Source organism: Schistocerca nitens, chromosome 1 (genome assembly GCF_023898315.1).
Source record: "Schistocerca nitens isolate TAMUIC-IGC-003100 chromosome 1, iqSchNite1.1, whole genome shotgun sequence".
In the NCBI taxonomy this organism is placed as follows: Eukaryota; Metazoa; Arthropoda; class Insecta; order Orthoptera; family Acrididae; genus Schistocerca; species Schistocerca nitens.
This window is the reverse complement of record NC_064614.1, coordinates 345,591,124-345,879,481: the sequence shown is the minus strand read 5'-3', so window position 1 is coordinate 345,879,481 and position 288,358 is coordinate 345,591,124. Positions and strand designations below refer to the sequence as shown.

Genomic DNA, 288,358 nt, shown 5'->3' with positions numbered 1-288,358 from the left:
CTGGAGCGCCTAGAACCGCACGGCCACCGCGGCCGGCTCATTATCAACAATCACCCGCGTCGTGTCGGTTACGCGTACGCTAGTCTGAGTGATGTTGTGGACTGGTAATAATCTATTAATTGGGATAAACACCTATGAATTAGAATGTAAACAGTGCAACCTGCGATTTCCTTTAATCGTCTCAGAATACAGATGTTCATACCAGACGTAGGTTCAAAATGGTTCAAAGGGCTCTGAGCACTATGGGACTTAACTTCTGAGGTCATCAGTCCCCTAGAACTTAGAACTACTTAAACCTAACTAACGTAAGGACATCACACACATCCACGCTCGAGGCAGGATTCGAAACTGCGACCGTAGCGGTCGCGCGGCTCCAGATTGTAGCGCCTGGAGCCGCCCGGCCACACCGGCCGGCCACGACGTAGGACAGTTTTGTGATTGACGTTGAGTGGCTCCCCTAAACCCGCTTGCATATTTAGATAGATAATTTTAGACAAGCCAGCAGCAGTGTGGAGCCGAATAGTACGACCGCCGCGGGATTATCAGGTACGTGGTGTGGGATAGGGCGCACGGTCAAGGAACGATAAACAGAATAAATTTACCCCGCCATTTGTACCCCCGGGCGTGTTACAAACTGTTGCAAGAAATTCTTAAAGTTTGCAGTGAAAAATACGGGTCTCTATGAATTTGCGCATGGTGGTGTTAGGTCATATGTTGTAGCATATGAAATTTAGGTAATATACTGAATTATTCTTTAAACTTTGGAGGATATCGCTATCTGTCTCAAAGCTCGAGAAAATGTGTAATATTTCTGGCTACGCAGACATCACATTCAGGTACAAGAAACTCTTCTTAGAGCAGTTGAGAAGGCAGCAGTGGCAAGATGACGCAATGTGGTGTGAGGTACCAATGACAGATGGTTTGTTATTTTACTTCTTTATTTACACGTCAAGTTCCGTAGGACCAAATTGAGGAGCAAATCTCCAAGGTCATGGAACATGTCAGTGCATGAAATAACAACATAAAAGTAATAACAAATAAAAATAAAATGTTTATGAACCCGAAAAAATTGAGTCCATAAGTTTAAGTAAATGCAATTAACAATACAAAAAGAATCAGCTTAATTTTTCAAGGAACTCCTCTACAGAATAGAAGGAGTGACCCACGAGGAACGCGTGGATTACTGCTAAGATTTTTGAATTCGAGAGGTAGCTTATTGAAAATGGACGCAGCAGTATACTGCACACCTTTCTGGACAAGAATTACGGAAGTCCGATCCAAATACAGGTTTGATTTCTGCCGTGTATCAACTGAGTGAAACCTGCTTATTCTTGGGAATAAGCTAATATTTTTAACAAGAAATGACATTAAGAAATATATACATTGAGAGTCCAATGTCAAAATACCCAGACTCGTGAACAGGAGTCGATAAGAGGTTCGTGAACTTACACCACTTATTGCCCGAACCGCCCGTTTCTAAGCCAAAAATATCCTTTTAGAATTGGAAGAGTTACCCCAAAATATAACACAATACGCCATAAGCGAATTAAAATAGCAAAGTAGATTAATGTTCGAGTTGAACGGTCACTCACTTCACATACCGTTCGAATAGTAAAAATGGCAGCATTAAGTCTTTGAACAAGCTCCTGAACGTGGGCTTTCCACGACAGTTTACTATCTGTCTGAACACCTAGAAATTTGAACTGTTCAGTTTCACTAATCATATGCCCATTATGTGAAATTAAAACGTTAGGTTTTGTTGACTTGTGTGTTAGAAACTGTAAAAACTGAGTCTTACTGTGATTTAAGTAAGCCATGAACTTAGGTCATGAACTGCACTATTTGAAACTGGGCACACAACATCCTTTACTACCAAGCTAGTGTCGCAGCAAACATAAATATTTCAGAGTTACCCGTAATACTAGAGGGCATAGCATTTATATAAATAATGAACAGGAGTGTCCCCAAAACTGATCCCTGGGACACCCCCTACTTGATTGTATCCCACTCAGACCCCACATCACAGCCATGCTCATCATTGTGAATAATGAGCTTTTGAAGTCTGTTGCTAAAGTAAGGTGTACCATTTGTGAGCTATTCCCTGTATTCCATACTGGTCCAACTTCAGGAGCAATATTTTGTGATCAATCAAACGCCTTAGTTAAATCAAAAAAATATGCCTAGCGTTCAAAACCTAATGTTTAACCCATCCAGTACCTCACAGAGAAAAGAGAATATAGCATTTTCAGTTGTTAAACGGTACGGGTATCGTGAGAAAGACCGCCTAATTTGTGGTCCTTCTCCGCGATTGGCTGCTGCATTCGGAAGTTGCGCGCCAAAATCATAATCTTCTGTTATTATTATTAGAAAAACTAAACATATTTACTTGCGCTTCATATTGAAGCGTCTCTCAATAGCGTGTTATCATTTCATTATTTCACAAGTATTAATAAACAGCAGAATAATAAACAACAGCTTAAAGGAAAGGCAGACCAAGCACTTCGGAGATCTTCGGATCGCGCATAAGTTGGGTGGCGGGCGAAGTGTTTCGGCTGTAAGATCATAGCTGGTTTGGCAGTCTCGGAAGACAGTCATGTTATGTGCCGCGGTCGGCAACAGGTTGAGACTATTAGCAATGCAAGGTTATTTGGACATTTAGTTGAGAATAGTGTGATAGTAACTACGGAAATACGCAGTTCATTATTTTGTTGAAGAATGGAAATTATTTGTGACTCTAAAGTGGAATGTAATTGTAAAGTTTCTCGTGTTCTGGTAAAACAAACTAATTGGAAATTTGATTATTCACTTAATATCAATTCCTAGCTGGAGTTTCTTACCGTCTCAACGGATTCACGACCTACGTGCTGTTTTCTGGGCAGGAGACAACAACTGTAGATGACTGCAGATTTGTGAAAATTAATTAGAACTTAGCATTCCACTCAGGGCGGTGAAAACAAATAGGTACCTCGCTTGTAATATAGTCTTAGTAAAAATGAGATCAGTGACACGTCATCTGTGGTAACACAGAGAAGGTATGAAGGAGACTAGTTTTCGATGGAAGGGGTTTATTCTACGCATGTATATATCACCCTCTCTCTCCCAGCCTCTCTATTTTACATTGCCGTACATGGAAAGTTAGTAAACGGCTCCGTCACGACTGCATGCGCCAGTGAAAATGCCAAAATGAAATATTAACAAATTCCTCGTATCTCATAAACGGTCTGAGGTAACGAAACAAGATTTTGGCAATTGATAGCGCGTAGAGGGGAGTACATTGCCATAGAAGTAATATGCGAAACTTCCATATCTACAAGAAAATACAGTTTTTTATAAGAAATAACGTAATTTTTAAGCACCATCAATAGCTGGTGAGACGAGAATCGCTGTGGTGTTTGCGACAATGTAAGTGAAGTTACACGTTTATTTTTATACTGAGATCGGGCTTTCTCATAAATATTGACATGTCTTGCCCGTAGTTGCTAGATTAATCATAGACTGCTTTAGGATTCTGTCAAAATTTCCACTGCATTGTCATTGTGAGATGAATATTTGTAAACTCTGCTGTGTTTAGCAAAAGAAGCAGATTTTAACATGGCCGTAGGGAAGCCACGTATTACTCAAAACCCGGCACAGTACTCCTTGAATCCATGTCTCCTCAGATACCTTCTTGATATAGCTGACAACTCGATACCAGTCCTGTGGTATAACATTTGCAATGTCTTCTTTCGTCAGTATTTCAACATCATTGAGAGCAAATTTGGTGTTGCTTTTTGCCACATTACTTTTCACCTAGTCCCTTATTTTCTCCGTGGATTTACATGAGCATGATACGGAGGAAGCCTGATTAAACTATGCTCTTTTGCGTTAACCAGTTCGTCGACCTGGTAGTATGGAGTTTTTGGCTTCTACAGCACTGCAAGTTTCATTAACTCCGCCTTACACTAACTAAGTTCAATTTGATCCAACTGAACATTTCTCTGTACGCAGAGCAAAATATTTGCTTTCTTCCGCCGCATTCTTGGTGCCTTATCCATGACAACGGAGTGGTATGTCGCATTCTCCATTACTGTTACCGAATTCGGTGGAATATTTTGCAGCAGAACATTACTTTCACAGCTGGTGAACGTGTTTTGGGATCGATCACTTTTATTGCGAATCTCGTGTTCAGACGTGCTGCAGTGTTATTATTAGGCAACGCTAACACAAAATAGTTGCTCACAATTCCTGAGTACTGCATAGCAAACTTCCTGCGAAATTAAAACTGTGTGCCGGACCGAGACTCGAAATCGGGACCTATACCTTTCGGGGGAAGTGCTCTACCAGTCCTGATTCGCGCTTGGGTAGCTCAGTCGGTAAAGCATTTTCCCGCGAAAGGTGAAGGTCCCGAGTTCGAGTCCCGGTCCGGCACACATTTTTAATCTGCCAGGAGAAAAACTCATTCTGAATACTGCATAACACTCCAATGCCAGAAAATGCTACTTGACAACAGGAGCTAATGAACATAGCTGCATATAATGCGCAACATCACGTGTTACTGTTTATCCTGGTCATAGCACTAGGGGCGCTTTACCAACCGAACTACCGAGCGAGGTGGCGCAGTGGTTAGCACACTGGACTCGCATTCGGGAGGACGACGGTTCAATCCCGCGTCCGGCCATCCTGATTTAGGTTTTCCGTGATTTACCTAAATCGCTCCAGGCAAATGCCGGGATGGTTCCTCTGAAAGGGCACGGCCGACTTCCTTCCCTAATCCGATGAGACCGATGACCTCGCTGTTTGGTCTCTTCCCCCAAAAACCAACCAACCAACCAACCAACCAACCGAACTGCTGGTGGCGTGGTAGAGAAAGCCGGTTCGCCACTGATGTTACTAGGACAGCGGCGTCATGTCAGCTCCGGTGAGCCAAACGTCAAAAGTCGCAACTAATTTTAAACACACTATAGTAAGTATTTAGCGACAATCATTTCAGGTAAAGGTGGAAGCAACGTGGAAATCAAGTACAGAGCAGGAAAAGAAAAGGTGGAAATTGAGCAGTTACACTCCATCATTTGGAATAAAACGACGTCAAAAATTTTGAAAAGGAGCATATACTAAACTACAGTGTGGGAAGACTCCAGAACAATGAGAAGAATTAAAGGCTATGCAAATGTAGTTTTAGAGATGAAGCTGTGAAGTAACAAGAAGAGACAAAATAAGAAATGAAGTGTTATGAGAACGGATGGAAGTTACAAAACACATTGTAGACGCAACTGAAAATAAACGGCTGACACGGTATGGACATCTTAGAAGAAGCCAGGGGAAAAATGGCCCTCTAAAATATTTCACTGGAGACCTCCACAACACAGAAAAAGAGGAAGACTTCGGCCATGCAAGAAGAATATTGGATGCGAGAGACGCTGAATGTTGTAGAAAACTAGCAGAGAAAAGAAGACGAGTCATTAAAAAGTTCTAGTCCTACTCAAATTTGCTCATAGCTGGATTTCAGCTCTTAATACAGAATCATCTAACATTACGCTCTATAACGGCTTTGCAGAAAACATGTCACGCTGTTGAAGGAATTTGCTCAGGAAACAAGCAGAACGACGGTGTAATCCGGTGTGACTTCCATACTGATATGTGAGAAAGTTTAGCACGACGACCGCCGGAAAGTTGTGCTTTATAAAATGAGGAGACATTGTGATGGACAGCCTATAGCGCCGGCCAGGTTTGACATTTATTCACGAGTATGCTGCTTATTTACCATGACTGTTATGAAATACGATCTACCGTTATGGGAAATTTCTTAGAAGCTCACATGTACGAAAAAAATTTCAGAATTGTCACTTGCTCGATCTACGCTCTCCTTGAGCAACCGGTGGACTGACAGCAGACGGCCTTTGGAAGTCAGCTCCGCGACAGCGGTGCGCTAATGGGCTAATGGGACGGCCGCCAAGGAGCCCCTAGGTGCGGTCGTTGAAGAATGATACGTGAATTTAATATTGTGATAACAGTTTTGTACCGTCTCGTACTATGTTGAGTGTTGTATGTATGCGCCAGGCCACACTGCCTGACACGAACTTTAATGGAAACAACAATTATTAACGGTAGCCAGGGACTTAACGGCGCAATACCTACACGATAAACGGAATAATAAATGACTCGTGAGTTACAGCATTTCTTCACATGTGATTAGTAGTTTGACTTCATTGAAGGTGTTCTATTAGTGTGCTTACTTGACTGAAGCTTAGCATTCAGAAATTGCATGTTATTAGAGGCGAGAGGACATTTTCATAAAAGTGACAGGCTGTTTATTCCTGTTCCATGGTAGTCGCAATTTCTGGCAATAACGGAAGTCACGATTTCTCTCAATCCTGACGTCATTAAGTCTGATATTTGGTTGGTTGGTTGGTTTGGGGAAGGAGACCAGACTGCGTGGTCATCGGTCTCATCGGATTAGGGAAGGATGGGGAAGGAAGTCGGCCGTGCCCTTTCAGAGGAACCATCCCGGCATTTGCCTGGACTGATTTAGGGAAATCACGGAAAACCTAAATCAGGATGGCCGGACGCGGGATTGAACCGTCGTCCTCCCGAATGCGAGTCCAGTGTCTAACCACTGCGCCACCTCGCTCGGTAGTCTGATATTTAAAACACATCAAAGTTTACTCGCTTTTAGGCAACCCGTTTAGACAAGTGCTTGCAAGATATGCAAAGTGATCAACATATTCCAGTCTGTGTAAAAGATGGAGGTACTGAGCTCAGAAAGCGTTAATTCTGGGGCAGACTCTATTACCCATTATTAAAGCTGCCAGTGGCTCAGAAAGGAGTTCGGTTTCTTCTTTCTTCTTCAAACTGGTTTCACGCGTCCCGCCCGAATCCCCCTTCTGTGACAACCTCTTCATCACAGAGTAGCACTTGCAACCTAGGTTCTCAATTATTTGCTGGATGTATTCCAATATCTGTCTTTCTCCACAGATTTTACCTTCTACAGCTCCTTCTAGTACCAAGAAAGTTATTCCGTGATGTCCTGTAATCCTATTCCTTCGTCTTGTCATTGTTTTCCATGTATTCCTTTCCTTGCCGATTCTGCGCACAACGTTCTTTTTTCTTACCTTATCAGTCGACCTAATTTTCAACACTTATTTCAACTGGTTCGATTCTCTTTTGTTCTAGTTTCTCTACAAATCACATTTTACTACCATACAATGTTGAGCTCCATACGTAAAACCTAAGAAATTTCTTCCTCATTTTAAGGTCTACGTTTGGTACTTCTAGACTTCTCTTTGCTGGTAATGCCATTTTTGCCCTGTGGTAGTCTGATTTTTATGTCCTCCTTGCTCTGTCCGTCATGAGTTATTTCGCTGCTCAAGTAGCAGAATTACTTAATTTTGTCTGCTTCGTTTTCCCTTTTTCCCTTTCACTAAGGATAGCATTGGCATCAGCGAATCTTATAATTGACATACTTTCACTTTCAATTGTATTTCCACTCTTGAACTTTTATTTCCACCATTGGTTCTTCGATGTATAGACTGAACAGTAGATGAGAAAGACTACACCTCTGTCTTAGACCCTTTCTAATCCGAGCACTTCGTTCTTGGTCTTCTAGTCTAATTGTTCCCTCTTGTTCTCGTACATACTTGTATTATATATTACCCGACTATTACTACAGCATATCTCTATTTTTCTCGGAATTTCGAACATTTTGCACCGTTTGTCTTTTTAGAACGCTTTTTCCAGGTCGAAAGATCCAGTGAACGTGTCTAGGTTTTTCTTTATTCTTACTTCCATTATCAACCGCCGTCAGAACTGCATCTCTGGTTGCTTTACCTCTCCTAAGGCCATACTGATCGTCATCTAACAAATCCTCAATTCCCTTTTCCATTCTTCTGTATTTTATTCCCTTCAGAATCTTGGTGGATACATGACCTCTTAAACTGATTGTGAGATAATTCTCGCACTTGTCGCCTCTTGCTCAAAAATGACTCTGAGCACTATGCGACTTAACTTCTGAGGTCATCAGTCGCCTAGAACTTAGAACTAATGAAACCTAACTAACCTAAGGACACCACACACATCCATGCCCGAGACAGGATTCGAACCTGCGACCGTAGCGGTCTCGCGGTTCCAAACTGTAGCGCCTAGAACCGCACGGCCACTACGGCCGCCTCGCCTCTTGCTATCTTTGGAATTATGTAGATAATGTTTTTTTCGGTAGACTGGTGGTATACTGCGAACCGCATACTGTCTGCACACTAACGTGAACTGTCATTTTGTTGCCACTTCCCCCAATGATATTAGAAATCCGGATGAAATGTTGTCTATCCCTTCTGCCTTATTTGATCTTACGTCATCCAAAACTTTTTTAAATTCTGACTCTAATACTGGACTCCCTATTTCTTCCCCGTCGAACCGAGAGAGGTGACGCAGTGGTTAGCACACTAGACTCGCATTCGGTAGGACGACGGTTCAGACCCGCGTCTGGCCAACCTAATTTAGGTTTTTCCGTTATTTTCCTAAATCGCTTCGGCAAATGCCATGATGGTTCCTTTGAAAGGGCACGGCCGACTTCCTTCCCCATCCTTCCCTCATACGATGGAACTGGTGACCTCCCTGTTTGGACCCTTCCCCCAAACCAATAACAACATCAGAACTTCTGTCGACTCTTGTTTCTTCCTCTATTACGTCATCAGACAACTCCTACACCTCGTACAGGCCTTCAATGTACTCTTTTCATCTGTCTACTCTCTCCCCTGCATTTAACAATGGAGTTTCCATTGCACGTACCCGCTCTTGCTTTAAATTTCTCCGAAGTTTATGATTTTTCTGTATGCTGAATCAGTCCTTCCGACAATCATTTCTTTTTCGATTTCTTCATGTGTTTCATGCAGTCATTTTGCCTTAGCTTCCCTACGTTTCTTATTTCCTAAGTGACTCGCATTTCTCTATTCCTTAATTTCCCTGAACCCTTTATACTTCCTTCTTTCGTCGATCAACTTAACTAATTCTTCTGTTCAAATGGTTCAAATGGCTCTGAGCACTATGGGACTTAACATCTGAGGTCATCAGTCCCCTAGAACTTAGAAATACTTAAACCTAACTAACCTAAAGACATCACACACATCCATGCCCGAGGCAGGATTCGAACCTGCGACCGTAGCAGTCGCGCGGTTCCGGACTGAAGCGCCTAGAACCGCTCGGTCACAGCGGCCGGCAATTCTTCTGTTACCCATGGTTTCTTCGCAGTCACTTTCCTTGTAGCTTGTAGTCATTTCCATCCTCTGCGTTTCCCCTCTTTAGATATGTCCATTCCTCTTCAAATGAGCTTCCTAATGAGCTATTCATTATTTCAGCGTCTGTAGCCTCAGGGAACTTCAAACGTTTGTCTTCATTCGTTAATAATTCCGTGTTCCACTTCTTTACACATTAATTTTTCCTCATTAGTCTCAAACTTCAGCCTACTCTTCGTAATTATTAAATTGTGATGTGATTCTATATATGATCCTGGGTGCGTCTTACAATCCAATACCTAATTTCCCAATATCTTCCTGATGTGACCAATCGAATCTTCCTGTATCTTCATCTCGTGATTCTTGAACAGAGTATTCGCTATTCCTAGCTGAAATTTATTGCAGAGCTCAACTCCTCTCTCATTCCCACTACGAAACCCATATTTTCCCGTGACCTTTTCTTGTATTCCTTCCCCTATAATTGCATTCCAGTCCCCCATGACTTTTAGCTTTTCATCTCCCTCTATGTATTGAGTTACCCTTTCAATGTCCTCAAATACTTTCTCTCTCTCTTCATCTTCTGCCTGTGACGTCAGCATGTGTATCTAAACTACCGTTGTCGGTGGTGGTTTGCTGTCGATTCTAATGGGAATCACACTGAACTGTTCGCAGTAGCTCACTACCTGCCCTACCTTCATACTTATAACGAATCGTACTTCCGTTAAACCATTGTCTTCCTTCCATTTCATTTCACTGACTTAGCATTTCCCTTTTCAGATTTTCTAGCTCCCCTGCCAACTTTCGCTGGTTATTGTGTCATTTTTTCATGGTCACCTTCTCCCCTGGCAGTCATCTCCCAGAGAACTGAATTACAGGCCACCTGTCTTGGGTATATACTTCATGTGTCTTTAATGCAGTGGCTTCTATTGCCTTCTGCATTCTCATGCGTTTGATCGTTCTGGTTCTTCCGCCTTTTAGTGTGAGTTTCCCACCCCAAGGGCAGGAGAGTGTCCAGAACCTCTGGCCGCTCCTCCGCCTCTTTGATAAGGCCGCTGGCAGAACGAGGGTTACTTCTTATGACGGAAGTTTTAGGGCGCCAATGCTTATGATTTTTATTCAAAATTTAAGCAGTTACGAGGTTTTAATCCGGGATCCTGTTCGTTGTGTTTAGTAGTCCAAGACGTTACACCTAGACAACAGATCTCGAGATAAGGACCATGTTGTGCGGAACCTGACTGGAATGACGACGAGAACTTTATGCATCTAGTTCCTGTAGGCCTTTAATGGGCTAGAGAGAAATCAACTACAATAACATAACGAGACACGATAACAGATTAGCCACAAGGTTCAAACCAAATTAAACTTAAGTCCGCCTGAACAGGTCATGAAGGCCCAACAGTACCAACTGGCCGCCGTGTCATTTTCAGTCCACCGAAGTCACTGGATGCGAATGTGGAGGGGCATGTGGTTAGCACACCGCTCTCAAAAATGGTTCAAATGGCTCTGAGCACCATGGGACTTAACTTCTGAGGTCATCAGTCCCCTAGAACTTAGAACTACTTAAACATAACTAACCTAAGGACATCACACACATCCATGCCCGAGGCAGGATTCGAACCTGCGACCGTAGCGGTGACGCATTTCCAGACTGTAGCGCCTAGAACCGCTTGGCCACTCCGGCCGGCCACACCGCTCTCCCGGCCGTATGTCAGTTTCCGAGACTGGAGCCGCTATCTCTCAATCAAGTAGCTCCTCAGTTTGTCTCACAAGGGCTGAGTGCACCCCGCTTGCCAACAGCACTCGTCAGACCGGATGGTCACCCATCCATCCTAGTCCGATAGCGCTTAACTTCGGTGATCTGACGGGAAACGGTGTTACCACTACGGCAAGGCCTTTGACTCACAAGGTTCAAACACTGTATAATGGCCTGGCCACATCGAGGTCATATGGGACAGAGCACTCGCTCACTAGGTCAAGAATCGGATAGGAAATCGGCTGTTGTGGTTAGATCTAAGATGATTTGCGGAAAACAAAAACGAGGGCGGCTGAACGGGGTCTCACCCGGCTACTGTGCCTTATATACGTATCAGTCGTGCCTCCCACCACTACAATAACGTCGACCTTGTGGTGTGAATCTCCGTTCCGCCCAGTGCAACTGTAAGTAACAACATCCAGTCACGCTACTCGCCGGAAGTCCGCAGTGAGTGCGCTCAATTGTTCCCTTGAAGGGTTTAGCAAGCAACGGTTCTCTTAGGCACCGTTATTCCGCTTGTGCTTTCGTGAATAGCTACATAAAATTTTCCTTATACCAACAGAGTCATCGCAGTGGTTAAGACATAGGACTCTTATTCGCGAGGAACAGAAGTGAAATCCTCGAGTGGCTATTCCGGTATAACTTTATCTTAGTTTTTTAGCGGTCGTTCCTTCAAATGTCTACGATGACTTCCTGCTAGATTTACTGTGTCACTAAATTTGTGTTCCTTCTCTAATGACATCGCTGTCGAAGTGGCGTTAGAATTCACGATCCCCTACGTTTTTATTGGCTAGTAGTGTCAAAACTGTCCGTAGAACCAGCAGAACAATCAGGATATGTTATTTCTGACGGCGGTGTTGAAAAAACGTTACGTTGAATACTTTACCTGAATATGTATTTGAACCTGATTACTCTATCTACAATCCAATGGATGATGTATATTTTGTCATAAAATGGATAACGGCTAATATATTTGATTTGTCTTAAAGGAAGTCTTTTCCTGCGTACAATCTTCTTTTATTTAAAAATAAACACTCTGTTTCATTGCTTATCAAATATCTAATTTCACCCACTTGGGCATTAGCAGGCTACATCACAATAAAATTGCTTTGCTTACATCATGTTATGCTCCCCACGTCAATGTGCGGGAGAAAGACAAAGTATACTGGCGTCCCGAATAAGAGTTCCACAAAACCATGGTTGGTACGGGCACAACTAGATGAGACGTGAAACAGGAACACACAGAAGGGCAGGGGCAACCACAAATAGATATCAGATTACCTGAGCGGTCAGCACGAAAATTTCGTCTCCAGCACTAACAACAAGGAGTATCAATCTGTGAAGTTCATGAGCTTTCTACAGTATGCTTTAGACAGGTATGTGCGAAGCAAAGCTGTGAGGGATGGAAAACACCCACCGTGGTTCAGCAGCCATATTAGAAAACTGCTACTAAAGCAAAGAGAGTGTCATTTCAAACAAGTACCCCACTCATACAATTACAGTTGATAGTGACTTCAATGTACCCTCGATATGTTGGCCAAAATATATGCATAAAGTCGGTGATAAAACGTTGCCCAAAACCCTATTGAATGACTTCGCAGAAAATCATTTGGAACAACTAGTTGAGGAGCCCACTCGAAAAGTAAATAATTGCGAAAACATACTTGACGTCTTAGCAACAAATGATTCTGACCAAACAGGGATTATCATGACAGATATAGGGAATAGTGACCACAAGGTGGTTGTGGCTTTACTGAATACTGTAACATCCACACCCACCAAAAGTAAACGCAGAATACTTATATTTAAAAAAGCAGATAAAAATTCGCTTGATGCCTTCCTACGAAACAGTCTCTGACTAAGTAAGCTTAGAACAGATGTGGTTTAAATTCAAAGAAATAGTGTCGACGGCAACTGCAAGACATACAGGATGAACCGTAATAAAATCGACAAACTCCAAGAGCGGATTCCTCGGTGGAAATGGAGAAAAAAGGATCCTATGAACATGTGGTCGGAAATGCATCATTGCCACGGTAGATGGTGCTGACAAATGACAATTCATCTGACCATGTGCCGTGTGTGTTGCAGGCTGTGTCATTGACGTAGCGTAGTGTAAGCAGGATAATGGTCCGGAATTCATGTCGAGAATAAGACGAGAAGATGTTTGTGTAGTGCCAAGCAGATGGAAACGGTCGAGAGACAGGAAAACTACACTCCTGGAAATGGAAAAAAGAACACATTGACACCGGTGTGTCAGACCCACCATACTTGCTCCGGACACTGCGAGAGGGCTGTACAAGCAATGATCACACGCACGGCACAGCGGACACACCAGGAACCGCGGTGTTGGCCGTCGAATGGCGCTAGCTGCGCAGCATTTGTGCACCGCCGCCGTCAGTGTCAGCCAGTTTGCCGTGGCATACGGAGCTCCATCGCAGTCTATAACACTGGTAGCATGCCGCGACAGCGTGGACGTGAACCGTATGTGCAGTTGACGGACTTTGAGCGAGGGCGTATAGTGGGCATGCGGGAGGCCGGGTGGACGTACCGCCGAATTGCTCAACACGTGGGGCGTGAGGTCTCCACAGTACATCGATGTTGTCGCCAGTGGTCGGCGGAAGGTGCACGTGCCCGTCGACCTGGGACCGGACCGCAGCGACGCACGGATGCACGCCAAGACCGTAGGATCCTACGCAGTGCCGTAGGGGACCGCACCGCCACTTCCCAGCAAATTAGGGACACTGTTGCTCCTGGGGTATCGGCGAGGACCATTCGCAACCGTCTCCATGAAGCTGGGCTACGGTCCCGCACACCGTTAGGCCGTCTTCCGCTCACGCCCCAACATCGTGCAGCCCGCCTCCAGTGGTGTCGCGACAGGCGTGAATGGAGGGACGAATGGAGACGTGTCGTCTTCAGCGATGAGAGTCGCTTCTGCCTTGGTGCCAATGATGGTCGTATGCGTGTTTGGCGCCGTGCAGGTGAGCGCCACAATCAGGACTGCATACGACCGAGGCACACAGGGCCAACACCCGGCATCATGGTGTGGGGAGCGATCTCCTACACTGGCCGTACACCGCTGGTGATCGTCGAGGGGACACTGAATAGTGCACGGTACATCCAAACCGTCATCGAACCCATCGTTCTACCATTCCTAGACCGGCAAGGGAACTTGCTGTTCCAACAGGACAATGCACGTCCGCATGTATCCCGTGCCACCCAACGTGCTCTAGAAGGTGTAAGTCAACTACCCTGGCCAGCAAGATCTCCGGATCTGTCCCCCATTGAGCATGTTTGGGACTGGATGAAGCGTCGTCTCACGCGGTCTGCACGTCCAGCACGAACGCTGGTCCAACTGAGGCGCCAGGTGGAAATGGCATGGCAAGCCGTTCCACAGGACTACATCCAGCATCTCTACGATCGTCTCCATGGGAGAATAGCAGCCTGCATTGCTGCGAAAGGTGGATATACACTGTACTAGTGCCGACATTGTGCATGCTCTGTTGCCTGTGTCCATGTGCCTGTGGTTCTGTCAGTGTGATCATGTGATGTATCTGACCCCAGGAATGTGTCAATAAAGTTTCCCCTTCCTGGGACAATGAATTCACGGTGTTCTTATTTCAATTTCCAGGAGTGTATATCAAAAGAAGTACCCTCACAGACACCAACCACATCGCTGAAAGTTTCAAGCCCCTTACGGACGTTAGTTTGACCATGAGTCCTTTCAGACAGATGAGCGTACAGGGAGGCGTCGGACCGTGCCTGCACCAGATTTAGAATACGGCCTTCTACAGGATCTAGTGCAAGCTCCAGGCAAGTAGCCCACCAACGTGGTGTCAGTCTAAGTACGATTATGTGTATCCTGCATGACAGCCGCTACTATCCCTACCACCTACAATGCTGTCGTCCCGCGCACACCGTCCATTTCCGGACGCATGTTCATTGGTTCTTGTTCTTCCATTTCCATCCAGAAATTTTGCCCTACAGTTTGTCGGTTTTGTTAATGTTCACAAACTGTTTACGAAGGAAAACAACAGGAGTTGCTACCGATCCCTCATGGCATACATGAACTAAAGAACGTGGAGCTCCATCGCAAACATTACAACAAAAAATTCACCTGCGAGAAAGCAATCCTTTTTCAATGAAATTTGCATATGCCATCTGTCTGTAAAACAAATGACTCAGATTAAAACGCTGGCCCTGAATATAGCAAATCTTTCTCTTAACCTTGTAAACAACCATTGTACCAGAACTGTTATTGTAATTATACAGAAAATAAAGATAAAAATTAACACATCTGACACACTGATAAAACAGCCTGAAAATTCACAAGATAGCGAGATGGCACTTTACTGAGATCTTCTACTGGTATTAAGCCTCTGAACGGATATGATATTTTCACAAATACATTCTGACAATCACTGTGGATTACAGTGAATATGAACTTGGATGGTAATTAAATTAATTGGCCTACCTGTGCGAACGGATCGCTCGTCTGTTTGCAACTTATTATTAAGATAATGATGAAACTGTCAAAAATAAAACTTCATTTATCGTGCTTACGATGTGCAATGCAATACGGTGTCTCACCAGTTTTCACAAAATACTTTTGTAGCTCACAACTGACGATGTGCAATGAAAGTATACGAACACTTTCATAAAGGTAAAGAATGCAAAATGAGAAACTAAAATTAACGACTGATGAACGAGAAGAAAGACTCCAAGTATAACTGTGCGTCATTAAGCCATAACGACAATACACCCTTTTATAAGGTTCTCACAACTAGACAAATAAGCAAAGTATTTCTTAATAATTGTCCTGTGTATTTTCCTTGACACTTTTTTCAAATATAAGATAAGTATAAGACAAATCCATATTCACTATGAAATTCCTACAGTAAACTTTAACCATATATAACGTTCTAACAATAAGAAAATACACAATTGCGAATAAAAAAAACTGGATTACCTTAGAAATTTTCCGTTCTGACATTCGTGCATTCGTATCATATCATTTCCAGAAAATTTTTCCCCAGAATATATTACAAAATTCTTTCCGAATTATACTGGCTCCACTACACGGCAGGTCAGCTTCCATCCTTTTCAAACCAAGCGCTTAGCCAGACTGTGCAACATACACTACACACTGCTACTCTTTGACTCACTACAACATCTTTGGTTTCAAAATACAAACAAAGAATATGATTATATCGATGCTACAGAGATTGAGTGCATTTATAAAATTCACAACTTCCCTTACATTTACGGCCAAAGCGTCTTGAAAATGGATACAGCAAATAGAACAGCCCCCTTTCACAGCAACGAAAAAAAACATACAAAGTTTAAGAGAACGTAAACTGCCCAAGATTGGCGAAGTTTTACAGAAACTCGAAATTTAGTGCAATTTTCAATTCTAGATGCTTTTAATAGTTTCACAACAAAACTGTCTCGAAATCTGTCAGAAAACCCAAAGAGATTCTGGTCGTATGTAAACTACACCGTGCCAAGACGCACTCAGTACCTTCAGTGCGCGAAACCAATAGTGCTGTTATTGATGACAGTGTAACTAGAGCAGAGTCTCTAAATACTGTTTTCCAAAATTCCTTCACAAAAGAAGAAGAAGTAGATATCCAAGAACTCTAATCAGGAACAACTGTAACTCAGAAGCAGATATCCTTGGTGTGGCGAATCACCTTAAAACATTTAAGAAAGGCAAAGATTTCGTTCCAGATTGTATCCCAGTCAGGTTTCTTTCAGAGTATGCTGCTAGAACAGCTTGGTACTTAGCAATCATATATAACTGCTCGTTCGTAGAAAGATCCGTACCCAAGAAAGGAAATAGGAGTAATCCGATGAATTACAGACCCATATCACTAACGTCGATTTGCAGTAGGATTTTGGAACATATACTGTGTTCAAACATTACGAATCACCTCGAAGAAAGTGATTTATTGGCGAATAGCCAACACAGATTCAGAAAATAACGATGTCGTGGAACACAGCTATCTCTTCATTCTCACGAAGTAATGAGTGCTATCGACAGCGGACGTCAAATTGATTCCATATTCTTAGATCTCCAAAAGGCTTTTGAAACCATTTATCACAACCGACTTCTAATTAAATTGTGTGCGTATGGAGTGTCGCCTGAATTGTGTGTCTAGATTCGTGATTTCCTGTCAGGAAGGTCACAGTTCATAATAAATTCCGGAAAGTCATAGAGTAACACAGAAGTCATATCCGGCGTGCCCCAAGGAAGTGTTATAAGCCATCTGTGTTGCGATCTACATAAAGGATTTATGAGACAATCTGAGCAGACCTCTTAGATTGTTTGCAGATGACCCTGTCATTTATCTCTTGTAAACTTATCAGGTGATCAAAACTAATTGCAAAATGATTTATCTCTATGGTGCAAACAGTGGCAATTAACTCTAAATCATCAAAAGCGTGAAGTCATCCATATGAACACTAAAAAGAATCCGCTAAATTTCGGTTACACGATAAATCACTTAAATCTAAAGGCTGTAACCTCAACTACACACTCGAGAGTGAAAACAGCTTAAAGATGGTTCGATGAACCCCCTACCAGGAAATTAATCGCAAGTTGCACAGTAATGATGTAGATGTAGATACATGGCTTCACTACAAATTTAAACGTAGTCAGAGCCTCACAGACAAATAGAAGTTAAACGAACTAGCGTAAAAGAGCTGTACTTAAAGCGTTCAGCGAATTCGAAAGTAAAGTTCTGTCTACAGACTTGAAAGAAAATCTTAAGAAGTTTTGGTCTTACGTTAAATCAGTGAATTGAAGCCATTTATCCCGGCACTCTGACAATATACCATCAGATTTACGGAAAAGCATCATCCACACAATTCCGAAGATAGCAAGAGCCGAAAACTGGTCGTATGTAAACTACACCGTGCCAAGACGCACTCAGTACCTTCAGTGCGCGAAACCAATAGTGCTGTTATTGATGACAGTGTAACTAGAGCAGAGTCTCTAAATACTGTTTTCCAAAATTCCTTCACAAAAGAAGAAGAAGTAGATATCCAAGAACTCTAATCAGGAACAACTGTAACTCAGAAGCAGATATCCTTGGTGTGGCGAATCACCTTAAAACATTTAAGAAAGGCAAAGATTTCGTTCCAGATTGTATCCCAGTCAGGTTTCTTTCAGAGTATGCTGCTAGAACAGCTTGGTACTTAGCAATCATATATAACTGCTCGTTCGTAGAAAGATCCGTACCCAAGAAAGGAAATAGGAGTAATCCGATGAATTACAGACCCATATCACTAACGTCGATTTGCAGTAGGATTTTGGAACATATACTGTGTTCAAACATTACGAATCACCTCGAAGAAAGTGATTTATTGGCGAATAGCCAACACAGATTCAGAAAATAACGATGTCGTGGAACACAGCTATCTCTTCATTCTCACGAAGTAATGAGTGCTATCGACAGCGGACGTCAAATTGATTCCATATTCTTAGATCTCCAAAAGGCTTTTGAAACCATTTATCACAACCGACTTCTAATTAAATTGTGTGCGTATGGAGTGTCGCCTGAATTGTGTGTCTAGATTCGTGATTTCCTGTCAGGAAGGTCACAGTTCATAATAAATTCCGGAAAGTCATAGAGTAACACAGAAGTCATATCCGGCGTGCCCCAAGGAAGTGTTATAAGCCATCTGTGTTGCGATCTACATAAAGGATTTATGAGACAATCTGAGCAGACCTCTTAGATTGTTTGCAGATGACCCTGTCATTTATCTCTTGTAAACTTATCAGGTGATCAAAACTAATTGCAAAATGATTTATCTCTATGGTGCAAACAGTGGCAATTAACTCTAAATCATCAAAAGCGTGAAGTCATCCATATGAACACTAAAAAGAATCCGCTAAATTTCGGTTACACGATAAATCACTTAAATCTAAAGGCTGTAACCTCAACTACACACTCGAGAGTGAAAACAGCTTAAAGATGGTTCGATGAACCCCCTACCAGGAAATTAATCGCAAGTTGCACAGTAATGATGTAGATGTAGATACATGGCTTCACTACAAATTTAAACGTAGTCAGAGCCTCACAGACAAATAGAAGTTAAACGAACTAGCGTAAAAGAGCTGTACTTAAAGCGTTCAGCGAATTCGAAAGTAAAGTTCTGTCTACAGACTTGAAAGAAAATCTTAAGAAGTTTTGGTCTTACGTTAAATCAGTGAATTGAAGCCATTTATCCCGGCACTCTGACAATATACCATCAGATTTACGGAAAAGCATCATCCACACAATTCCGAAGATAGCAAGAGCCGAAAACTGTGAGAATTATCGCAGAATCAGCTTAACAGGTCATGCATCCAAGTTGCTCACAAGAAAAATATAGAGGAGAAAGGGAAGGAAAATTGAGAATCTGATAGATGACGATCGGTTTGGCTTTAGAAAAGGCAAGGGCACCAGAGGTTGTGCTTGATAACAGAAGCAAGGCTCAAGACAAATCAAGACACTTTCATAGTATTTATCGATCTGGAAAAAGCGTTCGACAATGCAGAATGGTGCAAGGTATTGAAAGCTATAGGCAAAGATATAATACATAAACTGTAGAAGAACCAAAAGGGAACAATAACGGTGAAAGACGAAGAACGAACTGCAAGGATTAAAAAGGGTGTAAGACAGGGATGCAGTCTTTGGCCCCTTACTGTTCAAGCTATACATCAAGGAAGCAATGACGGAAATAAAAGAAAGAGTCAGGTGTGGGATTAAAATTCAGGATGAAAGGATATGAACGATAAGATTCGCTGAATACATTGCTTTCATCAGTGAAAATGAAGAAGAATTACATGAGTTGCTGAATGGAATGAACAGTCTAACGAGTACAAAATATATATTGAGAGGAAATCGAAGAAAGACAAAAGTAATGAGAAGGAGCAGAAGTAGAATAGCGAGAAACTTAACATCAGGACCGTGGATCAAGAAGAAGGGGAAGCCAAGGAGTTCTGCTATCTGGGCAGGAAAATAACCTATAACTGACGGAGCACGGAGGACATAAAAAGCAGACTAGTGCTGGCAAAAAGGGCATTCTTGGTCAAGATAAATCTATTAGTATTAAACATAGGTCTTAATTTGCGGAAGAAGTTTCTTAGGATGTACGTTCTGAGCACATAATTGTATGGTAGTGAAACACGGACTGCGGGAAAGTGGGAACTAAAGGAATCGAAGCCTTTGGGATGTAGTGCTACAGAAGAATAGTAAAAATTAGGTGGACTGATAAAGAAAGGGGTGATGAGGTTCTCCTCAGAAATGCCAAGGAAAGGAGCATATGGAAAACTCTGTCAAGAGGGAAGGACAGGATGATACGATATCTGTTAAGACATCAGGGAATAACTTCCACGGTACTAGAGGGAGCTGTAGAGCGTAAAAACTGTAGAGTAAGACAGAGATTGGAATATATCCAGCAAATAATTAAGGACGTGGGTTGCAAGTGCTACTCTGAAATGAAAGGTTGGCTCAGAAGTGGAATTCGCGTCAAATCAGTCAGGAGACCGATGACCCAAAAATACATAATTTATTCAACTAAATTTCGGTTAGCTTTCGCTTCTTCGTACCTCTGCTCGCTCAGAATCTTTCTCCAATAACTGATGGTTGATTCGATCCCCGTACCTTGACCGTCCTTTCAATCGTTGATTGAACAAAAATTGATCTTGTTCAGCAGTAATGATCTTCAAGGACTTAGCATGTGCTACAGGATGACATTCTGGAAATATATCTCTTTCTTTTCGCCTACTAACCTCCGACGATTTCGCAGCATATTTTTGGGTTTGCCTCCATTTTTGATAAATCATTTCCAACTTTGGTTCGCAGTTTTCAGCTACCATGCGGGATTCGTGATTTTCCCAATAAATCAGCAGTTCCCAAACAGCTATGTGACACTTTGACGCACAGTTAAATTACGCTGCCGAAAACTATAAAAGAAAACCACAAACATGTGCTAAACAAATAACTGTATAGGTGCAGTTATTTTGTGTGAGTTACGCCTAAGTAAATATCTCCGTATACTAACTACAGACATTGTACCTCTTACGGTACGACTTTTATCTTCCCTCGAAAATGAGAGACTGCTGGACTGGTCCGGGATGGGTCGTATAAAGCAACAGCTCGGTTCAATCTACCTTCGTCTTTTGCTCAATGAACCGTTGCTGTACCAAACAAAGGTGATCTATGAAATAAGAACTAATTCAATTAAGAGAGTAGTAGTAAGCAATCTAATATGTGTATGAATGAATATATCATTAAGAAGCAATATTTTACTAATTTTTCCCGAATTTTCTGAGTTTGAAGGCCCTTTCCGCTTTTCCTGCCGAGCTTAAATTCCACACAACTTGTTTTTGCGTTGATTGGAACTAAAATGGGGGGAGGAGGTGGGGTAGCCTACGAAAAAAATAAATACGTATAACAAATACGCAGTAGTCATAAGAACTATTGCCAAAACGTACATCACAATTTCCACTGTCTCTGATTATTCCAAACCCATTTTCCAAAGTCTCGCAAGAGGTGGCACTAAGGTCCGTAACTTATCGTTAAAGTTGGGGCCCACAAGTGAAACTTACTAGTAATGGAATCCTTGCTGGGTCTTCTTCAGTAAGCTTTGATTCTATTGATACCAACAGCCTTTTAGTTTTTACTCACATTTTTCGGGTTGATGATTTGTGTATCACACTTTGCCGTCTTCTGTTCAGATTTCTTTAACTCTTTCATTCAATAGATGCTGATTATTCTTTCAGTGGACCTAGCAATTTTGTGCTGTCACTGACAATTTTGTGACCAAGAATCAAGTAGGTGGTGTAGTTGGGAATTCAACGTATAATTTGCAGTTGGGAGGGGGAGAGGGTAGGGAAGACAACGCCTTAGGTTTACGTCTACATCAAAACTGCAAAACACAGTGAACTCCGCAGCAGATGGTGTCTCCCATTTTTAGGTTCTTTCCCGTTCTATCCACGTACGGAGGTCGGGAAGAATTATTTCTTAATCGCCTCAGTGCGCGCTGTAATTAGTCTAATTTAGTCTTGGAGATCCCTATGGGTTCGATACGTAGTGGTTTGTAGCATATTCCTAGATTCACACTTACAGTTGGTTCTCGAAAACTTCTAAGTGAGCTTTCATGAGATAGTTTGCGTTTACCTTCAACCATCCGCCAGTTCATTTCTTTCAGCACCTGCGTGAGAATCTCCCGTTGCTCAAACAAAACCATGACCATTCTCGCTGTCCTGCTCTGTATACGTTCAATATCCCCTGTTAGTCCTATTTAGTAAGGATACCATACACTTGAACAATATTCGATGACGAGTCACACGAGTAATTCGTAAGCAATTTCCTCTGCTGACTGATTAAACTTCTCTAGTATTCTACCAACAAACCGCCGGTTGACTCCTGCTTTACCTGAAACTGTATCTTTGCGATCGATTTCATATGTCTACAAATTGTTACATCCCGTCATTTTTATGAGTTGACCAATTCCAGCTGTACTTCACTGACAAAGTAATCACAGGATACTGCGTTTTTTCGTTTTTTAAAGTTCAAGATTTTACATTTCTGAATATTTAAGGAAGTGGCCAATATTTGGTCCACTTTGAAATTTTGTCAAGGTCTGACTGAATATTTGTGCAGTTTTTTTTCAAACAGTACTTTACTATCGATAAATGCATAATGTGCGAAAAGTCCGATGTTACTATTAATACTGTCTACAAGATCGTTAATATACAACACGAACAGCAGTGGTCACACCACACATCCCTGGGGCACACCTGATATTATGTGTATATCTGTCGATATGACTCTTCATCGAAAGTAACATGCTGTGTCCTCCCCAACAAGAACTCAGTCGAGTGAAAAATCTTCCCTGATGGTACTTTCGATAATAAGGATATTTGTGGTACTGAAACATATGTCTTTCGGACGTCAAGAAACACTGTGTTTCCTGACTGCTTTGATCCATGGCTTTCGGGATGTCATGTGAAAAAAGTGCAAGATGGTTTTCACGTGATCGATGTTTTTGGAATCTATGCTGGTTTGAATACAAAAAGTCATTCTGTACCAGATACCTCTATACTTTTGACCTCAGAATATATTCTAAAATCTAACATAAATGGATATCAGGGGTAATGGACGATAGTTTTGTGGAGCACCTGTGCTGCCCTTGCTTTAGATGGCTGTTACCTGTGCTTTCTTCCATCCTTTGTTCAAAGTTTGTTGTTCAACGGACCTTTCGTATATCGTGGTTAAATGACGGGTGCACTCAGACACAAATTCGTTGTAGAATGTAGGAAGGATTCCATCAGGTCCAGGAGCTTTTTTCACTTTTAACGATTTCAGCTGGTCTCAACGCCACTGACGTTGATATATATTTCACTCACCTTTGCAGTGGTACGTGAATTAAACTGGAGCAATACGTTTATGTTTTCCTTTGTAAAGAAACGTTTAGAAACGGATTTCAGCATTTCTGCTTTTGCTTGCTACCCTCAATTATCGTTCCAGTCTGGTCCACGATTGTTTGGATACCGACTTTGGTGCCATTAATAGCCTTTACACATGTTCTAAATTTCTTCTGGTTTTCTGAGATATATTTCGATAATATTCTTCTACGATAGTCTTCACGCATTTGCACTTTTACAATCAGCATCAATCTATAGCACTATGACTTGTCTTATTCTTATTATGCAACAGTCTCTAATACCGTAGAAGTTTCTTTACAGCGATTGTATACGGTGGATGGTCTTTCCCGTCATGAACTCTTCTACTAGGTACATATCTGTCCACTGTGTGGTTTACTATGCATTCAAAATTGAGCCACAGTTCCTCTACGTGCTTCTGTTCTGAGCCAATAATTTCCAGTTCCTCACTGAGATAATAGACTTGTCAAGTTTACTGAGGCTTGTCAAGTTTACTGAACATGTTAATCTTTCTCCTTGTTTTAGTTGGCGTTTGCAGTTTGTTATCATTCTTGCTACAACTGCCTCATCATCGCTGATATCAGTTTTGATGTGGACGTCCTCAAAGAGGTCAGGTACAATTTGCTTCCATCGTGAGCAAGATCCCAAAGTGTCTTTCCTAGAGTTTTTCAGAGAAAGCATTTAGTAATATTTGGCAGGATGCCTTATCACGCCCTCCACTAACAAAACGTAATTCCTGCAGCCTGCCAATGTGCACCAGTCGCAGTGCATGATTTTGGGCATGATGTCTGAGCTGGATATGTGAATCGTCTGAATTCCTCATATCATCACGGCGTATCCCAGGGCCATCTGAAGTGGGCGCTTGGACTATATGATGCTGAATAGATCTGGTATTGTTCGTTTCCGGCTTAGCAGCGATTACGAGCACTTTGGACGAAACAGCTTCCCACCAAGTTCCTGTACATGTTGGCGCCTCGCTAACCGATTGACCCCAACATGATGCTAAGGTACTGCTGCTCAGGTTAAAACGTAATACTTTAATTACGGAACAGGCAAGCTTGTTTCAACTCTAATACATCAGGCCACCCTATGGCAACTCGATCTTGATGCTAAGCCACTCTGTGAAGACGGTATCCTTTATATTTTCAACTTGAGAAGTTGGACTTAAACTCCTCCAATGAATACTATCAAGAAGATCCAATAGCCTACTCCATAAATCTACATCTACATTTACTTCTATTTACAGTATTCCCCTAGACACCACAAAGTGCATGGCGAAGTGTACCTTACAAAAATGCTACTGATACTCTTTCCTGTTTCACTCGCAAATGGAACTATGGAAAAACGAATGATCTTGGCGATGGAGAGAAATGGCTCAAGCCTAACACCCAGCTCAGATTATCCAGAGAAAAGATAATTCGAGAAGAGGAAATTGACACCACCGCATTAAGCTATAGGATACCAACATCATGTGCGGCAGGATCATCATTTCATCTCGTGGCAGCATGTGTAAAGCTATCATTTGACACATTTAGAGTTGCAACTTAACTGTCCAACGCGATCGAGTCATATCATTTGATATATAGCAGAAAATTGTTTCACAGATCTAGCAACGTTAACGTATGGTGATGCTAGTCCTCAAGCTAAAGAATGGGATTGGCCAGACACAAGACCAGGTAGTTTGTGAAGGTTTTATATCCCCAAACGTCAGTTATTTATTATGTTTTTGGCACTTACATTTACTTAATCTTTCGTGTTGATGCGTATCGAGCAGTGAATTACCGATAGTCAGGCAGCAACAGCTGGCTACACTGTATACAGCAGAAAAAAATCACATTAACTTGCCGCCAATTTTGTAAGAATTATCGTTATTGTTAAGCCGGGAGTAATATTTGAGTGAAAGTAAATGGCCGGAAGCGTTCATGAGATACAGGAGAGTGTAGGTGTGGGTTTCAGGGTATTGGGAACAAAATTACAGTCCTCTCGTGATGATTTTCTGAGTAAACTTTAACGCTATGCCTGAACTTTTAGTGTGTAACAAATTATTGGGTGTTGTGGGATACGGTACTTTTTTAATCAAAGGGTCACTTGAATTTTTTTTTGTGAAATAGAAAAACAGGAACTATAAACGCTGCCCTTATGATCTGTAATTACTCGTACATATCTACGATATACTGTCTGTGAAACAGCGACGAATACAATACTGAAAAAGAATATCTTCTACTGCATAGTCGCTGTTTATTTCTTTTGCTTGCTGGCTAACGGTTTCGGCCACATTGACAAAAAAAAAAAAAAAAAAAAAAAAATCCATTACATAGTGAAACGTACAATGCAAGATAAATTTACAAAATATTATCCTCTATGACAACAAACGTATGATATATATAGTATAACCTTAAAATGTATAGGTAGCCAATTACCCCTGCTTGACGACTGCCATGCAGGGGTAACGACTATGTATACATTTGAAAGTTATACTATATATATCATACGTTTGTTGTCATAGAGGGTAATATTTTGTAAACTTCTCATGCATTACTGTTCTAACTATGCAACGGAATTTTTTGATCATAGGGTGGCCTAAGGACGGTACTGTGTATCGAAACCGGTGGCCGGTAGGCAAAATAAATAAAACTGCGACTATGGACTGAAACATATACTTTCCAGATCTTTAATGTTATGTTGCAAATTAGAACTTTATTGCGCGTTTCACAATTTGGTTTTTAAGGAGCTGGTAAAACGCTGTTGGAGTAAATCATCTAATTAATTACACCTACTAACTACGACCGGGAAAATGGATAGAATAATCGGGAAACTGAATTGGAGACAAGAGCAGGAATCATGTAGTTCCGCCGCTAATATCGAGCAGACATGTTCAAAATTCTTGCACTCTTCATGGAATTGTTAGACTACGTTTCCCCCTGATGCTATCTTCACTTTATCTAACAATTTTAGCTGCTTGTATTTCCGTCTCTAACTCTGGTATGTGACTGGGAAAGCTTGAAAGACCCTATAGGACTGTCAGTTATATCGACTGTCAATTTCCCCACACCAAATACTGGACCAGATAGATAAAAATGCGAGAAAGCTGACTGGGAAAGTTATTCGGCACAGGTAAAAGGAGAAATGAATTTTTTTTGTCCCCACCCTGGATGCCCTTACTCAGGGACGCGATGGAGTGAGCAGCTTCTACAATTATTTCAGGAGAACCTGTAATTGCCCCCCACTCCTAAAAAACCACCTACGACAGACTCCTAGATAACTCTCTGGCCATTGTTTTAAAAAGAACAACGTGAGAATTTTGACCAGAGACCACATTGGAAATTTATGTAAAATACAAACAAGATGGACCAAAGCGTAGAACAGTTCACGAAACAAGATAGTTCTCTCTTCAGGATACCTGCAATAGACTGGATCGTGCTGCAAAAATGCTGGACAGGTGTCCAGTAATAAACGGGCTAGCAATATCACCCAGGAAAACCAAAGTAGTGGTGATTACATGTAGAAAGCTTGTTCCATAGATGTAGTCGTGTAGCCATCCGGCCTGCACATTTCCTCGGTCTGGTCTATGACACTCAGCTGTAATGATATAGTCACACCTTCGACTATAGAATAAGCGATCGGCGTCCACGTTCTGCCGGCCCATTCTTGTTCAGGCGCGCGTCACGCCACGGTGCTTACGCCTCATCGATCGCTGGCGCGACCTCAATTACGTTACGACGCAAAAAGTTAACACTCTCGAAACTGCACAAAAAACTTTAGGGTTTTGTTGGAATCTACATCTGATTGATGCCTTCAATACCGACCAATGCTCTGCTCTTGTAAGAAGCGGAAATGCCTGTCTGTATTCCGCACCGGTACCTGACGCATACATATATGTGCCCCTCCCCCCCCCCCCCCCTCCCTCGTGTACTCAGTGTACTTACGGCAGCCCAGCGAAACGGAGCGACAACAGTGCTCATATCATAAACGTAACACAGAAGATGAACTTTATGTGTATAACAGCGACCACTGCGTTCAACAAAATGAGTTGGCCTACGTTAACCTCATCGCACAGGACGCAATACACAACGGGCACTTGGTTAACCTCGGTTTCGAAGTATCTCTTCACATACTTAATTTTAAAGCGAAGGCATAAAACGCGCGAGAAGAAGAGTCAGAAGGAATACAATGGCACAGAGGCCACCGTTACTACAGCCTAAAAATTCTTTCCCTCGGAAAAAAAGGTCATGTGTGGTGCACGCCATGTAACGTCCATCATAAGGATGTTTTTCCATAACAGCTACTTTCCTAGAGACCTTCGCAATGTAGACATCAGAAACTCAACAATTTGCTAGCGCTACTCAACATCAGAAGATGATTTAAATCACCTGTTCTTTTAGTGTGAGCAATTTTGTGAGCAGCTAGTCGCTTTGAGTTCAGACTACGCTTATTGAAGTACCAATTTTTCACTAATATCACTATCATCTCCGCGTCATGAAATACAGCTTCACAGTCATAACGAACTTTGAAAGCAAGTGTAAACTGCATTTGTAACTAAGTGTCTATTCTTACAGAGAATGACTATAGCATCCTATAGCCTCTTCAGTCCCAAGGTATCATACATGATATCACTATTTTTAAATTTTTTTTTCTCATGCACGTACGCAGCTGAAACTTTTCTGGCCTGTGGTATCATGCACGATGCACGTTGCAGCAGCACATCTCACCTCTTCATCCTTCTGCAGAGCACCGTGAGTCGTCAGCATTGATGGCAAACTTCGGATTCTGCGTCAGCACAGCATGTTTCAGCGAATTAAAGATACAGCTAAATCTTTTTTTTAATAATAACGAATTAAAGCTGTACAGACATTCCTCAGTTAATAGCTAACTAAAAATTAATGTTATAATGGTTTTATAAGCTTTAAACTTTAGCGTATTATATATGATACCTCAGGACTCAATGCTAACTTCAGTGAGAGTGGGATTATTTTTGTTTTTAGTTTGATTACCAGGCATGACTGTCATGTTCAGAAGAATGCAGCAATATGTCGGGCAAAAGGCTGCAGAGGCATCACCTTCGTACAGTGTGAGCAGTGCAAAATGATCATTTGCTAATGTTCGTTTTGTTCACTACTTACAGCAATTGCTTTACAAATTAAAAAAAAAATTAAATTAAGTTAGGAAAAGTAATGTTAACGTAATACTGATTCATTTTGTCATATCAAGAAAAATAAAAATACATTGAAAAATTTTGCTATGATAATTTTAAGTATTTCGAATTGTTTACTTAAAATTGTTGAAACTTTTGATACTAAGTGCGTGTTTTGATCTATCGTGAAATCTCCACCAAATATGAGGAATGTGTGCAATATATATGAGAGTTTCTTTGTAATAAAGCAGCAAGAAGCTGCAAAGATGTGTACCTATTTCGCTTGCTCAAGTCGTGTGGTGTCATATATCACACCTTCTATAAAAAATTCACTATGCTTTCAAAATTTTTTTGAGCGTTATTCGTTGTTACCTAGCGTTAACACAAAGTAATTGACACAACAGTAGCCCTCTTGTACTTTTAAAATGCTCTCGGGACTGAAGAGGACAGACCACCTCTCAGTCAATAATGTCATACCTGTTTATTATTTACCTACGTATTGTTTTATCTTCGTGTTATGGAAGCCACCGAATAATGAAAAAACTGCCATTGGGTAATTAGAAGATTATCATAATTTGTTTATTATCAGCTATTATGCTGTATGCTCTTGCTTATATTTTTTATTCATCCGATGTACGGAAATTTTCTTTTCAACCTCTCTCGGAGCTTTCGCAAATCCCAGTCGCCGGTGCGTTGTGAATCCTCGCTATACGATGTGGGGCGCGAGACAAATTACCTGATGTACTGCTCTGCCGATTTAAACTGAAAGGTTTGTTGGCGATAGCGAAAGAATCCTCTGCATTGCTTCACTGTTAAATCAGTGTAATTGTAAGTAAGGGTCCCCAACCTCGCTTTGACGCGCGCATAGGATTAATATTGCCACTACTTCAAAGTCAATAGTGAAAATCCTGTAGTTATTTAACGATTTTCTGAAAGATTCGGAGATGAGGCCACTGGACTGAAACGTGTACACCGTCAACAGTTCATACATCGCCTCAAGCTGGCTCTTAGCAACTTCCGTTAATAATCTCCACGGCAATAAAACAAGATAATCGTCTAAAGACAATAGGGATAAAACATGCAAAAATACTACGCTAAAATTTGCATGTAAATAAGTTTGGTTTGTATAGCTTCAAATAATCCTCGTCATGGCGCTTCGTTCATCGAGCACCGGCACCAGCCAGATACCGGACCCCCTACCTAATGTGAAGCCTCTGCCCGCAGAGCACGATCTCGCTCACTAAATCACACCACTTGCCCCGATTACCGGAAACGTCTAAATCATCCGCAGACGGGAAACACGCTTGAATTCTTGCAGGCATCCCGTAACACAACATAAAAATTTATTGTAGCAGCTTAATAATAATATCTTCCATCTGATCAATAAAATAATTCCCAAGATCATCTTGTTTAGTGTCCTTGCAATACAAGCTTACTGTCACAACACCCTGCTACAACTTCCTAACTCATCTCCTCGCTATCAGTACTTAAGACCTGCACAGTTTTGGAGAGCAAAGATGACCTAATTAGCCTCTGGGCAGTGCAGCGTCTCTGAGGATGATGTGCGCTCGTAACTAAACGATGCAAATATTACGTGCGAATCCTAAGACATAAAAAATAATAAAATTATATACACTCTACTTTCATTACCTCTCTGCCTCTAGAATCAGAATTTTGCAGAGTGAGACTTGTAAGTGACAAAGATTAATCTGCAAAACTTTCTAAAAAAATTATGTAATAGAACAGAAAAGTGCATAAGTTGAAACAATGGAATAACAAACAATGAGAATAGAAAAGTGACTTTTTTACAGTTATGGCAAATGCAATGAATCATCATCCAGAGGCGCAGAAATACAGTCATAAACATCAGTGTGCACTTAGCACAAGAAGGAAAGACATATAATACAGTATAATATTCAAATGATACAATAGTATATTCATGATGATCGTCCCTGTTTTGTGTTACTGTTTTCCATATATGAAAACTAGTTGACGGATACTCATTGCACATAGTCTGTGAGATTGCTGCAATAAGTTCGTTTCATCACAAAGATCGAAGATCGCACTGCTCTTGAATGTCATATCTATATAGCATTACGAAAAAGCTGTTGCTGTCGATGATATATATTCAAGGAAGATTGATGATAACATGAGAGTACACAGTATGACATTATAATCACATAGAAGAGTATCTCAAAGCTAATATTTTGTCGAAAACTCATTGCAAGATATACATTGTGTTAAATTCCACTGAAATTGACAGATGTTGCATAAGTAAACGAATTCAGGTGTGAATAGGCTAAGAGCAGACTCAGAGGATGCAGTACCAGTCCATAAATTCTCTACTGACAACTCAAAGCCAATGTGTCTCACAACTGTACTGCTAGGTGCAAAGTTCCATATTAAGACGAAAACGTAGTTTCAGTTCATAAAATGTCTGGTACTTGATAGCAACCTGGTCATAAATCCAATTGGTGTGAAAATGTGCATTCCATGCGTATTAATATCCTAGTGCAAATGTCCCGCGACCGTGGCGCGGGGTGCGGACGGCGGAGGGAGCGCGCCGCGGGCGGAGTGTATTTAAATCGGCCGCCGCCGCGACCGAACCCAGTTCCCTCTGAGCAGCCGTAGCGTACGGATCTCCGTGCCGGCACGTTCACAGGAGCGACATGTATGATCGCCGAAATATTGTGCTCGTTGGACACTATAGACCGGCAGCACACCCGTGGATATTTTGATTATTTTACAAATTGTTTTGGGCAGTGGACAATACAGATTTGAAAAAATTATTCATAATTACAATAACAAAGAAATCAAATGCACACACTTTTTGATACAATGTTGGTCAAAAGCTAAAATTTTCTCACAGTCCATAAAGACAGTCCTGATCGTTCATCACAGTAAAATTGCAGTGTTTTTCTCAAAGTCAAGTAAAAGAAAATGCACATGGAAGTAGTGGATTTCCATGCAATCTTGAAGAAGTATCGTTGTCCTTCTAACGGAAAGACAATGCTCACTCTTGACATGCAGACAGGTAATGGGCCACAACAGAGCAAACCCACAGCAGAGTCAGTCGAAGTTTTGAAGGATATTGGTGGGTAGGTCATCACAGAGCAGACCCACTGTAGTCCTGGTAGAGATTATGGTACTGGTGGGCCACCAGAGGTGCAGACCCACTGCAGTCCTTGTAGAAATAATGGTATTGGTGGGCCATCAAAGATTCAGACCCACTGTAGTCCTTGTAGAGACGGCCAGCAGCCACCTGTTGCGACTGTGCAGGTGCACAATCACCATCAAAGAATCTTGCAGACAATATAGCAAGTCCATAAACCACCACTTGTGCACTCGCAAAGTTTTTGGAATTGTCCTTAGAACCAGCAATGCTGTTAATCAGTCCCTTGCTGAATTATTAACTCACGTGCAAACACTAACAGTCCCAACTTCTCACATATTGTGCATATACTATGACCAACGGAAACGTGTGCAGTGAAATGTAACTTAATTTGATGAACTGGTGTCTATACAATTATAAATTTACAACATAAGAATATAATTACAAAGGTACAAAATACATCATTAAGGAACATAATAGTACAGACAACATTTGTAGTAATACAGGCTTTACAAAAGAACAGAAATAAACATGTACATCAGTGTTACAGGAATTATGACATAAGTAAATAAATAAAATTATGAGAATAGTTTTCGAAACATTAATGTCACATATGAGCATTGAAACAGAATAGAATTAATAATGTCTAAACATCTTTACAAGGTAAAGGATAACAGTATTCCTCATCATAGTGAATGTAGCTGAGTATTAGAAAAATTCTACAACATATATCTTATCAGATAAACACATAAAGACAGGAAGAACAAAAATACACAAGGGTACACAAACACATAGCGGAATAATACAAAAGGAAAGGACAGGGTTGGTATTACTGCAGTATTTTGCAAACAAAACTTTCTTTACTTCTTGGAGATCCCCCTTCATTCATCGTTATTCCCAAAAAGTCCTATCTATACCTCCTTTCTGTATTCTATTCATATTTCTTTCAAAATAATTATTTCTCATTGTACAATACTCATTTTGACCCAAATCTTTTTCATATAACTTCTCAATGCATTCTTTCCCTGTTCTCCATAGTCAGTTTCTTATATAGTCTACCCCCTCTTATGCTAACTTAAATGGTTCAAATGGTTCAAATGGCTCTGAGCACTATGGGACTTAACATCTGTGGTCATCAGTCCCCTAGAACTTAGAACTACTTAAACCTAACTAACCTAAGGACATCACACACATCCATGCCCGAGGCAGGATTCGAACCTGCGACCGGAGCGGTCATGCGGTTCCTGACTGAAGCGCCTTTAACCGCACAGCCACGCCGGCCGGCGCTAACTTAAATCTACTGAGCTCAGATATACAGGGTTATTACAAATGATTGAAGCGATTTCACAGCTCTACAATAACTTTATTATTTGAGATATTTTCACAATGCTTTGCACACACATACAAAAACTGAAAAAGTCTTTTTAGGCATTCAGAAATGTTCGATATGTGCCCCTTTAGTGATTCGGCAGACATCAAGCCGATAATCAAGTTCCTCCCACACTCGGCGCAGCATGTCCTCGTCAATGAGTTCGAAAGCATCGTTGATGCGAGCTCGCAGTTCTGGCACGTTTCTTGGTAGAGGAGGTTTAAACACTGAATCTTTCACATAACCCCACAGAAAGAAATCGCATGGGGTTAAGTCGGGAGAGCGTGGAGGCCATGACATGAATTGCTGATCATGATCTCCACCACGACCGATGCCGAACATCGTGATGGAAGTGCGGTGGAGCACCATCCTGTTGAAAGATGAAGTCGGCGCTGTCGGTCTCCAGTTGTGGCATGAGCCAATTTTCCAGCATGTCCAGATACACGTGCCCTGTAACGTTTTTTTCGCAGAAGAAAAAGGGGCCGTAAACTTTAAACCGTGAGATTGCACAAAACACGTTAACTTTTGGTGAATTGCTAATTTGCTGCACAAATGCGTGAGGATTCTCTACCGCCCAGTTTCGCACATTGTGTCTGTTCACTTCACCATTAAGAAAAAATGTTACTTCATCACTGAAAACAAGTTTCGCACTGAACGCATCCTCTTCCATGAGCTGTTGCAACCGCGCCGAAAATTCAAAGCATTTGACTTTGTCATCGGGTGTCAGGGCTTGTAGCAATTGTAAACGGTAAGGCTTCTGCTTTAGCCTTTTCCGTAAGATTTTCCAAACCATCGGCTGTGGTACGTTTAGCTCCCTGCTTGCTTTATTCGTCGACTTCCGCGGGCTACGCGTGAAACTTGCCCGCACGCGTTCAACCGTTTCTTCGCTCACTGCAGGCCGACCCGTTGATTTCCCCTTACAGAGGCATCCAGAAGCTTTAAACTGCGCATACCATCGCCGAATGGAGTTAGCAGTTGGTGGATCTTTGTTGAACTTCGTCCTGAAGTGTCATTGCACTGTTATGACTGACTGATGTGAGTGCATTTCAAGCACGACATACGCTTTCTCGGCTCCTGTCGCCATTTTGTCTCACTGCGCTCTCGAGCGCTCTGGCGGCAGAAACCTGAAGTGTGGCTTCAGCCAAACAAAACTTTATGAGTTTTTCTACGTATCTGTAGTGTGTCGTGACCATATGTCAATGAATGGAGCTACAGTGAATTTATGAAATCGCTTCAATCATTTGTAATAGCCCTGTATATATGCTAAGGGACGAGGCAATGCAGCAGTACAAAACAATTAACACAAACAGCAATGACAAAAAAAAGCAAATTGGTAAAGCAAGCATCTGTATATCTAAATTAGCAATGCACATGCAACATTACAACTAATATGAGGCAATGAGCAGCAACAAGAAAAATAAATCAGTAGTAAAATTGGCTTAACAGAGTAATACAAAGTGAAATTCAGTAGCACTATGCCTGGCAAACAGCAGCAGCAAATGCTATAACTTATACCTAAACATGACAAAGCTCAAGCAGAAAAAATATTACAGTAAAGATAGGAAATGTCTAATAACTATGTCACATCTTAACACTAGAGTGATGCATCACCTTGATTTACACTACTAAAAAGTTACCAAATCGTTGAAAAAAATTATATATGCAATTCCTGTAAAGGGAAATGTCTTTTTGTGCTCCTTCGTTTTTTTGGAAGTACATAATAAAATTATTATTTACTGGATCTGTAGGCATAAAATATCTATATTAGTACATCTATTAAATTTTATTTTAACCAATGCTGCAGTGCAGCTAGAAACTAGATATTAAACAAAATGAGCAATCTCTGAACTAGAAAGCAATAGCTGTAAAATGTTTCTCATCATTTCATTAGGCATTTTAGTAAATATCATAAATTAAGAGCTCCACAGTGTAATCATATGTTTTCAAGTTTGAGCGTGTCGTAATTGCGATGCTTTCTACAAAGAAATGTCAATAGCGAGGATAATGGCCTCTTTTTTTTCTCCACCTAATGGCTTTCTTTCTTCAGGCGGCTGGCACAGCCGGCCGCTCACAACGCATTACGTCAAGGTAACTTGGCTTTCTTACCGAAATATTTACGACAGCAGTTTGGACTGCAGTGACAGTCTCATATAAAAAATTTCACATGTCGAGAATTTGCGTTACAAATGTGTAGAAACAAAATCCTATAAATACTATAATGTCCAAAAAATTTTCGGTGGCATTGTGATACATTCACACATGTACACACATTTCATAATTCTTAAAGTACGATTCTTGGTTTCCAACATCCTTTTCCACAAATCAGAATCCCTAGCCACTACTCATTATTCATATACATATAAACACGTAATCTCATTCCTCATATACGGTAGCATCATCTTATTGATCATAAACATACCTCAACAGCATAATACACATCGTAATCGTAATAATAACATCATAACAGATGAATCACACATCAAAATCGTCGCAGCTTGTTTCAATAATTTCAAGACCTTCAATAAAGTGATCTACCTCAAACGTACTTCATAAATCATGCTCCCTTACCAAATACGACATTCAAAGCTCTCATAGTATCACAATGGTTCCGAAAAAGTATGAACAGTTCACACAGTGCAGACAAAATACAATTTCATAAGTGTGAAATTATCCAACTGTGTAATTGCGTAAACATGTGTCACTGACATAGTAAAAACAATGTTTGTTTCTCTGTTAAATAATCAGATAGCTGTGTAATTCTGTGTTAGAGGAATATGGTACCGATGTGTAAAGTTGTATAAGCAAATACCATATTAGCTAGGGCTCCTTGTGCTTGCCGAACACATGGTACTCAAAGTAAGCGTGTACCCCCCTGAGGATTAATGTAATTATACCCTCAGGTGTTACAGATTACAGCAATGGAATGAATCACGGAAAAACTTTGTATCATTGTAATTCAAAAATCTTTAAAAATAAATGTTTTAAGTACAAAATTAATCACTCAAATACGTGCACTGCAGCGCTAAACTTTGCGTCTTGCTGTAAGATAATTCTGTGGAACTGTCATAGTTATCGTCCTCTGTAAGCAAAGTTCTGCTGAAGTCAATGTACTCACCTCCTCATACACAAAAGTGAAATGCTTTGCGTATGGATATCTTAGTTATTACGCTTATTGCCGTGATGAAGAAAGTTCTGTGCTGTAACGTATTGTTGTGCTACGGAAAAGGCTGTCTCATTGTAGCTATACCACAAAAGTTACTACTAAAACATGTTTTACTTTCCAGAAGAATTCAGAAAAACTGTGCGGATATAAAGCAGATACAGCACAAAAGTAATAATATAAATTGTGTCACTCATTAGTAGCGTCGTTATATTATCATGTAGCTGTCAAATAAACTAACCACTGTGTCATCTGGTATCTCTCAGAAAGTACTTTAAATCCAGAATGTATTTTCAAGTAAACCAAAATGTTGCATTAAAATCTCATTAGCAGTACCAGTACATGTTCTAAGTATGTGAGCCTTATAGTCGTTACGTAATCGTGCAACTAACAAGCAAGAATGTACACACACAATAACACTGTGTCGTCTGTTCACTATAACAATGCACTCGTAAATACTGCCTAAATATGTTCCCTAGGTTCTAGACTGGATAGTTAACTTCAAAACATTGTTGCATGTTAACAGTTTCTCAGTGTGACAAATTGTACTAGTAGCGTGAAGTGAAAAATTGTATGGCAAAGACTAAGTTAAAAAGAAGGTTATCTTTCAATAAACGGTTTTACATGTGAAATATGGTGCAACCCTTTACCCTTTCTAGTGCGCAGAGTTTCAACTTCAAAGCAATTATCATGTTGTATACTTCGGTAAGGAATGCTAAAATTTTTCTCAAGGTTAACATCTATGTTATTTTTCTCTGAGCCAGACGGCGCACGTGGCTGCCTTAGGTGCGAGTCATTGTCTGTGTCTTTGTTGGCGCGCGTCGTTATTAGGATTAGGAGACCTAACTTCTTCGAATTCACTTTGTCGAGAGGGCCCTGCCCTGTTTGAATCCCGCCAGTTCTGATGAAATTCAGGTCTGTCGATACGATTATATCTTCTGTCGTCATGTTGGTAGATTCCATAGTTTCTTTCTTGCTGGTCACGTGGTGGGGAATTTCTTCCGGAATCGTAACTGCGCTGTGGACCGTTGCGTCTGAACTTGTTCTGTCTCACTTGATAGTAATTATGTTGGTTCCCATATTGTCCGTTTCTCTGAGCGTCTCTGTGGTAGTCATTACTGCGGAGAGGTGATCTTTCCCTGTAATTATTACTACTCTGCCAACGGTTGTCATATGGGTGGTGTCTGTTTTGGTCACGATTTACGTTGTAAGAATAGCCTTGTCGTGTCCAGTTATTATTTCTTTCCTCGCGGAATTGTGACGGATGTGACCTGTAATTGTTGTGTTTCTGTTTTCGCGTTCCGCGATTGTCAGTGTCAGTTCCTGAAATTCTTCAATGTCATCTTTGCAACGTCCTGCCAAAATAATATGTTGTAAATGTTCAGGTAGTTTGATTAAGCAAATGCGGATGAGTTCTGAGGGGCTGTATGGGTTTGACAGGTACTGATTCTTGTGCAACATGTCTTCAAAATATTTCACAAGACTGGAAAATTCAGATTGTTCGAAGTGTTCCATCATTATGATGCTATGTTTTACTCGGTCTTGTGTAGCTTGAGACCAATATGCTGAGAGGAAGGCATGATAAAATTCTCCTTCACTGTGACAATCGTGAATGACCGATCGCATTCTTACAGCTGGTTCATTCTCTAAATAGCCACACATAAATTCTAACCTGTGTTCCAGTGACCAGTTGGGAGGAAAACAACGAGAGAATTGATGGAGCCATGCTTGTGGATGAATTTCGTTTCCAGAAGTCTTAAATGTTTTGAATTTACGTGTAGTAATGAACAGCTTATAGTCAAAATCATCATGTCGGCGAGTCGCATATCGGTCATTGTTACGTCGTTTCGGCGGTTCCATCTCAAAATTCGGTGTACCTTGCCAATTTCTTTCATAATTTCGGAAATGCCCTGTGTTATTATTTTGTGGCTGTTCCGTATTTCTGTGTCCCTCTTCATGTACTGGAGCGCGAGTGTCCTCTGAAATATGTAATTCTTGTATTACCTGTGTCAACTGATCTTGCTCTTCCCGGATTTCTCTTTTGTACTGTGTATTGATTTGATTTGGATTTTGTTTGAATTTTCTAATTTGTTCATACTCTTCTGTGTCAGTGAAACCTACGGGTCTTGTGTCATTCATATCATCATCTACTTTTGTAGATAAGTTAGTGAACTGATCCGAAAGTTCGGCTACTTTCTCCGATAGTGAACCGATTTCCTCAGTGTGTTTTTCTGAACTAAGTTTCAGGTTGTCCATTTGTGTTGAAATCGTATCTACTGTGTCCTTTAAGTTTTCCTGAGTTTTTTCAAGTTGCGTAACCGAATCGGTAGATGCAACTGAGTCAATTTTAGCTTGCAAGGTGTCGTGATTTTCATGAACAATAGTATGCAGTTCTTTTATGGCTGCTTCGTGATTCTGTAATGCATTTTCATGACGCGAAAAAATAGGTTGGAAATGCTCACAAATTTGTGTTTTTACGATATTACAGACTCTTTGACATTTAGATTCGATTTTAAGTAACTCAGCAGTTAAACCTTCACGTGTTTGTTCAAGCGTTTGTTCCAATGAGTCAAATTTTTGAAGCTGTTGCTGTGTTTGTCTCTGATTTTGTTCCATCGTGTCTAACTTTTGAAGATTTTGTCCCATTTGTTTCTGATTTTGTTCAAGAGTTGTGTCTAGCTTTTGTAGCCTTTGTCCCATTTGTTGCATTAACTGTAATAACAATGCACTGGTGTTTGAAACATGTTCCTCAGTGCTATTCGGCAGTGCATTTGAACCGGCAATATTCGCATTTTGAAAAGCAGAAAATGTGTCTTGACTTATTTGAGAAAACGGTGAGGACGCAAAACCTGAATCTACAGTATTTGCAAGATTGTGTCCTGTCATTTCGGATTCCTGAGGCGAGCTGTTGCCGACCGATCGATCGATAATGCTTCTCTGTTCACTAATTGTTTCACTGTTTACACCATTATTTGCAGCCCGCTCCATTTCCCTATGCACAATTACCAAATTACTACTTTGAACATTAGTTAATTCATTACTCGGCGGCGCTAACACACTGCTTTCGTCTTCACTGTCATTTCTCAGTTTACTTTGGAGCCTAGTATTACGTTTTTCACACGCCATTATTATCGCAATATTTCACACGATAACACAGAAAAGCACAATTTGAAGAGCAAAATAAGAAAAAAACATTAGCATAGCACTGAAAATAATATCTAGTTAACTGCAAGCGCAGCTGCGAAATACTTGGTGCAAATCCACATGCATGCCACAACTGTTTTACTGTACAACAATGAAAAACTACAACTACAAAGAAGATTCTCTCTACAATTACGCGCTAGCAATAAACAATAGCTACACTAATTACCTGTGCTTAAACTGACACACAATATTTTTTAGCGCAACGCAATCTGACTTTCAATAATTCCTACAAGAGAATGGCCCTGACTAACATTAACCTATACGTTTCACAAATTACTTACCTCACAAAAATCTTCATTGCTCGAACTACTGCAATACAGCGAGCGCCACTACTGCCAGCTGAATAAAAGATTCTAACTACTGAAGGCACTAACTACTGATAGGCGTAGTTAGCAAATGAAAGATTTTGATAGAGAACAAACAATGTATTGACCTTAATAGTGTTCAAGAGTCATAATATATATAGCAGTTCATGGCATCCAGTCTTACAAATTTACTGTCTCTGATGGACATACGTCCAGATCGTCCGCTCTAAAAATTCCGTCATCTCTCTCCCCACATCCACCACTGCTAGCGGCTCACCTCCAACTGCGCAACGCTACGCGCTGTTGACAGCCAACTGCCCAACACTACAATAGCACATACTCCAACAATGCAAACCAACCACAGCCTACACACAGTACAGTCAGTGATTTTCATATGGAGCGCTACGTGGCGTTACCAACATAAAAACCTAAACAGCCTACTTACAAGGAGACACAAGAAAAGTTAGAATGAGAAAGTAAAAGGGGCATACAGTAAAACCTGTTTCATTGTATAAAATTCTCCCTGTACCTGTTCGTCCCAAGACCAGTTTGTGTTTTCGCCACTTAAGTGATATAATCACGGAGTGTCAAGAACCTTGTAATGAATGAAGCGATGAAAGCCATTTATGAAACCTAAGAAATTTCTGACTTGGTGTTTTGTTGCTGGAACCGTAACATTACGAATTGCCTGAAGTTTATCTGGATTGGGTTGGGTGCCGGAAGCTGAAATAATTATCCTACAAAATTAATAGAATATTTACCATATTCGGAGTTATTTAAGTCGACACGGATTCCATGATTCGAAGAGGTTTCTAACAAAGAGTTCAAAGTGCTGTTGTGCTGGTACCAAGTTTTCTCTGCTTAGGTCATAATTCTGCTCCTTAAATCTACCAGGAGAATGGAATTCAGACCTGTGTTAAAAGCTGCTGGTAGCATATTGAAACCAACAAGTAGTTTGCAAAATTGGTAATAAATTCAGTAACCTGAAAAGCCTGTTAATTTACTACAATTTGGACGTAAACTTGATTTCAAGTGAAGAGCGAAAAATATGGTAACACCACGAAATTTCTGAAGTAACTGACTCAACGTTAGAGGTCTGCCTGTTTCCGGTACAATAACCTTTTCAATTTGTCTCGCATTAAGAACAAGTCTGAGAGAGCTATCTCTTTTCAGTCAACGTTGTAAGGACTAGCTGCTATGTCAGCGATTCCTTACTGGAGCGTATATTCAGTTTCCTGGTTAATATTTTCTCTATAAATGTAAGGAATGGTGTTGTGTCTGGCTATAAAAGCATTATGAGCGTCAAGTCGCTCTTTTCAATCTGAGCGCACATTGAGCAAGTATGGGTGCCTGGAAAATAGTTGTTCCCGCGAAGTGTGAATGGCTGTGAGAGATATGACCTGATTTCATGTATCCCAGACAACGTAACTGTCATGCATCTCCTTCTTCGTGACAGTTCTCGGCCGCCCAATGCAAGGGCAATGAGGGCGCTCCTTCAGCGCATTCGATAGGAAGCGTTTGATCATCGACCATACAGCCCAGACTTTGGTCCCTCTGATTTTCATCTCTGTTCACATGTATACCGCTGGTTATGAAGACATCATTTTGGCACAGACAACAAGCTACAGGTCAGCATAAAGAATTGGCGGAAAGCACACGCGGTTCCTTTCTATGACGAGGGTACTGGAAAGTTGGTACAATGGTACGTCAAACGCCCCAGTCGGAACGGCGACTATGTAGAGAAGTAGCTGGAAGAGGTAACGAACTGTTGAAAATAAAACATTTTTTATTTTCACTGTCGTTTCCATTTCGCGACCGATCAGACCTTACTTTCCGAACAACCCTCGTATCTATCTTAGTCGATCCATCTAATTCCACGCATAACGATAATATTCCTTTTGTGATAATAATATCTTCCATCATATCAGTAAAATAATTCCCAAGAGCCCATGTTCAGCGTTCTTCCTCTACAAGCTCACTGCCACCACACCCTGCTACAACTCCATATCCCCTCTCCTCGCGATCAACACTTAACACCTGGGCATCTCCGCAGAGCAAAGATGACCTAACTAATCTCTGGTCAGTGCAACATCTCTGACGAGGATGCGCGTGTACAACTTAACGATACAAGTATTAAATACGCGTCCTAAAACATCAAAAAGTTACTATTAACTTACATCCATACTTCCTTCAAGTGTTACTCCGCATGCGCTCAGAAAAGAGCAATGCATGGCACAAACGGTCCTGTTGATTGTTGTGCGACAAAAGTAGTTTCTTTTTCCTTGCAATAAGTATAGGTTTCTGTAGGTGTGCGCGTGCGTGTGTGCACGTGTGTGCGTACGCGTAGCTCCCAAGTGCTCAACATCGAGATCATTTGCTTCCTTGCTGAAGTACTTTGAAACAAATGCGATTAATGGCAGACTGTGTGCACAAGTATTTCATCTTGACATGAATGAAATATACGTTTCTTATTAATAAATAATAAAAACGAATTCTTTTTTGTCTGTTTCATGTGAATTAAAAGATTAATAGCACCTCATCTCCTAACGAGTGAGGTGATGCAGGGGTTATCACACTGGACTCGCACACGGGAGGACGACGGTTCAAATCCGCATCCAGGCATCCAGATTTAGGCTTTCTGTGATTTCCATAAATTGCTCCACGCAAATGCTGGGAAGGTTCTTCGGAATGGGCACGGCTTGTTTCATTCCGCATTCTTGAAACAATCCAAGCTTGTGCTCCATCTCTAATGACCTCGATGTCGACGGGAAGTTAAACCCCATTTTCCTTCCTTCTTTCTCATCTCCTATGGACTACGTTGCTCCTATCCATCGTAAACTGAGAAAGTGCTTTGACTAAGTAGCTACTGGCAGTTCTTCTCTAGCACTCCCTATTTTGACAGACTATTGTTTAATTACATCTTTAACTTCCGAACGTTAAGCTGAGAACTGTTTTCGATTCGACGTGGAAAGAAACTGGCGATCGATACCCTAGCAGTGCTGTTGCGAGATGATGGAAGAGACTTCGAGCGTCGGGCTAATTGCACCGTACACTCAGGGCTTCCACCTCCGAGGCCGACGTCGTAAATGCTTCACTAGAATTTGCACTTCCATGGGACGGCACTGGCATGGCGAAGTCTTGATCACCACATCGTACTCCAAAGTTTGAGGCAGGGACGGTTTAAGATTCAGCGGGGTGTAGCACAGATGAAGTTGGGGCGGGGCCCCTGTTTGGCAATACATACTTATATTTTTAAACGTATTATTTTAATTCCGTCTACTAAAATTTTATTTCACTACTTTAAGCAGCTTGATTTTTGAATTGCCTCTCACTAGCATAATCAAATACCAGTCAAAAAATGATTCTTATTGCCTCCATTTAGATAGGAAGAAAATATTATAAGATTTGATTGAAATGTTTTGAGCACAACCCAGGCCACGTATAAACTGAAACTGGTCAAGTGACTTGGACGCTCTTAATCTGTTTTTCACTAAACATAAAAGTTAGTTAGGTACGTGTGTCATATATCATTTAAATTTTTTTCTGTCGAAAGGATGTGCTGTGAGGCAGCGAGTTATTACGAGATAACATTTGTTGCAGTAAGGCACGCGGCGGTCTAGTACGGTGACTACAAGATGGCTATGTTTTTTTCTTTTTTTTACGAATATTCATACCCTCTACGAATCTAAATAATCCATATTAATTATTATCTGATTTTGTTCAAATTTGGTACACAGTTTTTTGTTGTTAATGTTGCTTTCAAAATTTCAGATTTTTATTTATTATAGTTCCGGAGATAAAGAGAATTACCTAAAAGTCCTAAGCCCTACGCTTGTTTCTTAAAACCAAGTTAGGAACAATAACAGATAGGAAGCCTATATTGTATGAATAACAGATAGACTTTCATTATCATTTGAAACCATTACAAAGTTGTCAGTGCATAAAAATCAATTAATTAGAATTTTCTTTTTGAAACTTTAGTGACTTTGCATTACGTAATACAAAAATCGGTCAAAACTATTATTTGATTATATTTTGTTGTGTAAGTACGTGAGAATGATTGAGAGAGAGTGTGTGGGACAAACGTTAAAATGTAATATTTCATTTTACGTAAAACCTCGTACAAACGAACCGTGGGAAAGTTATGTTCCAGCCATGATTTAGATGACGTATTTCTGTGTGAGCATGCTTTTGTATAAAAGCAGCCAGAATGGAAGTTAGAATAAGTGAATTTACCAATTAGAAGAATATTTCGCACTTTGCTTGTTTTGATTAAACATAATACAAGAAATTGAAATTTTGCTGACATTAATTACTATCAAATTAGTGATTTGATAAGGCAAGATTTTCCGCGAGAATGATCAGGAAGGAACGATTTGATTGGTCTTTTAGGCCAGCCAATCAGAATTAAGCTGTTTCCGCGCGAATAGAGAAGTGGACAGAGAGGAGAGTCCATCGAAAGAGTCGCATGCTAGCCGACCTACGGATAATACGACGTTAGATCCCCCCTTAAAAATACCCTGTAAGCTGAGGAAATAATGATATAATTTCGGTTCGAACATATCTTGACTGAAGCGACTGGAGTTACGAACATTTTAATGAAAGTTTGGTGTTTCTAAGTTAAATAGTTTGAGAAATATGAGCGTGTGAAGTTTCTGGTCGTAGTAACAACCCCGCATGGCGTTTTTCGTGCTCTGTACAGAAAAGTTTGGTGAGCACTTTTTACGAAGGAGCCCACTGAAACGACCGAATGTTTAACTCACGAATAGTTGTGGGTCTGTGACTGGTAGAACGTGAAAATTAGTCAGGTCGGACTTGCTAAAATTCTGGCTGCTTTTCGAGTGAATATTTGTTATACAGACAGTGAACCTCCAATGATAACGTTTCGCCATATTAAATACGGACTTAATAGCCATTTCATGTGTTTCAGTATAAATAAAAAACCGAGTTAATCTAATTTTAAATGCTTTTCTGTAAGTAGACTGAATATCCAGAACGCCCGATTTTTTAATCATGAACTTTCAGGAACTGCCTCTGTGTGGTAGGTATTAGACAGTGGTTTCATCAACGCTGCTTTACAATGACCTAGCAACTGCTGCAACAGAGTGAAGGGACATCGGCAAGAATCCTATCGAGGTAGGTGGACTGATCGATAGCGTTAACAACAACACAGACGACCGACCCCACCTCGCCGCAGTGCAACGAGACAGTTTACCGGATACGCTCACATGATTAGTTTAAGTGGATGGATACACTCTGGCCATCCATAAATTATAAATAGAACACCAAATTTAACGTTAATCAACAAATTTTTCAGTTCTATTAATGGAACTACACACACTTATAACTAGATTTCCTTCACTTTACCAGTTTTTTAATAAAAATTCGTCTGTTAAATAGGACTCATCCAGAAGAAATGACTCTACACTACATTTAAAACTTGCTTTACTACTTATCAGACATTCTATGCTATTGTATAAATGGTAAAAAACTGTTGATACATACTGAATTACTTTCTGAGGCACTGACAGCTTTAATATTGGTTAATAAAGGTTACTTTTTCATCTATTGTAGTATGTGCGGACATTGCTATTCTTCTCAAACTGCGATAGACTACTTATGATGATTTTCATTAGCTAACTAGGTGAATGCCCAGGTATGCAGTTATTCCAGTCTTCTATTAGTTCATCTCCTCCTTCTCCCTCTTTCTGTCCATCTCCACCTCTCTCCTCTCTATCCATAACCTCCTTCCACTCTCTCAGTCCATCTGCTTCTCCCCCCTCTGTCCATCTCCTCCTCTCCCCTCTGTCTCCTCCTCCCCCTCTAAATCCATCTCCTCCTTCCCTGTTCCATATCCCTCCCTCTCTTCTCTCCATCTATGCCTCTTCTTTCCTTTCTCTGTCCATCTGTTTCTCCCCCCTCTGTCCGTCTGTTCCTTTCCCCTCTGTCCGTCACTGCCTCCCCCTCTTCTTGTCAGTCTCCTCCAACCTCATCTCTCTATCCATCTCCTCCTCCCGCTCTCAGTGTCCATCTCCTCTTCTCGCCACTCTTTGTTTATCTGGTCCTTACCCCTGTCGCTGTCCATTTCCTCCTCCTCCTCCCACTGTCCATCTTTTCTTCCCTTTCTCTGTCCATCTCCTACTCTCCATCTTCTCCTCTTCCATTTTTGTCCATTTCCCCATCATCTTCTCTCTGTCAATAACTTCCTTCTCCCATATCGATTTCCAAATCCGTCTACCCCATACTCTCTCTCCCTGTCATCATTCCTACCCCAGTAGGGCGTTACTGATTCTCATCATCAGTTTTGCAGATAGTAATTAGTATTTGTACTAAGTTTGGTTGAAATCGATCCATGCGTTTAGCGGGGCTTTTTACCTGTGACACACGTGCCACATGGATTTCACATATATTTGACATATTTCATACATATTTGTAAACGCAGTTCAGCTATATCTGTAGTGAGTTTTGTAATGTCAGCAAAATGAACTGCGAATAGATTTAGTAGCAAATAAGTAATAAATTTAAACGTCATGAATGGTGTGGCAGTTTTTCGTCCATCTCAGTGTTTATAAAGTCATGCATCTTGAACTATTTGTCACACAATGCTATAATTTTGCGGTACATTCAATTGTAAACGTGAATGTTATCTGCAAAATGTGTCGCAACCACAGTTAGTAGTAATGAAGCAATAAATTAAAACGTAACTGATGCGCAGTTATACCGCATGAACAGCAAAAATGTAGTAAACAATAACCTTTTTTCTTTCTTCATTTTGTAGGGGTTCTCAGTGAGATAAAATTTCGTAAAGGTTCGAAATTATGTGTTAAGCTTGTTGCAAGTCGTTAACTGCTCTTTTTCTCAAATACTGGATGAATAAAATCTATGCATTCGCTCATCATGGGCTTCTTTTTAACCCCCACACACACTCCCTTGATACTTAGGTGCCTCTTAGCCCCATAGCGATTCTTTCCAGAGACTTAGTGATATGTATGCCAAGTTAAGTTCAAATCGAGGCAGTGGTTTAGGAGGAGATATGCAACATACAAAAATGCATAATTTTTACAATTAATGTAAGGATATGTCTGTTAACTATTATACAGGATGGCCGTAAACAGTGCGAAGAGCTTGTAAGGGTGTTGCAGGGTAGGTTGTCTGGAGAAGCTTTATTAAAAAAATTTCATCCATTGCGCCATTACCGAGATAATTAGCATTGAAATTAGCCAATCAGGCCATTACTCATGCAAATTCAAGTGGCTGGCCAGATTCAATTAGCATCAGTTGTTCTCATAGCAAAGATGACAATGCACGAGACTGCTCAGCCTTTGGCTTGGGTTCCATGCTTGCTACCACCCTATATCCAATTTTTGTATCGCTCTCTTGTTCAGTTCTAGGAAACCAAACGAAGAACTCGGTTGGTGACAACATCTTTAGCGAGCTACTTGAACATTTGCATACAGAAACCAGACTGGCTAACTTCAGTTCTAATGAACTCAGAAATGGTGCAATGTATCGAGTTTTTTTAACAATTGCTTCTCAGGACAACCTACCCTGCAACTTCCTTATAAGTTTTTCAGTCTGTTTCTTACCACCCTCTACATATAAAGCAGAGTGTATCTATGTATGTCCAGGCTCCCACCTCCCACCCCCAAAGCACTGTATTGATTTCAGTCAAGTTTATCACAGAAACAGCAGGTTTCACAAATATCAGCAGTGTGTTATTTATAACCTCCTAGCTCCAACAGGAGGAGCAGAGATAAAGGCAAAAACGTCACTTTTCCATCCCCCTGACACACAGGCTGCCTGCATGACAGATATGTTGTGTTGGAAAATTATCGTCCTTCCAAATTAACCTGCTTTTCACGGCAGCATACATGTTAGGGACAATTAACTGTTTTCCAGGCCCTTACAGGTAAGTTGAACTGCATGACAGATGTGTTCAGTAGTATTAGCCTACTTTATTGACCTACTTTGCATGGTGACCTGTATATCAGGGACAAACAAATTATTTTCAAGCCCCTGATGTGTAGTCTGCCTTGCATGACAGGCATGTTGTGGGTGTAGTAATGGCCTGTTTCATTGAACTGTACCGTAGTGGCTACACGTGGTGATGAGCTTGACTGGGGCAGATTGAGATGGTTAGAGGGAATGGACAAAGTGAGGGAGAGGGTGGTGGGCAGGTGGAAAAGGAAGAAGGGTAGATTGGGATGAAGAGGGAAAGATGTGGTCAGAGAGAGGGGGTGGAGGAAATGAGCAAATAGAGGAGTGAAGAAGAGGGATAGACAGTTTTGTTTCTAAGAATAGCAATTATATGAAACGCAAAAAGAATTTAACTTAATTGTTTGAGCAGCTCAGTCATAAGATTCTTCCCAGATCAATTTTCCATCAGTATGACCAAAAATTTGGGGCACTGTACCCTTTTACTGACTCCTGTTAATGTGTTACAGCAGTTACTGGTATGACTATTTGCAATAGAGAACTGGATATAGTGTGCTTCTCAAAATTTACATTTTCAGAGAACCATCATGGTCTAATAATCCTAAACAATGTAATGATTAATTTCCTCCCGAAAAAATGGACAGTACGTTGCGGAGCCAGTAATACAGCAAGGCCCGTAAAATGTGCTACATGTGCTGTATGGGGAAACTTCCTCTGAATTTCTAAAATCGTTCCATAGCGCCAAAATACCTCACGCAGTGGCAGAATGTGGTACTATTGAAAATTGTTTGTATTTCTGATAGAGATAATAATTCGGTTGTTAACTTCGTAATATTCGAGTGGAATATCTCCCTTTTACGTCCTTCATTTCAATACTCACGCTTAACCACGAACACAATATTATAATTCGCCAGCGGTCATCAAAGACATCCTACGTGGAAGGTACACACTTCAATCCAAGTCACACAAACGCAGTAATACAGAACATCCATTAACACCTTTCCCAAGATTTCTGTAGTGATGATCTTCAGCACTCTACTGTAACGGCACACATTTCTGTAGTGTCTCCAATACAGCACAAGAGCATCAAACTGAATTTTAACTGTCTTCCTACAAAAGAATGAGAGATGCTAGAAACATTTCCAGCGAAATTTGGAGTTGCAAGAGATTTTTTTACAATTTTGAGCACAGCTCATTTTCTCAATTTTACAGCTATGGTTACTGTACTATGTATTGCAGAATTCGCAGCTTCTGGTAAAACAGTTAGTGAAACAACTATCGGACACTGTATTATCATGCTCAGAATTAAAGAAAATGTTTACTTACTTCAGTCAGAAATTTGGAATCTAAGAAAAGATCAGAGTCGGTTCTAAGTAGAAAAACTACACACAATGCTGTGAAACGTTAAGAAACAAGTTTGATGCATCTTTATATCTTTGCTTCTAATGCTTGCTTACCTAAGAAACAGTGTCCATTCCAGACGTTTCCTGAAGATGTCCCAATGAGTTGAAGACTAGTCTGAAATTAACAAAAATCAGTAGAACAAAAACAGTGTTCTTGTTATTCAACCTTAAAAACAAAAGATTTGAAACAGAAAAACTGCACACGATGTACTCAACAATGTTGAGGTGTTAATAATAATAATAATAGTAATAATAATAACAATAATAATAATAATAATGGCATATGTTATGGCACGAGGATTCTAGTTGGATGTTCGATATGATGCGGCAGCTAAACTCAAAATAAAGAAGTGAATTGACTAAGATTATGATTTTCGATAACCTATTGAAGAGAAGAAATTAAAACTTTAAGGTTTCGCGATGACACTGTAATTCTGTCAGAGATTGCAAAAGTCTTCGAAGATCACCTGATCAGAATGGATAGTGTTTTGAAGATGGACAGCAACAAAAGTAAAACTATGGCAACTGAATGTAATCGCATTAAAACAGGCGATGTCAGGGAAATGAGGCACTAACAACAGTACATCAGTTCTCTTACTTGGGCAGCAAAATGAGGGGCGATGTACGAAGCAGAGAGGATACAAAATACAGATTGGCAAAAAAAAAAAAAAAAAAAAAAAAAACACGCTACTGAAAAAGAGAAGTTTCTTAATATCGAATATAAATTTAAATGTTTGGTAACCTTCCTGAAGGTATTTATTAGAGTGTAACCTTATGCGGAAGTGAAACGTGGAAGAAAAACAGTTCAACTTAAAAGAGAACAGGAGCTTTTGATATGTGGTACTACAGGCGAATGCTGAGGATTAGATGAGGATACCGGATAACTAATGAGGAGATATTGATTTCAAATTGGAGAAAAAAGAAAATGATGGCTCAACTTGACCAATAGTAGTATTCGCTGACAGGACACATCCTGAGGCACCAAGGAATCGTCAATTTGGCAATGGATGGAGCTGTAGGGAGTAAAAATTTTAGAGGAAGATCAAGACTTGACTGCAGGAAACACGTGCAACTGAGCAACATTCTTCGACTAGTGTGTTCATCGTGATGGAGATTTCGCTAAGGATAACACAAATATTGTCCTATATTTTACAATAACATGCTGTACTCAAACCCCAAAAGGGTGATGATATTTCCTTATTTTTTAATCAATGTTTCTCTCGGCTTCATGTTATCATTTTTACATTTTACCAACACGTTGTGCGCAGTGAGACAGTTCAGTGCCTGTAATATCAAATTCAATAATATATCGAGCTCCACAAAGCATTAGTATGAAACTGTACCATATACTGCTTGCAAGTTCTTCACTTAATAATACATTGGAATTGAGACAGAGGAATGAAATATTTACACTTACACTTAGTTTGGTGGAGGTGTTCTATTTATGAAGTATGTCACCTGCGATATTCAGAAGTTACTAGTTCTCGTATTCATTCATAGTACTGGTTTGAAGCAGCTATCTACAGTAGTCTATACTGTGCAATATTCTTCGTGTCTGCGTTAACTACTGCAACCTACGTCCATTTTAACCTGCTCTCTGTATCTGAGCCTTGGGCGCCTTCGATAATTTTTACCATTCACTTCTTCCTCCACTACCAAAACTGACGATTCTTTGAAGGCTCGGGGTGTGTCCTTTGAACTAATACATTCTCTTAGCTACCTGATTTTTCCCCCACTTTGATTCCGTTCGTTCATATTAGTCATTCTTCCTACCACATGATCTTCAGCACTCTACTGTAACGGCACACATTCAAAAGTTTCTGTTATCTTCTTGTATGAACTGCTTATCGTCCACATTTCTCTTCTGTACATGTCTCCACTGTCCGCCTACATAGCTCAGTGATCAGCATGGTTGACTAACATGTGGAATTGTTGAGTTCGAGTCCCCCCTCCTGGCAGGGATTGTTTTTGGTGGTAGGACTGGAATCGTGTGCTCTCGGCAACATGATGCCAACTGAGGATCTACTTGACCAAGTAGAAGCGGGTTCATGGTGCCAAAAGTGACAGCTGTCGGCAGAGCAGTGTGCTGATCCCATGTCCCTCCACACCGCATACAGTGATACCATTGGCAGAGGGTGACATGGCGGTCGGTCGGTGCCGACGTGCCCGTCAGGTCCTGTGAACGGGGTTTACGTTTATAAGCCTACACTGCAAACTAATAGAAGACTTACTAAGATTTAAATCACAAGCCTCCTTTATATACGAGGGCGGTTCAGAAAGTAACCTCCGATTGGTCACAGTGCGGGTTGTGGGGGGAGTAGCGACGCCATCTGTGCGTTCACGCACTCAACAGGTCAGTCGGCATCAAGCCGTGGTCGAGTGAACGTCGTACCTGCGCTAGTTTAGTTTTTGTGGCAGTTTGAAATGTGTGCTGCAATAGAAAACCCCGCCAAATGTGAAGTGCGTGCTGTCATAAGGTTTTTTACAGCCAAAGGATATTCTGCAGCAGCTATTCATCGTGAGCTTTGTGCCGTGTACGGACCAAGAGTTATGAGTGAAGGAGTTGTTCGTGAATGGGTACGTTTATTTAAAAGTGGACGAGAAAACGTTCATGATGAAGAGAGGAGTGGTAGACCATCATTGGTGACTGACGAACTCGTTCAGACAGTTGATGCAAAAGTTCGTGAAAATCGACGTTTCTCAATGTCGGAGTTGTCTACTGGTTTTCCACAGATTTCTAAGACTCTCTTGTACGAGATAGTGACAGCAAGATTGGGTTACCGTAAGTTCTGTGCACGATGGGTGCCCAAAATTCAATTCTTACCGACCACCACAAAACTCAAAGAATGGCCTCTGCATTAGACTTTCTGTCACGTTATGAGGACGAAGGAGAACCATTGTTAAACAGAATCGTGACCGGTGACGAAACCTGGATTAAGTACGTGAACCCTGAGACAAAAGAACAATCAAAGATGTGGGCACATTCAAATTCGCCTACCAAACCAAGAAAAGCCTCGCAAGATTTTTCTGCCAGAAAACTGATGGCAACGGTGTTTTGGGATGCCAAAGGGGTGTTGTTGGTTGAATTCATGGAACGTCGTACGACCATTAATCAAGACGTGTACTGTGAAACAATAAAAAAGTTACGATGGGCTATACAGAACAAACGCCGTGGTATGCTGACTTCCGGTATCGTTTTTTTGCACGATAACGCCCATCCTCACTCTGCTCGCAGAACAACGGCCCTTCTTGAGTCCTTCAAGTGGGACGTTATCAACCATCCACCTTACAGCCCAGACCTGGCGCCAGGTGATTATCACCTCTTCATGCATTTGAAGAAATGGCTCGGGTCACAGCGGTTTGATGACGACGAAGAGCTCAAAGATGCGGTCACAGGCTGGCTCCAGGCACAAGCGGGTGATTTTTATGCAGAAGGAATTTCAAAGCTTGTGAAGAGATACGATAAGTGCCTCAATCGCTATGGAGACTATGTAGAAAAATAGTGCAAAGATGTAGTTGTAAGATGTATATATTAAAATATTTTTATTTAACTTGGTGTATTTTTTTAAATCAACCGGAGGTTACTTTCTGAACGGCCCTCGTATATATATATATATATATATATATATATATATATATATATATATATATATATATATATATATATATATATATATATATATATATATGTGTGTGTGTGTGTGTGAGAGAGAGAGAGAGAGTTCTAAGCATATGTGTAATTTTGTGGAATTGATAAGCCAGTTTTTGGCTGTCACGAAATATGCAGCAGGGTGATTCCGTAACGAAGTTTCAAACTGTCAGGGATGATGGAGAACGATAAATATATCAATTTAAGGTAAAATACACTTTCCGGAAACGATTTGGTCGAAAGTTATAAGCGAAAATCGTTCTGATACTTCTGACAGTGGAATACATGTGCGGGTACATTGTTGTTAAGAATGTATGGTAGCCAACTTTTAGAGGTGTAGTATACACCGAAACAAAACAAAAAAGTTATAGTAAACATGGGCTATACACTGAGGTGACAAAGAGTCATGGGATACCTCTTAATATGTTGTCGGACCTCCTTTTGCGCGGCTTATTGCAGCAACTTGACGTGGTATGGACTCAACAAGTCATTCGAAATCCCCTGCAAAAATACTGAGCCATGCTGCATCTATATCTGTTCATAATCGTGAAAATGTTGCCGGTGCTGGATTTTGTTCAAAAATGGTTCAAATGGCTCTGAGCACTATGGGACTTAACACCTGAGGTCATCAGTCCCGTAGAACTTAGAACTACTTAAACCTAACTAACCTAAGGACATCACACACATGCATGCCCGAGGCAGGATTCGAACCTGCGACCGAAGCGCCTGGATTTTGTGCACGAACTGAACTCTAGATTACGTCCTATAATTGTAAGATGGGATTCACCAACCGGTAGCGAAAATTTGTTGCACATCGCTATTTGGGAGCATGAAGTCCATGAAAGGCTGCGAATGGTCTCCAAGTAGCCGAAAATTTGTATCAGAAAACGCAGTCCATTCCATGTAAATACAGTCCACACCATATAAGACGTGTATATTTCTATTGTCAATTGTCAAACCACAATTTATGAAAGATGTTTATATTTCATTAATAGAATTAAGTAGGAATAATTATTATTTGTCATGCTGGAAATAATTGTGGTAGCAGGGAATGTCTGCACCAAAGTATTGTTGGCAAGAGAGACCGCAGATTGATATAATTTTAAAAAGGGCGGGAGAGACAGCGTAAGGATACATTTTAAGAAAAGAGTGGGAAAGACGGCTCATTGATACATTTTGTAATGGTAGCAGGGATTGGCTGCACCAGAAAGCATTGTTGGCCGGAGAGACCGCACTTTAGTGTTCGTAGGAAGTCAGTAGTAAGCGAGATGTGAAGCGAGTTGGTACCAGGTCTGAAGCGAGAGGTTGAGAGGAGCAGTGTGCCTGCCGGCCACCAGCTATGATTTACAAGAGATTATAAACGGATGTACAGAGACATCAGCTAACTAATATCTCAAGAGGAACTAATATTATTGAATTATTTTCTTTGCGAAACTCAAGACTACTGAAGGTATGTTTGTGCAATGCTAGTTGTAAGATTATTGTAAAAAGTAAGTCCCATTTGAACGTTTGTAAAATCATTTCATTACCAACAGTAAATATTTGCAGCGTTTTCAGAATATAATTTTGCCGGCAATGTTGCATTACTGATTATAATCCATCCCAAAAACCATCAACGTAAAACTTTGCAAAAATTTTATTGTTGTCAAGACTAAAGTGTAACTATGAATTACGTAACTTCAGTCAAATTAATTAAAGAATAACGTCAGCTTTGCTATTAAAGAATAACGTCAGCTTTGGTAATAAATACAGCCACTTATTATGACAGCCCACCAGAAATTAAGAGTATAGTAAACCAGAGTAAGTATATTCATGTCGCAGTTCGATGTAGCAGTCATATGGCGATCCAGTAACAGTAAAAAAGGTAAGGAACAATTTTGGCTCATTGCAGATAACGACTGAGGGCCACCACGACGACACATTCTATGTTTCGTCGAAATGAGAAAATCACTTTTAATAAGCAGCAATTAAATTTGTATGTGAAGATTGAGAAAGAGAATAAATTTCAAAGGGAAGATTTCATTTGTTATTATTAAGCAAGAGATAGAAATCCTAAGGAAAGGTTTCATAGGTTATTGTAGAAGGGAAAGTTGCGTAGCAAAAATGTTGACAATTTGGGTCCATAGCTCGTGGGGTCTGCACCACATCTTACCATCCGCTCATACCAACTGAAATAGGGGTCCTCTGACCAAGCCACGGTTCTCCAGTCGTCCAGGGTCTAACCGATATGGTCACGATCCCAGAAGAAGCGCTGCAGGCGATGTAGAGCTCTTAGCAAAGGCACTCGTGTCGGTCGTCTGCTGCCGTAGCCCATTAACGCCAACTTTCGCCGCTCAGTCGTAATGGATACTTTCATCATACGTCCCACATTGATTTCTGCGGTTTTTTCACGCAGTGTTGCTGTCTGCTAGCAGTGACAACTCTACGCAAACGCTGCTGCTCTCGGTCGTTAAGTGAAACCGTCGGCCACTGCGTTGCCGCGCTGAGAGGTAATGCCTGAAATTAGATATTCTCTGCACAATCTTACTATTGATCTCGAAATATTGAATTCCCTAATAATTTCCGAAATGGAATGTCACATGAGACTAGTTTCAACTACCATTCCGCGTTCAAAGCCTCTTAAATGTCTTCGTGGGGCTATAATCACGTCGGAAATCTTTTCACATGAATCGCCTGAGTACAAATGACAACTCCGCCAATGCACCACCATTCTTACATAGCCTGTGTACGCGATACTACTGCCATCTGTGTATATGCATATCACTATCCAATGACTTGTCAAGTCAGTGTGAAATGCATACCTTAGGAGCTACAAGCACTTGTTCATCTTGGATACTGCGAAAAACAACCCTTCTACTGCAAGCTCGCTGGTTTCTAAATTTTTGGAGGAGGTACTACGGAAGAAAACAAAAACAGAGATCTGGTAAATATGGGCTCTGTGTGTTTTGCAGTAGCGAACATGTAGAACTGCTCATAGCTCTTACGGTATGCATTTTAGAGCACATGATTATTAGATTCTTTTCATGTTTTGGTCCATACTAAAACCTCCGAAAGTCCCCTATAATCACAGCAACAGCAGTAACAGTACATGAATTACACTGTCAGAGGTTTCAGAACGATTTTCGCTTGTAACTTTCGACCCGGTCGGTTTATCACCAAGGTCCCTTAACTCAAATTGATACATTTATCCTTCTCCATGATTCCTGAAAGTTTGTAGCATCATCAGGAAATCACCCCGTACATGGTACGCGTGATGATGAGTACTGAAAGAATAGGAAAAAGAGGTTAATTGGTGTTTTCGTAGATGTGTATATTACACTGAAATAGTGATTTTATCTCGCACGCTAATGAATAGTAATGGTCTGCCAGGTGCCAGAGTCGTGATAACTCCACAGTCACGTTTCGACAGGCACCTCCGCGTCGCCGCCTGGACGCAGACGCGCCGTCTCCAGCCAGCAGCCAGCAACGAGCAGCGCCTTTCCGACTATCGCCCGGAGATGACTCATCAGCCTCGAGCAGTCGTCTTTCCAACAATAATTGCCGGAGAACGGCACCAGGGACTACCTTGGGTGGGGGCCCGGTGGTAGCGGTAATTGCTTATATATACAAGGTCCTCGGAGGTGTGTCGTAGCACGCACAGTGAGCATCCGGCACATCAGATCGCCCGCCGCTGTCGGTAGAGAGGATAGCGACGATGTGCGACTACTTCTTAGAGCGGGCGCAAGTCAGCGTAGCCGCAGTCTCCGCCTAGGCGCCGCCGCTGAAAGCTTCTTTGGGTGAGTGCACCTGCCTGCCACTAAACACCTTCCTTATCACGCTCTGTTCGTACACAAGCAAATCTGTGACTAGGTTCAGTTCTTAATGGGATGAAATGGACAGATATGATGGTAATTTCTGGGGTAGCACGAGGGGATGTTACTCGGTCAGTTACAATACACAAGGTGCTCAGAAACAGTGTGAATAGCTTCTAAGCGAGTTTGCAAGGAAAGTTATGGTGAGAAAAAATTGTTAAGAAATAAAATTCGATACGTCGAGCTATTTCGCAGTTGACTTGGATTGAAATTAGTCAATCAAGCCGTACCGCGCACAAATTCAAGCGACCTGCTAGAGACGGTCTCGTCAAGCGTGTTCTTCGTTCGTTTTCCTGAAACCGAACGATAGAGAAATACAAAAATTTGACTTGGGGCGGTAGTAAGGATCGAAACCGAGCAAAAAGTTGAGCAGTCTCGTCGCTATCATCTAGGCTGTGAAAAAAAGCGACAGTAATTGTATCTGGCGGGCCGCTTGAAATTACGCGCGAAATGACCTGACCGGGTAAGTTCAATGCTAATTAACTCGGAAACGGCGCAACGTATCGAATTGTTTTCTTAACAGTTATTTCTCACCGCAACCTAACCCGCAACACCCTTACAAACTTCTGAGACTGATTCTGACCATCCTGTATACAGGGTGATTCGTATTAACGTTTAAAAACCTCTGTAGCGACGTAGATAAGGCTGAGACAAGTAATTTGATATGAGACACATGGTATCGGAAATATCGCAAAGTAGCCCAAAAATGGATGACGTATGTCCAATATATGACGTCACCAGATGACGTATCTTGCCGCCCGTGCCGCCTTGAGACTGCCGGTCTATTGCACCCACTCATTCCAACCCAAGTCAAGAATTCACGTTGGTGTGCTGTGGCTCTAGGCCCACGTGCGTGACGTTAGCGGGTGGGTCTCAGGGTTCGAGTTTTGCGTCTGGCAAGCAGTATTTTTTTCATTGCGTTAGACAGTTATGTGTTTACATTGAGGTAAGATTTATCTTTTTATTCAACGGTCTCATGGTCTCCACTGGTTTATTGCAATATACCTTATAACGAACACCTACCGTATTGCGTCAGAGGTAAATGAGTATGAGCTTCCGAACTGCGTCGTTTCCAGTATATGATCTAATGTTATCTTTACAAAATAATGTCTGTAAACAAAAAAAGAAGGACAAAGCGAAAGAAACTCAAAATAAGAACAGTTTCTACTTGGTTACAGCGAGGACAATACGTTAACAACGCATCACGTTTACAAAATATGTTAGAAATTTGCACCGTTTCCTCGAATGTAAGTATTGCATCCCTCAATCATCCCTTCACTCCCAAGCTCAACCATTGGAAGTGTGGTGAGGTACGTCATCTGATGACGTGATACGTTCGATATTTCTTATTCACTTTTGGGGTTTTTCCTGGCTTTTGTGACTCCATGTGTCTCATATAAAGTTATTTGTCTCAGCTACATCTACGTCACTTCGGGGTTTTTTCATCGTTAATAAGAGTCACCCAGTATAGATAACGTCGCAAGTCCCTTGAGGCCTTCTGCAGAAGATGCTGTCGTCTAAAGGATGGTGGTAACGCCGAAACACCCTAGCAGTTTGCAATAAGATCTGAGGGGTATCGGTAACTGGTGTAGGGACTGGCATTTCACCCTGACTACAAATAAATGCAGCAAGCATACTGCGCGTAAATAACCGAAGACATACATTACTGATCGGTTACGCTATTGGTGAAAAATCACTGGAAAGGGCATAAAACACCTGCGAGTAACCATCCGGAGCAACCTCAGGCGGAATGACGTCATAAAGATAATTGCAGAAGAAACAGATTCCAGGCCGAGATTCATCAGGAAAATTTAAGGAATTTTAATATTCCCACCAAGGAATTGGCTTACAGAACACTTGTTCGTCAGATTTTTGAGTATTGTTCATCAGCCTGGGACCCTCACCCCAAGTAGGACTAACACGAGGAATAGAGAAGGACCGAAGCGCTGCGCGTTTGGTCATGAGATCGTTTAGTCAGCGCAATACCATTATACAAGTCCACAACAAGCTCCAGTGGCAGTTGCTACGTCGTCGTGTATCACGGAGAGGGTTGGTGTTGAAATTCCGATAGTGTACACCCAAGAAGGGACGGGCAGCATACAATCTAAGGAAAAAAAATAAAGAAAAGACGCACCATGAAGGAATAATCCGAATGTGACGGAAATTGGTATATGTGATTTACGTTACGGAAAAACAAATGATTACGATTTCAGAAAAAATGGATGATTTATTCAAGAGACAGAGCTTCACGAATTGGGCAAGTCAACAACGCGTTGGTCCACCTCTGACCCTCATGCAAGCAATTATCCGGCTTCCCATTGACTGACAGAGTTGTTGTATCCCCTTCTGAGGGATATCGTGCCAAATTCAGTCCAATTGGCGCGTTAAATCGTCAAAATCCCTAGCTGGTTGGAGGGCTTTGCCCATAATGCTCCCAACTTTCTCCATTTGTAAGAAATCTGGTGTCCTTGTTGACCGGAGACAGGGTTTGGCAAGAACGAAGACAAGCAGTAGGAACTCTCGATGTTTGTGGGTGGGCATTATTTTGCTGAAATGTAAGCTCAGAATGGCTTCTATGAAGGACAACAAAACAGTGGTAGCATATCATCGATTTACGGCTGTGCTGTAAGGGTGCCGCTGTGGACAACCAAAGAGGTCCTGCTACGAAAGGAAATGGCACCCCAGACCATCATTCGCCTTGAACCTCACTGACTGGAGTAGAACTGTCTTCAGTGATAAGTCCCGCTTCGAACTGAGCTGCGATGAGCAGCGAAGATGTAGCTGGAGACGCCCGAGACAGAGGTAGGCTACCAACCTAACTGTTGCCCGCCATACCCCTGTCAAACAGGAGTCATGGAGTGGGGAGCCATTCCTTTTCATAGCAGGACCCCTTTGATTGTTGTCCACGGCGCTGTTACAGCACAGCGGTACGTCGACAGTGTTCTACACCTCGCCTTGTTGCCCTACATAGCAAGCCATCCTCGGCTTACATATCGACAAGATAATGCCCGCCCGCGCGTGGCGAGAGTTTCTACTGCTTGTCTTCCGCTTGCTAAACCCTACAATGGCCAATGAGATCGCCAGAACTCTCCCCATTTGATAAAGTTTGGAACAGTATGGACAGCGCCCTCCAGCCAGCTCAGAATTGAGACGATCTAACGCGCCAATGGGACAGATTTTGTCACGATATCCCTCATAAGGACATCTCTATCAATTAATGCCAATCCGACAACATGCCTATATAAAGTCCATAGGCGGACCAGTGCGTTGTTGACTTGTTCAGTTTGTGAAGCTCTTTCTCTTGATTAAATAATCCATTTTTTCTAAAACTGTAATAATTTGTTTGTCTATAGATGTACATCAGGTCTATGGATTTCCGTCAGGTGCTGGTAACCGCCTTGTGGTGCGTTGGTCTTTTTTTTGTCATAGAGTGTATTACTTCCGCCCTCATATTTCTCACGAAATGACCACGAACAGAAAATCAGAAGTTTATAGACAGTCTTTTTTCCTACGGCCCAATCCCCAATGGAATAAAGAGTGGGAAAAAATAAAACCAGGCCCACTTTCTGCTGCACACCGTGTGTTAAGTTAAATTCATCACATAGGCGTAAGAGGCGTAAGAAATGTGATGGAAATGTCTGATGAAACTAAAATATGAAAGCAAATTTATCGTTTCTTAGGCGTTGAAACATAATCACGATAGACTGAAGATAAAATTCATTAGGGAACATAAGTGTCAGATAAAGCTTGAGTAACAGGAATTCGTCTCCTGGAATGAATTATCATGTGCTTCAGTTAAATTTACCGAAGTTTTTCCTTTTCCTGATATTCATTTGTTCTGTGCCTTCCCATTTACTTGAGAAGAAGGATAAATAAACTGCAATTTTTGTAATCTGTAAAATATATCGTTGCATCACACTCGTCAGAGATAATGAATCATAAGGATAAGATGAAGCATCATTATGTAAGTAGAGATATATTTTCGACAAATGCTGCCTTGCCACTTACAATTATCCCACTTTTATCTGTTTAGTCACCAGAAATTTTTTTTCTTTTTATTTATACAGTGATCTCCAGCAATATAAACATTAATGTATAAACACCTGAAGATGGGCGCAATCCCGAAACCGGTCGTGTGAGAAATAAATAACTTTTATTGTGACTGGTAGCGGAAATTTTTCTACACCCTATAAAGAAACAATGTTCACGGTGCGTTAATAAAATGTAAACATCTGATGATGGGGTGAACGCGTGTTTTGAGGCGTAATTTGTTGACGTGACATGTCGGGAAGGGGGTGCCATTCATATCGCTTCGTTAATCTATAAATATTGACGTCACAGACACGATAGTTTTTACTCGATCACTAGGAGCGCCGCAGTCGTGTTACGTGACGAGGCGACTCACGAGCTTGTGTAATGTAAGTCTGTGAACCAGGCCCGCGGCTCACCAGAGGTTGCCCATGCTTGATTTAAAGGAACATGTTACCGTGCATGTTAAACAGAGCTAATGATTCCATTGCAAGCAACTCGCTTTACTTCGCAATCCCAGCATTAAAAATATTCGATGGACAGTCGGAATGAGATGGATCAGAATGAGAATATTTTGTAGCTGGGACAGCTGTTAGCAGTTTCGTTGGTTTTCGAGATGCTCTGTTCAAATATAAAATCTTAATTATTATTGTGATTCTGTGTACAACTGAGAAGTAGAAGGCAACAACGTAACAACTTGTAGTAAACGGTAAGTGGCAACATGATCTGAATTTATCATTTGCGTACACCTTTTTAAGGGATTGCAGGGATTTAGAGCAACCAGTCTAAAACTTTGAGGCAGTTATTAGAACACTAATGTGAATGGGCCCATGCAATTATTACCATGCACGTACTGGAGTAGTCAAGATCTGTATACTTCACATTAGCAACTTGTATAAATGCATGTGCAACACATATTTTCAGGCATGACTTTTCTGAGAGACTTGGACATTCAGTGACGAAGTCACTACACAAGTAATGGAAAAATATAGTGTTGGTAACTGCAGATCAGCACATAGTGTGTTCCAATATTTCGAAAAGGCAATGTAAACAGAGACGTTTCATACTTCTGTGCCTTCGACTTACTCATTCGTCATTCAGTTTTAAGAAGAATGTTTCAGTTGACCAGATAATAAATTGCTGTTTGACAAGATAGTGTATTGTGTCGTTTAAGAACTGCGTTGTTGGATATTTACCGTGGTTTAACAAAGGCTTATTATCATCCAGCCTAGAGTACTAGAACATATGGTGTTCCTCGGGATACCGTACTAGGTCGCTGCCTTTCTTGCCATACATTACTTCAGCTGCAGAAGGTTACTTTATAGTTGATTTGTTTGCCTGTTATGATACAATCATGATCGTTACACATCAGTCTAGGAACTGAATATTATAACATACGACGTTCTGGAAAGAAAGAAATCTAGGTTCACAGCTTATATCCGAGCATTTAAAATGCAATAAAACATAGTACATCCAGTTTCTTTCATGGAAAGTTTTTCACGCTCATTTTCAACTCTCCTGGAAGGGTAGCATCATTAGTGAAACACAAGATACCGATTTTCAGGAACTGAAGGCGCTTGGTAAGATCTCCCGTAGAAGTTGAATGGAACGAGCTGTACAGTTAGAAATGTGCAGCCATTATCAGTGATACATTGAAACTTGTTTCCTTTGCATTCTTTCATTCCCTGACGTTACGTGGGATGTAATTTGGGAGCAACTTAGTTCAGTCTGAAAAAATATTTTTGCAGAATCTCAATGGGGTTACACGTACGACAAAAATATCGTGTTATGAGCCCTAGTACTGTACTGAAAATTGATTACTTTGGAAATTCTTTTACCTTGATGTCATGTGGGATGACACTTTACGGACATGCAAGTCATGCAGCGAGAAGACGTTTAGTGTAAAAGTGAGTCATTCGGACTACATATGGTGTTCATCCAGGAAGCTCATAAGGTGGAGGTTCTTATACTGACTTCGCAGTATACGCCTGGATTCATAAATTTGTAATTGAGGACATTAAATCATTCAACGAATAATCGTTCAACGAATATAAGAATGATCTTTATGCAGTGAGGACGTCTTTCAGTACTGTTCAGAAAGAGAGCAGTGTTTACAAATTACTTTTTGTAATAGGGCATCCAGGAACCAGTCAGTGACAAATCTTGCAAAGAAGTTATTTCGTAAAGTAGTAAGCTAGTGCTACACTGTATATTAACTCCTCAACACCAACTATCCACTATACAGACACGTTTGGATTAATGTTTTTCACGGCCGGCCGCGGTGATCTCGCGGTTCTAGGCGCGCAGTCCGGAACCGTGCGACTGCTACGGTCGCAGGTTCGAATCCTGCCTCGGGCATGGATGTGTGTGATGTCCTTAGGTTAGTTAGGTTTAAGTAGTTCTAAGTTCTAGGGGACTGATGACCACAGCAGTTGAGTCCCATAGTGCTCAGAGCCATTTGAACCAATGTTTTTCATTGTTTTCTCCAATTACTCCCAGAGAATCCTGGAATGTGTCCTATTTATAGGCCATTGACAACTATTTCCTCTTCCTTTACCCACCTCAGAAATTTGTAAACTGAACTAAATTCTAAGAGATATATTTATTATTATTGTTTATGTAGTTATTGTCATTAAAGAACTTTGTAGCGTAACTTTTTATTTTTAAATTTTTTTCTTTATAGAAGTCTAGATATGTTGGAAACATATTTTAGACCTTGTGTCATTGAGACAGAGGGAAAAATTGAATAAAAGTAAGTAATTATATAAGCTCTTAAGTCACAAATTGTTAATCTAGTAAAATAACTTTGCAACCCAGTTGTTACATGTCAGAGAGGACTACTTCATTCACAAATATTCTCTGGCCGTTACAGATTCAACTTACTACATCATCCAAAGGTTACATTACCGATTGGTAAGAGACAACACATTGTGGGATGTTGATCTTGGTTGGATGTGTGTAGCAGAAGTTTTAAAGTTCCAAAAAACGTTTTGCTGCCTTTGGAGACTTTTGTTAAAATAATCTAGGCATACAAATGTTCCACAAGCATTTTTAGAGACGTAGAAATGAGAGTGCCAAAGTCAGGACAGGTTTTAGCAAGTAGAGTGGTGACCAACGATACTGTGGCCTTAAGCTTATATCATTAACAACGCATACCACCATGAACCTAAACTCTCCCAAAATACAAGTCTTGTAACGACTTGTTTATGATGGGCAATAACAAAGACGGGATCACGTGACACTTTTGGCTGAGAGCTCCTGAGTGGCCGGTCGCCAAACCGCTGAGAATTTCTTCGTTCACGTATTGTGCTACTGCACCTGTCTGTCGTTTTGTAAAAATGCTGTGATTTACTGTATTTGTAGTTGACTGAGCTCAGATGGCAAGCAAGTACTAAGCAAACAAGAGAAGGCTGATTGGTGGAAGAAGTATGCAGAAAGGCTACTGAAGGGAAACGAATGTGAAGAGAATATTACAGAAAAGGGAGACGAAGTTGCTGAAGATGAGCAGGGATATACAATACCGCGAGACTTCGACAGAGCACTGGAAGAACTAACTCGAAACAAGGCCCTTGGAATAGACAACGCTTCCTCAGACTCATACAAACCTTGGGAATGCCATACATGACGAAACTACTACATCTAGTATACGAAATACAACCTCAGACTTCAAGAAGAATGTAGTAGTTCCAGTTCCAAAGAATGTATATCTGACAGATGTCAGTACTACCGAACTATCATTTCCATAAGTCATTGTTACAAAATATTGACACGAATTATTTACAGAAGAATGGAAAAGCTGGTAGAAAGCGACATCACGGACGATCAGTTTGGATTCTACGGAAATGTTGGAACACGCCAGACAATAGTGACTATATGACACTTCTTAGAAGATACTCGAGAAAGGCAAATCTAGTTCTTATAGCATTTATAGATCGAGAGAAAGTTTGTGACGATGTTGACTGGGCTACACTCTTTGGATAAGGAAGCAGTGGTTGAGAAGGGAATGAGACAAAGTTGTAGCATATTCAATCTCTACATTGACTAAGCAGGAAACGAAACCAAGGAGAAACTGGGAAAGGGAATTAAAGTTCACAAACAGGAAATATAAACTTTGAGGTTATGATTCTGTTAGACACGGCAAAAGGATTAGATGAACATTTGAAAGAAGTGGACAGTCTTGAAGAGGGCTTATCACACTAACTTTTTCAGGTGATGCTGAAGAAAACGACTTAAGAAATGTGACACAAAAAGCAGTGGATGAGTTTTATTGTTTGGGCATCAAAATAATTGGCGATGGCTGGTGTAAAGAGCCTATGAAATACAGACAGTCGATAGAAAATAAATCTGAACAAGAGAAATTTATTAACATCGAATATAAATTTAAATGTTAGGAATTTTTCTTTGAATGTACCAGGTGGTTATAATTAAAGTGCAGATAGTCGCAGAGGTACAGTGTTGGCAGTAATTATCGTGTGGTAGCTAAACTTGATACATATTCTAATGGGTTAATGAGGAACTGGTTTACACTGAACGTTTCCACGTGTAATGTTTCAGGAACGGGATGTGGGCAGAAAAAATCAAACAAATGCGAAAGGCATAATGTTAATTTTATTATTAAACGCCACTTACATAATTTGTTCAATATAAGTATTGCAGACCTCGACGAGATGCTGTACAGCGCCACATTTGTATCTGGTGGCCAAAATTGTAACTAAATTTTTTCCAGCATAAACCAGTTCTCACATTAACGCATTAGCATATCTACCAACTTTTGCTGCAGCACGATAATTACAGCCCACTTGGACTTCTGTGAGTGGCTGCACTTTAATTATAACAACCCGGTATTTGCCTGGTGTATAGCCTTGTATGAATTCGAAACTTGGTCGATAAGCAGTTCAGAGTCCTTGATACGCGACGTCTTCACATAAAAAATGGTTCAAATGGCTCTGAGCACTATGGGACTTAACATCTGAGGTCATCAGTCCCCTAGAACTTAAAACTAATTAAACGTAACAAACCTAAGTCAACGGCCTTGCCGCAGTGGATACGCCGGTTCCCGTGAGATCACCGAAGTTAGGCGCTGTCGGGCGTGGTCGGCACTTGCATGGGTGTCCATACTGGCCGCCATGCGCTGTTGCCATATTTCGGGGTGCACTCAGCCTCGTGATGCCAACTGAGGAGCTACTCGACCGAATAGTAGCACCTTCGGTCAAGGATACCATCATAACCACTGGGAGAGCGGTGTGCTGACTCCACGCCCCTCCTATCCGCATTGTCCTTTGAGGATGACACGGCGGTTGGATGGTCCCCATGGGTCACTTGTGGCCTTTAGACGGCGTGGTTTTTAACCAACCTAATGACATCACACACATCCATGCCCGAGGCAGGGTTAGAACCTGCGATCGTAGCAGTCGCGCAGTTCCAGACTGAAGCACCTAGAACCGCTCGGCCACAACGGTCTTCACATAAACCAGGTGAATATGCAACCCCGCTAACGTCCACTCCGACGAACGAGTCACCTTGAGAAACTGTGGAGAGGTTTGAAATCTAACCGAGCTTGTCAGAAACCGCATGTCTGTGCCTCAGTTCCCCTTGCGGACCTTTACTTGTTGCTTTCGAATCGGATTCCAGCGGGCAAAGCGCTCATTGTAGTAGTGTCCTTTAGTGACCTAGATCACACAGTGTTCCACTTTATCATGGGCACTGTGATGCGCCATAACCCTGAAAACAACACCGAACCCTGAATATTGTAACTACATCTTATCTCATGCCCTTGAGCCTGTTTCATGTACAGTGAAGGACGGTGAAACGTCCTAATTTTTAGATGAGATTGTAACTGTCACAATTCTAGCAGGAAGTCAACGCGATAACCGACATATGTGATCCACGAGGTAAAACATTTGCTAATATGGTAGGCGTCTGATTTGGTCTGTAGGTAGTTTCCACCAAGAGATGTTCAGCTATGTCACGAAGACGTGGCAGGTAGACAGGATCTCCTCTCGAAGAACCCTCTCAGCATTTAGTGTCTGATGAAGATAGTTATGATGGTATTGAATATAGGGCGCTCAGTAACGTGGTCATCAAACCCCTTACTGGATATGAACATACACGCCTCATGGGTTCAACGACGCCAGTTCTCACAAGTGAAATTGCTGTGACGATTCCACAGGAGCAGATGTTGGCAGTTTTATTCAGAATTTCAGGCTAATCGATAAAAATTTGTGTTTCTTCACTGATGAAATCAGTTGGTCAGTTACTTTGTCATATACAGAATGTATCATAATTAACGTCGAAGACAAAAACAACTGAAACACAAACACTACAAACAAAAAGATCTCACTAAAACTTGGCTCTATAACGCATCTATGGGCACTTATTCCTTTTATATACTGTCAAGCAAAGTTCTACTGCAAACTCTTTGCTTTCCACATTTTTCGAAGACGTACAATAGATCACAAAAAGAAGAAAAAGTACAGTAAACATGAGCTCTGAAGTGCATACCTTAAGGTCTACGAGCATTTGATCAATAGAAGAGATGTGTCACAGTAGCGAAGATAAAGAAGTGCTCATTGCTCTTGAGATATGTAGTTTAGAGTCCATTTTTATTGGACATTTGTTTCTTGTTTTGGTCCATACTACCGCCTCTCAAAAAAAGGAAAGCAGAGAGCTTGCAGTAGAAAAAATTCGTCCCACAGTATCGAAGATGCAGAATTATTCAGAACTATTAAGGTATATGTTTTACAGTCCATATTTTCTAAGACTTTTTTGCTTCTAGTATCGCATACTTCTAATCGTATGTGTTTACGTTATTAATTATGAGACACTCTTTATTAAAATTCCCCAATAGATTGGAAAATTGTCCATATGACACCCTGTACAATAAAACGTAAAATATTCAGCTCACTGTTTCCACAGCCAGAGTCAAATTTGTGTCTTTGTAACTGAAGAAATCAGTACTGATCTTGACTTGAGACTTTACTTGATGGAACGAGCTTCGGCAGAGTAAAAAAACTTCAATTGCCTGTTATATAAGGCTAGCTGACCACAAAAACATTCGGTATCTGTCCCCTGGTTCCAGTGCTTCGATATCGGGCCTTGGTGTGACGTCATGGAGTTGTGTGATGCACACATGTTTAGACTTCTACCTCTTGCAGCGTCAAAAGGCCGCACTATATTTTCAGTTCTGATTCGACACCTCAGTGAGAAAAGCTACAACCCTGCGGTCCAGCTAGCTAATGTTACTGAAAATTTCCGAAGAGCATCATTTGCGTAAGCAGAAGTACGGCGCAGTCTTCTGTCCCAAGGAGAATCTATATATGGCACATCCTCCAGCTGGCAAATAATTCCCAAGAGCGCCGTTTCCGTAAGCAGAAGTGTGCCGCAGTCTTCCTTCTCAAGGAAAACAGAAGTGTGGTAAATCCTCCAGCTGCACATATTCCTTAATGTAGTACTATTTTAGTGAAAGCTTCAGTCCACATTGTCAATTTCTGTAATACTGTTGTAAAAAAAAATCCAAGAACACCAAGAATATAAAAGTATGGGATTCGTGTCACAGATGGTAAAAGGATTAGTTCCATATCGTTTTGTAGAGGCATAAATGTTCATTTCTCTTCGTTAGCATCCCCTTCGCATACGGATTTTGACTTACACATATATAATGGGAGTAATGGGTAAAAACGCAGATTTTTTAAATGTGGTACCTTTATGCAGGGTGACAATTATTGAACTATATGAAATAAAATCGTCTTAACTTCTGAACCGTTTGGGTTAGGACGTTCAAACTGCACGGCTGGCCGCGGGGCATGATGGGAATTAGTATGCGCATGGATGGTTTGGTTTAGCGACGAAGCCCACTTTCATTTGGTTGGGTTCGTAAATAAGCAAAACTGGCACATTTGGGGGACAGAGAATCCGCATTTCGCGATCGAGAAGTCTCTTCACTCTCAACGGTTGACTGTGCGGTGTGCAACATCCAGACACGGAATAATCTGTACGATATTCCTTGACGGCACGGTGACTACCGAACGGTACGTGGAGGTTTTGAAAGATGATTTCATCCCCGTTATCCAGATTGACCCTGATTTCGACAAGATGGGGTTCATGCAAGAGGGAGCCCGACCTCATCGAAGCAGGTGAAGTGTTTGATGTCTTGGAGGAGCACTTTGGGGAGCGCATTACGGCTCTGAGGTACCCAGAGGCCACTGGCACGGGCTTCGATTGGCCGCCATATTCTCCGGATCTGAACATATGTGATTCCTTTTTGTGGGGCTGCATTAAAAATACGATGTACAGCAGTAACTCCAAAACCATTGCTGAGCTGAAAACAGCCATTCAGGAGATCATCGATGTTCCGACACATCAACGGGTCATGCAGAATTTCGCTACTCGTCTGCGCCACATCATCGTCAATGACGGTGGGCATTTCGAACAAGTCATAACCTACATACGAATATCTGCAGTAACGTTTACATGTTGAATGAAGTTTGTGCACGCCGTAGATTGTAACTAATTTACCTTTTTTTAATGTAATTCAAAAACTGTCACTCTGTATGTACACACATAATGTGTAGGTTGCTTTTTCTCTGCGCTGAACAGTCTTCACACAAACAAGTTACAAATTTTACGGCGTGATGTTTTCTGCATGGCCGCATCTGGGCCTTGAAGTGAACGACGCATGGCAGTATAGACTAGCCGTTTTGCAACTGTGCGTCTACAGTTCGATAACTGACCTGCTGCCCTGGGGAAAAGAAGCATTAATGGTGTGCTCTTGGCACATGTGCTTGTTGGTAGTACCCATCCCAAAAGCAAACGACTTGTAGTAGCTATAATTGTTAGTCTGCACATGACGTAAAAACTGATGTAATGCTATTCAGTACACCGTCCTCAGTCACAAAAAGAGATATCTGCATTTATACCCGTTATGTGGCGTCTGTTCTTTTGGACATGTCTATTCTTTTGGAAGCGTATAAGGTGCGGCGAACGAAGACCCATTCTTTTCGTGTGGGTGCACATCAAGCCCCGATGTATTGAGGAAATCGGAAATGGCGAGTGAGGGGTTCACTTCATGGATAGGTGACGCTACGCTACTAGTGTGCCTGTGCGCCTGGTCCCAGCGGAGGTTGGAGTCCTTCCTCGGGCATGGGCGTGGGTGTTTGCCCTTAGGATAATTTAGGTTAAGTAGTGTGTAAGCTTAGGGACTGATGACCTTAGCAGTTAAGTCCCATCGGATTTCACACACATTTGGACATTTTGAACTAGTGTGCAAGAGGCTGGGAATTTGGGTCGGATATTGGAGGCTGTTAAGGCGACCCGCCCACATCAAGCGGCAGAGCCAGATGCGAGTCCCGGCCCGGTACAAATTTTCATCTGTTGGCACAGGTCCATTTCGTTGCCCAGACACGTGTAATGTCATTGAAAACCTCTGAATAGATTCCGACTTGTTAGAAACGTTAAACTGACGTATTCTATTCCTCACTTTCATGCTGTGTGCCCAAGTGCTTGTCAAAAAACAGTTATTTTCTCTATGTTTTATTCGTATCTACGCATATACCCGTATACGCATATACCCTTCGCAAACTAATGTATAGTGCATGGCGGAGAATACATCGTAACAGTATTCCCCATTTTCTTTCCCACTCCATTCGAGTACTGACTGAGGGAAGAGGTCTATCATTATGTCTCTGTACGTGTCCTTATCTCCCTTCTCTTCTTCTTATATCCCTACGAGAGTTATTAGTCGGCGGTGGCATAATGGTCGCGCAGTTTTCTTCATATACACGTTGCCTAAATTTACCCAAAAGGGTTCGCCAGAAATACGTTGTCATTGTTCCAGTGGTCCCCATTTCATATCCCGAGCTCTTTTGTTACCCTGTCATATGGACATCTCTAATGTCGTTCGTTGTCTGTGGTCATACTTAATAAGGTCTCCAAATACTGGATGCACTGCATTAGCCCAGAACTCTTGCAACTAATATCAGTCTACCATTCACCTTCCTTAGTACTGATTTTACGTGATCATCCCATTTCACATCGTGTCTTAGTATTACCTCGAAAGACTTACATGATATGACGTTCTCCAGACGTTCATTATCCATTATGTTATAGATAAACTCCATCTTCTATCTATATTTCACTTTTTTGTATACTCTACGTAGTTCGAAGTGAAAGCATATTATGGTTTACACTTTTTTCATGGTCTGGTGGACCTGTCACTCCAGCTCTTTGCGGAAGTCTGCTTCACTGTTAGTCAATTACGTAAGAAGCCTATGTTGTTCGAACTATGTCATATACATATCGCCGAATTCGTGACAAACAGCCTGATTAAAACACTTAGATCTTGAGGACGGAAATTTCACTCCGAAACACCTGTATGAAAATAAAAAACCAAAATATAGGCGTTTGAGGAAGTTTTATTCATTAAATCTACTCTCTCGGTGTCCCAAGTGAAACAACTATGAATGGTTTAAAATTCTCTCTCTCTATTTCTCGTCAGGCAACGGCCTTGCCGCAGTGGATACACCGGTTAACGTGAGATCACCGAAGTTAAGCGCTGTTGGGAGTGGTCGGTGCTTGGATGGGCGACCATCCAGGCCGCCATGCGCTGTTGCCATTTTTCGGGGTGCACTCAGCCTCGTGATGCCAATTGAGGAGCTACTCGACCGAATAGTAGCGGCTTCGGTCAAGAATACCATCATAACGACCGGGCGGGCGGTGTGCTGACCCCACACCCCTCCTGTCTGCATCCTCCACTGAGGATGACACGGCGGTCGTATGGTCCCGGTAGGCCACTCGTGGCCTGAAGACGGAGTGCTATCTCTCGTCACTAAATTATCAAACTTTTCTCATACCCATTGTACCCAGTATAGCCTGTTGCTCTAACATTGCTGCAGAGAATCAAATACGTGAAATACCATTAATGAACAACATTCGGGTTTATCGTGATTTGCGCAATATCATACACTTTAAGTGAAGTCTGACAGAGAGGGAGAGTTTAAATAGTTTTCCCTGTTGGTTTCCCATAAACTGTTGATAAGTCAGTACTAAATAACCCCACTGTAAAACTACCATTCACATTCTTCTGTAAACCAAAACTTCGTGACAGTTTCAATTTCACTAGTACTGATTGGGAAATTCTAAACATCCTTTACCAGCGGTAGACACAAATGCCTCGTACCACTAGTCTGAAATTACCTTAGCGAGATAACAAACATTATGCTTACAAACAAACTCGATCTTTTTTATCAAAACTAGACATAATTGTCTCAATGGGAATTCCGCGATCGTTCATTAATGAAATATGGCGTTTCAATCTTCGATCGCTATACTTTATTTTCAATTACCGGTTTCGGGCTAGCTACCCATCTTCAGATCATATATTGTAGTTACAGAGTAACTTGTCCGTACAGAACACTCGGTTCGCTGTCATAAGTGTTCTGTACGGACAAGTTACTCTGTAACTACAATATATGATCTGAAGATGGGCAGCTAGCCCGAAACCGGTAATTGAAAATAAAGTATAGCGATCGAAGACTGAAACGCCATATTTCATTCGGATTTTTTTTGTTTCGTAACGTCCTTGAAGAGACCTGCACCATTGCCAGGTGCGATTCATACAGCAGAAAGAGATGATCCAAAGAATGTTAGTGCCTTTCGTATCGATTTTTTTCGTAAGCGTGAGAGCACTCCCGAAATGCTCATTCAACTTCAGTGGCAGAAGTTACGTGATGTTGTTGTTGTTGTTGTTGTGGTCTTCAGTCCTGAGACTGGTTTGATGCAGCTCTCCATGCTGATTTATGCTGTGCAAGCTCCTTCATCTCCCAGTACCTACTGCAACCTACATCCTTCTGAATCTGCTTAGTGTATTCATCTCTTGGTCTCCCTCTACGATTTTTACCTTCCACGCTGCCCTCCAATGCTAAATTTGTGATCCCTTGATGCCTCAGGACATGTCCTATCAACCGATCCCTTCTTCTAGTCAGGTTGTGCCACAAACTTCTCTTCTCCCCAATCCTATTCAATACCTCCTCATTAGTTACGTGATCTACCCACCTAATCAAAAGGCTCTGAGCACTACGGGACTTAACATCTTAGGCCATCAGTCCCCTAGAACTTAGAACTACTTAAACCTAACTAACCTAAGGACATCACACACATCCATGCCCGAGGCAGGATTCGAACCTGCGACCGTAGCAGTCCCGCGGTTCCGGACCGCAGCTCCTAGAACCGCACGGCCACCGCAGCCGGCCCCACCTAATCTTCAACATTCTTCTGTAGCACCACATTTCGAAAGCTTCTATTCTCTTCTTGTCCAGGAGTTGCGTATCGTGGAGGGGTTTACTGTAATGCATCCAAGACATTATCTTCCACAAATAATCAAACAATTTACTTCCTCCCTCCACATATATCTCACGGAATGATCATAAGGTGAACTCAGAAAATTCGACCTCATGCAAATGCTTCCCTTCGATAGTAGAAAAATAAAGTGGAAAATATAAGTAGTATCATACTCATGTTTAGAATAGAAAAACAAAGGGAGAAATGATAGTGCTACTGGAAGTACTTTCTGCCACACACTGTAAGATGAACTGAACAGTATACCATATCATAATATTATCATAGCAACAATAGTTAAAAAACTGAAAATGTTGAAGAAAGGATTGAAGAGTATTTGTCTTTGGAATAAGTAAAACAGCCAATTAAGACCATCCTAAAAAAAACGAACTGAGAACACTTAATTCAAATCCGGAAATAAAGCTCTAACACATCATAAAATGCGCTATAACTAAAAAAATAATAATTAAAGTAATCAAAGAAGGCAAAACAACGCCTTGATGCACTTGGTACCATTATCAGGGGCGTAGCTACCGCCGTATCAGTCGTATCAATGATACAGGGCCCCCGGGCTAGTGGGGTCCGGAAATTTGTTAACAAAACTTCGTAAAATGTTTTTCACAATCCCACTCAAGGTGAACGCTTAGCTCTTAGGTCGTACTGTAAACGCTTAATTAACCGGACGTCCAGATGTTGGCAACACTGAACGTCTCAGATTTCCCGCGGCGCACGTCAGCAGACAACAGCGATTACGGGATTTCTCGTTTTCAGTTGAATGAGAATAATCTATATGCTAAATCTAGTGATTATTTGTTCGATAATAAATTTAATTGTGAAAGAAATGAGCGGAAGACAGAGAGATTACCTCAGTGGAGCTATGAAAAGAAGAAATAAACGGAAGAAGGAAGTTATAAAGAAGTTACCTAAAATTTCTTAATTATATCAGCAATCAGATTCTATGAGTGATTTACTTTGCAATCTCCAAGGAAAAAAATACTTCTTGTTTATAATTTAAGTGACGTTATGTAGCGTTCTACGCTGTGTAACGTAGGACTCATAAGTATCATTACACGTGGTCGCGGAAATGTACAAGATACATAATTTCATTTGCATTATAGTAGCAAACAATAGGGTTAAATTAAGGGTGCGCATGCGATTGCATGACGCTGGAGAGCAGTGGCGTGTGAAAAGTTGCATGCGAGGAGCGCGTTCGCTAGATTTGTATACACGTAATACGCAACCTTGTAGGAAAATACATTCCATAATGATGTATACTCAAGTTTTCCCACATTAGGTTTATGTACATGGATGTTTAATTTTACGCTCTTTGTGCAGATGTATTAATTAAATAAATTTTTTATCTTACACAATTAGCAAGATGGTGATATAACATTGTCCCCAAGCCTAAACCATGATGTACTTCAGAGTTCTTGTAAAGACAACTTGTTTTGCTCTTAACACAGTTTTCCACAATAGCTGAGGGTCTTTGTTACACCATTAGTGAATGTATGTACCGTGACAAAATCCCTAGTTTTTGTGTTCTTATACCGCAGCACAGGACTTGCGGTGAGCTGAAATGGATGTTAAAATATTATGACGCATGCATCTGGAAAGCGGCTGCAGCCTCGGACACCGCAGATGTTACTTCATACTTTTATTAATGGACAGATCATTAAAATTCTTTATACAGATAAATATCTGAACATGCATCTGAACTCCGTGCCTCTTTGATGCAGCTGGTTGATTATAAAAGTACTGCAAAGAAAAGGAACTGTCAAGGGGAGTATTCTTCTCCTCTGTTGATAACATGAAGGGCTCATGTTTTGTTGCTGTCAACCTTTACGTGCTCTTCTCGTGATTACAGTGTGGAAAGTAGACAGAGGCACTCGGTCAACAGGATGTCACGTTACTGTGAGTCGGATAGTAGCAGTCAGAGGACAGAAGAGGATATGGATGTCTTGCGACTGTGTGAGAAGAACTGATAAAATTAACATTTGGGATAGGATGTCGAGGGTGGAAGAAAGAAGCAAATATTACAAGTAAAATACTGAAACAAGTACTAAAGTTATTTCAGTACTTGATAAAGTTCCCAACACTGTTGATCAAGACTGTACAACCAGCACTTCTTCTGTCTCTTAACAGTTGGTTCAGAAAAGCAAAGAGAGCAGTAATAATTGACAACTAATAATAACAGTCTTACTGTGGTCTCTTCCTTTATTTAATCATCTTCCCAGGAAAGATATTGCAACGAGTTTTTACAGTGATGTCACCATGAAAGGAGTGATGCAGTCAGTAAAGATTTGCCACCATGAGATTTGCTACCATGATGTAGGTAAAACAGGACATTATTGACATGCTCTGGGAACCAACAGTTCAACTGCAGAAGACAGATCCAGACACACTTTAACATAAAGACTATGGGATTCAGTGCTCAAGAGGAAGGTACTGCATTTTGCATATTCTTTCACTAACTCTTCCTTTTGCAGTCAGGTTAGAGCATACAAAAAATAAAACCTTGTGCAAGTAAAAAGTAAAAAAAAAATGGCATGTGAAGGGTCAGAAACATTAATAAGCAGTTGTTATACTACATACTAAAGTATCAAAAGAGATGTATTTAATTAATTATACACAAATTGTGGTAACAACTTCACATTTCGGAACTGTAGTTGTAGTATATATTTAAATTCCACTTTTATTCTGTTGGCCATATGTACTTGCTCTTTTCATCACAAAGTATGACTTGGCTGATGTCTCATTGTAATGTGGATGCTCCTAACATTACACAAATGATCGAAGAACTCAAATCAAAGCACTATAAATGTGATAGATCCAGTACACAAAGTGTCAATCAATATGTTTTCGTATTAATATTGATAGGTGTGGCAAAATTATAGTGACATAAACCCAACCGAGTGTATCACAATTATTTAAAGACAAATCCCATAACTCTAAGATCTAAAGCAAGCTTAGTGAAGTTGGAAGAAAAGCTAAACAGCATCAAATGATGGTCGTTAAAAGTGGTCAGAAAAACAAATGACAACTACACCTTAAATCAGTATAATTTTCATTACAGAGAAAGACACTATGTGGATATTGGGCAAAGTAGAATGATTTGTTTGAAAAAGAAATAAAAGATAATTCCAACGAAATCGTTCATACTGATCAGAGTGCTTGTATTCTAATGAATAACTAAAAGATCCCTACAAAGAGTTACAGAAACTGATCAGCGACAATAAATATCACTAAAAGACGATAGTGGGAAAACATGCTGAGACAAATGAACATTCACCCCAAACTGAGATTCAAACCTTGTTTTATGGGCTGCATTCACCGTAACCATTATACAGTCAGCACAGACCTCCAGACCTGACACTAATTTTCACTGCTATTAATATTTTGTCCTATTATTTCGAAATACTGAAAGTTCTCTCATATGGTATGTGGAAATTACACCATTCGGAGATGGAACAAGGATTACCCAGTGGCAGGGATGAATATACACACTGACTTAAATTCATTGAAACTAAATGGAGATGTGGAAGATTGCAGAGCTGCGGCAACAGTTGGCCTGGTGACATCGGTGGAGGAGAGAACTCGTCCACTGGTGAGTGGGGGAAGGAGTGTCGTGGTTCAAATTGCATGGGCTAGTCCCACCGGCGCACTACTCAGCAGCTGCAGCCGGCTGAAGGACTGGCCCCAAATGCCAAACCTGTCAGGAAAACGCTGCTGGGTCACGATAGTCCGGCGCTTTCATGTCCAAAAAGAACTAGAGCTCCTTCAGTCTCTTGGGCGCAGGCATATTAATGATTGCTTTGGATTCTTCGTCTGTAGGGATTAGCCCATCTTTGCTAAATCTCAAAAATTCATCTTTGTGGAAAAGAAGCTAAATTTTCCAGTCTGTAGCGAAAGTTGTTCTCCAGACAGAGTCAGAAAACTGCCCACAGATTTCTTACATTTTACTCTCATGTGGAGCCCATGACACTGATGTCACTAAGATACACTACTGGCCATTAAAATTGCTATACCACTAAGATGACGTTCTACAGACACGAAATTTAACCGACAGGAAGAAGATGCTGTGATATGCAAATGATTAGCTTTTCAGAGCATTCACACAAGGTTGGCGCTGGTGGTGACACCTACAACGTGCTGACATGAGGAAAGTTTCCAACCGATTTCTCATACACAAACAGCAGTTGACCGTCGTTGCCTGGTGAAACGTTGTTGTGATGCCTCGTGTGAGGAGGAGAAATGCGTTCCATCACGTTTCCGACTTTGGTAAAGGTCGGATTGTAGCCTATCGCGACTGCGGTTTATCGTATCGCGACATTGCTGCTTGCGTTGGTCGAGATCCAATGACTGTTAGCAGAATATGGAATCGGTGGGTTCAGGAGGGTAATAGGAACGCCGTGCTGGATCCCAACGACCTCGTATCACTAGCGCTCGAGATGACAAGCATCTTATCCGCATGGCTGTAACGGATCGTGCAGCCACGTCTCGATCCCTGAGTCAACAGATGGGGACATTTGCAAGACAACAACCATCTGCACGAACAGTTCGACGACGTTTGCAACAGCATGGACTATCAGCTCGGAGACCATGGCTGCGGTTACTCTTGACGCTGCATCACAGACAGGAGCGCCTGCGATGGTGTACATGGTGTACAGCACCATGATGATCGCATCCGTGTTTGGCGACATCGCGGTGAACGCACATTGGAAGCGTGAATTCGTCATCGCCATAGTGGCGTATCACCCTGCGTGATGGTATGGGGTGCCATTGGTTACACCTCTCGGCCACCTCTTGTTCGCATTGACGGAACTTTGAACAGTGGACGTTACATTTCAGATTTGTTATGACCCGCGGCTCTACCCTTCATTAGATCCCTGCGAAACCCTACATTTCATCAGGATAATGCACTACCGCATGTTGCAGGTCCTGTACGGGCCTTTCTGGATACAGAAAGTGTTCGACTGCTGCCCTGGCCAGCACATTCTCCAGAGCTCTCACCAATTGAAAACGTCTGGTCAGTGGTGGCCGAGCAACTGGCTCGTCACAATATGCCAGTCACTACTCCTGATGAACTGGTATCGTGTTGAAGCTGCGTGGGCAGTTGTACCTGTACACGCCATCCAAGCTCTGTTTGTCTCAATGCCCATGCGTTTCAAGGCCGTTATTACGGCCAGAGGTGTTGGTTCTGGGTACTGATTTCTCAGGATCTATGGAACTAAGTTGCGTGAAAATGTAATCACATGCCAGTTCTAGTATAATATATTTGTTCAATGAATACCCGTTATCATCTTCATTTCTTCTTGGTGTAGCAATTTTAATGGCCAGTAGTGTAATTTATGCAACAGCGCCGTCATTAAGTCAATAGTAAACAGGAAAAACCTGAAACATACAGCTCCTAGAATCGCCTAAAGGTGAGTCATAGTCAGACCACAGGTGACTGCAAAACCAATAAAAACCAATGTTCTTGTCGATCTCCACTGTCATGACACTCTGCTAGTGCCTGCCGTTCAGGAGTACACTCCACAGCTACAACTAACTTCTGCACAGCCCGTATAGTCTTACTGGAGCCAAAGCGCCATGTTCAAATGTGTGTGAAATCTTATGATACTTAACTGCTAAGGTCACCAGTCCCTAAGCTTACACACTACTTAACCTAAATTATCCTCAGGACAAACACACACACCCATGCCCGAGGGAGGACTCGAACCTCCGCCGGGACTAGCCGCACAGTCCATGACAGCAGCCCCCAGACCGCTCGGCTAATCCCGCGCGCCCGGCATTGTCTGCCCACTCGGATCAGGAACCGATGACTCATGTTGGTAACAAGTTGCTGTTGCTAGCTGCTATTTTAGACTGGACTCTGCACCAGGTGGTCCCACTACTGGCCAAGGGAACTCGCAGCTCTGTGCATATACTCTCATTTCTGTTGCTCACTTATCGTATTCTTCCCCTTTGGATCTCCACAGACTGACTCAATGCTCCAGCTGATGACTCACACTTGACACATCCCCTGAGTGACCACACGACAAGCAAACGTCGGGACGCTCCTCTTACTGGGTGGGAAGTCAATATGCCTTAATTCACGACAGCTGGTGATAGTTGGGCTTGAGTAAATATCATCAGAACTAGAGGAGAAGTAATATGCTTCGAAATTGCAAAATTATGTACAGAACGTCTACACAGAAAAATATTGCCCGTGAGAGGAACAGTGCTGCAATTTTGCTGCTTAAAACGGAAGGAAACAGACATGACATTAGAAAGAATAAACCATCAGACACATCACAATAGTATACAAATCTCCATGATAGAATCAGCAAGTCGTCAAAAAACAGTGGACTTTAATCAGATAAGTAAGTCCCAGGCGTTACACAAGGGTGTATAGTACAATGAAACATTTGCAGTTTGCGAAATAATTAGGGAACTGAAGGATGAGTATGATGTAACACATTTTTTCAGGACGACCATTAACAGCATAAATATATACTTGAAGAAATGCGTGACACAATGCTGTCTCATAAAATTATTTGTTTGAAACTGGTTTTGGTCATTGAGCATCCTCACCGTAGCAAAATTTTGTAGCATCAACATCACATGACGACATGTCTTGAAGTATGACCATGTTGTTCTTCACACTTCAAGACATACAGTCTATGTCTTGTCATGTTGTCATCGTAAAATTTTTTCTGTGGTGAGGATGGTCAGTGACCGAAACAGGTTGTAAATAAAAAAAAATATATAAGACAGTATTGTGCCATACATATAGGACTTATGGAAGAGAGGGCCACGAGGAATGTGGGAGGGAGCCAAGAACATTGGTGAAGAGGGACAAACAACAAAGCAATATATAATAGTCACTTACGTGTGCAATAAGCTACTTTTAAACATCAGGTGTGGTAATATTAAAGTAACATATCTCTATCCGAGAAGACTTCAGAAGGTCCAAATTTACCAACAGCCCGTCGTGTCATTCTCAGCCGTTAGACGTCACTGGCTATGGTTGTGCAGGAGCATGTGGTCAGCACACCGCTCTCCCCACTGTTGTCACTTTTCGTGACCAGAGCCGTTACTTCTTATTCACGTAGCTCCTTAGGTGATCTCAACGGCTGTTCACACCACACTTGCGAACAGCGCTCGGCAGACCGAGACGGCTACCCATCCGAGTGCTAGCCAAGCCTGAAAGCGCTTAACTTCGGTGTTCTGACGGGTACCGCTGTTGCCACTACGGCAAGACCATTGGCAAAGTCACATATATTCATATATAAATTTATTATATCAAAGTCGCCTACTGGCTATAAACATTCACGATACTGGTATCAGCACAAACATGTGTAAAAAAATAAAATTTTCAAAAAATTTATAACAATTTATTGTGAAACAAATATGTACACACAATTGGTATTTTCATTGAAAATAATTTTGTACAAATTTCAGGAACATAATAGAATCATTTATTATTTTTTTTTATTTACTTAAGTTGAAGACGACTGGGCAAGCAGAGAAAGAAATAAACAGAAGAAGGAAAATTACCTGGGGTATACTTGATAAAGGCCTGGCCAGACAGAATGCGGCCTGGCCGTCCGGCCTGTGGCCTTGAACCGCAGCCGGCAGGCCGCACTGTTGAATCGCTCGTTACCGTATGGCGGCGGTCACACAGGGTGCGGCTCTGCCGCACCGGCATGCGGCGTGCCGCACCGGCCGCCGCCAGGTTGTCACAGATTACAGATTCGCCGCAAGCCGGAGCGGCTGCTTGCCCCTGGTGCCGCATTCAACTGCTCTGTTGTCACACTGGAAGCAGCGGCGTGAGGCGGTTTTTGTCTTGCAGCTCGTAGTGCACGCATCATGGACACACAAAGACTTACAGAGGAGGTGAGAGAATAGAACTTTTTGTATGATACACGCGATCCTGATTTGGAGGTAGAATACTTTTGCCCTCGATATACTCTTGATAGAAAGCTGAATTCTCAGAAATAGTGTTGTCACTGTGACGTCCATAACTTCCAATATCAACTACTGTAAACTCCGTAGTATGGATCAACGATCGCCAGGAGAACTAGCTAAAAGAACTGTTTGTAACAGAAGAACTGGGATCCACTATCCTTCGGGCATTTTAACCTGATAGGCTTTCCGTCTATGCTTCCAAGGCAGTCCGGAAACCCCCAAAGTTCTAGAAATCCTTCTTCAGATTTCTTCCACATCTCTGTTGTAGGAGTATGTAAATAAATACTTGGGCTGTAGAACAGTCCATATTGCCAGGCACACTTATTTCACAATATCTGAGACTGTTGAACGTCCTAACCGAAAAGAAAAAGCTATGGTCTGGCGACTGTCGCCTGTAGTCAAGTATCTGGAAAAGATTAAAATCTGTTATGCCGATAGAACGAATGGATAAGTTAACGACCAAAGATATGTTTGTTTAAATTCAATGACAACGGTATGAATACAATGAAACAAAACAATCTATTAAGTAGAAAGGTCTCTCTAGCGGGACATACGGAACTAGATGTTACTATCGTTTGCTGTATTCGTGAACACTGCAAATAAATTTATCACTCCACTCGTAACTACGTTGTGAGATAGAACTTTCTTCCGCCGAACCTTTCATATGATACAGCAAAACTGAAATGGAATAATTTATATGACTTCTGTTTGAAGCACAAAGAGGCTACAAACGGTAAAACGTACCTCAAACAAATGGTTAACCTGTGCCTTGTATCAATTGGCTTTCTCCAGTTCGTTGTGCACTTCTCGGTGCTACCTTTTTATCAGGCGATGCATTTCCTCGAAACATTCTCGTGACATACGAAAATATTTGAAGAACCTATCTTCGTCAGACTCTTAGATCAATACACAGACGATGGTATTCTCGTAAGCTTTCTCTCTTGCTATTAATGTAGTGCACCCAACATCTCCTCTTCTTGGTGCCATTTCGTATCGCTAATGCGAGCTACTCATTTCTGCAATTAAAATAAATAAATAAACTCGCACAAAGATAACGCGTCCCGCGTGAGAATTCCAAATCGTCTAAGGCCAAGACAATCGCGCTACGCATGCAAGCTTAATAATGGGGTTCGGCCCCTTCCACAGTGTAACACAGCTGACGCATCAAGAGTCGCTGCGGCCGGCCGGCCGCCCGTCGCCTGTGTGGCGTCCCTGGCCGCTGACGGGCGCGGCCCACCGCTGCGCCGTCCGTCGCAGCGGCAGGCCGGATTCTGTCTGGCCAGGCCTTTATGAAACAGTTTTCAAAACTATGTTTCCTATGTGTCTAAAACGGAACGTTTACAGATGTTCGTACCAATACTTATGATTTATGGCAGGAAAACCTGGACTTCTAATGGAAAAACGATTCAAAACCAGACGGTTGCTGTCCGCAGGTCGTGGTCGTGCGGTAGCGTTCTCTCTTCCCGCGCCCGGGTTCCCGGGTTCGATTCCCGGCGGGGTCAGGGATTTTCTCTGCCTCGTGATGTCTGGGTGTTGTGTGGTGTCCTTAGGTTAGTTAGGTTTAAGTAGTTCTAAGTTCTAGGGGACCGATAACCATAGATGTTGAGTCCCATAGTGCTCAGAGCCATTTGAACCAGACAGTTGCTTGGCGAGCAATTAAAAGCGCAAGGAGAGACATACAAATGGATCAGGTGTTAGGTGAAAGCGGAAGAGGTAATTTAGATTGTAGTGAAAATGAAGCTAAGATCGGCGGGACATGTATCCCGGCGAATGGACGGTTGTCTGGCCGAAGAACTTTGCTTGTTTCTAACAGATAAGAAGAGACCTGGAGACGACGCAATGGAAAGTGGGTACACGACATTAGAAAATATGCATGTCCAACATGGAGGTGTAATGAACGGATGCTGCTGCTGCTGATGATGATGAGTGATCACTTCTTCGTCTATCGAAAGACTGCAGAGGTGTTTATGCATCTGAAAAAGAGCCCACCATTTGCGCTCTTGTTAACTTAATTCCTTAAATGCCTTGAGAAAAGAAGAAACCTTCTCCATCTTATTCTTAACGATTCTTACTGTGGTACTATTAGGTCAAAAGCAATCATAAGTAGATTTCTTTTTATTTTACTGTGAAAGTCATAATAGACGAAAAAAAGTGTACGGCTGAAGTTAAGGTCATCAACTGTATCGACAGTTTGTAGTGCATGCTTGGTTGTTCTCGTTAATGTCTATATCTACACTCCTGGAAATTGAAATAAGAACACCGTGAATTCATTGTCCCAGGAAGGGGAAACTTAATTGACACATTCCTGGGGTCAGATACATCACATGATCACACTGACAGAACCACAGGCACATAGACACAGGCAACAGAGCATGTACAATGTCGGCACTAGTACAGTGTATACCCACCTTTCGCAGCAATGCAGGCTGCTATTCTCCCATGGAGACGATCGTAGAGATGCTGGATGTAGTCCTGTGGAACGGCTTGCCATGCCATTTCCACCTGGCGCCTCAATTGGACCAGCGTTCGTGCTGGACGTGCAGACCGCGTGAGACGACGCTTCATCCAGTCCCAAACATGCTCAATGGGGGACAGATCCGGAGATCTTGCTGGCCAGGGTAGTTGACTTACACCTTCTAGAGCACGTTGGGTGGCACGGGATACATGCGGACGTGCATTGTCCTGTTGGAACAGCAAGTTCCCTTGCCGGTCTAGGAATGGTAGAACGATGGGTTCGATGACGGTTTGGATGTACCGTGCACTATTCAGTGTCCCCTCGACGATCACCAGTGGTGTACGGCCAGTGTAGGAGATCGCTCCCCACACCATGATGCCGGGTGTTGGCCCTGTGTGCCTCAGTCGTATGCAGTCCTGATTGTGGCGCTCACCTGCACGGCGCCAAACACGCATACGACCATCATTGGCACCAAGGCAGAAGCGACTCTCATCGCTGAAGACGACACGTCTCCATTCGTCCCTCCATTCACGCCTGTCGCGACACCACTGGAGGCGGGCTGCACGATGTTGGGGCGTGAGCGGAAGACGGCCTAACGGTGTGCGGGACCGTAGCCCAGCTTCATGGAGACGGTTGCGAATGGTCCTCGCCGATACCCCAGGAGCAACAGTGTCCCTAATTTGCTGGGAAGTGGCGATGCGGTCCCCTACGGCACTGCGTAGGATCCTACGGTCTTGGCGTGCATCCGTGCGTCGCTGCGGTCCGGTCCCAGGTCGACGGGCACGTGCAGCTTCCGCCGACCACTGGCGACAACATCGATGTACTGTGGAGACCTCACGCCCCACGTGTTGAGCAATTCGGCGGTACGTCCACCCGGCCTCCCGCATGCCCACTATACGCCCTCGCTCAAAGTCCGTCAACTGCACATACGGTTCACGTCCACGCTGTCGCGGCATGCTACCAGTGTTAAAGACTGCGATGGAGCTCCGTATGCCACGGCAAACTGACTGACACTGACGGCGGCGGTGCACAAATGCTGCGCAGCTAGCGCCATTCGACGGCCAACAACGGGGTTCCTGGAGTGTCCGCTGTGCCGTGCGTGTGATCATTGCTTGTACAGCCCTCTCGCAGTGTCCGGAGCAAGTATGGTGGGTCTGACACACCGGTGTCAATGTGTTCTTTTTTCCATTTCCAGGAGTGTATTTAGAGTTTGTCATCTCCAACTATCATGGCGGATGGTAACATGAGCAATATGTTTTGCTGTCACAGTACTAACCTAAAGTTCATATCAGTTAATTCGATGTCCATAATATAATCTGTATGTATTTCCTTGTCCCATATAATAGTAACATGAAAATAAATTCGCTGATGCTGCTGTAAGCGCACAAAAACACATATGGATGAAGATGAGGAAAGAGACTGAATTTTTAACATATTTGTAACAATTTTTTAAATACAATGATTATCTTTTGACAGAATGCAAGAGCCATTGTAAAGCAGAATACAGTGTTATAATGCTTGTTAATGTTCGCAAACATATTGAGAAAAAAATCCAGTGAGTATAGGCTGGCCGGCCGCTGTGGCCAAGCGGTTCTAGGTGCTTCAGTCCGGAACCGTGCGATTGCTACGGTCGCAGGTTCGAATCCTGCCTCGGGCATGGATTTGTGTGATGTCCTTAGGTTAATTAGGTTTAAGTTGTTCTAAGTCTAGGGGACTGATGACCTCAGATGTTGTTAAGTCCCACAGTGCTCAGAGCCACTTTGAAGTACAGCCTGAAGACGCTACTACAGCCCAAACTGTGTGCTGAGGTGTTTACGAGGCAATGAATGTGACGGTGCAAGTCGTTTTACGCTTTTAACTTCTTCCTCTTTTCCCGAAAGATGTCACAGCAAACGGTATCAAACGCTATAACGCTACTACTCATCTTTAGGTCTTTAATGACATTCGACTGCAGAAACCTTTAAAAGTCTGTATGTACCCCTCTAACGTTACAGAACACAGAGTAACGCATCTAAACTACACTGTAAAATACTTGCTCGTTTGCATACCTTCATTTGTTTCGGTAACACACATTCCAAGAACGAACCGCGGAGATCTTATGAGAGGATACACTCACTTGAGAGTGACCAGTAGCGCAGTTGCGTCTTCAGTGTTGGTACAACAAGTGAGCACTGCCTTAGGTACAGTAGTGTCTTACGATTACAGAAATGTTTTCGTGTCATACTGTTCTAACGTCCTATACCTTAGTGCCATGCGGTCTCCTTAGCTAAAACGAAACATACTGAAAAAAAAAATCGCATTAATTACACAAGCGACTTATGTTTAGTATCTCCATTTATTTGCGGATTAAACGAAGGTCCTCGAGCGCTTGAGGCATTTGCGGATGAAGCATGCGTTATGTTATTTTAACGGTTGAGATATGCTGGAGTTGAACTCGTTCTGTGTGTTCCAACCTCCTTTCATAAAACGGAAATGAGAAATAATAGCCCACTTCAAAATGTAAAGCACGTTCCTCAGTCTGGAAGAGAACTGCATTTTCTCCTCGCGCCTTTCATGTAATTTGAAGTAATGGTCACGTAATACGGCGTTCCTGTTTCAGACGGTGCTGGCGGATTTACGTAGCGATGAATCCAGAACGGCGCCGCAATCGAGTTCAGGCCCTCGCCACAATGCGGCACCACAATGCAACGGCCGCCGTGCTGCTCTTCTTCGTGTGCTGGTATCTGTCGGCAGTGGAGGGTACTACCAACAGGAACCTGCGCGTCAGGAGTGTTCCCTCCGTCGTCGGTATCAGCAGCAGTCTGTACGAGGTGTACGTGCCACCGTACTTCTTTGTGAGTACTTCCATCAGCATCTTGTTGGAGGGAGCGCTAACGGATGTACGACACTTCATCTGTAATACTGTCACGAGATGTCACTAATTATAAGTATTAAATGTGTCGTGTTCATCACACCTTTGTAGTATTTCACTGCTATATTTACGCCAGATGATTATTCCACTAAGGGAGCCAATGCTAACGCAATACTGAGCAAAGACAATAGTACGTAGCGCTATAGCTCTCTGTCGTTGCTTCTTTTGATTTATTGCGAACCTGGCCACACTAAAACACTCATTAGTAGTCCCATCTGCACCGCTCACGAGTCGTCTGCAACGTGAATAAAGCATCAAAAGACAACGACGAAGGACTTTAACACAAACCCTCTTTCTTCCTATTAAGTGTTGTATTTTCGATAGAGAGGATCGGCGCTGGGGATTTCTCACTCTGAAAGGAATTTCACCAACTATGAGAGGCTTGGATCAGGTCTGGGTGCAAGAAGCAGCCAATCATTTGTCCGTACCAGTTTCAAAGAAACTAGATGCGATAAATGAGTAGTTTCTCCCTTACTCATAAATTTTTGAAATGGGAATTGTATACTAAAGTTGAATTTCTTTTGAATTTGCGTAGTCGTGCAAAAATCAAATTCAACAGCCAGTGTCTGCTTGTGGGCTTGACGGACACTGTGTCAGGGCTCATTCGCTATGGCGATTATAAGATTTGTCTTCGTAACAGTACCGCAGCAATTCTGTTTCGCTGTTAGTGCTCACATTGAAAAATGGAATAAATCCAGAGGTTGAGAGTAAAGTGCAGTATGTTAGAAGAAATAGCCTCTCGAAAATAAAAACATACATGATGCTTGTGGGGTCCGTGTTATCACTCGTTCCCCAAATATTCATCGCAAAAAGGATTCGTGCAATTCGGACATCGTTTCGCTAATGCGTAACCCACGAACAAGAACACAGATGATCAGGATCCTTGTCACTGAAACATGTGGTATATACAGGGTGGTCCATTGATAGTGACCGGGCCAAATATCTCACGAAATAAAGTGGACAGGAAGGGAGCGTGGGTGGCTCGCCAAACCCGCGTCTAGTCGACCATGGCGTGGCGTCTTGCAATGTCGTTAGCAGGATTCCAGCGTTGGAGGACACTATAATAAATCTTTGCTGCCGGATTCCGTATCTCCGGTAAAACTCCCAACACAAGGCTGTGCTCCACGAGAAATGTCCTAATATGTGACAGCGAGGGGGATAAATGTCCAACAGGCACAGGTGGGCACAGCATGTGTGGAGCCACCTCCGCTATCAGGATGCTAGGAAGATTGTCTATTGGTGAAAGCCAGAGTGGCCACATTGAGCGAAAGTACAGCGCCAACGATCTGTGCTTGACGTGTGTGAGTCCAACACCCCCTTTGTGGAAGGGTAAAGTAAGAGTAACGAAACGGATCTTAAAAACTGCACCAGCGTTCACCACGTGTCCAAACACTGCCTGTATCCTAGAAGCCATCGCGTCAGTCATCGGTAACACATGTGCGTCATGGTTAAGTTGAGAAGCCATGTACACGTACTGAGTTCGTTGCAAAAAATCCAACAATCTAAATTTGTTGAGACGAGCCTCTATGCGGAGTCGACGAAGACTTTACGATACGTAAAGGCCGCCGTACGTTGTATTTATCGATGGAGCGACATCCTTAAACATTTGAGTATCGAGACCTTTGTCAGGGGTACATGTAGTTCTGCAGGCATGCCCCGTCCCACCTCCATGTAGCATGATTTCCGGAGGCTGATCACACTGCCTGCCACCACCCCATACTGTTGGAGCCAGGAAAGCGTCGTTCGTATTTCGTCACCAGTCCATGCTAAGAGCATCACATCATCGGCGTGTGCGCCACATCGAAAGGTCACGGAGCAGAGGCTAACACCTCCCAAGCATCTCTGCTGTCCGTGAAGAGCTGGTTTGAGGGCAATAGGGAATAACCTGGCAGAAAGAGGACAACCCTATCTGACGGACCTGTTAACACGGACGGGGGGCGGACCGATAGCCGTTTACCATAATCCCATGGATCAAACAAAGCGCAACAGATGTCATCATGCGCGGGATACCGATGTGTTGTGTTCCATAACTGCTGGAAACCATGTTCGACGCTATCGAAAGCATGGTCAAAATACAGTGTAACAAGAACACTGCGGAGGCGGCAAGTTTGCATCAGCGCCACAACGCCTCTATTGGTGCTCAGAGTCGTAAACACATTAGTGTTTGATCAGCGTGAACGGCCGCCATTGCCATAGATTTGTGCCTCTCACGGAGGATGCGTGTCAACAGTTTGTAATCGGTGTTTAGCATTGTCAGTGGTCGAAAATCAAGTGGGCGACAGCCTCCTTCAGGTTTGGGCACCGGAATCAAGAGGCCCTCAGTGAAATCAGATGGTACTTGAAAATCGGGGTTGAGGAGTTCTCTGTACATCATGAACCATATTGGGCCCATAAGATCAAAAACCTTTTGTAAAACTCAGGAGGGAGTCTGTCAGGGCCCGGCGTTTTGTTGGGAAATGAACGTATGGCATTGTTGGCCAAGAGGCCCCATCCGGGAAAGTTTGGCTGCCGAGTGCAAATTTGATTGCAGTCGACGCCACACTGGGCGACTTGCGTGCCGGTGATGAGGATGAAATGATGATTAGGACACACAACACCCAGTCCACGAGCGGAGAAAATTACCAACACGGCTGAGGATCGAACCTGAGCCCGCAGCGTGGGAAGCAGCTCAAACTCGGTACCTTTCCTTTCACAGGCAAGTGCGCTACCAAGACCCCCAAGCATGACTCACGGACCGTCCTCACAGCTTTAGTTCCGTCAGTACCTCATCTACTACCTCCAAACTCCACAGAAGCTCTCCTGGGGACATTGCAAGACGAGTATTCATCGAAGAAAGGATATTGCGGCGACATGGGTTTTCACTCTGCAGCGAAGTGTGCGCTGATATGAAACATCCTGGCTTTTCCGTTTTCGGACAGCGGACGGTAATCCCTGCTATTTTGCCCCCGGTGAAGCATGACGCAAGATTAAATAAATGGTAGAGATAAGTCTAGCGGTTGCCTAACGATGTGCAAAAACGCGGTAAATGCCTTGGGAACTTGGTGGACGGCAGCTCGTAAGTACAAAATTTATCTAATTTCTTTATAGTGGTAGTTTTTAGAAGAGAAAGCGTTGATGGTCTGCATAAGGCGATAAGGTCGAATTATGTAATTTCCTTGCAGCTACGAAATTTCAGTGGTACAAGAACTCAATATTGGAGTAGGTGTATAACTGAGGAGCCCGCATGTGCGTTTGGAGTCTCCAGTGTACCAATTCTGACTTCGGCGTAGGGGGATTGTTTTCATGTGAATAATACAATATGCGTTACTACTGAGTCTACCATTTGCACGTTTACAGTCCTACACAACTTCAAGAGTTCCCGAAATAACGACTCCTGAATAACCGTAAACTGTATGGGCATTGTTTGTAGTGATGCCTTAACAGAAATGCCTGGAATGCCGACGAATGGGATCGCATAATTTTAATTTACATCAATATGTCTTGGGCTGTATAAAATTAGACTGTCATCTGTCTGTATATACGATGCAAACGTTGCCAATACTGTTAAAAAGTCACAAATTACAGACAAGCAATTTTTACATAAGAGCCGGCAACGCAGAAGATGCTAACAATAGCGTGTTTTTGTTGTTATTGATATATGATTCTACTACATGCCTGTAATTTCTTTTAGGTTTTCGTAGTGGGTAGGAAAATGAACGGGTATCTCCCTATACACACGAATTTTGGTTACGAAGCGCGAAGAGCCACGACGTTAGCAAGATCACTGACAAAGACGAATGACTGTCGTATTCCAGCCTTTGTACCACACAATTCCCAGAAAATTACTGTTCTACTACCAAATGGGATTGGATGAATTGGACTCTAGCCGTCGGCAATCCTTGCGTTGTCTACGTCTCCAGCGCATTACCGCAAGCAAATTCCACGTTTTGACTCCTATGTTGTCATGCTACGACATACGTCTTTAACATCTGATTTTCACGCTCTCCATTGTGTTCCAATTTTCATTCTCATTTGTTTGTTAGCTAAATGTAGTTTTAAAAGTATGTTAGTGACGCCCTTGCAACTACAGTGCAGATGAAACTACACACACTATTGTATTTCACAAGGAAAGTATGTAGGGTAGAAAAATTATCTCCTGGATTGCTTAAACGATAACCGGACCTGACATCAGAGATAACCTTTGTGACTTAGTTGTTAATAGATACGCAGCTTAGACAAAATGAATAAGCTGATGCTGGATACTCTTTCATATCTTTCTGTCTTCCACACACAACCATTTCAATGTCTGAGTATAATGTACATGATTTGAAAACCTGGACTTCATGGGTGCAAAAGCTCAATGATTCACCATTAAGTTACTTAACTCGTATCCAGCAGATAACTAGAAATAATGAACTCTTTAATGGTTATTCCATCCACACCATTCTCTTTCCTGGTGACATCACGTGCAGTATCGTTCCATAACTTTTTGGAAAACGTGTCATTTCCTCAGCTCGTCCTAGGACGAGGGTGTGGTGAAAAGTAATGCCTCCGTTTTTTGATGTGAAATTGTACATATTTCCTCTACATATTTATTTCTCGGGGTAGTTACCCTGCCAAAGAACATATTTCTCCCAACGAGAGACCACTTTATTGACACCGTCACTGTAGAATGTTTGACTTTGTTGACGGAGACAGAAGTTCATCTCTACTTGCACCGCTTCACCACTATCAAAGTGAAGTCCTAGAAGGTGCCCTTTAGGTTTTAGAAACAGATGAAAATCGGAGGTGTATAGGTTGGAACCACTAGGGACGCCGGCACGGTAGCTCAGCGTGTTCGGTCAGAGGGTTTAGCTACCCTCTGTAATAAAAAACTGAGTATACGGATCAACGAACAACCTGAACGAGTGTCATCGGACGTCCGTCACGAACAAATTCAGCGAAAAATATAGAACAAAATGAGAAAATATAGTACAAAATGAGATTTGGACAGCATGGTAGCTCAGCGTGTTCGGTCAGATTGCCGATTGTCTTCTGTAATAAAAAAAACTGAGTAGAGGAATCAACGATCAACTTGAACGGACGCCATGTGACGTCCGCACAGACCAAACGCAACGAACCGTACTGAACAAAATGGAAAAAAAGGGACCGTTCAAGAGCATTCGAAGGAATCTGAACGTGATCCGAAGTAGCAAAATGTGTTTGTTCTTTTTCAGTCCTCTTGTTTTGCGGCCTCCTGTGGCGTGATCACGGACGATATTGACACATGCGTAAATAAAACAGCAAAATGCCCCTTCAAGGTCACCCCCCCCCCCCCCTCCCAACTCGGCAACAACCTCGTTGCCACAGGCCTGTCATTGAGCGCTACAAAAATTTACCTGTCCAGACAACCTATGACTAAGGGCTAGGCAATGGCAAGCAGGAAACACCTTTGACAACCCTCCGATTCTGGATGCCTACTAGCAGGCGCAAGAGCTGCAGCGTGGGCAGCCTGCAGTCACCTAAGACGCTCGTCATTTGCTGTCTCCGTACACGTACATTTTTAAGGTGTTCAACGAAGACAGGCGGGTGGCACCGACGGTGTTACCGAACTGGGACGGCGGAGGGGCGGGGGGTGTTCTCAGAGGGGCTCTTTGCCATCGTACACGCATGTGTCGATTTCGAACCCCTTCCCGCGTAATCATCTCACAGGTAGGCGCGAAACCGGAGGGCTAAAAAAGCGTAAGAACTCTTCGGATGGTTTTGAACTGTGCCAAGTGGTTCCACCCTGTACACTAGAGCAAAAATTGTGCTCACCCTGCATTCCAAAGAGGTGAGCACTTTCATTGTGGCAGTTGGACTCAGAGAAGGCGTTGAAACTTTCGAAGGTGTCAGCAGCAACAGAAATTGTCAATAACATCGTCCTGTTGCATATTGTAATGAAAGCTGTCGTTTTCGACGGCAAAATGTGTGGGAATTAACGGCTCAAGGAGAGGGGTGGTTTCAAATGGTTCAAATGGCTCTGAGCACTATGGGACTCAACTGCTGTGGTCATAAGTCCCCTAGAACTTAGAACTACTTAAACCTAACTAACCTAAGGACAGCACACAACACCCAGCCATCACGAGGCACAGAAAATCCCTGACCCCGCCGGGAATCGAACCCGGGAACCCGGGCGTGGGAAGCGAGAACGCTACCGCACGACCACGAGATGCGGGCAGGGGTGGTTTCATTGACGCCATGTACGCCACACCCTCAGGCGTTTTTGTGTAGATTGTAAGTGGCGGTGTGTCTGAAACGTTTTCCTCGGCTGCCCATAAGAAAACCGCATGGCATCACGGTTCTGACCTCCACCGTAGAGGTGTCGAAAGAAGCCATGAATGTGACTAAGAGGGGTGTCACGACGTTCCCATCGTGTGACAGTCCACGATGACTTTGGGCAGAATTACACTATGCGATCAAAAGTATCTGGACACCTGACTGAAAATGACTTACAAGTTCGTGGCGCCCTCCATCGGCAATGCTGGAATTCAATATGGTGTTGGCCCACTCTCGCAGTCATACGTTCAGTCAGGTGCTGGAAGGTTTCTTGAGAATGGCAGCCCATTCTTCAAGGAGAGCTCCACTGAGGAGAGGTATCGATGTCGGTCGGCGAGGCCTGGCACGAAGTCGGCATTCTAAAACATTTCACAGGTGCTCTATAGGATTCAGGTCAGGACTCTGTGCAGGCCAGTCCATTACAGGGATGTTATTGTCGTGTCACGCAAAACAACAAGGGGTGCAAGCCCCCTCCATGAAAAACACGACCACACTATAACACCACCGCCTCCGAGTTTTACTGTTGGCACTACACAAGTTGGCAGATGTCGTTCACCGGGCATTCGCAATACCCACACCCTGCCATCGGATAGCCACATTGTGTACCGTGATTCGTCACTCCACACAACGTTTTGCCTCTGTTCAGTCGTCCAGTGTTTACGCTTCTTACACCTAGCGCGGCGTCGTTTGGCATTTACCGGCGTGATGTGTGGCCTATGAACAGCCGCTCAACCACGCCTAACTATCATAGTACTTGCAGTGGACCTTGATGCAGTTTGGAATTCCTGTGTGATGGTTACACGTTACGACCCCCCTTCAACTGTCGGCAGTCTCTTTCAGTCAACAGACGAGGTCGGCGAGCACGCTTTTGTGCTGTACGTCTCCCTTCACGTTTTCGCTTCACTATCACATGGGAAACAGTGGACCTAGGGATGTTTAGGGGTGTGGAAATCTCGCGAACAGACGTATTACACAAGTGACACCCAATCACCTAAGCACGTTAGAGGTCCATGAGTGTTCGGATACTTTTGATCACATAGTGTATGTAGTTTACAATGCTCTATTTTTGCAGGTACATTCATTGGTATACGTTGGTAGAGTCTGTGAAATACATTGCAAATAAAGTAGAGATGGAGTAGCCTGATAAATTAAAAAAATCAGGCATGATGTTATTGTTTTTCACGAGTCTTAAAGTTTATAACGTCACATCTCCTGAACTATGCATACTACATTGATGTTATTTTGCAAGCTCATTTAGTGGTATGAGCGAATAATGTATACAAAATATCATGCAAATAGAGTTAGTAGTAAAGACGTAATATTTCGAAATCTCTGCTTCACCATATCCTAACCCAACTCGAATGTTACCGTGTCTCCACGCCTTTTTCAAGTATTTTCTTGTAATTTTTTGAATAGCATGTTCGGTATTAGTTGCTGAAATTTAGTGCATAGCTCAATAAGTCTTTCTCCTCTCTCATTCCTGCTACAAACCCTATATTCTCTCGTAACTCTTTCTTCTATCTATTCCTCTAATATAGCGTTACAGTCACCATGGTGAATAGGAAATAATTTTCCTTTACATACTGAATTAATCGTTCAATATCCTCACATACTTTCTCTGTCTCTTCATCTTCTGTTTGGAGCAGTCACGTATGTCTGAATTTTGTAGTCGTCGTCGGTTTTCCGTCGATTCTGATGAAGACAATCCTATTACTCAATTGTTCGCAGTAACTCACTCTCCGACCTGCTTCCGTGTTAATAAAGAATCCTATTCCATTTATACCACTTTCTACTGCCGTTGATATTGTTCTATATTCGTTTGACTGGAAATCCTTATCTGTTTTCCTTTTCACTTCACCGCCGTCCATTATATCTAGACTGAGCCTTTGCATTCCCCTTTTCACATTTTCTGGCTCCATAATCCCGTTCAAACATCTGACATTCACACTTCCATTTATTATTCTTTTTCTCATGGTTAGCTCCCTATTGGCAGTCCCTTCTGAAAATTCGAAATGGAAACTAATCTGGATATTTTGCAAATGGAGGTATCAAATGCGTGTGTGAATTCCTAAGGGACCAAACTGCTAAGGTCATCGGTCCCTAGACTTACACACTACCCAAACTAACTTATGCTAAGAACGACACACACACCCATGCCCGAAGGAGGACTCGAACCTCCGGCGGGAGCGGCCGCGCAGTCCGTGACATGGCCCCTCTAACCGCGCGGTCACTCCGCTTCTGCAGCCACATGCCGTTAAACATTGCCGATTCGTCTCCCTCTAAGGGGCAGTTTCCCACTGCTCTTCTTTCCTCTTTGGTAAGGCGGTTAGGTGAACGAGCGTGACTTCTTATATAGGGAGTCAACGGCTGCCATTGCCGATGATTTTTATTCAAAATTTAATCCGTAGGTGGATTAGAACTCGGATCCAGGAGGTTCTGAATATTAGTCACTGGCGCAACCTCATATCACGAATTATGAAATGATGCCTCTTCCAGCTCACGCTGAAAATGGTTTCTGACTGCATACTTCCCATTATTAATCTTTTATTTGGACTTTGTGACGTTGTAGGCATCAGTTTAGAAGCACTCGTTTGTCCTGTTTTGAGTCTTCTAGCACGAGTTCATGACAGACGTGACTAGTTTGAGAAACGAAGGATAATCTATGGAACGGATGTTCTCTGTAAACGATAAATTCCATTACGATTAAACCCGAATTCACATAGCTACCGCCATTCAGGCGTGTTTTGGCAAAGTAAGGATAAGTCTCAAAACGTACCATGATCTGCTCAATCATCCGACTCGCTCACTACTGAATGCAGAACTGAATGCTGAACTACAAATGGAAAGGGGCTAAACTGCGGTCGGCTACGGACTGCAGCTGTAGTATTGGACAGAGCTGTTTATCAAGGAAAAGCGCCAAACTGTAGTATGTTTTGAGAAATTATTTTGTTTAGACAACCAGTTTCGACACCTCCAGTATGCAAGTACCGGTATATCTGATTGTCTATAGATGGAGTGTATAGTGGCCTGAAGATGGCATTATTGAGGTACCGAAACTCGTTATCTAAATAAAATAACTTCGGAAAACATACGGCTATTTGGCAATTTTCCTTGGTAAATATTTGACCGACCGATATACCGTATCCGTAATGGATCAACAGAGATTGGACAGAGTTGATCCCACACCATAATAACATAAGGCATCCAGAAGTTATTTTCATAATCATCGACACATAGCGCTTGGACGTAACACAACGATCAATGTTAGAATGTGTATGTCGAAACGAAGCGAGTGTTGATTTGTTACAGTCTAACTCTGTTGCCTTATCGGCGTGTGGAGCTTATGTCGTTGTGTTGCTGTTTCGTCAAATTTTGCTAAAGCGACTTCGTACCATCGATTGCTACCTTGCAGTGTGTCACGACAAAAAAAGCTACGTGACTCATTCACTGTCGAATACGGAGGTAGTGGTTCCAAGAAGGAACTCCCCAGCATCGTGGAGAGAGACGGGAGGGCGGATCTGATATCATCCTGGACAGCGTCATACCTATTAGTAACTCTGGCACGCTTACTGTACAGCCGTCAGCTGCTTAAGCCAGTCTCATCAGCACGGTACAGTCATTGCCCAGCCGCACTGGCTACATAACAGAACCACAGTATGTGAGACAAATAGTGATGTTCTTTTATACTAACGCGCACAGCTCTAATGAATTTGTCGAACGAAACCATTTTCTTGTATCGGTTTTTATTATTATGTAACAACAAATAATTACTTCACATGATTGTGCAGTTTGACATCTTGGTCATTTTCCAGTGTACACGATTGTACGATATTCCATAATGACTTAACAGGTCTTACGTAAGGTCAGTCAGATGATCAGATACTTTAACACACTGCACACACATCTGAATCACAATGAACCACCTCACTCTTCCAACAATACAACTGCATAACGGCGCCAACACCATAAGGCATGATGACTGTTACGAAATTGAAATGGAGGTTGGTAGTAAATGTACTGAGGAATTCTTTAGTGGAATCCTCATGGTGAGAGACGGCCTTGTGACGACGTAATGAAGCATGGGTGACGACATTATGACGTGGACATGTGACATCAAGGTGAGATTTTCTCAACGTGGCAGTAAACGATTGTGTTCGTTTGGATAATCTATGGACACATGTTTCGAAGAAGTTTCTTTACAGTTCAATTACTTCATCGAAAGTTTCTTCCACTGGGTAGAGTCCATTCTGAAATGAAATTCTCGACGATCTGAACATACCCTTTTCACTTCCAGCTCCAAATTTCTTTAGAGGTTGTAACAAATGGTGGTCAGACATACGAAATCTGGTGTACACCGTAGGTGGTCTATTACTACGTTCTTCAGATCACTCCGTCTTCCTTTTTCCAAATCACCTTTCTTCAACAGGTGGATTAAACTATTATATTTATTTTTTAATTTTTAAATCCAGATCACTTCCAGTGTATTTTACCACCCAGTTTAGAAGACTGGTGTAGTTCCTGTCAGTTATTGTTTTTCTCTTTACAAGGTAATCAGTAAGAAGAAGCCGGCTTACGTTTCATACAACACTGACCGAAGTTCTCCGGCGAGTGAAACTGTGTTTACTTTGTTGGGTACAGTTCTACCAGTTCTATCGACTGCTTTATGAGATGTTTGAATTTTGTGTACGGAATACTTGGCCCAGGTTTAATTACACTAAGTAATTAATGTATAACATCATTTGGATTCTTTTCAAAACGCTTTGCATTCAAATTTTGCACTTTTTTCTGGCAGCATTCAACAAATACCGCGCCCATCTTAAACAAAGTTTTCTACATTTCATTCTTCATGTGAAATCTACGTACTCTTTCTTATGATAAGACTGCATCGTCATCTATTTTATGCACTTTCCTATATCCGTGTTGCCAGTGTGACACTGTGGACGTGCATTTGCGAAGCTCAGGTGGATCATGTTCAAGGTAAGTACGAAATCTAGACATTACACACCACACACTACATACTAATGATCCAGACATTGGTGCTCAGACATTGATTCCTTTAGAAGCATGAAAACAATATTCGTTTGTTGGACACTTAATGCATTATCTGTGAATGATTTTCTACAGGGTGGCCCAAAAAGGATGGTCACATTTTAAATAACTATAACTCCATCAGTTTTACAAATTAATTTTATTCAATTACGTAACTAAATGCTCCCAGGCACCCAATTACAAGAACTAACCACAAAAAATCATGTACGGAAAATGACTTCCGGAAGATGGTGTCCTTCCTCGGTGATGCATTCCACAAGTCTTTCCTCGAAATTTTCCATCACTTTCACTACTGTTTCTTCTTGAATTGCCATAATTTCCGCACTGATTGCCTCCTTCAGATCAATTAAGTTTCGGGGCTTCTGTACGTAGACTTTTGACTTTAGGTATCCCCAAAGAAAAAAAATCACAGGCTGAGAGGTCAGGTGATCTCGCGGGCCAGTGGACATCTCCAAAACGCGAGATGATGTGGTGGGGGAACATCCGCCTTAAAACACACATGGAGTCATTGGCTGTGTGGGCCGTGGCCCCGTCCTATTGAAACCAAATTCGATCTCGATTTACATGTAACTCTCGCAGTTTCGGCACCAAAAAGCTACGTAGCATGTTAATGTAACGTTTCGAGGTCACTGTGACTGTAGCGTTGTTCTCCTCAAAAAAATAAGGACCAACAATCCCCAATCTTGAAATTCCACACCAGACTGTTACCTTAGCACTATGAAGAGGCTTTTGGTGCAATTCTCTGGGATTATCTGCTGCCCAGTACCTGCAGTTTTGTTTATTGACATAGCCGTCTAAATGGAAATGGGCTTCATCTGACATAAGAAGCACAACATCATTATTAGAGTACAAGATGTCAAGCATTGATTCACAAAATCGTCTTCGCTGCTCAAAATCACGATCATACAGCTTTTGCGTGATCATAATTTTGTATGGGTGAAACTGTAACTCACAGCTTAAAATACGCTGCAACGAACTACGGCTGAGGCCTAAAGTTTGAGCACTACGCCTAGTGGAACGACGCGGGCTTTGCAGCACTGACGCTCTAACATCATCAATGTTCTGTGGAGTAACTGCCGTACGTGTACGCCCTGTAGATTTACCACTTTTGACAGACCCTGTTGTCCGGAATGCAGTCACCCAACGTGATATGGATCTGCGATCTGGAATGGGTCCATCACGCGCTACACCAAAACGTTGTCGAAACAATCGTTGCACAGTAATAAACGATTCATCATTTCTGAAAAACTGTTCCACAGCAAAAACACGATGCTCGACCGTCCACTGCGCCATCTCGTGGCAAACTGGGTGTAATGGCCGACTTGCAGACGGCCGGCAGTGGTCCCCCCTCCTCACCTTTCAATGGTACTACGCAGTTCAAATCCGACCATCCTTTTTGGGCCACCCAGTATTTCGTATCCCTTCGTGACGTGACCTGACAGGTAAAGTGTAAGTAGTTTAGTAAATGCAACACATAGTGCTGTCGATTTGAAAAGACGATCTGTCCTTCGTTCTCATATACTGCCATGCATATTATCCGTGAACAACATATAGTGAGTAATCAGCATGAGGTAGACAGCAACATAGATTCTTAGCTTTTTTTTTGGTATTACGAGCAACCACTGCGGATGAGAACTATGTCTGATGCTGTTGATCTAGAAGTACTACTGTACAAAATTAGACTGGCAAGAGGTTCTCAGACACTCCAGTGGTAATTCACTCCTCAGTAGGCCGCAAACAATCAAGTTGCACATAATCCTTGTGCCCAGCAAGAAGTCACTGAACTGTGTCCATAAGAAACATTGAATATAACTACTTAAGAGGGTGTAGAGTAATACACTACTGGCCATTAAAATTGCTACACCACAAAGATGACGTGCTACAGACGCGAAATTTAACCGACAGGAATAAGACGCTGTGATATGCAAATGATTAGCTTTTCAGAGCATTCACACAAGGTTGGCGCCGTTGGCGACACCTACAACGTGCTGACATGAGGAAAGTTTTCTACCGATTTCTCATACACAAACAGCAGTTGACCGTCGTTGCCTGGTGAAACGTTGTTGTGATGCCTCGTGTAAGGAGGAGAAATGCGTACCATCACGTTTCCGACTTTGGTAAAGGTCGGATTGTAGCCTATCGCGATTGCGGTTTATCGTTTCGCGACATTGCTGCTCGCGTTGGTCGAGATCCAATGACTGTTAGCAGAATATGGAATCGGTGGGTTCAGGAGGGTAATAGGAACGCCGTGCTGGATCCCAACGACCTCGTATCACTAGCGCTCGAGATGACAGGCATCTTATCCGCATGGCTGTAACGGATCATGCAGCCACGTCTCGATCCCTGAGTCAACAGATGGGGACATTTGCAAGACAAAAAACATCTGCACGAACAGTTCGACGACGTTTGCAGCAGCATGGACTATCAGCACGGAGACCATGGCTGCGGTTACTCTTAACGCTGCATCACAGACAGGAGCGCCTGCGATGATGTACTCAACGACGAACCTGGGTGCACGAATGGCAAAACGTCATTTTTTCGGATGAGTCCAGGTTCTGTTTACAGCACCATGATGATCGCATCCGTTTTGGCGACATCGCGGTGAACGCACATTGGAAGCGTGAATTCGTCATCGCCATAGTGGCGTATCACCCTGCGTGATGGTATGGGGTGCCATTGGATACACGTCTCGGTCGCCTACTGTTCGCATTGACGGCACTTTGAACAGTGGACTTTACATTTCAGATGTGTTACGACCCGTGGCTCTACCCTTCATTCGATCCCTGCGAAACCCTACATTTCGGCAGGATAATGCACGACCGCATGTTGCAGGTCCTGCACGGGCCTTTCTGGATACAGAAAATGTTCGACTGCTGCCCTGGCCAGCACATTCTCCACATCTCTCACCAATTGAAAACGTGTGGTCAATGGTGGCCGAGCAACTGGCTCGTCACAATATGCCAGTCACTACTCTTAATGAACTGTGGTATCGTGTTGAAGCTGCATGGGGAGTTGTACCTGTGCACGCCATCTAAGCTCTGTTTGAGTCAATGCCCAGGCGTATCAAGGCCGTTATTAGGGCAGAGGTAGTTGTTCTGGGTACTGATTTCTCAGGATCTATGCACCCAAATTGCGTAAAAATGTAATCACATGTCAGTTCTAGTATAATATACACTTCTGGAAATTGAAATAAGAACACCGTGAATTCATTGTCCCAGGAAGGGGAAACTTTATTGACACATTCCTGGGGTCAGATACATCACATGATCACACTGACAGAACCACAGGCACATAGACACAGGCAACAGAGCATGCACAATGTCGGCACTAGTACAGTGTATATCCACATTTCGCAGCAATGCAGGCTGCTATTCTCCCATGGAGACGATCGTAGAGATGCTGGATGTAGTCCTGTGGAACGTCTTGCCATGCCATTTCCACCTGGCGCCTCAGTTGGACCAGCGTTCGTGCTGGACGTGCAGACCGCGTGAGACGACGCTTCATCCAGTCCCAAACATGCTCAATGGGGGACAGATCCGGAGATCTTGCTGGCCAGGGTAGTTGACTTACACCTTCTAGAGCACGTTGGGTGGCACGGGATACATGCGGACGTGCATTGTCCTGTTGGAACAGCAGGTGCCCTTGCCGGTCTAGGAATGGTAGAACGATGGGTTCGATGACGGTTTGGATGTACCGTGCACTATTCAGTGTCCCCTCGACGATCACCAGTGGTGTACGGCCAGTGTAGGAGATCGCTCCCCACACCATGATGCCGGGTGTTGGCCCTGTGTGCCTCGGTCGTATGCAGTCCTGATTGTGGCGCTCACCTGCACGGCGCCAAACACGCATACGACCATCATTGGCACCAAGGCAGAAGCGACTCTCATCGCTGAAGACGACACGTCTCCATTCGTCCCTCCATTCACGCCTGTCGCGACACCACTGGAGGCGGGCTGCACGATGTTGGGGCGTGAGCGGAAGACGGCCTAACGGTGTGTGGGACCGTAGCCCAGCTTCATGGAGACGGTTGCGAATGGTCCTCGCTGATACCCCAGGAGCAACAGTGTCCCTAATTTGCTGGGAAGTGGCGGTGCGGTCCCCTACGGCACTGCGTAGGATCCTACGGTCTTGGCGTGCATCCGTGCGTCGCTGCGGTCCGGTCCCAGGTCGACGGGCACGTACACCTTCCGCCGACCACGGGCGACAACATCGATGTACTGTGGAGACCTCACGCCCCACGTGTTGAGCAATTCGGCGGTACGTCCACCCGGCCTCCCGCATGCCCACTATACGCCCTCGCTCAAAGTCCGTCAACTGCACATACGGTTCACGTCCACGCTGTCGCGGCATGCTACCAGTGTTAAAGACTGCGATGGAGCTCCGTATGCCACGGCAAACTGGCTGACACTGACGGCGGCGGTGCACAAATGCTGCGCAGCTAGCGCCATTCGACGGCCAACACCGCGGGTCCTGGTGTGTCCGCTGTGCCGTGCGTGTGATCATTGCTTGTACAGCCCTCTCGCAGTGTCCGGAGCAAGTATGGTGGGTCGGACACACCGGTGTCAATGTGTTCTTTTTTTCATTTCCAGGAGTGTATTTGTCCAATGAATACCCGCATCTCTTCTTGGTGTAGCAATTTTAAAGGCCAGTAGTGTAACTACCAGGCACATCAGAAGGCGATTATATTTAACACACGATCGGTTTCGAGTTTGCGAGGTGCCGGGGCTAGCAGTGTATTTAACACTAAATTCTTCTAGAATCTACATATGTAAATGATGCTCTAAGCCACCCCTATTGCTGTTGCACAAGGATAAAAAAAAAAAAAAACACGCGAACTGACTCTAATCAACCCTGCCAGTGGAGTAGAAGAGAGTTTGGCACCTGCAATAATTTAATTTGATAAATAAGTTAAATAAACGAAGGTTTCATTAACATAGTGAGAAATGATGGGTTGCTCTACCGATTAACACAATGAAAGTTCTGTCCAAAATAACAATATGATTTATTAAGACTAAACACAAAATAATAAAAGAAACACATGAATTATTTATAATACATCAAATTGGCTCAAACTGGAGACTCATACAAACACTGTAAAGGTGAAGTTGTCCCTAAACTAGATCGTGAGGTTTAAGACAAAGTGGTATGTGGAGCCAATTCCTTGCCACTCAAATCTCAAGAGAGACACACAGCTAACCCAACAGTAATTGCTGCTACTCAAGACAGAACAAAGTTAGAAAAAGACGAACAGGCGCGCTCTGCTGAGCTCTGATTATCACCTAGGAAAATCCCTATCTGCCGGTGCTGCGGACATACATTACCAAATTGTCTTCTTAACTGCCAGAACACGATCTGGCGTACAGGAGGCGATGGCTGGTTGCTTCGACGTCCTCGACCGAAAAACGAGAGCCGACTACTCCTGAGCACCCGTACAGGCCGAACACAGAACATTCCCGCCCCCACGACAGTGGCCGTGGTTAAACGTTCCAATCAGCAACTCGAAAACCGGCGGAAAATTCCACTCCATTGACGGAGCACTACCATTCCACCAATGGAGATTCTTGGCGCCAATTTCTGCGCTGATTTTGCTACGTCACGGAGCTATGCCCTGAGCAAGCCAATCACAGTTACTATTTTGCAGAAAGCGCGGGAATTTTCCCGCCACAACTGCCTGGGTACACAAGTCATTCCCACGCCTCGCTGGTAGCCCGCCAGAAAGTGTTTTCGCTAACTTTCTGCGAAGTAACGGAACCTATAGCCCAGCCGCTACTTCAGGCACTGGCGGGCGTGTCTCTTGACAATGTCGGCGTCTGGAAAGCATTCACTCGACTGCCTCCCACCCGTCGGCTTAACCCTCTCGAGATCAGTGGAGCCCGCCTGTCACCAGACCACCTGGGTGACGAGAGACGCTGCGTGGGAAGTCCGCGTGTGAAGGAATAACAACTTTCCACCGCATGCAATTAGAGAGGAGAATCGTAAGATAGAAATATGAGAGGGGGCTCATGCCACCTCTCATTGCCCCTACGCCATTTTAGATTGTAATTGGTGAGCGGTTGGCTCACTTAGGAGCAAGGTAGTGAGTCAATCGCGCAAGAACAATCTTACAAACTGACTCCACATGCCGCACTCTATAAAAGAATCACTGCAACCGAAAAATGCAGCTCATAGAGGGAGGATTATTTATGATGTAGCCAACTTCACCTTCTTAATATGGAACACTAACACTCACATCACACATCCATACCCAGGGAGCCCCTTCCAAACACCGATTCACACAGACATTCACGCTCTAAATATGGCCCGGGCATGTGAGCCAAATATGGAGCAGTTTATTCTTTACAATCAGAGTTGGAGTGCTCCGCAATTAAATGCCCAAGATTTTACAACAATTTGAATCATGAAACTAACCTGAACTCACTCACACATGATACTATTTAAGTTAACAATCTCTTTGTGAGCTTTCAGAATCTAGTTACAACCTCCGATTCATTCTGTCTCCCTGCAGCAAGAATAACCTTTACAAAATGTTCCCTGAACTGATGGTCCATTCACAATGACAGTGGTGGTATCTGCTTCAGTTTATGGGGACTTCAGGCACACTGTTTGCATACACACAACAATAAATACAAAATACAAAAAAAAAACATGGTGTGGAGAACAATACAGTAATTTGTAATAAGAATTACAGTGTAAAACACAAACACATACAAGATATAACATACATTACAAAAACAACACTAGAGAAAGAAATTTAGGAAAGAAAAGAAAGAAAAAAAAAACAAGGTTCATGGGGCATCAAGTTATGCGTGCACATTGCACAAAGTTCACGACTGTGCTGAGAATGAGGCACTAAATCACATTGTTAGAAATATTCGAAGCACTTCACAAATTCCACAGTACTGACATCACATAGGGCTAAACGTCGGGTGTTGTTGCTACGTTGTAGCAACGGCAATAGGGTGTTCTGGAGCATCTGCAGTACTCTGTTGAGATTGCACCAAGACCTACGCATATGATCACGGCAGTACGGTAGGAAGACACAGTGACAGGCTCTCCTCACGTCGATGAATTGTCTCTGAGGTCTATTTGTTGGGATACATCACTAGTCTAGGTCTCTTCTCTCGCTGGACAGTACTTTACGTTTCCCAATATTGTAGTTCGACGAGGGATGATGGCACGTGGAGTGACTCCACAAGTGTGTGAGGTCATCCATACAGGATCGAACTAGGAGCAACGATTGCTAAAACTGCTCTCTAATAGAGAGGAGAAGTTAGAAATGAGACTATACATTTGTTAATTGGCACGATACTGCTTTGTGTATGCAGATCGGCCAATGCTAGTGAGTTGTAAAAACCCAAACAGGTGAGTATAGATCGTCCCTTTCTGTCCTGAGGCACATGAGGCGCAGGTTCTGACACGATATGTGATCTTCTTCGTGTACTCACGACAACGTGGTCTGCCGCAGGGAATCCCTCCAAACGGCTGCCGCGTCCGGAGAGCTAGCAGGCTGTCGCGTGTGGGTCGCGTGTCAGGGTCAACGGCCAGCCTCACTTTCGTTTGTGGCCCGGCGAGGGCTGTCTGCCGCGTAATCCCTCAGGTATACGGCCCGGTGACTGTCAGCTTGTAGGACCGGATGTTCTCGCGCCCTTCACGTCAGGTAGCGCGCTGACGCTTTCTTCTTGCAGGTAGCCGATGACCTCCAGCTGGCCTCTGCATTGCCACGATCCCCGTCATCTGCACAATTCTTACAAAAATCTTATGCCTAACTTTTCCCCATGACCTTCTATGTTATAATAAATTTACATCACGATACATTGATGGTCTGTCATTTCAGACACTCTAATTTTAATTTTATAGTTATTTATCTGTAGCTATCATAACAAAAATCATGGAAATAAATTTATCTTGATATTTGTGTAGAGACCGATCTCACTATTGTACATGGTGTGTGACGCTATATTGGATGAAGAACTAAATGTGCGGGCCCACACTAATATTACTATTAATTATATAGATCGACAGTAGACATGATCAAGAATTAACTACCATTAGCCAACGATCTACATTCTATGTCCTTTAATTCAATTATGTTGTTATGAAGGTCTAAGTTTTACTGTGCTATAAGGAACATGCAACTATGCTACTTTCGCTCGCCCGTCGTCCCTCCATCTCGGGTCTGTGGTTTGGTGACCTGAAAAATAGCATCTCAACAGGCGCGCGCCACACTTGTGGTAGAAAACCCCCACAATAATAATCTAGTTATTGTTAAATCCTACAGTTTAACTTATCCTAGTATATCGTACTTTCCCTTTTATTTATTTATTTATTTTATTTATTTATTTATTTTTTTGTTTACCTTATACAATACTCTTACATAATTCCTGTTACGCTGAGATGTCTCGCTGCACGCCGCTATTGACGACAGTGATGTGCACGCCATAAGACATGACCTCCGAGTTTTCATTACGCCTCACTGAAACTCCGGAGACTGGGTTAGCCACGGCTATACAAGACAATAAATTTATAGTTGAACTTAATTTTGTATGTGATGCAGTTTTAGCAATGAAAGCGCACCTTTCCAGAGGCAATGTAATTTGACCAAGCCCGGACTGGTTCCTGTTGAGGATTCAGTCGCCCAACACACGCCAGCTACACAGTATGTCACGAATATCCAAGTATAAGTCCCTGGTTATTCATCTGTGACAGTCACGAGCAGCACGCTAAATCCCCAACCAGCACATTGGCATGGTAGGCTTTATGCCCGCATTTCTCTTGTCTAGGGCACCATTGGAGTCAAACGCTCACAGGTTCACCCCGACTTGCAAGACAACGATGCTGGCGCAGCTATGCAAAAAAACTATACTGCCCATATTCATCCTCGAAATCACGCAATATACCACAATCTTGCAGTGCACTGACGCGTGCCTGCAAGCATTGGTATGAACGTCTCACGAACTGGTTGTGTCCACTATGGAGCGTATCACGACTTCTCAGAACGCTTCTAAGAGCACGTTCTTGTATGCGCCCGTTTGTGCGACATCTCGTCACTCATCTTTATCCCTTAACATGGGTCCGCAGCTCGTGGTCGTGCGGTAGCGTTCTCGCTTCCCACGCCCGGGTTCCCGGGTTCGATTCCCGGCGGGGTCAGGGATTTTCTCTGCCTCGTGATGACTGGGTGTTGTGTGCTGTCCTTAGGTTAGTTAGGTTTAAGTAGTTCTAAGTTCTAGGGGACTGAAGACCATAGATGTTAAGTCCCATAGTGCTCAGAGCCATTTGAACCATTTGAACCCTTAACATGGACACCAGATAGGAAAGGACAAAAACATTGCTCATGGAAAGGTAGTGTCTCCTACTCCACCGACATTGGAAGTCGCGAACAGAAACAAAAAAAAAAAAAAAAAGGATAGCAGCAGTAAATTCTTATGCGAGACAACGCAGCGTGTTAATACTTTAGCAATCTTAACCTATTAATGCAACGATTATTGTTCCCCGAAGAAAGGTTCATATCTTTGCCTATTCTACTATGTACACCACTTACACTACTACTATAGCAAGGTTCATGTATTTGTCCATTCTACTATGTACACCACTTACACTACTACTATTCCACGAACTCCTTTATGTGAAAGATGTGGTGGAGTCCTATGGACTTCTTTCCTTTCAGCGTCTCCAATTCATAAGCATTGTGGTGAGCTGCTCTACTTATACGGTACGGGCCGTTGTAAACAGAATAGAATTTTTGGCATTTCATTTTTTGTTTGTTCGAAAGTCGGAAAGACTTAACGAGCACCTTTTGTCCAATTTGGAAGTGTCGTAGACGAGCACCCCTGTCGGCACGTCTCTTCCTGACCTCTGCTGCAGCCCGTATCCTCTTGAGAGCCAAATCCACTATGGCTTGGTGCTGCGTTCGCGCCCTTGGTGGGAAGTTTACGACCTCGGTTATCAAGTCCTTAGGAATCCGGTTTTTCAGTACTGTAATGGGTGCCAATTTTGTTATCCCATGGGGTGCGTCATTGATCACCTCGTGGAAGTCTTTAAGGAAAACGTCCCATGTCGTGTGCTGTTTGTTACAGTACAACCGGCACAAGTTCCCGAGTTCTTTAATAACCCGTTCTGCAGCATTCGAGCTCGGATGGTGTGAAGATATAAAAATGGGATCAATTTTACATCGACGCAACGTCTCCTTCCATGTTTTTGACTTAAACTGTGGCCCGTTATCAGAAATAATTCTACTCACATGACCAACCTGTGGTAGGAAATCCCGGATTAGGGCTCGTGATACAGTCCGTCCTGTCGCCCTCTTCAGTGGCGTAAAGGTAACGTATTTGGACGTTAGTTCAACAAACACTAATACGTAAGTATATCCTCTTCTTGTTCTTGGCAAAGGTCCCATCAAATCTGTTGCTGCTAATTGTCTTAATTTGGTCGGTACGATTGGGTATAATGGTGCCTGCATGCTCACAGTGGTGTGCTTAGCCTTTTGGCAGTCTTTACACACCGATAGTACCCTCCGAATTCGACGCTCCATGTTTCGAAAGTAACACATGGTCCTTAGCTTGAGATTGCACTTGCGTGGTCCGAAGTGTCCATAGCTGAGGTGAGTATGCCATATAACCTTGTTTATTAGGTGTTCAGGGATGCATACCCCCCATTCAGTGTCATTTGCATAATTTTGGTGGAAAATTATGCCTTTCCGCAAGAGGTAGAACTGCCTGATGGTGGCGTGTCTTCTGTCTATCCATTTCTGTTTCAATAACACTAGGGAAGGATCCTTGTCTTGCTCCTTCTTGATGTCCTGCATACTACAGGTAATAAAATTTTCAAAGGCCACTTTCTGCATATAGAAAAGGCAGTAGTGATTTTCCTCCAGATCTTCTTCAATGTTGTGCTCAAATCCGATCGGTGACCGTGATAAGGCGTCTGCAATAATGTTCTGACTGCCGGGGATATATTCTATCGAAAAGTTGTACTGCTGCAGATATGATGCCCACCTAATGAGCCGCCTGTGATTAAGCTTTGCAGTCATCAAGAACTCGAGTGCCTTGTGGTCTGTGTAGACCCTCGTCTTGCGACCAAACAGAAGGTATCTGAATTTTTCAAACGCCCATACAATAGCCAGCGCCTCTAACTCGGTTACTGAGTAATTCCTCTCACTCTTGGCTAGTACTCTGCTACCAAACACAATTGTCTTCCACACCCTGTTTCCTTCATGTACATAGTCTTGGAACACCATGACACCCAGACCTGATTATGAACTGTCCGTTACTATGCAAAGCTCTTCTGCTAAATTAGGGTGTGATAGGATGGGTGCTTGTAATAATGCGAATTTTAATGCTTTCCATTCGGATTCGGCCGCCTCATCCCATTCCCAAGGAATCTTCTTTCCTGTAAGTTGATGCAACCTAGGACTGCTCTGAGTTTTGACATGTATAAAGCGGTTGTAAAAATTTATGATCCCCAAGAACCCCCTTAACTGCTTCTTTGTCGTAGGAATGGGAAACTTTTCAATCGCTTCGATCTTTTCGGGATTTGGCGCAATGCCCTCACCCGTGATGATATGTCCTAGAAATTTGACAGAGGACGTCCCAAAATTCGATTTTTCGATATTGATAGTCACTCCGTATTCCTTGAATGTCGCAAGGAGTTCACCGAGGACCGCATTGTGCTCTCCCCAAGATTTCTCCGCGATCAGCAAATCGTCCACATAGCTGGTGACATGACGTTTCAAATTATCGCTTAGTATGCCGTCCAGCCCCCGAATGAATGCGGCAGATGAAACGTTCAAACCAAATGGTAGACGACGAAACCGGTAACATCTTCCAAATGCTAAAAAGGCTGTGTACTGTCTGCAATTTGGATGGAGCTCGATCTGCCAGAAACTCGATTTTAGATCAACTGATGAGAAGATTGATATTCCATGGAAGTTTTGTAAGAGTTCCTCTAATCGTTCCGGTCTGTCTGTTTCGGGTTCTATTATGGTATTAATTTGTCGCGAGTCCAAGACTAAACGAATACTACCATCTGCCTTCTCGACTACTCTTAACGGGTTATTATAGGCTGAAGCCGTAGATTCTATTATTCCTTCACTCAGCATTCGCGTAATTTCAGCTGCTACTTTCTGTCGATATGCCAAGGGGATTGGATAGGGTGGCACACGAAACTGGTTGTGCGGACGTACACGAAATTCATATTGGAAGTTCTTTATTGATCCTGTCTTGGGAAGGAAGACCTCCGCATGTTCTACTAGTAATTTATGAAGTTCTTTGCGGTGGTCGCACCTTATATTCTTTATTGCTTCCACTTTTTCTCCTATTTTCTCCTTTATTTCTCCCATTATTCCGACTTCATTCTCATCCGTGTCCTCTCCCCTACCCGCAACGTCGACCTGTTCTTCCTTTCTGTCTTTCAGACACGCATAGTTTATCCGTACACAGTTAGACGTAGTTGAGCTGGGATCAGCTGGTCGTCGAACTTAATGTGGACGGGATTCCCTTTCCTCAAAACCACTTCACCTCGTCCTAGATCAACTATCGCTTCATGTTCATTTAGGAAGTCCGTTCCTATTATCATGTAGATCGCCAGATTTGGCACGATCCAGAAGTTAGACTCTATTTTGTGTCCTTGGCAGGAGAATTCCAGTCTTGTTTGTTGGGTGACCTCCGTACATTTACCCGCTAATGCCCCTTTTATTTTGGTTTTCTTAACCGATAGGACAGGCCAGTCCATCTCCTGAGAGCACCTCTTGTATGCTGCCTCAGATATTGCTGTTATGTAGCTTCCACTATCTATTATCGCATTCATACTCTTTTCAGCTATTGCTACTGTGATAAGAGGCTGCCGATCTTGTCGAGGAGTTGCTTTATGTTCCTCGAGCAGGATTTCTGATAAATCTTCGTAATGTATCATCCGTAGTTGGCCAGGTCCGAGATTACGTGCGAAATTCCGGCGGCCTGTGTTCGCACTAGTCTGGCGTCAATCCCTTGTTAAGCTCCCCCTCCTCTGACGAGCATTAGGATTTGCGGGTCTAGTTTCAATCTCCTGGTTCCACTGTTGTCCTTGGTTTCGCTCTCTCCAGTTATGGTCGCTTTGGCGTTCGTTATTCCTCCTGTCCCAGATTCCTTGTCTAGATTGACCCTGTTCCCTGACGTTCTGGTTTCCGTGTCTCTGGTTTCCATAATCTTGAATCGCGTAACCTTGATTTCCGTAACCCTGGTTTCCTAACTGACGAGCGCGATTATGCGATCTGTTGTCGTCTGCCCTTGCTGGCCCGTGGTATTTGTTATTTTGCGCCTTCTTCCTGTCCTTTGCGTCTTGTTTATCGAAGACTACTTCGAGTTCGCGCAATAGACTCTTGAATGCTTCGATGTCAGATCCACACTTGCCGACAAGTGTCTGTTGATACCTAACAGGCAATTTGGAAAAACAAAATTTGATGATTTCTCCCTTGCTATATGGACTATCTAAAAACTGATTCTTCTTGAGTAAATCATCAAAAAATTTGGTTGCGCTCTTATGTCCGGACACTTCCAGTTCAGGACAAAATATTATTTCGTCTTTAATCCTGTCTTGCGTTTCCTTTGACCAGAAGATCCCCAGGAACGCGTCAACAAATTCCTGATAAGTCTGACACGTCGCTGCCACACCCCGCATCTTTTCCGCGGCTTGGCCTTCGATGTGTCCACACATGAATTCTAATTTTGCCAGGGTTGGCCATGATGACGGTAATGAATTTGTAAACTGCATCACCCAGCTCTTGGGATGCATCGACCCTCCATTATCTCTGAACATTTGGAATTTTAGTATCGACAGGAAGTGATTGTGACCAAAATCCTGTCCGATCCTCGCACTGGTGTTGTCACTCGTTTCCGATACTTGCACGTCTGCTGAGTGTCCTGATCTATCTTGCTGATAACTGTGATGTGCTACCTCTGTATCACAGTGGCAGTGGCACTCAGAATTCACTGTCCTAAGTGGGCTACAATTATTGGAGCTATTACTCGCTGTTTCTGCGTGTGCATTGTTCGTTCCGCACGCTGTCACTGGGCTAGAGCACGGCGGGCTTTTCCTCGGAGACCCAATTCTGTGTATTCCATCATTGGTATCCGAACGCGCAGTGCTCGTGTGCCCGTTTTGCTCTAGTTTTGCTATCTGACTCTCTACTTCTTCCATTCGTTTCGTGGTGTTCGCAACCGCGATATTACCTTGAGTTTTTAAGAATGCTAGGGATTTTGAGTGGGATTGTGTTGTACGTCGCAAGCGCCCTGCGAGTTTAGAAGTTGCTTCCGCGACTTTCATTGCCCCTATTGCTGCCGTTTTCGCCAGGCCTGCTACTTTTTGTGCAGCCATTGACATTTGTTTTGCTTCTCCACATTCTTTCTTTATTGTTAGTAATTCCCCACGAATTTCCCCTATATGCGAAATTATTGCCTCAGTGTCCTTCTTACGCTGTTCGTCAGCTTCTTCCTTCTCCTTCTTACGTTGTACGTCAGCTTCTTCTTTCATTGATCGTAGGAAGCTCAGTATTGGGTTTACGTCATCTTTTTGATCATCTTCAAACGTGGGAGATGTAACTCTGGACACCTGGGCGCTAGAGCTCTGACGTGGCCGAGCTAGCCCCTGTCTGCTCTCGTTCGTTTGATTATGAACTTCTGCTGCCGTCTCGACCTGTGTGCGTGTCTCTGTTTCATCCTCTACTTCACTATCATAATCACGGCCGCAACGCTGCTCTGAGATCGCGTCCAAATCACCTTCCTCATCAATGACCCTGTCGTCCTGTCCTGCTAAAAATGTGCCCATCTCACCTCCGAACCTATCCCCGTCAGTAACGTGCCCCTTATCCATTATAGTATCCACTTTTGTTTTAGCTTCGCTCACTAATAGTCGTGCCTTACTTCTCGTGATCATTCATGAGAAACAAAATTTATCTAAAATACACAGTAAAAATAATCTACTCCCTGTATTTTTACACATAGACATAAAATTTCAACAACGCTGTTCCAACGCTGTAATCACAAACGCAATTTGATGTGGTACAGAAACCGCACACAAATCCGACAAAGTGCGATGTGGTACAGACACCAATTCAACGAAACACAAAAACAATGAACAAACAAAAATATATACACTGAAAACAAAAACTGTAATCATGCGCCGCTACTTAAAACTACACGTGGAACTACCAGAAAAAAAACTTGAGTATTAATCAATAAAATAAAAAAAATTAAGCAAAAAAAATTCTGAGTGTCCCTACTACTAATAATACTTGCTTATCAGCGATTCACAGGAAAGATCCGAGGCTAAGGGTCGCCATTTTATGCGAGGTGCCGGGGCTAGCAGTGTATTTAACACTAAATTCTTCTAGAATCTACATATGTAAATGATGCTCTAAGCCACCCCTATTCTAACTCCGACTTTTGCTGTTGCACAAGGATAAAAAAAAAAAAAAAACACGCGAACTGACTCTAATCAACCCTGCCAGTGGAGTAGAAGAGAGTTTGGCACCTGCAATAATTTAATTTGATAAATAAGTTAAATAAACGAAGGTTTCATTAACATAGTGAGAAATGATGGGTTGCTCTACCGATTAACACAATGAAAGTTCTGTCCAAAATAACAATATGATTTATTAAGACTAAACACAAAATAATAAAAGAAACACATGAATTATTTATAATACATCAAATTGGCTCAAACTGGAGACTCATACAAACACTGTAAAGGTGAAGTTGTCCCTAAACTAGATCGTGAGGTTTAAGACAAAGTGGTATGTGGAGCCAATTCCTTGCCACTCAAATCTCAAGAGAGACACACAGCTAACCCAACAGTAATTGCTGCTACTCAAGACAGAACAAAGTTAGAAAAAGACGAACAGGCGCGCTCTGCTGAGCTCTGATTATCACCTAGGAAAATCCCTATCTGCCGGTGCTGCGGACATACATTACCAAATTGTCTTCTTAACTGCCAGAACACGATCTGGCGTACAGGAGGCGATGGCTGGTTGCTTCGACGTCCTCGACCGAAAAACGAGAGCCGACTACTCCTGAGCACCCGTACAGGCCGAACACAGAACATTCCCGCCCCCACGACAGTGGCCGTGGTTAAACGTTCCAATCAGCAACTCGAAAACCGGCGGAAAATTCCACTCCATTGACGGAGCACTACCATTCCACCAATGGAGATTCTTGGCGCCAATTTCTGCGCTGATTTTGCTACGTCACGGAGCTATGCCCTGAGCAAGCCAATCACAGTTACTATTTTGCAGAAAGCGCGGGAATTTTCCCGCCACAACTGCCTGGGTACACAAGTCATTCCCACGCCTCGCTGGTAGCCCGCCAGAAAGTGTTTTCGCTAACTTTCTGCGAAGTAACGGAACCTCTAGCCCAGCCGCTACTTCAGGCACCGGCGGGCGTGTCTCTTGACAATGTCGGCGTCTGGAAAGCATTCACTCGACTGCCTCCCACCCATCGGCTTAACCCTCTCGAGATCAGTGGAGCCCGCCTGTCACCGGACCACCTGGGTGACGAGAGACGCTGCGTGGGAAGTCCGCGTGTGAAGGAGTAACAACTTTCCACCGCATGCAATTAGAGAGGAGAATCGTAAGATAGAAATATGAGAGGGGGCTCATGCCACCTCTCAAGTTGACCCATCTTCAAGTGGTTTACATTCATGTACGTGTTTCCATACTCACTGTTGGCGGTACTGTTCAAATAAAGAACGGATAATGTGATGATGACTGAAATGAAGCATTTGGAAGTGGATAAGCGATATGCTGAGAAACTTGTTCACATAGTTCTGGATGTTTAGCTGTAGCTCTGCTATTTACATATTTTCCTCTTCGTCATTAGGTGACTTTGCAGATTTTAGCTGGAGATATTAATCCTTGTATTCGGTCTGATGTTGCATCATGAATGATAAGAAAAGCTTTTTTACAGAGGTGAACTTTTGTACCATCTCTCCCAGCACAATAAATCGCTGAGTACGTTCTAGATGCTGATTCTTCTCCCTTTCTTGGCCTGTGTGTTTTCAATGGTTCTAGTTACATCAAACAATGGAGATAAACGACTTGAAGGTCCCTACTTAGAAAATTGTTTACTTAGTGTGAGTTAGTATAAAGGCATCCTCATGAAATATTACGGTGGCATCCGCAATGGCAGATTGAACTCCTAGCGCAAACTATTTTATCTGAATAGATATGATTCGCCTTGAATCTTGGATCTTTTAATTCTAAACTTTTGAGATGACTATTCTCCTTATCCCTATCCTACTTTTCTTAAACAAATTTTTAGACACAGTATTACTATCACTTGATGACATTATTTCAATACAGTTTCAATGTACCTCAGTGATCTACGCAGACTTGGAACTTAACACTGAAAATAACCCCAAAACAGTAAACAGTCACCTGTTCTTGTTTATCATGTGAAGTTCTGTCATCTGGGCCCATGAAATATAGCAGATGGCGACGCCTTGCGCTTCATAGTTCGTGAATCTCCAACAGGAAGGGATACATTAGCTTTTATTTTCAGAAGGATACAAGTCAGTGACTTGCAATATGAACATAAAATTTAATGCAGTGATAAAATTGGTAGAGACTACCTAGATACATGTCATTTTCAGTCAAAATCCTGTATTCAGGAATTTTTATCACATGACATCACATAACTATTTTGCTCATTTAGTGACGACCCTCTTTCAAAATAATCGATCTAATTAGCATGGTGACTAATATTAAAAATTAAAAAACGAAATATTTTTGTAAAAAATATGATAAATGAACGTGAAAATGATATGGATACACCACCTACATGTAAGTACTATAATATTTTACCACACACGTCGCTTAACCACTTCCAGATGTTTTGCCGGCCGCTGTGGCCGAGCGGCTCTAGGCGCTTCAGTTCGGAACTGTGCTGCTGCTACGGTTGCGCCGGCCGGTGTGGCCGAGCGGTTCTAAGCACTTCAGCCTGGAACCGCGCGACCGCTACGGTCACAGGTTCGAATCCTGCCTCGGGCATGGATGTGTGTGATGTCCTTAGGTTAGTTAGGTTTAAGCAGTTCTAAGTTCTAGGGGACTGATGACCTCAGATGTTAAGTCCCATAGGCTTAGAGCCATTTTGAACCAGTTGTTTCATTTTAGTCATCATCACATTATTTGATATTTATTTAAACAGCAATCTCCAACACTGGGCATGGAAACATGTTCATGAATGTAAAACACCAGAAGACGGGCACAAACGCGAAGCCGGTTGTGCGTTAAATACAATCACCTTCTATTGTGACTAGTAGCGGTTATTATTCTACACCCTATAAAGGAACAGCCACGGAGTTAAACTGCATCCAATTATGGATAAAATACACATATACTTAATGTTGTTGTAGCACAAACGATATCTCCAGGTGATGTGACTATTTCATTATTCTCTAGATTAGCAAGTGATGACACATATACGAGGGTTGGAACTTGAATAGTGGCTCAAAAAATGGCTCTGAGCACTATGGGACTCAACTGCCGAGGTCATTAGTCCCCTAGAACTTAGAACTAGTTAAACCTAACTAACCTAAGGACATCACAAACATCCATGCCCGAGGCAGGATTCGAACCTGCGACCGTAGCGGTCTTGCGGTTCCAGACTGCAGCGCCTTTAACCGCACGGCCACTTCGGCCGGCTAATTGACTTTAATAGTGGCAACTATTTATTTACAGCTTTTACAAAATAGGTACGTGTTTAAAAGTCTTACTGACCTTCAAAGTAGTCACCAGCATTGTGATAACCCGTTGCCAGCGACGTGGAAGTCATAGGATACTCTTAGCAGTGCCAGATGTGTTGACAGTTCGAGCGGCGCGGTCTACTGCTCGACGAATTTGTAGCAGTTCTGAAGCGAATGCCATGAAGTATTTCCTTCAGTTTAGAAATTGAGTTAAACTCAGGAGGGCTTAAGTGAGGGGAGTGCAGTAGTTGGTGTAGCACTTAGCAGCCCCATCAGTCAAACAAATGAGTAACAGCTTGCACTGTACGTGCTTGAGCATTGTCCTGCAAAATGATGGTCAGGTCCTGCAGAAAGTGTCATCACTTCTGTCTCTAAGCTGGTCGTAGGTTGTGTTCCAAAAATGAACAGTCTTCTTTGCAGAAGGGTTATAGGTCCATTCTTCTTAGCAGAGACCACAGTCGGAGCTGGATACTGTGTCACAGCTGCCTTGTGACATGATTTTTAACAAGATGGCGCACCATGATATTTTGCGAACATTGTGAGAGATTTCTTGGATACTGAGTTCTCAGAGCGCTGAATTGAGAGAGGTAGTCCATCAATTGCTTGGGCTCCTAGAAGCCCAGACATTGCGCCACTTGATTTTTTTCTGTGGGTGCTTATCTAGAATCAAGTGTACTAGCCACCAATTCGCTAGCTACTTTTTCTACGCCATCACGTTCGTTCAGCCATCACCAATACTACGCCTGCAAGGCTGCGAGACACCAGGGGAGAAGTGGAATACAAATTGGATGTTTATATGCGCCACTAATGGTGCGCATATCGAGATGTATTGGGTGTGTAAAAACATTTTGAGTTACCATACTTGTCGGAATACACTGTCAATAAATATTTCAATTACTTCTCAAGTTATTATATTTTATATTGTTGTATGTTTAACACTAGCGACCTGTATCCTGACAGTGTACCTAGCTGAGCACACTTTCAGCTTCTTTCAAACAGATATGTCAGATAACCTTCTCTTCCCAAATTTAATTCAGAAATCTATCCTTCCGGAAAGTCAAATGCTACTGCTATGCTAGACTGAAGAAAGGTTAATCTCCACTATCACCAACGGCCGGGAGGAATTTCATCCCACACTGATACATACGATAGGTTCTTATATTCTGTTAGCAGGGACAAGTATTTTGTAGGCAGTATTCAATATATTTTGCTTGCTAATTAACATAAAATGGAACACTTGAAAATGTCTGTCTGTATATGTTTAAGCACTTACGTGATTTGACATAAATTGACCGTGGTGATTGAATGCCGCGAGATCAGATTACTTCTCTCTGAAGCTGACGGAGCCTCTCACGAGTTCGTTGATCGTAATTAGCCAATGTTTCCGTGGAAATTCTCCATTGTTGACACAAACTGTTGACCGCTTTAGATTTCTCTTTGCTTCGCAACGGTGGGGCGCAAACAACGGTGCGTTAAATTGCTCGATAATTACATTACTTGATGGATTTCTCTTATTTAATGAAAATGAAAATAAGTAGTCATGTGTAATTATATTAAAGAGGAATTTGTGTCGTTAGCCGTCAGATTTGACCCGTGGTGTAAAGATAATATCTGTTGTGACCGTACTTATTGGTGGATATTTTAATTTGTGTTTCTCTATAACGTTGTTCCTTTATATATTTTCGTTGGTACTTATTATCTTTGTGTGCACCCCAGCTGTGCTGCTCACGATACTAGACATGGCTGTTGATTAAATACCGATACATCGACATACATTTTTCCAAAATGGTATCGTTATAAATCGGCAATATTTTTCCACCGATACATCAATATAAGGAAATCAAAATAGCAAATTTAGTGCCGATATTTTTATTTTATATTATATTTTTTACCACAATATTTGGTAAATATTTGAAGTCGTTCTTTTGAAGTTGTGTCCGCCCCGATAGTTGATTGGTCAGCCCGGCGGTCTGTCACGCTAAGGAGCCCGGGTTCGATTCCCGGCTGGGTCGGAGATTTTCTCCGCTCAGGGACTGGGTCTTGTGTTGTCCTTATTATCATTTCATCATCATCATCATCATCAGTGGAAGGCAACGGGAAACCACCACTGGAATCACTTCCGAGACGTTCATGCGGTGGACCTCTCTGACGAGGCTTCCCCCATGACAAGACCTGCCGTAAGGCAGAACACAAAGTTAGTTAAGTTTTGAAGTTGTAGTAAAACATAATTTTACTTTACTGTGTGAAGGAGTCGTGAAACTTTTCGAGCTTTCAAAATGTCCAATCGTCCTCTTTTGACTGTGTGAAGCAAGTATACGTGGCACAAAAGAAGGAGTCCAATTTCACTGGGGGTTCGCGGTGAGAATGGAATAAGAAGATTTCCGACGGTAAGAAATAGCACAGCAGTTGCGTTAAAAACCATTTTTACCACAACGAAATTCAAATGGCTCTGAGCACTATGGGACTCAACATCTTAGGTCATAAGTCCCCTAGAACTTATAACTACTTAAACCTAACTAACCTAAGGACATCACACACACCCATGCCCGAGGCAGGATTCGAACCTGCCACCGTAGCAGTCCCGCGGTTCCGGACTGCAGCGCCAGAACCGCTAGACCACCGCGGCCGGCTATTACCACAACCAGTGTTCTGTTTCTTCACATCGGCATTCTTCAAAAATAGTTGCTGAAAATGGTTCAAATGGCTCTGAGCACTATGGGACTTACCTTCTGAGGTCATCAGTCCTCTAGAACTGAGAACTACTTAAACCTAACTAACCTAAGGACATGATAAACATCCATGCCCGAGGCAGGATTCGAACCTGCGACCTTAGCGGTCGCGCAGTTCAAGACTGTAGCGCCTAGAACCGCTCGGCCACCCCGGGCGGCACTGAAAATGTTGAACAAAACTCTAAATGAAAAGACTGTTCTCTGCGGTCGGTGGAGACATGTGAGGAGAAATGCTGACGTAATCGGCACTCGGCGCTACCAACAGAAACTGCAACAATCAGCTTTTGTACGCAATTTTGACAGCACAACTGCTATGCCACTAGCGTTAGCAGAAATGAAAAAAATAGGGAAGTCGACATGAAGTGTTCGTGACAAATCCGATATGCGACGAAATCTAACGACGAACCAATTGGACACCTTTGATTGTGCCACTTACAGGCAGTTACCATTGCTAGCAAAGTGGTTATCGCCAAGTGTGGCCGTGCACTTTTTTCGATGCTGTTCTTGCCCTAGGGGAGATAGGCAGGCTGCTAGCTTGTTGATGTTACAGGCTATCTAATAATAAATCAGTACTTAAATATACCGATCTAAAACCTTCAGTATATTTACAATGTGGAGCTGATATTTTTATCAGCAGGTACGTCGATATGTTTTCCTTCGATATATCGAGACACTTTTTCGATATATATACAGGGCCGCTATTTTTAAAATTATCAACAGTGCTAATACTAGATTCCTTTTCTCGCCAATAATGAACTAAAGCCATTTTTGTGATAATCGCTTTGAGTTAGTCCTGATGCATACATATTTTCATAATTGCGTTTCGTATTCTTCACTTGAGCTAAAATAGTTAATTCTTTATTTAGCGGTACTATCTTCGATTTCCTCACGATATATGTGATAGTTCGTTTGTTCCTTCCTTTTTATTTCGTACTGTGTAGTGTGTACTATCGTCTCCACTCCAGCTGCGGAGTTTTTTTCGGTACTTAATACTCGTACATATTCTTTCTGATAAATCTTTCTTGTTTAATCTGTGACTGAGAATCGTATTTGCTGTCGAATTACCTTTTTGTGATGAACAAATCCTCAATCAAAACTGTCTACTTCATTTATAGTTCACAATGAGGCCAAAGATATGACGTTATAGTCGCCATTGAACCACTGCAGGCATTTTCTTTGAAGATATAATAAGGGGAGTTGTCATGACGTCACAAATTTGATGTCGATTTCCGCCTTGTTAGTTAACCCAAATATTAGCGTCTGGTGGACGTGTTGCGGTCATAAATGACAGATTTCTGGTATACTAATCATTGTCATTGTAGTCTAAAATGTAAAACAATCACATCTCACTCGTAACTGGACTCGTTCAAGCGATATTTTGTTTTGTGTACATGAAGTTTTGTTACGCAGTTTACTTTGACTCTAGTGGTTTTATTTCTGTCACTAGACTTTAGATTTACCATCTGTCCAACTCGGAAAGCTCTCTGAGTGGAAACAGAGAAAGAAAAGTTGGGAACCGACCAGCCGTAGCAAGACATTTTCTCAATTTTTTTTGTAAGACGGCAAGGACCGAACATCAGTTTCGTCAGTCCGTATTCAGGAAAATTCTGGATTCCGAAAGCAGTCTTTTCACAACACATACTTCTCTCCCGTTTATTCGAAACGTGTAACAACAAGAAAGTTACATTCTAACGAAATGCGTCGTATTACTGGATAAAATTGCATTAAAACCAGTAAAACGTCTAAAAATGCTTTCCCGACGCTGTGTTATTCACGAAAGCACTGCAACATTTTCTGTTTAAAACAACCGTTGCGTGCACAGGACAGAAATTAAGAACGAGAAGCAATCGTAAATAACAGTCTGCTAATTTCTGGGGCATATAACGTGGCGGCGCAGGCTTCAAAGCAACGTGCAGCGTACATCTGTAGCGCCACCTCCTCTTATTATACTTCCATTGCATTTTTAGTACGTCATTGGTCAAAGAAGACATTAAGTATCTCAATATCCACTTCATACTTAGTTTTTACAACGAGTCCAAAGCATAGCGTGTGAAAAGTGTAACGAGTCAAGAGCTAGCGTGTGTTGTACATTGCCTCAACGCACAGTGCAGTGATAGGCAACTACAGAGAGAAGCAACTATCGACCCTTCGCTTATGGTTCACAGTCGCTATGATACAGAGTATTTCAGGAACAGCTTGTCTGATATTGCGGAGACTGTGCATTATGTCAAGTGGGAAAGTAAGACCATTGTGACTAATCGACTTGAAAAGTGCTAATCACCAAGTGCCAGAACGTGACAGTCAATCGATATTATATGAGGAGGGAGTACCTGGTGTACGCCTACAACAACGGTGCATTATGAAAAAATGTTATCACGAAGCTCATTGATGTTCTTTCTATCTACTACGAAACTTTCACTTTACGCTTGAGATCTCCTGTGGCTGACGTAATGGCATTCGCATTATACGAAAGGTACGTAAGAAACAGGGATATAACATGTCCGAAGTATATAAAATAATAAGCTGTGGCCGTGGTAAGTTTTATCCTAAACAAACAGAGAAAACGTCCTTAATCAACAGAGTTACGAAATACGATGTAAATACAGGATTTTAACATTGTTTTAACCGAATGGGTTTGGATTAGAGCTCTCTGAGTGATCCTGAATGTAAAATTGACTACATATGTTGCTGAGATCCAAGTCTCACCTAAGATCCTCGTTGTTTGGTGTACACAGATTCTGTTGCATTACGTCCATCTTGTTCAGTGTATTGTTCATCACAGTTAACATCAGTTTTATCTCGTTGTGTATTCTACCCTTTGATATTTTGTACGTTCTACCTCTACATTATATTTGTCCAAGTGAAATATTCAGAATATACAGTGACTATATCTCACAGATGTAGATATTATATCAGAGATCACAAGAGACCTGTAATATAAGACTCTTGTGTCAACCACCAGTTCTATGTTTCCACCTTGTGATAGTGGTGTCCAATACGACCATGATGTGTTGCCGTTTAGTTTTCGACAGCTTTAGCTTGTACATACGACAATCTGTGTACCAAGATAACGAACCCTATCGTGATCACAGTGACATGTTTATAATTAGATTTAAATATCTATAGTGTTGTGTGTTTTCTATATCTACATCAATTTCAATATCATAAAGATCTCATACTTTACACACACGTGTTCTATTGTAATGTATGCAAAATGTTCTTATGTTACAAACGTCAATATGTATACATTTATTTGTAAGTCCTCTGTATCAGATGTCACTCATGATGGGCTCTACACAAATATTGGTCTGGTAGTTAAATATACTTACATACAACTCTTGGTGTACAGCAAGATGTCATTTAAAAAACAACATATTCCTCTAATTCCATTCCATATTTATCAAAAGGACGCCGATTATAGCGACAGGCTAGAATCTTTGCCCTGCTCAATGGTATGTGATGGTACCGTGTGGCTGTAACTAAACCGAAGGTGTTCCGAGAGCTGCAGTGCGGGCTGGATACATCGCCGGACGCTGAAACATCGCAGGTATGTTCGTAAATCGTTGCGATAACGCAGTGCGCAGGACGAAGAATAGTTCCAATTTCTGGCACCAGGTGAAAAAATGGCACTGAAAGCAGTCATAATGTGATGTGATTGCAGTAAAATGGGAGGAACGATCAAACGTATGATAATGGGAATTCTGGCATGTTTATTAGGATATGGTTATAAGTTACAACATGTGTTCAATATGGTCTTCCGAATCAGTATGGTCGACAGTTGCTTGCAGCATACCTAGTGTAATCAGAGATATATGTCATCGTATGCTATCCTTCCACATCAGAAAGAATCTCTATACATGCCTGATAAAAATGATCTTTCAAATATTCCCACAACCAGAAGTAATATGGATTTAGGTCGTGGGATCTCGAAGGTCACACATTTGGTAATTGGAGCGGTCGTTACGGAAGGTTTCTCGAAAATAGTGGGATGCGTTCTTGCGGAAACGAAATCATATGTTGCACAAGAAGATCTGACTATTTACCTAACATGCTTTCGAGGCGTCATCCATTTGAGCCAAAGTAAGTGAGTTTAACCCTGGTAATACTCAGGAAATGGGGCTGGAGTGGTGGTGGTGGTGGCGGTGGTGGTGGCGGGGGGGAGGGGCGCATTTATGTCCATCTTTTGAAACTGTTGTAATGCAGTCAGTTACTTTATATTTTTAAATTATGAAAAAATATTTATTGTTTTGAATGAATTCTTTTGACAGATCCCATTATTTTTTAAAATTTCCCGCTAAATTTTAACCCGAAAATTTAAGTATTAGGCACAGATTTCACGTCGCTGATCTTCGTATTCGGTATGTTCGGGTTATGGACCTCACTTACAGATCAGTATCTCTTTAAACAGAATATTGTCAGTAAAAGTCAACAATAGTTAACGATATCTGAATATTTCAATTTTTTTTTGCGGTGGGCGTAAAGTTCTCCTTGCCCCCCTTCCCCCCCCCTCCCCCCCTCTTGGTATTAAGTATTACTGAAAATGTGTAGATGTTGCCAAGAGTGTGCTAAAAGATAATTTCTGGTTCTGGACCCAAGTTACACATGAGTACGTCTGTAGAAACTTTGTTGTTGAAGCCGGCCGGAGTGGCCGAGCGGTTCTAGGCGCTTCAGTCTGGAATCGCGCGACCACTACAGTCGCAGGTTCGAATCCTGCCTCGGGCATGGATGTGTGTGATGTCCTTAGGTTAGTGAGGTTTAAGTAGTTCTAAGTTCTAGGGGACTGATGACCTCAGATGTTAAGTCCCATAGTGCTCAGAGCCATTTGAACCATTTTTTGTTGTTGATATAAGTCAACAACAAATAAAGAATTTCATTTCCTTCGATTTTTTTAGGATGGGCATAAAATACCCCCCACTCCTGTACCCCTGGGTAATGCGCGTTAAGGGAAATGCGTTGGTATTGCTAGGGTTAGATATTTACGTAGGTTATTCTTATTTTTAGGACGAATTCCGTGAAGTGAGATATGCTGTTCATCGCTTCGAAGGCTGAAAACGGGGAAAATCAGGGAGAAGCACACGGAGATGAATTTTTCAGTCGGTCCGAGAATCTTTTCCAATAACGAGATTAACTTGCACGAATTCCGCTTGGGTTATCTGGCAGGTGAGGCACGCAGCACGAACGGCAGACACTGTGCAGCCCAGTTCCCTGGAGCAAGGTTAGCACGCCCGGCGCTTCCACGGCTGGAGGCTCCGCGCGCCAGCCTTTTGACGAGCCAGAAGAACCCGGCCGGTTGCGCGCAGCCGCTGAATTGGATTCCTCGCCGGGCCGAGTTCCTCGCCAACTTGGGAGGCGAACCAGTCAGCCGACCGCGCCTGCAGCGGCGCGACGAGCCCAAGCCTTTGTCGCCGGTCACGTAAGCCGGGAGAACGACTGCGGATAGGCCCTAATGAAGGCTTCTCAATTAACGGCGCGTGCGCTGGAATAAGATCAGCCCTGCCCGGAAACGCGACCAGTGAGCGAAGCTGCCGAAGCTGCTGCTGCTGCGTGGGGTGCGCCACGACTCAGCTCACGTCGAACACAAATCATCGAATAAAAGGAATCTTATTTTGTGCTACACGGGGGAGAACCAACACAAAAAGTCTTTCCTCTCTCTCTTCGTTTTATTTTTAGTCATCAGTCCTATGACTGGTTTCATGCGTCCAGCCACGAATTCCTCTGCTGTGCCACCCTGTTCATCTCTTAGTAGTACTTGCGCCCCACGTCCTCAATTATATGTTGGATGTTTTCCAATCTCTGTCTTCCCCTGCAGTTTTTGCACTCTACAACTCCCTCTAGTAGCATGGAGGTTAATCCCTGACATCTTAACACATGTCCTGTTATCCTTTCTTCTTGCCAGTGTTTTCCATGTATTCCCTTCTTCGCCGATTCTGCAGAGAACTTGCCCATTCCTTATCTTATCAGTCAACCTGTTTTTAAACATTATTCTGTAGCACCAAATCTCCAACGCTTCGATTCTTTTCTGTTCCGTTTTCCCAGTGTCCATGATTCGCTACCATTCTATGCTGTGCTCCAAAAGTACATTCTCAGAAATTTCTTGCTCAAATTAAAGCCTGTGTTAGACACCCGTCTACTTTTCTTGTCCAGAAATAACCTCATCACCTGTGCTATGTCCTCCTTAATTCGTCCATCATGGGTAACTTTGCTTCCAAGATATCAGAATTCCTTAGCTTCTCCCACCTTCTTACCGCCAAGTTTGGCGTTTTGGCTTGTCTTATTTATGCTACTTCTCATTGCTTTTGTCTTTTTTGTGGTTTACCCTCAACCCATATTCTGTACTCATTACACTATTCACTCGATTCAACAGATCCTCTAATTCTTCTTCACTTTCGCTGCAGATAGCAATGTCATCAGCGAATCTTATAATTGGTTCTCTTCTGCACTGAATTTTAATGCTACTCTTGAACCTTCCTTTCATTTCCATCATTGCTTCTTCGGTGTATACAGGGTGAGTCACTGACTATTGCCACCAAGAATAACTCCGAAAGCATAATAGGAGCTGAAAAGTTTGTGGGACAAAAGTTGCATGGGATAACGGGGGCCACAGTATGACGTTGGTTTGTTGTTGCTAGGTGGGGTCACTTCAGAGATGTGAAGGTCAACTTTGTTTTTTTAAATGGGATGCTGTAGTTTGATACTTATATTCTGATAGAGGCTATCGAGACGAATCCAGTGATGTGTAACAATAAAGTCTTTGAAACTCAACGAAGGTCACAAAGATGACACGAACATCCATTTCTAGAAGGTGTTCGAAGTGATGACCATTACTATCAATTCAGTGCTGCAATCTTCTTATCATGGATTGAGTGGTATTCCTTATCACGTCACCAAAAACTACGGTCTGGGAATGTATTGTGTGGGATTCTGGAGGACAGAATTATAGGCCCCTATTTCATCAAAGGAAATCTTAATGGTTGGAAGTACACCACGTTCCTGCAAGAAACATTAGGTTATTGGAAGAAATTCCTTTAGCAACAAGGAACAGAATGTGGTATCGAGATGATGGGTGTCCGGCACAGTTTTCGCTGATGGCTAGAAATGAGTTGGAGAGAGAATTCCCAAATCGTTGTATTCGACGTAGAGGAGATGTGTCGTGGCCGACTCGTTCGCCCAACTTTACGCCTCTGGTTTACTTCTCCGTTGCGAGTATTAGTTCGTTATCTTTATTTTTGTCCACGTACAGTGTGTGTTACATTTTGGTGCGAGGCAGTTGTAAAGCTCTAATGTAGTTGCACTCGTGGTTTGTAAATCGTCAGTTTTAGTAGCGAATTGGAAGGATTGTGTCACGTTGAACGCGCATATGGCAATAAAAGTGTTTTAAAAAGAATTCGCTATCCTGTAACGACCACGTATTCAAGTAATGTATGCAGATGAAAAGCTGGAGACTTTCTTTTGTAATCATCGCAGTAAGGAATCACCAACTTAGACTTCTGTGCCACAAATATCAATGAGAAGAATCTACAACGATCGTCAGAAACAAGCGATGTTGGCAATATTTTTATTAAAGAGACAGTTAACTGACATTCTCACTCTGTCTTGATCAAAACAATATGGAAGACTGTAAAGAGTACTTGCATAGTATAGTCTTAGTTGAGTTATTCAGTATGAAGGGAAGCTGAAACCAAGGGCCGCAATATGGTCTACACCTCTCGAATAGCACCAACGAAGCCGCCGAGCTCAACGTTCCCATCCGACAGACGGATCACCATCAAGAGTGTCACGTGCTCTCACGTCAAGAGGGAATTTACCCCGGGAGATGCGCTGAAAACTGGTGATCAGCAAGTTTACGCCATCACTTCACATTTCCCTGCCGGCCAAATACGGGCAGTGAAAGTTCTCGACAACCAGAATTCGCACCGGCTTACCTCCTTGTCGAGTGCTACCACGCACGCCTGCGTTAACGACCTCTGCTACGGACGTACGATTTCTGGATAATATAAATTATAATATAAAGTTCACTATAGAAAAAGAGAAAGAAGGGCAAGTATCATTTTTGAATCTTCAAGTATTTACAGAGAACCTAACGGAACTCTGGGCAAAAAGTGTACAGGAAGCTCACTCACATGAATAGAGGCCTTCACAGAAATTCCAGTCACCATCTCAAGCAGAACAGAGGAGTTATCAAAACAATGGTGGACGGAGCTAAAAGAGTCTATGAACCACAGTTTTAGGGAAAGAGCTCGATCATTTAAGAATTGCTTCAGGAGGTCATAACGTCCTAAAAGATACAGAGTATTTAATGGAAAAGAACAAACTAAAGGGAAAGTTTTCCATCCATTTGTAAGAAGTAACAGATCACATCACAAGAATATTCAGAAAAACGGTATTGATATAGTATTTAAACCAATAAGAATGACGTACGAATATTTGAACACTTCAAGGGAAGTACGCCCGTCGCTTATAAGAGGGATTGATAAAAAGTAATGCCTCGGAACTTTTTATTCTGTTTTCAGTATTGGCTGAAGTATTACATGGGTCAAACGGCTCTGAGCACTATGGGACTCAACATCTATGGTCATAAGTCCCCCTAGAACTACTTAAACCTAAATTAACCTAAGGACAGCACACAACACCCAGACATCACGAGGCAGAGAAAATCCCTGACCCCGCCGGGAATCGAACCCGGGAACCAGGGCGTGGGAAGCGAGAACGCTACCGCACGACCACGAGCTGCGGACGAAGTATTACATGTCAGGCATAATATTCACTCTACTGCCCAGCTTCGCTGACGTAAGTTATTGCCTTCTGCCGCTAGATGGCCCTGAATAGTAATGTGTAACATGGCGTTGTGTAATATAACTGTCCGTGTGTGAGACACAGCTTAGTGTAATCTTGTTTCCGAAATCACGAATTCGAAGAGTTCATCCAAACATGGAGCACCCTCTCCTTCAGCATACCAACGCCAGACCACACGCGAGCGATGCGACATCTACAACAATCCGACGCCTTGGGTTCGCTGTCAGAAATCAGCCTCCACACAGTCCCGAAATGGCGCCATCCGCTTTTCATCTGTTTCCAAAACTTAAAGAGCAAGCTCGAGGACTTTACTTTGATAGTGATGAAGCGGTGCAAGCAGAGGTAAGGTTGTGGATCGTTGAACACTCATACAATCTACAGTGACGATATCAACAAACTCGTCTCTCGTTGGGAGAATTATGTTTGTCGCTAGCGTGATTATGTTGAGATATAAATATCTACACATGAGAAATACAGATGTAGACTGCTAATAACGGTTATTTTATTAAAAAAGCTTTATGTGTTTTTACATAAAAAATTCTGAGACAATTACTTTTCAGCAAACCTTCATAACATCCCTTGCACTTGCGGCCAAGTGCACACAGCAGCTATAAAAAGAAGCAGTAAGGAACATAAGAGCAATTATCGCCTGGGCTAGGCGGATAAATCGACAGTAGCAGATCACGTACTAGGACCAGGGAACCATCAAATTCGTTTCTCTGATACTGTGGTTTTATCAGGTCCTAATCATTCCTATGTTAAGATGTACAGAAAGACCACAGACATTTACAAGCACAGAAAAAAATTATAAAAGAAATGAAGGATTGAAGTTAGACAGGTTTGGGCCTCAGAGCTAAGTAAAACAAACAGCGCCATGGGTTTCCCTTTACAAGCTCCATTACATACGTCGGTGCAACTTCACGACATTGAGCAGTGGTCTGATGACATCACGGAAGGACCGTTGCGAGGATACACATAAACACATAACCAACTCGGATTGCCCAACTTGTTTGAGATTGTAACAGCTTTCTGAGTCGTTAAAGTCTCTGATGATGTCTCCAGCGTTGGAAAACAAAACGTTAGGCAGAGAATTACTCCTTGGACCACGACCTAATGGTCATAAAACAAATACCAGCAATATCGCTAATATCAGCCGTGAAAGCCTGCCTTCTGTGATTTGTCAATCCGGTGAAATCGGACAGTTTTCATTGTGACCATCGACGTGTAATACAGTTTCACGCTCTAGTGTTTGTCCATCACGAGCAATACAAATGTAATACCACAAATACGCTCTCTGATCGTACACACTCATCACAGAAACACATCTAAATTGTCGATTCAAATGGTGGTACTGGAGTTCACTTAATGATTTAATGCAGCCATTCAAAATTTACACTTTCGTTCTTGAATTCCTTATGAATTACCCAGGTTTGAATTCATGTAATAATAAGTAATTAGCATTATTTTCGAAACAAATTTGTCTAGGCCTCCAGATACCACTGAAATTTCTTCTTTACTCAGGGTACGTTTTCGCGTAAAGAAATAGCTTCAATGATGCTTTCTGTCGACGGTATGAGGAAATGCGGTACGGCAATTACGAATTGCGCGAACAGTAGGTGCGAACAGCAATTTTCATTGGTTGAACGCTTCAGCAGAAAAACATTGTATTTTTCCCCACCGCAGAAAGGCTTTCCGGATTGTACTAGCGACAAAGGATGCAGACGATTATTTATAAACAGCTACAGTAATTTACTGTGGAACAAATTTTTCTGAGAAAATTGCGTGGTTGCGAGGTTTGTGTTACGTGCTGCAAAGAGGCTCATTACCGCCGAATTGAATGCAGCCGTATCACGTAATTGCTATTATTGTGTTTCACATCTGGCAATTTCTGTTTTCAGGAAATTCCCAAATATATATATATATATGGCTAAACAATTGACACACATGCTGCAACAAACAATTCACAAAAGACTGATAAAAAAAGCTGATCACGTCTGTATAGGTAAGCAATTCTATATAAAAACTCCTAACTTTGCATCAACAATTTAAGATACACGGGGAATTGAGCAGACAATCGAAACTTGCGAGTGAATGACGCTACATAGCATATTTCTTCAAATTTACAGACGAGGGAATTGACGAAGCAACTGCTAGGGAAATTGTTTGTGACTGTTGTACACACTCGTATAAATGATAGAAATGGAATTAATGGTGGTTCCCAAGGAGGTTTTCTTTCCATATTTTTGTTTCTTATGATGAAATATCGCTGTACAGCATTAGAAACAAAGCGTTACTCATATTACGAAGTTTTTTTTTCACTCGACTTTATAGTGTCAATAGCCAGAAGGTTTCTCAAAAATGGCTCTGAGCACTATGGGACTCAACTGCTGTGGTTATCAGTCCCCTAGAACTTAGAACTACTTAAACCTAACTAACCTAAGGACATCAAATACATCCATGCCCGAGGCAGGATTCGAACCTGCGACCGTAGCAGCAGCGCGGTTCCGGATTGAAGCGCCTAAAAACGCTCGGCCAAGCGGCCGGCCATACGGGAAAGTTCACGCGGTCTTATGTGATGTTTCATTATCAATCATAAAACATTTACATCATAGGTGTTACTTTATAAATTTCTCTATTACGCTTATGGTTGATTTTTTAGCCTACATGTATATATTTACAGATGATCTGAGTTCTTTAATAGACCCATACGATCAGCATACTGCATTATGCAAAATGCTCATATTCCACTTACCTTCGTTGGAGATTATTGTCTCCGGACTCGCTTTCTATTTTTGTTGTATGCTCCAGACTAGAATCCCAGAGTGTTTTCCTTCTGATCTCTTTCACCTGCTCAAAGTTTATTTTCGTTTTCGTACGTTATACTACCAGAATAGGACGCATGTTGTTGCTATCAACCACGTCTGCGGCATACAACTCCTTTAGCGGCGGACAGCGTGGAAAATATCTGACTGCGATCGTTTGTTGTGCTACACGCTGACAAATGTCACGAGAATTCAAGAAATCTGTGCAAAAAGGGGATACCTCCACCTTTTCCCGCAAAATGTACCACACCCTATACGCTTCACAATCTTATCCCATTAACATTTCAGTGGGAGAAAAGGATAAATACTGGAGATATCCCTATTTCGCTCTGAACGTCCAGAGTCCTGTCATATTACTGAGACCACCGTCTGTGTTGTGAGTTATCTCCTTTTTGCACCGAGGTCTTCAGAAGCCCAACCTCCGACAATTCTGCGATACAGAGTTATTCACAAGGGCGCTTCACTAACAGAAGAGTTTCCGTTCCTTCATGTTCTCGTTAGAACTGTGTATAATCTAATCTCCATCGCGTCGCTTTATGTGATGGATACGCTGAAGCCTGTAATCCATGTTATTCACATAATGTTTGCCCATTCCAGTCAGACTCTACTGTCCTTCCTGCTTGTTAGGCTTCCTGCAGAATCCATTTCTTTGAACACCATCATCGGGGAAAGTCTGTGTGACAGAAACAATACTAGTGACCTACCATTCACCCAAAATACCATTCATCATAGACAACAGTGTGTTTAAAGAGCCCACGCTACAATCATCTGGTTGTTGACACATGACTGCATTAAATCTCGATATGCGTCGGAGTGTAAAATACACACAGATCGCAATAGTAACATTTAATGGTGAGATACAAGTGCCGCAATCATGATGTTGAGTGCTTTGACTTTTTGAACGTCTTGTTATCAATGATGGATATTTTACACTGTTTTCAGTACAGGTTACACCAGTCCACAAGAAGGGTAATAGAAGTGATCCACAAAACTATCGGTTAATATCTTTGACATCGATTTGTTGTAGAACCTTAGAACATATGCTGAGCTCGAACATAATGACTTCCTCAATGCCAACCAGAATGTATTTCGAAAACATCGATCATGGGAAACCAAGCTCGCACTTTTCTCACATGACATACTGAAAGCTTTGGATCAAGGCAACAAGGTAAATGCAGTATTTCTTGATTTCCGAAAAGCATTTGACTCACAAGGGGAAGGTTCAAAAATGGCTCTGAGCACTATGGGACTCAACATCTTAGGTCATAAGTCCCCTAGAACTTAGAACTACTTAAACCTAACTAACCTAAGGGCACCACACACACCCATGCCCGAGGCAGGATTCGAACCTGCGACCGCAGCAGTCCCGCGGTTCCGGACTGCAGCGCCAGAACCGCTAGACCACCGCGGCCGGCACAAGGGGAAGGCCTCAGGCACGGCCAACCGATTCGGCTCAGATTTGGCAGGTGGCTTGTGTACAACCTAAAACGAAGGAATCTAAGATATTTTGGGTCAACACCCCCGCATTTTTGATAAAATCACCCCTAAAGGTTATGACGAGCGATCGACTCAAAGTTGGCGAGATCGATAGATAATTGTAAATAGAGCATTTTTCATCACCAAGTATGGGCTCCGAAGACGCATACTTTTCCAGAAATCGAGGTAAGAAACTTTTACAACTACCGCTTCTGTACCCACATGGTCAACGCTTTTCGCCGACAGCATCGATGGCGTAACGGCCACGGTAACTGTCTCCGAATCTCGAAGAAACGTAGTGGATGTTATTCTTTTGGTTTGTATTTTTCCATATCTCAATTGATAGGGATAGGAGGGTTAATAAGGTAAGTAAATCAACAAGGAATGATAATAAGGTAGGCAAATAAATTTCTCAAAAATAAGGTAGGCAAATAAATTTCTCAAACCTCTTGGGATAGTAAACAACTAAAATGTTACTCCAGGTCACTTTACAATGGCTCTTCCAGTCACTGTTACGTGTCCTCACTTTTCTTCGAACAACTAGATGGATGGTACTTGTCACATAAAAATTCCAAACAAATATACTCGCGGCACCAAGAGCATCTAATGAATGCAATCTTTCGACAGCTACACTGTTCTTTCCCTATGATATGACGAAGAGGCAACCGGGACAACATAACTCTCACCGCGTCCATTCTATCCCGTGCCTCGCTGTAAACAAGCGTCGGACGGCTGGCTATCTGTGATCCCTCGTGAGGAAGTCGCAGCACTTTTACTCGGAGTTGTTTTCATATGACAAGCCTTAAAAGTTTAATACTTTACTAACTCACTGCGTTTGGGAAATTAGTTAGCCTACCTTATTATTATCATTCCTTATTAATTTACTTACCTTGTTAACCATCCTATCCCTATCAATTGAGATAGGGAAAAATACAAACGAAAAAAATAACAACCCCTAGGTTTCTTCGAGATTCGAACCCGGGTTTTCCGATTCCCAGCCAGTTACCTTGGCCGTTGCGCTATTTTTTTTTATCTCATTTTGTTCTATATTGTTCGTTGAATTTGTTCGTGGCGGACGTCAGATGACACCCATTCAGGTTCTTTGTTGATCCGTTCACTCAGTTTTTTTGTTACAGAGGGTTGCTACCGTTTCGGCAGCTATCGGCGCTGTAGACGACAGGCGTTAACCATGTGGGTACAGACGCGGCAGTTGTTAAAGTTTCTTACCTCGATTTCTGGAAAAGTATGCGTTTTCGGACCCCATACCCCATGATGAAAAATGCTCTATTTACAATTATCTATCGATCCCGCTAATTTTGACTCGATCGCTCGTCATAACCTTTAGGAGTGATTTTCTCAAAAACGTGGGGGCGTTGACCCAAAATATTTTAGATTCCTTCGTTTTAGGTTGTACGCAAGCGACCTGCCAAATCTGAGTCGAATCGGTTGGCCGTCTCTGAGGCCTTCCCCTTGTCAGAACTGCACCTAAGCTTATTGTCAAAAGTACGATCATATGGGGTATCAAGTGAAATTTGGGACTCGATTGAGGACTTTTCAGTAGGAAGGAAGCAGCCTGTTATCTTGGATGGATAGTCATCGTTAGATGCGGAAGTAACTTTCGTTATGCCCCAGTGAAGTGTGTTGGGACCCTTGCTGTTCATGTTGTATATTAATGACCTTGCAGACTATATTAACAGTAAAATCATGCTTTTTTCAGATAATGCAGTTGTCTATAATGAAGTACTATCTGAGAGCAGCTGCATAAATATTCAGTCAGATCTTGATAAGATTATGAGGTGGTGCAGAAAAATGGTTCAAATGGCTCTGAGCACTATGGGACTTAACATCTATGGTCATCAGTCCCCTAGAACTTAGAACTACTTAAACCTAACTAACCTAAGAACATTACACAACACCCAGTCATCACGAGGCAGAGAAAATCCCTGATCCCGCCGGGAATCGAACTCGGGAACCCGGGCGCGGGAAGCGAGAACTAGCGGACCACGAGCTGCGGACAGGTGGTACAGAGATTAGCAGCTTGCTCTAAATATTGAGAAATACAAAATTTTTCACTTCAGAAAACGAAAAAATGTAGCATCCTATAAAATCAATGAGTCACTGCTGAAATCGCCCAATTCATACAAACAGCTGGATGTAACACTTTGTACGGAGACGTAATGGAACGATCAAATAGGTTCAGTTGTGGGTAAAGTAGGTGGTAGGCTTCAGTTTATTGATAGAACAGTGGGGCAACGCAGTCATTCTACAAAAGAGATTGCTTACAAATCACTCGTGCGACCGGCTCTAGAATATTGCTCAAGTGTGTCGGAACCGTACCAGATAGAACTGACAGGGGGTATTGAACGTATACAGAGAAGGGCAGCACGAATGGTCACAGAGATACTAGATACTGAAGGAACTGAACTGTCAGAAATTAGAATTATGTATTAATACCTGAAAATATGTGCCCTGGCCGGGACTCGCACCCGGGATCTCCTGCTTACATGGCAGACGCTCTATCCATCTTTTTTTCATTTTATTCGTAGTTGAACGTTGTGTTTGGTCGTTGCGAGCGTCACATGACATCCTTTCAAGTTCGTTGTTGCTCCTTTCACTCAGTTTTTTATTACAGAGGCCAACCAGCTCTCTGACCGAACACGCTGAGCTACCGTGCCGGCTCCCATCTGAGCCACCGAGGGCACAGTGGATAGCGCGACTGCAGGGACTATCTCGCGCACGTCTCCCGCGAGACCCACATTCTCACCTTATATGTCCACATACTACATTCGTAGTGTCCCTACCCAACACACTCATTACTCGTGGAAGACATCCTTACTAAGTCCCGTAAGAGTTCGGGTAATATGTGTGCATCCGCACAGAAGAAGAAGGTCATGGACAGTATTGCCAGAACTATATAAGTATATGAACTGTCAAACTCTTGAAGGTAGACGTAAACTATCCCGATGAAGTTTGTTGACAAAGTTTCTAGAACCGGTTTTAAATGATTGCTCTAGGGATATACTACAATTCCCTACGTATACCTCACATAGGTATGGTGAGTATAAGTTTAGAATAATTACTGCCTGCACAGAGGCATTCAAACAATCATTCTTCCCGCGCTCTATACTTGAATAGAAGAGGAAGAAACCCTTATAACTTGTGCAATGGGACGTACCCTCTGCCATGCACCTCACGGTGGTTTGCAGAGTACAGCTGTAGATGTAGATGCTGCATCATTACTACTAGCTAAAGAATAATAATTACTATCTGAAACTCCAAAAATAGATACCTTTAGGAAACTACGCGATACTATTTTACGGACTTCATGTAAACTATTTATTGTCTCTCCCTCGTTTTCTGTATGATTTCGTATAGAGTGTCTTTCAGGATTTGCACGTGAACCGAGAAGAAGGTCGTGAACTACCTTCAAGTAGGACGGATCTTAGAATATTTGCACGTGACTGATGGTGTGTTTTCCGGATTCCAGCCGAACCAACGGCTCCATTTCCACTCACAGTACTTCGGTGTCAGTTCTAGTCCTCTTCTCGGGATGTGTTACGTGTGATCGCTGCCTGGACTGGAGCCAAAGTGTGAAGTATTACACGTAAAATATTGCGCAGTTGTCAAGCCGGCTGGAAATCTGGAAACATATCATCAGTCATGATCGGCTTAAAGATTGTCTGCCATTAACACTGTGGTATGTAGGAATAACGCAAAAATAATAATAATTCAACAAAGAATCTACCGAATGTGGCGAAAGGCAGTCAAGATGTAGAACACAAATCAATATGAACACTTTCCGAAAACGGATTTACAAACAAAATATTTACGTTCGAATTCGGAACACCTATAAGAGGTAAAACAACCAATGTGAAATTTTAGCATAATACAAGCAGTCTCACTACGGAGTGTGATTACGGCAATGCATAAAAAAGCAACACAGTATGATGCTATTAATGATGATGTGTTTAAGCTACATGAGAAGTGAATGAACTGCTTCTTACAGTCCTACTCTGATAGCATTATGAGTTGGAAAACAAAGAAAGATGAAGTTGGTTCAAATGGCTCTGAGCACTATGCGACTTAACTTCTGAGGTCATCAGTCGCCTAGAACTTAGAACTAATTAAACCTAACTAACCTAAGGACATCACACACATCCATGCCCGAGGCAGGATTCGAACCTGCGACCAAAGCGGTTGCTCGGTTCCAGATTGTAGCGCCTAGAACCGCACGGCCACTTCGGCCGGCAAAGATGAAGTACTGGGTCACATAAAGACAGAGCACAAGGAAAGAAACCTAGTGGCATTTGTGCTAAATGAATTGTGGAAAAGTAATGAGACACCCTGCTAAACCCGCAGGACACGACAGGTAGTTTAAGTTGTGGAAAGGGGCCAAAATGAGCGACTGTTAGTTACACTCGAACATACAACCTTTTATTTGAGCAAACATTACAAAAGTCAAGAAAAATTTAAAAAACCACAGCTTTAGATTTGGAACAATTGGCGGCTGAATGCGCCGTACAATCTCATGCCGTAAGGGCAAGACCTCTTTAATTTAAAACGGCTGAAAGCCAATAACTTAAGGCTCAACAAAACTCAGAAATCTAAAAGGCAAAGCCTTATCTTAAAACCAGTTCCTTAATTAGGCTGAAGGCTCAAAGTATCTGACACTTTAAGAGCAAACAACTTAAATTCAAAATCGGCTGAAGGCCCAACACTCGACACTCAATAACATAAATTTTAAACATGCCAAAGGCTTTACGTAAAACAGTCCGAAATTAGGCTGAAGGCCCAAACCATCTGACGCCTTAAGGGCAAAACAATCTTAATCTAAAATTCGGCTGGAAGCCATTCAAGTACAAACAACAAGAACAAACAAGAAAAGGCAGTACACCCAATGACACTCAGAAGTTCCGACGGTCGCCCTGGAATTGAAACATTGACACTCGCTTAGGTGAGACAGGCGGTCAGCCCAACCATTGTCGATCTGGCGACAACCCAGCCGACAGTCAACGGACACACTGACAAGATAACCTGCGCATCACCCGACCAGTGTATAACAGGAAGTTCAATGAAACAACGTAGAAGGTATTGGTGCCCACAACCAATTATACATTCAGCTGTCAAACTACACACCGTGCTGGACAGCGACAACGCAATGAGGAAAATACACTGCCTGAATTTACGTCAACGGCAAGGGCAGGTAACCGGAACGTTAACGGCCACAGGGCAGAAGATTCCACTGCTGCACTTCAATTCAAACAACGAAGTACAGTTAAACTCCACCGGAGGGTGGCTAAAATTTGCCAACTTGAAAACACACGTTGTTGCTCGCCGGAATATCTCGACAGCCGACAACGAACTCCAAACGACACAATGTGAACAGTCGTGACTTGCTGGTAGATTAAGTCAAATCTCAACTTTCATGTCCAGGATCGGTGAGCCACGAACCTCGTAGCAATGGGAACAGCACCACACACTCGGACACCACATAGAGACCGCCAACGGGCCCGGCCAAACTACGCGCCGCGGAGATTTCCTCGCTGCTCCACGCCAATCGACCAATGCCCGCACACAGCCCAGCCGGAAACCATAAGCGCAAGGCCAAAGATAGTCCAATGTGTGAATATCGATACACACCGCTGCTGCCACCTGCGGAAAAAGAGGATAACAGCATAATCGCGATAACTGCGGGAGATTAAACACAGAATAGCAACCAAGGTTTAATCCAACGCATAGCATGAGCCAGACCACGGCTCAGCTAAATCTGAATGGCTGAAGGGGGGATTTAAATTCCCATCTTCTCGAATGCGAGTTCGGTGCCCACCACCGCTCCACCTTGCCCGGAGTACTTTTCTCCGAGCAGCAGCGCCCTTACCAGGAAGCAAATTGGAAAATGGCTCTGATCCCTCCATGCGTTGGATAGTTTACCGTTCCTGATATTCCACAACTAGACTAGCACTGTGCAGCTGACCGTTGTTCTCTTGTAGCACGAAATTTACCGACATGAGGATGTGTGTAATCACCGAGTACGTCGCGTGTGTAAATATACGCAGTTACATTTTACATGGAAAAGCAATTCTGTGCTTCTATTTTAAGATATAACTCCATACATATGGATGCCGTGTGTCGAGCACAGATAAAACAAGCGCTGCCGATTCTATGGGGAACTGCAGTACTAAAGAGACATAGCATTAACGTCAGTCCTTGTGTTTTCAACTCTTATCCATCTCTGTGCGAGCTTTCTTAGTCTATACGAAGCACTGCACAATGCCTGGGAAGAAGGGACGCTTATAAACGCCACACTTGCCCACTTTTATCTGAGAGAAATGTTCCTACAGGTTCATGAAGACGCCGCAGATCAAATGACGAGCACAGTACATTCTCATACGCCGCAGTCATTGCACCGCGAAAAATATGACATCTACGGAACAAGTGTATTTACAGAACCGTGAAAAACACGAGTGAGTTCGAAATCGAGAGTTAAATCTGAATTCTGCAGATTATCGTTCCTGTCGCTCCAAATTGGAAGATCACTGCAGCTATAGTGCTTCATTTGACAATATGTGACATCGTATGACGTTAACCGCTACTTGATAGATTTATAAAGTAAAATAATATTCTTATAAATCTGATTCGAAAAAGACGTTTTTTCAATCCATATGCTGTAGAAGAATACGCAAAAGGCAAAGAACTTGACCGTCCTGAAGATGATATTACGCCCCTGAGACATATAATGTATTACTTGTACAAGTTAGTTTTTCTGCCAACAGTCTTCTAACTAGTTCCATGCTGCCCTGCACGATTTCCTCTGCGGTGACCACTTCATCTCAGCGTAGCGTGTACACATCAGATGCTCAACTTTTTTTTATATGTTCCAGTCTGTCTCTTCTATTGCAGATTTAGCACTCTGCGGCTCCCTCTAGTGCCATAGAAGTTATTCCTTAATGTCTTAAAACTGTCCTACTCTCACGCTCCTTTCCTTCAGTGTTTTCCACATATTACATTCCTCACCAATTCTTTAGACAATCTCTTCATTTTTTTTGTTATCAGCCACTTAATTTTCAGCATCTTACTGTAACATCATACACGGAGGTAACAAAAGTCATGGGATACCTCCTAATATCGTCTCTGGCTTCGTTTTCTCCGGCGTATTGCAGCAACGTCGGACAAATCATTCACTCGAACTGCCCAGTATGTTCTTCAAATCAGTCATAAATAATTGTGGTCCGGTGACAATTAATTGTTGGTAAGGCGGGTACCAGGTTGAGATTCATTGGGAGAGTGCTTAGAAAATGTAGTCCATCAACAAAGGAGGTGGCTTACAAAACACTCGTTCGACCTATACTTGAGTATTGCTCATCAGTGTGGGATCCGTACCAGGTCGGGTTGACGGAGGAGATAGAGAAGATCCAAAGAAGAGCGGCGCGTTTCGTCACAGGGTTATTTGGTAACCGTGATAGCGTTACGGAGATGTTTAATAAACTCAAGTGGCAGACTCTGCAAGAGAGGCGCTCTGCATCGCGGTGTAGCTTGCTCGCCAGGTTTCGAGAGGGTGGGTTTCTGGATGAGGTATCGAATATATTGCTTCCCCCTACTTATACCTCCCGAGGAGATCACGAATGTAAAATTAGAGAGATTAGAGCGCGCACGGAGGCTTTCAGACAGTCGTTCTTCCCGCGAACCATACGCGACTGGAACAGGAAAGGGAGGTAATGACAGTGGCACGTAAAGTGCCCTCCGCCACACACCGTTGGGTGGCTTGCGGAGTATAAATGTAGATGTAGATGTAGATGTAGACATGACATCGTTGTTCTGTTACTTGGAGACCATTTGCAGCCATTCATGGACTTCATGTTACTGAATATACCGTATATGTAGGCGGATAAGACGACCTTAGGATAAGATGAGACAAAAATTTTCGTCAAAGACATATAGTTTTGCCATACGCCCGTCCTATAAGACGATCCCCAAACTATCAACGACCTGTAAATTTAGTTTAGAACAGTGATCATTTGAATAATAATATGCGCACTGATTCGGGTTATGACCAATAATATTTATAAAAGCATCGCATTGACTATTCAGTCTTGCGGACATGCCCGCTCTGGACTATTAAACAATTCGTACTGTTGCACACGTCATAAAGTAAAAGTCTCCTTCAGGATTGCTACGGTTTTGCCTATAGAAACACGTGCCGAACAACGAACTCGTATGTACAGCTAACAAGTCTAACAAGTATTGTTGTAGGTTGTGTTGTGTGTTCAGTTTCTACTGTAAGTGTAATCGGCGTAAAATCTTTAAAGTGTATGCCTAATGATGGAACCAACAAAAAGAAGGAAATACGAAGCAAGATTCAAGTTAAAGGTCATGAAACAGGCTAAAGAATCGAACAACAGTGCTGCAGCAACGGCTTACGATGCACCACAGATGATGGCAAGAGATTAGCGAAATAATGATGAAGGTGATATTTAAAAAAATGTCAAATTAAAAAGTGTTCTACGAGAAAGGGGACAGCTTGCTGGGCAGATTTAGAAAATAGCGTTGCAAAATAGGTACAAGAACAGAGGCAGAATTGTTATGTTGTTACAGGAATATGATTAGGGCTTATGCACTGAAGTCGGTACGAGCAAATCTAGATCACGGCAAAAATTTAAAGAAACCGTAAGTTGGTGCAATCATATCTTGAACAGAAAAAAATCTGGTAATACGGCAGAAAACAAAAACTGCGCAGAAATTACCGAAAGATACTGACCATAAAGTTACGAGTTTTCATAAGTTTGTTATTTGTATGAGGCGAAAATACAACTTTGAACTATCTCATATTGGAAATGTTGATGAAACACCGATGAATGTTCGACATGTTAAGCAATAGGACTGTGGAAACAAAAGGCATAAAACGGTTCGATTCCGAAGTAGAGACCATGAAAATACCAGGTTTAGAGTAGTGTTAACATGCATGGCAGGTGGAACAAAGTTAAAACCAGTGGCCATGTTCAAACGGAAAACCATTTCTAAAACAAAAATTTCCACCAGGCATTTTCGTATATTTTAACGAAAAGGACTGGATGGATAAGAACGGTGTAAAATTGGGGATGGAAAATGTGTGGCACAGGCGACCACGTGCTCTACGAAATTAACCAAATTTGTTCGGATGGGAGACGTTTCGCAGTCACGTAAGTGAGAATACCAAAAATCACGTAACACGAAGCAATATGACCACATGTCATAAGGAAAGCATGTAAACAGTCTGAAGATGAATCACAACGATTAGAAACCGGTAACGGTACCCTTTGAATAAAGGAAGCAAGTAAATTTGTGGCTGGTTGCTGTCCCAACACCATCAGCATCAGGACTGTTGAATACCGGGTGGTTTGACTTCGATGGTACAACCTTTAGACGTCTCTCTGAATAAACCGTCCAAAGACCACATGCGTGAACAATGGAACAATTGGATGACGAGTGGCGAGAAGTCCTATAAGAAAGGCTGCATCACTTGATGTTTTGTGTGATTTCGTGATCAAATCGTGAGAAAAGTAAACGGGAAACAGTGATCAAATCATTCAAGATGTGTAGGATTTCAAATGCTGTGGATGGCACTGAGGACGATTTTTTACGGGATACCGATGACGAAGCGGAAATCGATTGACACGGTGCATAACGGGACGCATATAAGGAGCTCAATAACGAAAGTGAGGATGTACTGAGCAGCTGCTTTCCTTAGATGATGATTGTGAGGCTTTTGTAGCGTTTTAATTGCATTAGTGACTAGTTTATTTTGTTTTATAATGATTTTAATTTATATAAATTTCCATCTACGTTTTATATCTGTTCTATAAGACGAGAGCCGGCCGCGGTGGCCGAGCGGTTCTAGGCGCTCAAAAAATGGTTCAAATGGCTCTGAGCACTATGGGACTCAACTGCTGAGGTCATTAGTCCCCTAGAACTTAGAACTAGTTAAACCTAACTAACCTAAGGACATCATAAACATCCATGCCAGAGGCAGGATTCGAACCTGCGACCGTAGCGGTCTTGCGGTTCCAGACTGCAGAGCCTTTAACCGCACGGCCACTTCGGCCGGCTCTAGGCGCTCAGTCCGGAACCGCGCGACTGCTAAGGTCGCAGGTTCGAATCCTGCCTCGGGCATGGATGTGTGTAATGTCCTTAGGTTAGTTAGGTTTAAGTAGTTCTAATTTCTAGGGGACCGATGACCACAGATGTTAAGTCCCATAGTGCTCAGAACCATTTGAACCTTTTTTGGGTGCATTTTTTATGCTTCAACTGCCGAAAAATACGGTAACCATTTCCAGTCAATGATAGGTTCAGTTGGACCAGAGACTCAATCCCTTCCATGTAAACACAGCCCACACCCTTTTGGAGCCACCACCTGCTTTGATACTGCCTTTCTGACAATCTGGGTCCATAGCATTGTGGAGTCTGTGCCACAATCGAACGCTACCATCAGCTCTTAGCAACTGTAACCGGGACTCGTCTGACCAGGCCACGGTTTTCCAGTCTTTAAGGGTCCAACCGAGATGGTCATGAGCCAAGGATAGCCATTGCAGGCGATGTCGTGATGTTAGCGAAAGCGATCGCGTCGGTCGTCTGCTGCCATAGCCCATTAACGTCACATTTTGCAGCACTGTCCTAAGGGATACGTTCGTCGTACGTCCCACATTGATTTCTATGGTTATTTCACTCAATGTTGCTTGTCTGTTAGCACTGCCAACTCTAAGCAGACGCCGCTACTCTCGGTCGTTAAGTGAAGGCCATCGATCACTACGTTGCCCGTGGTGAGAGGTAATGCCTGATATTTGGTATTCTCGGCACACTTTTGACGCTGTGGATCTTGGAATATTGAATTTCCTAACGATTTCCGAAATGAAATGTCAAATGCGTGTTACTCCAACTACAATTACGCGTTCAGAGTTTTAATTCCCGTCGTGCGGCCATAATCACGTCGGAAACATTTTCACATGAGTCACCTGGGTACAAATGTCGGCTCCACCAGTGTCTTACCCTTTTATGCCTTATGTACGCGATACTACCGCCATATGTATATGGTCAAATCGCTATCCCATGAATTTTGTTATCTCAGTGTATATCAAACTCTTCTAATCTATTCTTTTTTGGCTTTCTCACAGTCCATGGTTGAGACGTACACCTCAGAAATATGTCCCTCAAATAAGCTCTACGTCAGAAACAACTATACTTCTTCAGCCAGCAACACTCTCCAGGTTTGTTTTTAGCTTCCTGATTCCTTTCTTCTTCTATCGTCCATCATGTGTTTTCTTTTCCTTTTTCAACACAATTCCTTAACTTAATCTAGTAATTGGTCCCCAGTTTTGATGTGAAATTTATCTCTAGTCTCAGTTGCTTTCGTTTTCAGTGGTGTACGCAAGTGAAAGAGAAGCTGAAAGGCGCATCCAGTATCGTCTATTACTACACCTATTTATCGAACAATTCGAACTTCGAACGAGTAGCAAAAAAGGCCCGAAAATGTAATCGAGTCTACGTCAGAGAAATTATACGGGAAAACTCATCATAGACAAGCATCGAAGTTTTAAACTTAAATTAAAACATGTTCTGCACGAGCTTACCTGGAGCTGCATCAGACTGGACCACTACCAATCACGCATACCTTTTTCTGCGGAAGTGCGCACATATAGCAGTAGAGAAAGAAAATTAATGGGCTCCAAATGAGGAGCTTTTTTGTGCACATATAAATTCTTGGCAACACTCAGAATCCGAACCTCACAGGATTGCCCTTGGAGAGTGAAGACTGGATAATGCGACGTAGCCATCTCGTCCAATGAATGGCAGCATCAGAATATCTCCAATCTGGATACAATGAAGACTGAGACAGGAAATGCTGAAACGTCTATGACAAAAACTGGATTTTACGGCTTTATTGATCTCGCAGAGCTGTCGAGAAGATAAAATCACTTCCTTCTTAGGAAGCCACCCAATTTTGGAACAAAAATGACAGAATGTACTGACCATTGCCGTATTGCGATCTTGATCATTAAAAATATAGTGGCAGCGCTGTCGTTTTTCTGCCCTTTATACATTTTTAGGCATACACTTTTTACTACGTTTCATGTATCCGATATAACATATTTATTACATTTAGAAACTTTGATTGCAAGTTGTGTGTATTGGGTATGTTAGGAGAGTACTGAAGTTATTTTATGGGAATCTTAAACGTCAAATGTGATACTTCTGGCTTCAATAAATAAATAAACACAATAACTATTCAAACTCCATATTCAGTTTTTTCCTTCTTTAAGATAGCTTAAACGGATTATTCGGTGACAAAGTTCTCTAAAATCGATATCTGTCGATATTTCTATTCTCGGGTAACGATTTTTCGTAAGCACATTAAACCTCCATAGCTCCTTAGAACGACTGTGGCACATGCAATAATTAAGTATAACAACCAAATACAGATTTACTACTTCGAAAGAGTTACGGTGCGATACTACTGAACTACACTGGAATGAAACATTATGCAAATTAACAGTCAATTTTTTAACTAACTAATTTTATTAAATCAATTAATGTGCTGCCTCTTTGTTCACGGCTTCTCAACTGCGGAAAGAAAACCGTACAGTACAGTAGAACGTTTGAAACATTTTACTTCGTTACTATAGATTTCGAAACACCCTACATTTTATGGCACACGGCTTCAGGTTTGCGAGCGTATCAAAAGATTCTGTCACTTTTCTTTTGCAGGATCATAAAGTGTTGCGATGTGGAGTGCACATATCGTGAAAGGGAATTTATAGTTTCAGTAACCTTTTTCCAGCGAGGAAAAACGAATTTCTATAGACAATATTTTGAACGCAAGTAGTGACAGGTGTGAAGCTCGTAACATACTTTAATCTGATTTTTTGTTTCGCAGTTGTGACACGTAATGGAAGGACGACAACAGCGCGTGTGGATACGTATGTGTGTATGTGTGTGTGCGCGCGCGAGTCAGAAGCAACTGTGGATTTATGAGCTTAATACCTGTATGGAGGACGTTTTACCTACGTCACATAAATCAGTGTTCGCACAGCGCCACGGCAGAATATATCACTGTGCGACAGGTTTACTGGCCGCATGGTCACACAAGTCATATCCAGCGATTCAAGCGATCGCGATGCTTATTGATGGTCCTAAATGAAGACTGATTGAATACACCAATGCACCGGAATATTCTACAGTTAATGACAGAAGCAGCACTGCATTTGCTCTATGACGTCACTCACGACAGGTAGTATTATAGCTAGTGATTAAATTCTCTGTTATTCTATTTGCGTTAGCGCCTATTGACGCGTACTCGGACGTGCCGTTAATAATCGCTGGCTTCGAGATGCGTAATGGAAGAATTTGCTGAAAACCGTTGCCAAATAATCACCGATGTGAAGAGACATTGGGATATCGGTTTAAGGTGTACGGCAAGAAAGGAAGAATGAATTGACTGTTGGTGTTAATAACGATCATCCTCCTCTACCTCCTCTGCATTACTGCAGATGACGTGTCACTGAGCACATTTGTTCTGTGCATGCAGTACACGTGAGGCGCCTAGTTGTTTCCACTACACTGTGTGGAATACGAAGGTTCTGTTATAGTTCACTAACCTGCTGTCTTCAAGTTGAAGCACGCAGGTCATAGGTTCTGTATCTTGAGGCTGAAACTGACTTTTAGCGAGGTTCTGTTCTGAAATAATGTATCACTTCTTTGGGATGCCACTAGCGTATTTTAATATAGCCACACGAGAAGAGTACATCATCTTAACACAACACTTTCTGATACAGCAAAGTACATGATCAAACATAATGTTTACGGAAATGTATCTTTACACTATTTGTTGCACGTGCCTGTGCCGCATGACTACCGGAGTGAATCTTTTAATACTGAATACTGGCAAACACATCCTGCCACAGACAACATGACTGTACATCTCGACTGCCTAATCCAGAGTGACGAACAGGAACTTAAATAAAAATTGGAAACACATACTACAACAGACAACATGTCTGTTCTTCTCGACTGCCTCATCCAGAGTGACGAACAGCCCGAAACACTTCGCGCGCCATACCAGAAAAGGCGTGACCCGAACGCTTCCGAAGTGCTTCGTCTGCAATTTCGTCAGTCTTCTGTTTTTTATTTAAATTCTAAAATACTGGTTGATAGTCAGCTGTTGAGAGATATTTATATTAAAAAGTGAAGTCATTTCAATGTGTAGTTTAACTAATAATAATAACTATACTCTAACGTTTTGGTGCCCTTGCTCCGAACACAGCAGCCAATCACAGAGCAGTAGCATTATGCAGGCGGTCTTTCTCACGGGAATGGTACCGAATCTAACATCTGTCACAGGTACGTCACACCACATTTCGTCATCTATATACTTCTTGCATCTCCACTACTCTCGGAACAGCTTCTTGGAGCCTAATATGATGGCCGGCCTGGGTGGCCGAGCGGTTCTAGGCGCTACAGTCTGGAACTGCGAGACCGCTACGGTCGGAGGTTCGAATCCGGCCTCGGGCATGGATGTGTGTGATGTTCTTAGGTTAGTTAGGTTTAAGTAGTTGTAAGTTCTAGGGGACTGATGACCTCAGATGTTAAGTCCCATAGTGCTCAGAGCCATTTGAACCTAATATGATGGCTGACTAAGCCAGAAATATTATAGGTGGCAAAGCCTAAGAAGCAAGACATCGTAATAGAACAACATTGTTAATTTAAGTATGTACTGCAATCGTACGAAAGATGAGCAAAATCGGTACCTTATTAGGCGCGTGCTCCCATTTTCCAAAATGACGCGGCTTGAACGGCGAGAAAATTCTTGTCAGCACACAGGACAAAAGGTTTGTCAGTTCTAGGAGGTAATACAGTAATACCACGTGGCACTGCCTCTAGCCTTGATAATGGAGAAAAGATTCCACAAGTTTCTTCTGGTATGTCATAGCCAGCTGTACTCACTCTTGATGATTTCACCTCCCCGATCTACTAAAGTGAGGGATGTTGACTCCGATGTTACACTTCCAGATAGTTTGAGACCTTTTCTATACACACAATGTCGAGTGATTTAGTGGGGCAGTCGATGTGTGCTCTACTGTTCGTCAGATAGGGAACGTATGCGTACAGCCATTTGAAGATCGTTGCTGTCATCTGAGAGGACGACAGTGTTTACAGTGTGCTACTGAACTTAAGATGTAGATGAAATGACAACACGTGGTCACTGGGGATATTGGATTGAACATTCTGGGCCAACTTGACGAGAACCTGAAGAAGTAGCCTAACTGCTGCGAAGTAGTCCCCATAACATCACAGAAGCACCTTCAGCCTGAACTTTACGCTCCAAGCATTGCAGATTAACACAGGACTCGAACAGCAGCAGTCAGGCGGACGGCAGCCCGAGTCTTGCTCCTACCATACTTAAGAATTCCTAGCTAACGTTGCGCTTCCTGTACTCTGTTAATAATCGTGCAGACTGCACAAGGTAGGGTCCTCGCTGTGTCGTACCCTGTTGTTTCCGAATCCCGGATTATCTGTACTCCAAAAAACGCTATGAACACTACTGGCCATTAAAATTGCTACACCACGAAGATGACGTACTACAGACGCGAAATTTATCCAACAGGAAGAAAATGCTCTGATATGCAAATGATTAGCTTTTCAGAGCATTTACACAAGGTTGAGCCGGTGGCGACACCTACAACGTGCTGACATGAGGAATGTTTCCAACCGATTACTCATACATAAACAGCAGTTGACCGGCGTTGCCTGGTGAAGCGTTGTTGTGATGCCTCGTGTAAGGAGGAGAAATGCGTACCATCCCGTTTCCGACTATGATAAAGGTCGGATTGTAGTAGCCTATCGCGATTGCAGTTTGTCGTATCGCGACATTGCTGCTCGTGTTGGTCGAGATCCAATGACTGTTAGCAGAATATGGAATCTGTGGGTTCAGGAGGGTAATACGGAACGCCGTGCTGGATACCAACGGCCTCGTATCACTAGCAGTCGAGATGACAGGCATCTTATCCGCATAGCTGTAACGGATCGTGGAGCCACGTCTCGATCCCTGAGTCAGCAGATGGGGACGTTTGCAAGACAACAACCATCTGCACGAAGAGTTCGACGACGTTTGCAGCAACATGGATTATCAGCTCGGAGACCATGGCTGCGGTTACCCTTGACGCTGCATCACAGACAGGAACGCCTGCGATGGTGTACTCAACGACGAACCTGGGTGCACGAATAGCAAAACGTCAGTTTTTTCGGTTGAATCCAGGTTCTGTTTACAGTATCATGATGGTCTCATCCGTGTTTGGCAACATGGCGGTGAACGCACATTGGAAGCGTGTATTCGTCATCGCCATACTGGCGTATCACCCGGCGTGATGGTGTGGGGTGCCATTGGTTACACGTCTCGGTCACCTCTTGTTCGCATTGACGGCACTTTGAGCAGTGAACGTTACATTTCAGATGTGCTATGACTCGTGGCTCTACCCTTGATTCGATCCCTGCGAAACCCTATATTTCAGCAGGATAATGCACGACCGCATGTTGCAGATCCTGTACGGGCCTTTCTGGACACAGAAAATGTTCGACTACTGCCCTGACCAGCACATTCTCCAGATCTATCACCAATTCAAAACGTCTGGTCAATGTTGGCCGAGCAACTGGCTCGTCAAAATACGCCAGTCACTACTCTTGATGAACTGTGGTATCTTGTTGAAGCTGCATGGGCAGCTGTATCCTGTACACGCCATCCAAGCTCTGTTTGAGTCAATGCCCAGGTGTATCAAGGCCGTTATTAGGGCCAGAGGTGGTTGTTCTGGGTACTGATTTCTCAGGATCTATGCACCCAAATTGCGTGAAAATGTAATCACATGTCAGTTCTAGTATAACATATTAGTCCAATGAATACCCGTTTATCATCCGCATTTCTTCTTGGTGTAACAAGTTTAATGTCCAGTAGTGTATAATCACTCTCTGAGGAGAAGGTTGGTGATCGAAATTACATTGAGAAGATCCTGCCGCAATGACAAACACCTTGGTTTGGATGATTACCTCTCCAATTCACGTAATATCCACAACGCTGTCTCCTCTGTTTCGCGATGGTACAAAACGAGCTGTTCTTCTTTGAACTTTTTCGATGCCCTCCGTCGATCCAATCTGTTACGGATCTCATACCGCAGAACAAAACTCCAGAAGAGGACGTAGAAGTGTAGTATAGGCTGTCTCTTTAGTAGACCTGTTGGATTTTCTCATTGTTCTGCCAATAAACCGTAGTCTTTGGTGTGCTTTCGTCACAAGATTTCGTATGTGATGGTTCCAATTTAAGTTATTCGTAGTTTTAGTCCCTAAGTATTTAGCTGAATCTTCAGCCTTTAGATTCGTGTGATTTATCGTGTAATGGAAATTCACCGGATTCGTTTTAGTACTAATGTGGATGGTTTCACATTTCCCGTTATTTAGAGGTTTGCAAATTGTTTTGATAATTGATGATTTTTTAAGTTGGTAAAAGACAGCATCATTTGCAAACTATCTAAGAGTGCTACTTAGATTGTCTCCTAAATCGTTTTTGCAGATCAGGAGCAGCAGAGGGCTATAACGCCAGATATTAATTCTGCTTTACTCGAAGACTTTCCGTCAGATACTACGAAGTGTGACCTTTCTGACAGGAAAGCACGAATCTAGTTGCACAACTGAGACGATAGTCGATAGGCATGCAATTTGAAGTCGCTTGTGAGGAACGGTGTCAAAAACCTACTGGAAATCTTCTGCAAAAACATAAAATCAGTTTCAATCCCCTGTCGATAGCACTTATTGCTTCGTGAGAATAAAGATCTGGTTGTGTTTCACAAGAACGATATTTTCTGAATCCGTGTTGACTATTTGTCTATAAATCGTTTTCAAATGCTTCAAATGGCTCTGAGCATTATGGGACGTAACTTCTGAGGTCATCAGTCCCCTAGAACTTAGAACTACTTAAACCTAACTAACCTAAGGACATCACACACATCCATGCCCGAGGCAGGATTGGAACGTGCGACCGTAGCTGGCGCGCGGTTCCACACTGTAGCGCCTAGAACCGCTCGGCCACTCCGGCCGGCAAATCGTTTTCTTCGAGGTAATTCATTATGTTCACAGACAGCATATGTTCCAAAATTCATAGCGATGTGAATCTATAATTCAGCGGATTACTCCCATTTCCTTTCTTGAGTATTGGTGTGAATTGTTTCTTTAGGAACGGATTTTTCTACGGGGGAGCGGTTGCATATAATTGCAAGTATGGGGCTATTGTATCAGCATGTTCTGAGAGGGACCTGGCTGGTCTACAACCAGGACCGGAAGCCTTGCCTTTGTTAAGTGATTAGCTTAGCGCCCTCTGCTTCGCTCGCGTAGACTCTATGGCCTGCATAGATGATTTGTTATTTAATCGAATTTTTATGTTGTTCACAAACACTTTATATGCTTTTCACGCCAACTGAGGCCATACAATCATAGATTTTTTCCGAATTTACTTCTGATCAAGGAGCGATTCTGGTACTGTAGCCCAAAGGTTTTGTTACCGTTCCTTTTGCATTCTTGTGGAGATATTTCCATAGCGACTTTCATCCCCTAATAAATGTTTTTATATCCAATCGAGAAGTGGAATACTAATTTTCACAAAATTAGCTTTCAAATCTGTTTAATGTAACGAAATATTTTCTTAAAATTCCCAGAAACACTGAAACACGATTTTTTTTTTTAGTTGCTAACCGAGAAGTCAATCCCAGTTGTAATAGATGTAGTAAAAATCCTTTAGTAGTTCTTTAGTAATTACTTATTTTCGGAAACCTCACCCACTTATGGTTGCATTTCCAAAAACGCTGAAACGCACTTTTTATGTTTTCTGTGTGAGGAACCAAGCACATGGTATTATTTCGTAGTTCTAGAATCAAAATTGCCTTAATACCGACATACTTTCAATAAGCCTTTCATTCCCTATTTCATCCCCTTAGGACAGGAATTTCGGAAAACCCCTTCTTAAATCATGCCTGCATTATAAGGACCACACTCTCTGTAAACTTCCAGTTTCTATCCTTGGCGGTTTGGGTTTGGGCGATGATGAGGCAGTCAGTCAGTCCAAACCTTGCCTTTTATATACACTGAAGAGCCAAAGAAACTGGTACACGAGCATGCAGAAGTGCCGCAACACGACGCGAAATGGACTCGACTGATGTCTGAAGTAGTCCTGGAGGGAATTGACACCATGAATCCTGCAAGGTTGTCCATAAATCTGTAAAAGTACGAAGGCGTGGTGGTCTCTCCGGACCGGCTAGTTGCAATGCATCCCATATACGTTCAATGATGTTCATGTCTGGGGAGTTTGGTGCCCAGCGGAAGTGTTCAAGCTCAGAAGAGTGTTCCTCGAGCCACTCTGTAGCAATTCTGGACATGTGGGCTGTCTGAAGTGCGTCGGAATGCACAGTGGACATGAATGGATGGAAATTAGACAGGATGCTTACGTACGTGTCACCTGTCAGAGTCGTATCTAGACGAATGAGGGGTCCCACATCACCCCAACTGCACACGCCCCACACCATTACAGAGCCTCCATCACCTTCAACAGTCCCCTTCTGACATGAAGGGTTCATGGATTCATGATGTTGTCTCCATACCCGTACACGTCCATCCGCACGATACAATTTGAAACGAGACGCGTCCGATCAGGCAACATGTCTCCAGTCATCAACAGTGCAATGTCGGTGTTGAGGGTCCAGGCGAGGTGTAAAGTTTTGTGTACACGAGTGGGCCTTCGGCTCCGAAAGCTCATATCGTCGATGTTTCGTTCAAACGTTGACACTTGTTGATGGCCCAGCATTGTCGTCTGCAGCAGTTTGCGGAAGGGCTGTACTTCTGTCACGTTGAACGATTCTCTTTAGTAGTCGTTGGTCCCGGTCTTGCAGGATCTTTCTCCGGCCGTAATGATGTCTACTCAATTCCTGATATTCACGGTACACTCGTGAAATGATAGTATGGATTAATCCTCACTTCATCGTTACCTCTCTGTGTCCAACGGCTCGTGCACCGACCGTAGCACTACGTTGTCTTATATAGGCTTTGCCGACCGCAGCGCCGTCTTGTACCTGTTTGCATATCTCTGTATTTGAATACCCATGCCTGTACCAGTTTCTTTGGTGCTTCAGTGTACATATAGAGATTTCAGTTGCTCTGCTTTAGTCAAAGTCTCGATCCAGTGTGGCTGGTGCGCGGTAGGTGGACTAAACTAGCTGCTGCTGGTGTGCGGCAGGACGGCCCCGTGGTAACGGCGCGCGCTTCGCTGAGCGGGTCCAACACGGAGGCGGTGGGCGAGCTGCGGCTGGAGCAGGCGGCGCCGCCGTTCGGTCCCGTGGCGGTCCGCGGAAACGCCACGGGCCTGCCGCCGGGCCTCTACCGTCTCTTCGTCACCATACTGGGAGACCTGCGCGACGGCTGCGACAGCCTCCAGCCCGCCTACAGCCCTTACCAGGTAAGCCGCGGAGCAGACGGCATGTACAAATAACTTACAGGAATACCATCTGGTAAAGTCCTCGACATCTGCCGATGTTTCAACAGGTGAACACCTGACACGTTGAAGAAATAAATCTCGGCTGAACAGCCTGGTGTGAGTGTGCATAGGACACAATATTTCGGCAATCGACCACGTTTCCATCATCAGGTGCGCTGATGTACTGACCGGCGGTGGACCGGCGCCATGTATATATAGCACAATCCCCTTCCCGCTCCTCCCTCAGGCGCTTCCTATGGGTCGGTGTGGTCCGCTCCCCGCGCTCGGTCCAGGTACAGCGTCCGTTCTCCCGCCGTCTGGGCGCTGCGTCCTAGGTCTTCTCGTTCAGGAGGGTCTGCCGGCACCGCTCTCGTTATTCTTATTCTTCCCTCGTCCCCCGAAGTCGGTACACTCTGGGAAATATCCTTTTTTTTCTTAATCCGGGTGATCGCGGGTGCCCGCGCGTTGCTAAGGATGTAACCGCTGTCACGATTTAGTTGTGGCTCCCTTACTTTGATCTCTATGGCTTCTTTGATGACACAGTCCCAGTATTTAGAAGTCTGTGTCAGAACTTTGGTTTGGTCACAATCCATGCTGTGGAGTCCCGACAGGCAATGATCAGCGATTGCCGACTTACTGGGCGGTTGCAATCTAGTGTGCCGTTGATGTTCTCGGCATCGGTCCTCAATGGTACGAATGTTCTGCCCTATGTATACACTACCGCATTGGCAAGGTATCTGGTAAACCCTGGATTTACGTAGACCAAGGTTGTCCTTTACACTACCAAGAAGGCTCTTGGTTTTGCTTGGAGGACGGAAGATGGTTTTCACTTGGTGTTTACGTAAAACGTGTCCAATTTTTCCGGATAAGGCCCCACAAAACGGAATAATAACCATGGCCGCCTCCTCCTGAGGTTCATCCTTAGTTCCCGCCGGTGCTACAGGTGTGGGATGTAGAGCCTTCAGAATTTGCCCTTCCTTGTAACCGTTCCTCCGAAACACGGTCTTCAGATGGTCCAATTCTTGTTGGAGACTGTCCCTGTCGGAGATGGTGTGAGCTCTGTGTACAAGAGTTTTGAGCACGGCAGACCCTCCTGAACGAGAAGACCTAGGACTCAGACGGCGGGAGAACGGAAGCTGTACCTGGACCCCGCGCGGGGCTCGGACCGCACCGACTCATAGGAAGCGCCTGAGGGTGGAGCGGGAGGGGGATTGTCCTATATATACATGGCGCCGGCCCACCGCCGGTCAGTACATCAGCGCACCTGATGATGGCAACGTGGTCGATTGCCGAAATATTGTGTCCTATGCACACTCATACCAGGCTGTTCACCCGAGTTTTATTTCGTCATAAAATACGCCTGGAGAAATTGAAGAATCACGTCAAACGTTCCTTAAGCTACGTTTTCCTAGGTGCGGGAACTTACCCCAAAGTGCTGTGGAATACACTTGCGCCTTCCGTCGTCCGAGACGAACCGCAGGACGCTGCACGTGACGTTTTCTTTCGCGCAGGGCGTCAGAACGTACAAAATGAAAGCGCTGCTTTTTATAATTTGGCAGCTATACTGATAGAGTGATACGAGAACTACCTTCTGTCATCTTTTTTTCTTAACTCAATGAAGATTTTATGCAATTGAAATAGAGAAATATTTGAAGTCTTAAAAAAAAGTTGACTTTTCACTCTACTCAATATTTATCACATCATAGTTGCTAATCTCTGAGTCGTAAAACAACATAATTTAATGACTGTCTTCAGCAGTATATTTCCATAATGCCTGCAAAGTTTCTGAGTGACAGAGACAGTAATAGCAAAGTAATAAATTAAAATCCGTGCGGGATTAGCCGAGAGGTCTCGCGCTGCAGTCATGGACTGTGCGGCTGGTCCCGGCGGAGGTTCGAGTCCTCCCTCGGGCATGGGTGTGTGTGTTTGTCCTTAGGATAATTTAGGTTAAGTATTTAGGTTAAGTAATGTGTAATCTTAGGGACTGATGACCTTAGCAGTTAAGTCCCATAAGATTTCACACACATTAAAAAAATATATATAAAAAATAAATAAATTCTCATTTATGACGCGGAACTTACGCACTGACGCAAGAAATCACTACACCAGGAAAGAATTGTGCGGCGTAAACGAAAGTTGGTACGCATGTTTGTACAACTGAAAAATATTGTCTACTCAAATGTCGCGCCAATCGCGGAAGAGTGGCGCTCGTAGCGCAGCTATGAGGATGCAAATCAGGTTTGCTTTAAATAAACGCTGTAGCGGCCTTGAGCGTTAGTTACCTTCCAGACTGGACGAGGTGAGTTGATGTTACTCAAGTATGCCTTTAAGACGAGAAAGACACCATCGTCAAGAACTCACTGAGTTTGAACGATATCATGTAGTAGGGGTACGAGAAGCTGGATGTTCCTTCTGCAGTACTGCTGAACGACGTGGTAGGAATGTAGCCAACGTACCTGATTGGCCACAGGTGTATATGGTCGCAAGAAAACCGCGCTCCGGACAGCCACATGGCGCTACCGACAGGAAAGACCATCGTATTCGGCGTGGTGCTCTGGTGCACCGTACTGCATCGGCAGTAGCAATTTCAGCAGCAGTTGGCACCACAGTGACACAACGAAGTTACCAATCGATTACTTCAAGGACGATACCTGCGAACCTTGCAGAACTAACACTCCTGAAAGAAAGGATATTGCGGAGACATGGCTTAGCCACAGCCTGAGAATGAGATTTTCACTCTGCAGCGGAGTGTGCGCTGATATGAAACTTCCTGGAAACAACCACCAGGCTGTGGCTAAGCCATGTCTCCGCAATATCCTTTCTTTCAGGAGTGCTAGTTCTGCAAGGTTCGCAGGAGAGCTTCTTTAAAGTTTGGAAGGTAGGAGACGAGGTACTGGCAGAAGTAAAGCTGTGACGACGGGTCGTGAGTCATGCTTGGGTAGCTCAGTTGGTAGAGCACTTGCCCGCGAAACGCAAAGGTCCCGAGTTCGAGTCTCGGCCCGGCACACAGTTTTAATCTGCCAGGAAGTTTTATATCAGCGCACAGTCCGCATCAGAGTGAAAATCTCATTCTGGAAACATCCCCCAGGCTGTGGCTAAGCCATGTCTCCACAATATCCTTTCTTTCAGGAGTGCTATTTCTGCAAGGTTCGCAGGAGAGCTTCTGTAAAGTTTGGAAAGTAGGAGACGAGGTACTGCCAGAAGTAAAGCTGTGAGGACGGGCCGTGAGTCGTGCTTGGGTAGCTCAGTTTGTAGAGTACTTGCCCGCGAAAGGCAAAGGTCCCGAGTTCGAGTCTCGGCCCGGCACACAGTTTTAATCTGCCAGGAAGTTTCATATCAGCGCACACTCCGCTGCAGAGTGAAAATCTCATTCTGGATTCCACGGAGTGTTTTACAACAGAATAAAGCTCGCTCACATACCGCTGTTGTATCTCAACATGCTCTACAGAGTGTCGACGTGTTGCCATGGCTTACTCGAGCACCAGATCTGTCCCAAATTGAGCACGTAAGAAACGTCATTGGGCGACAACTCCAGCTTCATCCATAAACAGCTTTAACAGTTCCTGTACTGACCAACCATGTCCAACAGGCATGGAACTCCGCCCCAAAAACTAACGTCCAACACCTGTACAACACGATGCATGCACGTTTGCATGCTTGCCTTCGACATTCTGGCTGTTACAATGGTTATTAGCTTACTAGCATTTTACATTTACAGTGGTTTGTCTCGCGCTTACATTAATATGTGATCTTGCAATGTTAATCACTTTCATATGTTACCTACACAGACGTATTCTAGAAATTTCAGTACCCTACACTAATTATTTTTTGGTACTGGGATTTTTTTCCGTCAGTGTACCAAACAAATATTCGAAATGTAGTAAGCAACAAGCTTTCCCCTTTACATTTTTTTCTGGGGGGTGAAATCGAGAAGAAGTTTCGGAAGTGTTTGAATTTATTCTTGCAGTTTATTGGATTTCGGTGGGGACTGCAGTTTCTGCTAGATGAGAGCAGTATTGCGTGCTTTAGTGGCGCAAAGCGTGTTCTAGCGCAGTCCAAGGAACATTTCGCTAGGCGTGGGGCAATGTGGCGTGGCAATAGTAGCGGAGACAGTGAAGGCCAAACGTGCAGCGCCGTGCTCGATCTAAAAAAAAAAAAAAAAAAAAAAAAAAAAAACTGTTAATTTTCGCAGTCCGAAAGTACATGAAAGTTAGGAAGGAGGAAAAAGACTGTATTTTATTGGGAAGAATACTCAGGAAATGCTAAGCAGTCACAAAAACGTTCTTACGTCGTGAAGAAGAACGAGAGTATAACAAAAGTAACATTTGCTCAACAATGCGGTCAAGTGAAGGTGCTTTTAAGATTCATACTCTACCAGTTTCATTACCTTCTTCCATTAATTGAAGATAAACTCAGAAGTAATTCCTGTAACTGAGTCGCAAAACCAATTATACCAAAAGTCACTTTTACATCACTAATCCATACCCCGTGCAATCTAGATATTTTCAAAAGACTGTCAGATCCAATCACTAGGTTGGGAAACGAGTACTACAAACAATCGCTATATAGTCATCAACCGATTTATAGTATCCCCTCCGTAAACAAAACTACATAACAGACTACAATTAAAAGCGAATAGGTCATACGCAAAAACACCACAAATTTCAACTGAGACAAATAGTATTTATTGTCTTCTATAAGACGTCACCAAGTACGCCTCATTGTTATCAAACAGCACCTCCAGCTAGCTGATGTCCCCACAGTCTATTATGACATTTCTGTCCACCTAGCACACAATCGTTCATTAAATTGCTCGCTTTCCCACAAAAACCAGAAACACATATGTTGATGACTGACACGGGGACCGTGCCTACTTGTCATCACCACTTTCCTCCACATTTGGGTACACGCAGAACTTAGTCAGATATGAAAGTGACAGAAACGAAAGCTCCAAACGGCCAAGCGTTTAGCAGAGATGGAACTTTTGGCAGGTGTCAGGCGAGGCACGAGCCACTTATGTGACTGAAGTTGTCAGGCAGCGGAATCTGTGGGTCATGGGACCGAGTCACTATGTTTAATTCTTTTCTATTTTTAGTTTTGCGTCACCTACACTGCAAATAAACGGAAATAACGCGAGGTGTATTGTATTTATTAACATTTTCATGAAAAGGAGAAGGAAAAGCAACGAAAAATTTTGGCTCGACGATTCAGAGCGCGGTGGATGAGTACATGGCAAAATATAGAAAAGTCGTCATTACTTCATCCAAATCTGGGAACTTACAAGACTTAAAAAAAATTGGCTGATGTGATAAAGCACTATGTACAGCAGAACAAATTTATTGTTCTGCTGTACATTGTCTTGTGGAGAGGACAAATAAATCACAATTATACGACGAGAATTTACAGGATGAACGATTATCACTGTGAAGTATTAGAGTGACCCCTCCCCCAATGCTCTCCGCTAGTGCAACCCAGTGATGTCTGTTTAAATCGCCAAGTAAAACTGTTCTTATCGCTTAGAGAGGGAGAGAAAGAGGTCACATACCAGGACGTCTGCTTCAAAATACATTCCACTGTGCGTGACCACCTATCGTCGGCAGTATTTGGCGGAAAGATGCGTTACGAGTGGTCTGTGGCATCAGAGAGAACCTTATATCAATGTAAATCTAGTTTTTTCATTGAATCTTTAAAACAACCATGTAATTGTAAAAATGCAGCGTTTCCTGCGAGGGCAAGATGCTTCTCCTGTTTTTACGATGAATATCGCCCCAGCACTTGTAAATCATCAACTGTAAAATAACAAATGTATCTAATTTTGTAACTGAAGTTTCCGTGTATGCCTTACAATACCTTCCTAGAAATTTATTTGCAGTCTCTAATTTTGCTTTGCCTTTGCCTTTTAAGAAAAATTAATAAAAAACGCCATGTATGGAGCATTATTTCACTTAATTTGCATTGTAACACGTTTCCGCGTAGGGACTCGGCCACACCACCCTCGGATTACTGTTTTGTGTTCTTTCCGCTGCGCCGTAAGTTGCCTCGAAACTACGCTGACGTAAGTGGCTCACGCCTCGCCAGACCCGCGACAGAAATGCTATTTTCTCTAAATGTTTGGCCATCTGGGGATAGGGATGGCGGTTACCTCTGAAACAACCGGGTTTCGTCTCCATTTGAACCCTGACTGTTAAAACCGCTCATAATAACCGGTTTCTGAAGTAGCCAGTTTTCTGTTTTTTATTACAGTTTTTATCACAATGGAAACTCCCTACCGCACCGCCCCTCCCCCCTTAGATTTAGTGGTAATAGGGCCTAGTGGACAGCCCGTCAAAAACTGAGCACAGATCAAGCAGGAAAATGAAAATAGTAAGAAGATGTACTATTGGACTGTGAAAAAAAAAATCAAAATATAAACTGTGAACGCTCCAAGAACAAAAAGCGCAATATAGAGAATCCCAGAACAGAAGTGGCGTCGTGGTTAAGCGAGCCGTGTTCAGAACTACCTCATGCCAATTTTTGTTTCCTTTTCTTCGCTGTTCGCTTCATTCAAATTTGCATCTGCGTCGTGGTGTAACGTCAGTTCGCAACAGCGAGGTGTGAGGTAGGGACCTATAATGACAGTCGATACTGCACAACTACTCTATTAGCAGCCGAAAGGAAGTGACTTTCGAACGAGAACCGCAAACGTTTGATGACAAGGCGCAAGTCAACCGAACCTTCCACCGCGAAATATATCTGTTGTGTCATACATGGTATTAGTGACACTACGCGTGTCATATGACAGGAATCTCTTATGGACGTAACTACTTTGTACGACTGGTAAGTGAGTGATATATGCCTCCTTGACCGATATAGGTGTACTCATGAATGTCGATGTAATCTCTCCCAAGGAAATGATGAAAACATAAGAACTTGTCACATAAGCTGCAACAAATGAAAGCAACAGTTTCACAATCACACCGTTTCTCTGTGCTCTATCAAAACATACGTTTTTAACGTTTTTGAAGTTGTGTTCTCTTTTGGAAGTCTTGAATCTTGAATTCCTTTGTTGTAATACAGTTCACATTCGTTTATTTGTTGTTTTCATTTCTGTGAGACGCCTATGTGGTATCTTGTCTGCTCCCACTATACATCACATTTACTTGCGACGGTAACGAATTCTTACCACATGACTCATATTCTATAACCACAATATAATATGACAACCGCCAAGACTACAGAAAGAGAACAAACATTTCAGTGACCGGACGGACAGTTGATAATGCTGTGGGAAAAAAGGAATGTTAGGTGGGAGTTCTGAACATGGCTTGCCTGCGGGGGGAGTCCCACACCATGATCACTTTCCCATGACGCCATTGTTGGGTGGGGCTGCTATGTATTGCACTTCTTGCACTTCGTCCGTTCACTGTTTCTATTTTGCTTTTTTTTTCACATTTCAGTACACCTTCTTCCTGTTTTTCATGCTTGATCTGTGTTCAGTTTTTGACTGGCTGTCCACTGGGCCATCTTACCTCTAAATCTGAGGGAGCTGCTATGAGGAGGTTCCCTCGTCAGTAATAAGCGTAGACGTAAAACAACGATTGAAAAATTCTAAAACTCTCTCTGAATTCCGTATTAAGCATTTCAAGATATGCAGAATCAAAATATCAAATAAAATAGGCAAATAAAAGGAAATCTGTCAACCGTTCGCTGCTTTTCTCGTGAGTGTTTGAGTACTACAAAAAATCAGCGACATTCTCCTATTGAGTCTAAGTTTTTGAGACTCTTTTCAGAAACCACGTTGTAATAGAAGATGCCATTACGAATGGTCGGTGACAAAGGGCAAAACCTGAGCTTGGAGAATATTCTTAGTGTCAAATTGTCAGCTTCCAAGGCCTCCAAGTAGATAAAGGCACATTATACAGTGTGAGTCACTAACTATTGCCACCAAGAATAACTCCGAAAGATGATAGGAGCTGTAATGTTTGTGGGACAAAAGTTGCATTGCACAACGAGGTTCATAATATGACGTTGGTTTTTTGTTGCTAGGTTGGGTCACGTCAGATATATGAAGGTCAACTTTATTTTTTTAAATAGGATGCTACGGTTTGGTACTTGTTTTCTGATAGCGGCTATCGCGACGAATCGAATGATGTGCAACAGTAAGGTCTTTGAAGTTCAACGAAGGTCACAAAGGTGGCAAGATCGTCCATTTACAGGAAGTGTTCGAAGTAATGACCATTGGTATCAATGCAGTACAGAAATCTTCTTATCACGGACTGAGTGGTATTCCTTATCACATCGGTACTTATCGAAGCACATGCTCTGATAATTCTCTTTCGCATATCTTCAGGTGTAGTTGGAACATCTTTATAAGCAATGTCTTTTACGATCCTTCTGTAAATGGACATTCATGCCACCTTTCTGACCTTCGTTGACCTTCAAATACCTTGCTGTGACACATCACTGGATTCGTCTCGATAGCTGCTATCAGAAAATAAGTACCAAATTACAACAACCCATTTAGAAAAGAAAGTTTACTTTCATATCTCTGAAGCGAACCCACCTAGCTACAAAAAACCAATGTCATATGGCGCCTGGTGTCCCATGCAACATTTTTACCACAAAATTTTCAGCTCGTATCATACTTTCGGAGTTATTCTAGATGGCAACAGATGGTGACTCACCCCGTATAAGCACACGTAGCAGATCAGCTACTTTCTATTTTTATTGTAAACTATGCATGAACAGTTAAATTTTCAATTTGTTACTGTTGCTATAACTTCTTTTCTCTTTTATTGTTTCATAGAAATGGCAAGAAAGTAATTACTTTATCTGCAAAATTTGTATTAGTGTTTTTCTTCAATTATATTGAATGAAACCCCATTTTGTACACTAATATGTTTATTTATTCGTTAACAGCAGTCTGAATACAATTGATTTTATGCAGACCAAACTAAAAAATGCTCTTTTTTTAAAAAATTAAATGGACAGTTTAGATAGTAGACAAAATATTCCATTTCATAAAAATACTTACACTGCAACACCCATAATTTCAAGAATTAATTAATCGATTGGCCAATTTTTACTATCGAATTTGTTCATAAATGCTCTTTCTATAATGTGTTTATCTGTAAGTCAACTTCTTTCATCAGAAACAATATCATTCCAAGAGCATATCTTTCAGAAGCCACAGAACTTCCTATCAAAGACAAATATTTTTGGGCTACAAATGAGAAGCCTGGCATACACATTTTTCTCTGCTCCCAAAAACGGAAGGATCACTGCTTCTGGGTAGTAGAGGGTGCTGAGAGTAAAGCTCTATTTCGTTCAGAAACAAACTTCCAGCGACCATTACATCACTCGTGGCTACTCCGTGATCAAGTAATGATCAAAGAGGGTTTGCAATTGTCCTGACCTCCTCCCTTTGAAGTGAAGTTGAAAGTTTACCTCTTGGGTCAAATTTGTATGGGCTTTTCTGGCAATGATGGAGTTCATGTACATTTTTTTGTGATACGGTAGAATTGCAAGCGAATTCGGTAATACTTCTGCCCTTTTGTCTTTAAGGCTGCGCCGGCCACAATGGTCGAGCGGTTCTAGGCGCTTCAGTCTGGAAGCGCGCGACTGCTACGGTCACAGGTTCTAATCCTGCCTGGGCATGGATGTGTGTGATGTCCATAGGTTAGTTAGATTTAAGCAGTTCTAAGTTATAGGGGACTGATGACCTCAGATGTTAAGTCCCATAGCACTCAGAGCCATTTTAAGGCTAAAGGCTACTCATAAACTTTTGAGACAGAACTATGGCTGCACTATTTTTAGGATTGATATTTCGTAATGCATTTTCAAGAATGGTCACTAGACGAAATAATCCTTGGCACGTTTTATATTGAGGGATTGGCCGCCATTTGAGCAATCGACGGTAACTGTTTACGAATCTTTTCAGCATAAGGTAGGTGGTATTCCACCTAGTCTGGCCTGAAATGAAAGCTAAATATTTCTCTCTGCTATGCTCTTCCGCTCTTGTTCCACTCTCACCTTCTGCATTAAATACATTACTCTGCCTTGCAAATGTGACGATTGATTTTATTTCGCTTGCTAGGCTTTTTGAAACTTCATTACTAAAGTTCTCTAGGCCATCAGTCACTATTAATTGTTGAAGATGAGCAAAATAATAAACGGTTTCCCCTCCCCATTAACTCTCGTACGTCTGCAATCATGTTGCTCCCACCAGCTGTGCAGATAACAACTATTCTGGATTTCGGTTTGCTGAATACTTTAAGGTGATCTATTTTTGTAGCAGTATAGTCGCTAGTATGCCTCTGTCTAAGACGACGAAATCCTAACATTATTGAGTCTGGCTAGCTGTTGTATTCATGAGAAACTGTAACAACAAAGAATGACATATTATAACAGACTCTGCATGCGACACACACTTTTAGGAAAGTCGTAAAAATTACTTACCATTAAAGTGTACTCTAACCACCAAAAATAATTACTTACCTTTAAATCGTGCTGTAATCACCGTGCTTTTGACAAACTGGTCAAGGTGAAACACTCCGCAGATAGCGAAAAGTACGTTACGTTAGCCAGTGTTGCTCTAACTATTTGGAGGCTGGAGTGTGCTTATAGCTGACGGTCTGAGGCATCTTGAAGACGACTGGTTTTGTTTGTGAAACACGGTACTAGGTAAACAATTTGTGATCAGACTGTTAAACAAACTCCCCGTCCTATATTTCGCACGATATAGGCCAAAACTCTGCCAGCTGACAGGTATTTATGTCATGTATTCCAAAATAAGGATATCACTTTTAAAAAAAATAAAAGTACGTTAATTGTACGTTAGTGTGAAGGAAGAGAAAGATAATATCACTCGATAGTGACATTCTATGTGGTGGATCGGCATGAATGCGCTGTAAGTTATATCTAAAGCATAATAAATAAACAAACACTGTCTGAATCACATTTTATTTACTGACAACTGGTTTCAATCTGCGTTTCATATCGTCTCCAGGTCTAGGTTGGAACAAAAAGGCAATATCAATAACAATAACGATTTTACATAAGTGTGATATTACAAACACTTGTCTCATGGATAGTAGAAGAAACAGCAAAATATTATGAACTGTTACATACCTGGCCCCGCAAAGTCCAGTTAATGAACGTTGTGTGTAACTAACATAAAATACAATTTTTCTTTGTAGTCTCGTGACATGTGGGTAAGTCCTACATAAGGGCATTAAAACAGTTAGAAACTTGTTCTCCATATGTAATTAAATAAAAAAGAGTTCAGCCTTGGAGCAGACATTAATATAGTACATTTGAGCATGGATGGTACGTTTACACAAGTGTCATAAAAATACTAGCCGTCCGAAGTGGCCGCGCGGTTCTGGCGCTGCAGTCTGGAACCGCGAGACCGCTACGGTCGCAGGTTCGAATCCTGCCTCGGGCATGGATGTGTGTGATGTCCTTAGGTTAGTTAGGTTTAACTAGTTCTAAGTTCTAGGGGACTAATGACCTCAGCAGTTGAGTCCCATAGTGCTCAGAGCCATTTGAACCATTTGAACCATAAAAACACTGACAGGACAGTGTGCATAGTACATTTTCCTGTTTGTATATTTAAAGAAATTTTTAAAAGCCAGTGCTAAATTACGGAACATAGATGAGACTTTAAGAAATTTGCCTTTAATGAATAATAATAGAAATACACTGAGCACTCTTATGTAATCTAAAAACGGGCAAGAATTTGGAGACTGGTTACGAAACGGTCATAGAAAATCCGAAGAAAATGGAGCCTGCTTACTAAATAGCCATAGCTATTTTTAGCAAACAATTAATACAAGTTAATGAAGGTGTTAACTGATAATAGTTTCAGAGGAAGTGGCCGCTAGAGTAAGTGTAACATACCTGACGTTCTTCCTCGTTCTGAGAAAATTCATTCTGTTTGTTAATATTCTTGTCAGGTTCTTTTCTTTTGGCAGTATAAATTTCATGCACGTTAAGGCAGTGCCCCTTGTTTATCCTGTGTAAAATCTTCATGCTGTTGTCAATACTAATGACTTTACGGTTGTGTATGTTGATAAATCTGTACCTAGTGCAGTTTAACTTCATGTAAGCCTATGTTCATTGAAGTGACTTTTCAATGTTTGATCCTTCTGTGCCATATAGTTCCTTCGTCAATCATGACATTTTGTCTTATAAACACCACAGTGTAAATATTTTTCTTTCCCTGTGAGACAGACTGACGAACACTTTGTCCCAATGTACTTTCGGTTTTGAACGATTTTTAATTAGAAACCTTTCAATTTTTCGAATGAAATTTTCACACTGCAGTGGAGTGTGCTCTGATATGAAACTTCCTGGCACATTAACACTGTGTGCGGACCAAAACTCGAACTCAGGACCCTAGTTCGATTCTCGTTCCGCCACACAGTTTTAATCTGCCAGGAGGTTTCACCTTTCAATTTTGTCAGACGTTGGGCGTCGGTACGTCACTCTAACAAAATTACATTTCTTGTTTATTTTTGATTTGTGTTGTCTACGCATAGTCTGTTATGTATGCATGTGTTAGCAGCGCCGGCCGAAGTGGCCGTGCGGTTAAAGGCGTTGCAGTCTGGAACCGCAAGACCGCTACGGTCGCAGGTTCGAATCCTGCCTCGGGCATGGATGTTTGTGATGTCCTTAGGTTAGTTAGGTTTAACTAGTTCTAAGTTCTAGGGGACTAATGACCTCAGCAGTTGAGTCCCATAGTGCTCAGAGCCATTTGAACCATTTTGTTAGCAGCGCTCTCATACCCATTTGCTTCCGCAGTCTGCTTCAAAATCTCAGTTTTCTTTCCGATCTCCTCCTGTGCTAACGGAATTCGCATCATCCTTAACAACACTAACTGAAAATAAACTTCCTTGTACCGTTTAGGATGGCAGGTTTTCGGATGGATAATTTTATCGGTGCAAATCGGTTTTCTAAATATACTGAACTTGTGTTTACCATTAGCCTTTGAAATGACTTAGTCAAAGTAATTGAGGGTATTATCTTTCAATGTTTCTAAAGTAAAATCTATTTCGGATGCAGTGTACATATTTCCGGAAGTACCTGCTTGATGTCTTCCTCATTCTCGTTAAATGTTTCTTATAGTAAGTTATGGATTTAAAAAAAACGGTTATTTTCGGAAAAAGTTAATTTCTGTGTGATTATGAAAGATATCTGCGCAAGTGCAGCCAGACTGTACCCCGTAGCCAGACCCTCAATTAGCTGGTATATCATTGATGATCGAAGGGATCGCTGCATCAATAATCTACGGACACCAAACATTGCTGGACCCTATTTTGCACTGGACCAGAGGTGGGAATCTTCTTACACGTCGATATAGGAAGAAATGCACAGCCCCGCGCGACCGCTACGGTCGCAGGATCGAATCCTGCCTCGGGCATGGATGTGTGTGATGTCCTTAGGTTAGTTAGGTTTAAGTACGAGGCCTGTTCAGAAAGTAAGCTCCGATTGATTGCCAAATTGAAACCACAGTGAACAACCGAAATGTTTTACTTGTAACAATTAGCTACACCTTTCAGCTACTTCTCTACGTAGTCGCCGTTCTGACTTAGACTTTTGTCATAGCGTTGTACCAACTTTTCAATAGCCTCATCATAGAAGGCAGCCGCCAGTGGTTTCCGCCAATTCTCCACGCTGGCCTACACCTCGTTGTCTGTGTCAAAATGTTGTCTTCAAAGACAGCGGTTCATGTGACCAGAGATGAAACTCAGGGGGAGACAATTGCGGACTGTATTGTGGGTAATCTAACATTTCCATTTGAAAACGATGCAGGAGCATCTTCATTGCCCCTGCAGAATGCGGCTGAGAATTGTCTTGAAGAAGAAACAGCACGACAGTTATGTAATGTTAGCTGCATAGCTTCAGGCGAAATGTCTCACCAGGCCCTCGTACTTGGCGGCAGACACTATTTTCTAGACATCTTTACGCACTCACTGCGAGCTCAGAAATGAGAAGAGCGACGTGATGCTAACTGGGGTTATACTAGAGACACTACCCAACACATCTGTGCAAAGCTTTATCGGATTTTCATAGTCGTTTCCATTTCGCGACCGATCGGAGCTTACTTTCTGAACGCCCCTCGTAGTTCTAAGTTCTAGGGGACTGATGACCACAGATGTTAAGTCCCATAGTGCTCAGAGCCATTTGAACCATTTTTTGAAATGCACAGCCGAAGTCCTGCAACCATCTGTATAAAGACGGATATACAGAGACAAAAATGAAGGGTTTAGTTATTATCCCAATTTATACCACATCAATAAAATTATATGTGTATCAGTCAAAATTACCTTCCCTTCCAAGGAACAATGTGTATGTTTCCTCCTTACGTGATGTCGCAAGTCTGCCGTGCCTCCTCCCTTTTTTAATCTTTTAAAGCAAATGGAGCATTGTCCTTCATTTCTACTGCACTTCGTAAAATACGAGGGTTGGAACTTAAATAGTGGCAACTACACTCCTGGAAATTGAAATAAGAACACCGTGAATTCATTGTCCCAGGATGGGGAAACTATATTGACACATTCCTGGGGTCAGATACATCACATGATCACACTGACAGCACCACAGGCACATAGACACAGGCAACAGATCATGCACAATGTCGGCACTAGTACAGTGTATATCCACCTTTCGCAGCAATGCAGGCTGCTATTCTCCCATGGAGACGATCGTAGAGATGCTGGATGTAGTCCTGTGGAACGGCTTGCCATGCCATCTCCACCTGGCGCCTCAGTTGGACCAGCGTTCGTGCTGGACGTGCAGACTGCGTGAGACGACGCTTCATTCAGTCCCAAACATGCTCAATGGGGGACAGATCCGGAGATCTTGCTGGCCAGGGTAGTTGACTTACACCTTCTAGAGCACGTTGGGTGGCACGGGATACATGCGGACGTGCATTGTCCTGTTGGAACAGCAAGTTCCCTTGCCGGTCTAGGAATGGTAGAACGATGGGTTCGATGACGGTTTGGATGTACCGTGCACTATTCAGTGTCCCCTCGACGATCACCAGTGGTGTACGGCCAGTGTAGGAGATCGCTCCCCACACCATGATGCCGGGTGTTGGCCCTGTGTGCCTCGGTCGTATGCAGTCCTGATTGTGGCGCTCACCTGCACGGCGCCAAACACGCATACGACCATCATTGGCACCAAGGCAGAAGCGACTCTCATTGCTGAAGACGACACGCCTCCATTCGTCCCTCCATTCACGCCTGTCGCGACACCACTGGAGGCGGGCTGCACGATGTTGGGGCGTGAGCGGAAGACGGCCTAACGGTGTGCGGGACCGTAGCCCAGCTTCATGGAGACGGTTGCGAATGGTCCTCGCCGATACCCCAGGAGCAACAGTGTCCCTAATTTGCTGGGAAGTGGCGGTGCGGTCCCCTACGGCACTGCGTAGGATCCTACGGTCTTGGCGTGCATCCGTGCGTCGCTGCGGTCCGGTCCCAGGTCGACGGGCACGTGCACCTTCCGCCGACCACTGGCGACAACATCGATGTACTGTGGAGACCTCACGCCCCACGTGTTGAGCAATTCGGCGGTACGTCCACCCGGCCTCCCGCATGCCCACTATACGCCCTCGCTCAAAGTCCGTCAACTGCACATACGGTTCACGTCCACGCTGTCGCGGCATGCTACCAGTGTTAAAGACTGCGATGGAGCTCCGTATGCCACGGCAAACTGGCTGACACTGACGGCGGCGGTGCACAAATGCTGCGCAGCTAGCGCCATTCGACGGCCAACACAGCGGTTCCTGGTGTGTCCGCTGTGCCGTGCGTGTGATCATTGCTTGTACAGCCCTCTCGCAGTGTCCGGAGCAAGTATGGTGGGTCTGACACACCGGTGTCAATGTGTTCTTTTTTCCATTTCCAGGAGTGTATTTATTCAGAACCGATACAAAAGAGTTACATGTTTGCACCTGTTAGTGTCCTTAAAAGTAGCCACCAGCATTGTGTAGAGCCTGTTCTGTTGATGTCGCGAATGGAGCGGTCTACTGCCTGTCGAATCTGGTTCTGAAGCGAATGCCACGACGTAGTTCCATCATCTTCGGAATCAAATCAAAGTCACAAGGAATTAAGTCTGGGGAGTATGGTGGATGATACAGTACTTCCCAGTCCCATCGACCGAACGGAGCAGCCACATCTTGCGCTGTATGCGCCCACACATTGTTGGGAAAAATGATGGGTGGATTGCGGAGAAAGTGTCGCCGCTTCTTTCGCAAAGCTGGTCGCAAGTGATTCTCCAAAAACGAACAGTAATACTGTGCATTGATGGTCTGCCGTGGAGGAACGTAATGCGTTAGGATAACACCATCACAGTCGTACACGAGAATCACCGTAACTTTAGACCGCTCCATTCGCACCATCAACACATCAGGTTCTGCTAACGGTATACTACGCTTTCCACATCGCTGGAAACGGGTTCTACACAACGCTGGTGACTACTTTGAAGGACAGTAACAGGTGCAAATATGTAACTATTTTGTATCGGTTGTAAATACATAGTTGCCACTATTTAAGTTCCAACCCTCGTATGTCCAGACTAGGGATGGTGCCATTCTGCAATACAAACAACATAAATAACATGCATCGACGACAATAAGAAAATACCGTACCGACCATTTGAGTTCAAGTCTTGCACACTGTACGTACAAGCGTTCTGTCTAATAGGCCACTCCACATGGCAAGAGGTATATTATTGTGTCAATAATTATAGACCAGGTGGGGGCAGGTCTTGCACACTGCGCGTCCATGCGCATCCACTAATGGGTCACGTGACACGGCAACACGCACATTATTGTCTGAGTAGTGCAGTATTAATTGTTACGTCACCCATTGGTTGCTTACTTAGAACAGTCGGCATTGTTATTAAAATAGCACTCTTCGCTTTTCCCTCTTTCTGTACTAACCAAATATTTGAAAGCAACGGAAAGTCTACGAATAAATATTACTCATTTTTTTCAAAAGTAAAATTTGAGGAAACAATAAGTTGAGTACCGCTTCTTTGGCAAATCTATGTAACGGTTTTTTACCCCGTTAACGGTAAAAATTTAAGATAAAGGCCTTTTATAACTAACAGCAAAAAAATACCTCAAAATTAGAAACTAAAATACCGGTATCGGTTTTAACCGGTCGGTTCCCCCCATCCCTATATGGAGCTCCCACTTCCGTTACTTTCAATCCTGGCCAGACTCCGCATACACCTTAAATCTGTACGAAATCTGTGATGAGCAGCAGGAGCGGTCCCCTTGTGAATTTCGTTCACTCCCGACTTCATGCATGCAACACTTTTAAAACCTCAGCTCTGCGCCACACGGCCCAAGACTCCTGTCCTATCCTTGCAAAGACTGCCGGCTGACACGCATTTCCTGAGCTATCAGACCAGCCACACGAAATTATTTTAACATGCAGACATTTCGGCAAATCATTCTCCATTGCACAGTTTTCCGCTGGCGCTCATAGCACTTGCAGTATGGTGCTGCTTTCGGCCGACTCTCTGAGAACTTTCTTGATGTTATGAAACACTTGCCATCCTGTGCACATCACTCGTCTTTGGAAACACCATTGTCGGGCCAGACCACCACCATTCAGCTGGATGAAGTAAAGGCCAGTCCATTATCTCCAGGCTGGAGAACCGTGCCCGTCTCCGGGAAACCGGGAAATCGACGCTGGAGTTCTGGAGTTCACAACAGCGACCACCACTAGACGACGTGCACGTCCAAGAAGTGATAGGTCACACACCCCGTAATTTTCAAGGCGCGAATCAAACCAGAGATCGCAGGGCATGTAAAATAAACCCTTGGCGGGCGGGACCGCGCCAGGCGTATGCGGTAAGACAACGCACGCCGTAAGCACACAAGCAACACAACCAAAGACAAGAGTGTCAAATGTCTCCTGGGACATTATGTATCGTCTTCTTCTTGTACTGGTATCGTCTGAGACAAGGGCGCCCATACCCGGAGGCAAGGGGGGGAGGGGGGGGGGGCGTGCTCTCAAATCAAATGGCCCCAAGCAGTGTGGGACTTAACATATGAGGTTCAAATGGCTCAAATGGCTCTGCGCACTATAGTCCCATAGAACGTAGAACTACTTAAACCTAACTAACCTAAGGACATCACACACATTCATGCCCTAGGCAGGATTCGAACCTGCCACCGTAGCAGTCTCGAGGTTCCGGACGGAAGCGCCTAGAACCGCTCGGGCACAACGGCCAGCTGGGGCTGTCATGGAAAGAAAAAAATTTAGTGTAGTTACATGTCTTTCTTTCAAGAAAGTAATTTAAAAGCCGGCGTTATGCAGGTCTTTAACACGATTGGTACTGGAACATTTTTATGACTATTTACAAGTCGCTATTCGACTTCCAAAAACACCTCCAGGCCTAGCCCCGCCCACCCTGCAAAGTATCATATGGGCACCCTTGGTCTGAAGATAGCTACGCAAGAGCTTGGCCACGTTCTGGACAACGTAAAAGCCCACTACGGCTGCAAAGGAGAGGAGTTTTCTCAAATTAAGCGTGGCCAACTCTCGTGACAAGTGCCAGCCCTCCCCACTTTTCTCGCACCACCCTTAGGCGCGGTGACGACGTGGGGGCTAAGTGTAATTAGAGGCCGCCAAGTTTAACGACGCAGGCTGCTTTAATGGTCGAGTCATTAGGTAATGGGACGGAGCCGCTGACTGCCCGCCACTAGCCGCCTCGTTATGACGCATGCAACGCAGTATGCTGTACCGCTGGTTGCAGGTTTTGGAATCGCTAGCTCAGCAAGTAGTTCATTCACCACATTAGAAGCGAACTCTGCGGCGTGAAAGGCACACTGTTACCGAAAAATGTTGGCATCCAACGGTACGCAATGTGTGACATCGTGCAATATACCAGGGAGAATACAGATTTTATGTCAGCATCTCAGATGTGTTTTCTGTCAGCGTGGTTACACGAACAGAACTTCGTGGCTCTGAGCACTATGGGACTCAACTGCTGAGGTCATTAGTCCCCTAGAACTTAGAACTAGTTAAACCTAACTAACCTAAGGACATCACACACATCCATGCCCGAGGCAGGATTCGAACCTGCGACCGTAGCGATCTCGCGGTTCCAGACTGCAGCGCCAGAACCGCGCGGCCACTTCGGCCGGCTCAGAACTTCGTGAACTGGAATGTTGTGTTGCTATTGGGACCACTGGTTAGGTATCCCGTTAAAGAATTTACACGCGATTTACGTGTGCCCAGATTCAGCTATGACCTCATCTCAAGGCAGCACTGGCCTCAGTTGCGCTTTGGTAGACCTAAGAGGCTGTTTGATAGGGGCCACAGAACTACACTGCGTGCAGCATGAAACAGCCACACTACATGCTTTCGGCTGTCGCATAGGACTGGTGTGTCTGAGCTCACGTGACTGTTTCAATGGTCGTGTTCTTGTTCAAAAGCCAGTGATCAACGGAACGAATGTGTTACGTCGCTTAGAGACATGTAACAATTTTTCGTCATTCTTTACCGGAGCCTTGAAAGTACGCGTTGTTGAGTGATGTGCCAGGATACGTAATCTGATACGAAAATGGAAGTGAGGGCACCGACGATGTACGTCGCGGATGTTACTCATACTTACGTAAATGTGTTGTGGCGAAAGTTAAGTGGGATGTCTGATATCATGTTTTCTTTCGTCTGCGGGTGAGCCATTACATCCTGTCAGTGGTAAAAAAAGACCTACATTTACTAAAGTTTTTTCGACAAAACTACAGCACTTACCCTGCGTATAACCGGACCTTTTATTCACACTAAGACAAGAGAAGGGGCGGACCACGACGGAGTTGTGCAAATTCATCTCAAATGAAATTCATACAGCTATCGACGGAAAATGCATAATGTAAACTTTGGGGGCCTATGGATAAAGCTGTAACGCCGCAGGCAGTTTCCCCGCGCAACTGGCAAGGATAGAAAGCAGGTGACAGGTCGATACCAGAGCATAAGGCCTTAGCGAATTTCATTCCGTGTACTGAGACGGACAGCAACTGTGCCTTACAGACAGGCGCGTGAATAATATACGTAGACGTCAGCGTTTGACAGAGGATGTGTACTTTGGCTCAAAGAAGCCGGTGGGAGTAATCGGAAAATCGCTTGACATTTGAACAGGGCCGATGCCGCTATTCGACGACGTTGGGAGGAATGGATGAACCATGACCGAACAAACTATCAAGAAGGAAGCCGTCGATCTACAGAGACGACAAAACGGGAGAACCGAGCGATCGTCAGAGAGGCACTCAGAGCCCAGGATTCGTCACTATCATCCAACCGACGTGCAACTAGTGCTTCAGTGACAACAAGGACCAATAATAAGCGGCTCACAGAAAGGGGACTCAGCTCACGGCGCCCCTCGCGTCGACTACCATTGACCTCTGTACGTCAACAAGCACGTTTGCAATGGTGTCGGGCACATTCGGTCTGAAATCTCACTGACTGGAGTAAAATACTCCCGCTTCGAACTGAGTCCCGATAACCAGAAAAGACGGTCTGGAGACGCCCTGGACACTGGTGAGATAGCAACTTAACTCTCACCCACTATGCGGCCCGACAGCCAGGCGTGATATTCGGGGTGCCATTTCTTTTCATGGCGGGACCCCTTTGGTATCATCCGTGGCACTCTTACAGTACTGCGTTACATCGACGATATTCTACGCCCCGTTTTGTTGCTCTTCATGCAAGCCGTCCTGGGTTTACTTTTCACCAAGATAACGCCCACTCTCCTTCCCCAAACCAACCAAGCAACCAACCAAATAACGCCCACCCACATACGGCGAGAGTGTCCACTGTTGAAACACTACGGACAGGTGCCCCCAACCTGCTCGGGATATTGACGACCTAATGCGCCAACTTGACAGAATTTGTCATTATATGCATCAGGATGACATCCCACAATTCTATCAGTCAATGCCAGACCGAATAAATGTTTGCATAGTGTAAGACATCATGGTCTCCTGACCTTCATTGCTTACATATTCCGCCCTCACAATCATATTCCGCACATCAAGACGCTTCATTCGAACTCAAACTCGATAAGATAAAGTCAATGTTGTACGAATTCATGTAAACGATACGCAAATAACTAGTAAATCGCAAATGCGCTCCGAGATTGAAGTACTCGAGTCTGGCGTATACACACACATTCCAGACACGACGGTCGCAGGGGCTTTCAGTTCGGGAGACGCAAACTGCATGCTGGGGCGCCGGTCCCTTCTGAAGACGAGACAACCTATCTACGTAGGCCGGCGACCGCCTGTAGAGCAGACAGCGTTTGCCTGAGTGAAAGGAAGAACGACCCCGTGTTCGGCTTAAAAGCAAATTCCGCTACATTGTGTGGGAGCGCCCAGCCTACACATTCTTTACAAACATAGCACGCAATTTCAGAGGTCTTCTCAGGGAGACAGCAAACGCCAAATGCCGATGCTACAGATTTCCGGATTGGTCGCCTTAAACGCAACGACATTCTCACGTTTTAGAAGAGCAATGCTGATTGGCAGACGATATTCCTGATGCCTTGAGCTGAAGGAGTAATGGAAGAGACCGAAAGATATACCCCTTCACATCTGGCGTGGAGAGGAGCTGTTCCGTTGTCGCTCTTGGAGCGAGAACACGTAACGAGAGTGTGTGCGCTCGTACGTGTACTCAAAGAGCGAGGAACAAGTCTCTCCTCAGTACTTCACTGGGAGAGCACCTCTGTCGAGAGCAAATCGGAGAGCGACTCTATATTGAGTCCTTGCGATTAATCGTTGTTCACTGTGTTGGCCGCCACACTTATTGTGCGGTGTGAACGGACAGAGTTATAGTTAAATGCATGCGAGCGAATTTTTGAGTGGCATCGTGGTGGACTGGTTATCTGACCAGTGTACCACGCCAATACTTAGACTAGGGGCGAATACGAATCCTTGACTTCATCAAGGCGTAGGGAGAGTTTGATTGGCGAAGATCAATCCAGATAGAACGAGAGTTATCTTATTTGTCAGCAGCGAGCGGCGCAGACAGCAGTCATCCCCACTTACGGTATTGTGCGCTACAGCTCTTGCGATCCCCATATTTCCTCCACAACAGTACACTTCACTGCATTTCACACGCCACAGCCTCGACAGTACCTAGCAACATTCTAACCGATAATTATTCAAGTTGAGTAGGTGCGGCTCTCAGACATTTTGCTAAGTCAATAACAGTTTAAACTTTGTATAGAAATTCCATTAGCAAATCCTATCCTTAAGAGGCAACTTCACATTCCGAAAAGAACCTGGAAATAACTTGTTCACTTCATAACTAAAAGTGCCATTGTGATTTCTCGGAATTTTTGCAAAATAAATAATAATTTTCGTTAGTTTCTTGTTTTTCTTACACTAACTAGCACTACTCCAGGACCCAAGTATCCCACTAGTTACATAAGAAATTTTGTTAATTTTTGTGTCATTTCCTTACAGCGGACGACTCCAGAAGATATTTATTGCTGAAATTTTTTCAGGCATTTCTCTTTCGAACGTTAGGAGAGTCTGTCTGACTTCTGAAGTCGTGTGGGGGTGGAAATTGCATCTTGCAGGAGCCACAGGGTAAAGGGTACATCTCAGACTAATCCGTTGCGCAGAATGACAGAATAGCACCCACACGCTCACAATAGGGGCTAAAGGTGGACCAACGCGTTATTAATTTGCCATTTCGCTTGAATAAATCATCCAATTTTTCTGAAATTGTGATCATTTTTTTTTGCGTACGTGTGCCGATTTCTGCCCCTTTCGTGGTGCGTCTTTTTCCTTTTTTTCTTACAGTGTATATAACCCCTGTAAACAAAGATAGTGACTTTCCATGGACGTTTGAAAAAGATCTTACGCTTTTTCTCGACTGGGCTGCCCAAAGCTTCCATATGGATCCCGTCGTAGACCTTTGGGGATATTACAGCGTCAGTGGTGTATTAATCAGTACGGCTGAAAAATACGGCTATCACTACTCGTCACGTTTCATCAAGAAAGAAAATGACTATCGCTTTTATTAAACGACAATTTGGCGTGCGCCTGCTTAGCTCAGTAGTAACGCGTTTGCCTACAATGCAGCGGGCTCGGGTTCGATTCCTGGGCGGGTTGGGGATTTTCTCCGCTTGTAGACAGGGTGTTGTGTTGTCCTCATTATCTTTCATCAACGTCACTGGCACATAAGTCGCTCAATGTGGCGTCGACTCCTAACTCGGTGGACGAACTTCCCAGAATGATGGCTCCCAGCCAACAATGCCATACTATAATTTTGTATGGAAATTCGGTGTAGACTCTTTTTCTGAAGATACGACGTTGTAATAGTGCACAACAGGGAAGTGTAATTAACAGAGAATGTTGTTGGTTAACCAAGCATGGACTGTAAAACCAAGCATGGATTGTGTCTCTGTGAAGGAAAGTTTACAGGGCGCATTACCAGTTTTGTCTTAACGACAATGAGACATCGAATTTCAAAGCGAAAATCTTTCAAAATGTGAGGGTTGTTTGACAGGTGGGCATTTGGATAGATGAGATTAGGAAACATGCCGGAGCTGGACGCGCCCAGCAGAAGTCTGCAATTTGTGGAAGCGTCTGATAACAAGCTTTGTTGAGCAATGAACACCGAATGACTACCGATGTTGATGAAGATGATGATGATGATGAATATGATGAGTAGTTGCCAAAGCAGTTCCTAAATGCTCTTATTCAGATGGCTGGCCCGCTAGAAATGAACAGAAATTTGCGTTCGGAGACTATTACTAGTTTCAAACAAACATGAGTAAATAAACTTCATGTCTACTGGTAGCAATTTCATATTTATGGTGACCCTTGACATATTTTGACGTAGCAGTAGGCCAGGAATCATTCTATTGGCTATTGACAATGACTGATTAGGTAAAACAGGTATAGCCACGGAAATGTTTCATACATGTATTTTACGGTAATAAACATTCACATACATTCATCTTCGTGTTTAAATTTAAAAATAGTGTTCTTAAGCTCAAAATCATCATCGTACATATAATATAACTTGTATGTATGAAACAAGATATGATATTTTAATGTTACGGATTTATTACGTCGATTTGTTTACTATTTTCGTTTTACACGGTTTAGTAGGCTACCCTATAAAAAGCAATATCATTGAAAGTCAGAGTATCCGTTTCGTCCTCTCAAGGAGATGGGAAGGAACTGACGAAGGATTTTACCGATTTGTATTTTAAATTAAACCAAAGACCGCCCTCGGCCGCAAAAATGAAGTCTCTTTGACCTAGGTTTCGGCCACTACTAAGAGTGCCTTCATCAGAAATAAAACCTTTAAACTGGCATGTTATGTATCAGACTGCTGCAGCACGAAATGTGTAAGCAGCCCGTTGTGGCTTGCCTTCTATGTTTTCTATTTTAAAATTTTGTGACTACAGCGTTACCGCTTGATATTTATTTTATACGTGACATGCCAGTTTAAAGGTTTTATTTCTGGTGAAGGCACTCTTAGTAGTGGCCGAAACCTCGGTCAAAAAGGCTTCATTTTTGCGACCGAGGGCTGTCATTGCTTTAATTTTACTTTGTAACGGTCGCTGACAACGCAGCCATCTTTAAAACTTCAACGTTTTGTATTTCGTGGGAACCGCCAGAAATCTCTACTGACTACTGTCGAAATGCGCATAAGACGATTCCCCGCAATCCAAGCCCAGTGTTTTACTGCCTCACATTAAAATTAATTACGTCTAATAGCGTTACACCACATTTCTCACAGATAGCACATCAAGCGTGCACCTAAAGAAGGGCCCGTCAACATTTGTCATCTGAAAGCGTCCCGCGGAAATGATACCATTACTGTAATGGACGTTTCATTCAACATGAGTAATGACGAGACCATTGTTCCTTAAATAGAACATTATATTCATTTCCTTGACAGTGGAGCAAAAACACGACTATTTTTTCTTCGTAGCCTATACTTCCGCAACACAATTTTAGCACTTCTGAGTTTAATGTCCACGCAGTGACTATCCTTCCTGACTTTCAAAGCCGTTCTTCAAATAAAGACTAAGAATTGTCGGCTCACTAATTTTAGCAGGAAAATGAGTAGACTCAAAGACAAAAAAATGGTGCATCACGAACGAATTATCCAAAAGGGATGGAAATCGGTAAATGGGCCCTCCAACAAACTCGGGATTTTTACGATGTAGCGCGCCAGCTGGACAGAATTTGGCGCGATATTCAGCAACACTATCAATCAATGCCAAGCCGAATAACTGCTTGTTTAAGGGTCAGAGATGGACCAACGCTTCATTGACTTCCTCTATTTGTGAAGCTCTTTCTCTTGAACATATCATTCAATTTTTCTGAGATTGTAATCATTTGTTTGTACATGTACGTGACGTTTACTGATTTTCGTATCATGCCGATAATTCCTTCGTTGTAATTTTTTTTTTTGAGTGTATCTATAACGTGTGGATTGTTTGTTTATGATGTCTGGATCGCTCACTCGGTATAAAGTTGTCTGCGAATTATAAAGCTACAAGTCAAAACCGACGTCGGGAGTAACGATAAATGATTGACCAGTCGAGCACTCACTACAAAAACGTAAACATTTACTTCCAGAAAGAGACTTCTAGCTCTTCATAAATAATACTTTATTATACTCTATACGAAGAAAAGTAACTTAAGCAATTTGTTTCGAAAGAACGTAGACATCGAGAAATTATGCTATGTTTCTGAACAGAGTTTTAAAACTACTGTAGGCTACCGAAAGAAAGCATAGACTACGGTAGTTTTCGTAGTAGCCTTGGTCACTTGTAATTGTAACCGCGTTATTTGTACTTTGGTGTGGTGCATACATATCGGGTGTTCCATGATTTCGATCCCGTCGTGTATATGTTCGATCATTGTCTTACTAGAGTCCCCTAGATACCGAAGCAGCAGCAGCACTTGTCTGATAAACAGTAAATTAATTTAGTCTTTTTTTCATGTGCTTCGGCGAAGAAGTGAACTATACGTATGTATTTTGCTGTATTGACTAGTGGTTAGAAAATTAATCGTAGTTTTTGTTTCTGCGTAAGTCTTGTGAATATCCTTGTGTAGGGCGGCTTTCTGGTGTAAATTTTCCTGTCGCCAGAATCCCCGTCACGCCACTAAGTTTTAATTTTGTACTAGTAGACAGCATACAGTTTAGATCAGAGCATTCTAGTTAGAATATTTATCTCGTGCAGCAACTTTTCGGTAAACATTTTTAATAACAGGTATCTGTTCAAATGGTTCAAATGGCTATGAGCACTATGGGATTTAACTGCTGAGGTCATCAGTCCCCTAGAACTTAGAACTACTTAAAACTAATTGACGGAAGAACATCACACACATCCATGCCCGAGGCAGGATTCGAACCTGCTACCGTAGCACCAGGTATCTGTAAATACATCAATTCAGTAGAGAAATTTATTTCTGTTTAAGAGCTTGCGGTCTAAGAGTACAGGGAGAAACATACAGAGCAATTTTTAGTGTTACTTTATTCTCCTCTGGTATATTTTGGTATATTTTGTATACATTTCAATATATTTTACACAGTACGATATGGCTAGCGACTGTGCTTCTTCTGAGCGGTCGCAAGGAGAGTTGGCTCCTGTCTGTAAATATCTGGAAGTTGCGTTGGCTACCGTCGACAAGCTTCTAGCTAACGCTCAAAGTTACGGTGACGTCGGGGCGCCAGTGACGAGACCTGCGACACCGTTGGTGCCACTGGATTCCCCTGGTGACTCGGACGTCGCTGCGGCTTCTTATACGCAACACCTGACCGGTTCGTCCTCACTCCAGAGTGGGTGGCAGACAGTGGTGGGTTGGCGTGTCACTGGGCGGGAGGCGAAAGAGGGAGCAGGACGTGCGCTGGCTCCCTATGTCTTAGCAACAGGTACGAGCTGCTACCCAGTGTTGATGTTAACTCTGAGCTAGCGCGAGATGCCTTTCCTGTTGAGCCACCGGTCGATTTTCCTGACCAGTCCGGACAAGTACAGAGGCGGGTATGCTTGTCATTGGGAGCTCCAATGTTAAGCGGGTGATGGAGCCCCGCCGGCTGGAGTGGCCGAGCGGTTCTAGGCGCTTCAGTCTGGAGCCGCGCGTCCGCTACGGTTGCAGGTTCGAATCCTGCCTCAGGCATGGATGTGTGTGATGTCCTTAGGTTAGTTAGGTTTAAGTAGTTCTAAGTTCTAGGGGACTGGAGACCTCAGAAGTTAAGTCGCATAGTACTCAGAGCCATTTGAACCATTTTGATGGAGCCCCTGGGTAACCTCTTTTGATGCTAGTCAATTGTCAGGATGAGCATTACTGCAAAGGGCATTTGATTCTAAGGCATTATGTCAGGGTGAAAAACACTAAATAAATTACTTTTTCTCTCTTAACAACATGTGGGCAGGGTAGGTTCTTTCTTGGCTCGGGTATGAGGTAGAATGAAACAGCATTTTTACATAACTTTTACTGAAAGATTTGTACAGTGGTTTCCTTACTGGATTGTTCTGGCTGGGAGAACAGCAGCTGTGTCGGTTGCGAAGCCTTCTGCTGTGTGAGCGGCGGCGTCTGATTACGCCTGGAGGTGTGTATCTCATATCGCTGATTCGGCCAGTTGACTGGAGATGCGCATTGTGAGATGGCCCGTTTAATTATTGAGAACGAAGTCGTGAATCGGATGGTGATACCTTGGATGTGGCGTCCCAGTGTTTCTCTTCTCTAAACGGCCTCGCGTGTCAGTGTTGTGTGTTGGCCAGTGGAGCGGCGCAGCGTGGGAAGACCGGTGTCCCGGACTCGAACAACGGACTCCAGCTTGCCAGTCTTCGGCTGTCAGATCTTCATCACCAGTTCACAGGTGACTGCTGATGTGAGGCCGTGTCCTTCCCATCCTCACGAGTCACCCGGGTACGTGAAAATCAGTCTTCAAATACCTTCTAACTTCTGTCTTCTGGCGGCGAGGCTGCTGCTTACTATTCCATTACAGCGGCGGACTTGGTGCTTCTGTGTACGATGTGGTCTCTTCCTGCATGACGGTCTTCACCACCGACTGAACTGTACTGGAACTGAACTGAAAACTACTCTGTCGGGCCCACTGCGTCTCGCGTATTTATTTACTTCAGTTCACTGGAGGTGAACGACTTCACGGTCATTGCCTCTTCTGTCACGTTGAAAACCTTCTCGAAGAATCTTCTTAATGTCGGTCATTGCCTCTTGGAATGTAGGCGAGGGCCTTTGATCACATGTGACAATTGAGAAACACGTGAGCCGTTCGGGCGATGCCCTGACGGCTGAATCGACAGCGTCCGCTTATGTGGGGAGGGCGATGGCTTCTCCTGATCGTGTTGACTTCACGGTCATTGCCTCTTCTACTCTGCCCGCTGTTTGCCAGTGTGTAATTCTTCTAAGCTAAACTAAGTTTTTCATTTATTTTCTAATTTCTACTTCACATTGATTTCACTAATTTATTTACCTATCTTAAGTACCACTCAACAGTATGTTTGCTGGGAGGTCTCATCCGTGATGTGGAGGAGGCGCTGCCGGTGGCTACGAGCCAACTGGGTGCAACTGGCTGCATGTAGTGGCACCTGTCGGCATGAATGACGCCTGCCGCTTGGGCTCGGATGCCGTCCTCGGCATATATCAGCGCACGGGCGGTGCGGGCTAAGCTGTCTATTTGTAGCATCGTACCCAGAGTTGATCGCAGTCCTCTGGTTTGGAGGTCTAAACCAGAGGCTCAGACGACTTTGCGACGGTATCGGATGCGAATTTCTCGAGCTCCGCTATCGGGTGCAGAATTGTAGTGTTCCCCTTGTAGTGGTACTTGAATTACGCAACCATTACGGCACCTCTACTCAACCTCTCGATACCAGCAATATTCTACTGTGTTTCTGTAAAGTAGTTAACATATTTCTGAGACAACATTCAGATTTGATTTGATTAATGTAGAGGTACTTTGATACATCGATATGTTTATATTGCAATGATATTATTCTTATATGTATTCTTTCTTTTGCCACTACGATCTTTGTTGTACTTGTAACTCTGATTTTTGGGCATGTAAGCAATTGGTAGTTAGAGAGTCGGATCCTGAGAAAGTCAAGTCTTGGACGTCATGTTGGAAAGACACATATTGTATCAGTTTATAAAATGTGAACTTTAACAGTGAGGAAGATGTTTTCAAGTATGTTTTGTATTGTGAAGTGATGTTTTGTGTGTTACGTGCTATCGCAACAAAAGCAATAAAAAAGAAGTGTAACTTAAATTCGGAGTGCTGATTATTTTTTTACATCACCATTGTGCTAACTTTGAAAGGTTTAATCTTCAAGAATGGTTTGTGAAGCACATCTACAAAACTTTTGAATATAGCAGAATAAAACCTAGGCCTCTTTGCATCCGAGCTTGGAATCATCGCCACCTAGATTTTCGACGATTGAGCCATGATTTTACAACGAAACCAGCGTGGGAAACACGAAAAGATGAGTGCCTAGTTTATTCATTATTACATGAAATGACTTTATTAACTGTGCTGTAATGACACCTGCCACATAATAACTATGTTGTTGCCCGAAAATGCAGTATTTAGCAACGTGAGCAACACCACAATCAGTATTAAATTTTGACCTTTGTTGTGGTAGGGTTGTTAGACCCTTAATAGGTCAGACGTGCACTGCACGTAGGAAGAAGCGGCTACTGGGGTAGTGGAATACGTGTGGCGTGCACATTGGGCTTTTTTTTAAGTTAGAGAACCTCTCTCTTGGGACCAAAGACGATTTGCCTGTTAAATCAGCCACAGTGATCTCAGAGAATCTCGGTCCTCGAAGATCAGAGATAGAAAAGATTAATAAGATCTTCGTAAACTGCAGGAGCATCCAAGGAAAAGTCCCATAATTAGTATCGCTTACTGAAGATGATAATGCGCAGATAGTATTGGGAACAGAAAGCTGGTTAAAATCAGACGTCAATGACAAAGAAATCCTAAGTTCAGATTGGAATGTTTATCGTAATGATTGATTAATCGCCAATGATGGCGGAGTGTTCATTGCAGAAAAAAATTCGATAAAATCTAGCAAGGTTATCACGGATTCCGAATGTGAATAAATATGGTTGAAATTGAGTATCAAAGAACAGTCAAAAATGGTGATCGGATGTTTTTGTAGACCACCTGGGTTTCAGACTGAATTTGCAGAATATCGTTAGTAATTTTCCTGCGCATGCCGTTGTAATAGGGGTGACTTCAACTTGCCAGGTATAGATTGGGACTGTTATGCCATCAAAACTGGTGCCAGGGACAGGAATTCGTGTGTCATTGTTCTGGATGTCTTGTCCGAAAATTACCTTGAGCAGATAGTTAGAGAACCACCTCGTGAGGAAACGTTTTAGACCTCCTGGTAGCAAACATACCTGAACTTGTGGAATCGGTTAACGTAGAGGAAAGTGTCAGTGATCATAAGGCTGTGACAGCATCTATGATGACGGATCCTACAAGGAATGTTAAGAAAGGTAGGAAAATATATTTGCTCAGCAACGGTGACAGGATACAAATTTCAGAATATCTCAGCAGTTAGCATCAGATATTCGGGGATGAGAACGAAGATGTGGAGAACAAATGGAAAAATTCAAACGCATCGTTCAATATGCCCTAGACAAAGTATGTTCCGAGTAAGGTTTTAAGGGATGGGAAAGATTCACCATGGTTTAATAGCCGTGTTAGAAAAGCGCTACGTAAACAAAGAGCACTTCATCTCAGATTCAAGAGAAGTAAAAACCTCGCTGACACAAAAGCTGAACGAAGCGAAAATGAGCGTAAGGAGGCAATGAGAGAGGCGTTCAATGATTTTGAAAGTAAGACGTTGTAAACCGACCTGAGTAAAAAGCCTAAGAGATTTTGGTACTATGTAAAATCAGCAAGTGGGTCAAAATCACCTATTCATTCTCCCAGCGACCACACCTGCGCCGAAACGGAAGATAACAGAGAGAAGGCCGAAATACTGAATTCGGTCTTCCGAAGTTGTTTCACCGCGGAGGAGCGTAGCCCTCGTTTCAACTGTCATACGTACGTCGAAATGGCAGATTTTGAGATAACCGATTGCGGAACTGAAAAGCAGCTGCAATTACTTAGTAGTGGAAAGGCGTCAGGACCAGATTCTATAAAGATTATACGAAAGAACTTGCTCTCCTTCTAGCAGTAATTTATCGTAGATCGCTTGAGCAACGAAAGATACGTAACGAGTGGAAAAATGCGCAGGTCAGTCCCGTTTTTAAGAAAGGCCGTAAGGCAGATCCACACAATTATAGACCTATATCGTTGACGTCAATCTGTTGTGGAATTATGGAACATGTTTTATGATCAAGAATAATGACGTTTTCGGAAAATGAAAGTCTCCTCTATGAAAATCAACATGGATTCCGCTAACAGAGATCCTGCGAAACTCAGCTCGCTCTGTTCCTCCATGAGATCCACAGCGCAGTGGACAACGGCGCTCAGGCTGATGCCGTGTTCCTTGAATTCAGTAAGGCATTTGACACCGTCCTGCATTGCCGTTTAATGAAAAAAAATACGAGCTTACGGAATATCGGAGTGGACTTGCGATTGGATTCAAGATTTTTTTGCAGACAGAACTCAACACATCGCTCTTAACGGAACTAAATCGACAGATGTAAAGGTAATACCCGGAGTACCACAGGGAAGTTGCTGTTCACAATATATGTAAATGATGTAGTAGAAAGCTGCGGATGCTCTTTAAGGCTACCCGCAGATGATGCAGTTGTCTATACCGAAGCAGCAACGCCAGAAGATAGTAAGAATTTGCAGAACGAACTGCAGAGAATTGATGAATAGTGGAGGCTCTGGCAGTTGACACTGAACGTAAATAAATGTAACATATTGCGGACACAAAAATGGTTCAAATGGCTCTGAGCACTATGGGACTTAACAGCTATGGTCATCAGTCCCCTAGAACTTAGAACTACTTAAACCTAACTAACCTAAGGACATCACACAACACCCAGCCATCACGAGGCAGAGAAAATCCCTGACCCCGCCGGGAATCGAACCCGGGAACCCGGGCGTGGGAAGCGAGAACGCTACCGCACGACCACGAGATGCGGGCTTGCGGACACACAGGAAAAGAAATCCACTACTGTACAGCTACACTGTTGATAACAAACAGCTGGAGACAGCGTCTGCCGTCAAATATCTAGGCGCATCTATCCAGAGAGACCTTGTCTAGAATGACCACATAAAACAGATAGTGGGAAAAGCAGACACCAGACTCAGATTCATCGAAAGAATCTCAAGGAAATGTAATTCATCCACGAAAGAAATGGCTTATAAGGCTCTTGTTCGCCTGATTCTTGAGTATTGTTCATCTATCAGGGACCCCAACCAGATAGGACTGATAGAGGAGATCCAATGAAGAGCGGCACGTTTCGTGACGTGATCGTTTAGCTGGCGAGAGAGTGTTACGGGGATGCTAAACAAACTCCACTGACAGACGTTACAAGAGAGGCGTTGTGCGTCACGGAGGGATTTACTATTGAAATTTCGGGACAGCACACTTTAAGAGGAGTCGGACAACATATTACTTCCCCACCACATATATCTCGCGTTTTGATCACGAGGAGAAAATTCGAGAAATTAGAGTCAATACAGAGGCTTATCGACAATCATTCTTCCCAAGCACTATTTGCGAGTCGAACAGGGTTGGAGGGATCAGATAGTGGTACCGAAATTACCGTCCGCCAACACACCATTAGGTAGGCTTGCGGAGTAAGATGTAGATGAAAGTGGTGAACCGTCTAGACACTAAAGTGAGGGTATATGGAAGGGCCGTATAACCTACGGAACATATTTGTTCTACATAGTTATCCTCCCGTCTGTTACTTAAAAATGAACAGTACTTATAGCAAAATTGAAACTGTCGATATTTAATCAAGGTTTTATTCGAAAATTGTTGATTTGTAACATGAAACAGAGGGTTGCTGTAGTAAAAACAGAAAAAAATGCAGATTTATCGTATTGCGCAGAAACCGTTATTTCCTCAAAATGAGTTAAAATTAAAAAAAAATTGCACAACAAAATTGTATCAAATATCGCTTCAGTACTTCGTGGAGCTTATATAAAACATGTTTCTATTATTCATGAACAATTTATCAGTAATAACAGGAAATTCTAGTCCTTGATTATGATGAGCATTTTATTGAGTGCACAACAACAACAATAATTATACAAGATTTTTTACGTTTGTGTATGTAAACTGTACTTGCATCCGAAGTAATTGCTTTGGCTTCATAAAAACGTGGTCAGTTTACTTTTATTGCTCATAAAATGCCATTTATATTTTGTATGAATATAAAATACGCAGTGGACTGCCACTGAATGATGTGCGCTTCTAATTACGTGCAAAACAAAACAAAAAAAAACAAACAGGAGACGGAGAGAAGTCGTCGCCTCCCGGTTTTTTCCCTCAAACATTCTTTTATTTTTCTTTCTATATCGATGCTACCAATACTAGCGGCAATCCTACCATTTACTTCACCATTTATATACCGTACCAAAGCTACCAAACCACAGTTTGAGAGAGCGTAACATTACTTCTGAGTAAAGAAAATTTTATTTAGGAGCAGGTGATGATTGTATTACGTAAAATAGTTAATTGAGGTCGTTCGGTGTAATACGTTGCAAGGTATAAAAGAAAGTGTCCATCAAATATCGGAGAACTTATTAATTGCAAAGAAAAAGGGTCAGATGGTTCAATTTTCTTTTGCAGTCTGCCATTTTCGTAATGTGAAAATGGTTGTAATTTCGTATTGCATCTGAAAATGAAACAATACTTTAGCGTATGGGAGTGATTCGTATACTTGAAATATACATAGTAGCTAACCATCGTAACGTGTGAACCATGGTGTAGTTATTACTAGCACTGGTGCAAGGCGAAATGAGGAGAGCACAAGGCGGCGACTTTCCTACGGCACGTTTCTGTTTGTGTCGCGTGTTGAATATCATTACACTTTCGCTTTCCTCGACAGCTAAAAATATCACAGCAGTGGTGAGTCGTGTTAAAGAAATGGGAAACCTTAGTGGCGCAACAGAAAGAGAAGAAGATGTGTCGTTCTGATTAATGTCTATCACGCTACTTATGTCAGAAATAAGCCTCTGCGTAATACGAATGTATGCCTTTGCGTGCTACACAACAAAAATGATTTCGATCTCGTCCCTACAAGACGGCTGACATTTGGAGTGAGTGTAATACACTCCTGTGCCTCAACGCATAGAGGCAAGTGGAAGCCACCGCAACTTTGGTGTTTTGAGAAGTTTAATGCAATCTACAGGGGATTCAACATCTACTATATTTCCATGACGGAAGTCTATTTTTAGAGTGTGCATAATTAGTAACTGCACCATATTTATAAATAAAGTTCACTTAATTGTTTTTAGGATTCGGGGTTAAAAGTAAATTTCATAACTGAGTGGTTATCATGTAAAAGGGGCTAAGCGCCAATTTTGGATAAATTGTTTTTTTCTACTTCGTTAAGTCGTATGTGAATAGGGATTTTACATGCTAAAATTTGTACCTCCAGTTCCGGATGATGTACGTGCTATGAAGGCTATTGGATGGGACGAGAGGTAGCTCCGATACTCCGACGACTTGTTCGTGCTGAACGGGGTAAATGCAGAACGTGTTACACGAGTTGGCTAGACTGGACATAGAGCTGATACTGTTCCTCTTGTGCCTGCTGTTTTGTACCCTCTCTCTTGCGTGTCTTCGATATCGGTGCAATGAATAGTGAAAATGATGTGAATAAATCAGCAAACGCAGGCAGGATAACAGAAAGACTGGTAACTCTAACAGAAAGCGTGATCAAATGTGAAGAAGCATTTTGTTCCTGACGATGTAATGAACGCTATAGCAACAGATCGCAATAAGTAACCATTAAAAGTTGTTCAAATTAAAGGCGGTTGTTATTTTATGGACTCTCAGCAAGCAGGTGATATGATCATTAACACAGCATAGTTTAATTGTAAGTTCTGCCTCATGGACTAATAACAACACGCCTAGGGTAATTTAGGTAAAAAAGACATTTGGTGAAATAGAGGGACAGGAAATGACAAGAGCGTTGAAAAAAGGGTGGCGAAGTGAAGATGTCGAAATGATAAAATTCAGTGAGGTCACTGGTGCAAAAGGAAGAGAAGAAAAGAGACCTCAAAAGTATGATGGAATACCTACCCGAGGTGCACAAACAGTTTTACAGTGAATTATGCCAAAACTGGACAGTAAAATGATTACTAGAGGTAATAATATTACAAAACTTGTTTGATGAACTTAGACAGTGTAGCATTTCAGGCCCAATTTATTTTGAAAAGTCAGCGTTTATCTGTTATTTTAGGATCATGCCAAATGATATTTGCATTTCTAAAGTCAATGAGCAAGTTTTAATGTAGAGTTAGTGCATATTTTCTTCGTACTATGCTAATAAATTTTATTTTGTATAACCTAGAAAGTACATTTCGTTAATTAGCCTCTTTAGCATGATAAAGATGTGAAGGATTTAAGCGCTCTCTGCCGATATCACATTTATCTTAACTTGCAAACAAGCTACATTTCTATTTCCACATTTTTAACATTCAAATAAAAACATTGTTACACTTTGACATACCGCGATTTGTTTGGGTAGGTTTCATAATCTTATTCGAAAGCATGTTCTGACACATAACGTACTGAAAAAATTGTTTCCATTGCATTGCAGTACGATGCACGCACAGAAATAAAAAAAAGACCTTTTTGTATCGACATCACAAGAAACCACGATACATCGCTTCAGTGCCACTGTCGTCACAAAGCACGTGACGCTAATGAAATCAGTTTCTTGTTAATGATACCATTAGAGTCTTATTTCTTGCCGCTGTGAATTCTGTGTTGAAATGGTTTTATTTGTCATGACTTCCTGGCAGATTAAAAATGCGTCTCGGAATAGGACACGAACCCGATACCGTGGACTTCGGCCCGCAGCGCTCTTAGCAACTGATCTATCCAGACGACTCGTGGCCCGCAGTAGTTCTTTGCAGCGTGGAGAGAGTACGGTTTTCATTTATCAGAAGATTTCGTAACAGTACAAATCCACTGCACTGTGGCAATTGCTATAATATTTTCCTAAGACAATACATAAAATATTATAACAAAATTTGATCGCAAATATGATTTCGGAAGTGAAGAGACTGTACACGACGGTCGTTTTTTGGGAAACCTGTATAGCAGAACTTTTTCGAACATATCTTCATATCTGAAATCTGGCAGTGGGAAATTTGTTTGGTAAAAGTTAAATATCCAGTGCTGTGTAAGATGCAACTAAAAGTAATAAGCTATTTACAATAACAAACAAATTGACCAAAAAGTACATGAACTATAGGTCATGGGAGACCAAAGCATGGAGGTCTGGCAGTAGGAACTTGCAACTTTAATTTCTCTAAGCGCATTGATTATGTTTCGGGATTTATTATAGCTATTTTTGTGGGATGATCTACGCTGCCACGTGCTGGTATTGCTTAGTTCAATAAAAATGCCATATGCTATTGGCAGAAGGGACTAGAGCTTAACATTTAAAAAGGAAGTTGAGATTAAATTGAAAATGGGCCATGACTTTCAAGTACATTTGTTAATTTAACGTTTACAATTGGGATTTAGAAGTCATTTCCATGTTTCTTATCTGGGACAAGTCATTATATCTAACAGAATATATGGTCTAGTTGTCATCAACGGCGCGCAGCTGAAGTGATTAATTGAGCATACAGAGCTGTCATCACCCATCATTATATAATAGTGGATCAATACATTGTCTTCAGAAAGATGTTGAGCAAAGGACGAATTCGGGAAACTATTTAATTTAGTACTGTTCGAGGCAGCGGGGGAGACAAAATTGCAGGTACAGAGGGGTACAGGAATATAAAAATATAATCTGTGGATAACAGAATCAGGGTGTTAAGAATCCTCTAGGGTGGAAGAAACTTTGATGCAATCTAAGCAACTGAAGAGGAAAAATGTAACGACTCACAGATTTTTTTAGTGCCTTTCAAGGGATGGTATATAATCATAATAATAAACATTAAATAATTCATCTAGAAGACTTAAAAATTAGCAATGCTCCAATTTCAGTAGTAGTAGGAACAAAGGGACAGAATACAGTACATGAAAATGGTAAGCGGTTGAGAGATTAACAGATTAAAGGTAACAAACTCATTCCTTCGAAGAAAAATATATTCTCATATTTAAGTGGTCAGCATGGGCATTCGGGTAATCATGGTTTACTAGACAATCAAAATCAAATTAAACAGAAGTAACGATATAAGTAAAACAATGACAAAAGAAACGATGAAAAGAATCCCTGAAAATGTCGGCAACAGAGCTTGAAGGAGCCATGAAGCTCAAACACAAATCATATCTCGATTACCTTAATAACTTGACAGAAGAAAATTATCTGCAGTACAAAGAGACGTGAAAAGACCTATCAACAATCTAGAGACCTGTTTGTAAGTATAATCGAGGATAATGTTTACGGAAGTGGTAGCTTGTTAAACAATGAAAATACTTAAGAAAGCAGACAGAGAAACAGGATTACAAAGCCCTCTGGTATGAAGTCTGAAAACGGGGAAATAGGATATGAAGACAAGCGATGAGTGGATCGTTTATGCACAGAGGAGTTGGCAGGCTGTGATGGCCTTAAAAGACATGAAAGCTACAATACTAGAGACAGGAGAAGTTATTAAATATGTGTTGGAGGGGAAAACTAAGAGCAAGGCGTCAAGTTAAACTTATGTTGCTATTCAAAAATTGGATTAGAACGATATATGAGATTTACAGAATTAGCATAGTGGATTCTCCATACAAGACCCTTAAAACGTGAATAGCAGATTGATGATAATATCAAGGAGTTGATTAGGCCAGGATCAATAGGAGTTTCTTTGATGGAGATCAGCAACAGACGCTTTACTTGTGATGTAACAAGTCATGAGAAATGCACACAATCTGATCGACAGACCTATTAACCATACCTAGTTTCAGAAAATATATTTGATAAAATTAGTAGAGAAAACTGAGGAGAGTAATGAGCAGAAGACGGTACCCACTTCATTTCATAAACGTCCTAAGAAGTTCATGTCAAAACACAACAACGTTAGATGTAATCTGAGTGTTGGGTCACGTAAGGGAGGAGCATTTAGTTCTCGCCAGTAATATATACACTGCTGGCCAACGTAAATGCAACACCAAGAAAGACAAGAGGTAGCACAACAAGATTTATTTTGTAGATAACATGTTGACCAAGTATCAAATGATTACGTTTACAGACGTCTGTGACATGTCGTTCCTGCCAGAATCAGCAGCCAGAGTAGCCGCCATTGTTGGAGATCACCGCTGCCACACGTCTCGGCATTGAGTCAAAGAGACGTTGGATGTGTTCCTGGGGTACAGCAGCCCAAGCAGCTTCCACACGTTGCCAAAGATCGTCTGGTGTGGCAGCTGGGGATGTAATATGGGTCACTCGTTGAGCAACCATGGACCACATGTTTTCTATCGGCGAAAGATGCGGAGAGCGAGCCGGCCAGGGAAGCAATTCAATCTGGTTATTGACGAAGAACATGTCCAGCATCCTCTCTCCACGGTGTCTCCACACTCGAATCCGACCATCGTGGTGCTGCAGACAGAAGCGTGCCTCGTCAGTAAAGACAACGTCATTCCATTCTGCCGTCCACATCCGTCTGTCATCACACCATTGGCGACGGAGACGTCTGTGGTTCTGCGTCAATGGTTAGACGAAGCAATGGACGTCTTGCGGACAGACCACTCTGCTGTAAACGGCGTCGAATGGTACGCGCAGACACTGGATGATGCGTTACAGACGCAATGTGCTGTGCTATGGTTCGGGATGTCACTGAGCGATCCGTCACTGCCATGCGCACAATTTGCCTATCAGCACGTGCAGTGGTGCACCGAGGTGAATGCGATCGACCACGTCGGTCCGTCGTACCCTCCTGCATCCAACGGTCACATATCCGCATTACAGTTGTTTGGTTTCGTCCAACACGACTAGCGATTTCTCTGTATGATAATCCACAATCTCGGTAAGCCACTATCCTTCCTCTGTCGAACTCGGATACTTGATCAAAAGATGTTCGGTGTTGTCTATGAGGCATAACTGATCGTCTAGTGAAACAACCACAAGGTAAACACACGTGCCGAACGTACACTCGTCGAAATCGCCAAGCCTTAAATGGCGCTATGAGGTGGCGCCACAGGCGCGCGTGATGTGCGTCTGCGCTGAAATTCTAATCAGTTGCATATCTCATCGCTGCAAACCCATGGTGTAAATTTCACTCGATTCGGATGCTTCCTTCAGGGTGTTGCATTTACGGTGGCCAGCAGTGTAGATGATTTGCTACGTGTATGAAAAGACACTTTTAACGAATGTATCGGAATGGAAAACAAAGACTGCTAAGAATTATATATATACATGCATCTGATGTGATAATTATGAGTTTCGAAATGAAATTTGCCCTTTTAAGCAAAAGAACCGAAGACTAAAATAGTACTGTATCTGCAAATAAACGTTTTACGGGAAAGGACCTGTAAGGGTGGAAATAGTGGTGAACAATGCTGTAGTAAAACAGGTCAGTATGTTAAGTATCTAGGATGTCACATCAGATACGACTCCTGTTTGTCTTCCACATATGACATACATAATATACGGAACAAAATCAGTGAATCCCCCAACATTTCTCTTGAATAAATATATTTACGACTACAAATAAACTTTTATTACTTTGAAAAGCGTAGTACGCTAACATGACATATTATTATGGTGAAACAACGTATCCATACATACCGGGCGATCAAAAAGTCAGTATAAATTTGAAAACTTAATAAACCACGGAATAATGTAGATAGAGAGGTAAAAATTGGCACATATGCTTGGAATGACATGGGGTTTTATTAGAATAAAAAAAACAAAGTTCACAAAATTTCCGACAGATGGCGCTGGACAGCAAAACGTCAGTGACTGCGCATGACAATCGTGTATAAAAGGAGCTGTAATGAGAGAGAGAATCAGATGCGCCAGCAGTCGCAGCATGTCGCTTTTAGTGAAGCTGTATTATCAGAATGGGGAATTTGCTAGTTCAGCGTTACGATCCTATCGCCATTTGAAGGTGATTCGAACGGGTAAAGGTCCGTTGACAAATGCAGCTGTGGGGAGAATGACTTCGAAGTTCGAAGCCACGGGTTGTTTAGACGATTGACCCCGTAGTGGCCGACCGAGCACAAGGCGTATTGCTGCTGAGACAGTTCAGGAAGAAATGGAGACTGTTGCGGGTTCGTCTATGCACAGGGAAGTCAGCGCTCGTGCAGTTGCACGTCGCACCGGTATTCCATACACTACTGTTTAGTTGGCACTTAGGCGTACCCTCCGATGCTATCCGTACAAAATCCATGGCCATCACGAACTGTTACCTGGCGATTTAGTGAAGCGGAGGGCATTTGCGGTGTGGGCGTTTCAAAAGACGGCGGAAGATGACGATTGGTTGAGTAACGTGTTGTGGGCCGACAAAGCTCATTTCACGCTCCGAGGGTCTGTCAACGCCCACAACTGCAGAGTTTGGGCTACCGAAAATCCTAGAACTGTCGTGGAAACACCATTGCACGACGAGACCAATTTCAACCAAACTTGGTACATATACCACGTATTGTCTATAAATCATCGCTGTTGGGGTAAGAACCAATTACTTGCCAAACGAGTGGGGCTGAAAAGGCAGAGTAGCCGACGACACGCGAATACCCATACTTCAGTCATCAAGTAGTTGAGAATGACAGCGCTTAGACAGTGCTTTACACATAATTTCAAACTCTTACGAAGCTTTTTCTCGCTGATGACCCCCAAAAATGATGAAAAACGTTTATCGCTTACTACACTTTCGCTGTTCATCCTATAACATTGCCGCAAATAGCATGACGTTTTAATTTATTAATTCTTTACTATTAAGTGTACTCACGACACATTTTTCAAACAGTATTCACATTTAACACTGAATGTACCGTAAAAATTATATCACTGCACAACACACAGTTCAGGAAATACGATGTCATAAACACTGAGATGAGTGAAAAACTGCAGCATCTTGTAAGACTTCGTTGCTGTTAACTCCATGCGCAACACTACCGCTGAATGTTCCTACAAAATTATATCGTTGCACGAGACGTAGTTCAGGAGATAAGACTACAAATACGGGGATGTGAGAGGAACTCTCATATTATGCATTACGTTTTTATTTTATTATTTCTTTACTGCTAATTTTATTTACAACACATTCCGCTGTATGTACCTTCAAAATTATATCACTGTAGAGTAGTTAGTTCAAGGGATACGACGTCATAAGCATTGAACTGCTGGGCGAAACTGACGAGAGACAGGGGTGAAATATGCGTACAAATAAATGTGAAATGAAGAATTGGGCACAGACAGGGGGAGGAGGACAGCTAGAGCGAGGGGAACTGGACAGGAGAGGGGAGAGGAGGAGATGGACAGAGAAAGGAAAGAGAGTGGGGTGGACAAGACAGAGACAGGGGAGGAAGAGACAGGCAGAGAGAGGGGGAGGAGCAGATGAAGGGATGGAGGGCAAGGTGGAAACGGACAGAGAAAGGGAAGAGGAGGAGATGGACAGAGAAAGGAAAGAGGGTTGGGTGGACAAGGCAGGGGAGGAAGAGACAGGCAGAGAGAGGGGGAGGAGCAGATGAAGGGACGGAGGGCGAGGTGGACAGAGAAAGGGGAGGAGATGGACAGAGTAAGGAAAGATGGTGGGGTGGACAAGACAGAGACAGGGGAGGAAGAGAGAGGCAGAGAGAGGGGGAGGAGCAGATGAAGGGACAGAGGGTGAGGTGGAAACGGACAGAGAAGGGGAAGAGGAGGAAATTTACAGAGAAAGGAAAGAGGGTGGGGTGGGTGAGACAGAGACAGGGGAGGAAGAGGCAGGCAGAGAGAGGGGGAGGAGCAGATGAAGGGACGGAGGGTGAGGTGGAAACGGACAGAGAAAGGGAAGAGGAGGAGATGGACAGTGAAAGGAAAGAGGGTGTCGTGGACAAGACAGAGACAGGGGAGGAAGAGACAGGCAGAGAGAAGGGGAGCAGATGAAGGGACGGAGGGTGAGGTGGGAACAGACAGAGAAAGGGAAGAGGTGAGATGGACAGAGAAAGGAAAGAGGGTGGGGTGGACAAGACAGAGACAGGGGATGAAGAGACTGGCAGAGAGAGGGGGAGGAGCAGATGAAGGGACGGAGGGTGAGGTGGAAACGGACAGAGAAAGGGAAGAGGAGGAGATGGACAGAGAAAGGAAAGAGGGTGGGGTGGACAAGGCAGGGGAGGAAGAGACAGGCAGAGAGAGGGGGAGGAGCAGATGAAGGGATGGAGGGTGAGGTGGAAACGGACAGAGAAAGGGAAGAGGAGGAGATGGACAGAGAAAGGGGAGAGGAGATAGACAGAGAAAGGAAAGAGGAGGTAAACAGGGAGAGGAGCTGGAGGAGACACGGAGGAGGGGTGGACAGGGAGAGGGGGAAGGAGGCAGTGGACTAATCGAATACTGCAATAAATATGTATCTGTGCAATGCTAGGTACTCAGCTAGTATTTGACAAAGGAACTGCACTATAAATATTTGAAAATATGAAGTATGTGACAACAGCTTGGAACGACTTCATTCGCCTTTCCAGTGCTACGGAAATATTCCGTATAAAAGTTCACAAAATCGTTGTCAGTAATCACGACACGAAGTTGTAACTTACAGAATGTAATAACAATATGATAGCGTATATTACACTAAAATGTGGTCATCATTGACGCTTAATTCTTTTTAAATTATGAGATCTGACATCATCAGGCAAAAATTCAGGCCAAGTGCAAGCTTACCATCTGAGCTTCGGCGTACGAAATAGATGAAGGTGGTATACAAAAGTTTAACGTCAGCGAATGCAAATATGGGACTTGATGCTCCAGGTTAGCCGAGACAGCCGGCACGGTAGCTCAGCGTGTTCGGTCAGAGAGGTGTCATGTCTCTGCAATAAAAAGTGAAGGGATCAACAATGAACTTCTACGAATGTTGTGTGACGTACGCTATGATCAAATACAACGAAAAAAGAAGAAAAAAAAGAGCGCTGATGCGCTGCTTCCTAGACTCGGGTAGACGCGCCGGCCCCGGATCTAATCCGCCCGGCGCATTAACGACGAGGGCCGGTGTGCCAGCCACCCTGGATGTGGTTTTTAGACGGTTTCCCACATCCTACTAGGTGAATACCGGGCTGGTCCCTCCGTCCCGCCTCAGTTACACGACTCCCAGACGTTTGTAACACGTTCGCACTATTACATGATTTACACTAGATCCAGACAGCTGGGGTACACTGATTCCATGCCGGGGGTTACGGGGTGGCGGCAGGAAGGGCATCCGACCACCCTTCAAATTAACTATGCCAAATCCTTGCGAAAACTGCAGGACAAAGGCGCAGGGAAAAGAAGAAGGAGAAGAAGATTGCAGATAAGGGACTTGTGAATGAGGTACGGATGTGCATAGCATTTCTCTCATCCTTTAAGTAAAGGACGTTCTACATGAACCATGGGTCACTTACAGAGAGCAACAAGGGGAAATAGAGTAAACATCTGAACAGGGTGAAGTGTGTCAGTTTCCCTCACTAACCAAGAAACTACAGTACAGTGAATATGTCTGAAAAGGCCGAAAAGTATATGGACGCCGAAACAGATAAAGACTCAACAGATTACGCAGCGAAGGAAAAGAAGAAGTAGAAGAAGGAAAGAGGAGTGCCTAAATAAGTGAAGACGTTAGGTGTAAAAATTTTTCATTAAAGAAGAGACTGTCAGAGAATAGAAGGAAGTGGAGTGGAGGATAACATCAAAGGTGTCGAGAGTCTGGTAGCCGTAAAACATCGAAAGACTATACTAAAAGAAAAACTCTTAACTGAATTTACGATACGTTGTATGAACGCGTTCACAGTGGATGAAATGAGAGTCGTGACTGAATGTATTATAAAATAAAAAAAAAAGGAAATTTCGTCTCGTTTGTTGTGTTCGACGCAGGTGGAGCAGATACGAGGGCGGCGCCAGCGACGTCACGTTTTACTCTCCCATCCTCCCACTCACTCTTAGCAACCACCGCTCCCCTCCGGCTATACCGCGGGGCGGGAAAGCATTAATTTATTTGCTGCGTAACGACTGCGCGAACCCATTAGCTAATGTACGCTGTAAAGACTTTTCAACATGAAAAACTTCATTGCTCGCTAACGTCGGTAGCATTTGCGCAACGGCGCTTTCCGAGTTACGGTCGAGGGGCTCTGAGCATAAGCTGAGCCTTGTCGTCGAGAACGAATTGTAGATGTGGGAAGTAGCACATCTTGTGAGTAGAAGCGGGTTGCTTTACCTTGTCATTCCGAAAACTGTCCTTTCTCATGAAAGTGAGTGCTTTTAGCATCTGATATCAAGATGCCATCTCATATTCTGAGAAAAGTTAATGAATTAATTTTCTCAGAACTGCTAATGAAGAAGCAAGGTTACCCAAGAGACTCATGGGTTCAGCAGTAGAGGGTAGGAGGAGTCGGGGCAGACCAAGGAGAAGGTACCTGGATTCGGTTAAGAATGATTTTGAAGTAATTGGTTTAACATCAGAAGAGGCACCAATGTTAGCACTGAATACGGGATCATGGAGGAATTTTATAAGGGGGCTATGCTCCAGACTGAACGCTGAAAGGCACAATCAGTCTCAAATGATGATGATGATGATGATGATGATGCTAATGAACGAACTATGGTCACACGAATGAACCTTCGTTCAGCCGTAAGAGCATTTAGGTCGCGCCAGCTTTACCAGTGTAATCTCTCTATTAACCCTGAAAAAGCTCAACCAACATTTATGGAAACTCTGTGCACGAGGCTTTTACCCAATAATGTACAACTGTCTAATCCACCTCAACAAAACGGTAAACTAGCTAAGTTAATAATTACAAATCCTACCTAATAATCGTAAAAAATTCCACGATACCCTACAGTTTCAACAATTACTAACCCACCAAACAAGAAGACTAAGTCCCATGATGATAATATACCAGGTGTACCGGTATGAAATGAGCGTTCTTTTGTGAAAATGAAACACTATTTTTGAATTGAAAAGTAAAAACATTTTATTCAAAGTACTGACCTTTGCTTTCTATACATTTTGACCACCTTTCTGGCAATTTGTGGACACCACGCCAATAGAAATGTTCGTCTTTTGAAGCAAACCAATCAGACACTCAATTTTCTACTTCTTCGTAGGAATCGAAGTGTTCCTCAGCCAATGCGTGTCCCATTGATGAAAACAAATGGTAGTCGGACGTGGCCAAGTCTAGTGAACACGGCGGGTGGGGTAGAAGCTCCCAGCCAAGTGTTTTGATTGTATTCGTGTGCAGGTGCACTGTCGTGTAAGAAAATTACTTTGCTATGTCTTCTGGCCAATTCTGGTGTTTTTTAGATCAATGCATAGTTCAAATTGATTTGTTGTCTGTAGCGATTAGTATTCATAGTTTCAGCGGGTTGTGGAAGCTCATGATACACCACACCTTTCTGATACCACCAAACTCAGAGCATTGTCTTCTTGTCGAATCGATCTGGTTTTTCAGTCGTTGTTGATGGTTTTCCCGGATTAACCCATGATTTTTCCCGTTAAAGTTCTTAAAATAAATCCATTTTTCATCGCCAGTAACAATTCGATGCAAAATTGATTTTCTTTCTTGTCTCTGAAGCAACATTTGACACATGGTTTTTCGGTTTACCATCTGTCTTTCATTCAATTCATGTGGCACCCATTTTCGACACTTTTGGATCTTTCCCATAGCGTTTAAATGGTCAGAAATTGTTTGTTGTGCAACATTTAGCATTGCTGCCATTTGCTTCTGATTCAAAGTATCATCTTCTTCCAATATTGCTTGCAATTCGGCGTCTTCGAACTTTTCTGGTGGTCTTGCACGTTCTTCATTTCTTACATCAAAATCATTATTTCTGAACCGTTGAAACCATCTTTTGCATGTTACTCTGAAGCACTTTTTTTCAAATGAAAACAAAAAATTAATGCTTCCCGCAAATCATCACTTTCTGGTACAAAATTCTACATTGTTAACACGATGAAAACATATGATGTTGTTTGTTCCATGATTTGATGTATACTAAATATCTTTGACAGATGTCATACCAACCAAACAAAAAGAATTAAGGCTCGTTCACAACAAATGTTCCCTATCGACACATTTGTATCTTAACGCTCATTTCATACCGGTACAGCTGGTACATATACAACGTCTCACCAGTATCCCTCACCCATACAAGGGTACCGATGACATCGACCTACACCCATATTCCACCCATTCCTCCATATGATGACATCCACTTCCCCATCCGACTACCCCCTCAAATCCATATCCAGTACTAACTCATTACCCTCCTCCATTTCTTCAGACATACAGAACAGGGAAAACGGTTTACGCACGTGTGCAGTGCACTCACTCTCGTACAGAGATTTTTCCCTTGGCCGCACACGTCCATCCCATTGCCACACAACGCTGTCTGACTGGGACGAGGGGAAGAGGAGCAAACTGTGGAAGCGCTGCGTGCAGATGGCAATACAGTCGCGTAGCGGGCGACATGCTTTAATATTTCATATTTATGAATAACATTGATAACAAACAAAGCAAATTTACAGTATTGCTTAATTATTTTGGCGCGATGAAGGCGTAATATAAATTTATCTATTGAAAACTGTCGGCATATGGACAGATGCAGACAATTTTCACACTCAGGTTGCCACATAATCGTGACTTAGTTTAATAATCGGAAAAAGCATATCACGCACATATGTCGAAAAATGGCTCTAAGCTCTATGGGACTTAACATCTGAGGTCATCAGTCCCCTAGACTTAGAACTACTTAAACCTAAGTAACTTAAGGACATCACACACATCCATGCCCGAGGCAGGATTCGAGCCTGCGACCGTAGTAGTCAAGCGGTGCTGGACTCAAGCGCCTAGAACCGATGGGCCACGCACGTATGTCGAATGAACCTCGTTATGGAGGCGTGGCAACTCGTCCTGAGGAAAACATAGCACTCCACGACAGGTTTAACGTAGAATAGTTGTCCTTTAAATGGGAATTGCGTGGCAGATTGATCTGTTTCGTCTGCACATGCACAGGGGCGGTTTAAAATGAAATGAAAATGGTCTAGATAATAGCTCTAAAACAGGTGTAAGATTGGCAGCGTCCTCGAAACGTTTATAAAACCGTTCCTGTAAATTTTTCAAGGAGAAAAAGAATTCTTCAAAACTCGCGTTTTCTTTAACGCCATTTAGCCTAGGGAAAGGCACGGTGTTCTTTTTTCATAACTTGTTCGTCCTACTCTGCGATTTTCTTTTTAAGGGCACCCCCATCAATCACAAATAAGTTATTTCTCACCTTCCCTTGGCCGCACATATGGGCAGTGTGCAGTTAAATTTTCTTAAACTGAGAGATCTGGAATCGTTTCTGGATGTTACAATTTTCGTTGCTGTTTTTCTTTTTACCTTGGGAAATTCAGCAATAGTGGGTTTAAATCGAAAAATAGAGGCAAGCATGCCCCTTGACGTAGCCAACCTGCTTTACAGTAATATATAAAGCCTCCATATACTTCGTTAATTTGTATCCTAAACTGTTGTAACCGACAGTGTAATAATGCGTGCGACTTTACAAAATTTACTATTCGCAAGAGTAGTTTCAATACGTGCTCCATGCCTTCAAATTTATCAAAATGCTCTTTTTGGTGCACTGAACAATTGAACCACTACAAATCGTGTGCCGATCGTCGTAAGCTTTTGCTCTTTCATCATCGACTAAATCTTGAAATTCTTTATGCATGCTGTTGTAATGTCGGTTCACAGCAAATTTTGATTCTGTATAACAGATATTGTTCTCATCCTTCTCTTCTATGATTCTCATTCATTTTTAAAGGACTGGAACGGTAGGTCGGTAGACTGAGTCTTTTTGCGCAAACGGCCACTGGACCTGTGAACTCCTTTTATACCATGAACAGACACTAAAGGATAAACGGCTCTGACACTACTAAACTGCCGAACAGGAGAATTTCGTGCTGACCGAAAAATGCTCCACCGCAACGATAAGTGAAACGTCCCACTGTACCTAGTATTTAAGACAAGGACAGAACAAAATGAGAATTTCACTATGCAGCGGAGTGTGCCCTGATATGAAAGTAGGAGACGAGGTACTGGCGGAAGTAAAGCTGTGAGAGTGGGGCGTGAGTCGTGCTTGGGTAGTCAGATGGTAGAGCACTTACACGCGAAAGGCAAAGGTCACGAGTTTCAGTCTCGGTACGGCACACAGTTTTAATCTGCCAGGAAGTTTCAAGGACAGAGCAAAGCTGACGCAGGCCGAACAACGGCACATCACGCACCTGTGAAGTTTTGCAGATTGTGGCTAACCGTGATCAAGAACACTTCCGCCCGTTAACTTGACTCCTAGCGTCCTGTCGTATACCCCATATTTGAGGACTGTGAGGTGTTGTCAGCCTATATCAACATATACAAACTCAGTTGCTAATACACCTTATTCTTTCCCAGAGCAGTTTTAACCCCATTCCTTTTACAGAAGCCTTTTACCAGAAGCCGTGCAGTAAAGTCACATGTTAGAACTATTTTTTTCTTGATTTTTAGATAGCCATCCTTTCACTCGTGTACTGTGCTATATTCTATTCATAGTGTTTCAGAACTACCTCCATTGGTTACATCTTTGAAAGTAAGTGTATCTTCCAAACAGACAAAAAGATCAGCAAAGGAGCAGACACAGTGCGTTGACTCATTCATTCATTTATTCATTCATCGTTGCTTTACATATAGATCAAGGTTGCATGAAACGTTTTCCAACGTGAGCTACTACTTTCCTTTATGATGACGAAACTCCACTCATGCAAGACAGATGCTTACAATGCTCTAATATTTTAGGTTTTCAAATAGAGTTTTACTGTCCTCACAATCATAAGTCATAGTATATACCAACACCATAACGCTTTTTGCTTAGCTCTGCCAAAACTTAACTTGAACGGTCTTGTTCGGTGTTCTCTGTTGAGGACCCCTTACGAGAACCAAGATCAGGCAATAACAGGTTCTGGTGAATAAAATGAGCCAATGTTCTGTCACAGGGTAATCTGAAAAACATTTCAAAATGGGTGTGTTATTAGAGTTATTTTGGTTATCCTCAGTTTTGTAGATGAGTGTTACTGTCGTATATTTAAGCCTACATATCTAAACCCGATTTACGATTACAGTAGGGTATGAAACAAGAGATTTGTATTTAGTTTGGTATGTTACATACCATCAGAGATCTGCTAATGGTAATTACCTATGCATACCCTACAAATTATGACTTCTTTTGAATTAAATGCGGAGTAGCAAACTTTACGTAGGTTTAGTAGCACTATAACATTTTCCCTCAATTTATGTTATAGGGTTACGTCTTGAATCACAGATTTGTTACAACATAGCTTGCAGGTACTCAGAGTCAGGAAAAGAATTTAATGCTCTGCTAGTAACCATCATAAGGAGGCTACCATCATAACCAGTAGCTCTTTAATGGACCTATGGGTTCTGTAAAATCCTTAGGGTATAATGCACAATAATTTGAAGAGGCAATGATTTACAGTTTCTAGAAATTCGTTGCAGATCATGGTTTAGTAAAGAAAGTGACAAAACAGCTGTGAGGAAACCATGCTTTTTCAAAAATCGTTAGAGGCGGAATAATTGTTTGATGGTAGTTTATGCTTAATCTGACAGAATAAATCTAATGCGTCTGCATTTCGTTGTTTAGTAGCAGGTACAACGTTACCTGCCACTAAGAGGAACTAATCATTGAATTTATTGGCCACTGATTTGAAAGTAGTGCGTTGCTGTCACAGCTGTTTGTTGAGAATGCAATTTAATTCTCATCAGTATTTTTGTTTGGGTCTTGTTTGATAATGTTCCAAATTGTTTTTGCTTAATTCTTGTTTTTTCGTGCCTGGTGCAGGAGCTTCGCTTTTTAACGACGGATGTCGGATTTTTCAGTACTGGCTGTAGCTTGTGGAAGTAGAGCTCTCTCCCCTTACGATTTCCTTCATTGGCACTGATTACAACTGATTACTGTTGTTGTAAGCTGGGTTATGCTTACTGTTTTAAATATTCAAGATTTGGCAGTGCTCTTTTACACCAATTTCGGAAAAGTTTGAAGAAGCTTTCACTGTTCCCTCCTTCTTCGACTGTTCTAGGGCTCCGCCTCTTATAAACTCCAGATCGACGAGAAGCTAAATTGTCATTATAGCCGCTTCTTCTGCTTTTCACGTTTTTGTTTTGTTTCGTTTTGTTTGTGCTCAATGTCAAGTCATTTGAGAGTTGTTGTAGCTTTCCTCACATGCAGGAAGAAGTGCAACAGCATTTTCCAACCATAGCATGTATTCCCCAATTCTGATAATTTACTTAATTTCATTCGCTGCCTCTTTGACACTCTCGGTTTCCTCTTTGTTACCTTCTCATATCTATTACTACAACTACTTGGTTTATGCAGTTATTGCAAATTACTTTTTCTGTCTGTGGTTTCAAAAATGGTTCAAATGGCTCTGAGCACTATGGGACTTAACTTCTGAGGTCATCAGTCCCCTAAAACTTAGAACTACTTAAACGTAACTAACCTAAGGACAACACACACATCCATGCACGAGACAGGATTCGAACCTGCGACCGTAGCGGTCGCACGGTTCCAGACTGTAGCGCCTAGAATCGCTCGGCCACTCTGGCCGGCATGTGGTTTCTGTACCGACATTAGTATTCCACAAGCTATTGTTCCTTGAGCGGCAGAGCGTACACAGTGCGCTAGTGTAATTTCGCTCTCTTCTTATCAAGCTCACGGATGATACACACAAAGAACGATTGTCCGTTCGTGTTTGTATAAGCCAGAATTCCTCTAATTTTATTTTCATGATCTCAACATGAAATATAAATGGGACGAAGAAATATGTTTCATTATTCGTCTCGGAGTGTACGCTCTTGGAATTTTAAGTGTGAGCATTTACGTGATTCACTGCGTCTTTCCTGTTGCGTCCCTCCAGCAACTCATGAGACACGTCTTTGAATCAACTCTATCACTTCCGGTAATCGAACTTGACACTGCTCCCATACTAATGAACAGTAATCGTGAATTCATACCGATGAAGACTCTGAAGTACACAAATGCCACTGACGTGTATTGCCTTTTTATAAAAAGTCCATCTTCTATAACAAATTATGAAATCACACATTCTTTTTTTTCAAACCTTAACGTTTATGAAGCCAAGTTGATCATTATTTCGCATCCCGTCACAAACGAACGACATATACTCGGTCGTTTCAGTATTCACACATGCCTTCCTCGCTAGATAATGAGATTTTTGTGCTTCGATATACTGAATACTCGAGTTCCACATCACCGAGTGATTGTAGTAACTATGAAATGCAGTCTACAGGAGGTTGACAATATTATGGAAACATTACAAACACAACATACTACCATGCCAAATACGGTTCAGGGAAACCGTTGGCATTCAAAACGGCTTCCCGTCGCCTCAGACTGGATAAATACGGACTCTGTATGGTTTTGAAGAGTATCTTATACCATTATTTCTTCAAATTAGTTCCAGTTCAGGTGATGATGATGGAGTTGGGCAGGGATCACGCACCGTTCTCTGCAAAGTAGACCACAAAACGTAATATTGACATCTGGTGACTGCGGTGGCCAGGGAACATCCATCAGTGCATCCTCGTGCTCACAAAATCAGGCCTGGAAGATGCGAGATGTTGTGTTGGAACACAGCGTCATTACGGAGCAAACAATGTACCATGGGATGGATGTGACCAGCCAAAATGGTGATATAGTCCTTGACAACATTACGTCCTTGCAGAGTAACCAAGGGGCCTCGTAGAATACCACGATACGGCTGCCAAAACCAGCAACGAACCTCCACCATGTTTCACTCTTTGGACGTAAACTCGTCCAGAAACAGTACGAAACTAGACACATTCGATGAAGTGAATTTCTTCCATTGCTCCATAGCCCAGGTTTTATGACTTCGGAAGCACCTGCAGCACCCTTGAGTGGTTCTGAAATTCCAGCTCGTCTTGCAGTTACCCGATTATGGAGTTCCCTTCGTGTTGTTTTGCTACTGACAGCATTCGCGTGTGCGACATTCAGCTCTGTAGTGACTTTTGCAGCTGTCGTCCTCATTTTTCTTCACAATGGTCTTCAATGTCTGTTAGAAACGATCACTCAGCACACACTTTCTTCAGCATTGTGACTTAGCGGAAGATGTTTTTCCGATTTTCCTGTGTGCGGTATAAATGTTCGATACAATGCTTCTTGAAACACTGAACATTTCGGCTCTTAGCAATAAACAGGATTTTATTGTGGCCAGCAGCTTCATTTCACAGTTTGATGAAACCCTTTCTCATGATATCTATTTTAGCTATGGTATCCACATTTCAGGTTTAATTGGTAACCCCTGTTTAAATTCAGATATTCATTACTTCCATTTGCGTGATTTTGTCTTATTATCTCAAATGATTTTATGGAGAGCAGTCTGTTCACTGTATAGGTCCCTGGGTTCAGATCTTGTTAGCATCTCAGAGGTTTGCTTAAGGGGCTCTGGGAATTTTGAAATCTTGAAATTTAAAATTTTTGTTTTCTTTTATTCACCTCAACCTACGGAATTATCGTTTCCAATTACATTAAATGCATGTATATTATTGCCTTTTTTGTGGTTAATTCATTCACTGAAACAAAACAGTGTTTATGTGTGACCATGTACATTTGTCACTTCTCACGCTGAAATTTGAATTTTTTAGGCACCTGCCTCCGAGGGTGATTATTTAAGAGATGGAGATTTAAAAGCTTTCAAAACAGTTGCGGAAGCCATATGGAAAACATGTATCACTAAACTGGAGTGCATAGGTCATGTACAGAAGCGATTGGGTAAGAGGCTACAACGACTCAAAACTGCATAAAGGAAAGAAATTGTCAGATGATTAGGTGGTAACATAGACTTACAGAAACTGCCATAGATAAAATTCAAAATTATAGTGTCACGCCCATCAGCCAAAATGTTAGTATCGTAGAAGATATGAGAAAAGCTGTATAGACAGTTTGGTTTCACTTGTCTTCATCAAGCAATGAACTTTTTCATGGCCTGTGCCCTCCAGGAAGTGATTCATGGTGCAAATGCGGGGTCCGGCTAAAAAACCTCCCTCATTTTAAGAGGCTGTCACAGAAAAACTAAATATAGTAGAGAAAAATTACTTTTATTTGTGAAAAATACGTACTTGGCCATTTTGGTTTATGTGGTTTTGAAAATTATGTCTGCTAAATGACGTCCTCCATTGTTGACATATTGACGGAGTCTATCCCGAAAGTTCTCAATACATCTTTGTGCCATTTCTCTTGGAATGGCTGCCACATCTTGGGTAATTTCCTTTTTAAGTGCTTGCAGTGTTGTGGGACGATGTTCGTACACTAGATCATTTAAGTGTCCCCAAAGAAAAAAAATCACAAGGTGATGAGATGATCTTGAGGGCCAGGCGATGTCTCCTCACACAAAGAGACAAGATGACCAGGAACCAACTCGCACAACATTCCTAAAGAACGCCGAGAGGTGAGGGATGTTGCTCCGTTTTGCTGGAACCACACGTCTTGATGTTTCTAATCTGCAACAAACTAGTTTAGCCTAGGTTAGAGTAAGGTCTCTATCATGTGACCATAACGGTTTGAATTAACCGTTACCGTGTGGTCATCTTATTCGAAAAAATACGGTCCCCACACTAAACATTCAGCAACGGCGCACCAAACCGTCACATGAGGACATTGTAGTGGTCGATGATGAATTTCACGAGGGTTTTCTGCAGCCCAGTAGCGGAAATTCTGTTTGTTTACAGTTCCTGATGAGTGGAAATGGGTCTCGTCTGAAGAAATAAACAAAGCGCCAGGTGAAATGTTTTTAAGAATTTCCTCATTAGCAGCTCTGCGAGTTTCAAAATCTCTTTCACGTAATGCCTTTGAGGAGTCCATATGAAGTTCTCTATGAAGAATTCTTCTTACTCTCCTATCAGATAATCCCAGGGCAGCTGCATGTTTAAGTCCTGAACGCATTGGTGATTGTTGCGCAGACGCTCTCACACGCGCCGCATTTCCCGGCGTTGTTGCAGTCCGACGACGTCCAGTAGGTTTTCTTTTCAGTGCTGAATCTGTCTATCTAAAGTCTGACTCCCACAGTTGAATAGTTTTGCTGTCCGGGACACGATCGTGTCGCCCAAGTTCGAATCGTCTCCGAAACGCTCGCTGAGTACTAATCACAGAACCTGCGTTACGAATAAATTCCTCCACAACAAACGCACAATGCTCACGAAGCCACGCCATGGTTCACACTGAAAAAGGCACTACACCGCTTTCAAACAAAACACACTCCACATCAGTATCCTCACAACTCGCACGCCGGCTACGCCAGATGCTGCAGGTTTTATTGCCGGACCTTGTACAACAGAACTCATTAAAATGACGAGAAATTTATTCACAAACCACTACACGTTTTGTCGTAGGGAAGGTTTTGATACAAACTTTCAGCGATTTGTCAGGTGTTGAACTACTGAGGAAATGTCTGCATGGCCGCACCCAGAATTTTAACGAGTCCATCACCAGAGTGGTCTGGGCCAGAACTGCCAAGACTGTTTATGTCAATTAGTGCGGTGGATTTTGGTGTCTTTGATGCAGCGGCGATGTTCAGTACGGAAATGTTGTAGGGTGTGAAGCCTTGAAAAAACTGCTACAGACTGTTGGTCATTTTACAGTGAAACAAATGTTAAATTTAAATACAGAAACAATTAACCCTCTACTGCCCACCGTGACTCTGAAGTCACGTCAAATTTTATCGTTATATTTCGCATTAGGATCGTTATTTCTTTCTTGACCAGTGTGACTTGAGTGTTACAATATGGCTGCTTTATACACAAACAATGTAACTGCCCACTGTGACCTCAGAGTCACAGAACTATTTTTAAAAAATAATTTTTTTCAAAAACAAAAATTCACCTGATATGTGTTAAATACATTATTCTCTAACATTCTGTGCATATAAATATTTTTTTCTACAGGAAATAATAATTTGGGCAATAGAGGGTTAAGGCATAAGAGAGAGCTGTTAGAGACTTTGAAACAAGGGTAAGACGAGACATACGAGCAGGAAAAATAAAACTGCAAGATGTGATGGAAGGAGTTGCACACAACCCATCATATGGAGCTGGGATGTACAGACAATTTGAAAGGCTGGTTCCCGTAAGCCGCAGTTTTTAAGAATAAAGTGTACTCTTTCTCAGCTTCTACTTGCCAGAATTCGTTAAAAATTGCAGGGTATGCCCATTGGAGTATTGTGAATATTTTTACATCGGAATTTTCTTATTTTGTAACCCTCAAAAAGTTAAAGCCTTACATACACTGACGGAAAAAAACCTCAACACAACGAAGAAGTTCTGCGACATAAACACAAGTTGGCAGGCGTGTTTGTACATCTGAAACATGATGGTTAGCACAGCGGACTCGCATTCGGGAGGACGACGGTTCCGTCCAGTCATCCTGGTTTAGGTATTCCCTGATTTCCCTAAATCTCTTCAGGCAAATGCCGGGATTGTGTCCTGTGAAAGGGCACTGCCGACATATTTCCCCAACCTTCCCTAATCTGATGGGACAGATGACGTCGCTGTTTGGTCCCCTCCCCCAAATTCAACTAAAGATGACGTCCCTTCAAATTTCGGGGTAGTCGTGTTAGAGTGGCGCTAGTAGCGGCATATGAAGAAGCAAACCGTGTTTGCTTCAAATATACGCTCTAGAGGTGGTGAGAGTTATCGTTGAGATTGGTCACGGTGAGTCGATGTTAGTCAAAAATGGTTAAAATGGCTCTGAGCACTATGGGACTTAACATCTGAGGTCATCAGTCCCCTAGAACTTAGAACTACTTAAACCGAACTAAACTAAGGACATTACACACATCCATGCCCGAGGCATGATTCGAACCTGCGACCGTAGCAGTAGCGCGGTTCCGAGCTGAAGTGCCTAGAACCGTTCGGCCACTTCGGCCGGCCGATTTTAGTCAAGAATGCTTTTAAGATGACAAATTCGCGTTTATCAACACCTTACTGAGTTTTAAGGAGGTCGTGTAATAGGACAACGAGGAGCTGTATGTTCCTTCTGCAATATTCCAAAACCACTTGTGAGGAATGTAACGACTGTACAATTGAGCAGCAATTGTCGTCGCAATGACACAACGACCTGTTACAAATCGCTTACTTGAAGGACAGCTTCGAGCCAGAGGCTCTGTAACGTGTATTCCACTGACCCAAAACAACCGGCATTATCGTCAGCAGCGTTGTCAAGCGAGAGCTCATTGGAGGACAGGGTGGAGGTCTGTTGTTTCCTGATGAAAGCTGGTTCTGCCTCCGTGCCAGTGCCGACCGTGTGTTGATTAGAAGGACGATAGTTAGGGCTTGCAGTCAATCTGTCTTTGCGCTGGACACACTGGACCTACATCCGTAGCTGTGGTGTAGAGTGCGATTCCCTATGACGGCAGGAGCACTCTCGTGGTTATCCCACTCACCCTGACTGAAAATTTGCAGTTTAACCTGGTGATTCGACCTGCTGTGCTGCCCTTCATGAATATCATTCCAGGAGATGTTTCCCAACAGGATAACGCTCTCCCCAATACCGCTATTGTCACCCAAAATGCTCTACAGAGTGTCAACATGCCCCCTTGCCCTGCTTGACCTCCAGACCTGTATCCAATTGAGCACATATAGGACATAACTGCAGCTTCATCCATAAACAGCATGAACTGTTCCTTACAGACCGACCAGGCATGAAACTCCATCCCACAAACTGATATCCGGCAGCTATACAACACAGTGCGTGCAATTTAGCATACTTGCATTCAACATTCTGGCGGCTACACCGGTGTTTGATGTACAAGCATTTTATGTTTACAAAGCTTATCTCGCACTTACATTAACCTGTGATCTCGCAATGTTAATTATTTTAACATGTTCGCAAGGCAGTTGTATTCGCAAAATTTCATTGCTATAGATCAATCTTTTTGGTGTTGCAATTTTTTTCCGTTAGTGTACATGGAAAAAAGTAGACCAGGGGTGTTCAACTCATGGCGCCGGGACTGCATGTGGCGCAAAGCAAGTGTGAAAGAGCCCCAAGAAGTGAGGATGTATCATACGATCGAAAAAAAAAAACTGTTTATGTACAGTTACGATTAACTGATTATTTTCAATATGAAACTTCCGTTGGACGCCCATACATCTACATCTACATCCGTACTCCGCAAGCCACCTGACGGTGTGTGCCGGAGGGTACTTTGAGTACCTCTATCGGTTGTCCCTTTTATTCCAGTCTCATATTGTTCGTGGAAGGAAAGATTGTCAGTATGCTTCTGTGTGGGCTCTAATCTCTCTGATTTTATCCTCATGGTCTCTTCGCGAGCTATACGTAGGAGGGAGTAATATACTGCTTGACTCGGTGAAGGTATGTTCTCGAAACTTCAACAAAAGCCCGTACCGAGCTACTGAGCGTCTCTACTGCAGAGTCTTCCACTGGAGTTTATCTATCATCTCCATAAAGCTTTCGCGATTACTAAATGATCCTGTAAGGAAGCGCGCTGCTCTCCGTTGGATCTTCTCTATCTCTTCTATCAACCCTATCTGGTACGGATGCCACATTGCTGAGCAGTATTCAAGCAGTGGGCGAACAAGCGTACTGTAACCTACTTCCTTTGTTTTCAGACTGCATTCCCTTAGAAATCTTCAAATGAATCTGTCTGGCATCTGTTTTACCGACGATTAATTTTCTATGATCATTCCATTTTAAATCACTCCTAATGCATACTCCCAGATAATTTATGGAATTAACTGCTTCCAGTTGCTGATATGCTATATTCTAGCTAAATGATAAGGGATCTTTCTTTCTATGTATTCGCAGGACATTACACTTGTCTACATTGAGATTCAATTGCCATTCCCTGCACCATGCGTCAATTCGTTGCAGATCCTCCTGCATTTCAGTACAATTTTCCATTGTTACAACCTCTCTATATACTACAGCGTCATCCGCAAAAAGCCTCAGTGAACTTCTGATGTTATCCACAAGGTCATTTATGTATATCGTGAATAGCAATGGTCCTACGAAACTCCCCTGCGGCACACCTGAAATCACTCTTACTTCGGAAGACTTCTCTCGATTGAGAATGACATGTTGCGTTGTTTTCTAGGAAGTCTTCAATCTAATCACACAATTGGTCTTATAGTCCATATGCTCTTAATTTGTTCATTAAACGACTGTGAGGAACTGGTGTAGACCCTGTTTTATTTTCATGCCCACTTTTTTCCAAAATAATAATTATCTTTAATAAATACTTCCAGAAATCCCTCCGTTAAAGTAGCTAGATGTGTATAACCTACAAGTCAAATCGTTTTTCAGATTTCTATTCCCAATAGGCTCTGAGAAAGCAAACATTGCTGCCCGGAGCCCTTTAATGCTCAACCATAGTCTCAAAGAGACTCTGTTTTTACATAATCTAAAGAGCGCTCCAGTGTTGCGGTGTCTGCACAGGTGTCTGCGGAACCGGGCGTGCTGGCCGACCTGGGCGGGGTGGTGGCCGGTGACGACGGCGCGGCGGCGGTGAACCTGCTCGTGCCAGTCATCTCCCTGACGGGGCCGCGCGGCGTCGCCGGCCGCGGTCTGCTGCTGAGGAAGGAGCCGCCGGGCGCCGCCGCCATCTGCGGCTCCGTCGCCTACAGCCGGCCCGCGCAGCCCAGACACCCCCACCCTGACCAGCCGCGTGGGCAGGGAGGCGACGTCCCGCAGGACAACGCCGAGGAGCTCACCGCCTGATCTCCACACCCACTGCGGGAACTCTCGCTCGGTGCACAGCGCTTCGTCATCCTTGTCTAATGGCCACTGGCACATCGAGACCTTACTAGTGGACATATCCTCTTGACTGGCGACATGGTCCCACAATTTAATGCCAAAGGCCTCAGTTGCCACAAATAGTACAGCAGCTCACACTCGGTGCACCGTGCTTCCTCATCCTTAGCTCACGGATACGCCAATAACAGAATTACATCAGCTGGCGTGATGATGGGCATATCACCTCGACTGAGGAATTCCCACAAGATAACGCCACCTGAGCACCACAATCACATAGTAACTCACACTTCGGTTCTTCGACGTCCGTGTCTAATTGTTTACTGATACCTAAACAACAAAATTATGCCAGCTATCGTAATGGGCACATTCTCTTGAATGACGAAGACATCCCACAAGATAACGCCGAAGACCTCATCATCCGATTACCACACCTAGTACAACAAGTCACACGCTGTGAATAGTGCTTCGTCATGCTTATATAATGGTCCAATAGACACTAACAACGGAATTAAATCAGCTAGTATCATGATAGCAATATTCTCTCGATTTCATTGTATTGTTGAAAGTGAGATCTGTGTTGAAATACGAGTACTAAGCCTACTTGTCAACCATGTATTTTCAGAATATCTAAGAGAGCAATAACGGGGCACCAATTTGACCACAGCGAGAACCGTTCATCCACTGAGCAACATGAACGCCTGTCATGATACAAATCACTAGTTTCTGTCCTCCAGTGTTTATGAACCTAGATTTTGTTGAATCATCGCAATTACAAGATGATAAAGCACCTTACTAATATATATTACTTAGTTGCTTGGCAGCTGAAATCTGTAAGATATTCGTTTATTCATGTTCATGATTAATTCTATACAATTATTACGTGATTACTGAATAAATAGCTAATGAATAAATAAAATAATGTAATGTATGATCTTTAGGCAACTGGAAAGGTCTATATAACACATTGACAAAAAGAGGTAAGAGTGAAGTAGTGATTTGGTACAATGTATTAATTAAGAACAGCCTTTGCTATATGCTATTTAGCCTTATCTAGTTTAAAACGACCACAGTAGATCTACCAGAGAAGTTACTAGGTTGAGAAAAAGCTGCTGCTTACTCAGTTATACTAAGCAGTTTTATTCGTTCTGTAAGAATATAGGCTATAGAAATTCAATGAAAATGTTACGCTGCCAACGATTGAGCTTCTCAATTTTTGATATCGTTGCAAAGGATAAGCAATATCCTCCGTTATTAAATGTAAACATTTTTAATGAAATAATTGTATTCAACAGCTTTGTTAAGGAATAACGATTGTATAGGTCACGTGCAAGGATGTAAGCTAATTCCGAAACAGTTTACCTGGGACAGTCTCTTGAAGAACTTCGTAACTGGGAGAAAATCTTTCACACACCCACATAATTTTTGGTATCTTTCGCAGGAACAAAGCACTTGCATATTGCTGCCTTTCTCAGATTCTAGTGAAAGTTTAGATTATTTCCCTTGCGAACAACACTAATCTCTCGGGAATAATCTTAACCGAAGATTAGATGGAGCCACATAAACCATAGTTCCTAAAATATTCAGAATTGGAAACAGCAGCTCCTTCTGGGCGGAAAAAATTATCTCTTTCAATATTACCTGAAAGTGCTCATGCTTGTCATTGTTTTTACTTGCAGATGTCATTATGCTACAGTCGTCGGTACTTCTAATCAAAAACTATTTCCCACTCAAAACCTCTCATCGTCTTGGGAGAAAGGAAGTTACCTAGTGCCATTGAATAATATCAAAACGAAGTTTCTGCTGCTTTGTTCATTTTACTTACTCGGAACTTGATTTGGACATTTTGCCATAGGAAATCTTGCTCCATTCATTGTCCACATCGGCATGAACATTGAATTCAGACCTCCAAAGTCGGTGCCTGCTGATGAACCCTTGTTGTTAACTGTCGCTGTTTCTTCCCCAACAGTGGCTTTCTGCACTTAGCACTGCTTGCAAAACAGCACGCAAGGCTTTCGGTGTACTACTCTGCAAAGAGACACATTCCATCTGAACAATGTATTCCAGACTCCTGTAGGCTCTTCCTCAGGCTGCTCTTTTCTTATCTTACTGCATCCAGTTTTGAATCATAACACAGAGCTCTAGTCTTCCCATCTCTCGTGAGAATAGGACGCACAAATTCTTAATTCTCACACTTAGATTGTAGTGTGCGGCGTGCCGTTTATAGGCTATTTGCATTCTCTAGTACTTAGTGAAGCAAGCTGCCAAATTAATGTCCACCTACCTCAGTATAGCGTTCGTTCACCATCCGTTGCTCTGCATTCATAGGTACTATGCAGACGATGAGAAAAGCAGCGTTGAAGAAAACAATCGTCCATACTTACGATTACATAGTGCGCGTAACTCAGGCAACGAAATAAACCTGCAAATCTCTTACTAATAACGGACATAAGGGGAACTGAAAATGTCCACTTATCGATACTAATGTTTTTTATTGTCTTTTAGCTATGGTGTCAAAAAGCTCACATTTACGTCGATAGCACATCCACTACTAGTTCGTGCAGCTTATGTCACACGCAAGACAGCCAGAAATGTGGTGTCCAACCTGAAATATTACGAGATTAATACAGTCAATATTCTGCTACGAAATGAGTTGCACACTCGGTCCTTTTCAGTGGATTCTTCAAATGAAGATGCTCGCCAAAAATGCTCTGTAAATGCATACTGACCACGCCACGCGGAATTCTTTACAAAGCCCGATAGTTTCACACTCGGTTTTCTCTACAACAAACACTCCAAAATCTCACAAACTTCACAGAACTGTCCGTAATTGTATCTGCTTGCACGGCGGTACAAACCGAACACGATATAGCAGTCTTTTCTTCATTTTACAAATAATTTTTTCGGACACTTCTAAAATGACCTTCTCGTCCGGCAGCTAGTCCACGACTGACTGAATGCCGTTGCTTTCAGGCACATAACTCATTCCAATGCGCGGGAAAGACTTTACTCTCACTGGTTGATCAAAACGAACAGCCAATCAGATTGATCTTTCATGATAATATTCGCGCTCAAACTGGTTTATTTCAATCAACATTCGCAGATGCATCTACGTCATTTCATGCTGCAAGTATTAACAAAATATTCCAACGAACCAAACGAAGAGAAAATTAACAGAAAACTATGCTTGAAATATATTTTAGAACTGATTATCCTCTTACTACCTTTCTGGCTGCCTTATTACAAAAGCAAACACTCATAAACATACGTCATCCACCAGTTAGGGCGATTCACAGTTTTTTCATGACGTCCTGGTGGCGTAACACTTGCTAGTTACGTAAGGTGTAACACAATATAGAATTGAAATTTGACGTATGTCCCACATACACACTCACATTCACTCTCATTTACTCTCACCCCAATACAAAATATAAATATTAACTTTTAAACTGTTATTTCCATTACGAATGAAAAATGATCGAAAGTTTAGAATTGAAAATGTTTATAAAATAAATCAGCATACTACTACTGTTTTCAAATAACAAAAGGAATGTAAACTTATTATTACTATCTGAATTTATTTTCTTAAGTGTCAGTTAAGTACTTTTAACAGGTTTTTTATATCTCTGAAACTATTATAGGTAGCGGTATCAAATATCGACACAAAGCTCGTCTTTTCTTTAGCTGGTTTGCTGCTGCACTGCATTTTATTTCCACCGCTTTCTAGCAGCACCGAGTTTCCTTTGCCACAGGTGTTCCATGAAAATTCATTAGGCCAGTTTAACATCAGTCAGGGCACAGTTAGATCATTCAAGTTAAGCACTGCGTTTCAAAGTTGTTATCAGGTTTAGCTTAGGTAAAGATCATTTCAGATTTCATTTCTTTATGAAACAGTCGCATGTTTAGGTTTTTATGTTGGTAACGCCACGTAGCGCTCTGTATGAAAATCACTGACTGTGCTGAGTGTAGTCTGTGGCTGGTTGGCATTGTTGGAATATTCGCTATTGCAGTGTTGGGCAGTGGGATGTGAACAGCGCGTAGCGTTGGGCAGTTGGAGGTGAGCCACCAGCAGTGGTGGATGTGGAGAGAGAGAGAGATGCCAGAGTTTTTAGAGATTAGTATGAGCGGACGATCTGGACGTGTGTCCACCAGAAAAAGGAAATTTGTAAAGATGGATGTCATGAATTGATAGATATATATATATGATGACTTTTGAACATTATTAAGGTAAATACATTGTTTGTTCTCTATCAAAATCTTTCATTTTACTAACTATGCCTATCAGTAGTTGGTGCCTTCAGTAGTTACAATCTTTTATTTAGCTGGCAGTATTGCGGTAGTTCGAGTAAAATTTTGTGAGGTAAGTGATTCATGAACGGTATAGGTTATTGTTAGTCAGAGCCATTCTTTTGTAGGAATTATTGAAAGTCAGACTGCGTTGCGTTAAAAATATTGTGAGCCAGTTTAGTGACGATCAGAATAAGTAAAGAGAGACATGTATGAGTACGTTCAGTTTTGCTCAGCTGTTTGAAAATCAAATAACGTAAGAGGTTTTCCAGCACAGTCATGCTTAATTTTTCTAAGGGGACGTTTCAAGTTTTACATTCGCGTGTTTACCATTGTATGTTTGGAATTTTATACAGACGGTTTTGATACGCAAATTTGCAGGGCATTTTTAGAGAAGCATTTTGAATATACATTCTTTCAAATTTCAATTTCTGATTTTCTGTACATTTTTATTCTGTTAGTTTTTTGTGTAGAAACTGCAAGTCGTAAACTGCAACGTCACGCACTGCATCACTGTTCACTGCGCTGAACTATGTAGAATTTCACAGGATTGTTTCTTATGTACATAATTTTACGTTTTGTAATTATTTTTCGTAAAAGTTAATTGTAACACAGTTGTAAAATATTAGATAGATTCTGACGACGTATTTCATCAGACAACGTTTACGTAACCACACAACTTGCATTGTTCATGATCTGAATGTAGACACACACGAAAGTTAAGAATAGGAAACTAGTCCAGTTTAGTTTACGACAGCAACAAACTTTATAAAACAGTTACAAAGTTTAAGTATGAATAACTGAGTCTACAACTCGCTCATTCGGCCAAAGTTCACTGCGGTTGTGGCTATGGCGATGTAATGAGTGTCTGCGGGTTGCAGGACAGAGCAACTATATTAAGCTTTGCTGTATTCAGATGTGTGATACGCGCAAACACACACTCTCGTACGTAAATACATACGCTCACATGAGAAAATGGAACTGAGCGAGATAGAGAGAGAGGAGTGACAGATGAAACGGCGCATTTCCATAAATATCATAACTCTTGCTATTAAGCTCGCCAAAGCTCGTACACGGACGCATAAAACTTTACACTCGCGTGCGTACTCGAGCTGTGCCGTCCGTACGTTACGTTAGCGACGCTCCGTCTCACACAATACGGCGCGGCGCTCCTGAAAGCTGCGCTTCCCGCCACCCCCTCTCGCCCACGCCAACGACCGCCCACGCGCGCATGCGTTAATACTCTGGTGGGCTGGGCGAGTGAAGCGACGACCAGCCACCCGTGAGGCTGCGCTCGCCAACTAACGTGCGGCAGTAAACAATTAATTCCCGAGGAAAAAGGGTTTTCCGCGTTCGCAAGTGAATATATACGGTAAACACACGAAACCGTAGCGACGGGAAACAAACTGTGACGCGAAAAACAAACAAGAGTGAAAATTGAAATGCAGGACTAAACAGTTTCAATTTCCGATCTCAAAATTAAATAGTCGTAGTATATTTCAGTGGAAGTTTACAGAAATTGGCAGCTACAGTGATAAAAGCCCGTATACGTCTTTCATCGGAAGCCAGGATTATTTTAATTCTGTAAAGTCTTTCACTGTGTCGTGGTCGTTACCTATTATTCACGCAGAAATAGTCTACTGAAGACGGTCGTTTCATTTCATTTGATGTACTTATGAGACTTCCATTCTTCTGGCATACGGCGAAGGACATTAACGTACTCACAGCAAAAATCTGTTTTTAGATGAAACATTTTTACATTTCGAAGTTTATTCGCTGATGGCAAGAGGCTGAACTCTACCAGCCCATTGGCTCAGAGTGATGGGACACATCTGTGACAGACTGATAATACTGTCGAACGGTCGATCTAAGCTGTATCTGTCATCATCGTTCCCCAATGCCAAAACCAACGGCCTTACCGCAGTGGTATCACCAGTTCCCGTCAGATCACCGAAATTAAGTGCTTTCTGGCTTGGCTAGTACTTGGACGGGTAATTGTGTGTGGTGCACTCAGCTTTTGTGAGTGAGGTGAAAAAAATGTCTCTGAGCACGATGGGACTTAACTTCTAAGGTCATCAGTCCCCTAGAACTTAGAACTACTTAAACCTAACTAACCTAAGGACATCACACATATCCATGTCCGAAGCAGGATTCGAACCTGCGACCGTAGCGGTCGCGCGGTTCCAGACTGTAGCGCCAAGAACTGCTCGGCGACCCCGGCCGGCGAGTGAGGTCAATTAGCAGCTACTTGTTTAGGAGGTAGCGGCTTCTGTCACGAAAACCGACAACGGCTGGGAGTGTGGTGTGCCGACCATATGCCCCTACATAACCGGATTCACTGACGTCTATCGGCCGAGGATGACACGGCTGTAGGTCGGTTCCTTTGGGTCTTCCACGGTTTATAGAGTTACCCATGGCCAGAAGTATAGTGGCGGACACTCCAATTGGAGTGTCACGCATCACTGCTAACACAATGCTTGCACCAGCAGACTATTGCCCACATGGAATGTCGTGGTGGCTGAGCCACCTCAACCAGGTCAAGTAGAATTTTGCATCGAGGTAACCCAGTTCTGGTGTCTGTACAGTGAGCACCATGTCCAGCTGCAACCAGCAGAGGGCAGCAGAACATAGTTGGACAGACCTGCCTAGATGCTTACCTGGTCTCAGATCTGTTGTACCTGAGCTCACCAAGAGTTCTTAGCCATGATCCCAAGTTTCTGCAGTTTGTGAAGACTTGGAACATTGTATTCTTGACGCTCGTGCACGCTTGTGCGTTCCCTCTATCACACATTCATTCTGTTACCCTGAGAATCAAAGATTAGGTAGTTACTGGCAGTTTAATGGGTAATCTGACTCGTGACCTGGGAGGTAACTCGGATACAAGTGACTGGTACTAGGGGCTCGACGCTTCAAATGACGGTCCCAGCAACTGCCCCACACTGTCTTCCAGGTGCTGGTCTCGCCCTGATTCCTCTCAGAACATTGGACGAGTAACTGTCGAGGATGCTTTTGAAATTCTCTGTCACACCTCTCATCTCCTCCGAAGAACGCCCATCGTGCAGTCCACCCCGGCCATAGGATTAGGTAGTTCTCTATAGTTTAATGGGTTAACTAGCAAATTCCACACGATCTAGTGACCCAACACCTCGAACGACTGTCCGCAGCTCGTGGTCGTGCGGTAGAGTTCTTGCTTCCCGGGTTCGATTCCTGGCGGGGTCAGGGATTTTCTCTGCCTCGTGATGACCGGGTGTTGTGTGATGTCCTTAGGTTAGTTAGGTTTAAGTAGTTCTAGGTTCTAGGGGACTGATGACCATATATGTTAAGTCCCATAGTGCTCAGAGCCATTTGAACCATTTGAACCTCGAACGACTGTTCCAGTGTTTACCTCTTGCCTTGTGGTAGCTAGGTATTATCCAAGCCGAGCCACGTATCAATCGTGATATTAGGTTTCTTTTCAATACGTTTCAAGAGTAACCGTCGAGGACGCTTTTCGAATGTCTGCTGAACGCTTTATGAGGCCAGGAACGCTTGTTATGAGAGACAGGCAATACAAGACAAATTTTTAAGTGATTGCTTTGTTGTCTGCCAGGGGCTGAGTAACATTAATGTTTAGCACCCACGTTGATCATCCACGAAATATCGTGTCCTGCTCCTCAAACAACGGCCTAGCGGGTCACAGAAGACCGATTCCAGAGGGCCTCCTTTTCAAGACGTTCACCAGTAGCGCTCTATCACGGAGGGAAGGGGGAGTGACGGGGTGCTCCTTGGGATCCATCAGGTGCGTGGTTCTCCGCCATGACGCGGCTGATTCATTGAGTCGTCCCTGTGGAAGGTATCACCTCCCAAACGTCATTCTAGGTCAGTTCAAATCTTTATATGAGTAGACCTACTGCAGTAATGAATTATATTTTGATCTGGAAGCGGAAATACATCACTGCTGTGTATACTGCTACGTTATGCACTTAAGAGTTCTTGCATTAGAGTCTGACAGCGAGTGCGACCATACTATTGGTATGTACAGTCAATTCTGAGGTATGCAATTCTTTACTGGGGAAAAAACTCGCAATTTTCAAACTACCGAAAAGAGCCCTAGAAATAATAACCAAAAATGGTAGTCGAGTTCACTGTAAAGATTGTTCAAAACACTGAGGATTTTACATGTAAGTACATTTAACAGTCAGTTGTACACATAAAAAGTAACATCGATAACTAGCGCACAAGCAACTCTGTCCAAGCCCATGGAACAAGCGATAGACTGAACTTATATTTTCCAAGGAAGAATAAACATGAAAATCGTAACAGCAGTTTCTACCAGGGAATAAAATTGTGCAATAAGTAATACGTTCTGTAGATTGAATAATTACTTCAGTTACTTCACTAACGATAAAGAAACATATATCATTGCACATGTCACTCTCACAGTACTTTTCCTCTCCTTTTACTTTTTATGGAAACACTTACTCCCAAAGCTATTCATTATAGAGGAATGATGACACACTTTTTCAGCTGAGGAAGTGAGAGGTTGCTATGGCCTTGACATCAACTAATTGTGCGTGAAGTGCTACGGCATGAAAAATGTGTGTATAATGTATCCAGTGATGAGAGTGAGTAATGAATGAGCAGTGTAGCACTAGCCTGTTACATTATTCAACAGCTTATTTGTAAACAGAATCCACGCTAGGGACAAACCGAAAGAGATGGACTGTTTTTAAACAGACAGGCCGTACATTCTGAAGGACTGAGGCTCCAATCTTCATCTTGTGATTCTGGATTACGTTTTCCGTGGTTTCTGAAAATAGCTTCGGGCAACTGCACTACTATAGTGACACGGCTGCCTGCCTGTCCCATGCTTGTGAAACTAGACCTTTAAGTATGTAAATACCAGTACTTTTATGTATGTATGTCCAATATCATTGCAACAGTGATCGACGGGTGAACAAAAGCACTGCTGCTACTACTACCTATTTACAAGTAGGAGCCGGCCGGAGTGGCCGAGCGGTTCTAGGCGCTACAGTCTGGAACCGCGCGACCGCGACCGTCGCAGGTTCGAATCCTGCCTCGGGCATGGATGTGTGTGATGTCCTTAGGTTAGTTAGGTTTATGTAGTTCTAAGTTCTAGGGGACTGATGACCTCAGAAGTTAAGTCCCATGGTGCTCAGAGTCATTTGAACCATTTTTTACAAGTAGGTGACAATTACATGTACTAATTGTCATAGCACTTGTAGCCTAAATCGATTATCTTTTTTTACATGGAAGTACAGCCCCAATGAAAAAATAAAAACAGTGGCTAAAGGTAGAGTTCCAGTGCAGATATACGTTATCTCTCTAAACGATTCTTCCCACTTTAATGAAATTATCAGGAAGCAAAAAGGGGAATTGGAGGCCGTATAAACAAATCTAATCGGATTTTAGTTAGACGGACTTTATGATGTGCTCCAAGGCATGTTACAGTGCCTAACATTCCGTTTGTTAATGCCGGAAACATCCTTAGAGGCTGTAAAGACTTCGTTAGTTGATTTTCGGTCCAAACAAGCTTATAATGCCGAACTATTGTTCTTAGTAAAACCCGTCACAGATCACTTCAAGAGAACGTTAAGACTCGCGATTGACTCAGTGATTAAATTGGCAAGATAGTTGCCTGAATATGTGAATACTGGGATGGATATCAGTACTCTGCTTCTCATGGCAAGAACATACAAAATTCTATGCGCATGCTGTCAAGTGTACATAGAAATTACGAAAGAAGTGTCAATTCTGCCCTAAAATAACTCGAAAGCAATTGTCGTCTGGGCAACACGGATAAATTGGCAGTAGCCGATCATGCACTGGGGCGTCGGAACCAGCGAGTTTGATTGTCTGATACTGTAGTTTTATCAAGGTCAATCATTAATACGCTAGCGAAAAAAAGACTTTAATAGCAAAGAAGAAGGACTGAAATTAGACTTGTTTTGGACCTTATTGCTAAATAAGCAAAGAGCACATAGTCTTCTGCAGTACAATCGTCGTAACACACGCCAGCACGACTCCGCGATCTGCGGCAGAGGTCCTATGACATGATCCGACCTTTGTGCGGTTAAGTATTCATAGTTCGGCTTGAGACCCATTTGCAAGCGCAGATATTTGAGGTTTAGAAAGATCATACGCGCACAAAAATTCACGAACGCAGTCAGACGATTACACGTGATTTTACTGTACATCATTTCATTAAAGGTTTCTAGTGAAGGAAACAGTTTTCTTTACTTTTGTGTGTTTGCATGCCCTATATTCACGGAGAAAAATACGCTAACGTCTGCACATCAGGTAGCGGCAACGCCCAGGTATTGCGGAATTAGTCCAGTACTCAAGAATCTTTGGCTAGATACACTACTGGCCATTAAATTTGCTACACCACGAAGATGACGTGCTACAGACGCGAAATTTAACCAACAGGAAGAAGATGCTGTGATATGCAAATGATTAGCTTTTCAGAGCATTCACACAAGGTTGGCGCCGGTGGCGACACCTGCAACATGCTGACATGAGGAAAGTTTCCAGCCGATTTCTCATACACAAACAGCAGTTGACCGGCGTTGGCTGGTGAAACGTTGTTGTGATACCTCGTGTAAGGAGGAGAAATGCGTACCATCGCGTTTCCGACTTTGATAAAGGTAGGATTGTAGCCTATCGCGATTGCGGTTTATCGTATCGCGACATCGCTGCTCGACTTGGGCGAGATCCAATGACTGTTAGCAGAATATGGAATCGGTGGGTTCAGGAGGGTAATACGGAACGCCGTGCTTGATCCCAACGGCCTCGAATCACTAGCAGTCGAGATGATAGGCATCTTATCCGCATGGCTGTAACGGATCGTGCAGCCACGTCTCGATCCCTGAGTCAACAGATGGGGACGTTTGCAAGACAACAACCATCTGCACGAACAGTTCGACGACGTTTGCAGAAGCATGGACTATCAGCTCGGAGACTGCGGTTACCCTTGGTCCTGCAACACAGACAGGAGCGCCTGCGATGGTGTACTCAACGACGAACCTGGGTGCACGAATGGCAAAACGTCATTTTTTCTGATGAATGCAGGTTCTGTTTACAGCATCATGATGGTCGCATCCGTGTTTGGCGGCTTCGCGGTGAACGCACATTGGAAACGTGTATTCGTCATCGCCATACTGGCATATCACCCGGCGTGATGGTGTGGGGTGCCATTGGTTACACGTCTCGTCACCTCTTGTTCGCATTGACGGCACTTTGAACAGTGGACGTTACATTTCAGATGTGTTACGACCCATGGCTCTACCCTTCATTCGATCCCTGCGAAACGCTAGATTTCAGCAGGATAATGCACGACCGCATGTTGCAGGTCAAGTACGGGCCTTTCTGGATACAGAAAATGTTCCACTGCTGCCCTGGCCAGTACATTCTCCAGATCTCTCACCAACTGAAAACGTATGGTCAATGGTGGCTGAGCAACTGGCTCGTCAGAATACTCCAGTCACTACTCTTGATGAACTGTGGTATCGTGTTGAAACTGCATGGGCAGCTGTACCTGTACACGCCATCCAAGCTCTGTTTGACTCATTACGCAGGCGTATCAAGGCCGTTATTACGGCCAGAGATGGTTGTTCTGGGTGCTGATTTCTCAGGATCTATGCAACCAAATTGCGTGAAAATATAGTCACATGTCAGTTCTAGTATAATATATCTGTCCAATGAATACCGGTTTATCATCTGCATTTCTTCTTGGTGTACCAATTTTAAAATCCTTTCAACACGTTGGTGTCCTTATTAAACATGAAAATGGTAAAAAATTTATGCAGTAAGGAATTTGACATGTTATTCACTAACTAAGCTGGAAATATCTGATGATCGTTCATAATTTACAGTATTAAATCGCAGCCGCGACTATAATTAATAATCAGTTACAGTTTCATAAGATTTTCTCTAGCTCTCCATAAGTTTATGTTTGTCGATACTGGTTAGCAGTCTTCGGTTCATTGGTTGTAAAATGAGAAAATGCAGTCTAGGAAGAAGGTTGCTGCAAAGCATTCGTGCAGAGTACCTCAGAATATTGCTCAAGTGTGTGGCGCTAGTGCCAAATAGGACTAACGCGGGGTATTGAACGTGTGCAAAGTAGGGCAGCACGGGTGACCTTAGATTTGTTTGACTGACGGGAAAATGTCACGAAAGTGTTGCAAAAACCGGAAGCAGAAGACGATGATAGACGCAAACTATCGCGCAATATTTCAAGAACCAGTATTAAGGGAGACACAGGAATATATCACAGCCTCTTGCGTATATTTCCCTTAAGGACCAAGAGCACAAGATTACAATTATTGAAATTTCTCATAATTAGAGGTTGGAAGGAGCGATCTGTATTTGCTTTGAAGAAACTTTTAATAGCCAACATCGCTCCCAATAATTCCTCCTCAGGACCGGTTTCAACAGCTAAGACTATCATCTTCTGATCTTCAAAACACTTTTTGTTTCACGTTCTATTCCACTATGACTATCACACATACCATGTTGACATTATAGTAGATAGTATGTAGCCCATTCCACAAGGGTCTGTTCAAAATAAAAACAGGTTTGACACAAATAACTCTTTTATTTATGAGAATACTGTTTCTGTTTTCAACCAGCCTATGTGGAATGTGCTACATACTATCCGCTGTAATCTAAACACGCCATATATGATAGTCATAATAGAACAAAACGGAAACAACAAGTGTTTAGAAGTCCAGAAGATGATAGTCTTAATTGTTGAAACCGGTCACCACAAATAAATAGTGCTGCATATGATCTTCACTATTAGAACTTTCTTTATTACAATTATTACCTCGCAACCAGGAGCATTCAAGCAGACATTCTTCCAGCGATCCATATGCGAATAGGACAGGAAGATAATCTAATACAATGGGTTTGTACGCTGCCGTGCACTTGTGATTTGCAGAGAACATAGATGTAGACCACTTAGTGGAAGCATGCCGGCGTATTTTCCCACCGGATATCGCCAAACATCGCCAGTCATACGTATCTAATCTGCCATCGTCGTGTCGCCTGTTCTTTATGTTGTTCTGTAACACTTTGGTCCTCTCCGCATTCGTTGCACCTGCTGTAAACTCGACACGACTCGAATCCATTATGTGTGTTGATACAATTCTTTTTGATTTTATTCGGATACTGGCTACTGATGTTTTCATTAAGGTTGCTATTTTTTATTTCTGCGTCTTCTGTTTCGTCACAACTACGAAACCTGCTAGTCAAGTCCTCTCGTGTCCGTTCCAAAGCTACACTTGCGGCGGCACAGCGTGATTTGCAAAGTTCCATTCGCTTGGTGGTGAATTTCTTATTACACACGCACGCCTCCCTTAAGATACTGGCATGCTTTTCTCAGCCGAAAAAAGCTGCAGAAAAAAAAACAACTGTACACACCATAATCTCAAGTCGCAATAACATTGTTTTGGCGGTGGAATTAATGAAATTAAGTAAAATATACATGTGCGCAATATTTCACTGTATTATGATAAGCTTGCATACACCAGTCACTACTAAGTCTTACTCTAAACTGTACATAGTCTGGAAAGTCCACATGTACACCTCATTCACAATAACACAATATTAGTAATTTTCAATGGAGCACGTATCAATACGTCTGATCACTATGATACTCAAGCCCCGACTCTTCTCTTCTCCCTATACAAAAGAAGTTTCTACTTCCCAAAATACGTGCGAATATGCTAATTTCTGATTGGCAGACAAAGATCACAGCCAATCGGAAAGTAGCATCAAGCCCGCCTAAACCCGCACGTACATACAGGTCCAATCAAAATTCACCACTGAATCAGAACAGTAGATTACCATAAATAAAATTTGTAAACCTACAAATATAAAATTAATTCCCTTTTAACAAAACTATTTTTCTGACTTCATATTCTCATTTCCTCAGTACCATAAACTGACGAAATAGTTTATAATAAATTACCTGGTACGAATGACTAACATGTACGTCATTTTCGAACATTACTCACGTGACCTGTTACTTCAATGTATAGCATAAAAATTTTACATAAACAGCGTTTCACATTCACACATTCTTTCATTCGCGCAACGAAACACAATAATAGTAGTAATTACTAAACAATTAGAAAATTAGACAAACAAAATCGGAAATGAAATTAACAGTATTTTGACTGCATCTCCAACAGTGTCCGTCAGCTAGTTACCTCTGTAATATCGGATAGAAACTACAAACACTCGAGCCGCCTGACGCCACCTCTCTTGTTCGTGACACACTGCACTCCTGTTCACAGATCTCCCGTCTCAATAGGGACGATGTAGACGCGCTATGCCTCACACTGCACTGAACACTATTTGTCCGACGTCGTAATGTTCGTACTCAGACGGTGCTTTATGTACACTGGCGAATTGCGTCATCCATTACAGCTCTCAAAAAGATTGCCAATTTTTATGATAGAGGTCGAAAGACTGATTTAGCAGGCAGACATTTCTTCAGCAACTGTCAATCTTTCCCGACACTGAGCCACAGAAAGGGAGGATTCCAGAATGTATTTTAACCCTGCAGCGGAGAGTGCGTTGATCTGAAACTTCCTGACGTATTAAAACTGTCTGCCGGAATGCGAGGCGAACCCAGATTCATTACCTCTTTACCACCTTCTAAATACGACCATCTACCACTTCTCTCCCCCTCCCCTCCTTTCACCCTATTCATATCCTCACAGTTTTAGTTTCTACTTCCTCCAGTTCTGTAAAGTAGAGCATTTGTCCGCGTAAGTTATAGGCTCGGTTTTAAGTCCCGGTCTAGCACACAGTTTTAATTTCCAGGAATTTTCAGCGGTAGAGGTGCTTGTTTTCCTCTGGATCATGGTCATCTTATACAACTCGTACATCTCCACACATGTAAGGAATATTTCTCCAATATTTATTGTGAAAGTTTTCTCATTATCTGCTTCTTTTTCTTTCTTTTTCTCGTTATTTGGTTAACCACCTCTTTCATTACAGTGGTGCCTACTTGCACAGCTTCAAAGTTCAGAAAAGCAATCTAAATAATTCAATAATTACATCTGGAGATAATGTCTGGTGTTGTTGTGGTCTGCAGTCCGAAGTCCGGTGTAATGAAGCTCTCCATGCTGCCATAGCCTGTGTAAGCCTCTTCATCTCCAAATAACTACTGCTACCTACACCCTTCTCAATCTATTTACTATATTCATCTTTTGGTCTCCCTCTACGATTTTTACCTCCCATACTTTCCTTTAGTACAAAACTGGTGATCCGATTTTTACCTCCCATACTTTCCTTTAGTACTGAACTGGTGATCCCTTGACGTCTCAGAATGTGTCCTGTCAACCGATCCTACTTCTAGTCAAGTTATACCACGCATTTCTTTTCACCCCATTTCTATTCCATACCTCCTCATCAGTTGCGTGATCTACACATCTAATCTTCACCATTCTTCTGTAGCACCACATTTCAAAAGTTCTTATTGTTTTTCTGTCTAAATTATTTTGCTGCCAAAATAGCAAAATTCATCTACTACTTTAAGCAACGTAATTACCTCAACATTACCTGACTTAATTCGACTGCACTGCTTTAACCTTGTTTGGCTTTTGTTTTTGTTCGTATTCAGGAGTAGATTTAATAATGAAGAAGAAAATAGGAATGGGGGTAAGCTGCTATGAACAGTATAGTGAGCACATTATTGTAGCAGAGACAGATGCGAAGCCCACATCCACGACAACAGTACAAGTTTAGGTGCCAACTATCTCCGCCGACGATGAAGAGATTGAAGAAATGTATGATCAGGTAAAGGAAATTAGTCAGATAGATAAGGGATGGTAAGACAGAGATTTCGGAACCAGATCTTAAATTACAAGACATTTCCAGAGGCACATGTGGACTCTGACCACAATTTATTGATTGTGAACTCTGGATTAAAACCGGAAAAATTGAAAAAAGGTAAAAAATTAAGGAGATGAGACCTGAATAAGTTGAAAGAAACAGAGGTTGTTCAGAGTTTCAGTCGAAGCTTTAGGCAGCCATTAACAAGAACAGGGGACAGGAATACAGTAGAAGAAGAGTGGATAGCTTTGAGAGATAGAGAAGGCAGCAAAGGATTAAATTCGGTAAAAATAAAAGGCCTAATAGTCCAATGGTGTAAAAAAAGAGTTTGACAGGGAGTACAAAGTGGCTAATTAGGAATGGATAGAGGACAAATTTAAGGATTTAGAAGCCTGTATCACTAGGGGAAAGATAGATACCACCTACAGGAAAATTAAAGAGACCTTTGGAGGAAAGAGAAGCAGCTTTATAAGTGTCAAGAGCTCAGATGGAAAACCAGTCCTAACCAAAGAAGGGAAAACTGAAAGTGGAATGAGTATATAGATAGATACACTTGAGGGTATTATTACAGAAGTGGAGAGAACGGGGTGAGTCGTAACAAAACCACGGGAATATAAGACATTCCATCAGAGTTACTGATAGCCTAGGGAGAGACAGCCACGACAAAACTCTTCCATCTGGTGTGCAAGGTGTATGAGACAGGCAAAATACCTTTCCAAAGAAAGCAGGAGCTGACAGATGTGAATGTTACCGAACTATTAGTTCAATGAGCCATGGTAAGGCTCAAACATATTCTGTAGCATAACTAATAGGAAGAAATTAATGAAAGTACGGGAGCATGTTGCCAAAGGTCTCAGAGTCGTGCAGAGAAAACTGCATATCACATGGCGTGAGGTCGGCCTCACTACAACGCCAAATGGCGCCGGTCCCGCAATACTAGGCGGCTGATGGAATGAGAAAAGACACTACGTGTCAATCAGCGATCAGTTAGGTTGCACTGAGGTGGTCGTTACAACATGGCCTAGAAACAATATTTAGATGGCTTTACGCGAGGAAGAACCATCGGCAACATAAAAGATTTTTATGCGAGCAGACGTATATATATACAGGGTTATTACAAATGATTGAAGCGATTTCACAGCTCTACAATAACTTTATTATTTGCGATATTTTCACAATGCTTTGCACACACATACAAAAACTCAAAAAGTTTTTTTAGGCATTCACAAATGTTCGATATGTGTCCCTTTAGTGATTCGGCAGACATCAAGCTGATAATCAAGTTCCTCCCACACTCGGCGCAGCATGTCCCCATCAATGAGTTCGAAAGCATCGTTGATGCGAGCTCGCAGTTCTGGCACGTTTCTTGATAGAGGAGGTTTAAACACTGAATCTTTCACATAACCCCACAGAAAGAAATCGCATGGGGTTAAGTCGGGAGAGTGTGGAGGCCATGACATGAATTGCTGATCATGATCTCCACCACGACCGATCCATCGGTTTTCCAATCTCCTGTTTAAGAAATGCCGAACATCATGATGGGAGTGCGGTGGAGCACCATCCTGTTGAAAGATGAAGTCGGCGCTGTCGGTCTCCAGTTGTGGCATGAGCCAATTTTCCAGCATGTCCAGATACACGTGTCCTGTAACGTTTTTTTCGCAGAAGAAAAAGGGGCCGTAAACTTTAAACGGTGAGATTGCACAAAACACATTAACTTTTGGTGAACTGCGAATTTGCTGCACGAATGCGTGAGGATTCTCTACCGCCCAGATTCGCACATTGTGTCTGTTCACTTCACCATTAAGAAAAAAATGTTGCTTCATCAGTGAAAACAAGTTTCGCACTGAACGCATCCTCTTCCATGAGCTGTTACAACCGCGCCGAAAATTCAAAGCGTTTGACTTTGTCATCGGGTGTCAGGGCTTGTAGCAATTGTAAACGGTAACGAATGGAGTTAGCAGCTGGTGGATCTTTGTTGAACTTCGTCCTGAAGTGTCGTTGCACTGTTATGACTGACTGATGTGAGTGCATTTCAAGCACGAAATACGCTTTCTCGGCTCCTGTCGCCATTTTGTCTCACTGCGCTCTCGAGCGCTCTGGCGGAAGAAACCTGAAGTGCGGCTTCAGCCGAACAAAACTTTATGAACTTTTCTACGTATCTGTAGTGTGTCGTGACCATATGTCAATGAATGGAGCTACAGTGAATTTATGATATCGCTTCAATCATTTGTAATAACCATGTATATATATATATATATACTAAGACGAATTCTTTACAGACGAATGGAAAAACTGGTAGAAGCCGACTTCAGGGAAGATCAGTTTGGATTCCGTAGAAATACTGGAACATGTGAGGCAATACTGACCTTACGACTTATCTTCGAAGAGAGATTAAGGAAAGGCAAACCTAGGTTTCTAGCATTTGTAGACTTAGAGAAAACTTTTGATAATGTTGACTGGAATACTCTCTTTCAAATTCTAAAGGTGGCAGGGGTAAAACACAGGGAGCAAAAGGCTATTTACACTTTGTACAGAAACCAGATGTTAGTTATAAGAGTCGAGGGGCATGAAAGGGAAGCAGTGGTTGGGAAGGGAGTGAGACAGGTTTGTAGCCTCTCCCCGATGTTATTCAATCTGTATATTGAGCAAGCAGTAAAGGAAACAAAAGAAAAATTCGGAGTAGGTATTAAAATCCATAGACAAGAAATAAAAACTTTGAGGTTTGCCGATGACATTGTAATTCTGTCAGAGACAGCAAAGGACTTGGAAGAGCAGTTGAACGGAATGCACAGTGTCTTGAAAGGAGGATATAAGATGAACATCAACAAAAGCACAACGAGGGTAATGAAATGTAGTCGAATTAAGTCGTTTGATGCTGAGGGAATTAGATTAGGAAATGAGACACTTAAAGTAGTAAAGGAGTTTTGCTATTTGGGTAGCAAAATAACTGATGATGGTCGAAGTAGAGAAGATATAAAATGCAGACTGGCAATGGCAAGGAAAGCGTTTCTGAAGAAGAGAAATTTGTTAACATCGAGTATAGATTTAAGTCTCAGGAAGCCGTTTCTGAAGAGTAGCCATGTATGGAAGTGAAACATGGACAATAAATAGTTTGGACAAGAAGAGAATAGAAGCTTTCGAAATGTGGTGCTACAGAAGAATGCTGAAGATTAGATGGGTGGATCACATAACTAATGATGAAGTATTGAATAGAATTGGGGAGAAGAAGTCTTTGTGGCACAACTTGACAGAAACAAGGGACCGGTTAGTAGGACATGTTCTGAGGCATCAAGGGATCACAAATTTAGCATTGGAGGGCAGCGTGGAGGGTAAAAATCATAGAGGGGGACCAAGAGATGAATACACTAAGCAGATTCAGAAGGATGTAGGTTGCAGTAAGTACTGGGAGATGAAGAAGCTTGCACAGGATAGGGTAGCATGTAGAGCTGCATCAAACCAGTTTCAGTAGTATATATATATATATATACTACTTCAAAAATCGTTAAATTGTGGTAAAATCATCTAAGTAAAAATAATGATTTTTAATTGATCGTCGGGAAACTGTAAGAAAGATGAAATGTGACGATGTAAAAACTGTAAGAAGGATGAAGTGTGACGATGTAATCCAGACGTTCGGTATTGTTCACGGGACTGCTCACGGTATTGTTTCATGCCCATGGTAAACGTTCCCAACCACCGACAACTACGTTGTTCAACAGACAAGAAGAGACTTATATCAGACAGCTGGTGCAATTGCACCGCATTTAACTGGACTGCATGGCACGCATTCTCACGCTCCACGGTGGCACGGTGACTGCATGGGGGTGGCCCCTCTGTGCGCGACCAGTGGGTTGTCTTCCGTTGGTAACCCCACATCGGTGGCACCGTTTTCGAAGGGGCCCAGAACGTAGGGACTAGACCAGCGAGGAGTCGTCTCGAGTAATGTGCTCGGATGTCAGTACATTCAGTCTGAGTAGTGGTTCTGGACATACCCTCATATGGTGAGAGGTGGGAACACGTAATGCACCAGGAGCATACGAAAAAGCAGGATACACTGTACCCAGTATCCCAGCCGAGGGAGAGCCCTCAGCAACAAGCAAGCTAAAAAGGGGTATTACACTGTCGTCATATTTTCCGTCAAATATCAAGATGGCGGATAACAATTTGTTATTATGCGGTGCATTTGCTAGTAACAAAATTACATTGTGTGTGTGTATTTCGAAGAAAAGCGGCGGGAAAAAGGAAACATACTTGGATGAAGCCGTAGGTATTACGTCGAGCTAACAGAAGCATTCAGCAAAATTTGATACGAGGGCTGCAAGTGGAGGACGGCAACTCTTATATAAAAATTGCTTACTTCAGTATTTACCCAGTAAAGTAGCTTCTCATATTACAAAACAGGATACTCTCTTGAGAAATGTTCTACCTGCAGAAGACAGGCAAACAGTGACACTGGGATTTCTTGATACAGGAGAGAGCTACTCTAGTTTACAAGACAGCACTCGAATATCACATTGCACATTAACCAAAATAATTCCAGAAACGTGTGAAACGATTTAAAGTATTGAAGGGGGATTATGTAAAGATAAATAAATGTTTAGTAAACTACACTCCTGGAAATGGAAAAAAGAACACATTGACACCGGTGTGTCAGACCCACCATACTTGCTCCGGACACTGCGAGAGGGCTGTACAAGCAATGATCACACGCACGGCACAGCGGACACACCAGGAACCGCGGTGTTGGCCGTCGAATGGCGCTAGCTGCGCAGCATTTGTGCACCGCCGCCGTCAGTGTCAGCCAGTTTGCCGTGGCATACGGAGCTCCATCGCAGTCTTTAACACTGGTAGCATGCCGCGACAGCGTGGACGTGAACCGTATGTGCAGTTGACGGACTTTGAGCGAGGGCGTATAGTGGGCATGCGGGAGGCCGGGTGGACGTACCGCCGAATTGCTCAACACGTGGGGCGTGAGGTCTCCACAGTACATCGATGTTGTCGCCAGTGGTCGGCGGAAGGTGCACGTGCCCGTCGACCTGGGACCGGACCGCAGCGACGCACGGATGCACGCCAAGACCGTAGGATCCTACGCAGTGCCGTAGGGGACCGCACCGCCACTTCCCAGCAAATTAGGGACACTGTTGCTCCTGGGGTATCGGCGAGGACCATTCGCAACCGTCTCCATGAAGCTGGGCTACGGTCCCGCACACCGTTAGGCCGTCTTCCGCTCACGCCCCAACATCGTGCAGCCCGCCTCCAGTGGTGTCGCGACAGGCGTGAATGGAGGGACGAATGGAGACGTGTCGTCTTCAGCGATGAGAGTCGCTTCTGCCTTGGTGCCAATGATGGTCGTATGCGTGTTTGGCGCCGTGCAGGTGAGCGCCACAATCAGGACTGCATGCGACCGAGGCACACAGGGCCAACACCCGGCATCATGGTGTGGGGAGCGATCTCCTACACTGGCTGTACACCACTGGTGATCGTCGAGGGGACACTGAATAGTGCACGGTACATCCAAACCGTCATCGAACCCATCGTTCTACCATTCCTAGACCGGCAAGGGAACTTGCTGTTCCAACAGGACAATGCACGTCCGCATGTATCCCGTGCCACCCAACGTGCTCTAGAAGGTGTAAGTCAACTACCCTGGCCAGCAAGATCTCCGGATCTGTCCCCCATTGAGCATGTTTGGGACTGGATGAAGCGTCGTCTCACGCGGTCTGCACGTCCAGCACGAACGCTGGTCCAACTGAGGCGCCAGGTGGAAATGGCATGGCAAGCCGTTCCACAGGACTACATCCAGCATGTCTACGATCGTCTCCATGGGAGAATAGCAGCCTGCATTGCTGCGAAAGGTGGATATACACTGTACTAGTGCCGACATTGTGCATGCTCTGTTGCCTGTGTCTATGGTTGGTTCAAATGGCTCTGAGCACTATGGGACTCAACTGCTGAGGTCATTAGTTCCCTAGAACTTAGAACTAGTTAAACCTAACTAACCTAAGGACATCACACACATCCATGCCCGAGGCAGGATTCGAACCTGCGACCGTAGCGGTCTCGCGGTTCCAGACTGCAGCGCCAGAACCGCGCGGCCACTTCGGCCGGCTGCCTGTGTCTATGTGCCTGTGGTTCTGTCAGTGTGATCATGTGATGTATCTGACCCCAGGAATGTGTCAATAAAGTTTCCCCTTCCTGGGACAATGAATTCACGGTGTTCTTATTTCAATTTCCAGGAGTGTATATGAGCAATAAGAACTATTTTTATTTTTGAATAATTTAAGTAATGGGATTAGTGTTCCAAGAACTACAAAATTAATAAAAAGTACGAAACAGATGAAGCGCTTTTTAACTTGTGGCTTCTCCCAGAGTTCAAAAATAAACAAAGTAGAATTGAAAGCTAAGAAAGAATTTTTTATTTTAGATTGTGACCACATCCTCCATTCCGGCTTGCTCAAAAGCTGACTGGATGTTTCCACATGTAGAGTTGGAGGGCTGTGGCTGTGGTTGTGGACATACGTCGAATGTAGCATATTCCACCCTCCCGTCAACACAAAATTAATAGCACTTACTATGCCCCTTGCTCACCCCTCCACTTTAGTCGAAGCAAGTTTGAGGCGAAGAAACACACCAACTTTGAAGCCATGCTTGCAAACACACTGTAGAGACGTCGAATAGCTGTAGCGGCGCCAGCGCTCCAAGCGGTTACATTTCACATTGTAGTGAACAGAAGACGAACGACTTCTATGATAAAATCTAGGCGAGGCCCTAGATTTGACCATATTTATTTGACGACAGACGAGATTAGACGAAGTTCCCATTACACCATCAAATCTGCTGTGGTGGAACATAGTAGTGAAGAGAAGCACACCTTCGATTTCGAGGACACAAAGAAAATATGCAGTACAAACGGATTTTTGGAACTCAGTAATCAAAGAGTCCATAGAAATACGGTTACACGACAACCTAATCAACCGCGACAGTGGCTACCATCTCAGCACAGCCTGGGAGCCTGCAATCAGGAAAATCAGAGAAGAACGTTCCGTTCCACCAAGGGCCGCGGACGGAGCAGACAGAGACGGACGCCGGGACTCGAACGCCGCGCACGCGTCCCCCCCCCCCCCCCCCCCCCCACCGGCCGATCCAGGCGCATCGGGCGATTCCGCAGGCGCGTGATTGGCCGGCCGCGGGAAGCGGAGAGCGGTCCAGCAGAGATATAAGCCCGCGACCGACGATATCCCGACTCATTCCCGCTCACGCTGCGGTGTGGTACGCATAGCAGATTGTCGCTGTTGCTACTGGAGATGCCTGGACGCGGAAGTGGACGCAAAGCTGCTGCCTTGGCGGAGTTGCTGCTCACGATAGCAGGGACTTCCAGCAAGAAGAAGAGGAAGACTGCAGCGCAGTGCTTTCGCTGCCAGAAGCTTGGCCACGTCGCCAAGCACTGCAGCGGAGCAGTTGCGTGCTTGAAGTGTGCGCAAGCACACGACACACGTGACTGCAAGAAGCAGAAGGACGCCCCCTGTACCTGCGCCAACTGCGGCGGCGCACACGCGGCCAACGCCCGTTCCTGCGCCTACAGAAGAAACTGGCGCGGACCGGAGAAGAAAACGCAGAAGCAAGTGACCACCACACACGAAGAGGTGGTCACTTGTACAGAAGACGTCGTCACCAGGCGCCTTAACGACGCCGTCCAAGAAGCCATGTCCGCCTTCAAATCCGCCATGGCGAAAGAGAGGGCGGCCATGCTGGCGGAACTGGGCGAGGCTCGGCGTCAGATAGCTGAGCTGATGCAGGAGCTTCGCTCAGCCAAAGCAGCTTCCGCCACAACAGTCGACACCGCCACCCAGGCGACTCCTCCACGGGAGGATTTCGCGACGGTGGCCACGCAGACAGACGATCCTGCCGAAGGGGAGGCGACACAGCACAAGGAGGACACCGAAGCAGCAGCGCAAGAAGAAGGGTGGGAAGAAGTCCCATTCCTCCCGCTTCCAGACATGTACAGCGCAAGCGCTGTAACGAAGAAGATCGCTGACTCGCTTCGTGATGGTACTTACCCCCACCACGACAACCCTTATCCTTTCCTTCCACCTAACCGTCCTAAACCCCCACTCCCACACCAACCAATTGAGTATCCAGGAGGCCTTGTCGGTCTTTCTAGGGAGGATTACATTCTGATTAATTCCTACCCTATCTTTACAGAGTGGCAAATGCGCTACATCATCTTCGCTCTGGTCAACGGAGAATACGAAAAAGCAGGATACACTGTACCCAGTATCCCAACCGAGGGAGAGCCCTCAGCAACAAGCAAGAAGAAAAAGAAAAATCAATATACTGTCAGATTCAAGAATTAGGACATCGGCACTCCTTGCCAGTACAGATCCAACCACCAGTACGGACAGAAGACTCCACAAGATTCCCAGGGGAGTAAAGGCCAACAGGCCACAAACTTCCACCCGAACCTCCTCACAGTGAGGAAGTCAGAAAAGGAGCAGCAGTCAGCGATATCCCGGCACTTCGCCTGAAGATGATGGAGACGCATTCCATCGAAACGTTGCTACGAGACGACGATGCTACTCGGCTGAGAACCCTTGAAGACTTCATGTAAGAAACTCGCCGAGAAAGCCTGCACTCGCATATACCATCAAATTTCTTTGACATACATATTTGACATATCAACTTTGACAAAGAAATATGACAGCGTAATACCGGTCTTAATTGACAATGACACATATTACGAAAATTACTTTCGTCCTGAAGTTTTGCACACCAGTGTCTAAACCACAGAATTTTTATGACTCAAGATAAATTTTTGAAAGTGTAATTCCACTGTCACGGTTACAACAATGAACAAAATCAACTTGAAGTTTTTTCCCATTCCTTATAGTCCTCTTAAAACAGTTTTCACAGGCGTCTATTGTCTGACTCATCTCGTTCTGAACATGTCGTGTAGGCGACAGCATGAAACGTAATGAATTACCGCGGCGGCAAGATGAGTTAACGCGGCGGAATGAAGGCAAGCGGGCTTCCTTTATGGCTCGATTGGTGTATTCAGGGTCGGCGCAGGCCGTTATTACGGCGGAGCCGACTGTAACTGCGGCCAATAGCGACGGCAGGTGCGGCCGTAATTCACCGGCCGCGCCGTAGTTTATTGGTCATTGTTCACGCACATTAGTCGCTATCGCCTCCGCTGCGCGTCCCGGCGGCTTGTCGTCGCGCCCATCAACCGCCAAATTACCAGCAAATTAATGACGTTCAGAACGAGCGGCACCCGCTCCCGAACCTCATCGCTCCCGAACTAACACTGCCAACACCAGCTGTAGTGTGCCATTCGTCAAGTGCAGAGAAAAGATTAGTAGCACCGTATTTTGGAATAGTGCTACAGTTGCGGTTAAGAAAACAGAGTAATTTAATAGAACCTTTGAAAATTGATGCTACAGAAGACTGCTGTAGGTCAGCTGGATCGATCAGATAAGAAATAAAAACACTGAACTGAGCTGGAGAGAGAAGCAATTTATAACATAACTTGACTAAATGATAAGATTACTTGGACGCATTCAGAGGCATCAAGAAATTGTAAATTTGAAAATGGAGAGGCGGAAATTATAGATGGAGGGGGTCTTTAGAGGTGTTCATTTTTCAATCCGAAACCGTTGAATTTTGTGATGAATGATTTTGAAGCAAATTGTAATGGTTATAAGTGCAGGGTTTCTACTGGTGAATGAGGACGGTCTTCTGAATAGCTTTACATCAGTATGTACGTCATTTGCAGATCAATCATTATAGCTATTAGGAGAAGTGTATTATGTGGTTTGTTAGCACCGCCAAGTACATGTGGCAAGAGAAAACCATTACTGCCTGCTTTCCGCTGGGCGCAAAAAGGTTAATCTATACTGGCAGGCGTAATCCACATAGTGGTGTAGTTACCGCTGCGCAGGAAACATCAGGTCATAAAATATTTGACATGTTTGTGAGAAAACTGTTCGACATAGATAAAAACAGTCACCTCACTGTGTCTACATATTAGGGGTACCACATATAAAAATGTCTGCCCTTATACCCATTACACCCCGCTTAACTGAACTCGTATGGAACTGTTAGCTGTAGACAGCAAAATTAGCCGTCTACATTTCTCTCTGTACTCAGCTTGGCACCTTCCCTTCGTTGAGTGTGAATTTCTCGATGCAAATACAACTTCCTTTACACTAGACTGAGTCTGTGTTGTCAACGATGTTGCTACTGTACCGTAAGTGCAATGTCAACACGCAGTTTCCTCCTAAGGAATAACAGAATAGCAGTTGCAGGGATTTACTGTTATCGCTTGATTTCACTGAAAGAGAGACTGCGGCGTTATGTGGGGTTCTCCTATCCTCCCGTCTCTTTCCTTAGTCAGTACTTTCCACATGTTGCTCTTCGCGCCGAATCTGCGGAGAAACTCCTCATTGCTTCCAAAATCAGATTTTCAGTCTGCAGCGGAGTGTGCGCTGGTACGAAACTTCCTGGCACATTAAAACTGTGTGCCGGACCGAGACTCAAACTCGGGACCTCTGCCTTTCGCGGGCAAGTGCTCTACCTGTCCTTATATCCTTTCTTCCAGGAGTGCTAGTTCTGCAAGGTTCGCAGGAGAGCTTCTGTAATGTTTGGAAAGTAGAAGACGAGGTACTGGCGGAAGTAAAGCTGTGAGGAGGGGGCGTGTGTTGTACTCGGGTAGCTCAGTTGGTAGCGCACTTGCCTATGAAAGGCAAAGGTCGCGAGTTCGAGTCTCGGTCCGGCACACAGTTTTAATCCTCATTGCTTATCTGTTCACCTAATTTTCAGAACACTTCTAAGGCGCTACATCCCAAACGCTTCGAGTCCCTTCTTCTTCGGTTGTCTCACAATCCATCATTTACTGCTGTACAATGTTATGTTCCAAGGGACACTCTCAGAAATTACTTCCCCAAATTAAGCGCAATGTTTGATAGGAGTAGACTTCCTCTGACCAAGAATACTCTGTTTGCCCGTGCTTGTCGGCTTTTTAGGTCTTTACCTCGTCTGTTGTGTGTTACTTCGCTTCCAACTTAGTAAAATTCCTTCACTTTATTTAGTTCATGTTCACTAATTTTGATATTACCCTCAAACCCTATTCTGTGCTCATTGAACTGTTCATTCTATTCAACGCATTCTGTAATTCTTTTTCATTCTCACGGAGTGCAGCAATGTTATCATGGAATCTTATTATTTATATCCTTGTACCACGAGTTTCTATCCCACTCTTGAATCTTTCTTTTATTTCAGTTATCCTTTCTTCGATATACAGATTGAGTAGCATGGGCGAAATACTGCATTCGTTCTTAAATCTTTTTAATTCGGACCCTTCGTACTTAGTCTTCCATTTCTATTGTTTCCAATTGGTTTTTGCAATATTGTATTCTCCATTTTTCCCCGTAGCTTATACATTTCTTCTGAGAATTTCGAACAACGTGCACTATTTTACATTGTCTAACGCCTTTTATAGGTCGAAGAGTCGTATGAACATGTCTTGACTTTTACTAAGTCATTTTTCCATCATCATAAGCTACTTCAGAACTGACGCTGTGATGTCTTTATCTTTCCGAAAGCCAAACTGATTGTCGTTTACCAGTAAAATTTTGGCGATATAAGTCTGTTTCACCATCAGGATTCGACCCAGTTACATCCAACTCAGAGACTATTGAAGTCGGATGTATAAGTACTTAATGATAAATAATATTTTGCAAAAATGAAATAATTTTCTAAAATTTACTACTAAAATCACTGTATAATTAACTGTCTACCTTTATCAAGATGAAAATGTTTTGCTATATTATAGTAACAATGTAGCACAATAATGCATCTAAATGAGTTTTTATTTCACTGAACTAAAAACTTCAAGGTGAAGAGTGAGAATTATTAGTGGGAATTACTGAAGCATAACAACTGTCCACGACTGAAGATGAACGCCTGTGGTTAGATGGTATGCACTTTACGAAAAAAAAAACTATTTAATCGTTTGTATATTTGTAACAGAGAAAATTCAAAGGAAAAGTAAATTTAAAACGTTGTTCAAAAATGTTCAAATGTGTGTGAAATCTTATGGGACTGAACTGCTAAGGTCATCAGTCCCTAAGCTTACACACTACTTAATTACCCTAAGGACAAACACACACACCCATGCCCGAGGGAGGACTCGAACCTCCGCTGGGACCAGCCGCACAGTCCATGACTGCAGCGCCTGAGACGGCTCGGCTAATCCCGCGCGGCTGAAACGTTGTTAAAGAGAATTTCCGCATCGAGGGCAAAAGGGACGAAACGGTAATAACGTTTGAAATGAAGCCAACGACTATCTTATTAAAATATATATTGCACCATTCATCCCACACACATTAATTAACTAACAAGGGAATCTCCCCATCGCACCCCCCTCAGATTTAGTTATAAGTTGGCACAGGGATAGGCCATGAAAAACTGAACACAGATCAATCGAGAAAACAGGAAGAAGTTGTATGGAACTATGAAAAAAATAAGAAAAATATACAAACTGAGTAGTCCGTGTGCAAGATAAGCCAGATCAAGGGACGTGTACACTGAGGAGCAGAGTGGTCCCGTGGTTACCGTGAGTAGCTACGGAACGGAAGGTCCGTGGATCAATCCTCCCTCGGGTGAAAAGTTTTAATTTTTTATTTTCAGACAATTATCAAAGTTCATGCACTCAGACATGATCAACTTCGCTCTCCAAAATTCCAGGACATGTTCAGATTTGCTTGGACACATGCAGGATTTGACGGTCTACACACGGAAAAACTTGAAAACGTTAAAAACATATGTTTTGACAGAGCACAGGGAAAACTGTGCGACTGTGAAACTGTTGCATTCATTTGTTGCAGTTTATGTGACAAACTCTTATATTTTCATCACTTTTTTGGAAGTGATTATCACATCCACAAGAAAACCTAAATCGGGCAAGGTAGAAGAATCTTTTTACCCATTCGCCAAGTGTGCAAGTTAGGTGGGTCGACAACATATTCCTGTAATGTGACGCACATGCCGTCACCAGTGTCGTATAGAATATTTCAGGCGTGTTTTCCTGTGGAGGAATCCGTTGACCTATGAATTTGCGATCAAACGTTTTCGGTTCCTATTGGAGAGGCACGTCCTTTCGTCTACTAATCGCACGGTTTTGCGGTGCGGTCGCAAAACACAGACACTAAACTTATTACAGTGAACAGAGACGTCAATGAATGAACGGTCAGGTCGTAACTTTACGAAAATAAAGTAAGTAAAATTTTTACTCGAGGGAGGACTTGAACCAAGGACCTCTCGTTCCGCTGTTACTCACTCTAACCACGGGACCACGGCGCTCCTCAGCTTAGATACTCCTTAATGTTGCATATCTTACACTTTGACTACTCAGTTTGTATATTTTGCTTATTTTTTCATAGTTCCACACAACTTCTTCCTGTTTTCTCGATTGATCTGTGTTCAGTTTTTCAAGGCCTATCCACTGTGCCAACTTATAACTAAATCTGAGGGGGGTGCGATGGGGAGGTTCCCTTGTAAGAAGCAATTGAGAGTACAATGCAGGATCTGAATCCTGTTCCTTTACATGATAGCGTATTGCCTTAATAAATACGACGCTTTAATCGTTAACACATGTGATGACACGTTCTATGGAATACGAGGAAAAAATTCACAATCAGCAAACCACAAAGTTATGAAAACAAAAGACTTGTAAACAACTGCACTTTCTAAAATGAACGTACTCTCTACGGAATGAGACTCGCGGAAATTCTTACGCTGAAAACTCTCGACACTAAAAATGTATGATGAACTGCTACTTGACAGTTCCATATCGCAGTATGGCTCAAAATTTTGACGTATCAGTACTTTCTGTATAATGTACACTCGCTATAGTGAAGTAGGAACTCGAGATAGAACAATTCATTTAGTCACCCTAAGGAAGAGCTTCGGATCCCTAGACGCCGTGTAGGTTTCATATCTTATGGAAAATCATAATCATAATATTCGTATAGATCAGAATCATAGTACTCTTGATCTTCACTTACTTAAATACAGTCTTACTTAAATACACAGGTGAAGTGGCCACAAGATGATGGGTACGAAACTCATTGAAATGTTGCGACAAGACGACGCCACCACTCGGCTGATAACTCGAGAACAATTCTTCAGTGGAATACGCCGAGAAAGACTGCAATCGCATGTAGGTATTCAATCTAACTACCATCACTTAATAACAAGGGAAGAATTACATGGCCACAACTGCATAATTAAGAGAGCCTCATAGCCAAAATACTCCAGTACGTTATGTGAGTACTTTATTCATATCGCGGAAAGTTTTAAATTCATTGCATAACATAACTGGAATTTTCATTAAAAGCTGCTGTAAATATTTTGATTTTGTGGAAAATACCTACAGCGTTATCTAGTACTCGTCCATATTTTTACGCTTGCAACGGCAATCCATGTTCGGTTAATATTTTTATTATGCGTGAATTTTGTGGTATGAAGCTATGTAAGCTGCGTAATACGAGCGCACCAAACACGTAAATTTCAGTGCGAAATCAGTGGTAGTCAATCTGGTCCCGACCGCCCTCTAGTGGACGTTCCAACTTTCATGCTGGATGGCAGACGGTACAGATTTTAAAAACATCTTCAGTCTTTCTCATAAAATTTTGACGTATAGTGCTTGGTAAGTAAGTAGTATTAAATGCTTTAACTTACTGTAACTCTCCTTTATTATAAGTTTTATGAAGTAAAGTTGCTTCCTAACTTAATAAATAACCACAACTGTGGAAACAATGGGCGGTTAGAAAATTTTACTACTAATAGAGATACTGAAAAGATGGGGTTGTCAGGTTCTGTAGATGCTGCTATGGAATACCTCAGACCAGACATTTCAAGTATCTTCCAAAATATGAATTTGACCCTCACTACCGCAGCAGAAATAATATCCATCATAAAATCTGTAAAATCAAAATGAAATATCAACAATTAATTAAAGAATGTGATTCTGAGTTAAGTAACACATTAAGCTATCTGTGTAACCAGTCGTTTATCAGTTGAATATTTCCTGATTGGTTGAAATATGTTGAAGTTAAGTCACTGTTTAAGAAGGGAGATAAAGAAATAGCATCACATTTCCGTCCAATTTCACTTTTCCCAGCATTCTCAAAAATTTTAGAAAAATCAATGTACAATCGGCTTTATAACCATCTTATCTCAAATAACATACTGTCAAAGTCACAGTTCGGATTTCTAAAGGGTTCTGATATTGAGAAGGCTGTCTACACTTACAGTGAAAATGTGCTTAATTCATTAGACAAAAAATTGCAGGCAACTGGTATATTTTGTGATCTGTCAAAGGCGTTTGACTGTGTAAATCACAATATGTTCTTAAGTAAATTAGAATATATGGTGTAACAGGAAATGCTGCAAAATGGTTCAAATCTCATATCTCTGGCAGGAATCAAAGTGTGTTATTAGGAAAGAGACATGTATTAAACTATCAGGCATCATACAACTGGGAACTAATTACATGTGGGGTCCCACAAGGTTCCATTTTAGGGCCCTTACTTTTTATGGTGTATATCAATGACCTTTCATCAGTAACATTACCAGATACCAAGTTCGTTTTGTTTGCCGTGGCATACGGAGCTCCATCACAGTCTCTAACACTGGTAGCATGCCGCGACAGCGTGGACGTGAACCGTATGTGCAGTTGACGGACTTTGAGCGAGGGCGTATAGTGGGCATGCGGGAGGCCGGGTGGACGTACCGCCGAATTGCTCAACACGTGGGGCGTGAGGTCTCCACAGTACATCGATGTTGTCGCCAGTGGTCGGCGGAAGGTGCACGTGCCCGTCGACCTGGGACCGGACCGCAGCGACGCACGGATGCACGCCAAGACCGTAGGATCCTACGCAGTGCCGTAGGGGACCGCACCGCCACTTCCCAGCAAATTAGGGACACTGTTGCTCCTGGGGTATCGGCGAGGACCATTCGCAACCGTCTCCATGAAGCTGGGCTACGGTCCCGCACACCGTTAGGCCGTCTTCCGCTCACGCCCCAACATCGTGCAGCCCGCCTCCAGTGGTGTCGCGACAGGCGTGAATGGAGGGACGAATGGAGACGTGTCGTTTTCATTCAGCGATGAGAGTCGCTTCTGCCTTGGTGCCAATGATGGTCGTATGCGTGTTTGGCGCCGTGCAGATGAGCGCCACAATCAGGACTGCATACGGCCGAGGCACACAGGGCCAACACCCGGCATCATGGTGTGGGGAGCGATCTCCTACACTGGCCGTACACCACTGGTGATCGTCGAGGGGACACTGAATAGTGCACGGTACATCCAAACCGTCATCGAACCCATTGTTCTACCATTCCTAGACCGGCAAGGGAACTTGCTGTTCCAACAGGACAATGCACGTCCGCATGTATCCCGTGCCACCCAACGTGCTCTAGAAGGTGTAAGTCAACTACCCTGGCCAGCAAGATCTCCGGATCTGTCCCCCATTGAGCATGTTTGGGACTGGATGAAGCGTCGTCTCACGCGGTCTGCACGTCCAGCACGAACGCTGGTCCAACTGAGGCGCCAGGTGGAAATGGCATGGCAAGCCGTTCCACAGGACTACATCCAGCATGTCTACGATCGTCTCCATGGGAGAATAGCAGCCTGCATTGCTGCGAAAGGTGGATATACACTGTACTAGTGCCGACATTGTGCATGCTCTGTTGCCTGTGTCTATGTGCCTGTGGTTCTGTCAGTGTGATCATGTGATGTATCTGACCCCAGGAATGTGTCAATAAAGTTCCCCCTTCTGGGACAATGAATTCACGGTGTTCTTATTTCAATTTCCAGGAGTGTATTTGTGGACATTAATCACTGGTTCCTAGCCAATTCGTTGTCACTCACCTTTGAAAAGACACACTATATGCAGTTCAGAACTTGTAAGGGGTGTCCCATGAGTATATGCCTAACATACGATGACAATGGTAGAAGAAGTGGACAGTGTTAAATTCTTGGGGTTACAGCTTGATAATAAATTCAACTGGGAGGAGCACACCACAGAACTGCTAGAGCGTCTTAAAAAATCTCTATTTGCAATGCGAATTGTGTCAGACATAGGGGATATAAAAATGAAAAAGCTGGCATACTATGCTTACTTTCATTCCATAATGTCGATGCAATTATTTTTTCGGGTAATTCATCAAGTCAAGCTAAAGAATTCCAGGCACAAAAACTTGCAGTAAGAGTTATATGTGGTGTGAACTCAAGAACATCCTGCAGAAACCTGTTTAGGGAACTAGGGATACTGACTACTGCTTCCCAATATATTTATTCCTTAGTGAACTTTGTCATTAAAAATATATCACTTTTTCAAACCAACAGCTCAATTCATGGAATCAATACTCGAAATAAGAATAATCTTCACTTACTCTTGTACAAAGGGTGTGCATTATTCCGGAACACACATTTTCAATAACTTGCCAGCAGCCATACAAAGCTTAACAACCAATGAAATTCAGTTTAAGAGAAGCCTAAAGGATTTATTGGTGGCCAACTCCTTTTACTCCATTGATGGATTTCTCAGTAGAACCAACTGACACACATATATATACAATATAACTTCTGCACAACTTCAGTGCAGTAATGTGTTCAATGCAAATAAGTGTGTGTGTAAGTACAATCTAACTTCTGCGCCATTTCAGTGTAGTAATGTGTTCATTGTAAATAAGTATTATAATAGTTCTGTTACATTTTTATTACCTTATAAATAAAAAAAACTTTTTTATTTTAAATTCAGTGCATTAGTGTTTGTAAAACGACTCGTACATATAGTGTTCATTAAAAAAAATGACGATCATTCCAATTGGGACCTGTGGAATGGTACATTAGCTTGTTTGTTTGAGTTCTAAAATTTGTCAAGTATTATTATTTTTATGACATGTTCTACATCCTGGAGGACCTTCTCACTACGGATCAATTGGAATGAAATTAAATCTAATCTAATCTAAACAAAAGTGGGCGGCCGGTAAAGAAGGTTGATTATCCCTCGTGTAAATGAAGGAATATGTTCTCTAACTTTGCAGGGCCTTTTATGGCAAAAACTTCTCATTTCTCTGAGTAAAAGAAACGCATTGTAACAGGAACACAAGTATTTGTATTATGACGCTGAAGTTTGTTAGCAAGTCTAGTGAAATGGACGTTAGTATATAATCAGACTATAATCAGACGTAAGGTAAAAGTACTGCAAATTATAAAATGATTTCCAGACTGGTTAAATTTTTTAACGTGTTCAATTCATTTACAATTTTTTTTAACGCAATGGGCAATTATAAAACACTTTTGGTTAGATTCTATTCAACTTTAGATCTATGTTGCAAGTACAAACAAAACTTAAACCAAACAAGAAAGCGGTCGTTTAACCAAAACAGCACAGGGGTCCACTTGAAACATATGCAAGAGAAAGCTCCTTCCCGTGTTCACAACTCCCGTCTGTTACTGTAAAGGGCCCGCATCTCGTGATCGTGCGGTAGCGTTCTCGCTTCCCACGCCCGGGTTCCCGGGTTCGATTCCCGGCGGGGTCAGGGATTTTCTCTGCCTCGTGATGGCTGGGTGTTGTGTGCTGTCCTTAGGTTAGTTCGGTTTAAGTAGTTCTAAGTTCTAGGGGACTTATAACCACAGCAGTTGAGTCCCATAGTGCTCAGAGCCATTTTGTTACTGTAAGGACGTTTGTTTGCTTGCATGGCATCTCGAAAAAGTCAAATGTGTTTTGGCAACGAAATAAGGCAACTTATCTGCAAGTCAAGCACCTACCGGTCTCCACAACTCGAGGCAGATTTACGCGGCAAGGGCAGTGCAGCACGCACAGCGTATGACTGCTGAAATTTAACACACCTTCTCAAGCAGCTTCGAATAATAAAAAAAAATTATTTTACAGCCGTTGATATGACAAGAGCAGAAAGCCTGTAAAAATTGTATTACGGTTTTATTTTCCAAAGTGACCTAACAAAAATCGCGTAGTGTTAGCTTGATTACTGTATGAAGGGCTAACAACTTTCTTAAAAATCGACCGCAATCACGAAACACCTTTCCTGAATTGATTTGTACTAATATGATTTGACGGGGATGTTTGATATACTTAATTAAATAGCGATAGGAAGTAAACGATAAATAATTTGTTGGCTTTTCATTCTCATTCGAAATACGGTACGAACCAAGGCCGAATATACCATGTTCCGAATTGTAATCTCTGGCGACATGACACACGGGAAACAATTCAGCAGTCCAGCAAATTGCATTCCAGTCTCTTTGAATGCTGTGGGCGAACGTTTACAGTCGCTGAATTGATATACTGGCTGTTAGAGTTAATTCGCACAACGATGTTTTCGGCGGTCATAAATTGTACTTTCTGTCAACGGTAAAGGGATTTTTCGCTGTTGTTCGTGTGACATGAGTGTTAAACAATTCAGCATCGGTTTCAAGTTTGCAGCAACATTTGTACTATTATTTATTTCGTTAAATTTTATTGTCAGCCTTTAACTCTCTGACAACAGATTAGATCTACGTCTACATCTACATGGTTACTATGAAATTCACAATTAAGTGCCTAGCAGAGAGTTATCGAACCACCTTCAAGCTGCTTCTCTACCGTTCCACACACGAACAGCGCGCTGAAATAACGAACGCTCAAATCTTCCCTCAGTCAAAAGGAGATATATCAGTTATGTTGTTCAGTTAGGAAACTTCAGATACTGAATGAATAACCGTACTTAACGTTCCGTCGACGACTAGATCATTGGAGACGGAACACAACTCGGATGAGGAAATGAAATCGGCCACTTCCTTTGGGTTGGAGCCGGCCGCTGTGGCCAAGAGGTTCTAGGCGCCTCAGTCCGGAACCGCGCTCCTGCTACGGTCGCAGGTTCGTATCCTGCCTCGGGCACGGATGTGTGTGATGTCCTTAGTTTAGTTAGGTTTAAGTAGTTCTAAGTTCTAGGGCACTGATGACCTCAGATGTTAAGTCCCATAGTGCTTAGAGCCATTTGAACCATTATTTGGGTTGGAACCACCGTGGCATTACTCTTAAGTGATTTAGAGTATCCACGGAAAACCTAAATTTGAATGTCCGCTCCGATTGCGAGTAGCGTCTCTCAACAACTGCGTCACTTCGCTCGCACACTCACCTGGTGTTTATTGGTCGGAAAGGCGACAGAAACGCGATGCAGCGTGTCACCTGTACCTAGAGTAGTCACGTTAATTGATAGAGAAAATCTTATGACCAAGCGAGGATTAGTCGTAGACATTTACATTCGTAGTCTGAGAAACGAGCGGACACAAGGCGAGACTATAATGGATAGAAAGATGAAATAAAAGCTACTAGTATCGCTAGAGAACTATAAAACACGGACAGGAAACAGATCGTTGACGTAAAAATTTGAGGAAAGCAGCCAAGCGAAATGCACTGGTGGACAATGAAAACAGAACACCTTGACGCAAGTGACTTAGGCGTGGCATGCTTGCAGGGGACACTATGAGACGGCAGTCAATGCGATGATAAAACGCGCAGCGCTGCAGACAAACCAGGAACTACGTTATTAGTCGTGGAATGTTGCAGTCTTCGCTGCAGTTGATCACATCCAGAGCCATTAACAGCTAGTTTGCCGTGGCATACGGAGCTCCGTCTGTGTCTGTAACGTTGTTAATAAGCAGCGGCATCGTGGATGTGAACCATTTGTGCAACTGACGGAGTCTGAGCGAGGGCGTGTAGTGGCAATCATACCGCAGAATCCCGCTACACGTGGGACGAAAGGTCTCCACAGTGCATCAATGCTGTCGCCAGTGGTCGGCAGAAAGTGCAGATGCGAGTCAGGCTGGATCTGGGCGACAGCGACGCACAGAGGCACGTAGAGATCGTCTCGTCTTACGAAGTGTCGAATCGGACCCCAACGGGAATTCACAACAAATTAGGGTCGCTGTTGCCCCGGGGAAGTCGGTGAGGACGAGTCTTACAACTACCTCCGTGAAGCGTGGCTACGATCCTCCGTGCTGTCTTCCGCACACGCACCGAGATCGTGCAGCTCGCCTCCAGTGGCCTCGTGATAGGCGGTTATGGAAGGCCGAATGGAGACTTGATGTCTTCAGTGATGAGAATCGCTTCTGCCTTGGTGCCAATAACAGTCGTACGCTTGTATGGCGTCGTGCACGTGAGCGAGAACATCTGGAGTGTTTACGACAGAGGCACATAGGGTCAAAACCTGGCATCACGGTGTGGGAAACCATGCGTTACAGTGGCCGTTCTCCTCTGGTGATCGTAGAGGCAACATTGAACAGTGCATTATACATCCAAAACATCATTCAACCCGTCGCGTTACCGTTCGTGCATCAACAAGGTGGTGTGGTTTTCCAACGTGACAATGCACGTCCACAGGTAGTACGTGTCACCAAACGTGCTCTCCAAGGTGTACGTCAACTACCCTGGTCAACATGATCCCCATACCTGTTCCCCATTGAGCATGTATGGTCCTGGGTAAAACGTCATCTTGCTTGACCTGGAAGACCGGCATGAAATCTGGCCCAATTCTGGCACCAGGTGGAAACTGAAGGCCATTCCGCAAGACTACATTCGTCAATTCGACGACCGTATCCATAGAGAAATGCAGTCTGCATCGCGGCACGAGGAGGGTATACATGGTACCAGCACTCACAGTTCGTAAGCCTTGTCCACTGTGTTGCAATGTTTATGGCTCTTGCGGCGTGATCTTTTGTTGTATACGTCCCCAAGCGTTGCCTATAAAACTTCCCCGTGTTTTGCAGTAGTTTAACTGCCTGTCCATAAGAGGAACGCCGCGCAGTATTTTGATACGGAGCTGATAGTCCACCTGGGACAGAAACTTTTTACATTCTGCTTTATTCTGTTCTCCAGAAAAAAGAACACAATAAAGACAAAGAAGCATGGAAATGACGATACCACACTGCAAATAATGGTTGAATACATCTTATAGTTCCTCGGCTACGCGTCGCTTCGTTTGACTATTCATATTCTTTAGAGAAGAAACCGTAACAATAGTCGATTGCATCGCGAACGAAAGAAGACTAACATCAAGTACAATATCTCTTTATTTCCTGGTACAACGTGGTTGTGAAACACATAAGTAATATTAAAATAAATAAAGCTATTGACAATGAGTAGCCCTTTAGTTAGAAGGAAGTGCTAAGAATCTCCGGGTCATTCATGAAAAGGATAGCGAAGTGGAATGTCCGCCGTTATTTCAAAGTGTAAATGCATCCAGAAAGATGGAAAAACTCAAATTTGTTAGCCTTGGAGTCAGTGAGAAGAGCTGGCCTAATTCGTAAAAATGTAACGTTCATAGTCTTCTTCTTCTTCGTCTTTTATTCTTCTTCTTTTAATGTATTAAACAAATTGCTGTTACGGTACCCATCTACTACATGGTCTTCCTACATTTGTTCTTCCAGTGCATTTGTAATTTAGAGCCTTTACCGGGAACTATCTCCATCCATAAGGTATACGTGTTTCTTCCATTTTCTTTTACTTTCTTTCGCTCTCTCGTTTAGGTTATACATTCCTAAATCTTTCCTTTTCGATCTTCCCTTGCACACCCTTCCACTCTTGTTATAAATCTCATTTCTTGAGCTTGTAATCTACTTTCTTGGCGTCTTATTGTACCCCATACCTCACTTCCGCAAGTAAGGGTTGGCACTTTGTACAACTTTAGTTGTGTTTCTTTCCTGGCTTTACTCTGAAAACTTTTCACGATCCTTCCACATAAGGAAGTAAATTTATTTACTTTTTTGTTCATATCTTGGCTATATTCGTAAGTGATGTCGCATCCTACACTCGCAACCACGTTCACGGTTCTGAAGTATATTATGGAGACAACAATGATACACGCCATTTCAAAGGAGTAGGGTTCATAGTAAATCCATTCATTAACACATGTGTCAAGCATTTTATGCCTGTGTTCAACAGGACCATTTTCTTACACTTCAATGTAAAACCCATTTTGTCAAATATTATCCTGATGCGTGCGCTACTTATGATGCAAAAGATGAAAATATCGAAACTTTTTACAAGAATGTCAAGATTCTCAGCATTCCCCTGCCAACTGAAAACGGCTAATCATTGCTAATAGCTTTTTTTATTTTAATATTATTAGTGCGATTAACAACCACACTTTCACCAAATCAAACAAGGATATCATTGTGATGGTAGATTTCAGTGCGAAGGTAGGATATGAAAGGTGCGCTGTTATAGTAGGTAATTTTGATTTAGAGATTGGCAATAGTGAATGTGATTGGCTGGTCCGGCGATGTCAGGAGTAGGCATTCATGAAAGCAAAAACTCATTTTAAGTTGCCTCTTCCTCATCAATTCACATGAAACTAAACCATCGACAAAAATGTCAAGCATCAAACTGGTTACATCCTCGTCAGTAAATTATTCATATGTATCGTAAGAAGTGTAGCGACATACACTGGCGCCGATATTCACTAATCACAGTCTTTTCATTCTTTTCATTGCCACAATGAATATGATAATGGAAAGACGTCACCAAATGCAACGAAGCATTCGAACTGCGATCCGTAAACTCCAACATCCAATACTAAGCAACGAAGTACATACAATGCTGTGTAAAAAAACTACATAACAACCAGTCAAAGACAGACAAATAATGTTGAAAACTCCTTAACCAAGTCAAATCTATTGTGAATGCAGTGATCCAAGAAAAACTGAAGACACAAAGAGTAACAAACGAAAGCCTTTGATGACAGATGATATTCTGCGAGAACAAAGATACTTCAATGTAAATAGAACTGCGGAAATTACTGCGTGTCGAAATACGTATTGCCCTAGAACAACGTCTTTCAAAGGTATGTAGCGAAACTGAACTCAAATCATCTATCTTTCACCATGTGCAAGAAGGTAAGACACGCATCAGGGGTCTACAACAGCAGAGGAAGTTGTCTCCTCATATACAAAGAAAGCAACATCCTACTTAGTACTGAAGAGAAACTGCATCAGCGGAATGAATACACTTCAAATCAGTTCAGGGACACAGCAACGTTTGTACTTCGTTGCTTACAAGGGAACCTCCCCATCGCACCCCCCTCAGATTTAGTTATAAGTTGGCACAGTGGATATGCCTTGAAAAACCGAACACAGATCAATCGAGAAAACAGGAAGAAGTTGTGTGGAACTATAAAAAAATAAGCAAAATATACAAACTGAGTAGTCCACGCGAAGATAGGCAACATCATGGACATTCGGAGATAGGGAGCGCCGTGGTCCCGTGGTTAGCGTGAGCAGCTGTGGAACTCGAGGTCCTTGGTTCAAGTCTTCATTCGAGCAAAAAGTTTAATTTTTATTTTCAGACAATTATCAAAGTTCCGGCACTCACACATAATCAACTTCGCTCTCCAAAATTCCAGGACATGTTCAGATTTGCTTGGACATATGCAGGATTTGACGGTCTACACACGGAAAAATTTGAAAACGTAAAAAACATATTTGTCGATGGTTTAGTTTCATGTGAATTGATGAGGAAGAGGCAACTGAAAATGAGTGTTTACTTTCATGAACGCCTACTCCTGACATCGCTGCACCAGCCAATCACTCTCATTATTGCCAATCTCTAAATCAAAATTACCTACTATTACAGTGCACCTTTCATATCCTACCTTCGCACTGAAATCGACCATCACGATGTCTGGGAGAGCGATGGCATGAATATCACGAGCGCAGAAGTGAAGCATGCCATAACAATATGAAACAATGCTTCTGACAAAACGCACATTGAAGTACTGAAGCTCTTCAAACAAGAACAGTCTCTTCCCTCTCTTCCCTTGCTGGTTAGTTTGCCCAACTGTATCGAAGTAGAATCACACAACAAAACAGGCTGAAATCGACGTTGGTTTCACTTCCCCAAAAAAAAAAAAAAAAAATGCAGAGTGCTGCAGCGATTACACAATGAATAGTTTAATGAGCCATGCCCTCAAGTTATCCCTTAAAAACTGAATTTGAAAATAATCGGTAAATGTTATAAGAGCATTGGAGACTGTCGTTTTGGATTCAGGAATTGTTTCGGGACTCGGGAGACGTTACTCAGTCTTCAGATATTGATCCAGTGATGTCGTTATGTTTGTGCTTGTTTTATCGATTATGAAAAAGCCTTTGACACTGTTCAGCATGACAAACTGATGCATAGCTTAGGTGGAGTTGGATGCTTGTCACAGCTGACAGATTGGAAATCTAAACTGGAATCAAAGTGCTGATGCGTGTGTGTCAATGGTCAGCTGTCAGAATAAATATCGATTACGAAAGTTCGACAGAGTTGCATTATATCCCCATAACCCTTGAACATCTGCTCTGAATAGAGTTTCCGACATGCTTTTGATGACAAGTATGGAGTTACCATCAGTAACATCAGATATGCTGATGGCGGTGTGGTACTTATTACCAGACTGGAAGATGTGCATGAAGTATTAAACACTGTTACCGAAGAGACAAATACCACGCGGTTACGTTTAAACAATAAAAAGACAAAATGAATATTTGTCAGCAACAACAGAGATAAATGAAAGGCACTTTTGCACTCGGTGATCATTGGATCGAAAGGGTTTCATCATATAAATATTGGGTGTATCAAATCAACGGTAACTGGGGCTTCTCTCAAGAGATTCGCTGCGGAAATGATCAGGCCAGACGTTCTTTCTAGAAAATGAAGAAAGTTCTGACTAGCCATTATGTAGATATTGTTCTTCGTGCTCCAGCAGTTTATGGAATTGAGTCTCGGACACTAACCGGAATGTTATAAGATATTGGAGGCATCTGAAATGTGGGAATATCCAAGTATGTTAAGATATTGAGGATACCACGGACAAATGAAGTCACACATGTTTGCAGTATGGAAGGGTATGAACAAAGATTTACAAATTATCAATACAATAAAGAAAAGAAAATTCGAATATTTGGTCGTAACAAGTGCAACAATAAATATAACTTTTTATAACCAATAATTCAACAAAAGTTTGATGGCAGACGTGGTCCAGAAGTTAGGAAATTATCCTGGCTAAAGCTCTTAAGCCAGTGGTTTCGGCTGATCCCAGATCACGGCTCAGGAAAGTCATGGACAAACAACAGATGATGCTATCGATCACCTATGTTCCTAGAGTTAGAGGCACTTAAAGAAGAAGAATAACTGTAATATGTGATTACGAAGACCACAGACAAAAGTAGTAAGAATAATAATTCGTCTACAGTTCCTTTCATTTGGCACCTTATTTCCAACGACGGAGACAATGAATAGAAATAGATAGTCTTGTTTCAACGTTCAAAGAGATAAGATGCTTTCACCTACTGGTTTGCCATTAACGGTAATTTATGAATGGAAACTATAATCTGACATTGCATACACGCTCATTAATTTGATAGCATGTGTGGATAATAGTATTTAGAGAAAATTATTAGTATTCAATTTAATGCCTGAGCGGATATATATATATATATATATATATATATATATATATATATATATATATATATGAACTTACAGAGCTAGGGGTAGGATATGGCACCTACGGCCCGTCCCCCTCTAAAACAATCTTCGCAAACTGAAATAGCATCCAACTCTGTATAACACACAGACATATCATTTCGGTACCAATTTGAAGAAAGGCAAGACCTTCAGTGGAAATTAATTAGAAGCAATTGCACGCAGAGTACTGATATCTCGAAACTATTTCGCCATTCACCGTGAAACTAACATGAGTTATGGTGCTCCCTACATTTCGCTCACACCAGCAACTCACGCCCCACTGGTGCTGGCACAGGTTCTGAGAACGGTTTTGGACATGAGTACATAGGAATCAAATGGTTCAAATGGCTCTGAGCACTATGGGACTTAACTTCTGAGGTCATCAGTGCCTTACAACTTAGAACTACTTAAACCTAACTAACATAAGGACAACACACACACATCCATGCCCGAGGCAGGATTCGAAATTGCGACCGTAGCAGCAGCGTGGTTCAGGACTGAAGCGCCTAGAACTGCTCGGCTACAGCCGCCAGCAAACACTGTGCCACCACAGGGGAACGATATGGAGTGACCGCCAGGAGGTACAAGAACCGCTTTACATTTCAGTTATTCAGATTTTAAGTACCAAATAACCTCATCGTTGATACAACGCTAAACTCGAATGTTCATTTTTTCGTTTATTTAAGTATAATCTGAGTAACAAAACTGACCACTGGTGATTCGTTACAAACAACATGATTAAATGAAACTGATATATTTTTGTTGCAGTACATCTTTCACGATAGTGAAAAGTTTGAAGTTCCACTGTGAGGGCACAATTACAGCAATGCTATCTTGCAGTAAAACAAAAGAGATGTTAGAAGGAATGCCTACTACTTGGACAACGGCGTATCCTAGACCCTCGAAGCCCTGCCCCATTTAGCTTGCTTCAGCCCAGCGTCCAACTATTTGCATTTAAATAACCGCGAACATAAGCTTGTATGCGTAATATGGAGAAGGTATTCCCAAGTGGCGTGCGCCTCCACGCTAATTTAAATTCAGAACCTGGGGTGGAAAGAATTTCTACATAAAAGAAACGAAGTTTTAGCCCAACGGGGCTCTTGCATATAGGATTATAGTAAACGAAAAGTGTCTGTGAAGTAGCAATAACAAGAGTGGTTTGAGATTTAAGTCTTCGGCCATTGCCAAGAAAATAAGTAAAGAAGAAAAAAAATTGTCCACGAAAGGCTGATCTATAAAAATACAATTTCATGATGACTATATAATCGAATGAATTTACATCTGTTGAAAAAATGATAAAACTCATCACGGCTGATCTGAATTAACAACTTCATTTTTTGCTACAGTCAGACACTGTGCGCAACGACGTATTTACAAACTTCCTGAAACTCTGATTCCTTTATGATCACTCTGAAAGTGGGTACGAGTCAATATACGGCGTCATTTATTTGTTGCGATTCCACGGGTAACAAATTTACTAGCACTGCGCAAATACATGCCCCTGAGAAACTATTTGCCTGAAGGAATTACAATACCCAGACACTGCAATATCACTTGTAACTAGTGAGCGAGATGGTGCAGTGTTTGAGACCTTAGATTAACACAACGGAGGGGCTCCGTACAAATTCCCGCCCAAACTCACTGGTTTAGGTTTTCTGTGATTTTACTAGATCGTTAAGGTAAACGTCGAAGTGATCCTTTGAAGAGGTCATTGATACCTCATTAGTGCACTCTATCGTCTTCACCAACACCTTAATACAGCAGAACACAGTAGCAAAGTTTTGTTGAAAGATTAAAGTAGAAATACGAAAGAGTCAATGAAAATAAATGTACCTTTAACAGGTATTTTACAACTGTAGTCACAACATGTTGCCGATCGTTGTTGAAAGTCAGAAGCACATTTTTCTTAATTCGTGGACCCTATTATTTGTCGTACAGAACTGCTAAACATTAGTTACAAACAAGCAGATTAAGTTGGCAATGAAATTACACAGGAATAATGAAATGCTTTGGTCACTGATGGTCCAACAAATTCCAGAATTCGAGCCACATCAAGCTTCCTCAGACTCAGAGACGAAGAAGAACAATATAGTGCGAGAAGTGACTAACATTTGGTATACTTCCAGGCATGTTTCTCCATTCTTTTTTTCTCTCTGTAGGTCAGGTAATAGTTGAGTTCCTCTTTTAATATTTCTAAAATTTAAAAACCTCTCTCACACCGGCCTGATTTAGCTTCACTGATCAGGATAGTAAAAACATGCGTATATTAAGGGAATTTTCATTGACAAAGCAGGCTTATCACATTCACACAGTTCAATACTGTTCTATCCTGATTAAATTAAGCTTAACTTAAATTCCATAAGGCAGTGACGCAATTTCGAAGTCTCGGTGCGACGAAAATTGTCAGTCGATCTCCTGGAAACATTTGTAATAATTATTAACTTTCGGTGATCACATGGGGAAGACCGGAGATCTGCTGGTAAGACCGTGTTAGCCCATTTATTTCAAGTAACTGGATATCTTGAGCATACAAAACAGCAGGTTCGTCCAGTGTAAATCAGACGTTCCCCACTGATCCCGTGCAACACAGCGTAGTAAGCAGACACTGTCAATAATAATAATCCGTTAAGTAATACGCGAACACACTTACTTTAGTTTAGTTCATGTATTAAATTCCTTCTCATACAGAATCTCATCAAGATGGCGACTAGCTCAACAATACATACATATACATCCTTCTTTCACGACTAATCGGCAAGAAGTCCCTATTCTTTTCATAAGAGAAAACATAGATAGCAGAGAAGCTATTCCATGGAGTTAATGGGCGCTCCAAGGAATAATTGGGCTTGAAACTACTTTGCATTGATAATCAGTAAGATAAGAAGAGATATTTCGAGATATGTACTGAGTTATATAATTTATAAAATTTATAAAAATATCGCGGAGAGACCGCTGCAAGAGACATTACACTCTGTTAGCGACTTTTAATGAACTCATCAATTTTCAAAAGGAAATGTGCACCGTCTCCTTGTTTCTGAGCTTGGACCCACAGACTCTGACCAGAGAAGTTGCCGAAACCGTAGAAGCCCTGTTCTGCCGGTGTTGGCAGTAACAAGGTAACGGAAAAATCTCCTAGGCGGGGAATGCTGACTGAAAGAGAGCGGACTCGCCAACGGTCAGGGGATTCTTGTTCTTCGGTAGCGCACGGGGGTGGATGCGGATGCAGCTGGTCTGGTCAGGTGTAATTTGATCCAGTGTGAGGAACTGGAACGTCTCCCATACACAGTGTGCCCCTCCTGGGAGTCATCAGCCGCATTTTCTTTTGTAGAACATGAAGAATATTCAGTACTGGTACTGGAGCATCGACAATACCGCCCTGGCCTAGGCCGACTGCTACCGCCATGCAGCAACGCTGCTCAGCCGATGTTGGAGTACTGGTTACTCACGTGTTTCAGTGACTCCATTAATTCATATCAATAGAGCAAATATCAAATTAGGCTTATTTTGGACCACTGTATCAAATGGCCACGTAAATTCCTGCTTTAAAAAGTTATTTTGCCTTTTTCGAGAAACAAACCGACGCTTTCCGTCGGCAGTGGGCGTCTTGTGAAAGACGTGATGAGCAGTATTTGTTTGGTCTGACTACAGAAACATATTTCAAATGAGAAATTGCAGATATCTGCCGAAACACCAACAATATGCGCCTGACGGCTCTTAGGAGGGACACCCTGTATAGATTTCTAGGTGCCATTTAACTGCTGACAACATCACAGAAGTGTTTTGTCAGTGGATTCTGTATCGGTTTCGGTTTCACTGTTGAATTTACGCCACATTCTTTGTGCACTGAACGACATGGTCGTAGGTAAACTCAGTCATGTCGTTATACTAGTAAATTTTTCCATAATGCTCTCCTTCACTGTTTAATACATCGAGAAAATTAATTGCTTGTTGCGTCTCCGTTAAATCGATTTTAATTTGAGAATTTATGTCGATTTCTTTGTAAATTGAACCACGTGGTTGTAGTTAACTTTGGACTACGTTATGAGACAAACCGATGGTTTGCAATCCCTCTGTCTGCAATTCATTTTGTTTCGTGTGTTTCCGTATCCCAGTTGTACGAAAATAGTCAGTTCTCCAAACATTTCCACATAATTAAGAAGGGCAACTGACCATTACATCTTAATTTCCCTGTCCACAACTGAAACGTGTGTTCTTCTCTTTGCAGTATGATGTGTTCTATATCGCCATTTTATTGTTGATAGTATGTTTATGTTTTTCGTAATCTATGTCTTGTCATTGAATCCATATTTATGGTTTATTGTACCACAACGTCAACGTATGGGACATTTATTATCTATACGACAAACAGTATTAAAATCTTCATTGTTCTTTTATCCACCAACCAGTACCTATTGCGCACTTCTGACAATACTTAATTAATTGAACTGCTAAGGAGCTCACTTAACATTCCTGTTCGTCAGGACAACTTAAGATTTTAAAGCAAGTTTCCTGCAATATAATAGACCATTTTCTACCACAGAAAACAAATACATGATTGAGGTTATGAAAAGAGTGTTTCACCGCCTCCATTAATTCATATCAATAAGGCAAATATAAAATTAGGCTAATTTTGGACCGCTGTATCAAATGGCCACGTAAATTCCTGCTTTAAAAAGTCATTTTTCTTTTATCGAGAAACAAACCGACGCTTACCGTAGGCAATGTGCCTTTTGTGACGTGGGTCACTGATGATTCTGTTAACTGATAATAAACACAGAGAATTAGAAATCAAGTGTATATTTGTAACTATATCACTTGCTCGCATTCGAATCTTACGATTAAGACCGTAAAGGTATGTAAGAGTATAGTCCTTCTATTCACTGTACCACGGTAGGGTAGAAATGGATAAGCCTCCAAAAATTACATAGATGACGGCTCACAACAAATCCTTTCATTAAAAAAAGAAAAAAAAAGGAAACGCAATAACAGATATTATTTGATCATTTGATCTATGGGAATTCTGATGAACTTGTTGAAAGTGGTCATAGTAGAGATGGCTGTATTGGTTACCATGTCTTGCCGCTATCGACAGTTAAGCTCCAGAGACGCATATCACAGAAGGAACACAGAGGAGGCAGCGGCTTCCGAAGGGTCGGAAGTCGATAATCGTGTTTCAGTTTCGAGAAGTCCTCTGGAAGTTTTCCGGAAGCACGTGACGTCTGCTTATAGGTCACGCAATTCTCATGGATTAGGGGCCGTTGGTTTGTGGGCTCGGAGTTGGCGCCAAATAGTGTCTCAGATGTGTTCCACTAGCTTAAAATCAGGCAAATGTGGTGCCACGACATCAACAGTAGTTCACTGTCATGCTCCTCAAAGTACTGTAGCACAATTCTGGCTCTGCGCTACGGACAGTTATCTTGATGGAAGAGTCATCCGTCGGAGAAGACTTCGAGCCTGAAGCCCTGCACGTGGTCCACAATTATAGTCTCACGTAGACTACAGATCCCATACTGCCTTAGATCACCACTATAGGTTCCTTGGTAGCTCATGCGAATGTCCCCGAAAGTAGAACATTAACACCATCGAACTGCGTTCTCGGCGCGGTGCAAGTTTCGAGCAGCCATTCGCCTCGATGACGGGGTAACTGGAATCGACCATCGACCTGATGAAACGAGCAACCTGCTTCATTCGACCTGGTGAGATGTTCCCACTGGTAGTTGTTTCGCGTGGGAAACTACACTCAAAAATGGAAGAATCAGCAATGATCAACGGCACGAGGATGCAGAAGGCAATGGAAACCATTCCATCATACACACATAATGTGTGTCCGTAGGATATGTGATCTGTAAGTGAAAAAGTGTCACAGGCAAAAGTTTCGGGATTAGTCCCCATTCGGATCTCCAGGAGTGGACTGCCAAGGGGAAGGTATCAACGACAGTGAATAATAAATTAAAGGACAACGTTCTACGCGTTTGACGGTGGCATATCAGACGTCTGAACGTGACAGGGAAGCTAGAATATCCGAAAAGAAAAGTAGGGTAGTACAAAGGCACAATCTAGATATAGCGTGAGTCAGTGAAGTGAAATGAAAGAAAGGTACAATTTCTGGTCGGATAAATACAAAATAATAACAACAGCAGCAGAGAATGGTGTAACGAGAGTAGGATTAGTCATGAGTGGAAAGGCAGGGCAGAGATTAAGTTACTGTGAAAAGCTGAGTGACCGTGTTGTTCTTACAAGTATCTACAGCAAATAACCACAATAACTGTAATTCAGGTATACATGCCGACACCACGAGACGCAGAGGTAAAGGAAGCATATAATGGTACTGGAAACGCATTTCAATACGTAAATGGAGATGTTGTTGTTGTTGCGGTCTTCAGTCCTGAGACTGGTTTGATGCAGCTCTCAATGCTTCTCTATCCTGCGCAAGCTTCTTCATCTCCCAGTACCTACGGCAACCTACATCCTTCTGAATCTGCTTGGTGTATTCATCTCTTGGTCTCCCTCTACGATTTTTACCCTCCACGCTGCCCTCCAATACTAAACTGGTGATCCCTTGATGCCTCAGAACATGTCCTACCAACCGATCCCTTCTTCTAGTCAAATTGTGCCACAAACTTCTCTTCTCCCCAATCCTATTCAACACCTCCTCATTAGTTATGTGATCTACCCATCTAATCTTCAGCATTCTTCTGTAGCACCACATTTCGAAAGCTTCTATTCTCTTCATGTCTAAACTATTTATCGTCCATGTTTCACTTCCATACATGGCTACACTCCATACAAATACTTTCAGAAACGGCTTCCTGAGACTTAAATCTATACTCGATGTTAACAAATTTCTCTTCTTCAGAAACGCTTTCCTTCCCATTGCCAGTCTACATTTTATGTCCTCTCTACTTCGACCATCATCAGTTATTTTGCTCCCCAAAAAGCAAAACTCCTTTACTACTGTAATTGTCTCATTTACTAATCTAATTCCATCAGCATCACCCGAATTAATTCGACTACATTCCATTATCCTCGTTTTGCTTTTGTTGATGTTCATCTTATATCCTCCCCTCAAGACACTATCCATTCAGTTCAACTGCTCTTCCAAGTCCTTTGCTGTCTCTGACAGAATTACAATGTCATCGGCGAACCTCAAAGTTTTTATTTCTTGTCCATGGATTTTAATACCTACTCCGAATTTTTCTTTTGTTTCCTTTATTGCTTGCTCAATATACAGATTGAATAACATCGGGGAGAGGGTACAACCCTGTCTCACTCCCTTCCCAACCACTGCTTCCCTTTCATGCCCCTCAACTCTTATAACTGCCATTTGGTTTCTATACAAATTATAAATAGCATTTCGCTCCCTGTATTTTACCCCTGCCACCTTCAGAATTTGAAAGAGAGTATTCCAGTCAACATTGTCAAAAGCTTTCTCTAACTCTACAAATGCTAGAAACGTAGGTTTGCCTTTCCTTAATCTAGCTTCTAAGATAAGCCGTAGGGTCAGTATTGCCTCACGTGTTCCAATATTTCTACGGAATTCAAACTGATCTTCCCCAAGGTCGTCTTCTACTAGTTTTTCCATTCGTTTGTAAAGAATTTGTGTTAGTATTTTGAAGCCGTGACTTATTAAACTGATAGTTCGGTAATTTTCACATCTGTCAACACCTGCTTTCTTTGGGATTGGAATTATTATATTCTTCTTGAAGTCTGAGGGTATTTTGCCTGTCTCATACATCTTGCTCACCAGATGGTAGAGTTTTGTCAGGGCTGGCTCTCCCAAGACCGTCAGTAGTTCTAATGGAATGCTGTCTAATCCCGGGGCCTTGTTTTGACTCAGGTCTTCCAGTGCTCTGTCAAACTCTTCACGCAGTATCATATCTCCCATTTCATCTTCATCTACATCCTCTTCCATTTCCATAATATTGTCGTCAAATACATCGCCCTTGTATAGACCCTGTATATACTCCTTCCACCTTTCTGCTTTCCCTTCTTTGCTTAGAACTGGGTTTCCATCTGAGCTCTTGATATTCATACAAGTGGTTCTCTTTTCTCCAAAGGTCTCTTTAATTTTCCTGTAGGTAGTATCTATCTTACCCCTAGTGAGATAAGCCTCTACATCCTTACATTTATGCTCTAGCCATTCCTGCTTACCCATTTTGCACCTCCTGTCGATCTCATTTTTGAGACGTTTGTATTCCTTTTTGCCTGCTTCATTTACTGCATTTTTATATTTTCTCCTTTCATCAATTAAATTCAATATTTCTTCTGTTACCCAAGGATTTCTGCTAGCCCTTGTCTTTTTACCTACTTGATCCTCTGCTGTCTTCACTACTTCATCCCTCAAAGCTACCCATTCTGCTTCCAGGTCCCATCTCCTTGAATTCCCAACTTTTTACAGTTTCTTCAGTTTTAATCTACAGTTCGTAACCAATAGATTGTGGTCAGAGTCCACATCTGCCCCAGGAAATGTCTTACAATTTAAAACCTGGTTCCTAAATCTCTGTCTTACCATTATATAATCTAACTGAAATCTTTCAGTATCTCCAGGCTTCTTCCATGTATACAACCTTCTTTTATGATTCTTGAACCAAGTGTTAGCTATGATTAAGTTGTGCTCTGTGCAAAATTCTACCAGGCGGCTTCCTCTTTCATTTCTTAGCCCCAATCCATATTCACATACTACGTTTCCTTCTCTCCCTTTTCCTGCTACTGAATTCCAGTCACCCACGACTATTAAATTTTCGTCTCCCTTCACTATCTGAATAATTTCTTTTATTTCATCATACATTTCTTCAATTTCTTCGTCATCTGCAGAGCCAGTTGGCATATAAACTTGTACTACTGTAGTAGGCGTGGGCTTCGTGTCTCTCTTAGTCACAATAATGCGTTCACTATGCTGTTTGTAGTAGCTTACCCGCATTCCTATTTTTTTTATTCATTATTAAACCTACTCCTGCATTACCCCTATTTGACTTTGTATTTGTAACCCTTTATTCGCCTGACCACAAGTCTCGTTCCTCCTGCCACCGAACTTCACTAATTTCCACTACATCTAACTTTAACCTATCCATTTCCCTTTTTAAATTTTCTAACCTGCCTGCCCGATTAATTGATCTGACATTCCACACTCCGATCCGTAGAACGCCAGTTTTCTTTCTCCTGATAACGACGTCCTCTTGAGTAGTCCCCGCCCGGAGATCGGAATAGGGGACTATTTTACTTCCGGAATATTTTACCCAAGATGACGCCATCATCATTAACCATACAGTAAAGCTGCATGCCCTCGGGAAAAATTACGGCTGGAGTTTCCCCTTGCTTTCAACCGTTCGCAGTACCAGCACAGCAAGGCCGTTTTGGTTGGTGTTACAAGGCCAGATCAGTCAGTCATCCAGACTGTTGCCCCTGCAACTACTGAAAAGGCTGCTGCCCCTCTTCAGGAACCACGCATTTGTCTGGCCTCTCAACAGATACCCCTACGCTGTGGTTGCACCTACGGTACGGCTATCTGTATCGCTGAGGCACGCAAGCCTCACCACCAACGGCAAGTTCCATGGTTCATGGGGGTGGGGGGGTGGGGGGGGGGGAATGGAGATGGTAATCTCATAATAATGTGGCAGTTGTACGCGACAGTAGTAGAAGCAGCAGAGCAATAAGAAAATGAACTTGGTAATAGGGAAGACAAAGGAGAAAGACTAATTGTGTTCTACAATAAATTTCAGTTAATGATAGCGAATATACTTTCCAAAAAATCAAAAATGGAGGAGATTTATTTGGAAAAACGCCCAGAGAACGGGAATATAACAACTGGGTTGCAGTATGGTTGGACAGAGATTCCGAATCAGATACAGGATTGTATGGTGTACCGAGGAGCAAGTATGGACTCAGATAATAAATTAATAATGCTGAAGAGTACACTTAAGTTTAAGAGAACAAGAAATATGGGAATAATAGGACACTAAAGTTATGAGGAATGATGAGGCTGCGATAATGAACACCAAAGTAGAAAGTTCAGTTGTAGAGAAAGGGACTTATCTAAAATGAGCACTCACACATGCTGGACAGACAACGAAGGTACCTGCGAAGGATCCTTCGGTAACAAAGGAAATACTTCAATTGATCGAAGGAAGAGTGAAGTATAAATGTGTTCATGGACAGTCAAGAATACGCAAATATAAATCTCAGGAATGGAATAAATGGGAAGTGTGAGGAACCCAAGGCGAAATAGCTGCAGGAAAAAATGTGAAGAAATTGATGAAGCAATGGACTGGGTCAGTGTATAGAAAAGTCAAAACAATCATTACTGAAATTAAAAGCAAGGAAGGCAACATTAAGAGTGCAACGGCAATTACACTGTTAAACGCAGATGAGAGAGTGGATGGGTGGAAAGAGTACATTGAAGACCTTCAAGAGGGTGAGGACTTGCCTGATGACGTCATAGAATAAGAAATGGAAGTCTTAGGAGGACCAGTATTAGAGTCAGAGTTCAATAGAGAGTTGAAAGACAGGCATTCATGTAAGTCATTGCTGGAAATGGAAATCAACCTACTATTCAAATCGATGTTTAGAATCTAGGAGAGTGGAGACATACCATCAGACTGTCAGAAAGTTATCATTCACGCAATCCCAAAGACATCAACTTCAGATAACTATCGCACAATCTGCTCAATAGCTTGAGCATCCAAGCTGCTGAAGAGAATAACGTGTAGAAGAATGCAAAATAAAGGATGTCAGGATGTTAGATGATCAGTTTCTCTTTGGGAAAGGTAAAGGCAAAGGCACAAGAGAGATAGTTTCCTCTTTTCTCTTGATGATGGAACCAAGACTAAAGATAAAACGGTTCATGGGATTTATAAACCGAGAAAAAGCGTTTGGCAATGTTATACGGTGCAAGATCGATATTCTGAGAAAAGTGTAAGCGGTAGGGAGAGGCAGCTAATATACATATTTACAAGAACAAAAAGGGAACAATAAGAATAAAATATCGAGGAGGAAGTGCTCGTGTTACAAAGGGTTAAGATAGGGGTCTTTGGCCACTATTGTTCGACCTATAAATAGAAGCAACGACAGAAATAAAAGAAAGGTTGAAGAGTGGGATTAAAATTTGGGCTGAAAAAATATCAATGATAAGATTCGCTGATAGCATTGTTGTCCTCACTGAAAGTGAGACATAGTTATAGAATCTGCTGAGTGTATTGATCAGTTGAGTGAGACAGAATAGGGATTGAAAGTATACCGAAGAAAGACGAAGTAACGAGGAGTAGCAAAAATAGGATAAGCGATAAATTTAACATCAAAATTAGTGACCACGAAGGGGACGAAGTATAGAAATTCTGCTACCTTGGAAGCAAAATTAAAAGTGGATATAAAAACTGAGTAACACAGGCAAACAAGGCACTTCTAGAAAAAAGGAGTTTACTAATATCAAATGCAGTTGTTGAATTGAAGAATAAATTTCCGAGAATGTGCATTTGGAACACAGCATTGCTCAGTAGACAGTCACAGACTTTTGAGAAACTAGAACAGAAGAGAATCGAAGTGTTTGAGATGTAGTGCTATATAAGGATAGTGAAGATTGTGTGGTTTGACAAGATAGGGAAAGAGGAGGTTCTCTGCAGAATCGATAAAGTAAGAAGCACAAGGAAAAAATTGACAACAGTACCGGACATGATAATAAGACATATGTCAAGACATAAGGGGGTAACTTCCGTGTACTAAACGGAACTGTACAGGGATGAAAAGACATCTGTTACTACAGCAGAGAATAACTCCCATGGTACTAGAGGGAGCTGTAGAGGATAAAAATTATGGGCAGCCAGAAACTGGAAAACCTTCCAATACCAAGTAGTGCAAAACTAGTATCTTTTGACGTAAGCAGCTTATTTACAAACGTACCTACACAAGAATGCCTTGATATTCTGACAGAACTATTATACAGAGCAGGTGACAACCCAGTACAAGTAGAAGACATACATTCTGCCACCCAAAAATGTCTGAAACAAAATTATTTCCACTACTCTTTACAAACAGCCAGTAGGATTGGCATGGGGTCCCCTCTCAGTCCCCTCTTAGCTGAAATATTCATAGACAATTTCGAAAAACAGTTCCTAGGAAATGAACCCCTCAGTAATAATATTAAATACTGGTACAGATATGTAGATGCTGTACTGTATATGTGGATAGGAACCAACAGACATTTGAACACATTCTAGAACATCTAAATTCACAGCACAAAAACATACAATTCACCGTGGAGTTAGGTGAAAAATCCATTAACTTTTTAGACCTTAACATAAATATAACCGCAAATACACATACTTTCAAAATTTATGGAAAACCCACAACAACAGACACAGTAATACCCTCATGTTCACAACACCCAATAACACACAAACATGCAGCCTTCCATCCCATGGTACATCGCCTCACATCCATACCATGGTCAAAAAAGAATTTCCAAACAGAAGTAGACGCCATTAAATATATTGCATATAACAATAGCTATAACACTGAATTAGTTGACAAAATCGTGCACAAGAAACAAAGAAGGAAAATCTTGCCCTACATTTATACCCCCTCTGCAATAACAACCACACCAAAAACCAATTGATGTACTATTCCATATCTAGGTAACCTATCTGACAAACTAGCCAAAACACTGAAATCTCAAAACTATAAAACATTTTATGTAAGAGGCACTACAGCTAATCTCCTTATCAGCAGCAAGGACAAAACATATAAATTAAGCAACAATGGGGTCTACAAAATAGCCTGCACTGACTGCAATAAACTGTACATTGTTCAAACGGGATGGACCATATCAACAAGACTGACTAAACATGATCACAGGTGTATATTAAATAAAACAGACTCCACCAAATATCTAACACATACAGAAGTGCTACATATAGCCAACAAAGGCAAAAAACTCAGCCTACTAGAAGCACTTGAAATTAACAAACACTTTGCCCTAAATCCACAGCTGGTTCTAAATGACCAATTGCAACTGATCACATCACCACTCTTAAACTTTACACAATACAGTAAACCTGCTACTAACCGCAAAGTGTCCCAATAGTAAACAAATTCACACCCCAATATAATGTAATATCCCTTATGTGTTTACATTCCTAACTCAAACTCAACTGTAACAGTGTAATATTTGGTATATATTAAGGCACAATTTTTCTAATAACAAAATGTAACCCCCAAAGAAAACATTACTGTTGTACAACCAACAATTAGTGTCCAGTGCAACTGTTCACAACTAATATCAAAAATTGTAATTTTGTAATAATGTGTATTCTAAATAATTCTAATTTTTGTCATACATGGTACTGACAAACCATAAAATGTGATTTATTATGTTAAAGCACAGTTTTACAGAACAAAAAGTCAAAATACCCGTTTGACAATTCCAAAGACAATACCATAACTAAAGATCGTATGTAAGTGCGTTGTATCTTAGTCTAGAATGTTGGGTTCGTAAGAATACAAGATCCTTGTAAACAGTAACCAGTAGTTATCTGAAGATGGCCTAATAAGCCGAAAACTAATTCATACAAATAAAAATCAGTAGAACAAAAAACCGCCTAAGTGTTATTCAACCCTCAATGTTAGCATATACATCCGCCAAAGCATTGGCCTTTGCTTTGGGCTCGCTGACCACTGTATTTCCCACTGGAAGTGGAGAAATCTTGTTGTTTTGTGGAGAAAGGATTGTGCCTCGTCCAGGTGAAGCCGTCGCTAAGTCTTGGGCTGGAAACACAGTTGGCCCGTACTTTTTCCTGTGGTCGTCGATCTCCTTGTGTATTTCTCGGAGCGTTTTGTTCAACAGACGCTTCGTTGTAGGATTCCTGTTGAGCCGCCAATCTCGACAAATCATGATCTTTTCTGCAACTGCAGCACACAACTGGGGTGGCAGGCAACGAGTACGTAGTTGCTGCTGTGCCTCTTCCAGCGGTGAAGCTGCTTTGACCACGTTCAAGATACTGGTTGAAAGTCATTACAGTGCAGCATCAATTCCTTCCTATGTTGGGAGAGGAAATTTTTAGAAAGCAGTTGACAGACTTTCTTGAAATTTTTTCCACTTGGTGGTCTTTTTGTTAATGACCCTCCTTGGGACGAAGGTGGCCTCAGTACCGAGATGAATAATTATCATTAGATTGTTCGATTCGAGAGAGTTCTGTACTTGAGCTTTGACGACGTACTGGAGCTCTTTAACTGTGCATATAACGAGCACGTCTGCTTGTCCACGAGTCAGGTAGAGTGTTGTCTCACTGATGTCAGTACTAGTTGCTTGTTGTCATTCGACGACACGTAGTAATCTCCTGCTATTAGCGTTCGTGAGCCTTCAGTTCTACACAGCAATTTTGCATTGATATTCTATATGATAAAAATTATACACGAAAGTGATAACAATGTTTTCAAATAATAGAATACGCCTCAGGGGGCCTGTAAGCCAGTATGCAGGTAATCCATCCTCGAGACGTGACAACGCCGTCATCGGTTGCATAAACAGTCGCCAGGGCTAGTAGATGCAGCTGATGATGTACGGTGTGGTACATGTAACAAGAAACACCGTGTCCAGCCGTGGGACGGTCAGTTCTGCAGCAGTAGTATTTGACCACTTTCACATTTACGCCTATTTTTGAGTACTGAAGCTGTTGTGGCTCTGGTAGTTCGGTGAGCGAGTTGGCTATTGGCTGGTGTGGCCGTTTCAAGGATATAGCTCGTACAAACGTGACTCCTTATCTTTTTGCAGCTGTATGCGAAGAACAGTTCTTCAGCCTAGAGGTGACTCCTTTGAATGTCTCGTATCCCTTGTGGCTGTCAACATGTCCAGATTCATTGCTGTAGACCCAGAAGAGGTTGTTATCCTTTTTGCGTAAAGAGCAATCCTTGTTGTGATGTTCACGCCAGTTGCAGTTTTTTGATTGTCTGGTACTCGATCGTTGGGCGAAACAAGCTTTTTCAGGGAACTTTGCGTGTCCATATTGTAGACCTTATGGTGAAGGCTTTTGTAACGGGCAGTATTTTTGTTCCTAACTGATGTGTGCGCCATTGCATCCTAGTTCCTTTCTGGTCTAGGCAGTATTTGCGGTCGTTTCTACGATTCTGTGTCGAGAAGGAAGGTGCTCGTTTATATTTTTCTACCAGGCTGCGTTTAGCAGACTTTCTGGACACGTACTCGCTATTTGTGGAGAATGTGAATCATAATCTGATTTTTGTTGCCTACTCCCCAAGTTACGACGTAGCATAGCTTGGCTCTTTGTGTAGGGTCCCGCCCACTCGGTCTCGTGTAGGGTGCCTAAAGGATGCTGCGTTCTCGGAATAGCTATACAATAATGCAAGCAAACCACATTAATAATTTTTATTACAAAAAGAACATTGAAATTACTTAACTTTGAATTTACAAAGGTGTCGCAAGCGATGGGCGACATGCAAACAATCAAAGTCCTTTGCTCTATACAAGGTCCATGTAAGCAACTGATGAGGATCACACGTCACTTCTATCTTAGTGCTCTCCTAGTACTGTGCTAAGGCTGTCCGGCCGAGGCTGGAAGGAATGGCGCTTATATTCTCTTCGGCTAGAGGGCGCTCCCGTCGTGGTGCTGTGCTTGTCAGCGGGCTGTTGGCTGACGTCGTCTCACCGCCTTCTTTGTTCTTGCGATCTTCGTTCTCGTGCCAGCACTTGCCGGTACGCCTGAACGTTCCTCTCCTCCAAAATGAAAGACCATCGTCCTGTAGGAGTGCGATCACGGCGGGGGAGGCAGGAGTGTGGGCGCAACGTCGGGCTGGAAGCTGTGGCTGCAGGGGACGTGACGCTTCCTGTCGTACCCCGCCATCCGGCCTGCCCTCTGGCGGAAACTTCCCCGGAAAGCTACCATAAGGGTACTCGTCCACCTTCTGATGCTATGAACCAGATAAACAAGGCGGCGACTGCTGCGGTGTGGGCGGGTCCAGCTCCATCGGTAGGAGGAGAGGAGGCGGAGGAGGCGAAGGCTCCGTCTCCATGGGGTCGTCCCGCTGTGTCGTGAGGTCACCCTCTGGCGGGTGCTGTGGCCGCACTGTCCTCTGGACCCTTGAATCTGGAGGAAGAGACAATGCAAGATCATCGTGCACGTGACAGAGGCGAAGTCGATTCTGATGGCGGCGCTGCAAGCCATCTGGACCTGATACAAGATACGTGCAAGCGCCAAGTCGACGGACGATCTCGCCTCGCGGCCACCGTCTGCTGCCGCTAAAAACCGTGTAAAACACAATATCATATGGCGCGAAGAGATACTTGCAGATTTCCTTGGGTGCCGGGTGCTGAGGAGGGTGGAGCAGGTGGAGCAGTGACCGGTGGCGGCGGTCGCGAAGCAATTCCGCCGGCGATGTTCCAGGTCTTGGTTGCGAACGATATGAGGCGAGATCCCTGGTGTGTATGGAGCGAAGTTTGTCCATCTGCTGCTTGAAGGTTCTGACAAAACGTTCCGCTTCGCCGTTTGACTGTGGATGGAAGGGTGCACTAGTTAGATGCTGTACGCAATTGCGTTCACAGAATGTTTCAAATTCATTTGACGTGAACTGCGGTCCATTGTCTGACACTATGACTTCAGGTAAACCTTCAAGGCAAAACATCGATGACAACACCTGAATTTTGCTACGTGTCGTTGTCGAGTTCGTTGGCACAGCAAACGGAAACTTGCTCTACGAGTCAACGACAATCAACCAACGAGTGTTCCAAAAAGGGCCAGAAAAGTCTATGTGCGCACGTTGCCATGGTGATTAAGGCAAGCAGGGAATTTTTGTAGCAGAGCGGACTGATTTTGTGCACATGCGTGACATTGTGACGTCATCAGTTCTATTTGGGCGTCCATACCCTGCCTAGTACAGTGTCGACGCGCTAACTGTTTCGTACGAACAATCCCCTAGTGTCCTTGTAACTGCAACACTTCTTTTTGCAAAGCTGTAGGGATCAAAACACGTGACTGTCCATTGTCGTTTTGAACAAGAATCACACCTTCCTGTACAACGAGGCTATGCCGACGCGCCACAGAGTTATTTATGCTGTGCAAGGAACGAGGCCAAGATGTGTGAATGTACATGAGCAAAGTGTTTAAATCTGGGTTAGCTTCTGTGGCTTGTGCAATTTCCGTATAGTTCAGCTGAAAAGCCGAAGCAGTTCAGAATCCTAAGCATTGATGTGACAACAAGATGCAGCAGACGCGTCGAAGTCTGTATCAGGGCCAATCAGAAGACGTGAAAGTGCTTCCGCATTACCATTTTGAGCTGTCGAATGATACACAATCTCGTATTGGTATTGAGACAACAACAAAGCCCATCTTTGCAATTTTTGGGCAGTTCAATAGGAACCTGTTTCGTCGGATGAAACGAGGACTGCAAAGGCTTGTGATCCGTTACTAAAGAGAATTTTCTGCCATACAAATAGTGGTGGAATTTGGTGACACCACACACAATAGCCAAAGCCTCTTTCTCAATCTGTGAATAGTTTTGCTTTGGATAACACTTTTGCTGCGAAACAATAGGCTTGTGTTTATCACCAGTTCTGTGCGAAAGTACTGCACCGATGCCGTAAGAGGAAGCATCAACTTGCAATACCACTGGTTTGTCAGGATCAAAGTGCACTAAGGATCGATCACTGAGCAATGCATCAGTAAGTTTTTGAAAAGCTACTTGGCACTCATCTGCTCAAACAAAGGGATCATTCTTGTGACGCAAGCAATGCAATGGAGCCCCAATTTGTGCAGCATTCGGTATGGACCGAGTGTAATAGTTTATTTTCCCCAAGACTGACTGCAGTTCTGTGATATTGCGAGGAACTGGTGAAACGTCCCCTTTTTGAACAATTATACGAGACTGTGCTTGTTCTGACACACAATATTTTTTAGCGCAACGCAATCTGACTTTCAATAATCTCTACAAGAGAATGGCCCTGACTAACATTAACCTGTACTTTTCACAAATCACTTTCCTCACAAAAATCTTGGTTACTCCCACTACTGCAATACAGCAAGCGCCACTACTGCCAGCTGAATAAAAGATTCAAACTATGGAAGGCACTAACTACTGATAGGGATAGTTAGCAAATGAAAGATATTAATAGAGAACAAACAATGTAATTACCTTGATATATATATATATATATATATATATATATATATATATATATATATATATAGAGAGAGAGAGAGAGAGAGAGAGAGAGAGAGCAGTTCATGACAAATTTCAAAACTCCGCCATCTCTCTCCCCACATCCACCACTGCTGGCGGCTCACCTCCAACTGCCCAACGCTATGCGCTGTTCACAGCTAGCTGCCTAACACTACAATGGCGAGTATTACAACAATGAAAAGCAGCCACAGACTGCACACAGCACAGCCAGTGATTTTCATACAGAGGTGGCGTTACCAATAAAAAAACCTAAACAGCCTACTTACACTGGTAAATCTCGTATGGATAACAAATGCGACTGAAGTGGATGTACTCTTTGACTGTTTATGACGTGACCAAGATACTGCAACTCAGGTTTAAAAAAATTACACTTGTCCAGTCTACACTTTAGTCCTGCATCAAATAAATTTGCAATATGTTGTTCAGGTGTTTGACCTGCTGCAATATTGTCCAAATAGTTGGAACAGTTTAGCATTTGTGCAGTCAGCTGTTCCAAATGCCGGAAGCATTGCCAAAAGGTAACGCAAATATTTAAACAAGCCCAAGTAAGTATTCACGACAGTCACTTTTTGTGATATTTCATCGAGCAGTATTTGAAGATATCCATCACGCAAATCAATTTTTGAAAAGTAGCGTCTAGCTCCTAATCTGTCCATGAGATGTTCTGGGCGTGTCAGTGGATGTCAATGACTGTGGTATCGATAGTAACGATGCCACGGCGTAGGTGCAACTTCTTAAGTTGGCACTACGACGGATACAGTCCGAGCATGATCTTCGTTTTCGGAAACCATGTTGGGTATCAGATAGTACAATTTCAGCGACTGGCTAGAGTTATTTTGTTAAAATTCTAGCAGCCATTTTATTACACGTTTTCGGAAGGCTAGTATCTCCGCAATTCTGACATTCATGTCTGCTTTGACCCAGAGAGCTATGCTGGCAGGAATTAAAGCTCCTGGCAGGGCCACCGAAGCCAGACAGGTTTCTTTGTCAGAAGTCAGACAAAGAGCATCCACAGCGTAGATGGGAAAGCGAGTGGGTCTCCTAGGCGTAGAGAAGCCAATTGTCCTAGAGAAGACAACCCCGATGAAAAGCGGAGAAGGACACCCATCTTTCCGACTGGAGAGATGGATCCACTGCTGTAGTGAAAGCAACCACCTAAGGGAGACAACCGAAAAAGAAAAGCAGGTGTGCTGGATTCATGAAGGTGGCATCCCCACCACCTAGTTACTGGCTGGTAGCCTTTAACGGGGGAATCATAATAGTACTCAGAATGTCCATCAAAAAACAAGATGGACGGATAAATTTAAGTCACTCCACACATTTTCTCCCACGGATTCCGGATCCGAAAATCCGGCAGATATTTCTCGAATACTTGAATAACAGAAATCATTGGTAAATGAAAGCCTTGGATAATGTGATAATGAAGTGTGTGTGTGTGTGTGTGTGTGTGTGAGTGTGTGTGTGTGTGTGTGTGTGTGTGAGAGAGAGAGAGAGAGAGAGAGAGAGAGATTAATGATTCAACGGCGTTGCCATCAGCGTGGATGGTCTCACGACTCAGTGACGATCATTCACTCATGCTATCGCTGAACGAGTAATCATATGATTTAAAGGATAGTCCTGTAAAACAGCAATATTCTCTAAGCTTCTGAGTCTGTGGTGGATAGGTAAACTTCTATAAATATGGCAGCTGAAATGTCGTTTCAGCTGGTATGATATACGGATCACGGAATGCCTGTCGTTCTTTCGAAGTCCAACTGAAAACGTGAGGGCAGCTGTTCCTCCTAGGTCCTGTTTAAGAGCTACTGTCCAGGACGAAATAGCCCAATGAACAGAGTGGCTCTGTGTCTTACTGAGTTAGCCAACCGTGTCTGCTGCAACAATTTCTGAAAGAATCGGTCTATTAAGCTTGCCAGACGCTGACGATGTTTTCACCTCCAGTTTCACGGTGCACATGTATTTCTGAGCGTGAAGTCTGATTCTGTTCAAAGAATACTCTGTTTTAATGGAAAACCATATACCGCGGATATTTTTAATTATTTTATTATTTATTAGTAATTTATTATTAATTATTAAAAATTGGCGAAAATACATTATTCATGGTGAACACCATTGTTATCATCAACAACTGGTCATCCCAGAACATCCATAAAACTAGTATTTAGTATTTCATCCATAAAACTAATATTCAGAATTTTGTATTTAATAAATAACACATTTTCGTAATTGTTTCTTGTCTTCAATTATTAATCAGCGCTACCGACTGATGGCATCAAATTGATTCCATTTTTCTAGGCTTGTGTAAGATTTATCGGTCCAAATAGCTCTGAGCACTATGGGACTTAACATCTTAGGTCATCAGTTCCCTAGAACTTAGAACTACCTAAACCTAACTAACTTAAGGACATCACAGACATCCATGCCCGAGGCAGGATTCGAACCTGCGATCGTAGCGGTCGCGCGGTTCCAGATTGAAGCGCCTAGAATCGCTCGCCCACAGCGGCCGGCTACAGTTTTGGGTTTGTAATTAATTTGGTGGTAGCTATGTGCAATAAAGGTATACAATTACACAGTTTGATAGTTTGGTGACTTATTTTATCAGGTAGTGTTTTCATAACTACACCACTTGCATTGTTCAGGACAAAAACACAGATACACGAAGGGAAATCAGTCCAGAATTAGTTTACAACAAGTAAACACTATTATTCAGGAAGGTTACACTTTTTACACCATTCCTCACAAGTGGTTTCTAATCAAATTGCGTACCTATGGAGTGTCGATTGTGTTGTGCCTCTGGATTTGTAGTTTCCTGTCAGTAACGTCCCAGTTAATAGTAACTGACAAGAAGTGATCTAGTGAAACCGAACTGATATCTGGAGTGTCCCATGAAAGTGTTATAGGCGCTCTGTTGTTCCTAATGTAAAAGTATTTGGAGACAACCTGAGCAGCCCTCTTAGATTGTTTGCAAGTGATGGTGTTATGAACCGTCTAGTAAATTCACCATAAGATCAAAACGGATTGAAAAATGGTTTAGACGAGATATCTTAAGGAGAGAACGAGATATCAGCATGGCGAGAAAAGTGGGAATTGACTCTAAACAATAAAAAGTGTGAACTTCCCCTTGTGAGATTAAAAAAAAATCATTTAAATTTCGGTTACAATATAAATCAAATCAATTTGAAGGCTGTGGAATCAAGTAAATACCTAAGGATTACACTTAAGATCAATTTAAACTGGAAGGATCGCATAGAAAATATTGTTGGGAGGACGAATCAGAGACTGGGAGAAGGAAGGAAGATTTAGGTTTAGCGTCCCGTAGACATCGAGCTCATTAGAGATGGAAACAATGGCTGCGCTTTAGAGGCAATCATTTAAAAGAAGCAGCGAATCTACTAACTAGACTGCCTAAACTAGACTTGTGGATTCTCTTCTGGAGATTTACTGTGCAGTGTGGGATTATTACTAGATAGAACTGACGGTGGACACAGGAAATCTACAAAGAAAGGCAGCTCGTTTCCTACTTTCCCGAAATTGGGGAGAAAGTGTAATGAGATGCTATCATTAAAACAAAGGCTTTCTCGCTGCGGCGAGACCCAGTGACCCTCCTCTCTTCTTTCGTCTTTCAGATATAAGGAGTGAGTCACTAACTATTGTTACCAAGAATAACTCCGAAACTATGATAGGAGCTCTGATGCTACCTGTAACTCGACATATGCGAGAAGCCCGTAGTGGCTTGCTTTCCATGTATTCTAGTTAAAAATTTTGTGACTAAAGCTTTATCGCTTGATATTTATTTTATGCTTGATATGCCGATTTGAATGTTTAACTTTCTGATGAGGACACTCTTAGAAGTGTCGAAACCAGGTCAATTTTTGCGACCGAGGGCTGTAGTTGCTTTAACTTAGTCTGAAAGTGGTTCTGAGAGGGGCGTTCAATAAGTAATGCAACACATTCTTTTCCTCGGCCAGTGTTGGCTGAAAAAATGAGGAAGTTGTTGTGGGACACTTGGAATATTCTCGCTTTAGACCCCATGGTTTCATGAAGTTCTGATAGGTGGCGGCGCGCTATACGTAGCATTCAAAATTGCATCGTAACGGAGGAGCATTCCAAGCAGAGAACTGTGACTGACTTCCTCTTGGCGGAAAACCAGAGCATCGCAGTTATTCATAGGCGCTTGCAGAATGTCTACGGAGACCTGGCAGTGCACAAAAGCACGGTGAGTCGTCCGGCGAGACGTCTGTCGTCATCGCAACAAGGCCGTGCAAAACTGTCGGATCTCCTGCGTGGCGGCTGGCCGCACACACTTGTCACTCTTGCAATGTTGGAACGGAAAGACATTTTAACTGGAGGTGATTGACGGATCGTAATCTAAGTCCTCCATCATGGTGTAATGATATACTATGATGTGTATTGTGTTACCCCAGGAAACTGAAGAGACGACTGCAGCGTGTTCGTCGACACAAAAATGCAAACGAATTTCTCCTTCTCGATGATAACGCAAGGCCTCACACGAGTCTGCACACCCGTTTGGCTCACTGCAGGATGCACTCCACGGGAAGCAGTGCGTGGATGATGGGGAGGTTATTCTGGCAGCAAGAAGTTGACTCCAACGTCGACCAGTAAAGTGGTACCATGTGGGCATAGAGGCCCTCCCAGTAAGGCTGCGTAAGGCCGTCGCATTGAACAGAGGTTGTCTTGAAAAATAGGGTTTTGTAGCCCAAAGAGAGGAGAATAATATGATGTATTGGAATCCTGAATAAACCAACCTGCTTTCAGAAAAAAGCCGGCCTTTGTGGCCTAACGGTTCTAGACTCTTCAGTCTGCAACCGCGCGACCGCTACGGTTGCAGGTTCGAATTCTACCTCGGGCATGGATGTGTATGATGTCCTTAGATTAGTTACGTTTAAGTATTTTTAAGTTCTAGGGGACTTATGACCTCAGATATTGAGTCCCATAGCGCTCAGAGCCATTTGAACCAATTTTTTTTTCAGAAAAAAAGTATTGCATTACTTATTGAAGACCCCCCCCCCCGCCCCCGTATGAATCCTCCGCCAAAGACTTAAGTGTGAATTACAGAATACTCGTGTAGATATAGATGTTACGTATTCCTTTATTTTCCCTTCAGGATATCGCATTATAGACTTGGTGAGAAAGTACAGGAGAAATACTAAGAAAATCTAAAGAATTCCGTGCAAGGAAAATAAGACGAGGTTCGAAGCAAAATCAAAGATGTTGCAAATCAAACGATAGTTTTGGAGAACGGTAAGAAACGTGATTGGTGGAATGAAGGGTGTGTGGATGCACTTAGATGTAGGATAGTGGCATGGCCGAGAAACAATTCAGCAAAGAGAACTCAGATTTGACTGCATTCAGAAATACGCCTATTCAATACAATGTGAGTTCCCGTGGTTAGTAAGTTACTCTTTTAACATGGCCATTGCAACATGGCAGAGACGTGACGGCAAAGTCTTTGAACAAACCCAAGCTAAGAAACATTGTACACGCATTTCAGCACCAAATGAATGAAAACAGCTGACGTAGAGATAAGTCTGCCGAAGTTGGGGTGCATATAGTTGCGTGTTAGCAACCTGCCCTAAGCGTAAGACAAGAGCTGGGGCGGCGTCCAAACTACGACAGACCAGAAGGCTGTAAAGGTAGCGGAAGGACCGGAGCGCTTAGCGCTGCAGGCTCATGGCGTTGTTGTAACCGGGGCCCCGCTGTTAACGGGCCAAGTTTGCTCGCCGCTGTCAAAGCGGCCAGAATTTAGCAAGTTACAGGAGGCCGGCGGTCTTACCTCACACGCCATCACGGTTGGTGTGTAATATCGCAGGAGTTACCTAGAATATTCCTCACCAATCGCGTCGTACTCCATCACTCCTAAACAAAGACATAAATAAATACGAGGCTGATTCGTTAATTAGCTTCGTGCATTTATTTTTACAATATCTTCAGTCAGCATAAGATGCCTTTTCAAATCATCTACATTTCAAACAATCACAGAAAGAGAAGTGCAACAAATATCACAACGAAAGGATACAAAGTACAAGGTTAACTCAAACACGGTATTTTGCGACTATTAGAAAACCTATACTTGTTAACTGTTTCTCACATATTGTGCTCAATACATTGCTATCTGTCTTCCAATGTCCCCAGGCTCACTGAAAATATTTGATATCTGATGTAGCCTGTTAACTTAGGAACTTTATCGTCTTTTGTCCTGTACGGAGGAGCAAGCGCAGGTTAGCAGTTATAGCCCAGGAGCACCATTCTGCTGAAAGAGAAAGTTGACTTGCAAGTACTTTGACTACTGGTGTGGAAAATTCTCTCGTATGTCAAACTACGACTAAATGTTCATGTGCTTGCGAGTCATAAGGGAGAGACGTTGAGCTATGCGTTATTAGTCTGTATCAGACATTCAATATCGCTCTATACAAAACTGGTTTCTGGGAAAGATTTGGCCTTGACAACCTTGAGATTCCAACGCTGTGACTATTAATCTGGAACCAAAATGTAGCTAAAGTAGTATGCATTACTGCCCACACAGGACACCATATCCACTGGAAATTTGAGGTAACGGGTCTTGTCATGCTTCAGATTTTGTGAAATTGGAACTTTTGTTAAAGATCAGTCTTTCACCTGATGCCACTATTTTTCCATTTGCTGCTAAGTCGAACTTAAAAACTCGAAATTTGTAAGCATAAGAATGACGACTTTTGCATATTGCACGTGGACATGAATACTGTCGTGTTCCCGCACTACACAATGCCGAAAACATCTTTGACAGGATGGGTGGGCATGATACATTCTTTCATATGTTGTCCAGGACTGAATTATGAATTTTCTATTGTACTACATACCCGCCCTTACAATTCGCAATGGATAACAACGACCTCTGTCTTTCACGCATTTTTGATCATTGTAGTTGACCCTGGTGACTACGACTTTTACCCGAAGCGACCTACTCACAGTAGACCCTTTCCACAGAGACACAAAAAAAAAAAACTCCATTCCTACATTACTCTGGAGATACGCATTCCATTCCGATAGTATCATGACTAGGACTTCTCTCAAATAGGCAGCCTATATTCATTAGGGCTCAGTTGGCAATTCTGTTGCCCACTCAGGCAATTTTTACGCTGTGGGAAAGAAATGACTTCTGTGACATCGCAGGTACCGTAACGAGACCTGCACCAAGGCGGCGGGACCTGCTCCGCAAGTGGCCTCCCGGCCAATGACGCCAAACGCTCATTTCCATTTACAATGTTAATCACTTAAATATGTTACCTACACAAATGTATTTCAGAAATTTCATGACCCTCCATTAATTATTTCTTGTTGTTGTGATTTTTAAATTACCATTGACTCCATTTATTTATTTCTTTAGTGTAATGTAATGTTAGATATTTATCAATGGATATAAACAATTTATTCTATTCACTGCCGGCACGGTAGCTCAGCGTGTTCGGTGAGAGAGCTGGTTGGCCTCTGTAATAAAAAAAAATGAGTGGTAGGACCAACAATCGAACATTAACGGACGTCTGAGTGGTCAGCGTGACGGATTGCCGTCGTACGGGACTGGGTGCTGTGTCGTCTTCATCATCATTTTATCCCCATCCAGCGTGCAGGTCACCCAATGTGGCGTCGAATGTAATAAGACCTGCACCAAGGCGGCCGGACCTGCCCCGCAAGGGCTCTCCCGGCCAATGATGCCAAACGCTCATTTCCATTTGTCCATACTTGCTGTAATTTATAACAGTTTCAGTGAAACAGCAGAACTCTGCCGGCAGCGCCTGCTATTCAATTAAGTAAAATAGTACATTACGAAAAAGATCTGCAAATAAACTCTGTGAACGAAGAACTTTATTCATGCTCATACAATGGAAAATACGTCCAATACACTACGATTGTTGGAGATAAATCAAGAGCTAGAAAAAAGTATTCTGCTTAGCGTAATACCACTTAGTGATCGTTAAGAGTAATATATGGATTTTATTTCAAAGTGTTAAGACTTGGAATTTTATCCATTCGTACAATAACCTTGAAAGATTTTAGACTGATGTCTTTTACAACTTTAACCCTAGCATTACCAACGTATTTTTTGTTACATGTAATACCAACGGGGGGGCCTCAAAGGCCCATAAAGAATACCACAATTTATTTTATCATAAATCAAGTTTATTTACTTCTGATACCTCTAATAACAATTCAAAATGCTTAGACATTGTTTTTGTATACTGGATAATAAAAGATGTTATTATAATAGGAATAAAATGAACAAATCACGAGATTCAGTTTATATATTTTTTGGAATAATGTTTCAAAATAGTGTTTTCTTATAAAAACGACTTTTTTAATTCGATACACTACATGAAGCAAACAAAATTTACTGTCTCATTCTGCAACGCATTTTTCACACAACACTGTCTTCCTGCAGTGTTTCCCACAGACGTGTTTGTGGCACTGAGAGCAGGTAACAGTTGACTTTCCCAGCTTGTTGTACTTGATCTTTTTAGATGCAGCTTCTTGGCAGCATAGGTGGCACCGTCCACGTGTTCCTGGTTCTGCTGTTGAGGATGATGGTTCTACAGAGCAGCTGAGCTTCCGTTGTGTGATGCTTTCCATTGCCATTATTACTGGCTTCTGAAGTCCATACAAATTTTGTGCCCGTTTATCTACTTGAGATCTTATTAGTTCGAGACCTAAGTTAGTGATAAAAACTCTTCTGCGGTTTAGCAAATTCTTTTTCCAATTCGGAAAGTTGAGGAGGAAGAGTGAATATGCATTTATTGCTGCTATGTCAATGAGTGTGTAGAAGAGGGACAAAGGCCATCTTCTTGTTCCTCTCTTTGTGCTGTAGTGTCTTGCCATCTGGTCTATGGTGTCCACGCCTCCCTTTGTAGAATTATAAAAAAGATTTATGTTAGTCTTTTTTGAGTCTTCATTCAACACCCCTTCTGAGTGATAAGTTGAAAGCATCAACAGCAGTCGTTTTGGCTTCTCGCGGACTAGCGTTGATGCAAGAGTAACTGGTGGCCTCTGTGTCTGAGGGTCAGTATAAGCAAAGATGGAAGAGTGTAAACTGCGGCCAGTTGTAGTCTTCAGCTCTTCAGGTATGTGTCGTCTGTTAGACTGTAGGGTGCCAACAAGTGTGAGGTGAAAATCATTCCATAGAGTCTCAGCAAGCTCCACTGAAGTATAGTACCGATCTGTGGTAACATTACGGCCTGATTTTTCAATAGGTTTTATTAGTCTCTTTACAATTTCCATCGGTCCATTTGAATGCTGTGTATTTCCTGACTTGCCTGTATAGATGTCCATGCTGATCACATATCTAGTCTCAGAATCAGACAGCATTCGAATTAGAATGCCGTATTTTCCAGGTTTTTCTTTTAGAAACACCTTGAATGGACAGCGACCACGGAACAAAGACAACATCTCATCCACTGTTGTATGTAGACCAGGAATGAAATACAATGGAAGTGAAGAATTGAAGCTTTCAAAAATTTCCCTCATTGGAGCAAACTTGTCAGTCTGGCGATGAATTTCTTTTGTGTTCTTATCATCAAACCTCAATATTTTAGTCAATTCGAAAAATCGGGTCCGACTCATTGATCCATAGTACACTTGTCGGCCCTGAAGCAAAGACCATAAATCTTGGACAGGTATCTTATTGTCATGATTTGAACCCATGATTAGCAAAAGTCCTATATAACAAAATAACTCATCTTCATCTGTGTGCTGAATACCTAGTCGAGAAGCCTCTTCATTTGAGTGTAGTTTTATTAGATTCATAATTTGAGGTGTAAAAAAGAGCTCTATAGCCTCTTTCGGAGACGCAATTCTTCCTTGTTGTCCTAGCCCCATTCTTTCTCGCACTATATTTTGTACAGAACGCCGATATTGTCGAGATGGCTTCGTAATATACTCTCGTCCACTTTTTGCAATGAATTTATCACATTCCGTATCATTATCATCTGGTGGATTGGCTTCAACCTCATCTTCATTCTCAGACGATGAATCAGTTCTAATTTCTTCCACATCATCATCCACTTCACTTTCCTCTAAATCTGATTCGTTCAAAACTTCTTCTAGCACTCTTTCAATGGAACTATCACGTAAACGATGTCTACTCATGTTGCTGGTTCAACAGCAGCAGAAACACTGAAAATAACAATGGTCCGCTTCATAATAATATGTCTGAAGGCAACAATGCCAAAATTCGTTTCATGGTAAGAATTTGAAACGAGAGACTTAACCTCGTAAATCTTTCCTTGCTATTACCAACGGGTGGGCTTCTAAGGCCCACAGAGAATTAAATCAAGTAAATGAATTTTAATTACATTTTTATTCCGAAATTCTGTAATGACTCAATAGTACATTCAATAACGAACAATTACCTTTACTTTCAAGTTCATATATCAAAGGGTGTGGATACAACATAGAAAAACTGAGTCAGTGGACCTACGAGGCCCCCCCGTTGGTAATGCTAGGGTTAAACCCTGTGCTAAAACTCAGGAAAGTCTCAAAATTTGTCAATCTTAGTGTGATCACCATACTAAGCGACCTCCACACTATGTTCGTACTTGTCACAAATTTTCTAAAAGTTCTGGACAGTCGCCTTCTGTCCAAGAATAGATGTAAAATTCCAAGTTCTAGACAAATAAAGACTTGAGAAAGGCGCCGGAACTTTGACAAACAATGAAACTTCTCCGATGGTACCCAGACGTTTATTAATACACAGACAGTGATGCGGTTGATATTAAGATCACGTCGCCAAATCTGAGACATGATGTGAGAGTGTGCGGCCACTGTTTCTGTTGTTCTTAGCATAAGTTAGTTTAAGTAGTGTGTTAAGTCTAGGGACCGATGACCTAAGCAGTTTAGTCCCTTAGGAATTCACACACATTCGAACTTTTTTTTTTTTTTTTTTTTTTTTTTTTTTTTTTTTTTTTTTTTTTTGCAGCCTGAGGACTGTGGTCCTATTCAAGAGAACTGCATAGAGGCTATGGAGGAATCCAAAGTCCGAAACCAGAAAACACAACAATAGCCCAAACAATATTGTAGGCAAAATGCTTGGGTGCGTAGGTTGATAACCAGACGAGCGGGCCAGCGATTATCCGGAGTACGAAACATAACGAAGACAACTAAATAATACCTGTTGTTCTCTGTATTCAGTAAGTTGTGTGACTTAGCGCACAGGCTGCGAGCTGTAGGAACTGCAGAGGCGTCGTGGTTGACCTAGGAGAACTCTCCTTCTTGTTGTGTCTACAGCTCAACAAGAACTTTGATCCAGCATGGTAATCGATGGCAATTCCAGAAGCCGAATTCCTTATCCAGTGGAAGCACCGAAGGAATAGAAGCGTTCCAGACAACAGACAAGAGTGACTCCATTTAGCAGGCAAGTGGTTGTCTGACAGTGGGACATCGCCCTCACCATTGGTGTCCGTATGCGTGGAGACGTCAGACAGTCGGCTTGTCCCACTACTATCTAGCAGGATCCGTAGTAATGGAATCTTGTATAGTCTGCCCTAAAGTTTCGTTGTTTAGAAGCTTATTTTGGATGTAGGTACCAATTTCAGAGTGTACTGCACATGGCTGCAGTTAAGCTGCTGTCCCAGGTGATAATCCGCTGGAATTGTTTCTGGTCTCCAGCTAGTGGCGATAGTATATAGCGGGACCGGATGTGGTTTTGGTAGTGTGGAAGAGTGTTTTCCTTGGTGTTTGCATTGTGAATCATCCAGCAAAGACTGACCTCCACCATGGCCAGAGTCTACCCTGTTGATCTGCCAACTGTACTGGTCCATTACTGAGTGCCAAACCTTAAGCGAGAGGTATTTAGGATGTGGTATGGAGTGTTGGTGCTGCTTCTTATTGTATCTCCACCACTGATTTTCTCATCTGATGCTTGACTGTTCATACCATTCCCTCTAATTCTAATTGACGTTATGTGTTCTATGCTGTTCTTAGAAGAGACCTTTTTGAAATGATTTGACGTAAATTGTAGTCCAGTGTGGTTACGATCGTATGTCGGAATCTTTCAAGTGTGAACTTTTATATGGATCTCGGATGAGAAAGTCCTTAGCGATAGACTCAAAGACGTGTAGCAAAATACACTAAGTGACCACCACCACTGAGTACACTACGCAACACAATTACAGGACCATTCTTTCGAAACTCCGTAACTGTCTACCATCGCGACGTACAAATGTGAAATATCTGTCAAAGTTTCCTACGACCCTCTTCTTTAACTGTGTAAAAGCTTGGCGGCCTGCTGCGTCATCTTCGAGCTAGACGACGCTTCAAACGTCAAGGTGACGACACTTGAAAAAAAAAAAAAAAGAAAAAGAAAAAAAAGGGCCAGGGCTCAGAAGTTCATGTGATATGTAAGGTGGGTTAATGCTGTCACATTAACACAAGATTTCACCACAATACCACTCATGACAACCATGGACCTGTCGCGTGATGGGAAGGTCGACACACACGCTCTTACCTCCATTTCACCCCTTGTTTTGGCGAATGTGCAGATGAGGATATTGAGGTTAAAGGGAGACGTCAAGCGTTGAAATCACATGGTTTTCTTATGAGAGTCCGAGGAGTACTTTTCAGGTTGATTCTGAGCAGCGGTGTGCCTGAAATCTTCTCGGACACATAAGAAAACCATGTGATTTCAGCGTTTGATGTCTCCCTTTAACCTCGATAACCGCAATTGCACAGTTGTCAAAAGAGGGGCGAAATGGGAGTCAGAGGGGGTGTGAAGACCTTGCCATCGTGTGACACTTCTACGGTGGCATTGGGGAAAATTATGGTGAAATTTTCTGCCAATGAGAAGTTATTAACGCACCTTCCACGTCACCTGATCATTTGAGCTCTGGTCTTTTTTTCGCATGTGTAAACCGCCTTTCTATTTGAATCATCGTTGAGCCCGAGGGTGACACTTCGAAGCCACACTCTTCTGCACTATTACAGAAGAAGATTGTAGGCACCTTTGAGCCCTATTTAAAACTTACACGTCACAATGGGAGTCAATTACGGGGTTTCGAAAAAGCGGTCCATTGTGTTGCGTAGTGTACACGTATTTAAAAAATGGCACCGTGAAGTCGCGATGAATTTACTGCCAATGATGGTTGTGTGTGGGGAAAGACGGGAATTTTTGTGGTGGGGACGCCTGCTGATATACACAGTTACATCATGTGCGTACAGTCTACAGTCTTTTGTATGGGCTCTGTACAGCCGGCCAAATAAACATGCTGCCTCGCCAACTCTTTAAACTGGGCCGTCCTCTAACGATTTTTATGTATCAGTGACGTTCAGAGCACTTTGGAATGATCATCTGATGCTGTTACACTGTCACTACTTTTTTTATATAGTAAAGACAGCCCACTGGTTGCAATGGATTTTGTAGTCGAATTGACTATGGTTTCGACTACAAAATCCATTGCACCAGTGAGCTGTCTTTACTATAAAAAATATTTTCACGGTTGCTGCACACAGCTATGTTTAAAGTTGTAAGACTATCACTACCTCTTTAACTAATAGCCGATAAGCAAAGAACGTACGTTTCGCTGTTTCACTAGGTATATGGTCAAGCTGCCACCACATCTACTGATCACCTGTCACTACGCTGCGATCGTTGCTGGTGGCAAGAGGCACTTCCTGTTCAGTTACTGGGAAGTCTTCTAATGTGTCTTGTAATTCTGTATCTAATTTGAAACACAAAATCACTCTTAAGGAAAAATAAATAAAAACGCTGAGTTCTGACCTGGAGGTCTGGAAATATCATCAGTACTGGTGTGGTGGGGATTGGTTTGTAAAAAATCTCGTAAACATTTGTTCCCAGAAATAAGGCTCATCATTGAAATACACTGCGGAGCACAATTAAAGGATCACTTTTTCGAAACCCTATACTTGCCCCCCCCCAACCCCCACCCCCCACCCCCCACCCCCCATCCCCCATCCCACATTGCGACGCTGAACTTTGAAATTTGGCTCAAAGGTGTCTATTGTAACCTTCCTTCTTCCTGTATTACGGTCTAAAAAAAAGGGCCCTGCAGTGTCACTCACGGACTCGGCGACGCTTCAGACAGGAAGGTGATGACATAAGTGGAAAAAAAGCCAGAGCTCACTAGAAGTTCATGTGAGGTGTAAAGGTTGTTCATGATCTTGATCATCTGAGTTGTAAAGGTTGTTCGAAATCATGTTCATGATGTCACATTGCCAACAAATTTCGCCACAATTCCGACCAACGCCACCATGACATGTTACACGATGAGAAGGTCGTCGCAGCCCCGCTTACCCACATTCCACCCCTTCTATTGTAGTTTCTGTGATGGAGAGCAGACGACGATTCTCAGCATTGAAATTACACTATCTTCTTATAGGTGACGGAAAGAAAAAACATTTCCAATACACTATCGCTCAGTATCGAGTAGAAAAGGGATCTGGGGGTGGCATATGTCCTCCTCAATCTCTGAAACTGCTGACACCCCCTGGTCGATTCAACCCTTCGCTAAGGACAGCATGGGCCTGCAACTCCACTGAACGTGATCTCACCCCTTTGGAGTGTAAGGCGATTGTAGTTTTTGCTCTGGTATACAGGATGGAACAACTAGGGATCATTCAAAACCATTTGAAGAGATTTGAACGTGACTTGAAGTAATAAGAGATGTTTATACTTTTTGCAGCCCTCCTATTTCGTTTCTTCCTATGGTGTGATCACAGGAGGGGTGCGACATTGACACATACGTGAATAAAACGGCAAAGGGTCCCACTACGTCCTCCCACTTTCGCTTCGCTCTCACTGCAACCTTCGTTGAGCACTTTAAAAATGTAGCTGTAAGGAGGCAGACAGTCACTGACTACTGGGTGCAGGCATGACAGGCATCCCTTTCGGTGTCCCGTGGATTGGCTGTGGCTCAGTCTAGATATAGTGGGGGTCAGTGAAGTAAAATGGAAAGAAGACAAAGATTCAAGGATTTCTGGTCAGATGAGTACAGGGTAACATCAACAACAGCAGAGAATGGTACAACAGGAGTAGGATTCCTTACCATTAGGAAGGTAGGGCAGATAGTGAGTTACTGTGAACAGAATAGTGAATGGTTGTTCTCATCAGCATCGACAGCAAACCAACACCAACAACGGTAGCTGAAGATGAGACAGAGAAATTATATGACGATACTGAACGGGTAACTGAGTACGTAAAGGGAGATCAGAATCTAATAGTCATATGGGACAAGAATGCGGTTGTAGGGGAAAAGAAGATAGGGAGAAGAGAAAGACTAATTGAATTCTTTCAGTAAACTTCAGCTAGTAACAGCTAATACTGTGTTCAAGAATGACAAGAGGCAGAGGTATTCTAGGAAAGGCAGGGAGAAACGGGAAGATTTGGGTTAGATTACGTCATGGTCAGACAGAGATTTCGAAATCAGATACTGGACTGTAAGGCGGAGCGTACACAGGTGCACATACAGACTCAGACCACAATTTAGTAGTAATGAAGAGTAGGCTGAAGTTTAAGACTGTAGTCAGGAAGAATCAATACGCATAGAAGTGGGATACGGAAGTACTAAGGAATGACGAGATACGCTTGAACTACTCTAAGGCTACAGATACAGGAATAAGCAATAGCTCAGTACACAGTACAGTTGAAGAGGAATGGACATCTCTAAAAACGGCGATCACAGAAGTGGGAAAAACATAGGTACAAAGAAGGTAACTGAAAAGAAATCATGTGTAATAGGAAAAATATTCAGCTGATCGATGAAAGAAGTAGCCGGATGATGGTGGTATTGGGACACTTTTGATATCAAACTGATATGCAAATTAATTAAATAGATC

The 288,358-nt window shown here is 42.7% G+C and overlaps 1 protein-coding gene across 1 annotated transcript; it reads left to right on the top strand.

Annotated features, from left to right (window-relative positions):
• The first annotated feature begins 56,305 nt into the window (after nt 1-56,305).
• Nucleotides 56,306-212,617, top strand: LOC126235663 (uncharacterized). The gene is made up of 4 exons (XM_049944388.1): nt 56,306-56,436; nt 85,875-86,109; nt 152,333-152,551; nt 211,329-212,617. Exons 2-4 carry the CDS (start codon nt 85,900-85,902, stop codon nt 211,608-211,610), a joined length of 711 nt encoding a protein of 236 aa, XP_049800345.1. The 5' UTR covers nt 56,306-56,436; nt 85,875-85,899; the 3' UTR covers nt 211,611-212,617.
• The last annotated feature ends 75,741 nt before the right edge of the window (nt 212,618-288,358 follow it).

Bases quoted from the DNA above. Each gene is read 5' to 3' on its own strand.
- LOC126235663 (XM_049944388.1), top strand. From the start codon at position 85,900: ATGAATCCAGAACGGCGCCGCAATCGAGTTCAGGCCCTCGCCACAATG. The intron at 86,110-152,332 runs GTGAGTACTTCC...GGTGTGCGGCAG, and splicing joins ACGTGCCACCGTACTTCTTT to GACGGCCCCGTGGTAACGGC. The intron at 152,552-211,328 runs GTAAGCCGCGGA...GTGTCTGCACAG, and splicing joins CCGCCTACAGCCCTTACCAG to GTGTCTGCGGAACCGGGCGT.